Source organism: Bos indicus x Bos taurus, chromosome 27, assembly GCF_003369695.1.
Source record: "Bos indicus x Bos taurus breed Angus x Brahman F1 hybrid chromosome 27, Bos_hybrid_MaternalHap_v2.0, whole genome shotgun sequence".
Lineage (NCBI taxonomy): Eukaryota > Metazoa > Chordata > Mammalia > Artiodactyla > Bovidae > Bos > Bos indicus x Bos taurus.
The window spans coordinates 19,800,970-20,065,800 of NC_040102.1; the positions used below are offsets into that span (position 1 = coordinate 19,800,970).

A 264,831-nucleotide genomic window follows, 5' to 3' on the forward strand; every position below is an offset into this window, starting at 1 on the left:
AACTTATATGCAGAGTACATCATGAGAAACGCTGGACTGGAAGAAACACAAGCTGGAATTAAGATTGCCGGGAGAAATATCGATAACCTCAGATATGCAGATGACACCATCCTTATGGCAGAAAGTGAAGAGGAACTCAAAAGCCTCTTGATGAAAGTGAAAGAGGAGAGTGAAAAAGTTGGCTTAAAGCTCAACATTCAGAAAACGAAGATCATGGCATCCGGTCCCACCACTTCATGGGAAATAGATGGGGAAACAGTGGAAACAGTGTCAGACTTAATTTTTCTGGGCCCCAAAATCACTGCAGATGGTGACTGCAGCCATGAAATTAAAAGACGCTTACTCCTTGGAAGGAAAGTTATGACCAACCTAGATAGCATATTCAAAAGCAGAGACATTACTTTGCCAACAAAGGTTCGTCTAGTCAAGGCTATGGTTTTTCCTGTGGTCATGTATGGACTTCACAGTTGGACTGTGAAGAAGGCTGAGTGCCGAAGAATTGATGCTTTTGAACTGTGGTGTTGGAGAAGACTCTTGAGAGTCCCTTGGACTGCAAGGAGATCCAACCAGTCCATTCTGAAGGAGATCAGCCCTGGGATTTCTTTGGAAGGAATGATGCTGAAGCTGAAACTCCAGTACTTTGGCCACCGCGTGTGAAGAGTTGACTCATTGGAAAAGACTCTGATGCTGGGAGGGATTGGGGGCAGGAGGAGAAGGGGACGACAGAGGATGAGATGGCTGGATGGCATCACCGACTCGATGGACGTGAGTCTGAATGAACTGTGAGAGTTGGCGATGGACAGGGAGGCCTGGCATGCTGCAATTAATGGGGTCGCAAAGAGTCGTACATGACTGAGTGACGGATCCGATCTGATCTGATCTGAGGGTGGCATAGTGGTAAAGAATCTGCCTGCCCATGCAGGAGACACAAGTTTGATCCATGACCTGGGAAGATCCCATGTGTCAAGGAGCAACTAAACCTGTGGGTCACAACTGTTTGGCTTGTGCTCTAGAGCCAGGGAGCCGCAAATACTGAAGCCCGCATGCCCTGGAGCCGGTGCTCAGCAACAAGAGAAGCTACCACAGTGAGAAGCCTGCGCTGAAACTGGAGAGTGGGCCCCAGTCACCACAACTAGAGAAAGGCCTGCACAGCAGTGAAGACCCAACACAGCCAACAAATAAACTAATAAAATTAATTTTTTTAAAAGAGAGGGTTTTTTTTTTTCAGTCTAATACTATGGTGAATTACACTGATTTTTGATTATTAAAAAAGCTTGCCTACCTGGGGTAAATAGGGTTTTTTTTTTTTAATTTAATTTTTATTTTATGTTAGAATTGATAAGAGTTTTTAAAACAGAAATTAATCAAGTTGGGTTTGAGGTTAATCTACTTGACTGTTATCACAGCACAGTGTATTAACTCATGAAAGATTTTTTTCTAAGATTTTTTTCAAAAAGTCAAAACTTAATTTTTCAGAGTGAAATAACCTTGAAATAGATAAATTTGTAATGATCATTAGATTGCCAAGGTTAAATGCAATGTGTTCTATTTTTCAGTCTTCTTAGAAATGAGAAAATATTTGAAGTGTCTACTTTTCATGAGTTGTTAGGCATTTCTGAACATACAATTTTTCCAGCCTGCTGCTGCTGCTGCTACTGTGTCACTTCAGTCGTGTCCAACTCTGTGCAACCCTATAGATGGCAGCCCACCAGGCTCCCCCGTCCCTGAGATTCTCCAGGCAAGAACACTGGAGTGGGTTGCCATTTCCTTCTTCAATGCATGAAAGTGAAAAGTGAAAGTGAAGTCGCTCAGTCGTGTCCGACCCTCAGCGACCCCATGGACTACAGCCTACCAGCCTCCTCCATCCTTGGGATTTTCCAGGCAAGAGTACTGGAGTGGGATGCTATTGCTTTCTCCATTTTTCAGCCTAGGGCCAACTAATTTGCAAGATTCCGTACATTTACACAACTCTCCTCCCGCCTCTATTTGGTGAGAACATTGGCTGGGAATCAGCATAAACCCACTCCCTTTTGGAATCATTTTTCCTCCAAGGAGGCTGCAAGAACCCTGTTCTGGGTGATGCTGGTAGTCCACAGGGGGCGACATAAAAAGATTAAACAGTAATATCACCCATTAGCTACTGCTCCCAGAGAGATGCACAGGAAATATTCACTATCAAATTTCAGTTGAAACTCAGAGCAGGAGATGACTGTTCTCATCAGAAGGGAATTAAAAGACTCCCCCAGGCCTCAGAGGCAGTAAGGCTGACGGTACCACTGAGCAAGTTGCCAAAGTGAGAAGGCAAACAATGAGCTTCCTGGCTGGGGACACTGAGTCCACAGCCATCAGCTGTTTCGTTAACCAGTAAATCAGGCTAAGCAGGCTGGATGGAATCCAAGGCTTTGGAAGAAATGGTATGATCAAGACTTCATCCTCAGGGATGTTAACCAAGTACCTAAGCAAGGACTAGGAATATTTGCAGTACAATGGCTAACAGTGTAGGATTTCAGAATAGGGAGACAGTGTCCGAATATTACCCACTCAATTTCTGACCTCTGTCTCTTTCTATTTTCCTTCTGAGCCTCCTTCAGCTTTCTTGTTTGGGTTATTGAGAGGCAAGGTACAAAAGGCAACTAGCACATTACTGATGCATCAGTTTGCAACCCCATGGACTGCAGCATGCCAGGCCTCCCTGTCCATTACTCAAGCTCATGTCTTTTGAGTTGGTGATGCCATCCAACCATCTCACCCTCAGTCGTCCCCTTCTCCAGCCATCAATTTTTCCCAGTGTCAGGGTCTTTTCCAGTGAGTCAGTTCTTCACATCAGGTGGTCAAAGTACTGGAGTTTCAGCATCAGTCCTTCCAATGAATATTCAGCACTGATTTCCTTTAGGATAGACTGGTTGGATCGCCTTGCTGTCAACCCTCTCGAGAGTCTTCTCCAACACCACAGTTCAAAAGCATCAATTCTTTGGCACTCAGTTTTCTTTATAGTCCAACTCTCACATCCATACATGACTACTGGAAAAACCATAGCTTTGACTAGATGGACCTTTGTGGCAAAGTAATGTCTCTGGTTTTTAATGTGTTGTCTAGGTTGGTCATAACTTTTCTTCCAAGGAGTCTTTTAATTTCATGGCTGCAATCACCATCTGCAGTGAGTTTGGAGCCCCCAAAAATGAAGTCTGTCACTGTTTCCAATGGTTCCCCATCTATTTGCCATGAAGTGATAGGACCAGATGCCATGAACTTAGTTTTCTGAATGTTGAGCTTTAAGCCAACTTTTTCAGTCTCCTCTTTCACTTTCAGCAAGAGGCCTTTAGTTCTTCTTTGCTTTCTGCCATAAGGGTAGTGTTACCTGCGTATCTGAGGTTATTGATATTTCTCTTGGCAATCTTGAGTCTTCATCCAGCCCAGTGTTTCTCCCTGCATGTGTGCTGAGCTGCTTCAGTCATGTACAACATAGTTGTAAAGGAGGAAGATGCCATTCATCACCCAAGTGACTTCTAGGGACAGATTTTGTTCCATAGGAAGATTCTTTGTGTTGCCCTAGACTTTGTCAACAAAGGTCCATCTAGTCAAAGCTATGGCTTTGTATGTAGTCATGTATGGATGTGAGAGTTGGACTATAAAGAAAGCTGAGTGCCAAAGAATTGATGATTTTGAACTGTGGTGTTGGAGAAGACTCTTGTGAGGGTGGATAACAAGGCGATCCAACCAGTCCATCCTAAAGGAAATCAGTCCTGAATATTCATTGGAAGGACTGATGCTGAAACTCCAATAGTTTGACTTGCAGAGCAAGTTGACTTGCTCTGCACCCTGCAGAACTTGGAATTCCCAAGGCAAACTGGGTGTAAAGGAGTAGAGAAGTGAATGTAAGCGAGAAAACCAGAAGTAAGAAGTAAGGCTGGTTGAAGGGCCAGTGAGAACCCCTGGTGTGAATGCACTGGCACTTCAACAGCAGGAATGCCTGAAGTTTTAAGTAAAAATTTTATTAACCTTCCCTATATATTGCACAGGTATGCAAAATTGAAACTTCATTTCTCTATAAGAACTAAATTTTGTCTGTCCTTTTTTTTTTTTTTAATGAACAGTGACAAAAATAATCTGATTCAGGGTTAGCTCAGTTAGGGTAAAATTCCATAGATGGTGGTGATCAATGATTCAATCATTTCCTGCATACTAAGTTGCTTCAGTCATGTCCAACTCTTTGCAACCCTATGGACTGTAGTCCACCAGATTCCTCTGTCCATGGGATTTCCCAGGCAAGAATACTGGAGTGGGGGTTGTCATGCCCTCCTCCAGGGGATCTTCCCGGCCCAGGGATCGAACCCACGTCTCTTATGTCTCCTACATTGGCAGGCAGGTTCTTTACCACTAGTGCCGCCTGAGATTTTGCCCTCACTCATTGCCTATGCTTCCTCAACTCTTTTCCTCCTTTCTGCCCAGGCAGTGACCTGAGTTCCAGAATGAAGAGACTTTAACAATCATCCAGGCCAGAAGAGGATGCTGGGTCCTCAGTCAGCCTGTGTCCGTCTCTGAAATGATGCTGAGCTTCACCCTCTCCCATCTGCCTCTGGATGTACCTGCTTGTGCTCAAGGGACCACTGATCTCCCAATAACCCTCCTGATGATCTGTTCCATGCAGGCCACTCTGGGTCCTGCTCACTGGGGTGGAGATCCCAGATTCCTTCATGCCCCCTGGCCTGGGTGTCATCCTCACCCCGCTCTCAGGGGCTGTCGTACTTCTCTGTCTCTGTCTCCATGAAACCCTGGCAGCCCCTGAGGCTGCCCTTGGGCCAGCTGTCTGGGCATCTCTCAGATTTTGCTGCTGCTACTTTCTCTAAGAGACTTGCAGGCTTCCCAGGCTTTGCTTTGAGAGGGAAGAGCTAGTCCTTTCCCGCCTCGGGTTCTCTAAACCCATCTTGGATTTCCAGTTGTCTTCACCACTGGACTCAGCCTAGGCGGGAAGTGAAGCATCAAACACTCACAGACTCACCCTCTGCCTCTTTGCTCCCCTTTGAAGTTCTTTCCCACGGCAGGAAAAGTCTTTCATCCTCTTTCTGTGTGGCTGAATATGGACTCTTCATCCTTCTCTTCACCATATATTGTTTGAGGGTAAACTTTATGTTTTTCTCCCTCGGGCTTTGGATGTTGATAATTAAAGCTCTGTTTTTGGAATTGAGAAATCATTTTTCTCCAGGTATTGTGGCTCTCGGCTCAGCTCTCTGCTATTCAAGGGCTTTTGAGGTCTAATTTTTATCTGACCTCCTTTTAAGTGAAAGGTACTACAGCTGCTTGAGTAGTGGGAGGAAAGATGATGGTGAAAGGAAATGTAAGGAAATAATTCATATCTCAAGTATGAATATGAATAATTCATGTCTCAAATATTATTCACTACATTGATATGTTTTTTCAGATTGGTAGTACTGTGCTGGGTGATGTGAAATAAGCAATCCTAAAAATTAAAACAATATATCCTCAGTATCATTATATATCATCTCAAATATTTGGTCTGAGATGTTTTATGAAGAACTAGAGAAAGAATTGAGTTACAAGTCTAAGATGACAAGCCATGATAGAGAGGCAATGGGACCCTAAAGCCTATGTTGAATTTCTTCCTCATATAAAAATCTGCAGAAAAATTGAAAAAGATACATGTATCCCACTGTTCATTGCAGCACTATTTAAAATAGCTAGAACATGGAAGCAACCTAGATGTCCATCGACAGATGAATGGATAAAGAAGTTGTGGTATATATACACAATGGAATATTACTCAGCCATAAAAAGGAATGCATTTGAGTCTGTTCTAATTGGGTGGATGAACCTAGAACCTTTTATACAGAGTGAAGTGAGTCAGAATGAGAAAAATAAATATCGTATATGGAATCTAGAAAAATGGTACTGAAGAATTTATTTTCAGGGCAGCAATGGAGAAACATAGAGAATAGACTTATGGACATGGGGAGAGGGGAGGAGAGGGTGAGATATATGGAAAGAGTAACATGGAAACTTACATTGCCATATGTAAAATAGATAACCAATGGGAATTTGCTGTATGGCTCAGGAAACTCAAACAGGGGCTCTGTATCAACCTAGAGGGGTGATATGTGGAGGGGGATGGGAGGGAGATTCAAAAGGGAGGGGGATATATGTATACCTATGGCTGATTCATGTTGAGGTTTGACAGAAAACAACAAAATTCTGTAAAGCAATTATCCTTCAATAAAAAAATAAGTAAATTTAATTTTTAAAAAATCTGCAGAAATGTGGGCTTGCATGGGGCCTGGACTGTGGGTTCCAGCTAATTTGATCTCAGAGAGTGAGCATATCCCAGCTGACATCTGGGTGAAAGAGGAAACGGTCAATAAAGGTTAGCTAATTATAGTAGTGGTGGAAGTACAAATCACAGTGCTAGGAAGGTTCTTGAAGAAGCCATTACCCCGTGCCAGCTGGGTGGGGAAGAACAACAGGGTTCAAGGCCACTGCAGGGGGATCTCCTTAGCAGTGCTTGCCCTAGGTGAGAGAAACCGAGACTGAGCCCCTAACCCACCTTCGATCTCCTACAAATCATTACCTACAACATAAACAGAGCTTCAGAGGACCTCAGTGTGGTCACTGATCAACGTCTGGTTTGCTGACCTTGCAAGCAGGTGTAGTCTCTGAGCATCTTTTGAGTTGCTCTGGTTGAGTACTTTTGGATCCTCTGTAAGAGAATAAGTATATTAGTCATGGTTCTTCAAAGAAACAGAATCAACAGGAGATATATATAGTAAATGTATAGAAGATATCATACATATATAGTTAATATAGAGAAGATATCACAGGATATATTATATACATAGTTATATGTTAATTTTGTAATCTTAATATCCTGTATATATTTTATTATCCTCTTCCCTATTATCCTATAAAGATATCCTATTTTCCTATATGTACTCCCTACATCAATTTCATATATATATCTATGGTATCTCTGTATTTAGGTCTAGATTTATTTTGAAGAATTGGCTCATGTGATTGTGGGGCTAGGCATCCAGAATCTGCAGGGCAGGCCAGCAGGCTGTAAATTCCAGCAGGAGTCGTTGCAGTCTTGAGCTCAAAGGCAGTCTGGAGACAGAATTTTTTGCTCTTTAGGGACCTCAGTCTTTCCTCTTAAGGTTTTCAATTAACTGGATGGAGCCCACCCACATTATGGAAGATAATCTGCTTTTCTCAAAGTCTACTGAATTAAATGTTAATCACAGCTAAAAAAAAAAAAAAAGTTGCCTTCATGGCAACAAGTAGACTGCTGTTTGACCCCACAACTGGATAACTTAGCCTGGTCAAGCAGACATGTAAAGTTAGCCAATAAAATAAGGGGTTTTGCTTTTATTTTCTTTAGAGGCAAGGACAGCAGAATTCATGACTGACATATTATTTCATCAGCCAGGTTTGAATATCAATGGAAAGATGCATGCATGCATGCTCAGTTGTTCAGTCATGTCCAACTTTTTGTGACCCTATGGACTGTAGCCCACCAGACTCCTCTGTCCATGGGATTCCCCCCGCAAGAATACTGGAGCAGGTTGCTAGCTCCTCCTCCAGGGGATCTTCCTGACTCAGGGATAGAATGTGCATCTCCTGCATTGGCAGACAGATTCTTTACTACTGCACCACTTGGGAAGCCCAAGGAAAGATGGATGAGCCTCAAACTAAAGGAGTTCATGAGAAATTCTGTGGACTCTGGACTCAAGCAGAGCTGCTTTGCAATCCAGAAAAATGTGACCTGGAACTGGGGAGAGAGGCATCCTGACCACCCCTGTGGGAAACCCAGCAAAGCCCCTGCCCTTCCAAATGGTCAACCTGGAAGTGCAAGGAAAGGAATCCCTTGGCATGCGTATCAACCTTCTCACTGAAAGCTCCAGTAGCAATGACGATAAAGAGGTTATCTCCCAGGTGGGGCTTTCGTAAGACAGAGGCTGGAGTGGAGCTTGAGGAGAACAGGTGTTCCTGGGTGTATCCAGCAAGCGTTTAGGAATGTCTAGACACTCCTGGGGGGAACATTACTGGAGACAGGAATTTCTGTCTGGGCAAATGGAGACATGAGCCAGTGGAAGTCATATCCACAGGCTAGAAAGACCCAAAGACTTCTGACTTACACTCCTCTTACTTTATAGACTGAGAATTCAATTAGTCTCCAGGCAATTTTTGTGAATTTCATAGAAAGTCTTACAGGTATTGCTATCTATATTTTTCTACAAACTGTTTGAACTCCACCTGATCTTTAAAGTCAAGAGTCTAGAGCTCAGGATGAGCAAAAACATGCTTAAAGCCTACCGTATAGATGTATAGACAAGTGTGTTCATGTTGCACAAAATCTGGTCTTTGGTCAAACTGATTGTGTTGTTCTGAGGGTCAGTTGACTTAGCTTAATTGACTTAAAGCAGTAAGCTACCTAGTTGATAAGCAAGAGCACAAGATATGGTGTAAAAGAACTATGAATTCAAATTCCCATATCACCTTGACACCTCTGTGACCCGGGTTAGTTATTTAATGTTTAAAATCTTCATTTCTTCTTCTCCTTATGGGCCTGTTATGAGCTTTTCACATAGTAAGGACTCGACAAACAGTAGTCGTTAACGTCACTATTGTCTATTTCATCTACCACCCTTTCCATTTTTCCCCCTTTAACTTCAACTGACATCTATTAAAGTAAGTGATAAGTATCTACTGTGATTCTTAACTCAGGTGGGCATTTGGAATGAGCGGGTATTTGTAAATATTGTTGGGGAGGGGCACCCTCTTTGTTTATTTTTGGCTGTGCTGGGTCTTTAGTTGTGGTGCCTGGGCTTTTCACTGCAGCGGCTTCTCTTGTTGCTGAGCCTGGGTTCCAGGGCACGGTGGGCTTTTTCATTAGTTGTAGCACGTGGGCTCAGAAGTTGCAGCTTCTAGGCTCTAGAGCACAGACTGAGTAGTTGTGGCCCATGGGCTTAGTTGCTCTGCAGTGTGTGGGATCTTCCAGGATCAGGGATAGAACCCGTGACTTGTGCATTTCCAGGTGATTCTTCACCACTGAGCCACTAGGGAAGCCTCAGGGACACCATTTTTGAATGTCACAATGAGTGGGGTGTTCCATGGGTATTTAGTGCCCAGAGATCAGGGATAACAGATGGTCTGTGGGTCAGACTTGCACTATGAATTAATTGTCCCACCCCCAAACACCGTTAGTGCCGATTAGTGAGAACTGTTGTGTTTTGCTTTCTGCCTATTTTGAGTTAGAAATGAGAAGTGAGGTGGAAGAGGAGATAGGCCCAGGAAGAGAGGTTTTCAAGAGCTTACAGGTGACAGGCAGTACTCCAATTGCTTTGAATTCACTATGCCTGGATTCCTCATAAAAATCCAGTCATTAATTCCCATTTTATAGGTGAGGAAACTGAGGCACAGAGAAGTTAAGCACTTCCCAAGCTTATTCCCTGCATAAGTGGGAGAGCCTGAATTCAAGACCAGGCAGTCTGGCCCTAGAGGCCGATGCTCTTATGTGGATCAGCTTCTCGAATTTGAGAACCCTGCTTATTGGAGACCTCCATCAGCTATTGTGAATAGACTGTTTTCCCTAAATCCTATGTTTTTTTGAAATAGCCCCTCAATTAGTCTGTATTGTAACTGATAATGCAAACACAGCTTCTATGGATCAATTAGGAACACCTTTTTCAGGATACCTAACTCATGTTGAGGGTTTCCCTGGTGGCTCAGACGGTAAAGAATCTGTCTGCAATGCGGGAGGCCTGGGTTCGATCCCTGGGTTGGGAAGATCTCCTGGAGAAGGGCATGGCAACCCACTCCAGTAGTCTTGCCTGGAGAATCCCCATGGACAGAGGAGCCTGGCGAGCTACAGTCCATGGTGTCACAAAGAGTCGGACACGACTGAGTGACTAAGTACAGCACAGCACAACTCATGTTGATCATTTATATTGGAAGAGGATCATCTATTACTCCCCCCGCCCCCATGTAGAACTCAGGTATTATGGACTCAAATGTTATTCCATACTTAAATGTAATGTGCTTGGATCATCCCAAAGCCTTCTCCTGCCCACGCTGCTCCACGGAAAAACTGTTTTCCCTAAAACGGGTCCCTGGTGCCAAAAAGGTTGGGGACTACTGTAATACAGTGTAAGGAGTAGGGTGATTAGTACCATTGTTTGCAGAACATTCTGAGGAATGACCCAGAAATGTTGTCATCATTTGTGAAATCTGAGCACTAAACAACTTCTTACAGTACGACTTTTGGACTATCATTCATTCATAAGTTGGTGATTATTCACGCAGACTCTGAAAAGTGACCAAGTGGTCAGGAACGAAATTTTGAAAATAAACGTGATCGGTTTTATGGACAGAGGATCGGGTTCCTCTGTCTGCTCTGTTCAAGCTCTTGAAGCAAGTCTTTACAAGGGCAAGACAGCCAATCAATACATGCCGAATCTGAAGGCAAACGTGCGTGCTGCTCCGCACGCTAGATCCAGGTCAGAACCTTGTTAGTTCACCGTCTCGCATGAATCTTGTTCACCATTTTTCTTTACAAAAATATTCTCTCTGCCAAAGAAGAGATAGAAAAATTTCCTTGCAGGGCCAGCATTCAAAATTACTCATTATCTCCACAAGAAACCTTCATGTAACCCAAGAACAACTCTTTATCTGTTTATTAAAAATCTCAAATTGTCCTGGTCACAAGATCTGTGTTTATATGCATGTTGTTAGTATTTAGCATCTGCACCTAAATTTTAAAAAGAGGGGGGTTAAGATAAGGTTTTATTAATTATGTATGACCCAAACACCAAAGACGCATCTCAGATTTTTACTAAAAGATCAGTTAAATAATTTTTATAGAACATTGGCTTTGAAGCACCATAGAACCTTCCTCAAAGCTGGATTATATTTCATAGAAAAATCTTTCAGTGTTGTTGTTTTTTTTTAACTTGATTGTAAAAATATTCTTGCCAAAATCCTGACAGCTCAAGAGGGTGTGCCCTCCTCTTTTCTTTTTCCAGCTATTGATGCACATTCATGATATTGTTTTTATTGTTTCCTCATGGAAAATAAGCCCAATTTTATGCTTGAAAAATGATTACTTTTCAGGAAGATTACATTTGACTTGAAATTTTAGGAAGTACATATTTAAAAGTCCTTTTAACTCTTCAGTAGTTTAAAAAAAATAAACTAAAATTTTCTCCACAAAAAAATTTGCTTTGACTCTTGACACTATGACATGCTTATTGATTATTATTTGTTTTTATTTGAAATGACCTTTTAAAGGACACATTCTTTGCAATTGTTAAAATATGTAATATAAATAGTTGTAAACTATAAAAAACCAAAATTATAATCTCCCACAAATCCACCACCCAGATGTAATTGTTATGCCTATACTTTTTCTTCTTACTTTCACACATACTCACAGACTCATTTTTTTTTGAACTTTTTTTTCTTGCTATTAAAAACAAAAAAGATTTTAAAATCTGGTACATAAAATTCCTGATTCAAGTACTTCAGGATGTCAGGAAGGTCTCCTTCACATGGTCATTTAGGATCTCAGATTCTTTGTTCTAAACTTTTTATTTTATATTGGAGGATAGCCAATTAACAAGGTTGTAATGGTTTCAGGTGGACTGCAAAGGGACTCGGCCATACATATACATGTGTCCATTCTCCCCAAACCCCTCTCCCATCCAGGCTGCCACATAACACTGAGCGGAGTTCCCTGTGCTGCACAGTAGGTCCTTGTGGGTTATCCGTTCATACACACTCATTTTGAAAAACAACTCAGATCACACTGTATATACAGTTTAGTATCTGGCTTTTTGGCTTAAAATTTTGTTATAAGCATCTTTCTATGTCATTAAATATCCTTTGGGAAAAAGCTTTCAAGCTCATATAGTATTCCATATAGAGCCACACCACATTTTATTTAAAAATTCTATTTATTTTTGATCTCTAATGTTTCTAATGTTCTGTTTCACTAATCAAAACGTGTCAGGGAAGTCTTGAGTGAACTGGAACTGGGGCTCAGAAGCTTCCAGATTGTTGGCAGGCAGAAAGAATCCTGGCTCCATAGGGCTTTGTTGGAATTACTACAAATACTTTCATAGAAGCTGATGAACCTACTGAATTTACAAAAATTTGAACTGTGCACAGATACTTGCAAAAGTCTGATGATTAGGGAGCCTGTGATGATTATCAATCTGCCCCACACATGTATCTAATTCCATCTAAAGAGAGGGAAACTTATTATAGATGAAAATGGGATCAAAATGTAAAGTATATCTCAGCATCAGGGCTTGATGTCAGGGGAGCATGGTGGTTCTGGGCCCAACATTCTGTTTTAAAACCTTGCCTGTTCACAGAGTTAGCACTCCTTCTATGCTGGCCCGGAGGTTCCCCTTTGGCTCCTAGAAAAAGGGCAGAGCTGCCTGCAATCCACAGTGCGCTTGTTCTCTATATCTGGTGTAGAGCAAGGCCAAAGAAGACATTGGTATTTGGCATCAACGACTTTATAAGAATCCTGGAAGTGAGGATGCTGTTTCTTTGCAGAAACCCAAATGTAGCTCTCACTTGATCCTGGGTATCTAGTCTGCTTCGAGCTAAGACTTGGCTTCTATAGAGACGGGTGCCCTCCTCTATGCAGATCCTCATGGACAGCTGGGGCTTATTAGTGTTGAATAGGATTTTCCTGAGTTTATAATCATTAGCAATACTACCCTCCTGAGGAAAGAGCTCTTGGCTTCACTCCAAATCAGAAGTTTTAGCTGCCTCAGGAGAAATATAAGAATTCCGGAAAACGTCTTTCAAGTGTTTGATATGTCTCCAAATCTCCTCGGGTCGCTGAAGATCACAGCATTTTCGGAAAGTTCCCAGTGAATATCAAGTTTGGATTTAAAAATTCCAATAGCAGTATTATCTGCAGCTAGAATATCTGTGTGATTTTGCATATAAGAAAAGTTTGCAAAAACTTCTAAAGAAGAGGTTCTCCAGGAGAAGTTTGGTAATACACAACACCGTTGAAGTCTTAGAGAGATTCTATTCTGTGAAGACAGAGGGGCAACGTTTATCCAAATGGCCTGTGCTTCATCACAAACACACCAGTACCATATTTGAGGAATTAAGAATATGATCCTGAGTTCACTTATTATTTTCTGTATAATTAATATGACAAATATAGGAAGTGGATCAGTCTCCCTGAGGCTACTTTTGGCATTTCCACAGGCTCTGTTGCCATCTTATCGGTCTACTTTTCACCTCCTTGATGTTATCCTTATCATTGCTGTGGAACTTCCTATCTTCCTCCTCTGGGTCTCCCTTCAATTTCCCAGCCTCTGCCATGGTACCTTGTGCATGACCATCAGTCAGTTCATATCAGTGCTTCTTAACTAAATGAATGGCTGGTTTCACTTTCTGCCCTAGCTCAGGTCAACATAGTCAGCCATTTCAATGATGTAGTCTCTTCTCTCAGAGAAGGCAATGGCACCCCACTCCAGTACTCTTGCCTGGAAAATCCCATGGATGGAGGAGCCTGGTAGGCTGCAGTCGATGGGGTCGCTAAGAGTTGGACACGACTGAGCGACTTCACTTTCACTTTTCACTTTCATGCATTGGAGAAGGAAATGGCAATCCACTCCAGTGTTCTTGCCTGGAGAATTCCAGGGACCAGGGAGCCTTGTGGGCCGCCGTTTATGGGGTCGCACAGAGTCGGACACGACTGAAGTGACTTAGCAGCAGCAGCAGTCTCTTCTCTCACTCCCCACTGCCCTCTAACTCTTGCTGCTTTCTTCAATTTCTTCTGCCCCACCAGCTGGTGGTTCAGAGAATCGATGAAACATGGGGATAGGAGGCAGTTTAAGCATCAGAAAGTGCAGTGTGGCTGACTGGGGTCAACACAGCTTGTGATCCAATAAGCTCGATAGTGATTGGGGTTGGGGGTCAAGTCAAAGAGGATTCTTCAGGGAATTATTAGATCAAACCCAAATGTTTACTTATTTATTGAGATTTCTTTCCTTATTTTTATTTCTAGCCTATTCTATGTTAACTTATCCTAATAAATGGAATGCAATTCTTGACTCATTTTTCACCTAATGCTGATTTTATAGCTATGATGAATGGAAGCTATTTTTGTGAGCCAACCTGGAAATTTTTCTTAGCACTAGGCTATTTATATTTTTCAGATTTATATCTTTTTACTCACCAATTTGTGTTTTGGGTGCTTTAAAACACCTATGCTAATATGTAAGGTCCAAAAGACTTATATGCAAAAATTCGTCACTATAAGACATAGAAAAACCCTGAAATCACATAATTCCAAGGTTATTATCTCTTTCAGAATGTATCCCCTCAGAATGGATATAGAATTCCTAGCACTGATGGAATTCTGAGATGGAAGCTACCTTTGAGATTATGTAAGCTGGTGACTTTCTCATTTCATAAATGAGGAGCCCAAAGTCAGAGGCTGAATGGAAATCGGAGAGCTCCTGACACTATTCTTATTATTCTTGTAATAAGAAATTATACCCTGGGTCAGTTTTGCCATATGCAAACATTAGTTTACTAAACTTGTTCTAATTGCCTCCCAGAGTGGGAGGAGGATGAAATGATAAAAGGTATGTGAAGAGGACCTGGAAGTTTAAAAATAGGTACAACATTGTATTGATTCAGTAAACATTTATTTGGAAGGTTGCAGTGCAATGTGCCTAGGATGTACTGGACAAAAAGAGATAAACAATCAATGTCTCTAGCTAAAGAATTTACAAGCCAGGTAGAAAGGGAGATGAGTAGGAGCTAGAAAAAAAAATTGGATAGATATTATTCTAAGAACTACGAACAGTTTTGTGAAATATTAGTTATGGTGAAACTTTACACACAAGTTTGCAAGGAAAAAAAAAGCAGGAGGAGTGGGGCACATTTCTTCTCTTTGACTTTTCCAAATTCATAAATGGAAAAAAATAATACCTTGTAATGGATGTGGGGTGTGTGTGTGTGCATGTGCTCAGTCCTGTCAGATTCTTTGAGACCCTAGGGGACTATATATAGCCTGCCAGGCGCCTAAGTCCATGGCATTTTCCAGGCAAGAATACTAAAGTGGGTTGCCATTTCCTCCTCCAGGGGATCTTCCTGATGCAGGAATCCAGCACGCGTCTCCTGCATCGGCAGCGGGATTCTTCACCACTGAGCCACCTGGGAAGCCCTTATATAATGGATGCTTTGTGTCTGTATCTTTCAGTTCCTTTAGAGCTAAGTGAGGATGGCAAATGAGAACCCAATTTAGTGCCAGGGGAAAGCGTCACTTCCAACAGTGAAGTCACAGGTTGATGTGAGATGCCTGACTTAACAGCGCGTTCTAGGGCGCTAACACTGTTGCTACATTTCCAGCTTCGTCCCTAGTGCCTTGCCGGCTGTGCTGAAACAGTCAGAGCCCATCGGACCACACTGCGTCTGGAGTGCTCGTGGCAGCCTTTTTTCCTGACCCACCCTTAAGTCTCACCTATGCCGGGACGCTCTGGAAGGAAGCCGATGGGCAGTGTGGAGCAGGGCCTGGCCCCTTCTGTCCTCCAAGAGGCCACATCCGACACAAGGCCCCCATTGTGTCTCGGGGAACAGTGACCCCCACAGTCCTGCGCAGGCTGGCCTTCTTCGGGGGAAGCGAGCGGCATTGGCTCCCGCGACCCGAGCCCGGCCAGGGGCGCGGAGGCGGCGGCAGGCGGCTCAGGTTGCCGAGGCGCAGAGCCGCGCGCTCTAGGGCCGCGCGGGCGCCCGGGGCCCCGCACGCCGGCCTCGCGCGGGCGCCGCCGCACCTGGGGGCGGAGCCAGGCCCGCGGCCCGCCCCCTCCCGGGCGCGAAGCCCCCTCCCCGCACCCCTACCGCCGCTCTGCGGACACGCGCAGGTGCCGGAGGCCGCGCCCGCCCGGGACCTGCGGACTCGGGCCCGCCATGGAGCACATCCGCACGCCCAAGGTGGGTGCCACGGGTGCGGGCGGACGAGGGATGCTGAGCGGGCGGGAGGCCCGGCTTCCCCGCCCCGGCGCAGGCCGAATCCGCACCGCTAGCGAGCGAGGCGGGAGGCAGCGCCCGAGCATCTCCTGCTTCGCCGGAAGGCTGGGCTCACTGGAGCTGCCGCTCAGGCCTGGCCTTGGCTGCTGCTGGATCTAACCTCTCGTCCTTGGGGGTGCGCGGTGGACTGAGGGCTGGATGGAGGGAACCCTAATTGTCTGTTGAGTAATGGACTGCTGATAGGCTGATAAACGCTCCCTTTCTGGTCTAGCACTAGGTTGCTGCTTTAAAAAAAAAAAAAAAAAAACCTTTTCTTTTCTTTTTTCTTTTTTTTCCCCCTGTTGGTTGCTCTGAGCAGTGGAAAGAGAAACAAGCCTTCCTAATGACAGGTGCAGGGAAACGAGTTAGGTGCAGGTGCGTTGAAGGCACTCGGGAAGCTTGTTGAATCTAAGGCTTGAGACCCGCCCAGCCCGCCCTTCTGCTTCTGCGTCTTCAGGCTATCAACTGCAGTGGACCTTGGGCCGAGTAGATGATCAGTGTTCGCTCTAGTCTAAATGTATTATCTGTCCTTCCGTCTTCTTGCGTTTTCCAGTGGGTTGCAACTTACAGATCGTCCGCTTACCAGCTCAACAAAAGCGACTGGTTCCAGGTCATTCCAGTTAAATTGACCCCCGTACCAAACCTTCCTACTCATAGTTGTACTAGTGATATAATTTAGAGCGAAAAAGGTGATCGACGTTCCCGATAAAAACCCTTAACTAGTGACAAAACCTGTTTCAGCAGCCAATTGGTTGTCTCCTGTGACTGCATCTACAGCGCCTTGCCTTGCCTTGCCTTGCCAGGTTGATCGCTTCAAAACCTAGGCCCTTGACCGCGAAGTCAAAGCTAGCTCTGAGTGGGCGGAACGTAGGAGGCCCCAGGGCTCCTATTGATGACACGGGGCCATTGCTCTGCAGTAAGTCCAGGAGGAAAAATTCATTCCTAAATTCTGGAGTGCTTCCTAAGTGCCTCTTTATAAAAGCAGTGTTTACAATTGTCTCATGTCAGTGGAAGAATAAAATCTTTTAGTTCGCTACATAAAGTCAGTTCCAGCAGTAAAATTCAGTTGTATTGATTTTGCACAGTGCAATTAAATTGTTGCATCACAGTCGGGAAATTGTAAACTTAAAGGAGAGTGCCATAAACCACAAAATAGGTGGCTCAAAGCTTTCAGGGTTTAAGTGGTGCTAAATAATTTATTCTGGAGTGAGGAATTTAGCTCATGGACTCTCTGCCCTTTCCAAGGGCATCCTTTTTATTTTTTTCATGATGAAGGGAGCTCTTGATAAAAATGATGTCTAATGTGAATGTTAATAGTCATAGGGTGACATGATATCAGGTGCTTTTTTTTTCCTATGGAATGTGAATTTTGGGAGTCAAGGCCTTTTCTAATCTATTCAAACCCATTGTTTATAAAACCATGTGTGCAAACCTGAACAGCAAGCAATATTGTCACTTGTTCCTCAAACTAGTTTTCATAAACACACTGTAAGCAGTGTAGTACTTCAAACCAGAAATCACCTGTCAGGAAACAGAAAGAGATGGTGGTTGGGGAGGGGGTGGTTGGAATGGGCAGTTGTCTGAAATGTCATTGAGTTGAGAGTCATTAACATTTAGGAGAGTGCAGGTGGAAAAAATTAAAAGTTACAGAGGTTGGGTGGATCCAGTCTGTTTATTCAAGTCATTCCACAAGTGTTTGAGAACCTTTCCTGTGGAAGGTTCTGTGTTGTGTTCTGGGAGGCCCTGGTCTGAAGGGTTGTTGTTCATTCGCTCAGTCGTATCCAACTCTTGGTGACCCCATGGACTGCAGCATGCCAGGCTCCCCTGTCCTTCACCATCTCCCGGAGATTGCTCAAACTCGTGTCCATTGAGTTGGTGATTCCATCCAACCATCTTGTCCTCTGTCATCCCCTTCTCTTCCTGCTTTCGATCCTTCCCAGCATCAGGGTCGTTTCTAATGAGTTGGTTCTTCACATCAGGTGGCCAAAGTATTGGAGTTTCAGCTTCAGCATCAGTCCTTCCAATGAATATTCAGGGCTGATTTCCTTTAGGATGGACTGGTTGGATCTCCTTGCAGTCCAAGGGAGTCTCAAGAGTCTTCTCTAACACCACAGCTTGAAAGCATCAATTCTTCCATGCTCAGCTTTCTTTATGGCCCAGCTCTCACATCCATACATGACTACTGGAAAAATCATAGCTTTGACTAGATGGACCTTTGTCGGCAAAGTAATATCTCTGCTTTTGAAAATGCTATGTAAGTTGGTCATAGCTTTTCTTCCAAGGAGCAAGCATCTTTTAATTTCATGGCTGCAGTCACCATCTGCAGTGATTTTGGAGCCCAAGAAAATAAAGTCTGTTGAGGCAGCTGTAAATCTAGAGAGAAATGTGTACACAGGACAGTGGGCAGAGAGGTCAGTGGACAGAGGGTCCACTCTACCATAAAGGGTGAGGGAAGGCTCCTTCAAAGAGCTGAGTCTTAACACGCAAGATGCCAAAGAAGACCAGGAGCACTGGAGATGCTGGCAGGCAGCTGTGTACGTATGATGTGTTGTAATATATCATTACAACTTCAAAGATGCCAAAGGCCTTAACAGTGATAAAGATAGAATTGATGACACCATTCCTTGAGGTTAAACAATATCATTTTATTTTACATTTTAAAAACAATTAAAAAATTTTTGTCTTTAGTTTTTTTTCTTCTAGTTTTATTGAGATTGAATATACATACGGTGCTGTATAAGGTGTACAGTGTAATGATGCGGCTTACATACATCATAAAATGTTTACCTCAATAAGTTGATGACCACCCGTCATCATATAGAGAGAAAATTAAAGAAATAGAAAAAAACTTGTGATGAGAACTCATAGAATTTATCATCTTAACTTTCATGTATAACATATAGCAGTATAAATTATATTTATCATGTTATATTTTCCATCCCTAGTAGTTACTTATAACTGGAAGTTTGTATTTTTTGACCATCTTCCCCCAGCCACCCCACTTCCCATAGCCACAGATTGGATCTTTTTTTCTATGAGATTGAGATGCAGGTAAAAAGACTCTGATGCCAGGAGGGATTGGGGGCAGGAGGAAAGGGGACGACAGAGGATGAGATGGCTGGATGGCATCACCGACTCGATGGACGTGAGTTTGAGTGAACTCCGGGAGTTGGTGATGGACAGGGAGGCCTGGCGTGCTGCGATTCATGGGGTCTCAAAGAGTCGGACACGACTGAGCGACTGAACTGAACTGAACAACATCCTGTGTTAGTTCCTGTTACACAACATTGTGATTGCATAGTTTTGAAAATTTCATTTTACATTTAAAAAATATTTATTTATTTTGGCTGTGCTGGGTCTTCACTGCTGCGTGGGCTTTTCTTCAGTTGCAGTGAGCAGGGGCTGCTCTCTGGTTGCAGTGTGTGGGTTTCTCATTGTGGTGGCTTCTCTTGTTGCAAAGTATGGGCTCTACAGCACACGGGCATTAGTAGTTGGAACTCCCAGGCTCTAGAGCACAGGCTCAATAGTTATGGGGCATGGGCTTAGTTGCTCCGTGGCATGTGGGTTCTTCCAGGACCAGGAATCGAACCCATGACTCCTGCATTGGCAGGCAGACTCTTCACCAGTGAGCCATCAAGGAAGCCCTGATTTTACATTTTTAAGTACAAAACTAATTTTCACAACATAAATGAAAAAGGGGAGAATACTACTTAAGAGCTTGTGTTGTAGAATGCATAATTATTGATGGTCATATTCATCTTTGTTTTTGGCTTCCATTGAATTCTGGGGGTGTTGAATAGGTATATTGCCTTATATTGTATGATTTCATGTGTTAGATGATTTGTGAGGTGTATACACGAAGTTTCTCTGTAGGTTTGACGTGTGTTTACCATGTGGGTGCTGCTGCTGCTGCTAAGTCACTTCAGTCATGTCCGACTCTGTGCGACCCCATAGACAGCAGCCCACCAGGCTCCCCCGTCCCTGGGATTCTCCAGGCAAGAACACTGGAGTGGGTTGCCATTTCCTTCTCCAATGCATGAAAGTGAAAAGTGAAAGTGAAGACGCTCAGTCATATCCGACTTTGAGCGACCCCATGGACTGCAGCCTACCAGGCTCCTCCGTCCATGAGATTCTCCAGGCAAAAGTACTGGAGTGGGGTGCCATTGCCTTCTCCGACCATGTGGGTAGCAGGGGTTTATTTTAAGAGGAGAGAAAATGCGTGTATAATGTGCAGTTGTTTTCCTATTATAATGAAAGTCATTCATTTACTCTGTAAGCTGCATGATATCCATCACAGCCTGTGTGCTCCACTTCAGTCTCTGGAGTGCAGTGTAAGGAGACAGATGCCCATGAATAATCTGGAATGCTTTGCACATTTTTCTCTCTTGATGTGTGTGTGTATGTGTTTAACTGAAGCCTTTAATAGAGCATATGCTAAACAGGGTGTTCTTCTCCCGGAATGGTTCCTGTATCAGAAAGAAAAAATGTTCCAAGGTTGAGCTAGTTTGCAGTTGGGTTGAAGTGAGGACCTCAAGCATTACCTGTATTCATCACAGTGAACTTTTTGTTTCCACTTCACTGTCAGGCTTTCTTTGACACTCTAAAAACTTGCTGGTAAGAAAAGAAAACCTTGCAAGAAGCTTAGGGATAATTTGGGTTCAAGTGTTAGTTCTACAGAAAACCTTCTGGGCTTTCAGAAGTAGCTTAAAGTGTTTTGTAGGGTGTGGGTTAGTATTGGATAGGTGCTAATGAGTCTAGCTGGGATTCTGGCAAAGTAATCTCTACTTTTTGTGCTTTGTCCTTTCCAGAAGACATTTTCCCCTACATGTGTGCATTTGAGTTTTGAAATAGAATACGCGATGACCTCCAAAGCCTTGAAAATGCCTTCTTTTCCTTTCCACCCCCATCCCCCCATTCTGAGCCGTTACCCTCACAGCCTCCTAGCTGGTCTCCCAAGTTCCTTTTTGTTTTTCTCCAGTCCTGCCTCCACGGAGGGAGTCGGGCGATGCTTTTATGACACAAATCGGTTATGTTCCTTCCCTGCTGGAATTCTTGGATGGCTTCCCTTTGTACCCAGGTTAGAGAGCGAGAATCCCCAGAAAGGCCTGCCTGGATGGACCTCTGCTTCCTTCCCGTCCTGGTTCTGTGACAGTCGTCGTCTTGCTTACCTTCCTCTGATTGCAGCTAGCCTTCGTGGGTTCCTCGCCTGTGACAGGTTCTTTTTCTGCCTGAGGACTTTCGCACTGCTGTTCCTCCTGGGGGATACTCTTATCCCCACTGTTCACCTGCGTAAGTTTCCAATCTTCCTACTTTCAGATTCAATGTAACTTCCTCAAGGAGGCTGTTGCCCCATTCTCCATCTAAATTAGGGCTGCCTGTTATATTCTATCATGGAACCCAGGTTTTCACCTTATGCCCCATGTTACATGCAAGTTTTATATTTATGCAAGCGATTATTCATCTCAAGCTCTTCTGTTAGACCAAGAGCCCTGTGAAGGTGAGGATCACATCTCATTCACCCGTGTAGCCACAGCACCTAATATAGTTTCTGGGACCAAGGAAGCACACAGTAAATAAATTAGTAATTGGAAAATAGAAAGAATGAGTAATTCCTTTTTTTAAAATGTTTTTTATTGTGTTAAAAGTCACATAATGTAAAGCATACTATTTTAACCATATTTAACTGTATGTTTCAGTGACTCTAAGCACTGCTGCTAAGCTGCTAAGTTGCTTCAGTCGTGTCCAACTCTGTGCGACCCCATAGACAGCAGCCCACCAGGCTTCCCCGTCCCTGGGATTCTCCAGGCAAGAACACTGGAGTGGGTTGCCATTTCCTTCTCCAGTGCATGAAAGTGAAAAGTGAAAGTGAAGTCGCTCAGTCATGTCCGACTCTTCACGACCCCATGGACTGCAGCCTACCAGGCTCCTCCGCCCATGGGATTTTCCAGGCAAGAGTACTGGAGTGGGGTGCCATTGCCTTCTCTGACTCTAAGCACAGGAATGAGTAATTTTTAATTTCAGCACTTTGTGTTTTAGTTTTTTCTTTAGTAATCCAGGCCTCTTGTGCATTGTACCCATGACTAGGTACAATATTGTCAGTCTTCTAATAGTATAAAGTACTTGTGGATATCAATATAGTTTATAAAATTGATAGCATATATATATATATAATGATATGTATTTTGTCATTATATATAGTTTTAATGAGACAGAATTAAAATAACGTAAGATTCCCCATTCAGCCTTTTTAAAGTGTAAATTTCAGTGTTTTTAGTGTATTTACATTGTTGGGTTCCTCTCATCGCTGTCTTATAGGAAACATTTTCATCAGCCCCTAAAGAAATCTGTTAGGAATCAGTCCTCATTCCCTGGTAGCTGGGATGATACAGAATCTCCCCTCAGTGCAGGAGACCGAGTTCAATCCTTGGGTCAGTAAGATCCACTGGAGAAGGAAATGGAAACCCACTCCAGCATTCTTGCCTGGAAAATTCCATGGATAGAGAAGATTGGCAGGCTTTTAAAGTCCATGGGATGGCAAAGAGTCAGACATGACTGAGTGACCAGCACTGTCTAGGTTCATCCAACTCCTAGCAGATATTGGTGCTTCATTCTTTTTTATTACAGAATAATATTCCATTCTGTGGATTTACATTCTGTTTATGCTTTCATCAGTGTTTGGTTGTTTGGGTTGTTTCTACTTTTTTGATTATTATGAATAGCACTGCTGTGAACACTCTGGGAGAATATAACTTTTTATTGTTATTATTATTGATTTTTGTTACACATTTAAACAGTTTCTTAGAGAAACAACATAATGAGATGAAGTTATACTCACATTATTCCAAATTCACTTCTAATTTGTGATAATATGCCTTTTTATGCAATCATAAGTAATATGCTTTTTTGGAGAAGGCATTGGCACCCCACTCCAGTACTCTTGCCTGAAAAATCCTATGGACGGAGGAGCCTGGAAGGCTGCATGGGGTCGCTGAGGGTCGGACACGACTGAGCAGCTTCACTTTCACTTTCATGCACTGGAGAAGGAAATGGCAACCCACTCCAGTGTTCTTGCCTGGAGAATCCCAGGAACGGGGGAGCCTGGTGGGCTGCCGTCTATGGGGTGCACAGAGTCGGACATGACTGAAGTGACTTAGCAGCAGCAGCAATATGCTTTTTCTCTTAATGACCTTTTTACCCACCATTATTTTGCATGCATATTTTATATTCGAATGTCATCTGCCTATGTATTGTTTTAATAATTACGTAGTATTCATTTGAGTGTGGTTTGCTGAAACTATACCCACTCATAGGGATTTGGGTTTTGTGCCCCTAGGAAGTCCCCTGGTACAGGTTTCTCAGTGTATTATTTGCCCAGAGTGGAATGAAGAGAGTATGAACAGTCTTCATAAGGATTCTAATAATGTGGTATCTTTCAGTATTGGAGGGCTTCTCATATGGCCCAGGGTTTAAAGAGACACTTTATAGTCCCAGGGAGCAGCAATGGAGGGACTGCAGAGGAGAAGATCTTGGCTTTATGTAGAGAAGTTCTTTCCAACAATTATCCCTGTTGTGGGGCTTCCCAGATGGCGCCAGTGGTAAAGAACCCGCCTGCCAATGCAGGAGACATAAGAGACGTGGGTTCAATCCCTGGATTGGGAAGATCCCCTGAAGGAGGGCATGGCCACCCACTCCAGTATTCTTGCCTGGAGAATCCCATGGCTGGAGGAACCTGGCGGGCTGTAGTCCATGGGGTTGCAAAGAATCAGACACAACTGAAGTGACTTAGGGCACACACATCCCTGTTACAGAAATTAGTGGATGACAGGTGTTTCATGCAGAGTCAGGGTGACTCTTGTCAGTGGGGAAATGAAGGTGTTTCAGGCATCTGAGGGGAGAATAGACTAGAATTGTGCTTGGATTTCTTCTGGCCCAGTACCCGGCTACCCCAAGCTTCCTGCTTCTGATGCTGAGAGCTCACTGTGTCCCTTGGCAATCCATGACCACCATGGACAGCTCTAGACATTAGTAAGTTTGCTTTATATTGAGTCAAAATCTGGCTCACTGTTGTTTCTAGTAATTGCATCTAGCTCTGTCCTGTGGGATGTTCCCCACTGCATCAACCCTCCTTCCAGAAAATGGCCCTTCGGCCACCTCTGTAACCTTTTCCTGCCACCTAAGTGGTAGGCTTTTCACTGCCTGTTCTGGCAACCAATCAGTGGCTTGGTTTTAAGTTCTTTTATATCCTGGTTACTTTTCTCAATGAGTTAAAGCAAACTAACAAACGTGATTACTCTAGGTTTTCTTGAACTCAGGGGGAGTAAAGTTTGCTAACTAGTTTTTAAATTTAAATATCATCCAGCCACAGCTCAGTGGCCTTCTGGGGAGCTGACTGTGGAAGGGAACCCTGAAGTTGTCTGCACACATTGAGCTGCAAAGTCAGGTCTCCCCTGCCTTTTCCTTGAGTGATAGTATCGTACACTTTGCTTTGTTAAGTGTTATCTCGTTGGATTTAGGGCTTCCCAGGTGGCTCAGTGGTGAAGAATCTGCCTGCCAATGTAGGAGATTCAAGAGATGTAGGTCCCCTGGGTCAGGAAGATCCCTTGGAGAAGAGCATGGCAACCCATTCCAATTTTCTTTCCTGGAGAATCCTATGGACAGAGGAGCCTGGACGGCCACAGTCCATGGATTTAGCTTCTTGCCCACCGCCCCGCCTCCCCCCGGATTTAACTTCTTACACACACTCACCCACCCCCTAGTGGAATTAGCTTCTTGCTTAATCCCTAGCTCTGTTCTTTGGGGTTGCACATCTGCTATTCCTCTCAGCCAGGTACCATCCACAGCCTCGCCCTCTGCTATTACCTCATCCGTGATCTCATCCAAGAAAAAACTGAGTTAGGCGGATGTGACTTCTTAGTAGCTTAAGTCACTTTGCCTTCATCTCTCAAGCTCTCCTTCCTGATAACAGATATAGTAGTTCCCTCAGCTTGGTGCCAGCTACCGTCTGATAAACTTGCCCTCCATCAACTCTCCAGATAGCTCATCAAAGACAAAAATGAAGTAGTCTGTGAGTGATTGAGTGAATCCTCGCGCTGATTGATGATTTCCTTTTCTAGGTTCATAAAGAATTCCATTTTAGAATCTTGCCTGGAATGAATGTCAGACCCACCAAATTATAATTCAAAATTCCACACCCCCATTTGAAAATAGTGACTTCATTTGCGAGATCTGTCATAGAGATTCATAGAATCATGAGAAGACTGGCTTTGTGTCACTCACTGTCATCATACTGTCAGCACTAAGGGTTATATCTTCTTTCATCATTATTAAAAAAAACATTTTCAGGTGATAATGGTGTATTGCCTTTTGAGTCCATAATAGGAAAAATATAGAAATTAGCCACTGTTAATATTTGAGTTTATTTCCTTCAGACCTTTTTCCTTTGCATGAATGTTCAAACTTTTTATTTGATTGTTTAGAAATTAAGGATTTCTCAATTCAATTTTGTACTATGCCTGTTTTCATTTACCCTATTGTGGTCTTTGAAACATGCTTTTAGAAGACTATGTGATTTTTTTTTAATCATATAGATATGTCATTATCACATTAAGCATTTCCCCATAAGGCTGTTCCAATAATATAATGATGAATATCTTATTTATTATTTGCATATGTGATTACTCCCTCAGGATAGAGCCTTAGATGAAATTACTGTGTCTCAGAAGATGAACAATTTTATGGCTGATATGTGTTGCTAATGACTTTCCAAAAACGTTATATTAAGATTCAGAAATGGAGGACAGTATCTCTCTCACTGTACCATTGCTTTATTATGTAAAAAAATATTTGTAAAAGGGGGATAGTGCTTCTTTAATTCATTGTATATAGTTTTTTTTTTTTTATTTCTAGTAAGTTGAAATATTTTTCCAGATTTTTATTGACCGTTTTGTTACTTTTCTGAATTGTGTATTTATATCTTCTACCATTTCAATAATTCTTGCTTTTATGTGTATGTATGGTCTGTGTGTGTATAATGTTTCAGTTCAGTTAAGTTCAGTCGCTCAGTCGTGTCCGACTCTTTGTGACCCCATGAATCACAGCACACCAGGCCTCCCTGTCCATCACCAACTCCCGGAGTTCACTCAGACTCACATCCATTGAGTCAGTGATGCCATCCAGCCATCTCATCCTCTGACGTCTCCTCCTCTTGCCCCCAATCCCTCCCAGCATCAGAGTCTTTTCCAATGAGTCAACTCTTCGCATGAGGTGGCCAAAGTACTGGAGTTTCAGCTTTATCATCATTCCTTCCAAAGAAATGCCAGGGCTGATCTCCTTCAGAATGGACTGGTTGGATCTCCTTGCAGTCCAAGGGACTCTCAAGAGTCTTCTCCAGCACCACTGTTCAAAAGCATCAATTTTTCGGTGCTCGGCCTTCTTCACAGTCCAACTCTCACATCCATACATGACCACTGGAAAAACCATAACCTTGATCTGACGGACCTTTGTTGGCAAAGTAATGTCTCTGCTTTTGAATATGCTATCTAGGTTGGTCATAACTTTCCTTCCAAGGAGTAAGCGTCTTTTAATTTCATGGCTGCAGTCACCATCTGCAGTGATTTTGGAGCCCCCAAAAATAAAGTCTGACACTGTTTCCACTGTTTCCCCATCTATTTGCCATGAAGTGATGGGACCGGATGCCATGATCTTCGTTTTCTGAATGTTGAGCTTTAAGCCAACTTTTTCACTCTCCTCTTTCACTTTCATCAAGAGGCTTTTGAGTTCCTCTTCACTTTCTGCCATAAGGGTGGTGTCATCTGCATATCTGAGGTTATCAATATTTCTCCTGGCAATCTTGATTCCAGCTTGTGTTTCTTCCAGTCCAGCATTTCTCATGATGTACTCTGCATAGAAGTTAAATAAGCAGGGTGACAATATACAGCCTTGACGTACTCCTTTTCCTATTTGGAACCAGTCTGTTGTTCCATGTCCAGTTCTAACTGTTGCTTCCTGACCTGCATACAGATTTCTCAAGAGGCAGGTCAGGTGGTCTGGTATTCCCATCTCTTTCAGAATTTTCCACAGTTTCTTGTGATCCACACAGTCAAAGGCTTTGGCATAGTCAATAAAGCAGAAATAGATGCTTTTTCTGGAACTCTCTTGCTTTTTCCATGATCCAGTGGATGTTGGCAATTTGATCTGTGGTTCCTCTGCCTTTTCTAAAACCAGCTTGAACATCTGGAAGTTCATGGTTCACGTATTGCTGAAGCCTGGCTTGGAGGATTTTAAGCATCACTTTACTAGCATGTGAGATGAGTGCAATTGTGTGGTAGTTTGAACATTCTTTGACATTGCCTTTCTTTGGGATTGGAATGAAAACTGACCTTTTCCAGTCCTGTGGCCACTGCTGAGTTTTCCAAATTTGCTGGCATATTGAGTGCAGCATTTTCATAGCATCAACTTTTAGGATTTGAAATAGCTCAACTGGAATTCCATCACCTCCACTAGCTTTGTTCATAGTGATGCTTCCCAAAGCCCACTTGACTTCACATTCCAGGATGTCTGACTCTAGGTGAGTGATCACACCATCACTGAGATGGAATTTACATACTATAAAATTTACTCTTTTGAAGTATGCAGTTCTGTGCTTTTTTGGTGTGTATTCACAGTTATATAACCATTACAGTTATCTTAATTCCACAGCATGTCATCAGTCTAAGAAGAAACTCCTTACCCTAAAGTCGCTCCCCATTTCTCCCTTGCCCCTGCTATCCCCAGCAATCATTAATGTACTTTATGTCTTTATGTATTTCCCTTTTCTGAACATTTCATGTAAGTTGAATTATGCAATATGTAGTCCTTTGTGGCTTGCTCTTTTTAGCATAATGTATTAAGGTTTATTCAAGTTAGTAGTATGAGCTAGTGCCTCGTTTCTTTTTCTCCATTCTGTGGATATATCACAGTTTTGTTTTTCAGGTGTTGGACATTTGCGCTGTTCCTGTTTTTTGCTATTACAAGTAATGCTGCTATGAACTCCTATGTGGAAATTTTTCTGTGGGCATATGTTTTTATTTCTTTTAGGTGGAATTTCAACTCCTTTGAGTGAAATTGCTCTCATATGGCAAACCTTTGTTTAACGTTTTGAGGAACTGCCAAACTGTTTTCTGGAAGTGACTGCACCATTTTAAGGTCCCAGCAACAATGTGTGAAGGTTCCAATTTTTTCCCATCTCTGCCAGCACTTGTTATTGTCAGTCTCTTTTATTCATCCCAGGGGGTGTGAAGTGGTGTTCATCATGGCTTTGGTTTGCATTTCCGCTGACTAATTATATTGAGCATCTTTTCATGTGTTTAATGACCATTTGTGTGTCTTTGAAGAGCTGTCTGTTCAAATCCTTTGTTCATTCTTAATTGGGTTATTTGCTTAATTATTGAATTGCAAAACTTCTTTATGCATTATGGACATAAGTCTGTAATCCATATAATAAGTAATCTGATATAACTCCGAAAGAGGTATGACTTGCATATGTCTTCTCCCAGTCTGTCAGTTTTTTTTCACTGTCTTCATGGTATCCTTTGAACACAAGGGCTTTCCTGGTGGTTCAGATGGTAAAGAACCTGCCTGCTAATGCTGGAGATCCAGGTTCAATCCCTGGGTCAGGAAGATCCCCTAGAGAAGGGAATGGCTACCCACTGCAGTATTCTTTCCTGAAGAATTCCATGGACAGAGGGGCCTGATGGGCTGCAGTCCATGGGGTCACAAAGAGTCGGACAAGACTGAGCGACTGACACTTTTTTTTTTAATGAAAAAGTTTTGAATTTTGATGACGTCAACCTTACCCAGTTTTTCTTTTCTCACTTGTGTTTTTGGTGTCATGTCCATGGGTGTTTTTTTTTTAAAAACTCCCCTTTCTTTCTGTAAAAACGTAATACAGAAAATTTAGTTCAAAAAAGCAGAAAGAAAATGAAAGCTGTGCATAATCTCAACACCCAAGAACTGCTGTTAACTTTGTATCTATTGTGAGCCCTTTTGATAGCTCAGTTGGTAAAAAATCCTCCTGCAATGCAGAAGACCCCGATTCGATTCCTGGGTCAGGAATATCCCCTGGAGAAGGCTACCCACTCCAGTATTCTTGGAATTCCCTTGTAGCTCAGCTGGTAGAGAATCTGCCTGCAAAGTGGGAGACCTGGGTTTGATCCCTGGGTTGGGAACATCCCCAACCATGAGAAGGGAAAGGCTACCCACTCCAATGTAGCCTAGAGAATTCCATGGACGGTATAGTCCATGGGGTTGCAAAGAGTCAGACATGACTGATCAACTTATCTTTATATAAACTTCATAAACTATATATATATATAAAACTTTTCTTTGTATAAAAATAGGAAAACAACATAAAACAAAATGAGTTTTATTTGTGTGTGTGTAATTTTGGAAAGTGAGAACCTGTGTTTTGTATCTAATAGTATACCATAAATATATTTCTTACGTTATTAAACTTTCTTCTGAAAACTGGTCTGTCGTCACTACCCCGTCTCACATTGTGTGGAGGCATTCTAGGTTGTTTAGGGTTAGAAGGCAATCACTTCTCCATGGGTCTTAAACATTTCTGCACTTTTGCTCTGAAGTTATCTTTTTCCAGGGTGATTTTGTAGTGAACCACCTTGGAAGAAAGACACAGTTCCTCCCCTGGGCAAAGGGCAGATTTGTTTGCTGTCTGGGATAAGAAAGGCGATATTTTCCTCGGGGGCAGAGGTTGCTCAGGCTTGTTAGCAGCCCTCTTACAAGATTGGCATGTGGGCGGCTCTGGGCTCTGAGTTCCTTATCTGGGAGCCACTGTGTGCAGGGCCTGCGCTGGGCACTCTTTTCCCATTGACTGGGGAGGGGGCGAGGGGAGGGGGCAGGTGCCTGGTGCAGGCCTGGGGCCCTGCGTCCTGGGTTGCAGAGAGTCACGGAGTCCAAATTCCTGACCCTGGAGTCTTGTGTCTTCTGTCAGCATCCTTGATACCACAGATGATACTAACTTGTGAGGTTGCAAGCAGATTAACATTTCGGACATTTTACAGCTTTTCAGTTCAGTTCAGTTGCTCAGTCGTGTCCGACTATTTGTGACCCCATGAATCACAGCATGCCAGGCCTCCTTGTCCATCACCAACTCCCGGAGTTCACTCAAACTCACGTCCATCGAGTTGGTGATGCCATCCAGCCATCTCATCCTCTGTCGTCCCCTTCTCCTCCTGCCCCCAATCCTTTCCAGCATCAGAGTCTTTTCCAATGAGTCAACTCTTTGCATGAGGTGGCCAAAGTACTGGAGTTTCAGCTTTAGCATCATTCCTTCCAAAGAACACCCAGGACTGATCTCCTTCAGAATGGACTGGTTGGATCTCCTTGCAGTCCAAGGGACTCTCAAGAGTCTTCTCCAACACCACAGTTCAAAAGCATCAATTCTTCGGTGCTCAGCTTTCTTCACAGTCCAACTCTCACATCCATACATGACCACTGTAAAAACCATAGCCTTAACTAGACGGACCTTTGTTGGCAAAGTAATGTCTCTGCTTTTGAATATGCTATCTAGGTTGGTCATAACTTTCCTTCCAAGGAGTAAGCATCTTTTAATTTAACTAAGTTAATTCTAGGCTCCAAAATCACTGCAGATGGTGATTGCAGCCATGAAATTGCAGCCATGAAATTAAAAGACAGGGAGGGAGGAGGGAGGAGGGTTCAGGATGTATACCTGTATACACCTGTGGCGGATTCGTTTTGATATATTGTAAAGATTTTTTTACATCATCTGCTACATTTGCCGTTGGAGTTGTGTCTACTTTACCACTGTAAGCAGAGGAACTTTTTTTCTTTCTTCTTATGAGAATGATATATGAAGTGTTGTTGTTGTTCAGTCGCTGAGTCCTGTCTGAGTCTTTGCGACCCCGTGGACTGCAGAACGCCAGACTTACCTGTCCTTCACCATCTCCAAACTCTTGTCCGTTGAGTCAGTGATGCCATCCAACCATCTCATCCTCTGTGACCCCCTTCCTCCTGCCCTCAATCTTTCCCAGCATCAGGATCTTTTCCAATGAGTCGGCTCTTCACATCAGGTGGTCAAAGTATTAAAGCTTCAGCAATTGTGATTTCTCATTAATTTATATACCTTTGCTTATTGGTGAGATTGAATATACTTTTGGTGGCTGTCTGTAACAGTAGTAATATAGTAATAGTGCTGGTGAAAGAAAATCCTTCAGTAGTACTTTCTGTGTGCTAGGCACTCGATTCATTAGTCCCTAAAATAACTCTATGAGGTTAAGTATTATTATTATCCCCATTTCACAGATGAGGAAACTGAGGTTAGTCTGATCTGTTAGTCAGCTGCAAAGAGCAGAGTGAGGATTCAGAAGCAGACAGTATAGCAACGGTTGCGTCCTCAACAACTCCGCTGTCTCGCATTTGGACGTTGAGAGACGGAGAGAAGGTGGTCTGGGTTCCCAGTGCTTCTACTCTCAGCCCTCCTCACATTCTTGCCCTGAGGGAAGGTATCAGACATTCCTCTCATTTTTTCTCATTATTGCAGTTGGGTTTTGTCAAAAGAACCAAGGTCAGCCTTTTGTTTTGATTTGAATCTGTGTGCAAACTGTCAATCCTAAAGAAAATCAACCATGAATATTCACTGGAAGGAGTGATGCTAAAGCTCCAATACTTTGGCCACCTGATGTGAAGAGTCGACTCTTTGGAAAAGACCCTGATGCTGGGACAGATTGAGGGCAAGAGGAGAAGAGGGTGACAGAGGATGAGATGTTTGGATGGCATCACTGACTCAATGGACACAAGTTTGAGCAAACTCCGGGAGATAGTGAAGGACGGGGAGGCCTGGCGTGCTGCAGTTTATGGGGCAGACAGGACTTAGTGGCCAAACAACAACAAAGACAGATTATTGCCCAATTGTTAAGGGCTGTTCCATTGCCCAATATTTGACAATATTGGGGAGGTAGCCTGTGTAATCAAGTACATGATCTCATTTCAGAAGCAAGGCTGATAAGTTTGTTACAGAGAAACACACCACTTAAGGGATGTGTGTATAGTTATGGCTTATTTGTATTGTTGTTTGGCAGAAACCAACAAAACATTGTAAAAATTTTTTAAAAAATAGAAAAAAAAGTATAGCTGTAGCAGTTACATTTTCTTTAGTTTTCTGAGTTGTGGCTAAGTGGGAGTTATGGTCAAGCATTCCTCGAAACCACCTACATGTGTTGAAATCCTCACTTCTAGTAGGTTTAGCAAAAGTGTAGTTGAAGTCTGGGTTGTCCGGATGTGGGTACAGAACACATAATGTGTCATGGACCATAAGAATCCCTATTCATTTTATACTGTGTAAGAAAGCAGGTGAAAGTGAAAGTTGTTCAGTCACTTCTGACTCTTTGTGACCCCATGGACTACAGTCCATGGAATTCTCTAGGCCAGAATACTGGAGTGGGTAACCTTTCCCTTCTCCAGGAGATCTTCCCAACCCAGGGGTCAAACCCAGGTCTCCTGCATTGCAGGGGGATTCTTTACCAGCTGAGCCACAAGGGAAGCCTAAGAATACTGGAGTGGGTAGCCAATCCCTTCTCCAGCGAAATACAAGCAGATTCTTTACCAACTGAGCCATCAGGGAAGCCCTTTCTAATTAGGGGGATGTACACTATATGTGTGTGTGATGGTGAAAATTCTATGAAGAGAAATAGCACAATATAAGGAGGAGAGGGATGTTGGTGGGAGTGTTAGGATGGGTCTGTTTGATATAGGCTGGTAATACAGCCTTCTTGATAAAATAACATTTGAGCAGAGGCCTGCAAGTGAGGGAGCCAATTATCTGCTCACCTGAGGACAGCAGAGGGTCTGGAAGTAGGCACCTGCTTGGAGTCTTCGAGCAGGAGCAGTAAGCCAGGTGGGTGGGGGGCAGGGATGGGGTAGCTGTGGGGAGCGAGCTTTAAGGGTGGGGAGATCCACAGAAGGGATCCGAGCTCTGACTTACCTTTAACAGGATCTTGGGCAAAAATAAACTGGATGCAGGTGGGAGGGTACGCAAAGATAGAAAGAAGGGATGAGGGTAGCAATGGAGGTGGAAATAAACCAAATATATTTAAAAGTAGAGTGGTAAGGATTTACTAATAGAGTAGATAAGAGAGGAGAGAAAAAGAGGCGTCAAGGAGAGCACCTAGGTTATTTGCCCCAGCCTGGAAGGGTGGATTGCTGAGATGGGAAGAGCCACAGGAGGAGATTGGAAGTGAGGGGAGAGGGACCCTGGAGCTCGGTTTTGGACAAACCGAATTTGAGATGGCTGTTAGGCACACAGGTGATTTCCTTAGTAGGGTGGAGGCATCCCCTTGAGGAGCTGCAGAAGGACAATATGAGAGTGGCATACTTTTTAAAAATAGGGCTTTCTTTTTTTATCACCTTATAAAGATCTCAAATCCTTTAGAAAGTAGTCTGATATAAAGTCAGTCATTAAATACAAATTCTGAAAACTTTCTCATAAACCATATATGCTTGTATGTTAAGTCAGAGTTCCCTATGGATTTCATTGCGTCTAAGGACTAACATCAAATTATTTTTAGTTGAATATTGAATTATGTATCTTGTACTAAATAATATATTTATTTTTGTTGTTTAGTCGGTAAGTCATGTCCTACTTTTTTGTAACCTCATGTACTGTAGCCTGTCAGGCTTATTCCCAGTAGCTTAATTTTTTTTTTTTTCCCTCACCTTCACCTATCATTTATCAAGATGAACTGTAAATAGATACATTTTCCAGCATGAGAGGAGTGTAATATTTAAAGGTGTGCTAGATGATTCTTTTGTAATATGAAAGATTCTGCTATGCTTTTTCTGGTTCAGGTATTTGGATCTATTTTCAAAAAGCAAACACGTACCTTTATAATTCAACAATAATAACAAGATCCAAGCAACTCAATTAAAAACTGGGCAAAGACTTGAATAGACATTTCTCCAAAGAAGATATCCAGATGGCCGGTGAGCATCTGAAAAGATGGCCAGCATCATTAACTGTTAGGGAAATGCAGATCAAAACCACAGTCGAATACCACTTTATACCCATTAGATGGTTACTGATAACAAACAAACAAAAGTAAGTTTTGGCAAGGATGTAAAGAAGTTGCAACTCTTGAGCATGACTGGTGGAAATGTAAAATGGAACAGCTGCTGGGATAACAGTTTGGCGGTCCCTCAAAAACTTAAACATAGAATTACTGTAATGATCCAGCAATTCTGTTCCTACATATATGCCCCAAAGAATTAAAAACAGGGATGCAAATAGACACTTGTATGCCTATATTCATAGCCGCATTAGTCACAATTATTATAGTATCATACCGAGTAGCTTCACTACCCTGAAAATCCTGTGTCCCACATACTCATCCCTCCCATATCAGCCCTTGGCAATCTCTGATGTCTTTGTGTCTTCACAGTTTTATCTTTCTCAGAATGTCATACAGTTGGAATCATCCATTAGGTAGCCTTTTCAGTTTGGTTTCTTTCACCTAATAATATGCATCTAAGGTTCCTCCATCGGAGAAGGCAATGGCACCCCACTCCACTACTCTTGCCTGGAAAATCCCATGGACGGAGGAGCCTGGTGGGCTGCAGTCCATGGGGTTGCTAGGAGTCGGATATGACTGAGCGACTTCACTATCACTTTTCACTTTCATGCATTGGAGAAGGAAATGGCAACCCCCTCCAGTGTTCTTGCCTGGAGAATCCCAGGGATGGGGGAGCCTGGTGGGCTGCTGTCTCTGGGGTCGCACAGAGTTGGACACGACTGACATGACTTAGCAGCAGCAGCAGCAGCAAGGTTCCTCCATATCTTTTCATGACTTGATAATTCATTTCCCTTTAGTGCTGAATACTATTTCATTGTGTGGATATATCACAGTTTACTCACTCACTTACTGAAGAACATCTTAGTGGCTTCCAAGTTCTGGCAATTATGAATAAAGCTGTTATAGACTTCTGTGTATAGGTTTTTGTGTGAATGTAAGTTTTCAGCTCCTTTAAGTAAATCCAAAGAAGGTAATTGCTCGATAACCTAGTAGGAGCATGTTTGGTTTTATAAGTAAACCATCAAACTTTCTTCCAACGTGACTGTACCATTTTGCATTTCTGTCAGGAATGAATGAGAGTTCCAGTTGCTTCACATCCTTGTCAACATTTGGTGTTGTCAGGATTTGTATTCTAATCAGTATGAAGTGGTAGCTCATTGTTGTTTTAATCTGCATTTCCCTGATGATGTATGATGTAGGTTGTATGCTTATTTGCCATCTGTATGTTTTTGGTGAGGCGTCTGTTAAGGTCTTTGGCTCATTTTTTAATCAGGTGTGTTTTTTTAATCAGAAATGTCTTTTGCAAATATTTTCTCCCAATTTGTGGCTTGACTTTTCAGTTTTTTGGCAGTGTGTTTTACAAAGCAGAAGTTTTCCATTTTAATTAGCTCTCACTTACCAATTCTTTCTTTTGTAGATCATGCCTTTGCTGTTGTATTTAAAAAGCACTGCCAAACCATCAAGATTTTCTTCTGTGTTATATTCTAGCCAGTTGTTCATTTTTAATTGTGTCATCTATATTTGTATTGTTGAGTTGTAAGTCTTTGTATATTCTGGATACCAGATCTTTATCAGATATATGACTTGCAGATATTTTCTTCCATTTTGTGGGTCATTTTTTTTTCACTTTCTTATTGTTGTCCTTAGAAGCACAAAAGTTTTTGATTAAGTCCAATTTACCTATTTTTTCTTTGGTTGCTCGTGTTATATGCCATATCTAAGAAACCATTGCCTACTCCAGGGTCATAAAGATTTACACTGTAGTTCTTTGATCCATTTTGAGTTAATTTTTGTATATGATATGAGATAGAGGCCTACATTCACTCTTTTGCATATGGGATTCCAGTTGTTCCAGCATCCTTTACTGACTTTCCTTAGTCCCTTTGTCTCCACAACCGTGTGAAAAATTATTTCCCTATAGTTGCTCAGACCATAGATGCTTGGGTTTCTTACTGGACTCTTGGTTCTATTCCTTTGATCTCTATCCTTCACTAGTACCACACAGTCTTGATTACTATAGCAATGAATGAGTCACTTGAGGTCTCCCAAAGCCTTGATTTTTCCATCTGCAACTGATTAGGACATTAAACAAGAGGATACATTGAAACACTTAATGTGACATGTAGTAAATATTTGCTGTTTTTATTATATTTATTATCATCATCATTGCAAAAGGAGGTGGTCACAGGTTTGTATGCTGGAAGAACTTTGACAAAATTTGAGAATAAAAACTTTTTCCTTAATCCAAACATTTCATCTGACTTACACATTGACTTCATTTCCTCACTGTACGATGTGGTTAAGTACGTTTTCCTCAGAAGGCACTCTGCAAAGAGTCCCTTCCCATCACCCAACTCTAGTTCATATCCATATTGGAGAGCATATTTTTCTTTTATAGAAACATTAATTTCATCAAACACATAGATTTTGGGAAAAGTGTTGAGTTTGCTCAGGAAGCCCCTGCCGTGGCTTCTGTTCCCTGGAGAAGAAGCCTCCATGACATCATCGAGGACTTCTGAGAGAGAGTTCCCTTTGGAGTGGATGTGTGGGGAGGAAACTGAGAAATACACTGATTTTTCTCTTTTTTAGTGGGTGAAAATAACATGGTTTCATTGACGCCTGCATTAAAACTTTCAGAAGCTTAATGTCTTACAGTGAACACATTATACACCTTGAAATATTTGAATGCTTATGAGAAATGATCAAGACGTGAACACATAACCGCCTACGTTTGTCCATTGGACATTCACTTATTTATTCGTGAATTTCAACATCTGTCACTTCAGCTCACAGTATTGACCGATTTGCTTTAGTTATCACCTCTGTCACATCTCCACAGGCAAACAGTGTCTGAAGTGCTTGTTTTCACAGAACACATGTACGTATATTTTCTCATCCTTATTTAAAGGTTACTTTTATTGGTTTTTCCGTTGTGAATGGGACACACTGTGAAGTATGCATGCAAGTAAACTTCTTGACCGAACAGCCAGGATTTCGTGACTCTGTCCCGTGTGATGGCTCTGTTTTATATTCTATTGCACTCAGAGGGAGGCCAAGAAGCGCATTTTGTACCATACTTCTTAGGCCAGGAACAGTCAAGACTATTTTTTTCTAGCGGCCTTTCCCCTAGTGGACAGCGAGCTGAAGCCTTTGGGAGTTCAAGTTACTTCCCAGGACACAAGTCCAACCCTTCCTCCCACAGCCATTTAAAATAGGTTAAAAATAACCCCCACTTAACGTTTTGTGGCAGGCTATGACAGCTTTACAAAAATTGTATGTTTACTTTTCTCCTCTTTTTCATGTATTAAAACACTGCTTATCACAGATTCCCGGAGAAAGAAATTTATTGCCAAGCTCTGAAAGAAAGTCTTGTTCCTCAGGGCATGTAGCAAAGCACAGATGATTTTGAACATTGGAGGCATCGTTGACTTCCACGTGGGAGTGAGCTGTTCAGCCTGTGGGAGTAGTGGTGGTTTATCAAAGGGATTCTACCTTCTTGAGCTGAGCGAGTCAGTTCAAGGACCCTATTCATGACTTTATTCTTCACTTGGACCTTCAACAGCTATTCTTTGAGTGCTCTCTGTAGGTCAGGTGCTGTTTTAGGCCTTGGGGATCCATCTGGTGGTGAATAAGACAAGCTCCCTAGTTTTATGGTACTTACACTGTAGGAAAGACTTAGGCAAACAAACAAAAAAAATATTGCAATATATATATAAAATCACCGTAAGCCAAGACCTTGGAAAATCTTCCACTTTTAGATTTATTTGCCAAATCCTGTTGCCTTTCTTCTCTTGTAAACCTTCCAGTTGCTTCTCACCCACCTCAGCAGGCAAACCAATGTCCTAGGATCCTCCTGGAGCACCTAACAGACAACTGGGTATTTGTGTACATTGTAAATTGATCACAATAAGTCTAGCTAACATCTGTCTTATTTTTTAACACGAGCTAGTGCTCCCTGGTTGTCTAGTGGTTAGGGTTCAGTGCTCTCGTATTTATGCTAGTATTTTATTAAGATAAAGTATTTTGCAAGATAATAGAAATATGGCTTCCAATAAAAATATTATACCTGGGCTTAGTACCAAGTTCACAGATTTTAGTTTTGCAAGGAAAATCAGGCTTTAAAAAGTGAAACAACATTATAACCAAAACTTTAATCCCAAGGATTCTCACAAAAAAATACAAATAACTGCATGAAAACTAGTCTGCCAGAAACTGGCAGGACATGGTGTGTTGAATAGTCTCAACTTTTCAAATAAAGAATTTCACGAAGAGCTATGTAATTACATACGTGCTTATGCTCACTTGTGTCTGTCAGTTTGCGACCCCATGGATAACCTGCCATCTGTCCATGGAATTTTCCAGCAAGAATACCTGTGAGGAAACGAGTGAGTTGCCAGTTTCCACTCCAGGAGATCTTCCGGACCCAGGGATCGAACCTGTGTCTTCTGCATTGCAGGCTGATTCTTTACCACTGAGCCACCTGGGAAGCCTGTAACTACATATAGCAATTGCATAAAGAGCTTATGACGTAAAGCAAAGTGCCCTAAAGTTTCTTGAAACCTGTCAGATTCTATACCACCTGGGTAACGTCTTTCCAGTGTGAAGACTAGTTGGATTAAAAAAAAATTTAATCAAGTTGTAGAGCGCAGCTTTGATTTTTACCTGCTGACTTGTGTTCACAGCAGCTTTTAAAAACTGCTTGTTTAACCACAGCTGCATCCTGTACCCCAGCTATGGGGAGGAAAGTCAAAAGTCTTAGTTCCATGGCATTTAGTTTTAGTCTTCGCTTTTGCAGAGAGAGCTCTTTTTTTGTTTATTTTTTCGTTTGTCCTTATTCCTTATGTCTTGTACTTGCAACATCTTCCACCATTGAGAATTCCTTACCTCCTTGACTGAAGATTCAAATTCAGTAATAGAGCATTCTTGGTTAATCATACCTGATTCTACCTCTAAGCCCTCACATACTGTTCATACTGTTCATGGAGTTCTCAAGGCAAGAATACTGAAGTGGTTTGCCATTCCCTTCTCCAGCGGACCACATTCTGTCAGACCTCGCCACCATGACCCGCCTGTCTTGGGTGGCCCCACACGGCATGGCTTAGTTTCATTGAGTTAGACAAGGCTGTGGTCCTAGTGTGATTAGATTGACTAGTTTTCTGTGATTATGGTTTCAGTGTGTCTGCCCTCTGATGCCCTCTTGCAACACCTACCGTCTTACTTGGTTTTCTCTTACCTTGGATGTGGGGTATCTCTTCACGGCTGCTCCAGCAAAGCACAGCCACTGCTCCTTACCTTGGACGAGGCGTATGTCCTCATGGCTGCCCCTCCTAACCTTGAACATGGAATAGCTCCTCTCTGCCCTCCTGCGCCAGCGCAGCCGCCACTCCTTGGACGTGGGGTTGCTCCTCTCAGCCGCCACCCCTGACCTTGGGCATGGGGTAGCTCCTCTCAGCCACCCCCCCTGACCTCAGACGTGGGGTAGCTCCTCTCGGCCCTCCTGCGCCCGCACAGCTGCCACTCCTTGGACGTGGGATTGCTCCTCTCGGCCACTGCTGAGAAAAGGCAAAATGATAGGATACTAAAACAGGAACTCCCCAGGTCGGTAGGTGCCCAATATGCTACTGGAGATCAGTGGAGAAATATATCCAGAAAGAATGAAGGGATGGAGCCAAAGCAAAAACAATACCCAGTTGTGGATGTGACTGGTGATAGAAGCAAGGTCCGATTATGTGAAAGCAATATTGCATAGGAACCTGGAATGTTAGGTCCATGAATCAAGGCAAATTGGAAGTGGTCAAACAGGAGATGGCAAGAGTGAATGTCGACATTCTAGGAATCAGCGAACTAAAGTGGACTGGAATTGGTGAATTTAACTCAGATGACCATTATATCTACTACTGCGGGTAGGAATCCCTTAGAGGAAATGCAATAGCCATCATAGTCAACAAAAGAGTCCAAAATGCAGTACTTGGATGCAATCTCAAAAATGACAGAATGATCTCTGTTCGTTTCCAAGGCAAACCATTCAATAGCACAGTAATCCAAGCCTGTGCCCCAATCAGTAATGCTGAAGAAGCTGAAGTTGAATGGTTCTATGAAGACTTATAAGACCTTTTAGAACTAACACCCAAAAGATGTCCTTTTCATTATAGGGGACTGGAATGCAAAAGTAGGAAGTCAAGAAACACCTGGGGTAACAGGCAAATTTGTCCTTGGAATACGGAATGAAGCAGGGCAAAGGCTAATAGAGTTTTGCCAAGAGAACGCACTGGTCATAGCAAACACCCTCTTCCAACAACACAAGAGAAGACTCTACACATGGACATCACCAGATGGTCAACAACAAAATCAGATTGATTATATTCTTTCCAGCCAAAGATGGAGAAGCTCTATACAGTCAGCAAAAATAAGACCAGGAGCTGACTGTGGCTCAGATCCTGAACTCCTTATTGCCAAATTCAGACTTAAATTGAAGAAAGTATGGAAAACCACTAGACCATTCAGGTATGACCTAAATCAAATCTCTTATGATTATACAGTGAAAGTGAGAAATAGATTTAAGGGACTAGATCAGATAGATAGAGTGCCTGATGAACTATGGACGGAGGTTTGTGACATTGTACAGGAGGCAGGGATCAAGACCATCCCCATGGAAAAGAAATGCAAAAAAGCAAAATGGCTGTCTGGGGCAACCTTACAAATAGCTGTTAAAAGAAGAGAAGTGAAAAGCAAAGAAGAAAAGGAAAGATATAAGCATCTGAATGCAGAGTTCCAAAGAATAGCAAGAAGAGATAAGAAAGCCTTCCTCAGTGATCAATGCAAAGAAATAGAGGAAAACAACAGAATGGGAAAGACTAGAGATCTCTTCAAGAAATTAGAGATACCAAGGGAACATTTCATGCAAAGATGGGCTCGATAAAGGACAGAAATGGTATGAACCTAACAGAAGCAGAAGATATTAAGAAGAGATGGCAAGAATACACAGGAGAACTATACAAAAAAGATATTCACGGCCCAGATAATCACAATTGTGTGATCACTGACCTAGAGCCAGACATCCTGGAATGTGAAGTCAAGTGGGCCTTAGAAAGCATCACTATGAACAAAGCTAGTGGAGGTGATGGAATTCCAGTTGAGCTATTTCAAATCCCGAAAGATGATGCTGTGAAAGTGCTGCACTCCATATGCCAGCAAATTTGGAAAACTCAGCAGTGGCCACAGGACTGGAAAAGGTCAGTTTTCATTCCAATCCCAAAGAAAGGCAATGCCAAAGAATGCTCAAACTACCACACAATTGCACTCATCTCACATGCTAGTAAAGTAATGCTCAAAATTCTCCAAGCCAGGCTTCAGCAATATGTGAACCATGAACTTCCAGATGTTCAAGCTGGTTTTAGAAAAGGCAGAAGAACCAGAGATCAAATTGCCAACATCTGCTGGATCATGGAAAAAGCAAGAGAGTTCCAGAAAAGCATCTATTTCTGCTTTATTGACTATGCCAAAGCCTTTGACTGTGTGGATCACAAGAAACTGTGGAAAATTCTGAGAGATGGGAATACCAGACCACCTGACTGGCCTCTTGAGAAACCTGTATGCAGGTCAGGAAGCAACAGTTATAACTGGACATGGAACAACAGACTGGTTCCAAATAGGAAAAGGAGTACGTGAAGGCTGTATATTGTCACCCTGCTTGTCTTGTTTAACTTCTATGCAGAGTATGTCATGAGAAACACTGGACTGAAAGAAGCACAAGCTGGAATCAAGATTTCTGGGAGAAATATCGATAACCTCAGATATGCGGATGACACCACCCTTATGGCAGAAAGTGAAGAAGAACTAAAGAGCCTTTTGATGAAAGTGAAAGAGGAGAGTGAAAAAGTTGGCATAAAGCTCAGCATTAACAAAACTAAGATCATGGCATCTGGTCCCATCACTTCATGGCAAATAGATGGGGAAACTGTGTCAGACTTTATTTTTTTGGGCTCCAAAATCACTGCAGATGGTGATTGCAGCCATGAAATTAAAAGATGCTTACTCCTTGGAAGGAAAGTTATGACCAACCTAGATAGCAGATTCAAAAGCAGAGACATTACTTTGCCAACAAAGGTCCGTCTAGTTAAGGCTATGTTTTTTCTAGTGATCATGTATGGATGTGAGAGTTGGACTGTGAAGAAAGCTGAGCGCTGAAGAATTGATGCTTTTGAACTGTGGTGTTGGAGAAGACTCTTGAGAGTCCCTTGGACTGCAAGGAGATCCAACCAGTCCATTCTAAAGGAGATGAGTCCTGGGTGTTCATTGGAAGGACTGATGCTGAAGCTGAAACTCCAATACTTTGGCCACCTCATGCGAAGAGTTGACTCATTGTAAACGACTCTGATGCTGAGAGGGATTGGGGGCAGGAGGAGAAGGGGATGACAGAGGATGAGATGGCTGGATGGCATCACCGACTTGATGGACATGAGTTTGAGTAAACTCCGGGACCTGGTGAATGACAGGGAGGCCTGGCGTGCTGCGATTCATGGGGTCACAAAGAGTCGGACATGACTGAGCGACTGAACTGAACTGAAGCCCTCACATACTTTGTCTTTACCATAGGGCTGTTATTTTTCAGTCACTAGACAGAAACTTCAGCATGTGCGTGTGCTAAGCATTAGGGCACAAAGGGAAAAAAAAAAATACTACCTGTCCTTAAGTGACCTCGTGTTGAAGGCTGCTGTGTTGCTCTGATATTACCGAGATGGTGCATCGTTTCAGGAAGCCAGGGAACCAGGGACCGTATGTTTGTTTTTTCCACATTTCTAGTGCGGGTGTGGGTCTGCATGGTTCATGGTGTTGCAGGGAAGGTTGGAAATAAAAGAACCTCCTTGAGAACACACATTCCTGGAAACAGAGTTGGTCAGTGAGAATAGCATGTAATAAGGCAGTGTAGAATAAATGGGACATAAATATTTAATAGTAAAGACCAGCAGTGTCCCAGCAGTTTGAAGGAAAGTGGGTGATGGCCAAGGAGAGGCAGGATTCAGGAGGCGGGGCACGGGTAGCAGGCTGGAGGGGACAGACCGTGCTGGGTGCATGGTGTCCTCAAGCTCTTGGGGACCTCAGAGCTCCCTGTCACAGGGATGTCATGTAGCCTTGGAAGAGGTCTTCGCATCTTTGTGTCTGCACGACATCCTGCTGTATGCTCATTTCCCAGAACGCGAATGAGGGGCTCCCAAGGGCTGACCCGTAAGACGAGAAGGGGGAAAATATGGTGCCGATTATGGAGTCTGTCCCTGGGGGCCCGGAGCCAAGGGGTGAAGCATGGGAATGTGTAAATGAGCTGGAACCTGGCCTTGCCCGGCCAACCAAGGGCTCTCCGCCTTGGTCCTCTGGCGCCGAATCCTGCCAGGAGATGGTGGGAGGGGCCGGGGTGTATACGACTTGGTTCACTCTGTGCCCGGCTGTCTCTCTGCTCTTTGGACCAGCAGTAAGTTACATTTGGCACAACTTGCCCTTGGAAAAATGTTTTCCCATAGTTCCCAAAGAATTATATAAGTAGATGGTTTAGACCTTTGCTTTTGTCAAAAACACATCAGAAGCATTTTGGAAATCTTTTTTAGAGGAAAATCATGAAAAGAAGCCTTTGCTTTCTATTGCTTCCTGACTAGGTCTTATTCTCCCAAATACTATCTTAGTTTTCAAAATCACTACTGTGTTAAGGCCAACTATCTTCAATAGGTTACTCCATAGGCTTATTCTTTGAGTCACAGAGGGCCCAGCATCTGTTCTTCATTTATTTTGCTCTTAACTCTTCTTTCTTCCTCTTTTATTTCTTATTAGGCTTGTTGAAAATGGTATTTTTGGTTGAGGTTATTTTAAGGTGGTGTTGAAATAAATCCCAAGTCTGTCCTCTTGTTCAACAGTGCATGTTCTTTTAAGCCTACACATCCAGGGTCATCCTACCAAAATAAATTATATGGGCCCTGTGCAGATCTCTCAAGTGCCTGGCTTTATTTATGAGTTTGGCTGCTGGCATAGCATTTATAGTTTCTCTTGAGCGCAAAATGGGCTCGCTTTTCTTTTCTCTGTCTTTTCCAAGAATTGCTAGCAGTCTCATTTCTTAAGTAGCTACGGGTCTGTGTCACTAACTATTTTAGTTTTATTATCTCCCCTCAGGGAATTTTTAAAATTTAGTCGCATGTCCATCAAATCAACTGTTGCAACAATTGTATAGGTAGATGGAACTCAACATCCTGCCCATTTATAGGCATTCAGGGCTATCTGAAATCACCGAGATATTTCCTTTACCTTGACCTAAGCTGGATGAAAACATACTTTTCTTTTTTAATTAAAATTTTAAACATTTAAAAAAAAAATGTAGGCTGTGCCCCATGGTGTGCAGGATCCTGACTAGGGATTGAACCTAGGCCATGGCAGTGAAAACACCACGTTCTAACCTCTAGACCATCAGAGGAGTTCCCCAAACATCCTTTTCTATATAGGAAAGTTGACTGGCTTTTTTTCTTCTTTTAATAGTAAATTTTGCACAACTTATGTCTTTTTGGAGTATAGTCTTATTTATTAGAATTATTTGATGATTTGTAGGTGGCTTGAAAAATCTGTAGAAGTATGTGTGTCAAATATCCTATTTCTTGTGTGAATAAAGGTCTTACATTTTTCCAGCAATTTGAGGAAATCTGTGGATTCTCCATTTTGAAAGTTGACACACCAAACATCCTTCTAACATGCATATGATTCGGGATCTTTATTTTCAGTGTCTTTTTTTTTTTGCAGCTAGCATAACAGAATATTCTGGATAAACGTATTCATTCTTTTACCTCTTACTTTTGAAAATGAGATCAAGATTACTGGGATGAACTTCTCTACCCATATCTACCTGTGGGTGTGTCTAAAGTCCTTGGATTATGAGTCTGTTTGAAATTGGGTTTTAGTCTTTCCAAATCTGAACCCTCCTGCTTCAGTTAACCTGCCTGAAACTGGCTCTGTCCAGGGAGATGTTGGTGCTTGAGGAGGTAAGATTGAAGAGGTGGGCTCCACAGGTTAGGAGATGCTGGTGGAGGTAGCAGCACGGGGGGTTTTGTTCCCATGCGTGGATTCTGGTAGCTCAGGATCTCTTTGGAGAATAGTTGGTGACATCTGTTATACGATACTGAAAGTGGTTTGGGGCATTAAAACAGGGCATTAAAATGCTGAAAAGATAAGGTGGGGCCAGTCTGTGGAAGGCCCTGATCAGTAGCACTGGGAACTGGGGAAACTTTAAATAGGGAGTGATGCACAGAGGCGTGAGGAAAGATGACAGGCTGGGAGAGAGCGTGTGGCAGCCGCGCTCCAGGCTCTGGCTGTTTCCCGTGCATTCTCCCAGGCTCACCGAGGGCCCGGCCAGCTCTGTGGACCATCCCCATGTTCTTCTGTGGCTGAAGTCCAGCCACTCACCTGTCATTCCTGTGACCACTCTGGCTGGCTTAAGGAGAAGCCTGGAGACTTGGGCTGTGGGGGAAGTGTGCAGTGAGGTTGGGCTTCTGAGCCTAGAGCCAGCAGAGAGGGAGGGGGACCTGCTGAGAGATGTGGGGTGGGGGGCGCTGGGGGCTCTGAAGCCCTGGCCAGCCTGATGAGTATAGATAAGTGCTTCCTTAAAAATCCCTTTTGACTGAAGCCATATGAAGTTGAGATCTCTGTCTCTTGCTCTGTAGAAAGTCCTGGCGGACAGAGGTGGAGTCAGATAATCTGTGGGCAGTGTTGCTAATTAGGAGCCTCTGGATAACTCGGTCTGGGTCCCTGGCACAGACTAGATACTCAACAAATTAATAACATGAATTATTAAATTAATGAAATTAACAGGGCTTCAACTGATGGGTGGCAGCCCATTTCAGGGATTTTTAACAAAGGCCTTACTTTGTATTTTATCTTGACTGTATTGATGTTTTAGCAAATAATTTGGCTTCATAGCAGGATACATATTTGAGAGACTTAATTTTTCAGACAGCCTGAAAATAAGATTATTTTCATGCATTCTGAATATGTGTCTCCCACTAGCATCTCTCTCAGTGTTATGTCAAGGATATTTTATAAGTTTTATGAAGGGCAGAATGTCTAAGTATTTCTTCTGGTTACATGCCATGTATTTTCTTGGATTGGGCTTTGTGATTTTTGCCTTTCCCTCAGTTCTTCTCCAATATCTGACCTCTGAATAAAATGGTCCTGGGAAAAGACTTTCATTGGTTTTATAGTTTTAAACAGATTAAATCTGCCTTTGGGAGAAGGTTTGGTGTTTCTGATTTTTCTACCAAACGGCTGGATTAGAAAACTCCTGAAGCTTAGTGACTACCCCCTTTTATGTGTTCAAGCAACTTTATATAACTTAGGAGAAATGTGTATCTCTTAATTTTTTCAATTAAAAATTTTTTTGCAAGCAAGTTTATTATGCAACACTTAACCATGTAATTTTCCCAGTTTTATTGAGATATAATTGACACAGAACATTGTATTAGTTTAGGGTGTGTAGTATAATGATTTGATAGATAGATGGATAGGTTTCCCAGGTGGCTCAGTGGTAAAGAATCTGCCTGCCAATGCAGGAGATGCAAGAGATGTGAATTTGACCCCTGGGTTGCAAAGATCCTTTGCAGAAGGAAATAACAACCCACTCCAGTGTTCTTGCCTGGAAAATTCCATGGACAGAGGAGCCTGGCTGGCTACAGTCCATGGGGTTCCAAAGAGTCTGACATGACTGAGCACACACACACACACATATATATTACAAAACGATTACGATAGTGTTTGTTAACATTCATCATCTCAAAAGAGTTAACAATTTATTTCTTGTGATGAGAACTTTTAAAATCTGCTCTCTTAGCAACTTTCAAATATACAATACAGTATTGAAAGTACTTCTTTTTAAATGAGAGAAATCAAATGCTTTTTCCCCCCTATTATAAGAGATTATAACAATTCCAAATAGCAGACTTGTGTATTTCTTTTTCTTTGTCTATGTCAAAATTTTTTGCAGCTACCACTGAGTAGCCCATCTTTCATGCAACCTCTGTTATCACTGCTGTTAAAAGGGAGAATGGAGTCACAGACACGAGGTGAGCATTCGGTGGGAGCGAGAATGAAATGTCTGAAGTCTCTGTTATGGATTTGTTTGTCAGTAGTTACTGTTCATTCCTAACTATAGGGATGGATGCTTCGTCTCTTTCTCTCCCATGCATGCAGTTCCTCACCGGTGGAATCATTCATTGTCCAGGAGCTCTGGGATAAGGCTTTAAACCATCCTACTTAGCACTACAAGGACACCTACCATAAATGAAACCTTTCTAAAAGAATTAACACGTGGTTGGTGAGCAGAAGTGCAACTTGATTTCTGACGCGGTTCTCCTGCTTTTGCAGGAGGTCATGGCACCTTCTGACATGAAACACACCAATGCACCTGTCGCGACTCTGGCTGGCTGGTCCTGGGACCCCCTGGGAGCCAGGCTCCCCAATCTGCCTCGGGACCACGTGGGATGCGTCCCTCCAGGCCAGTGAAATGGACAGACAGGGGGTTAACATGGCCATTGTAATGTGAAGCTCTACACTGAATGATCAGTGCTTTAGATTTGGCCAGAACTTTTTACTTGTTCACTGTATCAACTCTCTCATTGCAATTTTAGGGCAAATGGAGGCTGGGCCATTGAGCCATTAATTTACAATGTTAGGCCTGGACTGAAGCAGTAAAGTGTGGGAGAGACCTAGGGAAACGGATGTGGGAGTCAGACACTTCTTGTCTGAAATCTGTCTCTCCCGCTTTCTAGCTGCGAGGCCTTGGGCAGTGGATTTACAGGCTACAGTAGTATCATTTGTTCAATGGGATCGCCACTTCTCCCTTTCAGCCAGGGCTAGAAACACTGTGCGAACAACGCTTAGTACATACCTGACACTCGGCCGCTGTTCACGAAATGGTTGTCAGTGCTGTTCTTGTTCTCCTTTCTTCTTCTGCCCCTGCTGCTCAGGGGAGAGGTCGAGAGGGAGCTTCCTCAATTGTGCTTCTTTCTTGACCTTCAGCATTTCTGGAAACTTAGTCCTGGATCGTCCGGTTGTGAGTCTCGGCAGTTTGTGAATGAGGGGTGGTACCTGCTTGAAGCCAGAATAGCCTCTGCACCCAAGACTATGAACACCCAGGGCGGGCTCTATCCTTGGGGGCTTCTGTCCCAGCCATGGGACCCTTGCCACCCTCTCCTAATTCTGCTGTAAAAGACCATAAGTGGGATGGGGCACTGCAGTGGCTACAGGGCACTTTATTTTAAATTTTTAAAAAATCTTATTTGGAGGATAATTGCTTTATGATGTTGTGTCGGTTTCTGCTGTACAACAGCATGGATTAGCTATATGGATACATGTATCCCCTCCCTCTGGAGCCTTCCTCCCACACTGCCCCCCCCACTCCTCTAGGTCATCAGAGCACCGAGCTGAGACCCCTGTGTGATATAGCAGCTTCTGACTAGCTGTCTGACACATGGCAGGGTATCTGCATTAGTGCTACCCTCTCAATTTGTCCCACCCTCTCCTTCCGCCGCGGGGCACTTTAAACAGCACATTTTTATGTCACATATCCCCACATTTTGTGGCTCATATGTCATGTTGTGCTCCAAAAGAAGAGCATTTTAGAAAAAAATGGATTCCGTGTGCCCATCTAGGTTCTCATCATTGCAAAGGTCTTGAGTTTGGTTTCTGCACAAGCACTGAGCCATGTCCTGGCCAGTAGAGTGGGAAGTTGATGGATGGGTTTTAAGAAGCCAGGTTGGTCTCTGTGCTGTGTAGCTCAAGTATCACCATGAAATATTGTTTAAAAAAAAAATTGGATGGCTAGATAGATTGCAAAATATCATGTTTCAAAAATCAGGTTGGCATTCTAATGTAAACATACTTTTTACGTAATTGTTTCATTTTTATCTGAAAGAATCTTATGAGCACTAAGATGATATATCATACTTAAAAAACAAAAAAAAGATTTATTTGTTCAAGAAAGGCAACCAGGAGACTTTCTTTTAAACACTATAGTAAGAGACTTCATGAATTCAAACAACACTTAATTATCAAAGGTAGAAGTCACCCGGGAAGCCTTACCAAGTACTCGGGGGTCTCAGGCAGCTGTGTCCAGACTCCAGAGACTTTAGGAGGAAAGAGGAAAAGATATCAGGTTGGATGGGAGCCTGGAGACTGCGAAGAGCCGGGTGTGGCCAGTGGCCCCACCCCTGGACTAGTGGGGAGGATGCTCATCTCTCTCCTCTGGGCCCCAGACTCTCGGCTTCAGTGCAGCCCCTGGTCCAGTTTCAGAGACTGTTGTAGCATCTCTCATGGCTGAGGCTGGTGCTTCCCTTCCTGGGGAAATCTCAAGAGTTTTGTTGGCCAACCACAGTCCTGAGAGGCTGAATTTCTTGAGATGTAATATTGAGTCATCATCGTGTGAATCCAACCATCTCATCCTCTGTCGTCCCCTTCTCCTCGGGCCCTCAATCTTTCCCAGCATCAGGGTCTCTTCCAATGAGTCGGTTCTTGGTTGGATGGCATCACCGACTCCATGGACATGAGTTTGAGCAAACTCCGGGAGACGGTGAAGGACAGGGAAGCCTGGCGTGCTGCATGTGGGGTCACAAAGAGTCAGACACGACTGAGCGACTGAACAACCACAACCTCATGTGTGTTTTCACAGCTGCTGTTTTGTGTTCTTTCTAGCATCTCTCTGCAGCACCTCAGACAGAGAGAGCAGTCTGAGTGGGGAAAGGCATTAAACAGCCGTAGGTCCTTTGCAGGAGTCAGAACCCAGAGGGAGTCGCTCAGCCGCCTGAGCCCAGCGGATCCCTTTCAGAACCAAAACCAGAGCCCAGGCCACCACGACTTCCAAATACTTCACTTTCCACGTTGCCAGAGTTAGAAAATGTCATGATACCAAATTTAGCACGACAAAGTATTTCTCTAGTTGCTTTTCTTAGATTAGAACATAAACTTGTCTTCGGTTTTGGCCGCTGCAGACACGTTGGTCTCTCCCTGGTCGGCAGCGTCTGGATCTCTTCCCTCCAGTGACTGGCAGAGGCCCTCAGCCTGCTTTATACGGTATTGAGCACTGGGGCTTTGGCCCAAGCCAGACCTGTGGCCGGTGCCTTTCGTTTTCCTTGGTCTCAACAAAAGGTAACCCTGCTCTGCCCTTCAGACTCCCTGGCCTCCAGGGCAGCTTTTCTTTCCCAGATAGAGATGATTCTAGAACTTCAGAACGTTCAGTAGTCGAGTATTCGACCTGCAGGTTAGAAAATAAGGACTTCTGTTTAGATTGAAATTAGAAGGTGGTGTGATGGAGCATGGTTGAGGAGAGGCTCTGCCTGCCCATGATCAATGGGGAAGGATCAGCGGTGCCATGGTGGGACTGGGTGTGCTCACTGAGGCTTTTCAGCCTTCGCCTAGAAAAGCTGATGAAACCATTCCCCACCCCCCACCCCCACCTAAATCCAGCAGAGCAGGGATGGGAATGAAAAGGCTGTTAAACTGGGGCATGGCCTTCTCCACTGAGGCTGTAAGATTCTTCAGCACAAAGACTCCATCCTGTTCAGTCTCTGTTCTTCTTTCCAGAGCCTAACATCCCACACAAAGGCATTCTGATGAGTGGAATCGGATGTTTGCTGTTCTTTCTTTTGGTCGAGAGAATCCTAAACATCTGCCTATGCCAACATTTGGGTTCCCATATCCCATATTCAGGCTTTCTTTGGGTTTATCTCAAAGAGAATGAGGTGGTTGGATGACATCACTGACTCAGTGGACATGCGTTTGTGCAAGCTCCAGGAGAAGTGAAGGACAGAGAAGCCCAGCGTACTGCAGTCCATGGAGTCACAAAGAGTCAGACATGACTTAGAGACTGAACAACCACCACCACAAAGGAGAATGTTCTGATGGTGGTTTGTGAATATAGCTTTGCGGTATAATTTTGTCTTAAGGTGTTCTATTTTCAAATGCCAATTTCAAGCAGAAAGTTACTTAAAATAATTGTTAGCCGATTATCCTAAACATATTAATATTGAGTGGTCAGGCTCCCCTCTCTGGCTACTGCCCACACTTCCACAAAGAGTTGAGTCTCCATTTTCTCAACTCTGCTCTGGTGCGTTCACTCCTGCAGCCATTGAGTGATGGCTTCTGATCCCAGGGCTCCCACCACTCCTCCTGCATCTTCTGCGTCGCTGAATCCAGTGGGCAGTTTCCAGTTCTGGCTTTACTTGATCTGGCGGCAGCATTCCACACACACACTCTCTCTCATACAAACCGCTCCCTCCGCACACCCTCCCCCAGTAGCGTGCCCTCTGATTTTCCTCCTCACTGGCCGTTCCTCCCCGGTTTGCTTCTCCAGTTCCTCCTCTTCCATCACACGTTTCACTCTTGCAGGCCCTCACATCTCTCCTCACTCTACATGCTCTCCTGAGGCAACCTTTCAGTCCTGTGGTTTCAAATATCATTTCAAATATCATTTGTACGCCGGTGACCGAAAACTAAACTGCATTTCAGCAAGTCTAAGGCACATGTGATGTGAGATGCACCGAGATTTTATGTAAAGAAAAAAAAAAAACGCTGCCAATGAAATGCCACAGTGTCTTCTTACCATATCAATCTTAAGATGCATTCTGCTTTCAGAAATGTCAGAATGTGAAAAATGTACAACCAAAAGTTAATGATATAATGGGATATATCACGTGGATATACTGATATAACGTGATATTACATAATGATATAATATCTTTGGTGTAGATGAACTGCCGTTTGCAGAGCACAGATCCCTAGTGTGTCTTGAGCATGGTGTTCCCAGGCACATGCAAATGAATTGCGATAACTTTGTCTTAAGGAAAACTGGTAGTTTCTTAAAGGTCATCATTTCTCCAAGTATGAAAGAGGCCTTTTCACTATACAGTTTATTTATATGCATAGATGAGGTAGACTTGAGTTAGCCGAGCAGTGAGGCAGAGTTATGGAGCCACTGGGTCTTCATGACGGCATCAGCACAATTGAGGTGTATTTCACTTGGTCTAGAATTGACCAACTCTAGCATCACAGTCAAGAGTGTCCTGGCTGTCTTAGTGTAAACCATGCAGTGATCCCTGAGCAGTGCTGTCCGTCTTCACAGAATTTCTCAGGCAACGGAATTTTAATTTTTATTACTCATTTCTTCTTATTACATCATTGGGAAATCATGCTGATGGTGTTTCCCTCATCTTTTTTTTTTTTTAATTTCCTCCCTCTACTTCAGAATTACTTTTGACAGCTGTGAGACCTGTGAGAACGATGGCTATATCTTGAAATGTAATTTTCCTGCAGCAGCATCCAAAATTAACAAAAAGACATGGAAAAATCTCATTAAGTGTTCTAATCTACCACCATCTGTGAACCTTGTTCTGGTCCACTGAGAGTTTTCTAAAAATAATTTAAGTGGTATATCTTTACTTCTATAGGGAAAATAATTCATACTAAATGCTTTGACTTTTAAAATATTATCTTATGGTCAGTATGGTTACCCCAATAAAGTTTTGTTTTGTGGGTTCTAAGTGCAGAGAAAATTATTTATGCTCCTTTTTTTAATATTGTTAATTGGTATAACACCCTCTGATTTGTTTGTTTTAGTCGCTCAGTCCGGTCTGACTCTTTTGAGACCCCATGGACTGTAGCCCACTAGGCTCCTCTGTCCATGAGATTTCCCAGGCAAGAATACTGGAGTGGGTTGCCATTTCCTTCTCCAGGGATCTTCCCAATCCAGGAATCAAACCCATGTCTCCTGCGTTGGCAGGCGGGTTCTTTACCTCAAAGCCACCGGGAAGCTCAGATCACCCCTGGGCCTCTGCTTCATTTAGCTAGGCACATCTCAGTGTGCAACCGAGTTTTTTCCCCATAGAAATGTCCTACTATATCTCCTTCTCTTCTCCTCCCACTGTCTCTTCCATGATGTCTTTCTCATAGGCAGTTCAAAGTAGAATATTTAAGGACAAAAGTTTAAATACCATAATCCAACCACATGGGAATTGAAAAATATTCTCTTTAAAAAACTCTTGGGTCAGAGAAGAAATACTGTAGTTATAAACTACCTAGAAAATAAGAAGAATGATAATATTACAAACAAAACTCATAAGATGCTTGCCAAAGATTTGCTTGAAGGAAAATGATTGGACTTGAAGCTTGTTATTAACCAAAAAGAATGAAAATTAATGAGCTATCAAACCTGAGGGTTTAAAAATGAACAAAGGAAAACCACATGATATACTCAAAAAAAAGCATGTTAAAACATTAACAAACACAAGCATAAATGAATGATTGGAAAAGAGAAAAATCAACTTCATAAATCCAAGACCTGTTACTTGGAAGAAAAACCTCTGCATATTGAATTATAAAAATGTAAGAACCTAGTTTACAATATTAGGAATGAGAGAAAGGTTGAGGAGAGAGGGATTTGCCCACAGACAAGAATGAAAAGATTATAAGAAATTGAAAGTTAGCAGTAAGAAGATAATTTGAAAAAAATGGATGTCAAAATGAAATTTAGTAAAAAAAAAATAAAAAAGTAGAAAACATTGAATGGATCTATAACTGAACAAAAAATTGGAAGAATTATTAAAGAATTGTTTCTGTATAAAGAAGTGCCTGTATTTGTTTTAAATACTAAATAATTTGTGTGTTGAAAGCTTCCTGATTAATGTAATCATAACTGATTTCACTTGATAAAAGTGCCACAAACAGGCTATTGTAGACCAATATTTCTTAAAAGCACAGATGCAGAAAAACCAAAAAGGAAACCAAAAATAAAACAATTATAGAAGATAAAATATAAGGGATATTAAAACATTAATACATGGACTCCAAGTTGGCCATATACCAAGAATCCAAGACATAAGGGTTAAGAAAATCCAGGACTATTATTGATAGCATCAGACTAAACAGAGCAAATATTCCAAGGCACTGATGTTCATTTCTAATTTTCAAAAATCAGCACTCATTAAACCAGGAATAGGTCACTTCCATGATGTGCTATTTTTTTAAAAAAATCAACATCAAATTCAATGGTGAAATATAGGAAGTGTTTTCATTAAAAACAGGTGTGCACATGAACAGACATTAGCATCATTAACCACTAGGGAAATGCAAGTGAAAAATCACAAAATACCATCTTGTACCTACTCGGATGGCTGTGATCAAAAAAAGATTATAGCAAGTGTTGGCAAAGACATGAAGAAGTCAGAACCCTCATGGAGTGGTGGTGGGAGTGTAAAATGGTACAGCCACTTTGGATTTGGAAAATAGTCTGGGAATTCTGCAAAAGGTTAAACAGAGTTACCATATGACCTGGCACAATTCCACTCCTAGGTATATATACACCCAAGAGAAATGAAAACTTGTCCTCATAAAAACTTGTATGAGAAAAAAAACTTGTATAAGAATGTTCATAGCAGCATTATTAATAATAACCAAAAAGTAGAAACAACCCTAATGTCCATCAGCTGACAGATAAATAAAATGTGGTATATACATGTAATGGAACGTGTTTGGGGCAGTAAAAATAAATGAAGTACTGACATATTCTACAAATGGATGAACTTTGATTCAGGCATGGATTGAAAACATGATGCTAAATGAAATGAACCAGTCACAGAGTACCACATACTGATTTGAGAGATGAGGATTGAGTCAGTGTCTGTTGTAGATGGTTAATTCTTGGCAGTAGTAAGTAGCATTGCTAAGCCCCGCCTATCACTGGAATGTTCTACGGGTGTTTGAGGTGGCTGCCTTATTGGGGTTGTCGTTGTGTGGGTTTTCATTTGCCCTGTAAACAATCTCTTGTCATTTCTTTTACATTTCATATTGGAATGATCCTGCTGCATGTATTCTTGAAATTGCTCTATATTTCAGAGGTGTATGCTTGGTAAAAATTGTTTGCAGAAGTCTTATCTGACAGTTTGAATTGTAGTTCAGGGGTGAGAATTCTATTTAGTAGAAAGATTTTATTATAAATATCAGAATCTTCATTTGGTAAATTTTCTTGGGGAGCACACAGAACATTCTTGTGATACTTTTTGCTCCTGTATGTATGTTTGTATTCCTGCTAGTTTATATGGGAGCAGACAACCTTGGGGCCACTTCCGCAACTGAGAAATGCATAGGAAAATACACTTTTCTTTTTGATGGAATGCAATTCATATATAGTTAACATGTCAACAAAGAACTTTGATGTGTTTACTTCCTGCCTTAAATTAGAATTATATAATTAAAGTAAAAACATTGACCTCTTTAAAACTCAGGATATTCTTAAAAAATAGGGTGTGTGAATCTTATGTGGTATGTTTAAGGTTGCATTTAAGGAATTGGTGAATTTGTATCTTTTGATATACAGACCTTTGTGAGATGTAATTAGCTTAAGGGGGTAAGTTTTTGTCTTTAGTTTTTGGAAGGATCTTGTTCAAAATCATATTTGGATTAAGCACGAGATTACCTGCTGACTCTTGTTTGTGACTAGCTCTTTTGCTTTACGATAACCCTGTCAAACTGATTTCCCTAGGTTGAAAACGTCCGCTTGGTGGATCGAATTTCTTCTAAAAAAGCAGCCCTCGGGACTTTGTATTTGACCGCCACTCACGTCATATTTGTGGAAACGGCGCCTGATACAAGGAAAGAAACATGGGTATGCAGTCCTTATTTTTGGCTTTTTGTGTTTTCCATTGTTTGAAGTAACAAGTTTTGACTCTGTTTTGTCTGTTCTCTAGATGAGGAGGGTGGGACTTGTGGGGGTTGGGTGTTCAGAGCACTCTTTTTGGAATGTGAGCACTGCTTTTTTTTGTAAAGGGTCATGTCCACTTGGTCTATTTACTCACTTTAAATACTGATGACTTGGACATCATCAAAGAGAGACAGAGAAATAGCCAGAGGTGTAAGTGCTTCGTGTCACAGCTGACAAGTAGAGATTCAATAATGTTACTGTACCAGGTACAGTGTTTACACAGTGATTTGCAATCCGCTTCGTTCGTAGCATCCTGTGGTGCAGGCCATTTAGTCATTATGTTGTCTACAATTTTCTCATAATTTAAAAAAGAAAAAGTCTAGGGAAGAGTCCTATTATCAGGTATTTCTGCTACATAATAATGAGACCATTAGAAGGTCCTTATTTTAAGAGAGCTGCCCAACCATGGCATTAGGACCAGAACCAGAATCTGTGGATTGTAGATTCTGCTTTTTCTGTAGACTTGATCTTTGCAGCAGAAGGTGGCCCTCCCTACTTAGTGGAGAGGAATTTAAAGAATGAAGCATTGCCACTGAGGACTGAGCAGAGACCCTCCTGAAAGTCAGAGCACTTCAGCATGGTTTCCTTTCAAATAAATCTCTTCTGCAGCCTGCCTGACCACCAACAGCTTAGAAAACAACCATCTCAAGTTGCTGTTGAACTCAAGCATTCCATGTGGAATTAAGGAGCATGGTGGCACCTCCCAGCGGAACTGTCTCTAACTTTTGTTGATTGCAAGGTTTATTTTACTAACTTCTCATGACCTTATTTAATTTTAGCTACCCAGTGCATTTCAAGCTTTGACGACCCAAATGTTCCCTTACCTGGAGCTGTGCAGAATTCTAGGCTGAAGGGTTTGCTTCATATAATGAGCTTGACTATCAGAAAGCTTGGCACTGAAAAATAAAATGATGAATTCAGACAGCTGGTTCTTACCCCCAAACATACCAGTTCTTGTCAACTGAGTGCAAGCCAGCTGAAGGTCAAGGGTGTTTCTTGTCTCTATGTGTGGCTCAGAGACTGTTACCAAATCGCAAGGCTTTGTGCCCAATGCACAGTGAGGCCCATCAATACTTAAAACACTAGCTTTTGGAACAGAGAAAGGTTTATTACAGGTTTATACAAGGAGACAGGTGGCTCATCCCCTAAGAACCCCAAAGTTACTGAAAGCTTTCAGCAAGCCCCTTTAAAAGCAAAAGGTGAGGGTTGGGTGTAGTTAGTTGTTGCAGACTTCTTGGGATCAAATCCTTTGCTCTTGAGGTCAGGTCATGGTCAGGTAACCATGTTCCTATAAATCTCTACCAAATGAATGTTATTCTCCGTCCTGACAAGAAAGGGCAAGGTCCCAGGGCACAACTCTCACCCTCCAAGGTCTCATTCCTGGCTAAGAGAAGGCCAGAGCTCAGCTGGCAGCTCCATCAGGGCCAGGTTCCCACACCCTGCCCAGTTGTCATCCCTAAGGGAGCCAGGCACCTAATCCAGCTGCCCCTTGGTCTCCTCCAGCTGCCCAAATGGGGGGAGACCAGGTCTCACAGACTGTGACCCAGACAGATGGCCACTGGTAGTGGGTCACAGAGACGGGGATGGGGGAGAGGTTCGCCACTCCTCAAGGCCTGGGCCATGGCTAGTGGAGTGCTTTAGTCAGAGCTCTGGAGCCCCGCAGGACATCATCCTCAATCTGTTCCCCGGGCCCCCTGCCTCACCCATTGGCTCAAGGCTGGGTGAGCTGGAGGGCCTCCAGGAAAAGGCCTGACTCTGCCTCTTAACCTCACTCTCCACCTGACGACCACCTCACTACCAACCCTTGAGCTGAATCACTTCCCCAGTGGTCCCTCATTGTCAGTTACCAGTGGGCAGTGCCCTCTGCAGCACTGACCAATAGCTGAGCAGGACGACTTATTGACAACCGACCAATGGCTGAGCCAGACCTGTTGCCTAGTAACATGGTGCAGGCATAATAAGGCCCAGCAATGGCTGCCTGCTAAGAGCTGTGCTCACCCTGCTCTGTGACAAGACCTGTTGCTTTATGTCCTATGTATCTGTTATCTGTGCTTAGTTTACCCACATTAACTTTTGGTGGTAGATTCTCCACAGTCAGATCGCCACCATCGAGAAACAGGCAACGACGGCTACCGGGTGCCCTCTACTGATTCGCTGCAAGAACTTTCAGCTCTTACAGCTCATCATCCCGCAGGAAAGGGACTGCCATGATGTGTACATCTCTCTCATCCGCCTCGCGAGGCCAGGTAGGGTAGAGCGGCCTGGCATTCAGCGTGGACTCATGCTTAAGAAAGTCACAGATCATGTTGAAGAAATGTGGATAATGCTTCTTAATTATAATGCTTTAGAGATTATATATTAGCCCAGCCTTCAGATGGGGGCTTCCCTGGTGACTCAGATCGTAAAGAATCTGCCTGCCAATGCAGGAGGTGTGAATTCGATCCCTGGTCAGGAAGATGTGGAGAAGGAAATGGCAACCCACTCTAGTATTCTTGCTTGGGAAATCCCATGGACAGAGGAGCCTGGCAGGCAACAGTCCATGGGGTCGCAAAAGAGTTGGACACGACTGAGCAACTAAGCAACAACAAGCCTTCAGATGAGGCCAAGAAATCTGACTGATTTAGTTTCTGTCTCTTGGGGCCTCTGTCTGAGTTAATTACTGTATGAGCCTCTTTCATTATTCATAGTATTTATCTTGGAGGGAGGTTATAGTTGTGCTTTACTTTGGGGATGAAATCATCCCAAAGTGTGGTAATCAAGCCACCTTGATTAAAGCCTCTGACAAAACCCACAAATTGTTTTGTGTTGAAAGCATATCAAATGGTCTAGTGCAGTTTTACCTATGTGGGGGCTTTTAAGTTTTGCTTTCTGTTGCTATTAGATCCTAATATGTATTTTCCAAGGTTGGCATCAGTGACTGTTAAAAGTATGTATATGTTGATTCTCCTGCAGAAAACCTTCTTAGGTTTTGTAGGAAGAATGGCTGATTTGAAAAATGTATGCTTTTAGTTACGGTCTGGTTGTGTGTCCCTCATCTTAGGGTCTTCAGACTTACAGCTTATTCTATAAACCTATGACATTCACAGCTTACTAAGCTATACATTTAAGAAACTCTACACAAGTGTTTCTTGTGGTGTGGCTTGTGTGGACTGTGGGGTTCCTTTGCTAAGTGTCTTGGAAGTGGACAGTGAAAAGAGATCATTTGTATAAACAGTGACATCCGCAGTAGTGTTCACCCAGAAGTCACTAATAAGGGAAATAGGACAGGTTCTTACAGTTTTGTTGTTGTTGTTCAGTCACAAAGAGTTTTGTCCGACTCTGCAACCCCATAAGCTTCAGCTTGCCGTGCTACCCTGTCCTTCACTATCTCCTGGAGTTTGCTCACATTCATGTCCATTGAGTCAGTAATGCCATGCAGCCATCTCACCCTCTGTCACCCTCTTCTCCTCTTGCCCTCAGTCTTTCCCAGCATCAGGGCCTTTTCCAATGAATCAGTTCTTTGCATCAAGTGGTCCAAGTATTGGAGCTTCAGCATCAGTCCTTCCAGTGAATATTCAGTTACTTTACTGAATAGATACTTTACTAAATGCTTTTTGGTTCAGGGCAAAATGTTTGATTGTAAACTCTTCAAAGCATTTGGTTGGGTCCTCAGATTCTTAGGATACGAATGGACCACATCGTCTGTTGAGAGCCAGGAGCTGAAGTTTTGAGATGGGAGGGTTGCCAGGGAGTTGTCAGAATCGGATCACTTTGACTTGACTTCGCTTCCCTTTCAAGTCAGCCCACTGAGGATTTTTTATCTCTGTGTGTTGAAAAGAACTGCAGAGTTAGCCAGAAAAGCAGTTGAACTTTTTGGAGGGCACACTATAATTGGAACAGAAGTTCTGGGAAGATGTACGTTAGGCTGCGTGTGGCAGGGAATGCGAGGGGGATTGTGCGCCAGCAGTTTCTGTGTCACTGATTAATGAATGTCCTGGATAATACATGTGCTCTGGCCGGATTAACGGGATTTAGGAATAGCCCAGAGAACTGGGAAAGGCCTGAGTGGAAGAGTCCATCACGGGGGCGATGAGAGCCCTGGCCCCAGATACCAGCGAGCTCCCAGATTTACATTGGGAGGGTCCCCAGGGAGGAAACCCGCTGTGTTTCCCCTGCTTTTAAAAATATACACTTTTTCTTAAAGATGTAGTTTTGGAAGGTCGGTGTTAGCCAGAGACCAAAGAAGGAGACTATAGTAATTAATTGAATTAAAGCCATTAGCTTGGAAGATTTTTTTAAAAAGCCACCAGCATTGTGAAACATTGGGATTAGAATTGCCAGTTTATGTAAAACATGGTACTTTAATGAGTGTGGAAAGAGGAACTAGAACCCAGGCAGCTTCACAGTTTAATGCTAAAGGCAAGGCTAAAATTAGGACATATTACAGCCCAATCTTGGAAGTAGGGTTTTGAATCTGGGTGGAGGTGGAGAAAGGTGGAAGGGTTTCCCCTGGAGGTGGGGTGGCTTCTCAGGACATCCCAGGACCTTTCACCTTCGCTCTCCATGAGGTATGTCAGAAGAGGGCTCTGGGTGTGTGTGTGTGGGGATGGATGTGAGTGAGTGTGTGGATGTGTGTGTTTGGTGGGGAAATGACTTTGAGTTCCAGCAGCACAGTATCGATCTCTGGGGTTATTGTGGTTAGTCATCAATACAAAGCTCGTATTTTTAGCTCTCCTTGTGGATACAGCTAACTCCAAGGTCCTATAGAGGAGACCTTTTCTTTTTTAAACAAAAGAAGAAACGTTTGGGAGTCTGTTTAAGTCAAGGCCTATGAAGAGGTAGTTTTAAAGCCCTTGAGAGTCTCTCTTCACTGAATTGCAATTTCTGAGATAAGAATAAATCAAATGACTAAAAAATTTGTCGAGATTTTATTGATTTGTCTTTTATGTGAATTCAGGTTGGTAAGGATTTGGTCATGGACTATAAAAGATCTCAGCAAAATATACTGCAGCCAGATCCAGAAAACTCTTTAATTCTTCTTAAAGGAATAAGTTAAAATTGGGCTGTACCCCAAGTAAGGAAATGAATTGACTCTGTAGATCTGATGTACTAATAAGGTTATACATTTTTCTGATTAGAGACCCCTGTTTCTCAGAGGGCTTCATTTCTCCCACGTCCTTTCTTTTCTCCTCCCTCATTAGCTTCCTGCTGTTTATTTTTGTATCTATCATCTTTCTCTCTTGCAGTATTTGTGGGCCCTTTTTAATATTTAAACCATTTTTGGGGACTGTTTTCCCATTTTATAATAGCATTTTTCTTCCTGCTTATCTGAGTCCGTAATTCTTCTGCGTATTATCTGTGGTTCTTAACATCTCAGGATTGACATAGTCTCATTAGCTTACTTTGACTTTTTGCAGTTCTTATCAGAGTCAGTGCCACTTTTAAGCAGTTTTTACAGTAACAATTTCCTTTTCATTGATGATATTAAACTCTGGGTCCAGTAGCCCTTTTCTACTAAGTGTCAGCTTCCTGATGTTTAATTTGAGTACTTGTCTGGTGAAAACAGACAAGAAAGTTATCGTTATTTTTATTTTAAAATGTGCAAAACCCAATAATAACTGTTATCTTATCACTCCTCTTTAAATGGTTTTTCAATTACATTTATTTGAAGTTGCCTGAATTAAGTAGAGCATGGAGAGCAATTTAAATTTCATTACTTTGGATTCTAAAACCCTACATATCAGAGAATGTGTGCATGCTAAGACGCTTCAGTTGTGTCCAACTCTTTGCGACCCCATGGACTGTAGCCCACCAGGATCCTCTGTTCATGGGGATTCTCCAGGCAGGAATGCTGGGGTGGTTTGCCATGCCCTCCTCCAAGGGACCTTCCCGACCCAGGGATCTAACCCATGTCTCCTGCATTGCAGATGGGTTCTTTACCTGAGCCACGGGGGAGGCCCGTATCAGAGAATCAGTTCAGTTCAGTTCAGTTCAGTCGCTCAGTCATGTCCAACTCTTTGCAACCCCACGGACTGCAGCACGCCAGGCCTCCCTGTCCATCACCAACTCTCAGAGTTTACCCAAACTCGTGTCCATTGAGTTGGTGATGCCATCCAACCATCTCATCCTCTGTCATCCCTTTCTCCTCCTGCCTTCAGTCTTTCCCAGCATCAGGGTCTTTTCCAATGAGTCAGCTCTTCGCTTCAGGTGGCCAAAGTATTGGAGTTTCAGCTTCAACATCAGTCCTTCCAATGAACACTCAGGACCGATCTCCTTCAGGATGGACTGGTTGGATCTCCTTGCAGTCCAAGGGACTCTCAAGAGTCTTCTCCAACACCACAGTTCAAAAGCATCAATTCTTCAGTGCTCAGCTTTCTTTAGAGTCCAACTCTCACATCCATACATGACCACAGGAAAAACCATAGCCTTGAATGGGTACATGTATATGTATGGCTGAGTCCCTTTGCTCTCCACTTGAAACTATTACAACATTGTTACTTGGCTATACTCCACACAAAATTAAAAAGTTTTAAAAAGTAAAACCCCGCATACCTGTCCTTCTGATGACTCCTGGTGAATTTCCCGTTTCCTTCCTCATCTTGCCTTACTTAACTGACCTCGTGCTTAGTTGCTCAGTCGTGTCCAACTCTCTGTAGCCACATGGACCTTAGCCCGCCAGGCTCGTTTGTCCATGGAATTCTCCAGGCAAGAATACTGGAGCCAGTTGCCATTTCCTACTCCAGGGGATCTTCCTGATCCAGGAATTGAACCCACGACTCTTGCATCTTGATTATTAAACATTCTGCTGTGTATTTTGCAGGAGATGGAAGTGCTTTGGAAATGTTCAGTAAACCTTGAATCGACGTTAATGGTACTTTTTAATGTTCTCAGAGTAGGCAGTTTGTAGCTGAGGGCTTCTCCTGTGGCTTCTGGGCAAGAAGCTTGCCTACATTAACAAAACTGAGCTTTGACTGACAAAAATGGGGGTTTCTCTGCCATTATGAAGAGTTTTACATAAATTGGGCCAAAGGTATAGTCGATCATCCTTTTCCTTAAAAATAATTGAAAGAGAATTTAATGGCAACCCATTCTGATGGCTCCCAATTTAAGAGGGATCTTAATATTGGTTACAAATTATTCTTGCATGAATTTATGTGTGGTTTCCTTGTCTCTTCCTAATGACAGCGAGAATGATCCCATACACAGAAAATCATCAGTAGTCATAGAGTGGTTTTCTTCCTCTACCTTTAAACCTATGTATAAGCATTTAACCAAGGGAACTTAACTTCTGTCATTTCCCCATCTTCCTTAGCCCTCCTTTCACTGAGGGAACAGAGGCTTTCTCAAGAGATTCTTTTGGCTTCTTGAACAAATTGCATTTGTGGTTAACATTATGATATCAGAAGCCTGAGTCATGAAAATGGTACTTAGAGATGGAAAACATATGTTGGTGTCAGGCTAACTATTTCCAGAACTGGATGTCAATTTTATATGCTGTCTGCCCAATTTGCTAAGATGGCAAAAACTTCCAGTTTTTACTGGAAGTGTCTACATTGTGCGTGTGTGTGTGTGTGCACGTGTGTGCATGTATGTGTACATGTGCATCTTCTTCTTTGTTGAAACTGTATGCTCAATTCTCGAATTGGAAATACGACATCAAGAGACACTAAAATAGAATATAGCTTATCTCACTGATAAACCCTAGTCTTCTTGCTTCTTTTTTTGCAAGAAAGAACACCTGCCTAATGCTAAAGTCAAGTATGACCCTTATCTTATCATACTTGTGTTGTTGTTGTTCAGGCGCTCTGTCATGTCTGATTCTTTGCAACCCCATGGACTGCAGCACACCAAGTTTCCCTGTCCTTCACTATCTCCCAGAGTCTGCTCAAACTCATGTCCATTGAGTCGGTGATGCCATCCAACCATCTCATCCTCTGTTGCCCCTTTCCCCTCCTGCCTTCAATCTTTCCCAGCATCAGGGTCTTTTCCAATGAGTCAGTCAGGTGGTCATACCTGTCGGTGAGTCATTTCAATAGTAATCAAAAGAAGCTAGAAACAGTCTTGACCTCAGGCCGCCTGTGTGTTACTGCGGCCTTTTGCTGGCGCTGGTTTGCATTGTTGGACTTAGAGATGCATGTTTAGGAGCATTCAGTTGTTCACGCTGAATTCCACTGACAGATGAAGGAATAAAAATGATCTAAGAAAACCGTAAGGAGAAACAGTTCTATTGGAGAAATGAAAAGGAAGTTTAGGGGGATGGTTAGAAACTATACAAAAGTGGCCCGCATGGGGGGAAGGGAGAAGGGGCTGCCTCTGGGGGGCAGCAGGTGTGGTGGGGAAGAGCTTGCGGTGTATAGCGGACTCCAGCCTGCTCGCTGTGTGACCCTGGGGACACTGCCAAACCTCCCCGTGCCTCAGATTTCTCATCTCTGCAAGGAGACCTGTGATGATGCCTACTAGATACCTGTCAGTATGTTTAATCAGAAGAGAGTCTGGAATGAAACAAGGGTTCACTATCAGCCGCGGTTTATTATCACCAAAAGTGCTTCGATTTGCACTGTCTAGAAGGTAACTGCTTGCCACATGGGGCTGTCGAGGGCTTGAAATGTGGTTGGTCTGAACTAGGATGTGCTGTTAGTGTGAAACACACACAGAATTTCAAAGACAGTACAGCACAATGTGAAAAATATTAATAGGTACTATATTCCATATATGTTGAATGATGCCTTGGATATGCTGGGCTAAATAAAATATATTGTAAAGATTAATTTCACTTTCTTTTTACAATTTTCGTGTGACTACAAGGACATCTTACATGACACATGTGGCTTACACTGTATTTCTGTTGGACAGCACTGGTTAAGTTGCCTCCCTCAATGCGGCAAGGCCAGAGCAAGAGAACCAAAATCCTCGATCTTGCTGGGAACGGCTGTCAGGCCTGGCCTTGCAAGCACAAAGGTGATGCCCAAAGTCAGAGATGGTCTGGCAGACGTGAATGAAGTCTGTCATCACGCGTCCTTCAACTCACCACTCATGGACAGCGTGCCATGCACTCTGAATGGATCTCGTTTAATGAATCCTAGAAATGCCGTGAGAACAGTACAATTCTGACATTTACGTAGTTGTTGAAAGCTCAAGTGTTTTCAGTGCAAATATTTAAATATAGTCCACAGTCTTTTCCAACTGTTTTATCATTTCTTTTTTAACGCTATTTGAGCCTTAGAACATGGCAGTGGCCAGGCCTCTCTGTAACTCTGAGAAGCCATCCCAAACTTGAGCTCGACATACATAAACAGATTGAGTTCTGGTTGTCAAAGGAATATGTATGTCCTTTAAAAAAAAACAACAACATTGCACTATATTTGATTTACTATACTGTGTTAGTTTCAGATGTATGGCAGAGTGATTCAGTTATACCTGTATGTTCTTTTTCAGATTCTTGGCCTTTGTAGGTTATTACGAGTTATTGAATATAGTTCCCTGTGCTATACAGTGACTCCTTGTTTATTCTCTATATAGTGGTGTGTATCTGTTTAATCCCATACTCCTAATTCCCCCACTCCTTTCCCTTTGGTAACCATAGGTTTGTTTTCTATGTCTGTGAGTGTGTTTCTGTTTTGTAAATATGTTAATTTGTACTGTTTTTTAGAATCCATATAAAAGTCATGTCATATAATGTTTGTCTCTCTCAGCTTGACTTAGTGTGATAATCTCTGGTACATCTATGTTGCTTCAAATGGCAATATTTCATTTTTTATGGCTGAATAATATTTCTTTTTAATATATGTGTGTGTGGGTGTATGTGTGTGTGTGTGTATATATATATATATATATAAAACATCTTCTTTATCCATTCATCTGTTGATGGACACTTAGCTTACTTCCATGTCTTAAACATTGTTAAGAAACATATGTTCTTAATTCATTTTTAAGCTCCATATTTTATGTGGTCTGAAAATATAGTAGTTTTCAAAAGAAACTAAAAAAAAAACAACTCACAAGATGGGGAAGGTCACACTCCTGAAAGGAAAGACGTTCTTTTAAAGTTTTGTTCAGTTGTCCTGAGGTCTTGTCATTGTTGGGAGGAGGTGGGTGGCCCCACTATAGAGATGGGGTGCCTCTAGGAGGGTCCCGAGGGTAAGCAGCTGGGCTGGCTTCTCCAGCCCGGACAGAATGTATTTGGGGGGATTTGGTTGTGGCTTTGACTTGGCTTGATTTGGTTTTATTCTCCCTTATTTTTTGCAGTGAAATATGAGGAGCTGTACTGCTTTTCATTCAACCCCAAGCTGGATAGAGAAGAAAGGGAACAAGGCTGGATGCTGATCGAGCTCAGCGAAGAATACAAGCGCATGGGCCTCCCTAATGAATATTGGCAGCTCAGCGACGTGAATAGAGAGTACAGGGTGAGTGGAGGCATTTGGTGAAATGAGTGCTTAGTCGCTCAGTCACGTCGGACTCTTTGTGACCCTTTGGACTGTAGCCTGCCAGGTTCCTCTGCCCATGGGGTTTTTCAGGCAAGAATACTGGAGTGGGTTGCCATTTCCTTCTCCAGGGGATCTTCCCAACCCAGGGATCAAACCCACGTCTCCTGCGTCTCCTGCATCGCAGGTGGATTCTTTTCCCACTGAGCCATGGGGGAAGCCCATTTGGTGAAATGCGGATACTTAATCCAGATGAAGCCCTGACATCACAGAGCTGAGCATGACTTCTCTTAGCTCTCCTTTCGTTCCAACAGCTCTTTGTGGGCACAGATGTGTGGATTTCCAAGTCTCCCTTGGGTATTGCCAGCTGTATTCTCCACCTGCATCTGGGATCAGAAAGTTTGAAGAAGCCACCTTAGAGACCATCCCCTCCAATGGCTGAAGGAGTGGAACCCCAGCGAGGCCCAGTGGCGCCCTCCGGGCAGGGCCTCCCTTCTCCCGCCCGGTCTTTTTATAGCTCAGTGAGTGATGAGTAGGGAGTCGCAGAGGCTCTGATGGCAGTTTGGCACCAACTCCTTCTGGGCTCCCTGAACTCTTGATTGGTACACAAGGTCACCAAGAGGCTTCACTGGAGAACCGTGGAGAAACATGTCTGCACTTCCAAAGGGAATGGTGGGTGGAGGGATGTGGAGGGGGGCAGGGCTGATTCATATTCTCCCCAAGGGTGGGCTTGCACAGCAGGGCTGGTTTCCCTATTAATTTTTAAAGTGCTTCAGTAATGAAAGTACAGTCAGAACATTGTAGAGAATTTGCAAAAGAGAGAGAAAAAGGAACAAAACAGCCCGTATCCCATTGCCCTAATGTTCTGTATGTGTGTGTGCTAAGTCATGTCCAACTCTTTGCCTGGAGAAAATCCCATGGACTGTAGCCCACCAGGCTCCTCTATCCATGGGATTTTTCAGGCAAAAAGACTGGAGTGGGTTGCCATTTCCTCCTCCAGGAGATCTTCCAAACCCAGGGATCATACCCAAGTCTCTTGCATAGGCAGGCAGATCCTTTACCACTGTGCCACCTGAGAAGCCCATATTCTTCTAGTAGGTTTTTAAACTTTTCCGTTTTTTCTCATCTGCGTAGTTTAATAACTTTCTCTTACATGAGTAACGTATTTCATTGTTTATAATTGGAGAATGTGGAGGCAAAGGAATGGTTCAAAAACATACAACAAAAATGGAATCATACTGCCTATGCCTGTGTTTTGATTTTCTTCATGTAACATATTGTGAGTATGTTGCTGTCAATAAATATGTGGAAGGTCAGGTCCTCCCACATCTTTCTTCTGAATAACTTTATTATTTTATTTATTTTCGGCTGTGCTGGATCTTTGCGGCTACACGGGCTTTTCTCTACTTGCGGTGTGAGGGCTTCTCATTCCGGTGGCTTCTCTTGTTGGGGGTCACAGGCTCAATAGATGTGGTGCACGGGATTAGTTGCTGTGCAGCATGTGGGATCGTCCCAGATCAAGGATCAAACCCGTGTTTCCTGCACTGGCAGGTGGATTCTTGACCCCTGAGCCACCAGGGAAGAAGCCCTCTTCTGAATATCTGGAATTTGTAGATTATTTGGAATAGAATGGCCACTTTCAGGATGCTGACTTTTCTTCCTAATTGCACTTAAATCTAGCAGTCATAATCTTACACCGTGAGTAGACATTTGCCCCCTTTCTGTCTTAACCGTTATAAGGTATCCGGCTAATGTAATGATTTGTTCTGCCACTAAAGCCGACCTTTGCAGTGGATTTTTAGCCTTGAAATGAAGGAAAGGACTTCCCTGGTGGTCCAGAGGTTAAGAATCCGCCTGCTAATGCAGGGCACACAGGTTCAATCCCTGGAAGGCGTGGGAGGATTCCACATGCCTCGGAGCATCTAAGGCCCATGCACCATGACTACTGAGCCCATGAGCCGCAACTGCTGGAGCTCGCCCTAGAGTCGGTGCTCCGCAGCTGAGAGGAGCTCCCGCTTGCCGCAACTGAAGAAAGCCCGTGAGCAGCAACGAAGACCCAGCTCAGCCAAAAATAAATAAATAAATAATTGGGGAAAAAACAGAGAGAGAGACAGACAGACAGAAAGAAATGAAGGAAAATCCAAGTTTAGTATAGAAAAGTGAATAATTAAAAAAATATTTTTAAAAACATGACACACTCTTGGGTGAGGGTGAAAATGAGGCTAAGCCACATCTGTGGAATAGTATTTCCTTGGAAACACAGGTTCTTCCTATGTCTGATGAGGTTTCCTTCTAGACTTAGCAGCACAAACATGACTCACATTTAGTCACTCAAGTCCTACTGTGTAGAGACGGCAAAACATGAGTTACTCAGCATCTTTTCCCCAAAAGTAATAGATAGCAAACATAAACTAACAATCAGCAAATTGTGCTGGAACAGAAAAGGTGAAACCCTAGGGGATTTTCTGACTTTTACAAAATGTTGTTAAAATGAGACAAAGATGATGAACCCTTATTTGTTACCAGCTTAGAAAATATAATAAAAGTTAATTCTGTCAAACCATTTCTGACTAATAGTCCATTGGGAAGGTTATGTCGTCATCCATTACGTTTGCTTTTAACCTCATGGGTGAGAAAACATCTGCTTTTTCCTTCCTTCTTTTATAAGAGTTACTTCTTTCTGTTCACAAATTCCTTGATGTAAGTGGGGCTAGTGGTGTCATCTGTTGGAGAAGAAGCTGCTGCCTGTGGTGGAAGCGACTCCATACGTGGAGTACGGAACTGAGGTTCCAGAACCAACGCTGCCCTATTCTCTCCAAGCTAATTGTCACCAGCATCATCTGTATCAGCATTGCTCTCATCTCTTTTTATAAGACATTTGCTTTGGGTAGTCTCTCTAAGCTAAGACTTCCTTTTATACCTAACGCTTGTTTTTTTTAAAGATTTTTTTTTAATGTGGACTATCGTTAACGTCTTTATTGAATTTGTTATAGTATAACTTCTGTTTTATGTTTTGTTTATTTGGCCACAAGGCACGTGGGCTCTTAGCTCTCTCACCAGGGGTCGAACCCCTACCCCCTCCCTGCATTGGAAGGCAAAGTCTTAACCATTGGCCTACCAGGAAAGTCTGTGTACCTAACTCTTAAAATGCTCTTTCTTTAAATAAAATAATGGGCATTCATTACCAGGTTAAAATTTTAATCTGTTTCTCTTCAAATAAAATTGAAAGTATAATCCAAACCAGTAATTTTTAAAAATCTTGTTTGTGTCAGTTCTCTGCAGCTATAGTTTATGTATTATGTATTATTTTATTTATATATAAATCATTTCATGCTGTTCCTACCTTACACCATAAATTTCTCCCTATTACATCATTAATTCCATGAAGTAAATTTTAGGTCCTAAATGCTTAAGAAGGCAGCTTCTTAAGCCGCTAACTCTCATCCCAAAGCACTCAGCTGTGTGACGGACCCTCAGGAAGTACAGAGGTCTGATTATAATGCCATGGCTGGCCCCTCATATGGATACGACCCTGCAGTGGTAAATGCGTTTACTGGGAGGTGGTAACCAGGGCAACAAGTATCAGTTTTTTGGGGAATGTGAAGTCTTTGGGGCCAGTAACTCTTTTATTATTCATTACCGCCCTAGCACCTAACCTAATGCCTGGCACATAGTACGTCATGTTCAGTAAAAATTTGTTGATAGACATCAATATTCTGTTATAGTCATCACACTTTTAAGAGACTAGAACTTAATAATTCCTGCCACTGAAAAGAAAGGACGATCATGTAACATGATAGAGGTGCTAATTGTCACTATGATGGCAATCGTATTACAGCATACAAATATATCAAATTAATATGTTCTACACAGGAGATGGCAAGAGTGAACACCAACATTTTAGCAATCAGTAAACTAAAGTGGAATGGAATGGGCAAGTTTAATTCAGATGACCATTATATGTGGGCAAGAATCCCTTAGAAGAAATGGAGTAACCCTTTTAGTCAACAAAAAAGTCCAAAGTGCAGTACTTGGGTGCAGTCGCAAAAACGACAGAATCTCTGTTCATTTCCAAGGCAAACCATTCAGTATCACAGTAATCCAAGTCTATGTCCCAACCACTAATGCTGAAGAAGCTGAAGTTGAACAGTTCTATGATGACCTACAAGACCTTCTAGAACTAACACCCCCAAAAGATGTCCTTTTCATCATAGGGGATTGAAATGCAAAAGTAGGAAATCAAAATACCTGGAGTAATAGGCATGTTTTGGCCTTGGAGGACAAAATGAAGCAGGACAAAGGCTTGAGTTTTGCCAAGAGAACACACTGATCATAGCAAACACCCTCTTCCAACAACACAAGAGAAGACTCTACACATGGTCAACACCGAAATCAGATTGCAGCAAATATTCTTTGCAGCTGAAGATGGAAAAGCTCTATACAGTCAGCAAAAACAAGACCAGGAGTTGACTGTGGCTCAGATCATGAACTCCTTATTGCCAAATTCAGACTTAAATTGAAGAAAGTAGGGAAAACCACTAGACCATTCAGGTATGACCTAAATCAAATCCCTTATGATTATACAGTGGAAGTGACAAATAGATTCAGGGGATTAGATCTGATAAACAGAGTGTCTGAAGAACTTTGAATGAAGGTTCACTGTACAAGAGGTGATCAAACCATCTCCAAGAAAAATAAGTGCAAAGAGGCAAAATGGTTGTCTGAGGAGGCCTTACAAATAGCTAAGAAAAGAAGAGAAGCGAAAGGTAAAGGAGAAAAGGAAAGGTATACCCATCTGAATGCAGAGTTCCAAAGACTAGAAAGGAGAGATAAGAAAGCCTTCCTAAGTAATCAATGCAAGATCAAGAATGGGAAAAGACTAGAGAGCTCTTCAAGAAAATTAGAGATATCAAGGGAATATTTCATGAAGAGATGGGCACAATAAAGGAAACAAACGGTATGGACCTAACAGAAGCAGAAGATATTAAGAAGAGGTGGCAAGAATACACAGAAGAACTATACAAAAAGATCTTCATGACCCAGATAATCACAGTGGTGTCATCACTTACCTAAAGCCAGACATCCTGCAATGTGAAGTCAAGTGGCCCTTAGGAAGCATCACTATGAACAAAGCTAGTGGAGGTGATGAAATTCCAGCTGAGCTATTTCAAATCGTAAAAGATGATGCTGTTAAAGAGCTGCATTCAGTATGTCAGCAAATCTGGAAAACTCAGGAGTGGCCACAGGACTGGATATGGTCAGTTTTCATTCCAATCCCAAAGAAAGGCAATACTAAAGAATGCTCAAACTACTGCACAATTGCACTCATCCCACACACTAGCAGAGTAATGCTCAAAATTCTTCAAGCCAGGCTTCATCAGAATGTGAACCGTGAACTTCCAGATGTTCAACCTGGATTTAGAAAAAGCAGAGGGACACAGATGAAATTGCCAACATCCACTGGATCATAGAAAAAGTAAGAGAATTCCAGAAAAACATCTACTTCTGCTTCATTGACTATGCTAAAGCTTTTGACTGTTTGGATCACAACAAACTGTGGAAAATTCTTAAAGAGATGGAAATACCAGACAACCTTACCTGCCTCCTGAGAAATCTGTTTGCAAGTCAAGAAATAACAGATAGAACCAGACATGGAACAATGAACTGGTTCCAAATTGGGAAAGGATTACGTCAAGGCTGTATATTTGTCAGCCTGCTTATTTAACTTATATGCAGAGTACATCTTGTGAAATGCCAGGCTGGAGGAAGTACAAGCTGGAATCCAGATTGCTGGGAGAAATATCAATAGCCTCAGATATGCAGATGACACCACCCTTATGGCAGAAAGTGAAGAAGAACTAAAGAGCCTCTTAATGAGAGTGAAAAAGCTGGCTGAAAGCTCAACATTCATAAAACGAAGATCGTGGCATCTAGACCCATCACTTCATGGCAAATAGATGGGGAAGCAATTGAAACAGTGATAGACTTTATTTTCTTGGGCTTCAAAACCACTGCAGATGGTGAGGTGACTGCAACCATGAAATTAAAAGACACTTGCCCCTTGGAAGAAAAGCTATGACCAACCTAGATAGCATATTAAAAGCAGAGATGTTACTTTGCTGACAAAGGTCCGTCTAGTCAAAGCTAAGATTTTTCCAGTAGTCATGTATGAATGTGAGAGTTGGACCATAAAGAAAGCTGAGCCCCAAAGAATTGATGCTGTTGAACTGTGGTGTTGGAGAAGACTCTTGAGAGTCCCTTGGACTTCAAGGAGATCAAGCCAGTTCATCCTAAAGGAAATCAGTCCTGAATGTTCATTGGAAGGACTGATGCTGAAGCTGAAACTCCAACACTTTGGCCGTCTAATGGGAAGAACTGACTCATTGGAAAAGACCTTGATGCTGGAAAGATTGAAGGTGGAGGAGAAAGGGATGACAGAGGATTAGATGGTTGGATGGCATCACTGACTGGATGGACATGAGTTTGAGTAGTTTGAGTACGCTCCGGGAGTTGGTGATGGACAGGGAGGCGTTGTGCTGCAGTCCATGGATCACAAAGAGTAGGGCACAACTGAGTGACTTAACTGAACTGAACACCTGAGGTTGTATTCCCTGGTGGCTCAGACAGTATAGGACTTCCCTGGTGGCTCAGAGGGTAAAGCGTCTGCCTGCAATGTGGGAGACCTGGGTTCGATCCCTGGGTCAGGAAGATTCCCTGGAAATGGAAATGGCAACCCACTCCAGTATTCTTGCCTGGAGAATCCCATGGACACAGGAGCCTGGCAGGCTGTAATCCATGGGGTCGCAAAGAGTTGGACACGACTGAGTGACTAAGCATGCACACGCACACCTTGAATTATACAGTGTTATATATCAAATATATTTCAATTTAAAAAAACTTGTTGAATGAGTGAATGAATTACCTCCAAAGATTCTTCTTGACCAGGCCAAGTAAGACATGTAGGCACTGCAGGAGGGTTTATTTAGTGGAAGAAATAAGCAAATCACACCCTTAATAAAATAAAAATATCATGCAGGAATGTTTTTAACTTAATCCACTTCAGTTGTCTAAGGCAGAATAAATATAAAGAAAGTTCAAAAGAGAAGCATTTCCCACTTTTCTGAACTTCTCATTTTCTCTCTGAATTTTCTTATGTGATTTTCCAGGCCAGACAAACTTTCGGGGGGCACATTGAGTAGTCTCAGAATCCGGCAGCATAAATTGCACTGTGCTTTGTATTATTAATTGTCATAATTTTAACTTCAGCTGTGTGAGCTTGTTGGAAGAGCATTACCCGTCAGCGCTTTCTAGGATTGATGTTTGATATCTACTGGAAAGTGCTGTCTGCTTTCATGAGAGCAGGGATGAATTTACTTTTGTCCACTTGGTGGTAGTGGTTGCTGTTCAGCTGTGAAGTCACGTCCGACTCTTTGTGACCCCCTGGACTGCAGCATTCCAGGCTTCCCTGTCCTTCACCATCTTGCGGAGTTTGCTCAAACTCATGTCCATTGAGTCGGTCATGCTATCTAAGCTCTCATCCTCTGTTGTCCCCTTCTCCTCCTGCCTTCAGTGTTTCCCAGTATCGAGTCTTTTCTGTTAAGTTGGTTCTTTGCATCATGTGGCCAAAGTATTGGAGCTTCAGCATCAGTCCTTCCAGTGAATATTCAGGGTTGATTTCCCTGGAGAGGAAATGGCAACCCACTCCAGTATTCTTGCCTGGAAAATCCAGTGGACAGAGGAGACTGTGGGCCACAGTCCATAGGATTGCAAGAGTTGAACAAGACTTAGCGACTGAACCACCACCAGCGCTGTTAAAGAAAGTGGGTAATTCCCAACTTCTGAAAGCCTACTAATTTCCTTTTTAAAACTGTTATTTTAATAAAATGTAGTAAGTCTGATGCAGTGACCACACGTCTCTTGAATTCAGTGTAGTCATGTCCTGACTGCTGACTCGAGAGAGGTCCAGACACCGGATTTGCAGGGGAAGCCAGGGCAGTGTCTGGGGGAGTCATTCCAGTACAAGCTTGGGTTCCAAGTAGGTTGGACCATCTGTTCTTGGGATTTTCCTCCAGAGTCTCAGTGCCAGAGCCCACGTTGATGTCTTTGGTAATCTTTCCTAAAATGCCTTTGGAGAAATGCTTTGGGCCTGAGAGTGTCACTTCAGTGACTTTTCCGTCTCCTGCTCAGCGTGGTGTCCAGTCTGGTAACAAAGACAAGCGGGGAGGCAGGCGAGGGAGGACCTGAGCACAGAACAGTTGACGTGAGCTTTGTGGTGCATTTTCGTGCCCTTCTGCCTCAAGGTTCAGAGTGGTCAGGGCAGGCGAAATGGACAGAGGACGTGCACACAGCATTTCGCCTGCTGCTGCACCTGCCTGCGGACGCTCCTTCAAATGCCCAAGAAGGTGCTTGACTTCTAGGAAAAAAAGTTTACAAACTGCCATTCAAACGATCCTCCTGTTGCAAAAAGAGGGATTGTTGTTGTTTTAGTCAGTAAATCACATCTAACTCTTTTACGATCCCACGGACTATAGCCCGTCAGACTCCTCTGTCCATGGGATTTCCCAGGCAAGAATACTGGAGTGGGTTGCCATTTCATCCCCCTCCAGGGGGTCTTCCCAGACCCGGGATCAAACCTGTGTCTCCTGTACTAGCAGGCCGATTCTTTACCACGGAGCTATCAGGGAAGCCTCAAAAGATGGGTTGACCAACATCAAAGCAAATGATGTGTCTAGCAACAAGTCGACCGCTATCACTCTTGCCGCCGCTTCCGCTTTCGTCAGACCCAATGGGTGAAGAGTCTTGTGGGTGTTACCTGACTTGATCCTTGTATCGGCCCCGGGCAATGTCGTTTCGTTCCCTGTCAGTCTTAAGAGAGTAGCAAGTGCTCAGTAGTTGGATTTCTCGAAAGTCATGAAGTTGGCAAACTGGAACCAGGTTCTAAACCCCTGATTTCTTTTTTGAAGATGGCTTTTTAAAAGTTTTAATCTGTTTATTAGTTTGGCTGTGCTTAGTTGCAGCATGTGAGCTCTTAGTTGTGGTATGTATGGACCCAGTTTCCTGAGCAGGGAGCAAACCCGGGTTCCCCCCACACCCTGTATTGGAAGCTCAGAGTGGAGTCCTAGCCCCCGGACCACCAGGGAAAGTCCCCTAAACCCCTAATTTCTGATAAAATTCCCAAGGTCATTCCAAGGCTCCAGAGATTCCACTGGGGGAATCACTGCCAGGGATGTGCAGAAAGGGTAACTCATTTCTTACCCCTTGTAAAAATCGACACATAAAAAGCAGAAAGCTGTTATAATGCGTGGTGAGGGGTGGAATGCTAGGAAGTCCGGGGGAGAGGCCCTGAGTTGGCCCTGAAGATGAGCTTGGGAGGTTGGAAGGGAAGAGGGGTCCAGAGAGCATGCTGGCTCGGCTGTTGCCTCAGATGGGAGCACGCAAAGGGCATACCGGGGACCGAGGGGCCCCGAGGAGGACATCGTCCCCCAGGGTGGGGCTGTCTTGAACAGATAGCTGACATTTTCTCAGTTGCCAGGATGCAAAATTGCTTTTCCCTTTTTGATGGGAGAAACGCCCATTGGTCCCTGTCTTGCCTCCCACTCCATGAAGAGCCCTGGGAGATAAGGGGCAGTGCCCAAGGGCAGGAGGCTAAAGCGTGTCTGACTGTTCCACTGTGGTTTCTTAGCATCAGAGCTTCACTTTCTCTGCAGGGGCTCTGTAACTGAAGAAAACTGGAGTATGCCACCCTCAGGCCCGGCGGGATGGAATTTCTGGTGGCAGTTTGCACAGCACAACGAGGCCTAAACACCCCTTGTCTTTTCCACGCCAGATCTGTGACTCCTATCCGACCGAACTGTACGTTCCCAAGTCGGCCACGGCACACATCATAGTGGGGAGTTCCAAGTTCCGGAGCAGACGGCGATTTCCTGCCCTTTCTTACTACTATAAAGATAACCACGTAAGTCTTAAGGCATGCTTTTGTTTCGGGCTTTGCTTTTCTTCTTTTATCATAAACAGGCCTTTTTCCAGGGGCCTTCTGCCCTGTGTGTGGGTTTGAATTCCTTTTCAAGTATGTGGATGTTGCTGTGTGTGTGGTGTGGCACAACACAACTTGTGTTAGAGCCTTGGCCTGTGTTAGAGCCTTGAACGTTGGCCTCCCGTGTTTATTTGACAGTAAAGGAACGGGAGGCAGAACACTCCTAGACTTAATCATCTGAGTGGGCATGTCCTCTTCTAACTGGTCACCTTGAAAGGCTCTCTGGGGCCAACCCATCGCAATGCCTGGTTTAGAAAAGCCCTCAAAGTCATGGCACATGCTTTATCTTTTTTTAAATGGCATATATATATATATTTTTTTTTATTTCCAGCATCTAGTGCCTTTTATATGTAATATGTGTGAGCTGTTCACATCCTGTTGGTTAGAACTGCACAGGGCAGGTGAGAAAACCCAGTCTTACAGGTAACCATGTAAACAAGCAAAATCTATGCTTCCATTTCTGTGAAGGACACAGAAGCTAATTTGGGAAGAAAAGAATGGTCTCAGCTCCCTGCTTTAGAAGTCATTTGACTTTAGCCAGGAGAAAAAGTTTGGGTGGCGCAGTGGTGAAGAACCTGCCTTCCAGGGCAGGAGATGTAAGAGACCAGGTTTGATCCCTGGGTCGGGAAGATCCCCTGGAGGAGGGCATGACAACCCACTCCAGCATTCTTGCTTGGGGAATCCCACGGACAGAGGAGCCTGGGGGGCTACAGTCCACGGGGTCGTAAAGTCAGACACGACTGGGCATGCATGCACACAGGCGGTTGACTTTAATTCGAAACTGTTTGATGGGGACTTCCCAAGTGGCGCCAGTGGTAAAGAATCCACTTGCCAATGCAAGAGGCTTGAGAGACATGGATTTGATCCCTGAGTCGGGAAGATCCTCTGGAGTAGGAAATGGCAGCCAGCTCCCGTATTCTTGCCTGGGAAGTACTGTGGACCGAGGGGCCTGACAGTCGCAGCAGATGTGTGTAAGTGTGTGTGTGCCGTGCATGGACCATAGGCAGGATGGAGGGCAGGGTCTATGTCTGTTCTTTTTTTTTTAAAAAAAAGTTATTTAATTTTTGGCTATGCTGGATCTTTGTTGCTGCATGCAGGCTTTCTGTAGTTGTGGTGAGTGGGGGCTACTCTCTAGTGTTGTGCGGGCTTCTCACTGTGATGCTGCTCTTATTGCAGAGCCCAGACTCCAGGTGCGTGGACTTTGTAGTTTGTGGGCTTAGTTGCCCCGAGGCATGCGGGATCTTCCCGAACCAACCTCTAGACCGCTAGGGAAGTCCTATGTCTGCTCTTAAAAGGAGGCTTTGAAAAATACTCTGAGCAATGTCACCTTGGCCAGAGTAAGCGTATGGCCTTCAGGGTTGCCCACTTTGAAGGGAAACATTCATTCAGCAGTGTACATTCTGTTAATTAAAATGGTACAAATGGTGTTATTTTCAGTTAACACTCACTGCTCTGACATGGTCTGAAGAAGGCAAGTAACTTCATTAATGTCCTATATTGTGCTTTGTGCTTTGCTAAGTCGCTCAGAAATGTCTGACTCTTTGCAGCCCTGTGGACTGTAGCCCGCCAGGTTCCTCTGTCCCTGGGATTCTCCAGGGAGGAACACTGAGTGAGTGCTGGGCCCTCTTCCAGGGGATCTTTCCAATCCAGGGATGGAACCCACATCTCTTACGTCTCCTGCATTGGCAGGCAGGCTCTTTACCACTAGCACCACCTGGAAGCCCAGTGTCTTATGCTGCTGCTGCTGCTGCTGCTGCTGCTAAGTCGCTTCAGTCGTGTCCAACTCTGTGCAACCCCATAGCCAGCAGCCCACCAGGCTCCCCCGTCCCTGGGATTCTCCAGGCAAGAATACTGGAGTGGGTTGCCATTTCCTTCTCCAATGCGTGAAAGTGAAAAGTGAAAGTGAAGTCGCTCAGTCATATCTGACTCTTAGCCACCCCATGGACTGCAGCCTACCAGGCTCCTCCATCCATGGGATTTTCCAGGCAAGAGTACTGGAGTGGGGTGCCATTGCCTTCTCCGGTGTCTTTTGTTATTTGACTCCTAATATATTTCAACCTACACACAGCTGGTGCTATGGTGAGAGGAAAAGGAAGATGTGAATCTTTTTTGTTTTTAATGATGGGATGCAAAGGGATGTGGAATTTCATGATACTGTATTGAATATTTGAATTCAGGCTGCCAGTAACATGTACTCTTTTTTGTAGCATCCACTGGTAAACAAGTAAGAGAGGAGAGGAAGGGAGGATCTTTTACTGTCGTTTCAGAGAGGGGGCATGTGCTGGGTATTGAAAACGTGAGCATGGCACTCATCCTGCTTCTTTTCCTTCTGTTCAGATTTTCTTGAGAAAAGGGGTTATTTTTTGGTCAGTGTGAGTATCATAAAGGGCAAATATGTCATGTCTGAGGATGGGAGAGAATTTTTAGCAGTTAGACCGCAGAGGCTGGCCTCTCTGCCTGCTGACGTCAGAGCCTCATCAGCCCGTTCCCGCTCTCGTGGGCTGTCCTCTGCTTGATCTCCAAGCCTGGAAATGAACTCACACAGCTATCAGTTATAGTTCAAAATAATTGATTTCCTGAACTTAAAAATGTAAAGCAGACAGTTTCCTTTAAGTTTTAGCTCCTCTTACAAGGCGCAGAATTAGAGATGTTTTCTAAGTGTGGCTAAAGGACCCAGTTGCCCCAGGGAGATACTTCATGTACGGGTACCCAGATGCCCACTCTCCCAGCCCGGGGATCTAACATCTATGCTGCAGGTGGAATACAGTCAAATTTGTGGGTTTATAACAATGTTCAGGGCTTCCCTGGTAGCTCAGATGGTAAAGAATCTGCCTGCAATGCAGGAGACCTGGGTTTGATCCCTGTATCAGGAAGATCCCCCGGAGAAGGGAATGGCAGCCCAGTCCAGTATTCTTGCCTGGAGAATCCCACGGACAGAGGAGCCTGGTGGACTATATAGTCAGTGAGGTCACAGAGAGTTAGACATGACTGAGCGACTAAGCACAAGGTCAGTTAAGTAAAGCAGGTAAATTAAAACCAACAGCAACCAAAGTCGGGCTAGAGAAACGTCCAGTCTTTATGCAATCTGAACTGAGAGGAAATACTTCTGTGCTTTGGGAAGGCCGAGTCCCTGATCTTCTACCCACTCTTAAGACAAACCTGATAAATACTCCACTGGCTTTTCATTGAGCAACTAACTCAGACTTTAATATCCAGGTTAATTATGTCATGCTTCCGAGGTAACCAGGGATTTTTATAGCGGGAAGCGTCTTCATTAGTGAAGGTGGATTTCTCTGGTTCTATGGGAGACATGGGAAGTAACAGTGCAGTTTTTGATGATGTTGCTCAGCAGAAGCAAAACCCACTCTCCAACCAGGTGGTCTGCAGTGAAAGTAAAGTTCCTAAGTTTGCTGACCTGTGTTTCTTCCTTTTTGTGATTTTATTTTTTAAGTAATTTATTTATTTCGGCTGTGCTGAGTCTTCATTGCTGCTTGCAGGCTCTCTCGTTGCAGGGAGCAGGGGCTACTGTCCAGTTGGGGTGCGCGGGGCTCCTCACTGCCATGGCTTCTCTTGTCACAGAGCATGGGCTTTAGGAGCACAGGCTTCAGTAGTTGCGGCCTGAGGGCTCTAGAGCTTAGGCTCAGTAGCTGTGGTGCATGGGCTTAGTTGCCCTCAAGGCATGTGGAATCTTCCAGGACCAGGGATCGAACCTGTACCCCTGCATTGGCAGATGAATTCTTAACCACTGGACCACCAGGGAGGTCCCTTTTTGTGATTTTAGACATTTTAGACTTGAGTATGTATTCCTGCTCCAGTAGAACTTCAGTCCAGTTCAGTCGCTCAGTTGTGTCCAGCTCTTTTTGACCCCATGGACTGCAGCACGCCAGGCTTCCCCGTCCATCACCAACTCCCAGAGCTTGCTCAAACTCATGTCCATCTCGTCGGTGATGCCAGTAGAACTTAGGTTTGTGAGTAAGAATCACATTTTCTAGTTAAATACCATTCCTCACATAGCACCTTGTTACCAAGGAGCACCGAAGATTTTGTTGGTGAGACGAGTTGGCTAGTGTTGGGTAGTGGGAATCGGTGACTAGATTAAGAGAAGCTTGCCACGTACCTCATGTCAGAAACAGGAAGTCCTGGTGAGGGTCCTTGGATGTAAACCCCCTTGCTGGTGGTATATAATTCCTTCTGGATCAGCTTTTATCAGACATGGTGTTACAGTCACTTCCTGTTGACCTATTGGTGAGGTCGGGGTTCCCGTCTAGGATTACTGGGATGCCTAACACAACGTGACACCTGACACTGGACAGAGGAGGTTGACAGCAGTTTATTAGCTGCATACACTCACTGCCCAGGGGAGGAGAGCACTGGCAGGAGTAGAGTGAACCAGCAGGGATGGTGGAGGCAGGCTCTGTAATATCAAAGGGGTGAGGGGTTCCCTGGTTCCCAGCAGAGGATGTGATTGGCTTGTTTGAGCAATTCCACAGGCTGGCAGGGAACAAAACCCACTCCTTGGAAATGAGAAGGAGCTGTACCTGGTCCCCTGGGAGAAGGGCTGCTTAGCTGGGGGACTTGTACCCACGGGAGCAGGGTATGGATGGGAACTTGCTGCTGGCCATTTAAGGCCATCCCGATTTACCAGGTGTTGTGGGCAGCACGTGATGTTACTTTCAGGCCTTGAACCACACTCCAGGAGTTACCTGGAGCCATCCAGAATCATTTTGGATATCAAATATAAAACAGCTTTGTAGATCACAGTTGGAGAACTTATCTGTGTCACTTGTGTTCAGAAGCTGCTTATCTTTTGTTCTTATTTACTAAGTTTCTTAATTATTTTTAAGAAAGCAGTTCTGCTTTTAAATTGTTAATATGGTAGCAATAACCCTGTATACGAGACAGCAAAAGAGACACTGATGTATAGAACAGTCTTTTGGACTCTGTGGGAGAGGAAGAGGGTGAGATGATTTGGGAGAATGGCATTGAAACATGTATAATATCATATATGAAACGAGTCTCCAGTCCAGGTTCGATGCATGATACTGGATGCTTGGGGCTGGTGCACTGGGATGACCCAGAGGGATGGTACGGGGAGGGAGGAGGGAAGAGGGTTCAGGATGGAGAACACGTGTATACCTGTGGCAAATGCATGTTGATATATGGCAAAACCAATACAATATTGTAAAGTTAAAAAATAAAATTAAATTAGAAAAAAGAAAAAAAAAAGAAATTGTTAATAGCATGGCTCCCCAAATTCACAGTACAGATCTCTCAGAACCCAATTCTGGAAGATTTCCAAAGAGGCAGTTTTTTTGTAAGAATAGTACAGACCATCTTGCCCTCCTTTTATAAATAATGTTTATTGAAACTAACTGCATTAGGCGTAGTTCTAGGTGCATTATCTACCTTACCCACTCTGCAGTTTCGTTATTATTATTATATCCATATTAAAGGTGGAAAAACCAAGGTTCAGAGATGACAGGTAAATCACCTAAGATTATAAAGGAAGTGAGAACACTGTGCTTAGTCACTCAGTCGTGTCCGGCTCTTTGCGACCCTGTGGACTGTAGCCCGCCAGGCTCCTCTGTCCATGGGGATTCTCCAGGCAAGAATACTGGAGTGGGTGGCCACACCCACCTCCAGTGGATCTTCCCATCCCAGGGTTCAAACCCAGGTCTCCCACATTGCCGACAGGTTCTTAACTATCTGAGCCACCAGGGAAGCCCAAGAATACTGGCGTGAGTAGGCTATCCCTTCTCAAGGGGATCTTCGCAGCCCAGCAATCAAATCAGGGTCTTCCTGATTTGCAGGCAGATACTTTACCAGCTGAGTTAAAAGCCAGATGTTTTTGAATCCTGCATCTTAATTCTGTATCATGCTTCCTGACTTACTTACATACATGGACGCTTGTGTTGGTTCAGAATCCAGGATCAGGAAATATTTTGCCTGGATTCAATTCCTGGCTTCCCCAGTTACTAGCTGTGTGTCCTCGGGAGAATTATTTCACCTCTCTGTGCCTTGGTTGTCTCATCTATCAAATGGAGAAAATAAGAGATCTTAATGTATATGGTAGTTGGGAAGATTAAGAATACGCAGAGTTCTTATAATAGTGGCCACCATATAGGAAGCATTCAAAAAACATTGGCTGTTTTAATCAGTAGCTCTATTAATGGTGCACACATGACAGTTTAAGATTGAGCTCTGTCTGTGCTCTCATGTGGCTGACATCAGTAAGACAGGCCGCCAGGTAATGGTGAGATTCAGTCAACAGTCTGACTCTCTGGGGTGTGTGTAGGGTGGACACGGGCACCTTGAGGTTACTGACCACCCTGTACCAAGTGTACAGCAGTGTGCCAGTAGTCACTGAGTCAGTGATGAAGTCTGTTTGGAGCCCATCTGTACATAACCAGGAAAATGTAATTAATATTAAAATGTAGTCTGTTTAATATATCTTGTTTAATTTATCAACTTATTCATCTCATAGTAGAACTCTGTTCTGATTTAACCCTTCACCGAGAGCAGTTTCTCGGCCTGGAGGTAATTGGTAATGGTTGTTGCCACTGACTGGCTTTATTTCAGAGCGGGAGACCCACTAGTTGAGTGAGTTTCGGTGTGCTACGCGCTTGCTTGGACAAACTCTCATTTTGAAATGTTCTCTTCCCCATCGAGCTCTTCCGATAGGAGCTGAGAAGCTGCCTGATGGTAGCGGTCCTTAATTAGCATTTCTTTTTTTTTTTAACAATATAGAAATAAATAAGTATTGTTAATTACATTTATTTTTTTAATTTTATTTTTAAACTTTACATAATTGTATTAGTTTTGCCAAATATAAAAATGAATCCGCCACAGGTATACATGCGTTCCCCATCCTAAACCCTCCTCCCTCCTCCCTCCCCATACCATCCCTCTGCGCATTTCTTTAGCCCAGATTAAGCAGCTCAGAACTGTTCTCTGCTCGGTCAGAGGGGGTGGCTGACCCGACCCCTCTAAACATCAGGAGACACGGGAGCCCGTGTGCAGCCCCATGAAAGCCATCCGTGGCGATTTGCCTTCTGCTCAGGACGCAGCTCGCCTGCGGTCCCCGACCCCCGCTCCCTGGTCCCTGCCATCACGCATCTAGCTCCTGGCTCTCCTCTTGCTGGCTGGCCGCCCATCTGTGGTCAGACGCCCCGGGCCCTTCCTCCTCCACTCTGTGGTTGGACATCTGTTGCCAGCAACTCAAAAATTCAGCAGCCCTTTGCCTTGCTTCCCACTCTGCAGGCACCATGCTCCTGAATTCTGGCTGCAGGCCCAGGGTTCCTGGAGCCCCTCAGTAATTCCCGCTGTGTCAGAGAATGTGCTGGAACCCTCAGACAGGTGCTGTTAGCAATTGTTAGAAATGTCTGCAATTCTCCATCCTGCCAGCAGGGTCTCAGCTGGAGGATCGTGTGTGTGTGTGTGTGTGTGTGTGTGTGTGTGTGTACGTGCCCACTCACATGCTGAGTTGCCTCAGTCGTATAGGACCCTTTGCAACCCATGTAGCACACCAGGCTCCTCTGTCCATGGGATTCTCCAGGCCAGAATACAGGAGTGGGTTGCCATGCCCTTCTCCAGGGGATCTTCCCAACCCAGGAATCGAACCCATGTCTCTTTTGTCTCCTGAATTGGCAGGTGGGTTCTTTACCACTAGCGCCACCTGAGGATTATGTAGTTAGTAAGAAATATCCTGCCTTCTCCAGCGAGGAGCCTCAGAGCTCACCTTTCTCTGGAGAAACCCAAGCCTGGCTGAGTAGCCCTGGGATGAGCCTGAAGGACAGTTAAGCTGCACTTGGACTCAGAGCCGGGGTGCCTTCCAGGATGGAGTCCGGCATGCGGGCGCCAGAACGGGCTGTGCCGTGGCTCTTTCCAGGGGAGGTTTCCCTCCTAAGCACTGCCCCCTTCCCTGAGCCAGGGAGCACCTCTGCCCTCGTACACGTGGGTACCTAGGCTCAGTGCAGATTCTTCGAAAGAGTCATTCCTAGATTGTATTTGGCAATTTGACTTCAATCTAAGTGTTAAAATAAAATCTAAATTCATAGGAAGCACTTTGCCACAAAAGTATAAGTTTCACAGCTGCGAGGTTGTGGCCATACTCACCCACTAATAACTCAGAGGGATGTTTATGTTATTGTGTACACTGTCCCACAGTTCAGGGTGAAAAGTGAAAGTCGCTCAGCGGTGTCCAACTCTTTGCAACCCCATGGACTATACAGTCCATGGAATTCTCCAGGCCAGAATACTAGAGTGGGTAGCCTTTCCCTTCTCCAGGGGATCTTCCCTACCCAGGGATTGAACCCACGTCTCTCACATTGGAGGCAGATTCTTTACTAGCTGAGCTACCAGGGAAGCCCTGAGCCACAGTTCAGGGTACTCTGTTGGAATCACAGAACAGGGAAATCACAGAACAGCACACAGGTCAGTTCCCAAGGAAGCCCTTGCTTCTAACCCACCTGCATCAGCCAAGGTCTGAGCCTCCTGTCCTTAGACACTGGCAGCAGCCTTGGATCTGTCACCATAAACATTCCCCCATTTAGGATGAGAACCAGTTTGAGGGTTTTGTGATGTTTCTAAGTGAGCTAGTAAATGATGGAAAACACTAAAGAAGTAGGAGAAGAGTTACTTTATATTTCTACTTTTGCAGGAAGATGAAGTGGTGTCAAGCAGAGTAGACTATTTATTTAGATGGTTTTACAATTTCATCATTTGGATCCTACCTAAACAACCTTGCATGCGTGCATGCTCAGTCGTGTCCAACTCTCTGTGACCTTATGGACGGTAGCCCGCCAGGCTCCTCTGTCTGTGGAATTTTCCAGGCAAGAATACTGGAGTGGGTTGCCATTTCCTTCTCCAGGGAATCTTCCTGACCCAGGGATCAAACCCAGGTCTCTTATGTCTCCTGCATTGACAGGCAGTTTTTTTTGTTTGTTTGTTTTTTTACCACTAGCACCACTTGGGAAGCCCATGCTTATGCATCCTAGTTGTTACTCAGAGAAGCTTTTTGCACTGCTTGCCCATGTAATGGTTTTTTGAGTTAGAAAGATGCCAACTTCGATTTCTTGAAAGCACTGATACTTTCACAAGCCAGGGGCGTAAGTAAAGTGGGGAGTGGGGGTGAGTGGCCTTTGTTGTGGTGGCGGTCCTGAGGGTCTTGCGGGGGGGTGCAGTTGATCCACTGCTTGATGCGGCTGTGCTGCTGTGGCCTCTCCCCACAGGCCTCCATCTGCCGGAGCAGCCAGCCCCTGTCTGGCTTCAGTGCCCGCTGCCTGGAGGATGAGCAGATGCTGCAGGCCATCAGGAAGGCCAACCCGGGAAGCGACTTCCTTTATGTTGTGGACACTCGGCCCAAGGTGAGTGTCACCACGCCAATGCATGTCTTTGCAGTCTTTGCAGAGAGATGAGGCCTCGCCCGCTCAGGGAGCGCCGTCTGCAGAGGGGCCGTTTCCCTCTGCACAGTGGCTGCCCTGCCCGCCTGCTTCCGGGGGCCCTGAGCCCTGGGGGGTTGACAACGGCAGGGACTTTGGATCTTTCCCGGCTCCGAGCCTCGTGCTCGGTACATAGTGCACACGACAAAAGTGTGGTGTGATGCTGGAGGTCGCTCTCCTGAACACGCCAGATTGTTCTTTGGTTTGTTCACAAAAGGACCTTTTCTTCTCTAACAGTATGAAATTCACTGTGGAATCCGCGCAGTTCAGAGTTTGTGGGATGTTCACCTCTTCCCTTGCAAATTCAGCTGGTAGTTAATTCCACTATGTCTATGACATGGAACGATTTCCAAAATGGAATGTTAAGTTTAAAAAAAAAAGAAGTTACAAATTAATATGTATATTACTGTGTCTATGGAAAACAGCGAACTATAGGTAGGTAAAAATGTCAGTTAAAACAGAAAGATCTGGAAGGATAAGCACTCACCTAGTAAGAATTCCAAGAAGAAGATGAGCATGGAATATATAGGATAAAATTAGGTGACAGAGAGATATGGCCATTAATTCAACACATTTGGCATTGGAATTTCTTGCCAGTTATGAATAAAATATACCTGGATCTGTAAGTGATGAGAGAGAAGGGTACATGTTCTTTCTCCATGTGGGTGCAGAACAGTGTCTGAGATGTACTGTGAAACAGCAAGAGTGAGCTACAGAAATCTATAATGTGATCCCATGTATGTAATAGTAATTATATTATTAAAATTATACATTATTCTATGCACTGAAAAAAGTTTAAGGGTATATATATTAAACTGTTAACAGTGGTTTTTGGTGTTTTTTTTTTTTCCCCCTGTGGGGTGAGAGGAGGATTTTGACAAACTTTTCTTTTATAAATTATAGTGTGAAAAAAAATTTTAATCATAAAAAGGTTGAAAGAACATAAGGCCTTCAAAATGTTAAACATCAGTTCCCATGGAGTGGGTAATTGCAGACATGGGTCTGTACTCGTGTCTGATAAGAGGAATCACGGAAACTGCATACTACCCATTGTGTGGCTGACCCAGACCCTGGCAATTTTGCTGCTTCTCTGAGCCCCATGTCGCCAAATATTGTGATGCACGGTCTCAATCATGTAGTTAGATGTCTTCCATCACTGACCTCAGAACAGTCCTGGTTGGTCTAACAGGCGGGGGCTGTGGGGCAGCCGTGGGGGGCAGGGTGGGGCGGTGAGGAAGAGGTCCTCTTAGACACCAGTAGAGTAGACCAACTACGCAGATCAAGGACACACCAGATTCCAGCCGGGTCACATTCTGGTAGATGACAGGTAAAGGATTCCCTTCCTTTTAGGAAAGTCCTCAAAGCACAACAGGGAAGAGGCTTTGGACTGGGGGAGAAATAGCTTCTCTGCTTGAGGATTTTTACTTGAAAGATGCTGGAAAATCTCTATCTTTTATAGCAGCTCTCTTTCAATGTGTGTTTTTCTCTCTGCTTCATCGTCCTTCTCACCTTGACTTTCCCTCGTCTTCATTCTGCCTCTCGTGTCAGGTTAGTGGAGCTGCTCTGAGTTTCTGAAGTCAGAGACGACTGCACAAATGCCTGTCTTAGAGACACAGGCTAAAGACAAAATAAGAAGAGGGCAGGGACTTCCCTTGCAGTCACTGGTTAGGACTCTGTGCTTCCATTGCAGGGACATGGGCTTGATCCCTGGTTGAGAAGATCCCCTGGAGAAGGCAATGGCTACCCTCTCTAGTATTCTTGCCTGGAGAATTCCATGGACTGAGGAGGAGCCTGGTGTGCTACAATCCATGGGGTTGGCAAAGAGTCAGACACGATTGAGCAACTTTCACTCTGACGAACTAAGATCCCGCATACCACTTGGCCAAATAATAGCAATAATAATAAAGGGATGGAGAGACAGGGGCTTTAAAGTGAATTAGGTTGCTCTTCTCCGATCCCGTTTTCGCAGGTTTAAATAGAGGCAAACAGATTCGCCTGCTGATTTAAGGGCCAACGGTCCAAGTGTGTACTATGTTATGTAAACCTTCTGGGCAATGTGGCAGCTGTTGAGCCAGACGCAGTCCAGATTTAAAAGAAATTAATCCAAAGGATTTGATTTGAAGGGTATATTTAGCACTCCGTGTGTTTGCTCTCGGCGATAAGAAGTTGGAGGCGGATCCATTAAAGAAAATTGGTCGTGCTGTCTTCCTATTTGCCCGGGCACACACACACCTTCACGGGAGTTTTAAACTGTTTGCTTAGAGTGTTCGTTCTTTTAAAGATCATGTCTGTTGATTTTTGTTTCTCGGTAGCCAGGAGACTGGCTCCATGTTTGCTGTGGGCGGTGGGCATGGCAAATGGGCCCTAGCTAGGTTCGCTTGCAGATTTAAATGAAATAGAGAAAGGTCAGAAGTTGTTCTTGTCCTTGGAGTGGGACTCACCTCAGATGCTGCCTGAATTGCTCGTTGGTATTAGAATCTAGGGAGGCAAAGGCCATGAGGACCTTAGCTCAACTTAATATCTATTAAGAAAAAACCAACCCCTCAAGGTCATGTGTTACTGTGAGAATTTAGTGCATTAAGAAGACAGGAGGTCATATTGATGCCATAGTTGTTGAATTTTATTTTATTTATTGTTATTTTTTGTCTTTTGGCCACACCACGCAGCATGTGGGATTTGAATTCCCCGACCAGGGATTGAACCCAAGTCCCCTGCATTGGAAGTGCAGAGTCTTAACCACTAGACCACCAGGGAAGTCCCAATAGTTGCTGAATTATAAAATGAGATCAAATTCCTTTCATCTCAACCTTGCTCATGACTTTACTTTGTTCTAGGATTTTGTCGAGCTTGTGAAAATGCCAGGCACTTTTCCATTTGACTCTTAAAATACTCCTTCAAATGAGGAGCATTTTTTTTCTTTTTATGGATACAATCTCAGGTCCAGAGAGGTTCAGGCATTTGCCCAAGGTCACACCACTCAGGGCAGAGCCCGGGTTCACATCTAGGCTTATCTTGATCTCCAGGGGAGCCTCTGGACAGGCTCCGAGGGGTGGGGGGAGTCATCCTCTCTGTACACAGTTGCAGTGAGGCGGGGAACTCAGAGCTGCAGACCCAGCGGCTGGCTCATATGCGCTCAGCCGGGGCCCAACGTGGGCACCTGGGAGGGCAGTGGAGCCAAGAGGCAGGGCAGGCCGGGCACCGGCTCGGCTAACACCCGGTGCCTGGTCCGGGCTGCTTCTCCAAGGGCAGTGCTGTGGCTCGCTGGCCTGTGATGTCACCTTGTGAGCGCTTCCTTAGGCTGAGTACAGGAGGTCACGTGAAAGTTGTGTCTCTCTGGAATCAATAATGAGGTGGCTTCTACCCTGTGAGGGGTGTATATGGGGCGATCTGTGGGAAAGATCGGGGTGCATGACAGAGGGGCTGCGAGGAAGCCACGTCTGTGGAGGGTGAGTCACTGAGCAGGGCAGCGGGGGCAGCTACGGCGTTTGGGGTGGTGGGGCGTCTCCTTGCCTCTCTTTGGCAGGACGAGGATGGAGGGTGGGCTGCGGGTCCTGTGGATGCTGAGAAGGGAAGTTGTACACAAGCCAGCCTGCTGGGGTCCAGTCCCCCCGCCCTTGGAGGTTCCTGGCTGCGGGCACTGTGGAGTACATATTGGGGAGCGAAGCTGGGGCCCTGGAATAGGCTCAAGCCAAGGTGGGTCTCCACGTGAGCAAGGTCTGTGCATTCCACCCCTGCCAAGAGCCCGGAGACCCGCCCTGGGATTTAGACACTTATGTCGGAGATGTTCAGGTCAGGTGTTAACCAGAAAAGCAGTGATTACTAGCAGAGATAAAACAGCAGTCTTCTCCAGCTTTAGATATTTACCTTTTTTTCCCCTAACCCTCTCTGTCATCCCACTCCCTGGTAGCTCAGATGGTAAAGGATCTACCCACAATGCAGGAGATGCAGGTTCGATTGCTGGGTTGGGAAGATCCCCTCGAGGAGGGCATGGCAACCCACTCCAGTATTCTTGCCTGGAGAATCCCGTGGACAGAGGAGCCTGGCCAGCTACAGTCTGTGAGGCTGCAGAGTCTGACATGACTGAGCAACTAACACTTTGACTTTCTACCTCCCCCATCCCCAGTATAAAGACAGAGCCAAAAGAAAGACAAAAAGGAGAAAGAACCCCTTACCAGTCCAAATCGCCTATAAGGAGGGAAAGAGATAATTTTGCATAGTATATGGGGTTGGGATTGTAAATTGAGCTGAACAGTGATTGTAAAGCTATCAATTTTTCCCTTGGGGATAGGGAAGAAGGATTTTGATTAGCAGAGTTGTAGACCATAGTTGCAAGAAATAAAATCATCTCTTCTTTTCTGGTTGTACCAACAAGTTCAGATTCTTCATGGCACTGGACATAGATGAAGATAGACGGACCATTAACTGATGCCGCAGGCTAGAGTGTGGTCCGGGCCTCCTGCCAGGGGCACCTTCAGTGCTCATTTTCCATCCATCAGATCAGGTCCTGTCATTCAGGTACAGCATGTGCTCGGCTGTAACATTAGACTTCAAGCCCGAGATGGTGACCACCAAGCTGACCTTTAACTTGATAGGAAGATCATCATCGTTGACTGAGTTTCCATGGTTTTGATGTGTTTGGTGATTTAAGATTGGAGGGAAGGAATCTGATTCTTTTTTTTTTTTAAACATTCTTGGGCTGTTCACCTCTCAGCCTCACTCAGTCATTTCTTTGGTCGGTCAGCCCGTCAGTAAATCTTCACAGAGTGCCTGCTGTGTGCCAGCCTGAGGCGCAGGGTTCTAGGCCATAAATAGGCATAGGCCATAAATGAGACGAGCCATCTCCCTTGTGGAGCTCACATCCTCTGCACACTCCAGTGGATCTTCTCTGACATGGATACTAAATCTCCATAATTTTTCAATTAAGCCTGCTCAGAGGCTTTCAGTAGCCCTCTGCTGACATGAATGAAGTCAGAATTTCTTCATCTATTAGCTGGTGTGTGTGTGTTAGTTGCTCAGTCATATCAGCTCTTTGCAAACCCATGGTCTGTAGCCCTGTGTCCAGGAATCCTGGCTCCTCTGTCCATGGAATTCTCCAGGCAAGAATACTGAATGAGTTGCCATTCCCTCCTCCAGGGGATCTTCCCAACCCAGGGATCGAACCTGGGTCTCCTGCATTGCAGGCATATTCTTTACCATCTGAGCCACCAGGGAAGCCCAGCTTGTGTGTCGAGAACCCTAAAACTTCCCAGCTTCCTCTCTCACTGCCACCGCCAGACTGGAAGCCCGCCAGGCTTCCCTGTCCATCACCAACTCCCAGAGCTTGCTCAAACTCATGTCCAAAGAGTTGGTGATGCCATCCAACCATTTCATCCTTTGTTGTCCCCTTCTGCCTTCAATCTTTCCCAGCATCAGGGTCTTTTCACATGAGTCAGTTATTCCCATCAGGTGGCCAAAGTAATGGAGCTTCAGCTTCAGCATCAGTCCTTCCAATGAATATTCAGGACTGATTTCGTTTGGGATTGACTGGCTTGATCTCCTTTCAGTCCAAGGGACTCTCAAGAGTCTTTTCCAACACCAGAGTTCAAAAGCATCAATTCTTTGGCACTCAGCTTTCTTTATATTCCAGTTCCCACACTCATGCATGACTACTGGAAAAACCATAGCTTTGACTAGATGGATCTTTGTCAGCAAAGTAATGTCTCTGCTTTTTAATATACTGTCTAGGTTGACCTTAGTTTTTCTTCCACAGAACAATTACATCACAAATAACCATGCATCGGTTCTCCACGTCTATAAATTTTTTTCAAGGACATTATATAATTAGAAACATAGAGGATGTGACATTTTGAGGGGTTTTCCCATGATTTGAAAAGTTTTAGGAGCTGAAATGAATAGCTTCTTCTTTGGTTGTGAAATGGAATTCTCACCCTAAAGGACAGGGCACCAAATTAAACTTTTTTTTTTTTTGGTAATATAAGAGATACTCTCTCTGAATGAATATGCATATAGGTCCAAGATAGCGTCTGACTTTTTATTAATTATAAAGCTGTGTTTCCTGCTTTGAGGGGTCAGCTTGTGCCCCATTATCGTGAGAGGTTCTGTAAAATGTGTGCAAATCTTGAGAAAGTACTCTTTGGATGATAGAGTAAATATCGCCACCTTCTGTTCATTGTGAGAAGTACCATTGACTTTCAGGAGGTCATGTGTCCTTCCTTTGCTTTTTGAAAGAAGACCCTCGATAAATTCTCCCAGGTCATAGGCAATCAGCTATTAAAAATGTGAACATAGGATCCTTATTATAGGTTAAAAATAATAGTATTTTGTTTTTTATCCACTGCACTGTTTAAAAAGTTATCTCCGTGGTATGCGGTGAGCAGACTTAAGTTGAATTATTCAAGGTGCAGAAATAAACATAAGGTTCACGTAGCACAGTAGGATATGCTACTATATATGCTATGTCATACTGCCTCGTGTCCTATTAACCGCTTTATTTATGAAGCTTGTGGTAAAGAATAAGCCAGCAACTTGGGAAAATAATTATACAAAGCAGTGATATTTTTATAATTGTTCAGTCACCCAGTCATGTCTGACTCTTTGCGACCCCATGGACTGTCAGGCTTTCTTCTCCTTCACCATTTCCCGGAGCTTGTTCAAACTCATGTCCACTGAGTTGGTGATGCCATCCAACCATCTCGACCTCTGTCATCCCCTTCTCCTCCTGTCTTAAACCTTTCCAGCATCAGGCTCTTTTCTAATGAGTCAGCTCTTCACATCAGGTAGCCAAAGTGCTGGAGCTTCAGCCTCAGCATCAGTCCTTCCAATGACTATTCAGACTGATTTCCTTCAGGACTGACTGGTTTGATCTCCTTGCAGTCCATGTATAATAGCACAATTTCAAAAGCAAAATGTCTTTAGGTAATTTTAGAAAAGTTTTCCCCTTAAGATATTTTAAAATATCCTAATATGTTGATGTATGACAGAAACCCACAAAATTCTATAAAGCAATTATCCTTCAATTAAAAAAATTAAAAAAACATTTAAGGCACGAATATAAGTTATCTTTAAAATAATATTACTTTAATATTTTTTTTTCTTAATTAAGACTAAACCCTTTATTCTCACAGCATGCCTGGGAGAAAAGGGATGCTCTTTTTGTAAACTGGAGACAACGTGGCCAGGGGAGTTGTGCCCCAGCCGATGTCACGTGAGCCGACTCACAGAGAGCAAAGCGAGGAGTCTGCCAGCCCGAGCCCCTGGTGGCAGGGACCTGCCTCTGCTGTTTTATTTTTCATTTCTCATACATTTTGCTTCTGTTATTTAATTTATAAACTTAGTATGTCTGGTTTGTAACAAAGACCAGAGGAGCGTACAGAGCGGTATTGATGGGCGCCCCAGCCACGTGACACGTCTTTCTCCTGTGACAGCTGCTAAATCAGCGTCGTTTTCTGTTCATCTGTATCCTGCTGATTCAGCACGCATAAACATAACCGCACGTCTGTAGCTCGGTTCCTTTTACGAAAAGTGGGATACTTGTATGGACTTTATTCTGGAGCTTGCTTTTCTCACTTCACGTGTCATGTGACACTCCCAGTCTTCCCTCCTTCAGCTCCCCTCTTTTCTCTCTCTCCTCTCCCTCCCCCCAGTACCTGTACATTTCCACGTGTGCCTGTTCAGTCAGTCTGACTCCTTGCGACCCCATGGACTGTAGTCCGCCAGGTTCCTCTGTCCATGGGATTCTGCAGCCAAGAATACTGGAGTGGATTATCATTTCCTCCTCCAGGGGATCTTCAAACCCAGGGATTGAACCTGACCGAGTCTCTTGTGTCTCCTGCATCGGGAGGCGGATTCTTTAATGCTGCCCATACGTCTCTATTTCTGTCTCTATCATTATCTCTGTATCCCTTGATCCTATTAGTAGTCCAGGGTCTGAGTATATCATAATTCGTCTAGTCATCGCCCTATGGAGATACTCATAGGCTTTCAGTTTTTTTAATATCAATTATTTTTTTTTTAAAGGTTGCAAACACTTTTGGATATCCATCTTTGTGTGCTGGTATTTTAAATAGTGTCAGAGTCTCACAAATAGGAGATCTGGGTCAAAGATTATCTATGTTTTTAACTTAACTTTGCTTTATAAACTTTGATTTTTGTAAAGTATTAATATCCTCCCAATACTGCATTGTGGCCCAAAAACTGATACTTTTCTGGTGGCAAGTTCTCTGCCTGGGCTTTAGCCCTCCTGCCGTTTGTGGGCAGAGGGAGAGAACGGTCAGCGAATATAGATGTCTAGGATGTGATGGCCCACTTAATTGACTGGCAAGAATGGAGTGTTAGCAATAATGCATTCATTCTAGAAATCTGTGTGTTTCTCAGCTAAGGCAGGACTTGTCCCCTTCTTGACCTTAGTTACACAGGAGTACGGCGTAAGTTTACATCATGAATTTCTTCAAAGTCCATTACCGTTGAACCCTGTTTGCACTAAGAGCTGCCACTTCTTATGTATGCAGTTGTGGTAATGAATGTGATTTTAGAAAGCCCTCTTTGGAGATTGAAATAGGGTGGCTGGAGGAAGTGTCTCTGGAGATGTAGCACCCACTGGTCCTCTCTCCCCCTTAAGGTTGAATTGGGTATCTGCGAGATTCCCCTAAGCAAATTAGAATGACGTCACCCTTCCTCTACACTGATGTGTTTCTTGGCATTCTAATAGTAGAAGATCTAATCATTTCACTTAAGAGCTCTATGTTGCCAACTGGATCTGCCAGTATTCTTCTGCCAGCCAAGGCTGTCACATTTGGTGTTAAATCAGGACAGCTTGGCTTTACGGAATCCCACCCTGGGAGCCGCAGAAGGCATCTCCAGATGGGCTTATCTCTAGGATGCTTCCCAGCTCAGAAAATGTTCCCACATCGACAAACAGATGTTGTTCAATGTAGGCTCAGCCCAGGTGTCCGTAGACACCCAGCCCAGCACAGTGGTCCTGGGATCGAACGCATGTTTCTGCATGCCGTGTTGAATGTTCTTATGGATAGCCGTGACATGTTGTGATTGTTCCATGAATATCCTTGGTGACTGTTCTGTTTTGCTGCCCACTGCAGCTTAATGCGATGGCAAATCGTGCTGCAGGGAAAGGCTATGAGAACGAAGACAATTATTCCAATATCAAGTTTCAGTTTATCGGGATAGAGAACATCCATGTCATGAGGAACAGTCTGCAGAAAATGCTGGAAGGTAAACCATTTCCTTATGCACAGCACTGAAAAAAATGCAGTTAAATGTTTTGATGCCAAAGTGGAATAAGAGAGTCTCTTGATATGAAAATTGTGCTTTACTATGACGTTGTTCGCCGGGGTGGGATCAGTTGGGAAGAATTTAAAAATTCAGGGACTCTTGACACATTTAACAGCCATTCTCTTCTTTTTGGTGTCATGGTGGAGTGGTTCTGTCACGTGGTCATTAGCTGTGAGCCTCTCTCCCGTGGTACACTGAAGAGAAGAGTGCACAGGGATATATTTTCTGTCTCCCTCGTACTAGTTTGGCCCACATTCAAGACCATGTGGAGATAAAGCAATCCTGCCTTGAGAGCAATTGTCAACTGTTCGTGCATGGACATGAGTTTCATAAACTGAATCCCAGCACTTGAGCAGCCATTGGAAGGACGTTGGGGGTAATGGTCCTTCTTTCCAGCAGCAGCAGCTGCTGCCGCAGAACCCCTCCACCTGCCCCTGCCCCCAGCAACGAGCACCAGAAGACACGTGCACACAGGCTTCCAGGCTCATGGGGAGAGGAAGTCACAGAGCTGGGCTGTGTGACACAGAACAGTTATTCGTGTGGCCACCCCAGCCATAAACTAATTGCCAGAAATCATGTATTTCAAGGAAAATCATCCTCGTTGACTGGTTATGCCCTTGTGAGTGTCAAGGCCCAAGGAGGAGTCTGTTGCCATGTCCGCCACTTCTAGCTCTTGTGGGAACTGAAGAGAAAGAGGAGGGTGCAGAACCCAGAGCTTTGTGCCTGGGGACCAGTGTGCATGCGTGCTTAGTCCTTTTGTCCATCTCTTGGCAATCCCCTGGACTGTAGCCTGCCAGGCTCCTCTGTCCATGGGATTCTCCAGGCAAGAATACTGGAGTGGGTTGCCATGCTCTCTTCCAGGGGATCTTCCCAACCCGGGGATCAAGCCCACATCTCCTGTGCCTCCTGCATTCCAGGTGGGTTCCTCACCACTGAGCCACCTGAGAAGCCCGCCTGGGGATCAGGAGAGGCTGTAAATTCTGTGCTGCTCCCATGTCTAGGGGGTGATGCCCTGGGGAGGTGGCCTGCCTGTGAGGGAAAGGGGTGGGCGGTCCTCTCTGAAGGGAAATATGGGGCCTGGAGTGAAAAGGGACAAAGGAAATGCTGAATTACCTTTTTCTCAGAATACCCATCTGCTCTCAGTTCTCTGCTTAATTTCTCTGCGTAATGAGAGCAGGATGTAGTGAGAACCTAGAGGTGGGGTTGGAGGAACTTGAGTGGCACAGACAAGCCTGATTTCCATTGTCCTTCCTGAGATCCTGGGATCATCTTGGTCATTATGAAACTTTAAATGCATGAGGCTCTGTTACCTGCTGTAAAATGAAACTATTGAACTAATAATTTCTGTGGACCCATCAGCCCTGATGGTTCTGTGAGTCCACAGTTTGATGCCCCTGGTTGCAAATAGTTTAAAATGGAACCTTTGAATGGTTAGGAAAAAAACCCTCTTTTTGCATCATTAAAAAGCGGGGCTTCCCTGGTGGCTCAGCTGGTAAAGAATCTGCCTGCAATTCAGGGGACCTGGGTTCAATCCCTGGGTTGGGAAGATCCCCTGGAGAAGGGAATAGCTACCCACTCCAGTATTCTAGCCTGGAGAATTCCATTGACTGTGTAGTCCATGGGGTCACAAATAGTCGGACACGACTGAGTCACTTTGACTTTGCATCTGTAGAATAATCACGGCTGTAGAGCCATCTCCATCTCTCCTCCACGTGGACTTTGTTGTGGTCTCAGGTGACAGGAGGGCTTCCCTGGTGCTTTAGATGGTGAAGAACCACCTGCAGTGCAGGAGATGTGGGTTTGATCCCTGGATCAGAGAGATCCCCTGGAGGAGGGCATGGCAACCCACTCCAGTCTTCTTGCCTGGAGAATCCCATGGACAGAGGAGCCTGGTGGGCTACAGTCCATGGGTCACAAAGAGTCAGACATGACTTAGCGTCTAAATAACAGCAGCAGGTGACCGGAGCATGCTCTGGGCTTTGAGATTCATCAACTTCTGGAGATTATTGTGAATGGTATGCCTGTCCCTGCTATATGCTGTGCTTTTTAGAAGTTGGCAAACTGGACCAGCTCGGTACTGTTATTGATAGAGTAGTCTGATTTTAGTATGAAGAGTGTTCATGATCAGAATCTTTAAAAATGTGTGCTTTTTAGTAATTTCATAAGCTGACTTTTGAGAATATATATTTTCTGCTATATATTCTCAAAAAGAAAAAATATATCTTCTTCAGGGCTCCCCAGGTGGTGCTAGTGGTAAAGAACCCGCCTGCCAATGCAGGAGACATGAAGAGTTGTGGGGTCGCAGAGTCAGACACAACTGAAATGACTTAGCACGCACTCATTTTCTTATATGCATAAGGCGACTCCTGAGAGTGCTTGTCACATGGCAGTCTGGCTTTTGTTTTAAAAGGAGCATTTACTTGGTTTCTGACGAGGAACCTTGTCTCCTGCCCTCAGACCTGTGGTCTGACTTGCTGTTTCTCGAGGCCCAGCAAACTGATGGAGCTCCAGAGGGAGGGCGGCCTGTGTTCCTCAGGGGACCATGGTTCTTCTGCACCACTTTCCCGGCTCTGTGTCGGCCCTGTAAGGGAGGACAGCTCTTTGGATACCTTTCAGGGGACTTGACCAATGTCCAGCTATCTGTTTTCACCAAGTAAATTATAAACCACTCGTGGAGGCTTCAGCTGATGAAGTGATGCAATCAGACCCACCGTTTGAGGCTTTTTCTCCTTCCAATAGTTGTCGTGACATCAAAGAGACTGTGAGATTTGTACTGCTGCTCACTTGGTAGGAAGGGGAAGAATGCGTTTCCTTGATGATTATTATCTTCTTCTCAGGGTTATTGATATTACCAGAATAGATTCTGAATAACAGAAATGAAACGTTGTTTTGCATTCTGCCCCTATATAGCCCTGTCTGTGAGCAAGAGCGGCAGGAGATTTCATCAGAAACTGAACTCCGGGACCAAGTTCACGTCTGATGTGGGTCCTTTTATAGAGCTCATTGATTGAATGTTAACTTCCTTTCAAAATAAGTTTATCTATGTATTTGGCTGCACTGGGTCTTTGCTGCTGTGAGGGCTTTTCTCTAGTTTCAGAGAGCGGAGGCTGCCCTCTAGTCTCACTGTGGTGGCTTCTCTTGCTGCGGAGCACAGGCCCTGGGACACGCAGGCTTCGGTGGTCGCAGTTCCCGGGCCCTGGCGCACAGGCTCCTCAGTTGCAGCGCACGGGCTCCATTGCTCCACAGCATGTGGGAGCCTCCCGGATCAGGGATTGAACCTCTGTCCCCTACACTGGCAGGCAGATGCTCTACCACTGAGTCACCAGGGAAGCCCTTGAATGTTAATGTTGGTTTCTAAGTTCTTACCTGAAACTATTTTGTGGCATTCCCACCTCCCAGTGAAAAAACCCTTTCAGTTCTGTAGCAATTGTAACTGAGTTAAATATGAAGTGCTTTTCACAGAGCCTTTCCTTACTTCACTCAGTATGACACTCTATGGATCCATCCGTGTTGCTGCAAATGGCATGATTTCATTCTTTTTAATGGCTGAGTAGTATTCCATTATATATGGAAAGTGCTTTTTCACAGAACACACCTGGCTCCAAGGTTCCAGTGAAATATTTCTCTCTGCCCAGAGTTAATGTTGCAGGTCTCAGCCCCACTGTCCTTTTCATCTGATACTTTTTCCCCCCTCACCTCCTTACTTTATGACATGATGGCTAATTCATCCTGGAAGTAAAGAAATGTAAGTTAAAACCTCAAAACACCATTTTGAATTATAGTTTTAAAATTAAAAATCAAAAAGTTAAATTTATTTACATATTTAAATTTAAATTGGAGAAGGAAATGGCAACCCACTTGCAGTATTCTTGCCTGGAGAATCCCCATGAACAGAGGAACCTGGGAGGCTATAGTCTATGAGGTTGCAAAGAGTGGGACACGACTGAAGCGACTTAGCATACATGCACTGCTTCCTTACGGGTGGCTTTTCTTAATTCCTTTATTCAAGAGATGTGAAGTAAGCAGAATTTCAGAGGCAGAGAAGCACATGCCCTTGTGGTATGGTTGGTGTCCACTGAGCACAAGTTCATCAAACATAATTTAATAAACCACATGCCGGGCTGGGCGGGTGTTTTCTCAGCAAAGTTGTTTGATAGAGATACAAGCCTCAGCCTGACAGCGATCAGATGGGCGTGGGGTCAGAGCACGGGGACAGAGGCCCGGTGCCCAGTCAGCAGTCGGGACAGGACTACAGTGAAGGGCTGTTTGTAAGAGTCACTGGAAACAAGTGGGATCTTTATAGCAGGCCCCAAGTGGTAACCGCTTTTGTCATTTGCTCTGGAATTGGGGGCAGTGACGATGGAGAAAGTTTTGTGGTGAAATCAGCTGGCCCCAGAGACATCTGATCTGTGCTTCTCTGTGAAGCCCGATTATTCGGAACCTTTGTTGGGAATGAAGGGACTATTGAAAGCAGGGAACTTGGAGTGCGTCCTAGGAGGCACCGCTGCAGTGGGTACTGTGGGCTCATGACCCCTGCTCCGGTGGCCCCACCAGGGGGTCTCGGGGGCACTGAAATCTAGAAGGGAGCAATCCCCCAACACACCTGGCTCCAAGGTTCCCATGAAATATTTCTCTGCTCAGGATTAACGGTGCAGCTCTCAGCCCACTGTCCTTTTCATCTGATACTTTTTCCCCTCACCTCCTTACTTTATGAGATGATGGCTAATTCATCCTGGAAGACATGGTAGAGTTCAAACTTTCATACTCAAATTTTTCATATTTAAGTATTTTCTGTAGTTTTGCCTACAAGTTTATGCTATGAAGTTCTACCATATACGAGCTAATAAAAAACTATAATGGTTGATCTTTTTTTCAGTTCTCTATCTTCTGACTTTCCCCCAGTATTAACCTCCTGAGATTACTAACCAATTAGATGAGAAGCAGCCAGTAAGATGTGGCTGAAAAACCTGGTCATTGTCCCTCGGACTTGCCCACTGAGGTTTGCAGAAAGTGTTCTGTTAGAGCAACCGGGCTCTGCGTCAGGCTCCACTGGTTATCAACTCATGGTTATTTGGCAGAAAGAAATCCGTCAAGAGTGTGACCCTTGCTCTCTGTGTTGTAAGAGGATGTATAATGTGGCCGTGAGAGCGCTGGATGGTGGTGCCTGGTTTAGACAGTAAGACCACAAGCACCGAGGCAGAGAGGAAAGAACACGACCCTTTGGGGGGGTGTGCATTGTGACCAGGATTCCTGCTCAGGGATTCCCTGGCTGAGTGACCGGGGATGACTTAGTAAACCTCTATAAGCCACACTTGCCAGTCTGAAAATTGGGAGCGAACACACCCTGTATGGTGGACAATGGATGTAGAAGAACCCAGCACAGTACCTGTTTATGGTAAATACTTCATCACTAGGAGCTACGTCATTATCTCAGACACTCATCTGTACAGCAGACAGTTACTGAGAGTCTTCTTTATGCTGGGTATTGCAGAGAAAAAATGTTTCCTTTAGTAATACAAAGTGACTTTTGATGTAGGGCAAAAGTTATGGTGGGAAGAGAAGATAATGCTTGCTTACAAGTGATCTCCCTGAGAGCTATCCTTGGGTGAGTCATATGGTGGGATGTTTTAATTGGATGTCAAAGCCAAAGACTTTGCCTCTGGGTGACTTTAGCAAAGGAAAGGACAAGAGAAAACAGATTTAATGAGAGAATGACTATTTTTAATCCTAATTATGCGTTACCTTGATGTTCCCTGGGACAATTCAGATTAAACATTTTCACCTTAGGAATTATCATTTCTGTTTTGTTCATCTTGACAGCTAGTTTGATAACTAAAACATTTACAAAAGGAACACTTGGAGAAGAAAGTGTCTCCCATAAAACTAAAGATAGACATGATTCATATTAGGGAGTAGGCGAGCAGTTTTTCCATAAGGCTGTGATTGAGATTAGGCAATTCAGTCTCTGCTTGCCAGTGACAATGTGGTTTCAGACTCAGTGAGCATGTTGGTCCTGGCAGCTTTATGGAAAGATTCTCCACTCGTTATGTCCCCAGCTACACATGCTGCTTTTTTCACCACTTCTGTTATTTGCTGCCAACATCTTAAGTGATTCGTGGCCATCTCTCCAGCATCTGTCACTAATATCTTATATCTACCCATCTTCCCTGCTCTCAGGGCCCTTCCTTTTTCCAAACTAGACTTCTCTATTTCCATCTGCCTTACATTTCCTATTTAGTCTTTGTCATTCCTTAAGCCCCACCTGCAGCTGAGTCCCGAATTGAGGCGGCCCATTTACTTTTCAATTTTAGATCTTAGAGACAAGAAAGACCGTTCTACAGGGCTGGTCCCCACCCAGCTGCTCTGGAGAAATAAATGAGCTTCATGTAGGAAATGGCAAAGGAAGATCACCAGAGGTTAATTTTATCCCAAATAAATTTCCTGTTTCCTCAGGTGCCCTAATAATCTGTCTTTTCTTTTTACATGTTGTTTTTATGCTTGTGGGGTATGTATAGTTACGCTGTTCTGTATAAGACCAATGTCACTAGACCTGGACAGTAAACTCCCTGTTAGTAAGCCACAGTTCTCTGTGATCTGGGCCGATGCCTGCCTCTGAGGTCAACTGAAATGAACTTTGTTCAGCAAAACGGTTTGTCATTATTGGTTTGGGTTTGGCAACAAGGGTGAATGGATCAGTATTTCTGCCTTATCCTGAGTTTATCCAAACAAACCCACCAGTTTCACATGTGAAAATTCAGGCGCTAACTGTTGGAGTCTTGAGTGTACCCCCATCTGACCATGTGTATTAATCACCTGCGGGCTGAATGCTTTCAAGAAGCACCCCTCAGCATCTGACGGCGAGCACGCTCTCAGTGAAAAAAAAATGCATGAAAGCCGGCGTGGCTGTTTCACTGAACATCCCGTTTAGATGTAACTAAAAGCAGACATGTTAAACAGGGAGCTGTCCTCAGTGTGGAGGGAAGCAGCAGCTGGCCCCCTGGCCGCGAGCTCGGTGAGGAGGCGACCTGGGCATCCTCTCCCGGGGCGCCTTTCAGGGCCTTGTTCTCTGAGCCGGCCGGTCCCCTCTTGCCTGTTGGCATAGGCCGCTCCCTTAGCTGGAAAGCCCGGTATGTTTATTTTTAAACGTACTGTCATTTCCACACCTGGTGGGAAGAGAACGCGCAAGGGATCATTTGTTCTTGGACTGAGCTTCAGAGTTTGGACACCAGGACATCCCTCCCGTTCCCTGGACTTTTTGAAATGAAGGCGGATGCCAGCTAGTCTTAAGCGCTTTCAAACACTCAGAAAGTCGAGCTGGTTCAGTGAAACAAACGAACGTTTGCCAGTCAGCGTTATCTGTGGAAGATTTAAAGGTCTCAGTGGGTCCTGAGAATACGTGGTGGAATGTGTGTATTTTAGGATGGAGTTGAACGCTCTGGGTCACGGCCAGGGCTGGACAGAAGGACCAAACGGCAGGCGCCCGCGGGAGGGGCTGCAGCGCAGAGGGTGTGGGGATGTCCGTGCGCCACGCGGAGGGCGCACGAGGTACTGCCGCCGGCCCCATCCTCAGGTCTGACAGATGGGCTTCCTGCCCGCCTGACTCAATTTCTCACCAGGGCCGCACAGATTTTTCAGTTGCAGCAGTTTCAGTGCCTGTCTTCAAGTTGCGTACATAATCCCCCAAGGTCATGGGGAAGGTTTTCTCAGGGGCGCCGTGGCAGGATTGTTTTATGGTACCAACTTCTGCACGTGCTCCTGTCTTAGAGATGCTCCTCGGCCCAGGTGTGAGCCAGCCCTCCTTTCCCATCTCCCCTAACCGACTGCCCCTTTGCCACCTTGCAAAAGGCAAACAGCTTCAAGCTTATTGTGGTGCATTATTCCACGGTGCATGAGAGGGTGCATGCTAAGTCGCTTCAGTCTTATCCGACTCTGCGACCCTATGGACTGTAGCCCGCCAGGCTCCTCTGTCCATGGGATTCTCCATGCGAGAATACTGGGGTGGGTTGCCATGCCTTCCTGCAGGGGATCTTCCTGACCCAGGGATCGAACCCGTGTCTTTTACATCTACTGCATTGGAAGGTGGATTCTTTATCACTAGTGCCACCTGGGAGGCTCCATGGTGCATGAATGGGCACACAGTTTTAAAAATCATTGGAGAGCCTTGTGTGCAAAAACTTTTGAAAACTGCAAATCAGGTTAATCTTACTTGAACAACCTGAATTGCTGCTGGTGGAGATGGGGCAGCACCATGGTGTCAGACAAAGGGACAGTGCCTTGAATCAGAGTGAAGCCCATTTCTCCTGCTTGGTGTCTAGCTCAGGGCAGGCTTTTGGCAGGAAGAATTCAGAATCTTGGCTGAAGATATTAATAATACTGTTTTCTTATGAAGGGTTTTTTTTTTTTTTTTTTGCTGGGAATCTTCGTGTTATTTCATCATCGCTGCCATCTGTGACTCAATTTAACTGTTACACTTGTGTTTTTTGTGTGTGGTTCTTATGTTGCGGGAAATATGAGTAAACGTTCTGTTATCTGGCATATTTGAGGGAAGGGCATCTGATAAACAGTTGTTAACAGTTAATATGTATTACAAATGCACAATGCTTTTAAAGACCACAAATTTAAATCTGGTTTAGAGTTTAAAGCTGGAAGGGCACTTGGATATAATTTAGTACACTTTGCCTATTTTAAATAAGAAACCAAAGCCCAAGAAAATAAACTTGATGCCCATTATTTAATTTTCCTTGATTAATTTATAGGATTCCTCAAAAGAGCTTTATAGGTATGAACCCTGTGAACTTTGGAATGTCATATTTATGTTGTAGTCAGAACACCGAGCCCTAAAGCTTTTTCATGCTTCATGTTAACTAAAAGAGCAGCTCTTGAGAGGAAACTGCCTGTGATGATATTATAGAGGTGTTTACACACCTGCCTTAGTTTTGTAAAACACAGGTATCTTTGGAATCCTGGATTATCTTCATTTTCAATCAAAGGTAAAACCCCTAACTTGAAGCTCTAGGTGTTCAGAAGTCTCATACTTAAATTCATATCCTTTACTCCCTTTGAGGGGGGGGTGTTGCTAGCAGGAGGAGTTTGATAATTTCCATTTAAGACTTTTAGGACAGTTCTTGGTGATAGACTTCTAGTTGGGAAGGTGCTGGAGTTCATTATATAAGTCTTTTCCTCCAGAGCACAGGTACTCAAGTGCTCCTTGGTGGTTCACTTTAAATATGTTGGCTGGAAGAATAAATCTCTTATGTTTACTATGGCAACGTTCAATGATTTTTATGAATATTAGAGTTTAAACTTTACAAATATAATACTTCTAAACAGATGCAATGTCCCCTGTGAACAAAGAACACAGAGAAGGCTTACTTGGAACTGGTTCAGTAGAATGACATTTAGCAAGCTTGGGCATTTTATCTTGACTCTTCCAGAAAATGGCTACAATGGAATCATTAACAAACTACCTGTAAATATGATCACATGTACAATGAAAGACTGCCTGTATTTTGCTTCTGTAACACAGTTTATCTTGCAGTGTGTGAACTTAAATCTCCCTCCATGAGTGACTTTCTGTGGGGACTGGAGAACTCTGGCTGGTTGAGGCACATTAAGGCCATCATGGATGCAGGAATCTTCATTGCAAAGGTATGCGATCGCAGAGAACAGACTGGGGCAGAGCAGCCAGTGCACTGTGATACCGGACATGAACTCCCCCGTCCTAAGCTGGATGATACCTGGCTTGGGGAGCTGGCTTTGCAGACCTCCATGAAATCTGCCCTTTGAAGATGGGATTTTATGAAAGATGGGATGATGTTCAGTTGATAGTGTATCATCAAGGCAATCAACTGGCAAAATACTTTCAGAGCAATCTGAAAGTAGTCTTCAATTATGCTTGGTTCTGGGTGGAGGAAAGAATTTTTTAAAAATTATTAATGATGTTTAATTTTCTTATCTTCATTTGAGCAGGAACAATAGTCAGTTTGCTTTCATAAATTAGGAAGTAGAGAAAAGAAAAAGGGAAATAACCATTCACGTTAGAATTACTTACTTCTTGTCCTTTTACATTTTGTAAAAAGAAAAATCAGTATTGGACAATGAATGAATGAAACATTATGACTAATTCAGGCACTAAAAAAACCTACAAAGATGAAAGTTATTCCCCCCCCCCAAAAAGTTATCCCAAAGCCTACCACCTAGGAAAAAAACCTTCATTAATATGGATGAACATTATTGTACACATCTTTCTGTATATAGGTAAGATAAACATAAATATTTTTATAAAATTGGGACTGTATTAGTTTAAAAGCATAAATTTACTTTGCATTTAATGGATAAAAAAGAAACTGAAGTAAACTGGGAGGAATTATTGAGCTTTCACTATAAATGTTTTCCACCATAGAAATAGTATTTTCTAAAAGATACTTCTAAGGATAAGAATAGAGATTATTAACAATAAATTAACAAATGTTTTTTTTTTAATTGGAATATAATTGCTTTACAATGTTGGGTTAGTTTCTGCTGTACAACAGAGGAAAGCATTTTCTATGTGAGTCACCAGAGTGACCCAGGCTCCAGGCTCCCATCTTAGCAAACAGCTCCCCATTTTTCAGTAATGGCATAAACAAACATCATGTTCCTGAACCTGGTAGGTAGATTCCGTTCTGCCAGAGGAAGATTTTGCTGTAACTTTCGTACAAGCTATTTTTGAATGCATTGTTTCGTGGTGTTTTTTTAAATAAATCCCCCTCAGATTTATTACCTGAAGACAAGCATATCTTTTCTGATGCCACGGTATGCTCCCCTTTATTAGGTAATACATTATTTATCAAATATTTATTCAGTGCCAGGCACTTTTACTTGGCTTTTATTATCTCTAACTTCACTGTTTCAGTTTATAATTTTTGTCTTTTCCTTTTTGAGAATGATTGTGGCCAGCAGCAGCTCCAGAATTTCAATTGGAAAGGCTTAAGGTGGAAGCCGGGCGGGGCCCAGAGGGGTAGAAGGTAGGCTAGGAGACATTTGTACAGGAAGCCTGCTTGTACGAAGTTCAGAAGCTGGGCTCCTGGCTCCCGGATAGGAGGGAAGGGAAGTAATGCTTTGGTGACAAGCCCAAACTGCTCCTTGGCTCCGCCCTAACTAGATGGGTATGTGCATACTCAATAAATGCAGGAACAGGTTTGGGTACTGATTTTTTCTTTTTTGCCTGGAAATCTTTTTTTGATTCTTTGAGTACAAAACTGAACCTAATCCTGATCATTTTTGCTGTTGATTGCCATCCTTTGTGACTCTTTGCTGATGCTGCTTTTCAGGCAGTTTCTGAGGAAGGGGCCAGTGTGCTTGTGCACTGCTCTGATGGCTGGGACAGGACCGCTCAGGTGTGCTCGGTGGCCAGCCTCCTTCTGGAACCTCACTACCGGACTCTGAAGGGCTTCATGGTGAGTGCGGCTGCCTGGCCACGGTCCCGTGCACACTGTGCCTCGGCAGAATGGACTTCTGGCAACTGTTAGCAACTCTTCTTCCCTCCTCATCGATGTTATTTTTCTGTTAGAAGATCAGCAAGATTAATTAAAGGGGGAAAGGTGAAATAAGCTTGGAATAAGATGAATTTCTGGAATTTGGGAGCCAATTCAAATCAATGCTATTAAAGGTGAATTTGGGGGCAAATATATACATTCAGCAGTTTGTAAAATAGTTTCTTAAATCATTTGTATTATATATGTTTCAAGTTTGCTATATATTTTCAAGTCTGAGGTAACACAGGACTATAAAACAGAAAACACTTTTCAGAAAAAATATTTGGAGGAAAAAAGCTATAGGAAAAAGTGTTTTCACTTACTGCTTTTGTATTTCAAATAATCCTTTACAATTGTGGATGAGAATATTGAAAATGTCAGTGTTTTGGGGTTCTTTCCTGAAATTGTGAGTACATTCTCTCCTAGATCTAGCACTTTTTAGGTATGCATCAGAACTTGATCAGATCAGTCGCTCAATCGTGTCCGACTCTTTGCGACCCCATGAATCGCAGCACGCCAGGCCTCCCTGTCCATCACTAACTCCCAGAGTTCACTGAGACTCACGTCCATCAAGTCAGCGATGCCATCCAGCCATCTCATCCTCTGTCGTCCCCTTCTCCTCCTGCCCCCAATCCCTCCCAGCATCCCAGAACTTGATGCATTGCTTCGATTGCAAGGCATCTGTATTATTTGTGTAGGTGTCTGGAAGGGTGAAGCTTTGGCTAAGCTGGGGCCATTTTCTTAGAATGACTACAGGGACTTCCTAGTGGCTGGGAGCTTATCTGGTTCCTGCCTTTAAAAAATTTTTTTTCGACTGACATTTAAAACTTTATTTACTTTTGGCTGCAATGGGTCTTTATTGCTGAGGGGTCGGTCTCCTTTACCCCATCCTTCACCACTGGCTCTTTTTGATTCCCTCCCATTAAATTTATAGGTTGTCAAGGCAAAATTTAAACCATTTTTTTTTTTTTTGAAGAAAAGAGCTCTGGCTGTTTTACAGAATTGGTAATATTGATGGTATTATCCTATATTATTATTTTTTAAATTCCAGGCAATTTGAGAGTATAAACTTGTGCTACATCTCTGACTCCACAGCAGGGCTGAAACTTTCAATATGCTCCAAACCCTCCTCATTTTAGAATTCTTCTAAAGTATATTAAAGATCACTGGAAAACATTCCTTAGTCTCTTGTAAAGAGGTTGGTATTTGATATACTGTTAGGCAGCATGGAGTATTGACTGAAAGTTGGACTTGATAGGCTGTGATGGTTTCTGGAGCTAAGTTACCAGGTGGCATTGACCACTTTCTAAGTGTGATCTTGGATGAGTTACCTCCTTGTTTCTCCTTCTGTAAAATGATAGTGATAGTAACACCTCCTCCCCGTCACCCCCGTGAATGAGATGGTACATGAAGCGATATGAACAGTGCTGTCAAGAGCATTCTGGGTGATGGCAGTACATTTTCCCATGTCTACTCCCGTTTATTTCTCCTACTGAAGACCTTCAGCTTTGCCCTCTGATGTGCACCTGTGTATGGGTAGATAGTGTTCATTCATTTGCAGGTTACCAAGAGTAGTGAATTATGCTCCAAGAACTTTTGAATCCTTCAGAATTACTGGTCTGGTCTCTTACTTTCCCTCATTTGCTTCTCTCCATGATATTTATATTTTCTTATATAGGTATTAATTGAAAAGGACTGGATTTCCTTTGGTCATAAGTTTACTCACAGGTAAGAAGTGTTTTAAAATCTTGTGACTTTAAATTGTGAATTTAAGGTTGAGAATAAAAAAAATTGTTTCTGAATTTCTCAATTGAGTGGGGAATAATAGCCTGTTTTCAAAACTGCCTTGTGTATCTTATTCAGAAAGTTAAATTTTTGTTATGTTATATATATAAATTTTTGTTATATACCACAGATAAAGAAGTTCTAACTTGAGAACTCTTGGTATTTACTGAGCAGCTGCTGCTGCTAAGTCGCTTCAGTCGTGTCCGACTCTGTGCGACCCCATAGACGGCAGCCCACCAGGCTCCCCTGTCCCTGGGATTCTCCAGGCAAGAACACGAGTGGGTTGCCATTTCCTTCTGAGCAGAACTGATGTTAAATTTTTCCATATGAGACAGAGAAGTTGGTTCATTCATTGACCTAGAAAGGATAGGCTCTCTCTTCCTTTCACATGTATTTACTAGATTATTCCATTTTTCGAAGTGCAAATGTTCCCTGTAAGCTACACATTGTGAAATGCCTGTAGAATAGTTTCTCTTTGATCTTCTGCACTGGGAATTAAATTAGGCTCATCCTACGGCATTTGTGTCACAGGTGAGGTCTGTGCCAGTTTGTCTCTGAGGAGCTAAGGTGGGACAGCAGCCTGGGCTTTTGAGTCCAACAGGTCAAGCCTCAAATCCAGGCTGTGGCATTTACTGTGTGGCTGAGGGCGTCAGTCTTCTCTGAGGTCTCCTACCTGTGAAAAGGGGAGCCTTTCCCTATTCCCTGGGGTTATGGCAAGGCTTTTAAAACCGTGTATGGGATTAGCCTACTAGCCCATCTGAGGGCTTTCAATAAACAGAAGCCACTGGCCTCCTTTGGTTAGTGTGGATAGTAATGCCTGACGGGTGCTGTGCCGTCTTTAATCCCTGAATGTTATTAATACAGGTTGTAGCTGGTATGGTCTCATCTTTGGGGCTAAAATTTATATTTTAGGCAGCATGCTGATAATTTAGAGGCTTTGATACACATTTTTGATTGGTTGAATGTTTTCTTAAAATAAATTCTAAATTTATGGAGCTGCTCATATTTGTTTTGGTAGTTTTTGCATTTAGCATTAGTTTAGCATTTATTGTGGTTTCCTGGATTTCTATTTCTATATTTTTCCAGGAAAGCACAATGATTTGACTTTACAAATGAGAAAATTAACAGGTAGCCTTAAGATCACATTGTTATTTTCAGTTTGGGGGGTTCTACTGTCTGCTAGGCACCTAGGACCTCTGAGAGAGAGGATCTGGGGCAGGAAGAACATGAAAGTGGCTGATAAGTGTGTTTTATGAGGAAAGAACCTATTGGACAACCCCTTTATAAAGTTAACAAAGGTGAATAGGACTAAACCCTTTGAAGGTTTCCACTTTCTAATGTTTCCACCCTTGGAAAAACTACTAAACCAATCCTTGCTCATCTTTATTCCTCAAGTTGATTATCCATCGCTTGAAAGATGAGGTTCTATATTGTTATTCTGATTTGATGGCACCCAAATCACCCTTCTGGATTCTTTCTAAAATTCACAAAACAGTGTAGAAGGACTGGGCAGCTGTTTAAAAATCTACACAAACAACAGGAAGCAGATTCTGATGTACTCTTGAAAACAACAAAAGGGGAGATATAAAGGTATGAGGGAATCTGAAATCACATGGAAATAAATTATTGACAAGTTTTAACACAGCTTTAAAAATGGAAACTTGGGGAATCACAGTTTTTTAAAGTTGTTTTTCTTCCTAATAAAACCATGCAGAAGTGAGAAACTCTCAAGTGGCTTAGGCATTTTTTCCCTCTCCTCCATGGGTCACTAATTAAAGTGGAAGACTTAATTCAAGTTTTGGATGTTCTTTTAAAATCAGAATGAAAGATTGTTGCTTTTCCCTGTAAAGACTCCTGGAATTTTATCTCCAGCACTAACATTTTTCTTTTATAATTATAACATAAATATGTCCCTTCTCTGTCCAGACTTTTTAAATTGTAATGCCAAGAAAAACTTTATATTAAAAGTTATGTTTTCCCACTTCTTTTGCGTTCCAGTTTATAAGATAAGATCTGCTTAGGAACTAGGGTTGCTTTTATGATTGTTTTTGCTTTTATAGCTTTCTAATTAAGGAAGAAAAAAAAAAAAACCTTGCTGTAAAATCTCTAATACTTTGTTTTACAGATACGGCAACCTAGATGGTGATCCCAGAGAAATCTCTCCAGTTATAGACCAGTTCCTTGAGTGCGTCTGGCAGTTAATGGAACAGTTTCCCTGTGCCTTTGAGTTCAATGAGAGGTTTTTGATTCACATTCAACATCACATCTATTCCTGCCAGTTTGGGAACTTCCTATGTAATAGCCAGAAGGAGAGACAAGAACTCCAGTAAGTGTTTTGATGTTTAATTTTTATGTAAAGATTTTGTGACTGAGAGTTTCAGGTGGTCTTTCACAATTTTGAAGACTGTTTTAGTTATACATCTTCACTCACAGAGTAACGATTTTCCTGACATCACTTTAGAGGTTTAAGGCCATCAGCTGACAAAGACAGGCACAAGTCCATTTTGCCTAGTTCCTGCCTAATGTCCACAGGTAGATAGGTAAACTTCACACACTGATATGGAAAGGAAGCTTCTTGAGAGTCAGGGAAAGTGATTTTTGCATTGAAAAGGAAAAAGTTACATAGCTTTGGTGGATATATTCTCATAATAGTTGCAAAATATAGTAGTCTCTCCTTATCCATGGTTCCACTTTCCGCAATTTCAGTTATCTGAGGCCAACTGTGGTCCAAGATTAGATGGAAGATTCCAGAAAAAAATAATTCGTAAGTTTTAGATTGTGGGCCTTTCTGAGTAGCATGATGAAATCTCGCACTCTCCCACTCTATCCTGCATGGGATGGCCTGTTACTTAGTAGCTGTCTCAGTTATCACAATGCTTGTGTTCCAGCAACCCTAAAGTTCAAGAGTAGCGATGGTAGCAATTCACATATTTTTTATTATGCTTAATTTATTTTATGATAGGCAGGTATGTATAGGAAAACACTGTATATACAGGGTTCACTACTATCCATAATTTCAGGCAACTACTTGGAGTCTTGGAACAAATACCTCATGGATAAGGGTGGACTGCTATACTGCTTTAACTGAGAGGGGAAAAAATAGATGAAATGTGGACTTTTGAAAAAGTCAAAAGCTTAACAGCTAAGTGACTTAAGAATTGCAAATGAAAGAACATTTTTGAAATTTTTATAAAAAAATTAATGTGGTATATAGAGTATCAGATTTAATTTTGCAAATGGTCAGTTCAAATAAAACTGACTCCAGTTTTATCCTGAGTGGAAAGAACATGACTTTTTCTAGTAGATACAATTCCTGATAAATGGTACATCCTGTAAACTCACCTGTTTTCTTAGGTATTTTGTGATTTGTTGTGATAGATTAGCAAAAGGGACAAATGTCATAGGAATACAGTCACGATTAAATGAGAGAAAATATGTGAAGCATTTAAGTAGTACCCAGCAAACAATAATAATCCAGTGACTATTTGGGGGAAAATTTCAACAAAACGCATGTGTGGTTTTATTTTATACTCAGAGGGACTGGATATCTGAAGGCCAAGATGTCCCCAGAGAGCAGGGGAGTTGAGACTCCTCCAAGTGCTCTTTTGCTGCTCCATGAAGACACAAAAGACTGTTAGTTTCCCTGCTGAGAACAGGGACCCGTGATGTAACAAGTTTTGATTCCTTTCCAGCTTTAATATGTCTACTATTTCTAAGAACCAAGGGAAGTCATTTTAAGGCTTATTTTCTTTATAACAGAATTCAAGAAAGAACATACTCTTTATGGGCTCACCTGTGGAAAAATCGGGCCGACTACTTGAATCCTCTGTTTAGAGCTGATCACAGTCAGACCCGGGGAGTCCTTCATCTCCCCACAGCGCCGTGCAACTTCATGTACAAGTACGTAAACCTCTAGGACCTCACTGGGTATGGTTGTGCCTTAGATTCTGGCACTGTTTACCACCTGGAGGCTGAAGGGTATGTAACACTGAGCTCCAAGGCATTTTTGCCTGTCTCCTGTCCCCCTCTTTCCCCTCTAAATACGGAATTCTCTTTAGAAGTTGATGTTTTGTAGTAATGATATCCTAAGAATGTAAGTTTCACTTTTATTTAAAAGTGAGAGGAGGAGAGGGAAGAAGGACTGAATAAACCAAGTGCCTGAAGTTAAATGTGGAGCTGCAGGTTTAGTTAGTGGTCATGACACAGTTCACCTTCTTTTGCTGCTGAATCAAATGAAACTATTGCCCTGTGGAAATAAATTCAAGATTGTCTATACTGGGATGGGAGAGCCTGGTGGTATCCAACAGATGCTACTAGGTCTGTAGGCTCTCTTTTATCCTTGGGTTTTTCCCTCTGGACTTGTATAATACAGAAGGGCGACTCAGAGATCAGGAAAAAGACAAAATTACACAGAAATCACCAAGAAACCCATTCCTTCTCCCTCCCTACCTCAGTACACCCTTTAGTGGCTTTTCGTCTCTAGAGCTTTCATTCTCATTGGGTTGGCCAAGAGGTTCGTTCTGTATCAATAAACCCAAACAAACTTTTTTGGCCAACCCAATAATGACTTCAATCCAGTTATTTCCCCGGAATTCTATAGAATAATATTAATTCGGTCACACTGAAAAAAATGCCTCATGGTTTGTGTGAATTGGCAGTTTTGAGACCTGTTGAGATACATACCCTGCAGTCAACTCTACTGCAACTAATTTGTTAGCTCTAGCCACTCAACACGTACATTACTGAGGCTCAAGCACTGTTCTAGGCACTGTGGATAAATCAATGAATGACACCAAGTCCCTGCTCTCAAAGTACTTTTCTGAGTAAATCTATAGGTATCCTTATGATAATGCTATTTACAGGCATACTTCTGAAATAATATGGGTTTGGTTCCTGGCCACTGTGATAGTGAACACTGCAATAAACTGAGTCACAATTTTTTAGTTTCCTAGTGCATATAAATGGATATGAATATGAATAACATGAATAACAAGAATACTGAACCCACTCCAGTATTCTTGCCTGGAGAATCCCAGGGACAGCGGAGCCTGGTGGGCTGCCGTCTATGGGGTCGCACAGTGTTGGACACGACTGAAGCGACTGAGCAGCAGCAGCAGTGCATATAAAAGTTCTATTCACACTACATTGTAGTCAGTTAAGTGTGCAATAGTATTATGTCTAAAAAACAATCTAACAATGTTAGATACCTTAATTTAAAAATACATTGTTAAAAAAAATGCTAAGCTTCAGTGAGTAGTACTAGTAGTAACATCAAAGATCACTGGTAACCATAAAATGAAAAATCTTGAAATATTCTGAGAATTATCAAAATGTGATAGAGACACAAAGTGAGCAAATGCTGTTAGAAAAACTGTGCTGATAGACTTGCCACACAACTTCACTCTGTAAAAATGCAAACTATGCAAAGTGCAGTAAAACAAGGTATACCTGTATTTTTATTTGCATTCCAGTATGCTTTACTGTATAGGATAAAAAAGACAGGATTTGTTGCAAATTAAGTAATCCTAGTGGCTGTCATTTAAAAAACTCAAATTTAAAAGATTCCTTTGTGGCTGAAAGATTCTAAATGGTGATATAAACACTAATTTTCCAAGTTGACTTCCTAACTAAGTCATCTTAAGCCAAAAAAATAAAGAAAATGGTAACATGTACTACTACAATCTATTTCAGAAAAATATATTATGTGCTTTTTAATTCAGTACCATCTACTCAAGTAGATTCTTCATGAATTTACTCTCCCCAAAAGAAGTTGACTGATTCAAGAAAATGAAAACATTAACATGAAATTATTACCTTCAGTTCAGTTCAGTCGCTCAGTTGTGTCTGACTCTTTGCGACCCCATTAGCTTAGTGAGTGGCTTTTTTGACCCTGTACTTCGCATTTGGTTATTATTAGGACTATGGTTTCAAAGATACCTTGGAAGACTCAAGAAAGTGAATGTACAGACTGTGACACGGTTTCACGAAGCTCTGCTGTCCTCTGCAGGTTTTGGAATGGAATGTATAATCGCTTTGAGAAGGGACTGCAGCCTCGACAATCAGTCACAGATTACCTCATGGCCGTGAAGGAGGAGACTCAGCAGCTGGAGGAAGAACTTGAGGCCCTGGAAGAAGTAAGACAGTCGCTCTTGCTCACCTTATTTGCTGACGATTGCAGCTCTGGGAAAAGCCTCTCGTGACTCAGGATGTGTGAAATGCAGCAACACAGCCATTTCATATTTTTGTGCTCAGTTGTATCCAACTCTTTGCGACCCCATGGACTAGTCTGCTAGGCTCCTCTGTCCATGGGATTTCCCAGGCAAGAATACTGGAGTGGGTTGCCATTTCCTCCAAGGGATCTTCCTGACCTAGGGATCGAACCTGCATCTGTTTGTGTCTCCTACGTTGGCAGGTGGATTCTTTACCACTGTGCTACCTGCAAAGTCCTTTCATATTTCTAGCCAGAAGGTAACCTGAAACACAATCCTACCAGGTGAACAGTCAGATCATCGAAGCCCAGACCTACACACTTGATGCATTTCAGACATCTGGTTTGGCTCATTTCCATAGTTTGCTTTGGGGATGATGAAGATATTAGGAAACGAGATAGTGGTGAATGATTGCATAACCTTGTGAATATACTTATATAAAAAACAAAAAACCTGAACTGTACACTTTAAGAGAGTTGAGCGACTTCTATCTTAATTTTAAAATTTAGATAATAAAAACCTCATTCCTGATATTTAAAAAAAATGTACTTTCGGTTCACAGGATGAAAATCATTATGTAAAACCACACAGGTACAGAAAGAACGATGACTACTCTTTGCCAGGTGCTTTACCTAGGCTGTGTTTTCTGCTTTTTTATAACGTGCCATCCTTACATTAGGAAGAGAGCGAGCCTCACAGAATCTAATTATTTTGTCCAGAGTCATAAAGTCTAGCTTTGAAACCAAGTCCATCTAAATCCCATTTTCTTAACGTTTCACCCAGCCGGGAGATAATGGACACTAAAAGGCAGGCACGTACCAAAAAAGATACATTCTTTATGACTGTTCCCTGAAACTGTGGTTTCTTTTCTAGAGGCTGGAAAAAATTCAGAAAGTGCAGTTAAATCGCACTAAGGTGAGGAGTAAGCAGAGTGAGCCCAGCAAACACTCAGGATTTTCTACCTCGGACAACAGCGCAGCCAACACCCCTCAGGATTACAGTGGCAATGTGAAGTCCTTCCCATCCAGGAGCCCTTCCCAGGGCGATGAGGATTCTGCTTTGATCCTCACTCAAGACAATCTGAAAAGTTCAGACCCAGACCTGTCCGCCAACAGTGACCAAGAGTCGGGGGTGGAGGATCTGAGCTGCCGCTCCCCCAGCGGTGGGGAGTGTGTGCCGAGTGAGGACAGTGGCAAGGACCGGGATTCCGACGAAGCCGTGTTTCTCACTGCCTGAGGATCCCCCGCCATGGAGTTCCCAAGTAAAGGACACACAAGGAACACTTTCCAAAAATAAGGGAACAGTGCAATCTCAAATAAAAACAGCCCAAGAAATGGTACGGGTCATCGAGAATTATAGAACGTAGCTACGAAAAGGAAAAAAGTCCAACTTCAAGTTCCTTTAGGTGTTGATGAACAGGAAACAGCCATTTCTTTTCAAGCAAATTTAAGGAAAATTGTTCCCCCTTCTAGACTATGGAGGTTTTATTCACTACAGAGCAATGACCTCACCCGAGGTTATCAATTCACATCTTCCTTGCCTGCAGCTGCTTAAAGTGCCCTGACCACGTTCCTTCACACTCATATTCAATCTTTCCTTTTAGTTCATTTCCAGATGAATATTTTGTTTCCTCAAATATTTCACACTTCCTTCCTTCTTGACTCTGTTATCAGGATTTTTGTTAATAGATATATTTCTGTAACAGATGAGCTTTGTAATTCTGCTTAAGCTTAGTGTTCAGATTTAATGATCACTTTTAACTTTTCCTTATAGATAATGTATTTTGAATTGTTATAATAGTTTTGTTGCCTTTCCCTGAAATTTCATATTTCTATTTAAAAAATGCTAAAACTTACCATGCACTTTTCTCTAATACCAGTCTAATACCCAATAAAGTAGAAACAACATTTATGCTCTAGTTCTTAAATATGATTTTGGATCACATTAGCTTCTTAAAAACAACCTTTTATTACTGGTTCCAGAAACTACATTACCAAGACAAGGGGGTCAGCCCCAAGCCTGATTCCAGCAGTGTAACTGTATAAAGGTTCAGGGTACCACTTCAGTGAAGGAAGAAGCTCACTGAAGAACTAGAGAACACTGCTGTCATGTCTACTTAACCAGTGGAATATGTTTGTCACTTGTCACTTCAGAAGTTGTGTTCACATGGCTAAGCCACACTGTGCCTGTGGAGCCCATGCAGTAGCCTCAACCATCGGCTCTGTTCATCTGCAGGGTTGCGCTGGTGGTACAGTCTGAGCAGGGAGTCTGACAGGGAGCAGGTCTGCCTCGCTGGGGCTGTCACGGGGAAACTTTGCTGGCTGTGGAATCTGGTCTGTCCCCACCCAGGCACAAGAGCTAAGTCTCCGCCTTTCCTGCTGCAGATTGTGGCTTCTGACCCCTCCTGACCAGAAAGCCTGTTGAGGAGAACTTGGGAGGTGCCTGAAATGGGCCTTCGCAGTCCTTCCCAGGTGGGAGCCAGAGCCCCACTCACTGGGAAGCATGGCCCCCAGCCCCATCAGACAGGAAGGCTTGGCGAGAACACCCGGAAGCTGCGCACCCCAGCAGATCTTGAGCAGAGAAGCGGGTGGGCAGAGCTGACTGTCCTGAGAGCAAAACCAACGACTCTGACTGGCCAGGGAACTGGGGGCACATGTTAGTGTGAGACCACAGACATAGCATCAGTGATTTTCAAGCTGCTGCTCCTGCTGTGCTTGGGCAGGGAAACTGATCTGCAGCTGCACTTACTGCTGCAAACAGCCATCAGCCTCTGCCCCGACCAGGGAGTTTTCCCAGAACACGTGGGAAGCCGCACAACCCATCCGACAGCCCCACTGACTGTGGCAGCTGAACAGAGCACAGCCCGTGGCCTAACCTGTTTGCAGAGTGAAACTGGTCGCCAGCACCTTCCATGGATATTCCTGTCTGACTCAGGTCCCCAAACAATGAGCTGTGCAGGCCGTGCATCCCATCCTGCTGCCCCACTTAATCCTGAGTACAGCGTCCAGTCCCAATTGGGACTGGACCCACCAGTCCACAGAATCCACCACAGAATCCATCCTACAGCCTCACCTGAGTGGGTGGGGAACCAAGCCAGCTGTCCTACCCAGCTGTCTCAGCCAGTGACCCTCCAATTCCGCTTCAGGGCTCAAACAGATGCCTCACCCAAAAAGAGACCACCTAAATACATAAAGCAAAATCCAGCAGAGCTAAAAGGAGAAATAATGGGGACTTTAACACTCTACTCTATAAACAATGGATAGATCATCCAAAGAGAATCATAAGGAAACAGGAAATCTGAACCAAATGTATACCAATATCTCACTCTGGATGATACATTTTTAAACTGGATTAAAGATAAATACAATTAAAAGTGGGCAAAAGACTTAAGACATTTTTTCAAAGAAAATATATGAAAGGGTCAACAGGTACATGAAAAGATGCTAAACATCACTATCTTTAGGGAAATGCAAATCAAAACCAAATCTCACGTCTGGCAGGATGGCCAACATTGAAAAGACAAATGATACGAAATGTTGGTGATAATGTGAATTAAAGAGACCGCTTGTGTATTGTTGATGGGATCATAAACAGGTAAAGTCACTATAGAAAACAGTACAGTGGACCCTCAAAAGATTAAAAATGGAACTACTGTATGATCCAGCATACAGACCCACTCTGAATACATACAAAGAAAATGAAAACATTAACTTGAAAAGATATCCGTACCCTTTCATGTTCACAGCAGCACTGTTTTAAAAGAGCCAAGACATGGAAACAACCTAACTGTCCACCAACAGATGAATGAAGAAAGCAGCACACACACCACGGAATAGTGTTCAGACATAAAAAAATGAGAAAATGCTGCCTTTTGCAACAATATGAATGGACCTTGAGGGAATTATGCTAAGTGAAATAAATCAGAGAAAAACAAATACTACATGATTTCACTTATATGTGTACTCTTAAAAAAAAACCCCAAACCACCTAAGTTACAGAAAAAGGTCAGATTTGTGGTTAACCCAGCATGAGGGTTGGGGCAGTGGGTGGTTGGGGAATTGGAGAAAGGTGGTCAAGAGTAACAACTTTCTGTATTAGTGAATACCTTATTAAAGACTCTTAGGATATAGTCGTAACAGCTTTTATATTTTTATAACTCCATACCACTCTTGTAGTTGATTATCAACTCTTAGAAACTTCTTTGCCTAGTATTGAGAATTTAATTTCTTCCATCTGGCAGTATATATCTACAAAAATAAATAACAAAATTTTAAAAAATGACATAGTAATTATACCAAACAGAACTATGCATTTGAAAAGCAAATAATATAAATATTTGAGACGTTAAAATTTAGTTCTTTAATGTGATATCTTTTATATCAGACACCAACTTTTTTCCAGCCCCCACCATTTTACAAACCATTATAGTTTCAGCATATGTTCATTTAGACTACTTACTAGAAGTTAACCTAACACTGAAATTTATTTTTTTTTTTAAAGGTTCTATTTATTGCTTATTAAGATGTTATTGTGTGGCATGGAGCCTTAAAAGAGCATGGCCAATCTGATTAGACTAAAATCTCTAACAGTAAATTCTCATTTTAAATCAAACATCAATCAGAAAGTGTTTTCTTTAGAGCAGCTGGTTTAAACCAATGTAAAACTGACTCAAGACAGATTATTTCCCCGCTGGTAATATTTAGAGCTCAAGTGATTTATTATTTAGTGATTTTTAGGAAAATTTAATGATATGAAGTAGGTAAGCATTTTGATCATGACTCTACAATCAACAAAGGAACTTTTTTAGAGTAAAGGAACATAAAAAGAAGGAAGACTCTGGCATGAGGTTTCTATTCTTTAAGAGCACAAGATTAGTTTACTTGCTTTCCCTAAAAATAAATCTGAGCTGTCCTTCAATTTAAACATATATGAATTATGATCAGACTTACCTGTCAGATGATCTCTATTCCAATAGAAATTTCCTAGTATAGATTATTCCTAGAAAATCTTTCAACTTTGAAACATTGTCTGGCATGTATCACATTTGTTTAGAAAACTATTTGAGATATCCGTCTTTAAAGTCCTACCTATGACAAACCCCTAACTCTGCATAATCTAATAACTCCTAAGCTTTTCTCTGCTATTCTGATTTCCATCTAGTCATCTATTATGTGTTAGAGGAAAATCACAGTCCCTGCTTTGACAGGCACTTTTTCTGCTTCTTGCACTGCTTCTCCAATATGGCCAAGTTTAAGGAAAAAATACTAGTACTATAAAAAAGTCACTTAAGTTTTTATTGTAAAACCAAAATTCATACATATTCAAATGTAGACTACTTTCCATCCTGGATGATGTCTATGACCTAATATCTGATCTGTTAAAGACAGATAATGATGATCAGAGTCCTCTTTTTAATGACTAGGTTGTAAGGAGGTTACCTAATTTTAGAAGAAGAAACCAAGGTATGTTAACTGGTATAGAATGAAACTGGGATAGTTCAAGTTAAAAAAAATAAGATATTAAGATGAATTACTTATGTGATTTACTATGTATGAAAATAACTTTTTTTGGTGGAGAGGAAGGTGGATAAGTACATAAACACCTAGGCCATGTTAGAGTCATCACTGGATAGTATTTCTACAGTGCCTCACTCTTAGAGAGCTTAATAAAATTAATAAATCAAATGAATTAATGGTTGTAGTCTGCTGGGCTCTTGTTCTGCGCTCTGTCTGGTTTCTAAGAAAGCTTCCTGATTGCTTCCAAAAGACTGGGATAATCATGTCCTCCACTGTGGTGATTGCTGGGAAAACTGAAGCTTATGTGGCCAGTGCAGTAAGGAAAGATTTCTCAACACCCAGAAGACTGCAACAAATCTGAAACACTTACCTCAGTTACGTACTATATGTCCGGAGTAATAATCATAACTTCCTTGTCAGGTCGTTTTGAAGATTAAATGGCATGCTCTTAGCATAGTACCAGGAAGACAGGTTAAAAAAGTTAATTTCTTTACTCAAATTATATCTTTATAGTCCATGTGAATACTTGTCCTCCCTTAAACACAGACTAAGTATTAAGCATTTTTCAAGTCTCAGAAAATAATTTTATTTTTCCTAAACTGTTTCCAGAAATAGGTATAGAAAGAAGAATGATGAAAAAAACCTGTACTGTATGCTAGGATTTGGAATGGCAATCATACTGAAGTTTAAATGAAAATAGGCATTAGGATGCTACTTTACCAAGCCTTGGAAATCTAGTTCAAGATTTTCTACTTAATTGGCTTTCACTGCTATCCATAAATTATGTTCATTCTGTAACGAACTGTAAAAGCAAACTGTTTAACATATACAAGTTAAAGTGAAAATCAAATTAAGAACTAGACTGCCTAAAAATTAAATATTAGTTTATTATTAAAGCTTTCATAAGAGAAAAGCTAACACAGTAAAGGTCAGAATATTTCACTGACTTTTGTGTTCTTTACTATTTATTAACAAATTATTGTTTTAAACTTCAGAATTCAGATAGCATATCCTCATCTAACCACAAACCCATCAGATACTTATATTTAAAAAGCTAGCATCAAAGTTTATGTTGGACTACTTTAAATGAAAGGCAATTTTTCTATTAGGTAAAATATTTATTTACCTGTATTGCCTTTTAAATGCATCTTTAATTTGAAAAATAAGAGTATATAAAACAGCTGGTTTATCCTCTTCATTTATTCTGTGTATTAAAAATTACTTGAGATGGCACATTGGCAGGTTTGGTGTTTCCTGACACTATGAATATTTAAAAACAAATTATTTTTCAAAGTTTTATCATCCAGAAAGAAAGAGAAAAAAATAAGAATCTTTCTACAATTGAAATAGTAATTTTTCAAAAAGGGTTGAGAGGAAAAAAAATCTAAGCAAACTATCCTTGATAAAGAAATGAGGCAGTTTCAAATTAAAAATACAAATTTAAATGAAGTAATTTTATAAAATATTGAGAGTAGCTAAAATTACATGCACAGGTATTTAATCAATAATAAGAGAGGAACAGCAGTAGAACTTAAATATGATAGAATTTATCAACAATAAATAAACATTTTTAGTGCAAATAGTGCAGAAAAAATTTTCAAAGCAAAGATCATAGCAATCATTCTAATCTGTACAAAATCAGTCTCAGTTCTGTATACAACCTATATAATACATCTAGGAATTCAGCCTTGTGATGAAATGCCAATTTGCAAATCATAAATATAAATGTGCTTAGTTTTGTGTCCCATTCCTCTCTTTGCAGTTCATGTTTTCAGGAAAATCTGAAAAGAAAAGAAAATCAAAAACCTAAGATTTACTTTCAGATGATAAATTAAGATTTCTTAAGATAACCTGACAATGAGGGAAAAGAGGTGGGAAAGGATTCTAGCATGCATGTGTCAACACAGAATAACTCACTGCCCACTTCTCAACCTTGAGATATGTATGCTACTGCTGCTATACTTGGTATTAAAAATCAACACCCTCAGGGATTAATAATCTGAGTTGTAAAATAACGCAATGTTGCTACTAATGTTAAGGACAGCTAAATTGAGAAAAGGGGCAAGTAAATTTGAACTGGAGATGAGAAATGCCTGACACCTCCCTCCCTGTAGCCGGCTCCCCTTTAAAGGAAACTCCCACGCTCTCTTCTCCACATCTGCTCCATCAGCCCAGCAAAGCAGACAGAAGACCACATGACACCAGTCTCCAGGTAATACCGTGAGGTCAGGACGGATACCATCTATGCGGGGCCAGTCTCTTTCCTTGATTTGTTGTGAGACCCTACTCAGTCTCCCCGGGTGCTCGGGCCGTCAGATCAGGCCTGTGGGCAGCAGGGGCTGAACCACGTGCAAGTGCAGCAAAGAAAGGCTCTTTGAAGAGCCAGTGAGAAGGCACATGAGAGTGAGACGCAGAAAAGGGGAGGAAAGCAGGAACGAGAAACAAGCAGCCTGTAGCAGCACCTAAGGAAGAAGAGCTGCTTTGGTTACGGATGGCCTCATGCTTTCACTCCCAGGAGACAGGTGTGCTTTCCTATATTTGGGCTGTTTTCCTGCATTATCCAGGAACACAAGCTTTTACTTAAACTTGAGGTTGGAGCTAGTCTTTGCAGCCAAATCCAGTCCTAAAACAAGACAGAGGAAAATGGAAGAATGTCTTGAGATCAGATGAGAGCATGAACAAAGACATGATGGCAGAAAATAGAACATGACAGAAGAGAACACAGGAGAGGCAAATGGAAAATTAGAACGGATGATCTAAAATGTCAGCCAGCTTACAGAAGGCTTAAAACCAGAGAGAGAAACGTGGCATTTATCATCCCCAGGGTTCTTTAAAGGTCCTAGAGCAGATATGTTATCACAGAGTGGTATTTTAGGAGCATCATTTTGTCAGTGCTCTGCACAAAGGAGAAACCCTGAAGTCAGAGGACTGATCAGAAACTCACTGGAATAGATGGAAAAGAGACAGATTGGAAGTTCATTTTTAAAGGAAAAAATGACAAAAGAGACTACTGAGAAATAAGTCAACTTAAGTGTTATGGTATATGCCCCATACCAGCTGAGAGAAAGGAACTTAAACTATATATGTAGCTTTCAAATACTGAAAACAAAACTCATTTAAGCAAATACCATACTGAGAAAACATGCAAACAATTTATACTGGCCATATGCTTAGGTGTATAACATCATGCTTAATAGATAACACAAAGTATTCTACATGTTACATAGCATGGTAGCTGTAACGACAGTATTATGCTTAAAGCTGGCTGAACAAGCACTGGTAAGAACACTTCATTAAAGAGAGCCATGCAATAGCCTCAAGACACAAACCTTCCAGAATACAATTTACCTATAGTGGAGCATGAAACTGGCTGTGCATTGCTATCACTTGTTGAAGTTTCTCTTCCTTGGCTCTTCTACAGTGGCAAATCTAGAAGATAATTATTTAAAAACCAGTCACTTCTCCAATAATCTTCCTACAACTAGCTACATTTTGACAGAATTCTAAGTAAGAATCTTTCAACTCGTTGACATTAAATTGTGGATGTCTAAGGTGGCACAGAATTTAAGAATCAAAAAAAAAAAAAATTTTGTTTGGAAGATAATCTTTGTCTGTAAACCTCTAGAATGTAAAACACATTCTGATCCTTTATACCAGTTCTCTGATTATATAATTTCAAATATCTGTGTTTTAAAAATATGAAAATAAATCCTACTGTTGTTACCCTGGAAGCTTAACAAACAAAAACCTCACAATACAGTTATATAGTACCAAAAAAAAAAAGGACTAGAAATGAATGCCTCATTAAAGCTATAGTCAATAATGTCCCTGAACTTCAATTTTCTCTCGTGGAAAACGGGAATAATAAAATCTGGCCCACTTTCCTTTACAGTAGAACTTAATTGTATAAAGGTTATAAATAACTGTGATGTTCCAGAGAAATTAGGTAAATACATAGGACTTACCAAAGGATAAGATACTGCTAAGCAGACTTCAATATCTTTTCTTTAAATATAATGGAAATACTAGAACAGAAACTATCTCCAGAATGTTCTCAATTAATATTAAAACAAAAAAATTAAAAAAAAAAAAAATCTCCATAGGGAATTCCCTGGTGGTCTAGTGGGAAGGACTTGGCATTTTCATGGCAGTGGCCTGGGTTCAATCCCTGACTGTGGAATGAAGATCCCACAAGCCATCCAGTGTGGACAATAAACAAACGAAAAAAACCTTTTTAAGTTATTCTCCTAAATTTTAAACAGCTTATGAAACAGGTTATTCAGGAGTATATCACAACTTTTAAGACTTAGACTAGAGATCCACACAAAAGCATTATATAATTAAAAAATAAAATTAAACAAGGAAAAAAATTCTCTACAGTTCAAAGCAAATGGAAATAAATGAACCTGTTTTCTTCTCCTAAGTTATACTGTCATCCAAAAAAGCTTCATTAAAGACTTTAAAAAATAGTATTTGACTATTAAGACTAGAGTAGACTGCAGCTATCATTTCTGAAACAGAACTGTTATGTGATTCACATGCTTGTGTACTCACAACAAGCAGGTATAAAGTGATAGTAGCAAGCTGCTATCATTCTCAGAGGCGCTTCAGTTTCCTCTCATGGCTCTCAAAACTCCAGCTCAGTAATGTGCTAAGTTTTTTTTTTTTTTTACTCATGAATATAACCTAGTTAGCATATTCAAAAGCAGAGACATTACTTTGCCAACAAAGGTTCGTCTAGTCAAGGCTATGGTTTTTCCTGTGGTCATGTATGGATGTGAGAGTTGGACTGTGAAGAAGGCTGAGCGCCGAAGAATTGATGCTTTTGAACTGTGGTGTTGGAGAAGACTCTTGAGAGTCCCTTGGACTGTAGGGAGATCAACCAGTCCATTCTGAAGGAGATCAGCCCTGGGATTTCTTTGGAAGGAATGATGCTAAAGCTGAAACTCCAGTACTTTGGCCACCTCATGCAAAGAGTTGACTCATTGCAAAAGACTCTGATGCTGGGAGGGATTGCGGGCAGGAGGAGAAGGGGACGACAGAGGATGAGATGGCTGGATGTCATCACTGACTCGATGGATGTGAGTCTGAGTGAACTCCGAGAGCTGGTGATGGACAGGGAGGCCTGGCGTGCTGCGATTCATGGGGTCGCGAAGAGTCGGACACGACTGAGCGACTGATCTGATCTGATCTAATACATAAGTAATTTGATATTACGCTGTCACTTGTCCTCAACCAAAGAATATTACATACTGTTCTCTTTTCCATGAAGCTACTGAGAAAATCATCTATATCTGTTTTTCCCTCCAAGAAATCTTCTGCAATATTATCAGATTCTTCCTCAGCTTCATGTGCAGCTACTTTTAATCTTGCCTGTAGAGCACTTGCACTACAGCTCTGAAAAAGAAAATCAAGAAAGAAAATCATTAATATCTAGTGCTCTGAAAAACTCCTTAGTGGGAAGGAAAATGGGATAGAAGCTAAATAGTGATATTGGGGCATCACTGTCTCACTCCTAACATTAAAATGATCCTGGAAATGTTGAGTCATTAACTGTGATGTTTGCTTTTGGTTTCTAGTATTCTTTATTAAATTAAGGAATGAGTTTATTAAGTTTGTCTAAGGAATGGTGCTGATTACTGAGAAAAGCCTCTTCATCTAGTAAGCTCTAAAGTGCCTCCAAAAGTATTTCAATTGATTCTCTCAGATCTTCTGGCTAAGAGAGGGGAGGACTTCTTATGTGTGATTCCTGACTCTGACACTTTCCATTTGTATGACCTCAGGGATGTTATTTAATATCCACGTGCCTCAGTTTCCTCATCTGTAAAATGGAAAAATAGTAACAATACCTACCCTCATAGGTTTTTGTGTGGAATAATGGGCAACATATGCAACAAGCTTAGTGCAATGCAAAAGATATAACAATTGCACAGTGTCAGCAATTGGTTGGATCAAGTAATCTTAAAAATCTCTCACATTACCCTCTGATTCCAGTGCTCCTAAAGGCAATGAAATTATACTCCAGGACAAAGGTCTAGAGTACCATATACCTTTTAATAGCCGACCAGGAACATAATAGCCAAAAACACATCAATAAACAAAGGTAAATCTTCCCTTGCAAAAACTGAGATAGGCCAGAACATGCCAAAAACTTTAGTATAAATGGAGGAAGACCACATGGGAAAGAAAGCAAGGAGATAATACAAAGACACAGAGAATGAACTTACAGTTCCTAGGCAGGAAGAATGGGGGAAAGGGATAGGTAGGATGTTTGAGATCAACATGTATACACTGCTGTATTTAAAATGGCTAACCAACAAGGATCTGCTGTATAGCACATGGAAAACTCTGCTCAGTGTTACATGGCAGCATGGATGGGAGGGGAGTTTCGGGGAGAATGGATATATGTGTATGTACAGCTGAGTCCCTTGGCTATTCACCTGAAACTATCACAACATTGTTAATCGGCTATACCCCAATACAAAATAAAAAGTTAAAAAGAACGATCGTATTATATGAAATCTTTTATAAATTTATATTCTCTTTACCATTTTCTTTTCCTGTTTTATTTCTAGTTTATGTTTTACTACATTGGCTTCACTTCCTAGAATTCCTGATTTTAAAGGAAACAGAATATTGTTAGTTATGATGTGGGTTGTTGATATATGAAGATTATGTCCGATTTAATTTTTTAAATGATTTCCCCCTTTTAATTTAAAGTTTTTTTTTTCTTCAGAAACAAGGGTTAATTTTATAAAAAGCTTTCGATTTTTCACATAACTAGATTTCTAGTATAAAGTTATTATTTGTGGTGAATTATATTTTATACTTTCTATATGTTATATTTTCCAATTTGCTAACTTCTTGTTTAAGATAGCTGTATACAGGCTTGCAAGTAAGTCTAAAACTAAAATTTTTCTTTTTAACTTTTATTAGAAGAGTTAAATTGGCTTTATAATAACTCTCCCAGAGCAGTTATTTATGGGGCTTTTTATATTTCTCTGTTTTGGAACCAAATGCTCTTGCATGACCACAAAATGACTGATAATGGCTCATAAAACTGAGAGCTGTTCATCTGCATAACTCAAGGCTGTTTATCATCTCCTTATAAACTCGAATGCCTAATAAATGCTTTCTGATAATAATACATTTAAGAATGTGGCTCGTGTATATTAAGAGTAAAACTTCTAGTCCACTTCCAGCTTAGCCATGGCAGCTAATTTGACCACTAACCCGTTGCAGCTGCTTCCTCTAGAGCTTGTGGACGAGTGGATAGGATCAAGAATTCACATTGAGATGAAGAGTGATGAGGAGACTGTTGGTATACTTCTGGGATTTGGTGACTTTGTCAATATGGTATTGGAAGATGTCACTGAATTTGAAATCATACCAGAAGGAAGAAGAATTACTAAATTAGATCCAATTTTTCTAAAGGGAAATAATATACCAATGCTGGTTCCTGGAGGACAAGGACCTGAAATATGAATGACTTCCTTGACTTATGCTAGATGCTGTTCTGTCTTGTAATGACAACAAAAGTTTTTTTTTAGTCTTTTAATGTTTGTATTCTGTGAAGTCAAGTTTCCCATTAAAGGGAAATGCTTTGACGATGCATTGTAAATGCCCATTTTTGTAAGTTAATCAAGATTATATTGGGAAAAGAACAGTTTGTTCTTTGAAGACAAAAATAAACATGTTTTTGTTAACTGTCAAAAAAAAAAAAAAAAAGAGTAAAAATTCTTATGGTAAAAGAAAACAGCTCAACAATCTTACCTCACTAAGTTCATGCTGCCTTTGCATCTTCTTTTCAAAAGTTGATTTCATTTGTGTAAGTAATTCATACTAAAAGAGAAAATCAAAATGCTGTTTCATTCTACTTTAAAATTATATGGACTTCTTAAAAATGATAACTAACTCATACCTTATCTAAAACAGTTTGCCTTTTGGCTTCCAAGCTGGGCTCCAAAAGGAGATTTTTTCCTGTAAGATAAATTCTAGTTTATTTCTAGATAAAGATCACATTTTTCTTGGGAAATTTAAAAAGTAAAGAAAGACATACTTGCTAGTTCCTCAATACTTTTTACTAAGTCATCCTTGTCAGTAATAATTTGTTTTAGTTGAGGCAAAGTCACAAACTGCTCTAGTAATGCATCCTCTTGCTCATTCATATCTGTAAGTTGTGACACACTAGAAACACAATAGAAGAAAATGTTAATGAATGTCAGTTATCTAGATTTTCTCCATGACAATAAATATCCAGTTTTTCAGCTTTGTTCAGCTGACAGAGTTCTACATAATCTTTGACATGTATTTTTATATATACTCGGAAGAAGGCAAACTGTAACCTTAAAAGCAAATAAAACACCAAACACAATGGAACAAAAAGTAGTCTAAACACAGTATCAAGACGATTTAGCTAATAGGCATGTGGCTATCACAATAAATGATAAAGGTATGTGTCTATGTACATGTATTCATAAAAATGTTTTTACAAAACAATGGTGGAAGGGTAATCCCAAAGCAAAAATCGATATCCAGAGTGTAAGAGGGAACTGGAAGGATGGGGTATGGAGCAAGCTCAAGCTTTTGAGTGTCTTTCAGTTTTGACTAGAGATCCACACAAAAGCACTATATAATTAAAAAATAAAATTAAACAAGGAAAAAAAAAGTCTCTAAAGTTCAAAGCAAGAGGAAATAAATGAACCTGTTTTTTTTCCCTAAGTTATATTGTCATCCAAAAAAGTTTCATTAAAAAGCCTTTAAAAAATAATATTTGGCTGTACATCTCTGATGAAATATATCCTAAAGACAAATGAATTGTAAAAAACAAAAGGAGAACTTACTCTGCTTTCAATAACTGTTATTGATACTGTTATCTTACTGGAATTGTTATTTTGAAAAAGAATAAGTTCCCTTCAGAAAAATGGTTGACTTTAGGTCAGGGAAAAAAACTGTTCATGATGAACCCATGGCATCTTTGTTTTGCCAAAGTTCCCTACTAAAGATGGAACTGTTTTAAAAAAACAAAAAAAAAACAAAAAAAAAAAAACAGAAAGAAAAAAAAGATAGTAATGGATTAAAACACTTCAAATATTTTAAAAAGTTTTATGAGTTTAATTCTGACCTATACCCATATTTCCTGTAAAAAAGCTGGAGGAAGGTTAGCAAAGAGGTTCATCTTTTCGTATTGACATTTTCATAATAATTTTTTTAAAAACGAAGAAAGGAAAGAATCCTTTATAACACGGCCACAATAATAATACCTATTTTCTGGGGTGGCTGCAAGCATCACACTGCATTCAACTGCTTTATAACATGTATGTGGTATTTGTAAACTTCATTAATTAACGTTATCAGCACAAAATAAGTCACTATTTTGTTAAAAATGACTGCAAAACATTGGGTCAAACAAAGTTCAACTTTTTTTAACTATAGGATTTCTCATGAGTATTTGGCTGTACATCCCTGGTGGGATATATACTAAAGACAAGAACAACTGCAAACATTTTAAATAGCATTAAGTAGTCTCATTGATAATAGCCTCATGACTACCATAAACCTTCAACAGTGGTATAAAGAGTGCAACTTTACAAGCCTGAGTGACCACAGAACATTTTTTTCATGGAGCCTCTTAGGGAAACAGTGTCTCATGAAAAATGATACCTTAAACTTGAATATTCAACTTTTCTGCCATAAATCTGAATAAAATATGGCTTTGTAAAAACACTTTTCTATTACTTTATGAGAACTTTAATGTATTCAGAAATAGTTTTCACAAGAAGGTAAGCCACACAAGAGAAAGGACATCGTTATCCTGGTAACTATTATAGCATTCCCAGGATCTAGAGAAATTCCTGGATACAGACTACAAAGTCAATAAATATGAACTGCAAGACATAGCACAGATTCATAAAACTTTCCACTTCCCACTAAGATACAGCAATAGTGACAACATGAAAATGATGTGTGCATTTACAAACTAAATAGACAACAAACACCAATGTTACTGTCCAAGCTTTTTACCTTAGTTCTGAGAGTTCTGGAAATGTATCAGGAATATCAGGCATCTTGTAAGCAAAACCATTTTGGCTTATCTAAAGAGAGATTGAAATAGTGCTAAGTTTTAGCCATCTTTTCGACTATTGCTATCTGGTTATAAAAGTAACTTTTAATGTACTGCATCCAATAACTATTTTCACTATCACACATCCTCTTGGCACTCCACACTGTCCTTACCCTCCCATTCTTTTTCACTCCATCTTTCTCAGTGCATCTTTATACATATAGGGTTACTGGCTCTTCTTTTTTTTTTTGATGAGGAAGGATCATGTGACTACCTGTGGTTATAAAACAAATCTCCAATTGTGAGATATCTGTGACAAATGTGGAGAATTATATGCGTGTTTCATTGATGTATATGAGTATGTCTCAAGCAAAAGGCACTACATTTAGAAAAGTTACTAACTTGGCAAAAAGTCTCAAGAGTTACCTAAGTAACTTCTATAAGACAGTAGGGAAGATAAGGAATAGAATATACATTGTCTGAATATATGGGTCACATTTTAAAATCAAGGACCCATGAAAAGTTCTCTTTTACTAAGGGTTAAAAATAAAGGCCTTTAAATCTCAATACGTTTAATGTACGGTCTCTCCCTCAGTAATGTCCCTTGTGGCAGCAGTTACCAGCTTAATTTAAGAACACAGTTTTTTAAACCAATGAGACACTGGTTTACATGTCCTTAGTACCCTAGGGCAGACCTTCCATAAGCTGACACGTGCTTCTCCTACATAATCCTTCTTGTGTCTTTGCCTGCGTTCTGTATGAAACCTGAGGGTTCTGTAACAGGCGGCTTCACAAATGTGCCATCTGGTTTATGCTTCCACATCTTTGTCAGAGCTGCTGCCTCTTAGAATTACCTTACATGACAACACCTTATCATCCTGGCAAATTCATTACCATCTATCAAAATGTGGCCTCAAGCATGAGCTCATTCATTCATCCGCCTCATTTTAAATGAGCACCTACTGTACGGATCAGGCATACTTTGAGGCACCAAGGATAAAGTGGTATAAAAAAAAGAATCTCATCTTATATAAAGGTTATCTTTCTAGCTCTACATTGGTCCCTGGGAGCACTGACTATTCCCTCAACTGTGTCTTCATAGTAACTCTAGACTAACATTTCTACTTACAGTTATTTGATGGTTACCTCTTTGACATTGTTCCTTAAGTTGAAAATGTGATTTTTTAAAAATCTTTTGTGCCATAGTGGTTGGCACGAGGAGGAATATGATGTTTGCTGACTGAGTATTTCAAGGGTACAAAATACAGATATCTGGAGATACCAACCGGTGTTGAAGTGTCTGTTGTGGGAACGGGCAATGGCAGATTTGAAAGGACACCAAATGAAGGAGCAGCGGGTTTGGCGGTTGTATAACTTGTTGTTGAAGAAGAAACAGTGTCAGCAACAGATAAAGAGCTGATAGTCCTGTTAGCTTCTTGTGGGGGATACGGAGGAAGAAATGGGAAACCCTGAGAAGCATAAGGAGGCATCCCACCTGGGTTACTGTACAGGCTAAAGAGAAAGAGAGGAAAAACATGCGATTAGATTTTAGGAGTAAATTTGTAAAATTATTCCTTAATTGTTCTAAATAACAACTGTTATGCACTATAGATGGAATTTGTTTATGGCAGGGGCCACTAGTTTTTATAAGTAAATTAGATATCATATAAATTGGAAAAATAAGAACACCCCTTAAAAAGAATATTTTTATTTCTTTCCATGAAAAAGAAGTATGTTTTAGAAAATGTAAGTTCAACTGGTCACAGTTGAAGTGAATAGAAAGGCCATATTTGAGTTTTGAGCATTCTACTGGCATCAATGAATATTTTCAGAGAAGAAATGGAGAACACTTAGTCCACGAAACTTGTTCAAATAGCAATTGTTTAGTAGCTTTCACTATATTTGGCAAAATCTGACTGAAAGTCAAGACTGCTTTTCTAGAAAATTTCAAAGAAAAATTAATTGTATAGATGAATTGCTAAAAATGCTTAACTATAAAAAAGATGCATAAACACCTCAGATAGGCTGGGACCTTGAATCTGAGACCTTTTATTGGATGGAGTGCCTGCACCTGGACAAATGTCTCCTTGAGCAACAGAATACAAAGAAACTTTAAGGGCCTAAAAACAACCGAATGCACCGCAGTCAGGGTAATTATGAATAATATTACAAAATTATGAAATGTCACAAAAAGGCCACAAACCAACAGCCACTTCTGAGGTACCTGGGGCAAAAGCAGGGTACTATGCATGATCCTTGTACACAGCAACACCATGGGGTAGGCAGGCCAGCTGGGCCACCCCTTCTTCTGCCCAACCACAAGCCGCCCCCATCCTCACTCCATGTGAGGAACCAGCCTGCTCTCCTCGGAGAGCAAGCAAGGGTACCCAGTTTCTTGAGTTCACTCCCTCGTGCTGCAGCACAAGTCCCAGGAAAGCCTTTCCTGAATTTTTTTTTAAAAGATGCATGTAAAAATCATGCATATATATTAGAAAAAGTGGCACAGCAGTATGTACTCAAGATAAAGTCAGAAAATATATTTTTGCAAGATGATAAATACAGGGTTCTGATTCAAGATGGTGACATAGGAAGATCCTGGATTCACCTCCCACAGAAATTTAATCGACAGCTATATATGGAACAATTTCATCCGGAAAAAAACCCCCAAAGTATCTGAGCAAATCAGGCAAACAAGAAGAAAATGACATCTAGGCTAGTAGGAGAGGTTGAGACACAATCTCACCATAAACCCCACCCTCAGGAAGAGGACCTACAACCTGAAGAAAACTCAAAACCCAGAGCTTTTCTCTGGAGGGTTAAGGTTTGAGTTTGAGGCTGAGAGACAAAACACCCCAAACATCTAGCTCTGAAGACAAAAGAGCTCACATCCCAGAAAGCCACAAGGCACGGCAAACTAAGAACAGCTCTCAAAGGGCTCGGAGGCACAGGATTTCCTGGCTCAGGGCCCAGCGCATTAGAGGACCCCACTTACTGTGATAGAGGCTCATCTGCCCATCTTAAAGCATCATCCTGAGGGGGCAGGCATCTAACTTAACAACATATAGGCTAATCCCTATACAGTCTGAGGACGGGGTTGGTCACCAAAAAGACCAAGTGACAGAAAGTTGCAACTTTCAGCTCCACTCATCGATCTCAGGGAAGAGGGGGGCTGCTAATTAAGCTCTATAAAATCTCTAGAACAGGAAGATTCGACAAGCGCCCTGCTCGTGAATGCATCCATAGTCTATGGGGACAAAAGCTGCTGTGCTCAGGGCTCTCCTAGACCGTGCCCTGCTGTAGGCACCTCTTCCTCTGGCTATTCATCTGTATCCTTTACAACCAACCACTAAACATATGTAAATTTATTTTTGAAGTTTCATGAGCCATTTAAATTAATCAAAACAGGGGTGGGTGGGGGGAATCCATGGGAACCTCTGATTTATAGCCAGTTAGTCAGAAGCACAGGAACCATCTATGGATTTTCCATTGATATGTGAAATGGAGCAGTCTGTGACTCCCTCATCTGTGGATCTGACCCCATCTCCAGGTGGACAGAATTGTGAACATCAGAACTGAGTTCAATTTGCAGGGAACACGGTGTTTGCTGAGAACTGGAGAATTACTTGGTGGTGTTGGGGAAAAATACATATCAGAGTATTGAAATGTTCCAAAATATATCTAGCTTAAACAATTTTTTAAATGGGAGTGCTACTGTTTTTGACATAATTTAATGTCATATTTAATGACATAAGTTAGCAAAAAATTGTAATTGTTTGGAAGAAAATTTGTCACAAATGTTAAAATTGTAATACTGAAGTTTATACAGAAAAATAAATAATATAAAGAAAAGAACCTGAAAAAAGAGGGTAAAGAGAGTTTAATCCTGGCATAAAGCAAAACACAATAGAAAACCTTAATTTTAAAAAACTTTTTTTTAAAGGAAAACACTGGCAATGGATAGGAAGATCAATGGAACTGAATACAAAATCCAGAAAATTCCCAAGCATATATAGCAATTAGGATATAGTAAAACAAGATTTCAAATCAGGTGAAAAAAAAAAGAGAGAGAGGTCAATAAATAGCACTGCGACATCTGGAAAAAAATTAAATTGAAGCCAGATCCTCATAATAATAATAAAAGAGAAACCAAATGGAACAAATTAAAACAGAAAGCTTTTTTCTTTAATTTAAAAAAAAATCTTAAAGAACTGGAAGATATCATGGAAATTAAAACTTTGGGGTGGGAAAGGACTTTCTGTGATCCCAAATTCAAAAGTCATAAGAGAAAATGATAAAAATCCCTTGACATAAACAAACAACAACAAAACTCTCTATATGACAAAGCCTATTATAAATAAAGACAAATAAACTGGGGGAAAACATTTGAAACTCATGTCATAGGAAAATGGTTAATTTTTCTAATATATACATAAAGAACTTCTACACACTGACAAGACTAACAACCCAATAGCAAAATGGAGAATCAGATAGAATACACAAGTTCAAGAAAAGAGAAAAAAAAATTAGGAAAAGATTCAACTTCACTGTTTAGGAAAAGATTCAACTTCACTGTACGATAAAACAAATTAAGTTATACTAACATCATTTTCCACTTAAAAATTAGCAAAGATCCCTTTTGATAAATCACCATGTCAGCAAAGGGAATAAGCACTGCATATAGGAGTAGGAGGAGAAGGCCATGGCACCCCACTCCAGTACTCTTGCCTGGAAAATCCCACGGATGGAGGAGCCTGGTAGGCTGCAGTCCATAGGGTCGCTAAGAGTTGGACACTATTGAGCGACTTCACTTTCACTTTTCCCTTTCATGCATTGGAGAAGGAAATGGCAACCCACTCCAGTGTTCTTGCCTGGAGAATCCCAGGGACGGGGGAGCCTGGTGGGCTGCCGTCTCTGGGGTCGCACAGAGTCGGACATGACTGAAGCGACTTAGCAGCAGCAGCAGCACAGGAGTAAAAACTGGTACAACTTACTCCTTAGGGCAATTCTGAAATATTAGTCAAACTTACAAATATGTATACCACTTTGACAATGTATCCAACAAAATACTTACAGTTGGGTAAAATGTTTTTAATGTTATTCATTGCATCACTAAGGGCAAAAGGGTGGGCCTTTTATGCAAGATTGGAAACAACAAAAATTCCATTACTAGGAGTCTTAAGTTATGTTGTGTCCATAAAACAAGTACTTTGTGGCCATTAAGAAGAATGAGGAAGTGCTTTATGTACCAATATGGAAGGCTCTCTGAACCATACCACTAGTGAGATGAAAAAAAAAAAGGCAAGGGAATAGTATGCTATCATTTGTGTAAAAAAAGGAGGGAATAAAATACTGCATGTACATATTTCTTTGTATATACATAAAATATCTCAGGAGTTCTATACATATGCACTCAAACAACCAACTTTGGATACCAATGAGAAGAAAAAGTGAATTGCAAGAGAAAAAGAAATGGAAGGGAACTTTTTACCCCACACCCCTTTATATTTTTAAAATTTTAAGCCAAGTGAATCTATGATTGAAAAAAATAAGATAGTTTTCTAATAAGCTTGTTTATTTCAAAGTATGGCTCACCTTAATCTTAGAGCTTTACTTTTATCTAAAGTATATTAATAACATGTATGTAAATATAAAGTGTTATTTAGGAAGAATATGATCAACATGAGAATATTTCTACTTGAAATATATCCTTGAAATAAAGTCTTAATAATTCTGAACAAAACTATTATAGGTACAACCTATAATATAATCTAAGAAATGTAGCAAACTTGCTTTTTAAACAATGTGTACTAAATCACAGAACTTATTTGATATGGGAACAAACAGACTTTTTGGCTTATGTTTTCAAATAAGGTGAATGAGATATACTTAGCCCTATCCTGGAAGAAAATAGTAAATTCAGTTTTTAGATAAAGAATATCACAGAGGCTTCTGACTCTAGGACAAAGACACAGGAGCGCAAAGTGATGGCTGAGTTTGATATACCTAATGAATGGGATAATCTAGCCCAAGCTGATTTCCAGGCAGTGTTAAAATACGACCTGATTTTTGAACAAGAAAAAGTAAATTAAGTAAAAGAACTGGGCAATTAAGGCAAGAGATATTAGAGGAAGAGGAAATAGTGACTGTCAGAAGTTGCAGCATTATGCAATTTTAGAATATTGAACACAAAAAGTAACAAAGGATTAGAAATCGAAATGGCACGGGACACCTTAGGAATAGAGGTATGCTTTCAAAATTCTCAGTGGAGAAAAACCAAATAAAACAAACAAACAAAAAGAAATTAAAACAAAAAACAAAAAGAAAAACAAAACAAAAAAGTCAGTGGAAACCACTTCAACACACTCTATCAACTATGAAGTATGAGGGCATATTAAAGATATTTGCAGGTTAAAAAGAAGAAATCTCAAAATTATTCTTCCCAGCATCTTAAGGCATACTGTACTTTCAAAAATGGTCACAGCACTACTTCTGGTCCCATGTGCTCTCCCAGGGGGGTTCCCAGATGACTCAGTGGTAAAGAATCTGCCTGAAAGGGCAGGAGACATGGCTTCAATCCCTGGGTTGGGAAGATTTCCCTGGAAGAGGGCATGGCAACCCACTCCGGTATTCTTGCCTAGAGAATCCCATGGACAGAGAAGCCTGGCAGACTACAGTCCATGGGGGTCACAAAGAATTGGGCACGAATGAGTGACTGAGCACGCACACATGCTCTTCTAGAACCCTACCACTCCACCATTAAGAAGAAAAGCCTATTTTCTTCCCCTCGAATCGGATCAGGACTCCGTGACTGCCTCAACAAACTGAATGAAGCAGAAGTGACACTGCGCGACTTCAGCAGCTAGGCCAGAGAAGGTGAATATGACTTTCTCATAACTCTTTCAGGATGTTCACCCCAGAAGCCCAGCCATGGTGGTGTGAGGAAGCCCAGGCTGCATCTCGGTATTTCAACTGACCTCCCCAGGTAAGAGCTTCTGATGAGAGCTTGCTGATGGTCAGTAGAACAGAGAAGAGCTCTCTGATGAACCCTTCCTGAATTGAAGAATAATGAGCAAATAAATGTGTTTGCTGTTTTAAGCCATGCCAGTTGATGCCAAAGGTGGAACACAAACAAGCTCTATTAGTACCTAACCAAACTGCAGATTCACAAGGAAAATAAATGCTCATTATTTCAACCACAAGTTTTAGGATAAACTGTTACTCATCCTTAGGAACTTGAACACACCTTTACTTAGGAAGCCACAGGGAGTAAGTAAAGCAAGAAACTAGGAAATAGCCTGAGAAAGAAAAAAACACAGGATGCAGGAAAAGGAGAGTCCCATACAGGAAGGTGGGAAAGGGAAATCCCAGGATGGCAGGACAGCGCTTGTACAGTAATTCAGAATGGAGGGGGAAAATGGAGCAATATTTGCAAGGAAAAAATACTGGAACCTCAAGATTACCTGACAGGCTTGATGATGTGAAAAAATTATTTGAATGATATTTTTCAGAGCTGCTGAAAAGAGGTGGGAAATTAAAAATATCAAAGAATACAAAACTGATGGAAAACTGAAGTAATTATTAACTCCAGAGAAATGCAAAAAATTATACCACAACAGAAATGTAATCATTATAAAGTACTTGGCTCAGCAGAAGGGAATATTCTGAGAGCCAATGTAATGAAAGTACCAAACACAAACTTAAGTAAAAATCATAATTTCACAGAGGATGAGGGAAAAGAAAGGTATGTGAAAAATAACTAAAACCTTCATTAATCATGATAGGAAGTCAGTAGATGGTATCTAAAATCAAAGAATCAACAGAGAGCAGTATCTATATATTATTCAGAAAGATGAAGATAAATATTAGACAAGCAGCTAAAAAATAAAATCCAGTTACCTCTGAAAAGTATGAATGTATCTGCCTGTGAAGGTGAGGATGTGGAAAGCAGACTGCCTTTTAACCTTATTTGAATTTTTAAGCTATGCTTTGATTACTCAGATCAAAAGTAAATAAATGTATATACAAACTCTTTTGTTACAAACATACTTACTATGGGAATGCTGTTGAAGCAGGAGCTAAAACTGGAGGATTCTTCCAAAACTCATCCAATAGACTCTGAATAATTTTCCCAAGATCTGAATGCATTGTAAACTAAAAGTAACAGTAATACACAGTGATCGAAATCATTTTCGAAAAAAGATTATATAGTCTCATTAAGATAATTAAACTGTAAAACTTAACCTTACATCCACTTTTATAAGTCAAAAATTAAATGAAAGGCAAAGGATATTATGTCAACTGAACATCCACAACTTACTATAGAAGCAATACCATAAATAAGGTTAAAAGTTTATTTAGTTAATACTGGAGCTGAACTATTTCCACACTTCACTACTGACAGTAATCTGAAGGTTCAAAGGTAAATACTGAGTACACTTAAGTTATAGTCCTTCACGTTAGTGAATCATATACATATTCTAAAAAATGTAAGGCAAATTTGAATTTTAATCCCTTCCTAACTACTATAAAAGATCTACAATGAACCCAAGTTTTAACATCAACAGGTCCTCACCACTGAAAAACAAAAAGCCTCCAAATCAGGATTATCTATTAAGTATAGTGAACATTTTGAAATAAATCATAGCATATACATACATTGCTTACTAATGGGGAGGTAACATACACTCCTTGTTTATCCACTAAGTGATGCCGTATTGGTGGATAAACACTGATCACTGGTTTTTCCTGAGGAAATTGTGGAGGAAGCAATCTGGCAAAAGTAGAACAGAGTTATATAATCATAATTCTAAAACAAAGTTACTTAAAAGCAAATTAAATTTTCACACTTTCATTCAGATTATTCAGTAATTAGTGCTCTATTATGGTTGTTGACTTAACTGAACCTATACAGAAAGACACACTTTGGCAACGAGACTATAATTAATTCAATATAGTAAAACCTTCTTAATGTGGAGTAAGGATAATGTGAATTATAGACTATTCTTCAAACTGGGCCAATAATTGCTTTCAAATACATCACATTATACCAAACTATCCAAAATTTCAGCCAGAAATTATACATTTTTATCAGGTGAACCATGTTATGCCAGTCTGGCTTTTTACTGAACCACAGGTCTTGGCATCTAACTTTCTTGTGGCTTTCCTTCTTTTGAAATGCTGCCAAGAAGTGTTTCACTATACACTGAATTCTTAATGAGCAAGTAGATAAAATAAGAAGTACTAGGGTTGGAATACTGGAGCTGACACCATGCCTTGGTGCTATGCGGCTCTCTTTGAAATGTCTCAATTAACACATCTCTCCCAACTTTGAGGTCAGTCCTATGGTTTCAGCTAATTAACAGTAAATTCTCAGTACCAAAAGGAAAAAGAGTAAAAATCTTAACCCTTTAAGAACTACTGCAAATTTGAAATTAGGGAGTGAAGTCTCCAACAATGCACTTTTACGGGACATGGAACCTTGCAAATCTCTAAAATCTAGATGAATACATCCTTTTAAATTGCCACTCCGTTCCCCTCCTGGCTCAGGGAACTATTGTTGTCAAGAGGGAAACTAGGTCTTTGTTGGCTTCTCCTACTTAGCTGTACCAGGGTGTGTGATGAGAGAGAAAACTACCTTAGGTATATAGTTTAGGCTGTTAAACTACTTTGGAAAAGAGGCAATGAATGGCCTTTGGAGCCCAAACAGTCTGGGTTTCTCTCCTGACTACTGTATTCACTACCTACTTGAATATAATTTGTTTTAGTTTTCAGGGCGGCTGTGACGATTAATAAAGCTCCCATATATTGACATAACACAGCATAATGGTTGGCACTGCTATATATTCACCGTTTAATTTCCACTCATTCAACTAGGATTTAATATGGGATCCCACGTGAAGGTACCTCACTAGGCAATGAAGATCTGACGATGAACAAACATAGTTTCTATCTTCAAGTTAAGTGCATTTTTACTGTACCTCACTCAAACACTTGCTTGAGCAGCCAGCCACCTAATGCAATCTGAGGTAATAATAATTCTTTCACGTTGAAGTCTAATAAATGCACTTAGGGCTAAATGAGTACTAGCAATCACTTTGCCCAAACTTTCCTCTTTATTACTTAATAACCTTAATAATGATTATTATTTTTTACTTTTAATTTTTTTTCTTTAAAAATAATCGGCAGATCAAATTCAACTGTGAACTTGCTGGCTGATGTATTATATTGGTTGCTGAAAACTAGAATATTTTAACTTGTTTCTGATGTAAAGGTGGTTGTTCCTCTAACAGTGTCTGCACACGATCCCTTCCACTGTTTGTTGTTGTCATGCTCACTCTTTCAGCCTGCCTCCAGCGAAGAGTTTAGTGCAAATCAATGAAAGATCTATTACATCTTTGTATTCCATTTCCTCTTTCATGGTTTCTTACCGCAATCTCTATTACAATGACATATTTAAACTTTTTTATTTCACAGAATTGTGTAAGTTTAAGAAACTTTAGATACTAGAAAAGGAAATAAATTCAGCTTACTTTAAACAGCTTACTTCTGACAGTAGCTAAGAAACAAAATGATAAAAAGATTTTTCCAAGTCCTATTCCATGAAAAAACAGGATACAATTCTACTCACATATTAATGTTAATTGTCAGGTTATTTACAGTGAAAGGCAACCTGTATTCCACATCTTTCTGTATTTCAGCTATGCTGTAGGAGAAAATGTGAGAAAAAAAATTTATCCAAAGTTATAAAAACCATTAATGTTAAAAGCAAACATTAAAATTTGTAGAGTCTACTAAAACAACTTCATTTTAATCACAGAATCTAGAGAGCCAATATAACTTGTATCTTGAGGGGGAAATGACCATAGAAAAAATTATCAAATAAGCAGGCAATACTATTTTGAGATATTCTCAGGGGGTTGTGAAGAGATGGAGTTAAGCTGGTGAGGTAAAAAGGCAAAGAACTCTTGTATTAGTGCTACACCGATTACTATTGCTTTATATAATTTATCATTGTGCTGTGCTTAGTCACTCTGTCATGTCTGACTCTTTGTGACCCCCTGGACTTCAGCATGCCAGGCTCCTCTGTCCATGGGGATTCTCCAGGCAAGAGTACTAGAGTGGGTTGCCATGCCCTATTCCAGGGGATCTTCCCAACCCAAGGATCAAATCCAATCTCCCTTATGCAGGTGGATTCTTTACTGTCTGAGCCACCACGGAAGCAATTTATCATTAGTAGAATCAACTGTAGGCATGAGTTTGAGCAAACTCCGGGAGACAGTGAAGCTGGGCATGTTGCAGTCCATGGGGTTGGAAAGAGTCAGACATGACTTAGCAACTGAACAAGAAGCAATTGCCAAGTCCTCTAGTTAAAACAGGTCAGCAAGAGAAGACCTATGTTCTGACTACAAACCTGCCAATGCCAGCTGTATTGACAGGGCTTTCAGAGTTTAAACTGAGAAGTCTGGATGAGATGTCTCCTACAGCCTTATGATAGATAGAGACAGCTGGCTGCTTTTCAAAACCAAATATTCCCCTTCTTCCTAAATAAGAGAGTCCTGATTTTATTCTGAGCAGCAATATTGTAGCTTTTCTTGTAGCAAGTTGTTGCTACAGGCTTAAGTTCCAGCCAATAAAACACAGTTAAGTTGGGTGAGGTGGAATTTCCAGAAACTCATTTTAAACGGCAACAAAAACTGGTATAGAGTCTATCTGCCCTTCCTGCCTGGCCCTGAAAGACAAACTTCGAACAACCATATTGGACCAGGAGTGACTCTGAGAATCAGAGCCAAACACTAGGGAGAGCTCAGCAGACAGAAGTAGTTTGGGTCCTTAATGGTTATGGAATCAACAAACTGAATTTCTCGTATGCAAGAGAAAAACAAACTTTTATCATGTCACTTTATCAAGTTACTATTTGGGGAGTCTTCATTATTAATACTTGAATATAACTGCCATCTAATAAAAGTTCCCTATACTTTAACATTTTACATTCAGAATTTTTATTAAAAAATTTTTTTTTTGGCCATGACCCCTTACCATGTGGAATCTTAAAGCTTCCTGACCCAGGACTGAACACAAATCCCTTGTATTGGAAGGTTGGGATCTTAACCACTGGACTACCAGGCAAGTCCCCAGAATTTTATTTTGATTGCTGGCATGCAATTATTACAAGTATAATCTACCAACCAGATCTTTTGGTGACTCACTTGGAATTCTAACATTTATAATCTTTATAATCTTTCCAAAGGGAAAAATGTTAAGTAGTATTAATGAGTTATGGTTGAAAGGAAGCCTGATATCCAAAAGGACAAGAATCCTTTTCAAGCATGAATACTTTTAAAAGATCTAGCAGTTACATAACTTATTTTTTTTTTTCTTTTGGTTGCTTTAATTGGTAGTTCTGGAAGACCTGTCTTATTTTCCTCATTTTTGGGGGGACGAATCAAGATTGCCCGGGAGAAATATCAGTAATCTCAGATATGCAGATGACACCACCCTTATGGAAGAAAGTGAAGAGGAACTAAAAAGCCTCTTGATGAAAGTGAGAGAGGAGAGTGAAAAAGTTGACTTAAAGCTCAACATTCAGAAAACGAAGATCACGGCATCTGGTCCCATCACTTCATGGCAAATAGATGGGGAAACAGTGGAAACAGTGTCAGACTTTATTTTGGGGGGCTCCAAAATCACTGCAGATGGTGACTGGAGCCATGAAATTAAAAGACGCTTACTCCTTGGAAGGAAAGTTATGACCAACCTAGATAGCATATTCAAAAGCAGACATTACTTTGCCAACATAGGTCAGTCTAGTAAAGGCTATGGTTTTTCCAGTGGTCATGTATGGATGTGAGAGTTGGGCTGTGAAGAAAGCTGAGCACCAAAGAATTGATGCTTTTGAACTGTGGTGTTGGAGAAGACTCTTGAGAGTCCCTTGAACTGCAAGAAGATCCAACCAGTCCATTCTAAAGGAGATCAGTCCTGGGTGTTCATTGGAAGGACTGATGCTGAAGCTGAAACTCCAATACTTTGGCCACTTCATGCAAAGCGTTGACTCATTGGAAAAGACTCTGAAGCTGGGAGGGACTGGGGGCAGGAGGAGAAGGGGACGACAGAGGATGAGATGGCTGGATGGCATCACCTACTCGATGGACATGAGTTTGGGTGAACTCCGGGAGTTGGTGATGGACAGGGAGGCCTGGCATGCTGCGATTCACGGGGTCACAAAGAGTTGGACACGACTGAACAACTGAACTGAACTGATGACTTTTTTTGCCTTCTGATAAAAACCTAGCCTCTCAAATATGTAAATTTCAGGTTGCCTGAAAGGTTCAAGAGTGTTGGGATGGAATTACGGAGAAATCATAGATGTCCCCTCTGACATCTCGTGGACTGAAGTTATGATTGAAGAGAAGAAATAGTTGGGGAAAGACTCAAAATATATTCAGTATTAAGACTAACTTAAAGTTTCTCTTTGGGGATCAGGTTCAGACTAGGATACTAAACAGTTTTCCCAGTTGTATTGATATAAACACTGTGTAATCAATAAAATGGCTTAAGTTTTTTGTTTCTGTTATCTTAGATGTCAATGGTGTCAATGCTTCAGAGGAATACTTATCACAACAGTATCAAAGCCAAGTAGAGCATTTTAGTGACCAAGAGCATATTAGGCTTCAATTAGGCTTCCTGGGGTCAAATCCTTCCTCCACCATTTACTTGTGTGATCACAATCTACCTAAGCCTTATCTCTCACATGGTAAATGGGGATGTTAAAAATACCCATCTTGCTAAAAGTGTTGTTAGATTAAGTGAGATAATGCAGGTAAAGCCCTCCCCATATAATACCATAATTGTTCAATATATTTTAGCATCATTAAGCAAACATTTAACATACATATCTAAGTTGGAGCCTGTCTAAATTTGTAGTACTGAAGTGTTAAGTCATTTTTTCAGACACTGTCTTTTTATAGAAAACAAAGTGAATTTGATTAAAATAATTTTTGGCTAGAAGTGTTCATTGTCCCCATAATTATGTTGCCCTTCTCCAGGGGTTTTCCTGAACCCCGAGATCAAACCCAAGTCTCCTACATTGCAGGTGGATTCTTTACCATCTGAACCACCAAGGAAGTCAAAGGTAGTATTCGTAATATTAACGAGAACTGAATCATCATTAACAAATTCCAAAACAGGTTAGCCATGGCAACTGATGGGTTGAGGACATGCTGCCCCTAAATGTGGCACCTTGGCATCTTCAATATTTTAAACTGAAGGAATATAAGAAAAAAGCAGAAACAGGAAAGTTACTCTGACCTTCTCCCTCCTTATCTTTCTTTCTTAAAACAGAAAATAGGTCTTAAGACCTCATTAAGAGGTGCCCACCCTACACCAAGAGGAAGGAGCATCTGAATCTCAGAAGACACAGGGACAGTGAAAGAACCTAAGAAGCCGGACTTGCTAAGGCATCATTGTTCCCTGCAACATGGCCCCCGCCCCTCCCACTTACTACAATTACAAGCATGCTTCATCTTATTGTGCTTCACTGATACTGATGGTTAGTGTTTTTTAGCAATAAAGTATTTTTAATTAGAATACATACATTGGTGTTAAGACATAATGCTACTGCACACTTAATAAACTACAGTATAATGTATAAATTACAGTATAATGTAAAAATAACTTTTATATCTACTGGGAAACCCAATAACTCATGTGACATGCTTCACTGCAACACAGATCTTCCCTGGTGGCTCAAACAGTACAGAATCTGCCTGCAATGTGGGAAACCTGGGTTCAATCCCTGGGTCGGGAAGATCCGCTGGAGAAGGGCATGACAACCCACTCCAGTATTCTGGCCTGGAGAATCCCATGGACAGAGGAGCCTGGCGGGCCACATCTGTGGGGTCGCAAAGGTGGCAAAGGACAGGCCTGAAGCGAATGAGCACGCATGCACACTGGCACTCAGCTGGCAGTATCACTAAGGCGTGCTGTGCACTCCTTAACCCACCACATCCCTCCACAACTGTCACCACGACTTTCATCAAGCCCAGTATAAAATGCTCAGTTCTGTTTCTCTGGCTCTTCATTTCCTTTTGAAGATCTCCCTGATATGTAAACTCACATGAAATTTGTGTACTTTTCTCCTATTAATCTTTAGTTGGTTTAATTTTCAGGCCCAACCCTAAGAGCAAGAGCATCAAGGAAAGCTGCTTTCTTCTCTACATTAGTTGTGTTAGATAAAATGGCAGATGCTTGTTCTACTTAATTAAAACAAGAATCATTCCCTGAATCTTTATCACAAATGTGATTTTGCATTTTTTGCTATTTCAAGTAGCTTTTTAAAAACTTATTCCAAAAATAATTCTTTCTCAACAGGGAAAAAAATTATTTTTCCAAATCAGTAAATGTTATTTTACAAGAGTTTTAAACGTCTACATAATGTTCTAATATATTGTTTAACCTATTCTGTACCATTAAATACTGAAACTAAGCAGGCCCCTGGGGGTTCCTGGGCATGGAAGCCTTTCTAAGTCCCCACACTTCTGGTTTGTAGGAATAGACTCCAGTCTCCATGACCTTGAAAGGGCAAATTCAAACAGTTGCTAATCAGGGATGGGAGGAGACAAGGGAGGAGACAAGGGAGGAGACTGCCCCCCACCTCACCCACCCCCAGGCCAGACTAAAGGCATGGGTGTACACAGCTCCTTACAAGCAACTCTGCCCTTGAACACGCTTTAAAACCTTTCAACAAATCGTCCCAGGTTGGGACACACAGCTTTCCAGGGCACAGGCGGGCTGTGTCTCCCTTTGCCTGGCAAAGTAATAAAGCTATTCTTTTCTATTTCAGCCAAAACTCTGTCTCAGATTTTATTCCGATTGATGCACAGAGGCTGAGTTTTCAGCATCAATATTTAGATTGTTTCCAAGTTTACTGCTATAAACCATGCTTTGATAAACATTCTTACAGTCATATCTTTACACTGACAGGTAGTACTCTTTGGATGTAAACACACATATGTGTTCTAAAGTAATACTGCAATCTCACCAGAGAAAATTTAAATGATCTTCTGTTAATAATTTTATTCTCTAGGTTCTCTGAGAAAAGTGAATTATTATGGTTTTATTTCAGCAACTCTGAGTCTGTTCTGGACTCAAGAAAGCTGAGACAGCTAACTTTTGTCAGAATGTGTGGTTAACTGGCATCCACTCTACTTTTGACAGCCCCTAAAACCATACGTAAACAGACCTTGAAATGCAAGACACACTAGCTATGGTTGGGATCCCTTTCACAGAAGAATCATTTATCTCCTCACTTTATATTTTGTGTAAACCTGGATTCTGTAACTAAGACTAGGTTCAGCTGAACAGCTACCATGCATTCAGCACCTGCATCTCCCAAGGAAATGGAAACAGCGTGGTCCCGTCTGTTTTCTCAGTCACCAACTGACTGAAAAAGATCAAGACTCTGATTCCATCATTTCCCCTTGTTTAACTCAAGGAAGGGTTTTAGGTGATCCTTGTCGATAAAAGGTTTAGATGCTTAGATAAAGACATTAGACAATTTCCCTCTCCCATTTAAATCTCCAGGAAATACTGAAACTGACTTTTAAGAAGCAAATCTATATAACAGTGCTGGAAAGTAAAGGGTTCCATACATACACTGACAACGAACTCTGAGGAATCTTAGAAAGATAAAAGATTAAAAAAGGATGAGATTAAAGGAAAAGATAAGTGTTTAAAAAAATTAAATATAGGAACTAATGACAACCCCCAAACATAAGACCAATGCAAAGCTGAAGCCCTTGAACCAGGTCACGGCAAATCTGAGTGTGGAAGGTGGGGCAGGAGCCCCTCTCTGAGTAGACAGTGAGAAGAAGCCTGGAGCAGCAGGAAGTTAGAGCTCTCTCCTGGTGTCCGGCCTGTTTCAACCTGCAGACAACCGTTCTGTCTGCCCCAGAAATCCATGGGGAGGGAGCCTCTAAGGGGGCAGCACCTCAGGAAGCTCCTGACTCCCAGGAGCCTCCATCTCCAAAAGACAACTATCAGCTTGCCCCAGGACAAAGCAAGTCATTCTTCCTCACCTATCAACTGAGGCAGGCCAGGATACACAGAACTAAAGACCCACAAACAAGACTACAAGGAATCTTACATACAGAGAAGGTTTGAACAAAACAAAAGCATTAGAGGCATGCACCAAACTCAACAAGCTCCACACACAAAAACTCAAAGATACAGAATTAGAGGAGCAAACAGAAGACTATAAATTTGTTACAATATCCTCAGGGGAACAAAAGAAAACAGCACTTGAGTTACCAGTCCAAGCCTGTACTATTCTGCGCAGGACAGGACAATAAATCCAGAGACAGTTGCTAGGGCAAGGAATAGACTTTATTTGGAAAGCCAGTGAACCAAGAGGATGGTAGACTCATGTACCAAAAGTACCATCTTGCCTGAGGAAGAGTTCAGGTTTCTTTTATATTAAACAGGAAGGGAGTACAGTCAAGTATTTCCTGTTTCCGGTCAGCCTCCAGTGGGGAGGTGCTAATTTCCTCCTTCCTGAAGGCACTCACAGGTGGGCCTCATCAGGCCTTAATGCTGATTACTTGGGAGGCAGGGTTTCTAGGAATGGACCATTATGTGTAGTTGAAGTTTACAGGCAACAACCCTTTATTAATTAACTTGTAATAGAATACAAAAGCTCTTCCCTATTACATTGCCTTCACACACACACACCAGCTGATATGAAGTGAATAATTAAGAAACTTGAAATTTAAAATAAATAGTTGAATAGATGGCTCATTGCTCTGTTTGGAAGATGCTTCATACTGTACCCTACTCCTGGAGAATGCTGAGGCATGTTAGCATAAAGCCTTTTAGAAATTCTAGAGTACTCAATTTTGTTTTCTGTATCTATTTGACACAGACCACTTATTTCATAGCTATTTTTGAAACACTGCTCTTTAGAAGACATTGGATAATGACAGAGATGCTATAGGAACACAGGAGAAAGAACTTAACCTAAACAGGGGTGGGGGAAATGAGGTCTTTGGGGGAAAAATAGTATCTGAGCTACATTTAAAAGTCAGATAAGAGTTAACCCCAGGAAACAGAACCAAGGAAATGAAGTGTACATTCCAGACAGAGGAGGACAATTAGAAAAGCTTCAGTAGGAAATAACACTGGGTCTCTAAAAGTCTCTGTATCTTTTGCCATTAAAGAAACTTCACATTGTGTCTGCTGACACCTTTTCATGAGTCACATCACTTATATTCTGTGACAACCAGGCATTAAGCTAAAGAAGCTGGCAAGAGTTAGGAAGCCACTGAAAAGAACAACATCATCAAACTCAAATTTTAAAGATTACTCTGGCACCCATGTGGAAGAGAAAAGGGAATAAGATGGAGGCAGAGAGAACAGCATGATGCAGTGGTAACACAGATGACTAAGTGAAAACAGGATGACCAGGTTTCTGGCTTAGGTGAGCAGGCAGGAGAGACAGCTTGGAAGAAATTCAGAAGTAGGAGGCAAAAAGTAGATGTAGTCAGACTCAACTAGCAATGGAGAAATGATTACCTGTGTGGTAACTTTTTTTTTTTAAGCAGGTATCGATCGATACTACTATGTGGAAAATTAACTAGAAAGAACACTTGACTGTTACTATCTATTTAGGAAAAGTATTCTTAAATTGTAACATGCTTTATTGTGTCATATACTCTACAACTGTAACTTTTAATCACTGGTTATAGATTATATGACAACGTACCAAATTAAAATTCCCTTAATTATGGGATCGTTCGCTATACATTATTTTTAAGTTCACTGTTAGGAGTTCAAATTTATAGAGTCAAAATATTGACATTCTGTAGGTTTCTGCAGCTTCAATAAGCTGTCATAGCAGATTCTTGTAGGATTTTTTATTGCAACAAGTTAAGGTGATTTTTCTTTCACAAGGAAGTTTTATTCTTACATAACTTATGTTGCCAGATCTTTCTATTTTGAATGAAAAGTTGGAGGGGACCAAGTCTGTATGAGAAATCTTTGTATTTGCTGCTAAACTGCTGTGAACCTACAACTACTCTAAATAATAAAATCTATTTTTTAAAAGTTGGAAATTTGGATATTTTAATGAAAAAAATCTCACACTATGTTGACAACAGATCCATTAAAAAAAAAATACAGCACTGAACTGGTTAAAACATATACACATATCCTCTCATTACAAACTTTTTGTGTTGTAAAGTCTGTATGTGAGTCCTTTTGAGCTGACAGTAAAAACTACAAGAAAGAAAGATTTGGAATCTGGGCTTACTCAGAAACACATGAGTTTACAGGAGACAGCCTTATACCTAAGAGCAGGGGTTAAACTAAATAGCTATAGGGTACAAAACTATACAGCAGCAGACTCTCCAAAGAAGTCACAGACTTTTTAAAGATTTGGGTAATCAGAAAGAATATCCAAGGACTGGTGCAAAAGAAAATTTCAAAATGATGTGTATAGACTATGTAGATAGTCTATTGTATTTAAGATACAATTATATCTTAATTGTATCTTAAAAATCTTCAAGATACAAATATAAAATAGCTGGCATTTATAGATACATTTTAGTGTGTGTCAGATAATATTCTAGTCTCTCTACATGTATTGTCTGAAACCTTTCAAAATTAAATTTTACACTTCATTTATGAAGAAAAACTCTCTGGAATGGACTTGCTTTCTGAATGGAAAGTCAGAAGTAGCCCTGCCAGAGACAAATGGAGATCTGTGAGCGATTCATTAACAAGCTGGCTAGATCCAAGTAGGCTATGAGGCAAAGGTTGCAGGCACATTGATACCATGCAGTGGAAAGAAGGAATACAATCTGTTACCTGCTTACTGTGTGTCAGAAACTCTAATAAATGTTTATACATATTACTTAAATATCAACAATTCTACAGGATAAAAATCCCAATTCCTGATTTTACAGATGGGAACTAAAGCTTAGAGTTCACCTAAGTCATTAATGTATTATGATGTGATGTCATTAATTTTTGCTTGTTTGCATTTATTTTCTTCAAATTCATTTTGTCTAGCATCCCATATCAAAGTGAAAAAGAAGAAAGCAATTCCGATAAATATAATAACTCCCAAATTAGATTTTCTTTTTGAATATAAAATAGCACCAGAATTACCACATAACAGATTATTAAAATGAGAAGTCCTTTATTTGAGAGAGCTGATATCCCGAAGTAAAAGGTAACAAAGACACTATTTGTATAACTTTGAATCTTTGCAGTTAATTACAGACAATACCATTCACAGCACAGCTTCAGGCTATTGTTTCAGAGCTAAGGAAGTAAAGTAATAAAGAAGCTAATGAGAGAGGAAAAACCAGGATAGTTAGGATGGTAACTGTTGATTTACCATCAGATTCTGGTATTTTCTGGCTGTCAGGTACAGTGCAGGGAGATACCTAACAGCTTCAATTCTAAAGAATCTTTAAATACTGGGATTGGTGTGTATCAATGGGGATAGTTTCAGCTACAAGTAATAGAAAAATCAGTTCGAACGTGTGATTTGTATGTATAATACAAATGTATATGTATAATCTCATACAGACAGGAGTCTAGAGGCAGAAAGGTTCCAGGCCTGGTTAACTCAGTATCACAATATCATCACAGACTTTCCATCTTTCTACTCTACCACATCCAGTAGTCAGCCTTCCTTCCTTCATGATCCAAGCAGTTCCAGGCATCCCATGTAACACAATACCCCAAAACAGAAAGAGGCATTTCCTTTTAGACATCTCTATTACTAAGAAAAATGTTTCATGTAGCTCCCCAAAAGACTTCTTCTCCAACTCCGCTGACCAAGATTAGGTTAAGTTTCTGACAATAACTAGCAGTGGGAATAAGCCCATCATCACTGGAGTAAACAATCACTATTTACCCATAGAGACTGAAGGGGCTTGGCCTCCATTAAAGAAGTGGGCCTGCAGACCAGGAACCCAAAAAGGTAATATTCTTCCAAGAAATCAGAAGTATGGAGTTAAATGGGAAATCAAGTGTGACTTAAAGCTTCTTTAGGAAGTACAAGAAACAACAGAATTAGTTCTACTCTTGCCCCAAAAAGTCAGGAAATATAGTGGTAAGTTGAATATTATGATGACTGTTACTTAGAAAGTGGCATATATTACTTCAGCCTAGTAATCTACATAACTTTCAGTTTCCATTTTCAGAGCAGACAGAAACATGCTACCATATAACAATTTTTTGGTCATCATTATGACAGTGTTTCATTTGCCCTGCCTCACCATTAAGACTTAAAGAGAATTTCTTGAAGTAACTAAAAAAGAAGTTTAAATTAGGGGAAGGGAATTAAAGAGACTCTTTCCTGATACGGGATTTTTTTGAATTATAAGTAGTTAAAAGAAAATAGAAGTTGGAAGGTAGATGAGAGAATAGGGTGGGGAAAGGTTACTGAGAAGAAAAAAAGTGAGACACTGAGGGCAGAAAAAGAGCTGCTGATCCTGTAAATGGAGAAGGGACAGAGTATGAAACATGAGGCAGAGGGGTGGAGTGCAACAATACATTAATATTCATAATTGAAGAAGTTCTGCAGTATTCATTAAAATACCATTTTAAACAGTCTTTCAACTTTTACAGAGTGCATTTTCAGAATAACCAATTGCAGTGTCTTTTTGTACAAAAATCTTTAAGTTGTAGTATTGAATTTGGTTACTCAAGCAACATACTGTCAGATACTGCACAGATGTTTCATTTTTACCTGCTAGTTTTAAAATGTATGTCATAACTTAAAAGGGCAAACTTAACAAGAATAGGTGAAATTTTTTTCTGGGACCATACCATTCTTTAAAAACTGCCATGTACATGACCTACTTCATTGTCACCAGAATTATCCAAGTATAGTTTATAAATGTGAACTATTTCAATAAAAACTTCAAGTATTTTTTATAAAAGAAATTATAAGAATCAAAGCAATTAAAGGTAGCTGTTCATAAAATATCACAAAATACTGTAGATAATGTCACATGTCTAATTATATATCCATAATTTCTGGCTCAAAAAAAAATTACAAACAAAATAGATCCTTTCTGCTTTTGACTCAGGGTATTTACTGATCCTCTTAAGCTAATTACAGAATTCCTTAGATTAGCAATTCCTGCCTTCAACTCTAACTTTGTTTGGGAGACACACATAGAAAAATACACAATACATTTCACATCACTTTCCTTATTTACCAGCCTCAGCAGCAAGGGACTTTGGAGTATTTGAAAATTCAACTCCAACCTCAAAGAATAAAATTTGCCATCTGTGAGAATATCTAACAGAATATCCTAAAGGCTTAAAAGCAATTAATTCCAAAGGTATGGTTCTAGAAAGTATTTTGGCAATTGTAAACAAACGGCCTTCCAAAGTGAGAACTTTTGTTATGTTTATTAAAAAGGAGTATCCTTAATTTATAAACATATTTTGTAAAAGTGACTCTTACAGGTCAGTAGAGAAAACCAGAGTCAGATTGACTTTTAAGAACTCTACGAACTTAATTTTCCAAAAAGAAAGCTACCATTACATCAAACACCATGCTATTCTTTCCTGTTTAATACCACAAATTCTCACCTTTCTAAAGTTCTGAACAGCAGAACAATTGAGAAAAAGAACCAAAGGAAAAAAAAAAGAAAAGAAAAAGAACCAAGGAACACCTGAAGTTCAATCAGCAACAGGCCTCACTAAAGCCAACCGATTTTGCAATGATTTTTTTCTTTTAACAATACACCTAAATTTAAAACTATTCCATACTATAACTTGTTTAGAAAAAAATTAGTATAACACATAAAATGGCTCCTAGAATTAACCAATTTTAATATCTCGAGATGTATTTCAAATATATGAATAGTCTATTAAGATGCAGATATCTTTCCATTAAAATACATGCTGACACACGTAAATATAGTTGCATAATTCATATGAAGAGGCTGTTCTAATTTTTTAAAACCACTAGAGGTCACAGATACCTGCAATAAAAACAGCTGAAATAATCTGAATTGCAAAATATTTCTAACCTGACCACGCTGAAAATGAACAAAACGAAACAAAAACAACGCCAGCAGAACAATCAAAATGACTTGAAGGTAATTCCTGAGTGTAGGAACAAGAATCTCAAAGTGAGAAATGAACCCACTGATAGTTACCAGCTGCGGGGAGGTGGGTTAGAATGAACAGGGTAAATCTATTAGAGACTTAAGAGGATTGAGTACGTTACTCCCAGAAGAGAACTCACTTATGAAAACTTTGTTTTCCCCTTCCTTTGGGGTTCAAAGTTTTTTCTCCAAAAATAGTCCACTATTCGTGAAACTTGAATTGCGAAGAGTAATCTCCTTTTTAGCCAAGTATAGTATTTTAACAATTCGGCCAACGCGGCAAACAGGTGGGTAAAAGGAAATGGTGAGGAAGCCGGGCAAAGCAAGGCACACTGCAGACAAGACAGGAGACAGACTGCAGCCGGCAGCGGTGTGTCCGGGGAGATGAGGGAAGTCGGAATTAGGGGAGCTGAGCAGTGGTGGGGGCGGGAGCGGGGGAAAGGGCGTCCCGGAAGAAATCCTGAATGTGGGTCAGGGACGGGAGAGCAAGCGTGAGACCCAGGACCAAGAGAGATATGTCCAAAAAAAAGGGCGGCAGCTGGCGGGAGTCGGCCTGAGGAGCTGCGAGTGTGGTTAGCACCAGCCCGCCCTCCCGCCCTACTTTCTTCCTTCGGTCGGAGAGGCAGCGGCCAGTCACCTGGAGTGTGAGTTCCGGAGGGACTCGATCAGGCGCTGCTTCTGCTGCTGGAGGCTGGTGAGACCACCGGGGGACCCAGCTGCGGAGGAGGAGGCGCTCTTGGTCAGGGGGAAGAGCCAGCTCATCCTCCACGGGTCCCCGGGCCGAGGCCCCAGAAGGCTCTGGCCTGCTTCTCCCAGCGGCTCAGCCCGGCGGTTCTCCAGCGACAGAGGAGGAGCGGGCAGGGACGGCCCGGCCCAAGTGCTGGGCAGCCGCGTCTTCTCTAAGCCGGCCCGGCGGGGGGTCCTCGGGGCCGGGGGGGCATGCTACTGTCAGCGCAGCAGCTGAAGAGAAGGGAACTCGCAGCTCGAGGCTGGCGGTCCGCGGCCCTGACGCCCCAACCAGCCAGACAGCCCGACCGCTTTAACTCTCCACCGCTTCAGCCTCCGTCACCTGCGTGCCCCGCCCCCTCTGCGGATGGCGTCATCATCCGGCGCCCCCGCCCGGACGCGCGAGAAGCGACAGCGCAGCGCGGTGCGGCGAAGCTTCGGCTCCCCTTTCCCCCTTGCCGGGCGAGCGGTGTCTATGGGGCACCCGCCGCTGCCCCCGCCGCTACCGCCACCGCCGCTGCCGCCGCTGGGTGCTGTCTCTATGGCGAGGAGGAAGAGGAGGAGCGCGAGCTCAGCGACACAAGTAGATCTCGCGTCTACCTCAGACTTGGGGGGGGGGGGGGAGGGGCGGGTTGGGGAAGTAGGAAGGGGGCGGGAACGACGAACCTGAGAGGGCGCGCGATGGCGCCAGCTGGAGCGCGGCGGGCGCAGGGACGGGCCGGGCGGCGAGTGGCGGGGGGGAAGGTACTTGGGGCTGGGGGGTCTGTCGAGGGGGTGGCGCGGGGTGATGACGCGAAGGCTTTGTACCTGGGGCTTCAGTGGTGCGGGACGGAAATTGGGAGTGGAGGGCGGTGGCCTAGACCGTCAGCTCCTCGCAGTTCTTCTCGCGGCGGGGCTTGGGATTCAATCGGATTCCAGTCAGTGGTTATCAGCAGCCTTCGCGCTGGCTCTTTGCCAGGGAAGAGAGTTATCTGTGACTTGAATTTGTCTGTACTGTCCTCGCGTTTCGTTGGGAACCCGCTGTTCGGAGTTGGCTACCTCCAGTAACGAGAAGGCCTCTGGTGCCTCTTCAGGTCTTCTGGAAGTGTAGTAGAGAGCGAGGTGGAGGAAAGCAATGTTCAACGACAGGGCCTTTCCAAATTTTGTGTGTGTGTGTGTGTCTGTGTGTGTGTAACCGAGTGAAGTGGGTTATAAAGGGAGTAGCCCTTCGATCTTTGGTTTCTGTTCTTAGAGCACTCGAGGTTACATTTGTGACTATAGAGTTATAAGAAGAGGTCACAGCTCCCTTTTACACTTGTCTGTTGTGGTTTTTTCAAACTTGTGTGAAAAGCGAAAGAGGATCTGGAATTTCCCCGCTTCAGAACCAAAATGTTGGTCTGTACTGTTACCATGAAACCTGTGTTTGTAAGAACCAGAAACGTGATATGTGTGTTTGGTAACCAGGGAAAATGCTCGGATTTTTAGGAAATTAGAAAGAGTTTGAAATGCAGAGACTGTCGCTTCCCTTCTTTTTCCCATCAGCAGTTACAGACATTGAAACAGTTTCTGTGGCTATTTATTGCTCAGAAAGAACTTTTTAAAAGAAAAAAATTATTTACTTTTGGCCCCTCTCATCTGACCTAAATAAATTCTGGTAAATTTTGTAGTTAAACCAGACTTTGAATGTTCAGTTAGGAATAAAAGCAAGTACCTTTGCCCTAGTAACATCTGATCTTGTCACGTGTATCAGTATGTGACTTTTCATGTTTACCTGAAAAGGGATGTCTTTATAAAAGTTTTATTCAGAGAGTGAGTTGAATTCAGAGAAATTTTTAATTAATGGAAAGTTTTTAAAAATGATTAGTGTGTATGCAGAAAACAGTTTTTACCTAACATTAGAACCAGGAAACCTGTGTTGTCCTTTTCCTCCTACTGACTTTAGACAAGTCACGTCCTAAACTTTGATTTTCTCATAAATCAAAGACCTCAAATAAATATCTCTTAGGTTTCTATCACCTCATTCTGTGATTCAGATTCCTGGTATAACTGATTCTTATTTTGCAGGTACATAAATAAAGGATAAAGTATTTACAGAACAAATCTTCAATCAAGTATAACATTTTGATGCTTGGCAGCTAAACTCCTTGTGCCCTCACTATGCCAGCAGCAACTGTAGATCATAGCCAAAGAATTTGTGAAGTTTGGGCTTGCAACCTGGATGAAGAGATGAAGAAAATTCGTCAAGTTATCCGAAAATATAATTACGTTGCTATGGTATGCCTATGAGCAAAATCTTTAAAATGCCTTTTATGAAAGAGGATTTTAAAACATCTTGAATTCAACCCTTCTGGTTGATTTTTTTTCTAGGTATTTAATGAAAATAATTTTGTCAATGACCTCCCAACTGAAGACCACCAAGAACACACCAGTAATGTGACAAGTTGGGTTTCTTACTCATTGCATTGAGGGAAAATGCATTCTTAGTACCATGGGGTTATTTGCATAAGCTAGTGTTGGAAAGACCTAGGAATTGGGGTGTGTGGCAGTGGTTTTAGGGAGTGAAGAAGTGGGGCTCAAGCTGGGGTAATTCCACGATAGGATATCTTAATGAGTCTCAACTAGAATGAGAGAAGACTAGAGTGAGGCTAAAGCTGTAAAGAAGCAACAGTCACTCATTATTTAAGATAGAAGGAGGTTTGATCATGTTTATGGTTTGGACAGTGTGTGTGTTTTTGCATATGTTCAGTTATGATTACAGACTGGCCTTGTCTGATATTACGGTGTTTAATTGTTTATATTCAGCAGAAGACCCATTGGGACCTAGCTGTGAATGCCAGGTCTGCTCCTAGCAACACTAAGGCCTGATACTAATACCAGATGGAGCTCCTAGATGTCTTTCTCAAACAAAAAAATTCAGATCTCCCAATGAAGCATTGTTGATCTGTAGTTTTTTGTTTGTTTTTTAATTACCAGTGGAGTTCCGTGAACACACTGTGTTGTTGTTAATCATTTCTAGTTTTGCATATACTGTTCACTCTGCCTAGCCTGTCTATTCAATTAACTAGTTTTTTTGGTTCTTGGGCACTGTCTGTTTTGACTTCTCTACTGTATTCTAGATATTAGCTTCGAGAAGAAAGAGCTTAGTATCTTAATCATCCTTTCTCCCCCCAACACTTAGCATGATACGTAGCATCCAATAAAGTGGTTGTTGAGTTTGACTGAATTTAGAAAAGTTTCCCTTTCTCTCCTTCATAAGAATTGAAATTTAGGTTTTGTTCTTAGTTTCTTAATTTGAATTTTACTACTAAAATGACATGTTTATTTTCTTAGCACATTTAATACAAATAAATAAATATGCTTCTTTTGGGAGGGGCAGGTTGGTTGGTTAAAATATGAATATTTGAATGTACACAGATAATGTCCTATTTAATAGATGTATTTTCTTATCCATAATTAGAATGAAGTTATTTTTTCCAGTAGAAATTCATAGTGATCATTTATTTCTCAAATGAAAGCAGTGACGACTTTAGACATGTGATAGCATTCTACAGGAATGAGTGGTGGCATGCAGTCTTTAAGCGTGTGCTTTCTCTGGAGTGTAGAGAGTATTGTTTTAGGCCAAGAAAGTAGGAGGGTTTTGGTATTTATCTAAATGCTTACTTCAGAAAAGCAATTAAAAAGTATGGTACAAAAAAAAATAAATAAATAAAAAAAAAATAAAAAATAAAAAGTATGGTACATTTTCTAGTCTTTTTAACCGTCTTCATTGGTTTTAATATTACAGTACTGCTAGCATAGTTTCACATACTTGTTGAAAAACATGAATTTGTAATTTTCTTTTTCTTCCTTCCTCGGGAATAGAGTACTTAGTTGCATTTATTATGTGTACATTATACATGGTAATTTTTACTGATATGATATTTAAAGTAAGATGAAGTCATTAAGTTTGTGGTTTTATCGTTTTAAAAAGTAATACTCTTCTAGTTAAAAGGTACATTGTAATTGAACATGAATTGTGTAGAATATCACCCCAACAATGTGTACTCAAAATTAATTATTCTAGGAATTTTTGGATTGTGGTTTCGACCGTTTAGTAAGTAATGACCCTTAAAACTATTTTACAGGACACCGAGTTTCCAGGCGTGGTTGCAAGACCCATTGGAGAATTCAGGAGCAATGCTGACTATCAGTACCAACTGTTGCGGTGTAATGTAGACTTGTTGAAGATAATTCAGCTAGGACTGACATTTATGAATGAGCAAGGAGAATACCCACCAGGAACTTCAACTTGGCAGTTTAACTTTAAATTTAATTTGACGTAAGTAGGAAATAAATTTAACCCAAACTTGTTTTTTTTTAGTTTAATTTTAGACATTGATTTCCATCAGGTACAACAAATGAAATTTGGTATTGCTACCCTGGAAATATTTAAAACCTAAAATTTCAAAACTTTATGTTTCTTCTTTTTATTATGGGACAAAAAAAAAATCAGGATAAAGAAGACTTAAATTCAGATACTTTGAGTTTTAGAGCTGTTATTTTAAAAGCATAACTGCCACTATTTTGAAATTTGGAAAACTGGGTTTTGAAAATATTTTTTGATAGAAAAAAGATAACTTTACAACATTAATTTTGCTTTCAAACTTTGTGTGCAATTTGAAATATATATGTCTTTGTTGTAAAAGTTATCCTTCTCATGAAGAGATTCTTATTATGGTCATAGTCCATTGTGTGAATAGAAGGCTCATCAGAGGTGATAATAAGATCATTCCTAGAAACTTGGGTGCATTTTCCTTTCAAATCAGTTATTGGGTCAGCCCAGCCCACAGAACCACTTACAGGTTACATATGGGAGAAGTATTAGTATCCTTGAGCCTGGTGTTTCTTTTAGGAAACAATTTGGAATCTGAATTCTAACTCAAGTCCTGGGTCACAACCCAGTTTCTTTACTTACAGTACTTCTGTATAATTGCTAAGAGTAGTCTTGATAGCTTAGGGAAGTTTCCAGTGTTTTGGGGTGAGGACAGATTGTTTACAAACTGTTAGATGGGGAAATGCTGAATACATTTTGAGTATGTTACTATACTGCAGTATCCTTCTGTTTGACAGTCTCTGCTTGTTTCATATGATCTTATATCCAATTTGCAAAATAGTAAATGAAGCTGTAGGACAATTAATGGTGGTAGTGGTGGTGGTGGTCAGTCCCTTCAGTCTTGTTCAACTCATTGTGACCCCACGGACTGTAGCCCACCAGGCTCCTCTATCTGTGAGAGTCTCTAGGCAAGAATACTGGAGTGGGTAGCCATTTGCTTCTCCAGGGGTGTCTTCCTGATCCAGGGATCAAACCCAGGTTTCCTACATTTCAAGTGAATTCTTTATCATCTGAGCCACTAGAGAAGCCCCAGTTGATGGTAGTGCCGTTTAAGGACCTCTGTTCTCTGTAGTGTGATCCTTAGCATATATAAGATCTAAAGACAAGCAGGGCTGATGAGCTTAGAGGATAGTGTTGTCAATGGTGTAATAGTATGGCTTCTAATTGCATTATGTTTAGCCTGACTCTGTTTTCACTCTTTTGGATTTAATAATATACTCTCCACAACTTTGTCAAGGGTGAAAGGTACTTATCTCTATTTAAACTGATAATAACCTTGTATAAGTCCTTTAATTCTGAAAATTCCCTTTTATCTTTTTCCCGAAAGGTAACCCTTTTTAAAATCGGTTCTCTACCATTTCATTTGCTCTGTGTTACTTTTTTCCCAAGCTGATCATCAGAACATTGTTCTGTACTAAGGTAGTGCTATGATCTCAGTATGTGAGTAGGAGGTGACCTATCAGGGTCTCAGTTTTGGTAAAATAGACATTTTTCCTTTCTAGAAACATCTTTGTTCTTATAACAACTGCTTTGTTACTGCGTTTTTTGAAAGACATTTTTCTTCTCGTACATTTTTTCTCATACAGAAAAACTCATGCTGTAGTTGATTGCTGCCATTCATCCTAATGTTAATATCTTGAGAGACCTTTAAGGATGTAGTGAAAAATATTATTTAAATAGAAAGGGTCAGTTGTAAAACCAGTTCTACCTAATGTGAAGAAAGAACACCATGAATCTTGGATATTTTGAAGAAAGATGAAAATTGACTTTTATTGAGTTCCTAGAATGAATGTGTCAGCAGTGGTGCTAGGTCCCAGGGACATAATGTTGAGGAAAGTTGGTCATGGTCATTATAACTCTTCTGCCTGCTTTCTATTGCTGAAATCCAAGAATTAGAACTGTTAGGTACTGATCAGTGTTTGGGAATTTGCTCTAAAGTGAATTTAGACTTGATACATACATGAAAATTAAAGTAGAATATGATATTTGATCATAAAACACCAGAGTACTCATCCAGGTCTCTCTCCTGGAGATGGTGATCCAGTATGTCCAGGTGTGGCACTTGTGAATCCATATTGTTGACAAGTTAATGTGAGTGATTATTATCATTGGGCATTTGGGAAATACTGATTTAAATAGTGCAGTACTCCCTGGTAATATACCATTGAACAAAACAGACAAAAATCATTGCCCTCTTCAAGCTTAAATTATGATTAAGAGAGAGATCATAAAAGTAAAGTGAGCATATGGCCCAGAAAATGTGAGCCTGGAGAAGGAGTCTCTTATGCCTTTGGTTGGTTATAGTTGCTAGAGAATGTCTCTTAGTGAGCATCTGGGCATGATGAGTGAGATTCTACTTGTTTAAAGTACATGTTTTTGTATAACAAGGACAGTAATATCTGTTGTGTAATTGAAAAAACTTGAATTGGGTTTATTCAGATATCCTTTCGAAAGAGTTTTTTGGCATAATTTTCCAGGGAATTTTGACTTAAGATTAATTGTTGCAATTCCTATTTTTAAATACTTCATTTGCTAGTTTTATTACTTTTCAAAGGCAATATTCCTTTTGCCTTAGTTTTATTAAAACTTTTATAGAACTTTCTTTTGCTAAGTGGTAGAAATCAGTATTCTCACAATTTTCAAAGTAAATAGAAACATCCAGGGGCACTGCATGAAATACTTTCCATTCTTGGAAACATACCTTCATTTTGATCACTTTTTTGATTTAATATAGTATTTTGGATACCTGCGTGCTTGTGCTTATAGATATTAAAGATGGTTTTCTTTTTGGCTTAAGTAAAATCTTGAAAGATTGGCTTATGTTTAGATTTCCTGTCTTGATTTTGAAAAGTAATCTTCTAGGAGTAAAGCTGTTAGAAGGAGAAAGTAATGCTGCTCTAGCAGAGTCGTTCATTTTAAACAGCTTCCTGCTGATTGGAACTGTTTGAGAGGCTCATTGGTAGTGAGAGGAAGCAACTCCTCCTTCTTTAAGAGAGTGTGGTTTAACGCAGGCACAGCAGGAGTTTTCCCTTCAATCTCTTTCCCTTCTCTCTGCTGAGAGCCTGGGAGACAGACACAGGCTTCACCCCTGTGGCTGCGGCTCTGTTTGGCAGCATTAAAATGGCTGCTGAGACTGAAAGTCCGGATAAGAACATGTCTGTTACTCTGTGGTGGTAGCTACGGTGAGTAGAGGACCCTGTGTTTTTTGTTTTGAACCCAGTTAAATTTACTTAATTTGTGAAAGGCTAATGAGATGGATAGTAAAGATTAAAGTCTCACCATTGGACTGTTTCACATGATAATTTGCTGTATGAACATTCTTCTAAAATTAGGTTGACCTTTGTATTTCAGTCACATTTACCTTCCATATATATGAAATGTTGGAACAAATGGACTCAGGCCCATTCTCTCTCGATATTTCTGGCACTGTAGTTGTAGATGTCAGTGGGAGAAACAGTTTGAAATACGGCACTTTTGAATGTTGTCTTTCTTTTTCTCCTGCCAGGGAGGACATGTATGCCCAAGACTCTATAGAGCTGCTCACAACATCTGGTATCCAGTTTAAAAAACATGAGGAGGAAGGAATTGAGACCCAGTACTTTGCAGAACTTCTTATGACATCAGGAGTAGTCCTCTGTGAAGGGGTCAAATGGTTATCATTTCATAGGTAAAAGATTACATTGCAAATGGTATTTGTGTTACACCATTTTCTAGCTGCATCACACTTGACTTGGGTCATGGTGTCAGCATTTCGGGCTTAGTTCAGCAGAGAATTGGCTGCCATATAGCTCAGCAGGCTAATATTGGTCTCCTTAAAGGTTCATTTAATGATGTGGGGTCCATTTCAGTCTAAGGGAGATAGCACTGCATAGTGGAAAGAGTGTAGGCTGAAAAAACAGACCTTGGTTTAAGTCCAGCAGTGCCATTTGGCATCTGTGTTATTACATAGGTTTATTTATTTAATAAATAGAGTTAACATTGCTAAGCCTTAGAATGAAAAATTTATTCATCAAAAAAAGTTATTATCTACCGTAAGTCAAGCAGTTTGATAAGATTCTAGGAATTAAGTTACAAAATAGGCTACAATCTCTGATTTTATTGTTTATATCTTGATATTCCTTACGGTTTCCAATGTTAAAGCTTTTTTTACCCTCTTTTTAAAGTAAGAAGTAAAACTCTAAACACTGAATAGAAATTTTATATGTACTCTCACTTTAAAAGGTATGTTAAATAGCCTTTCTCATCAAATATTTAAGTCCCAACTATGTGTCATAAGGGAAAAAAAATTCAAGATGTGACACCTGCCCTTTAAAGAAGTGGAGAAAACAGTGCATGTGCTTTAAATGGTGGTGCAGAAAACAACTTGTCTGTGAAATCTGTGGGAGCGGGGCTCTTGGGGGAAGGCATCATGTGCGAGGTCTTAAGGAAAGATTGATAGGGAAGAGAAGGGGTGTGACTGTGGGATGGAGTGCAGGGAGGGATAAAGCTGTGAAAAAGCCAGACAGTAGGGACAGGATCTTGATTTGAGAATGTGGGAACTGGCTGTTTGTTCTCTAGATAGTAGTTCTCAGCTTCACTAGCTTCACTTCTCTCATGTACAACATTCCCACTAGTATCTCTGAGGGATTGAGACAGGAACAAAATTTTGAGGGAAGAGAGTATTTCTTTATAAAATTACTTAAGTGAAAATACTTTGGTAGGGAATTTACTGTTTGGGTTTTTGAAATGTATGATTGTATTATATAAATGATGGGAAGATAGGCATTATTTTTGTCTTCTGATTGCCAGTTTTTTGCTATCTTTGACATTTTTGCCAAGTCTCCTTTCATCTTTATTTTTTGAGACATCTGCTGTGGACAGTTTGATTTTAGAGAGTTCTCTATTGAAGGATCTGCTAAATAGTAGTTCAGTGACTACAGCCCTAGGATAGTTGTAGAGATTTGTATATTAATATTCCTGATTGATGATACTTATCACTGTCTGTGAATGATGGCATTTCCTCATTATAACTGTAAATGTATTTATTTTCTCTCTTCTTTTGTGCATTTTTTTCTGGTTCATTTCTTTTTTCCTCTCCCGTTTACGGTGTGACTCACTTAAAAGTTGTATTGAAAAAAAATGTTTTTTTCACAGTGGTTTTTATGGTCCCTCTTCTGTATTCTTTAACCCTTTCATAGTGGTTATGACTTTGGCTACTTAATCAAAATCCTGACCAACTCTAACTTGCCTGAAGAAGAACTTGACTTCTTTGAGATCCTTCGATTGTTTTTTCCTGTCATTTATGATGTGAAGTACCTCATGAAGAGCTGCAAAAATCTCAAAGTAAGTCTTTAAATGGTTTTATTTGTAATCAACACGCTATTCAGAGTGGGTAACTGACTTAAAAGATGCTAGGTTAGATGTTGATTTAAACCTTATTTTTAAGTTTTATATTAAATGCACATTATCTGATTATACATTGTCATCTGATTCCTTTTTTGCATAAAAATAGTTTATAAGAAATCCTTATTCAAAGCTTCATTATATATTTGCAGAATAAGCTTTAGCAAGATTCAAACCAAAGATCATATTCTTATCATTCTTTTGCCACGTTGAATATGAACTAGCACAGAATCTGAGTCTGACACAGAAATGCAAGTTCTCCCTGTCTCCCAACACATGATCAACACATGTAGGAGGAAGTCTCGGGACCATCAGTGTACAGCTAGAGTCAGTCATGTAGCAAAAAGAGTTTCCCCTTCAGCTTATCTTGGAGGTTATATTCTCAGGTCTAGTCATGGGGTCATGTTCCTATAAAGGGATTTTTTTTCTTTTTTTTTCCCTCCTCACTACCAACCCATGGACATCATCTTGTTAGTAGTAAGTGCTGGTAATTGGGTAGATCCTATCTAAACAGCAGCTTACATTCTGATGCTTATTACCATGTGTGTAATGATTTGTTACTTCTAAGCATTAATTCTTTCAAAAAGAAAGTGTCTTTATCAGGAAAAGTGCTCTTAATTTTAGAGTGAATTCACTGCTAGGGGTACAGACTCCTAAAGAACATAGTGGTTTTTGTTTTTACAATGTGTTAGTGCTTAAGGTGTAACTCAAGAAAAACATTTACATAAAGTTGTTGCTTCATAGAACCTACATCAAGGCTGATCAAGTTTTCTCCTCCTTGGCTTTTTAGAAGTGCAAGGAGTCATACTTTTAGGAGATGGTGAAACCTTAAAGAGTTTTATGTAGGAAGAAATAATTTAGGAATTGACTTAAGGAAGCTTTGCTTTTGACAGATGAACTGAAAATCCTGAGAAGAAGTCTTTGGGCTGAAGTTCCCTTACCTCATTACAGGATATAGCATACAATCTGGGAAGTTTTTAAGAAATACTACTTCATGTTTGTAGCACCAAAGAAAAGCAGAGTTCTGTGCAATTTGAATAGACTTCTACTGTGACTCAGGTGAACTTACAGTAGGCTGTCCTCATGTCTCTAGACAGGATATCCCCTGAAAGTATTGCATGCTGAGAATCAAGGCCTAAATATTTTTATCTGGCTGTGGAAATATTCTTTTTAAATTTGACATGTCTGAATAGTGACAGTTTCAGCGAACAGAGCACCAAATTATTATTCATTATGTGTATGCTGTTGAAAATTTTCTGAGCATATTAGACATTCTGAATATGCCCTGAGTAACTGGAAGTGTTAAAATTTAGGTTGATGACAAAGGTACTTTCTGACGTATAGTCAACCATACTGAATGACTACTCTGTTGCTCTCCTGAGCAGCTGCTAATGATACCTAATCCTTGTGCTGTTTTTAGCCCTGAAGCAACTGCTGTGCAAAGCACTGTTTCAAGCTGTGATGTAGAAAAGGACTAGTTTGCTGGTAGAGGCCTTAGCAGTTTAGAGAGAAATTTCTTTGTGTGAGTTTTGTCGTTGGTCCTGATGTTTGTTTCTTTGCTTTCTCTTCTCCCATTTTCCCCTCTTTATTCTCCTTCCCTCTTTCCTTCTCTATTCTTTCCCTTCCTTTCTTTCAATCTCATTATCTTTCCTTTCTAATCCTAGCAGTATTTACACAGGTGGGTGTTTAGCAGACCCTTCTAAAGGGTTATATTCTTATAAACATACTCTTTTTCTTTTTATCTAACAAAAACTGTAGTCAAAGATTGATTAGTCATAACAGCTTTGTTTTGTGCACATTATTTAAATGAGCTGTTTAGAGATATTTAGATGAAACTTTTTATATGAAGCTTAAGAAAATTTATAAAGTACCTGCCTACAGTCCATTTTATAAGAATTGATGGATGGAGAGATGGCCTGTGAGTGTACTCAGTAAACATTAGCCTGTGTTACCTTGTATATGATCTGGTGCCCCCATATCTTGAGGGAAATTACTTGCCATCACATCCCTTAAAGGGTATGATGAAGATAAATTTCCCCAATTAAGATCTCATTTTCTATTGAATTATAAACATCTCCCACATTCAACAAATGCATCAGTGATTCACATTCTCTTATTTTCTGCTGATCTTCATAAGGTCCATCTTTATTGAAACTCATTGCTGTTTTGATCATTGTCTATGTTATGTAATTTTTGAATCCAGATGTTGCAATGTTTTTCTTTTGACAAGCAATTTTTCTTTCTTGTAGGGTGGTTTACAGGAAGTTGCTGAACAGTTAGAGCTGGAACGGATAGGACCGCAGCATCAGGCAGGATCTGACTCACTGCTCACAGGAATGGCCTTCTTCAAAATGAGAGAAGTATGAAGACATCAGTGCCTTTTTCTCAGTTGGTTGTTAGGTTGAGAACATTAAAATATAATGGCAAAAGTTTCAGGGGCAATAAGTACATACTAAGTGAAGATATAATTACAGTTGCCATATAAGTCATATCCACCACACTTGAATGAAAGTAATCAAAAATGAGTCATCTTGAAATGCAGTTCAGAAGGAAAAGAAGAAAATAAGTTCTTAGTAGAATACGAAACTTAAACTACCTTAGAAATTATGTAGGTCCAACCATGTTATTTCTTAGATGAGGAAGCCGAGGCTAGAGGCCAGTAGCGTTTATCCAAGGTTATATACATTAATAGGGGAACTCCAGAGTACTTCCTGTTAATCACATTAGCATTGCTTCTGTCAAGTCAAGGGAAGTCGCTCAGTCGTGTCCGACTCTTTGCGACCCCATGGACTGTAGCCCACCAGGCTCCTCCACCCATGGGATTCTCCAGGCAAGAATACTGGAGTGGGTTGCCATTTCCTTCTCAAGGAATCCATATAATTAAGTTTTCCCTGGCACTGTCTTTTCTTAGGTATTAAACTGTTGCCGTACTTCAGTACTTTGAGGATTTACAGAGTAGGACTCAGGCTGTTTAGTAGATTCTTATAAAAAGGTTTTGAATTCTAAAGAGGTTAAATAAATCTGAAATAGTAGGTAAGTCAAAAATCATGTTGGGCAGACATTCCTTAAGAGGCAAAAGGCAGAGAGAAGTTCTTCAAGTATAAAGAAGTCAGTTACAGAAAAGTGAAATTTAATGAATCCAAGTCTACTCTTAGGTTAAGTGATGGGCATAGGTGTACTTAATAGATAAATGGAAAGAAAAGAAAGCCAGTTATGTGAAAAGAAAACAGTGGACATTTTTGCTTACAAAAACGTTTTCCTTTTTGCAAAATACTGTAGAATTCATTAGAGGATATCCTCTTAGACATTAAAGAAATGACTGAGGATAATTCTGGGAATTTAGAACTTTTAGTAGAAATATATTAATAATACGTGTAATAGGAAGCATATAGCTATTTTGCCAAGTGGTATTGATTCAGAAGTGATGTGGACTGTGTTCCTGACGAGTAAATATTTTGTACGTCTTCATAGTGCTCCATTAGAGAATTACAAGACAACCTTTTGCGTTCTCAGCTTTGCGTTTAAAAATACGCCTTGATGGTTTGGTTAACAGTGGATTCTCTGCTATTAATTTGTTATCTTTATTTTTCTTGGCTTTATTAAGGATAATAACCTAATGTGAATGTTCAGATTTTGCTGTCCAGACATGTTTGGGGTTTGTTTTTAGCCAAAAGTCTTGGCCTTTCACATAGACTTAAGGCTACTTATAAACCTTAGCCCCTTCCCCAACCCATTATTGGCTATTTTTATTCATTCTCATGATTAAGTATTATTAAATTAATGGACTAAAAATGCCTGCCATTTTTCCATTTTACAAATTCTCATAAAATGGTCTGAGTGTTAATAGGAAAGGCATTGTGTTTATATAGTTTTTGGTAGTCTTTTTCTTTGATTTCTTTTGAACTCTGTACTTCTTAAGAACATCAGTCTTATATGTTTAATTTAAATGTGTGGCTTCAGAGGAGCACCATAGATAAGAGCTGTCATAGTTAAGGAATAGTCAGTACTTACATTGATGAAATAATAAATTACCAGTCATACCTTTTGGTTAAAATTATCTTTTTTTTTTTTTCCTTCCAAAATTCCTTTTTAGATGTTCTTTGAAGATCATATTGATGATGCCAAATATTGTGGTCATTTGTATGGCCTTGGTTCTGGTTCATCCTATGTACAGAATGGCACAGGGAATGCATATGAAGAGGAAGCCAGCAAGCAGTCATGACATGAAATAGTTCTCTTATTTTTATTTTATTTGAGATACACACATGCTTGTATATAGGTTTTATCTCTGGTTGAATCCCTTGAACAGTAGACATTACTTTTTTTTTTTCTTCATAGCTTATTTTTCTGCCTTTCAGCACTAAGTATCTACCATTCCTATCTCAGATCTTAATAAATAGAAAAGTATTCAGGTTCAATCCGGCCTTAAATACACTTGTTAGTAGGCGTGTGTGAGTGGGGAAAGCTACATGGTATTGAATACTTTGATAAACTTCAGCTACTTGAGCTTGGTTTGTTTTTTCCCGTTCCTAAATTAACTAGCACTGACTGTAATTTATTTCCCTGTTTCATGTCTCCCTTCCATTCTGCAGGAGTTTTAGCTATTTGAGATTGTGGACCATCAATTTTGCACTTTAGAGAGTGATTCTGTCTCAAATCCTCTGTTTTATCAGCAGTTTTGGTTTTCCTTGCTCTGTGCTGGAAAAATGACCATCTGCCAACTTTTACCATATTTACTTGTTTTTGACCCATGGAATATAGCACATGCACTGTGCAAATGGTTGAATCAGCAGGACTACAAAAAAGAAAAGACAAAAAACTACTGAGGAGCTTAGTAACTGCTGTTTCTGTGCATAGTAGTTAATCTTCCAAGCACATCTAGTGTCTGTCCGTTTCTAATTGGCATGTGTGTAGGCTGCTCTGTGACTGAAGTGTTTTTCAAACCAGCTTTACACCCTTCAGGAAAAATCCTTTGTGATTGGACATTTAATGTCTGCCGGGAAACTGGTACCCAAGATGTTGAAGCTGCAGTTATTTTATGATAGCACACTTCCCTTATCTGCTTCTTTTTATTCCATCTCTGTTTACCCTTATTTTAAAAAATTTTAGAGCCATATTTACAATGCTCTTGATTTGTTGATTCCACAAATCAGTTTCATTCAAATTCAAAGATTGCCAAGTCTTTAGGTATATTTTGTACCAAATTAAATTACAAAAAATTTGAGCTTTCATAGTTGCTACAAAGATAAATAATGGAGAAATTTGGTGCAAAACAACATAATATAAAATTATATATTTATTAGCTATATACAGTATAGCTAATAAAACTACCTGAGGAGTGTAATGCTTGTTTATTTTTTTGTGTATATCTTTGCAATCTATTTTATATATATTGACAAAAGAGACTGTGAAATATTTAGCCATGTGGAATATGTGACCAGACCAGAGCATGCGTAGGAAGGCATTTTGGTAATAATTAACTGCCCTGAAATGACGGACTACAAGTTATGATGTGTGTCATCTGCACTTCACTCGGTAATATTAGCAAATCTCCAAATGTTAGCCACATTCGTTTGTTTCCCTTGTATGTTGTTTATTCATGATACTTCAATGCTGTAACTGGGTGGTCCTTTTTAAACATTTGCGAAACAGAGGGATTATTTGTTTTTAAAGCTTTTGTAAATAAAGGCTTCAGAAATGTTTTCTTATATATGTTGGTGACTGGTAATTTTGTTTTAGAAATATTTGGGATATTGTGGGTTTTTGTTTTTAAATATCGGCAACTGAACAGAACTCAGTAATTTCATTTACTACATGATTTTTAATGTCTTAATTGAAAAAAATCAACCTGAGCCTTCTTCACGACAACAGTGTTCACTTGTTTTTTTTATGCATACCTCTACCAAATGTTAAGACCTGACTTCCGACTCCCCTTTGCAGGGATGCATTTATTCTGAAAGACAAAAGTAAATGCATTTGATCTAACTTACTGTGGCTTCCTTTTAAAGTCAATACAGCAGGTATCTAATTGGTTTCTTTTTCTTTTGATCTTCACTTCCTTAAAAAAAATAATTACAAAGATTGCCTTTTGAATAGCCGTGTAGTTTGTATCCATTTTGGTTTCAAGAATTAATATATTTTATAACTTCTAAAAGAAGAGCTATATAATCCTCACTAAATATAGCTTTTGGATCAAAGATATTTGCTTGATCATTTTTTAGTGTTCCTAAGGCATTAATTCTGGACTCACCATATTCTGTTAAATCTACTAGAGCAAGAGTCAGCAAATTACGGCCCATCAACCAAAACCAGCCTGCTGCCTGTTTTTGTCTGGCCAGTGACATGAGAATGGATTTTATAGTTTTTAACGGTTGGGGAAAAAAAGAATATTTCTTGATGTGTGAAAATTATATGAAATTCAAAGTTTAGCGTCCATAAATAAAGGTTATTGGATTGTATCCACATTCATCATTTATGTGCTGTCTGTGGCCATCTTTCCACTTAAGAGGGAAAGTTGAGTGGCTGTTACAGAAACTGCCGAGGGCATTCTTAACATTTCACATTTTCGCCTGGTGAGCTACAAGTCAGTGACAGAGATGATGACCCGACAGCAATTGTTATGCCATGTGAATCTCCGTACCACACATTTTATTATTTTTTTAGGTTACCAATTTATACCCACTGTGTCAAAACAAGAAAAGTGCACTTTGAATGGTGTGCTTTTAAGGCACATTGGAGTGTGGATTATATTATCAGATTACAGTCACCTGTGACACTGTAACTGCCTTAAAAAAAAAAAGTACAACATATGTTGACATAACCAGACTAAACATTCATCACAATATTCCCAACTCATGGGAGAGAAACAGGAGAATTGGAATTAAAACTTTTAAAATGGCGTATCTTATAACAGCAGAATTTTCTTCACAAAAATAAAGCTGCAACCAAAGTATGTTTACAAGTGACCCACTTGTTGGCTAAGCAAAGCCGTTTACTGATGGTGAGTTATATATCATGTCTGAATGCGGTAGCCCAAAGAAATACATCCAGAGAAAAGACCGACAGCTTTCTGATGAGAACAGTTCCTTGAAGAGTGGGACACGCTGTCAGCAGTTATCTATGGCAAACAAGACATGATGTTGAGTGTTTTTCATAATGAGTCAGATGTTATCAGTACTGCCCAGCTGTTCTTCACTTTTGAGAAATCTGTGCTAAGTTTCAAGTAACCAAAGAATTCGTTTTAATTCTATTAAGAGTCTGGAATAACTACAGGTAATATTTCACACAAGTAGATGACTAAGTCGGTACAAACTGAAGTGGAATGGTATAACTGATGGTGGTAAAAGAAGCATGGAGCAAGAAAAAGTTTAGTTGATCAAATCTAAACACTTGTGACAATGTAAGGTGTTTGGTGGGGACCCGTTTCACTTATGTCATACACCTCTTTTTCCTTCTAACAAGAACAGTATTTATTAATAGCTGGTGTCTTAAACCCCTGCAAAGACCATGTAGCAAAAGCATAAACCAACCAAAAGACCATACCTGAAATGTACATATGTATACAGACTGTCCTTTTGATTCTAGCTGTTCCAGGGCTCGCTCATATCCTCTCCTTCTTGCCTAAGTAATATTTTTTAAAGAACTTTAAAACATGTTTGCATGTTACACTAAGATTAGTGTGTAATCAATTTTAAAATGATTTTAAAACATGTTTGCATTTTAAAAATATTCAGCTTTCACACAATGTTTGGTTAGGTCATTTAAGATACTTTTGATACTAGGCTTCAGGGGCTATACATACTGACAGAAAAAGACATGAAATCTAAATTCTGAAAATAATCTTAGTTTCAGCTGAATAAGCTGAAGCTTTCTGTGGTATCAGTTCTTTTAATTCAACATCAGCAGAACTCTACGGCACGTTTTCTTTTTTCTTAAATTGATTAAGCAGCTTTGCCTGCCAAACAATAACTATTAAGTTCAGGTCAGGCTTGAACTCCTTACATTGTTAAACCTTCCCTGGAAGATGCAACACAAATCAGTTTTCATGAACCATAAAATAATACTGTCCTTTGTGAGCAATGAGGAGCTGTTTTAGCATAAAAGAGAGTTTAAAGTCACTTATCAAAGGCCCCTTTTGGTTTAACTGGTACTTAGAAATAAGAAAAAAATATTATATATATATAGCACATTGCTCTTCTCCCCCAAATGTAAACTACAGAAATACTGAGTATTGGCTATGACAAGAATATCAAAGGTCTATGTTTTGGCATTGTCACCGGTTTTGTTTTTGCTGTCAACTCTCCTGTGGTGAGAGGGTTGCAAGTGATTTAAATTGTTTTTATTGGCATTGGCCAGACTTTGATTTGAACTTTTTGTTGGTAAAGAACAATTAAAGGGTGTCACAGAATGAGCTCTTAGTAACCTAGACTGCATTATGGACAAGAATCCTCTTTACTTATATCCCTTATGGACAAGAATCCTCTTTACTTACATCCCTTTTTTTTTTTTTGGAAGATCCTATTTCAGAGCCTCCTGCTACACTGAAGATCAGGGTAGATACACAGGGAGATAGCTGTGTATCATCCACAGGAGTTCCTTTCAAACTTGAGTTCAAACTACTCCAACTCGTCCCTTCAGTGCTGTCCACTTGATACAAATCAGGACACTACTGTAAAAGAATAACATCCATTCTGGCAAAGACAAGAGCAAAGTGCAGGGTTTGGACCATTAACAAAGTGTAACAGTTGCCTGTGTTCTGTAGCAAAGATTTTTTGGTAGTAAGTTCTAAATCTAATAAAGGAAAAGACTGTTGGATTTTAAGATCAAGATTTTTGCTAATGTTAGAACATAATGCTTTTAATAAGTGACATGATCAAATTGCTAAAGTTTTAATAAAAATTAGAATCTGTTAATTGTTACCAAGACAAAGTAAAAAAATTCCAGTGGTATCTCTGTAAAAGAGGAACACGTAAGGTATGTAACACAATCCGCTTCCACAAGTAAGAGAAAGTGCTTCTAAACTGGCCATGCTATGCTCAGTCGCTTCAGTTGTGTCTGACTCTTTGCAACCCCACCAGGGGGGCAGCCCAACAGGCTCCTCTGTCCACAGGACTCTCCGGGCAAGAATACTGGAGTGGGTTGCCATTTCCTTCTCCAGGGGATCTTTCCCACCCAGGGATCTGTCTCCTGCATTGGTGGGTGGGTTCTTTACCACTCGCGCCACCTTGGCCAAGTAGGTGGAAAAGGAGTGCATGCTGTTAAAATATTTGGGGTTACTTAGAGCAGTTTTCCACAGAAAGATAGATGCGGAATATCTCTATCTCCACTACAGATACATGTTACTAGTGAAAATCCATTGTTGAAATGTTACTTCAACCAAAATGTAAGCAGATCAGGATTTGTGGTCTGTGGAGACAGGTGGGATGGTCATACTCAAGGATGCCTTCATTTCGGTTTACTGTGTAAGTGGATTTGCGTTTAACTTTTACAAGTTTGGTATATGTGGGTTTTTTTTTTTTCTTAAATTCAGAGTTTTATAAGTAAATATGTGACAGTAATTGTGTACCATAATATATACAGTGTAACTTCAGAGTTGGCCCAGCATGATTATGTGTACTATTTCAAAATAGGGAAAACTTGCTAGGTGATAACATAAATGGAGTAACAGCTTTCTCACAGGTTTTCTTGAAGCATACATCACATGATTCCTAGCTTAATTTTTTATGAACGTGTTATAAGACCTTATGATTGTCCTAGTGAAGACCGCTTTTGTCAAACATGCTGTATTTCCAGCAGCTATCTTTTGAGTACAGTGTACTCGAATATCATAGTTTCTTTCTAATTGTCCTCAGACTCCTTTAACAACTAATGAGTAATCACCTCATCTTGTTATCCGCCTCTTCTCAAAAGACCTATGTTGTAACCAGGCTGTTGACATGAATTTCGCCTACAAGTATCTCTGGTAGACAATTAGGAAAAGTGTATCTTTAAAACAATTTAGATTGTCAGTGCAAAGGCAATTTCATATAGACAGCTATCAAAGGTGATCAACCAGACTTTATTATGATATAACAGGAGGGAATTCATAGATAAGCACTTACTTGAATGTCTCATCATTGTATTTAGATGCAGTTTCTCTTTACCTTTGAAAGAACAAACCTTTCACCGCACAATGGCAACTAGTTAATGTCTATGAAGCATTTGTACAATATTTTTAAATGAAAAAATTCTTAAATATTGATGCCTATATGATATAATCTCTAAAAACAGGAAAAATCAAAATAATTTAATGGACTCTCAGGACTTATACTTCAAGTGTCTTCAAATTTGAGCTAAGCAATTAAGTTTTTTAAAGTAAAGTGTTGAAAGTGTTTTTAAGGTACAATTTTATAAATATATACAAAACGTAGGTCTATTTGATGCTCTGTTCACTCAGGTAAAATTTATACTACATATCTAATGAGATATGTCGTCATCTCCAAAAATTATAATCCCACAGAATTAAAAACAAAACAAAAAACCCTTTAAAAATTAGTCAATGTATGAAACCAAAAAGGGAAACTTTACAACTTAATGAGAAAGACTTTATTTTAAAAAATGTTTCCATATCTGATTCTAATGTGTATTGACTTATGTATTTCAATAATTACATGAAAAAGCTAAAGCGGGGATTAAAAGTACTCTAGCAAGGTAAAGAATTAAAATACCACTTCCCCCTCTAGTTTCTAGTTTGACAGGAGGGGATGCCTAACAGAATCCTGTCTATAAAAACAGCTCTAGTACTGTGCTTTGAAAAAAATCTGGCTGCATATAATTCTTGATACATTATATGATGCTCTTGCCCTTAAGACTTCTGGCACTTCAGGTAATGGAAAATGATGACCAAATGCTTTAAGATAAAAGTAAGAATGCATCATATCTTCTGAGTTTTCTTTAAGTAGATTGTCATCAAAATCTTTCACTTTAAAGAAAATCTGAAAAAGACCACCATCCTATTGCTCAAAGAACTGCACTCAAATGATTTATAAAATGGACTGGTTCTTTCATAAAGTCACTGAATATAAAACATCATACTTCTAGCAAGGATGAGTGAATTCCAAGGATATGTTACTCCATTATCTTCTTGTCTTCCAGTCTACTTTGTGCTGAATTTGTCTAATTCAGATTTTGAAAAGTTAATACCACTGTCTCTTTGATTAAATACCAGTTCCTTAGCTGTGTAGTCTTAAAAGGTAATCTGCTTTAAATCCTCAAAATCAGTACCAAAAAATGTATACAGCATAATCTAATTGCTAACATTTACAAAACTTGCACTTCACCAAATTAAAAAAGAATAAAATAAGACTTAAACAGTGCATACAAGGCACAAGAGCTTCTTAGTATATTTACTGAAGCTGAACATTTTGGCATCAACAAACACACCACTTTAGTTTCTCTTAAACTCAGTTTCCAAACAGCATACCATTTAGTTCATATTGAACTAAATTACCAAAAGTATATGATTTTTGCTTGATGATTTGCATAATTTAATCTTAATAGGTATTTACGTAGTTTAACTGTCATACTTCTGATGAGAGGACAAAGAAATAATAAAGATATCAATGGAGGATTAATCTATTGCCCCATCAGAATTCTTAACAAAAAATCATTATGTCTGCTATGTTCAATAGAAGAAATAACCTAAAAAGAGACTTAAAAGCCAAACCCCAAAAAGAGTATCATAAACCAATCTTCATAATTGTTATTACAGAGTTTCACCCATTTTCAGATAATTAAAAGAGATGAAAAATATATTGCTGATGTAATAGAAATGTATTAAATCTGACAAAGATTTTCTAGCCAGTTGAGCTCAAGCTTCAATTATCATACTTCTTTTCCAGCAGGCAAAAAAGGCTAGAAATAAAGTCTAGCAAGAAAAAAAAAAGGATGGTCATCTTCAACTTCAGGCCACTTGAAATTTGTAATGAATTCATAGTTTTTATAGTTCACACAGTCTGAGGCTGGATTCTTATCGGAGAGAGTAAACAAGTCTCATCTGCTACCTCCACACTCTCGTAGGTAACTAACAGGTTTTATGAATAAAGCTTATCATTATAATGCGATGTGACATCTTTTAATCTCAGTATCTTAATAGTCTCAAATTTTCTGAATCAGAAAATCAGAGGATCAATGGGCTTCTTATGTGATACATTGTGCTACCCAAATAGCTGGGTGAAAACTGGCCCATGAATTTATTCCAAGTTTTTATGATAGGTATCTTTGTCCTTGATTCATAAACCATAACTACTTTTAATATTTAAGAAGAATTTGTGTTAGTTGAAACAATCTGTATACTGGAGTAAAAATGTGTTATGTTTTAAAAGCAAATGCTGAGAGAACTACTCAATTCACGTTCTGCACACCCAGCCAAAGGGGATGGGAACAGCTGGCTAGAGGTGCCTTCCTGGGGGAAGCCTCTTCTATCCATCGACAGCATTCATTACCTTAGGAGGAAAGAGGAAACGTCAAACTCTTGTGTTAGCTCTAAAAACACAAACAAAAAATTAACCAACTCATTCATTGTTTGTTGCAATAACATCTCTCATTCAAAACTAAAAGTTTTCTATACTAGAAGGCTCATTAGATGTGTTCTTGAATATAGATAGACCTTTACATGAATTCTTCTTAACCTATAATATATTCACAAGACCAGAGGACCCTGTTATAATGCAGGGAATGCAGATGCTGACTCAGGAAGTCTAGGGTAAGATCCACAACTCTGCATTTCTGTTAAGCTGCAGGTGCTGTCAATACTTCTGGTTTGGGGCCCCAGTCTGAGCTACAGGGCTCTATGTTCTTAGTTTTGAGGCCAGTAGGAGTTCAAGTGAGTTGTTAGAGGATTTAGGAAAATAATTTTGAAATTTCATATGCACAGGAGCACAGCATTTTAAACTTCTTATTGTATAAGAGGGAAGAAAGTTGGGCAGGCTGTTTAATCTATACTTTAGCATTATTATGGATTTAGGCACATTTTGACTATTTGGAAACTATGCTGAAACAAAGAAACATTTTACAAAAAGGCCACAGGTTATTTACTAATATAGTTCAAAAAGAGACTACAAAAATAACATTTAGTAATACAGTTAAATATCACATTATCATTCAGTATAAATGTGTATTAAAAGAACTGCAAGTCTGAGGTGTAAAGCAGGAAAAACTTTAAAAAACTATTTGGATAATCAGCTACCTTAGGAAAGTTCTTCTTTTTTTTTAAAGACACATTTTACTGGCACTGGTTATGCCAACATGATGAAAAACATTACATCAAAAAATCATTTGTTTTCTTTTACATCAATACAGCTGATTCATATTGCAGTTGGGTTTTGTGACCATTACTGTTATATATCCAAATGTAATAAAATCAAGTTTCTGTGAGATTTTAAATTTCAATGATGCTATTTTATCACCCAATTACCAATTATTTAGAAACCACTATGTCTCTAGTCCTGCAAAGAGTTGAGCATAATGATGAACAAACCCAACTCTGATCTTGTCAAAATACTTGGAAATCTACCTGATTTACACACAAAGTGACATTACTATGGTAAAGCTCATAAAATATTTAACCAGATGACCTCACAATCAATGGCAATTATAGCTACTTCAACATACTGTAAAAAAGAATCCCATGAAACTTTGTCTGCTTTACGGAACTATGTTTTGTAAAATGCTTTGTTTGTGGTATTAATGATTCATTGTATAATCATAGTTATATTTTAAGAATTATTTCCAGAAATCACACTGTCTCTTTGCTAATTACCCCAACTAAGAATGTTACAATTTCACTTTCCTACATACTTACAGGTTCCCCACTGGCCAGTGGGTAAAGAACCCACCTGCAGTGCAGCAGACACAGGAGACAAGGGTTTGATCCCTGGGTTGGGAAGATCCCCTGGAGAAGGAAATGGCAACCCTCTCCAGTATTCTTGCCTGGGAAATTTCATGGACAGAGGAGCTTGGCGGGCTACAGTCCACGGGATTGCAAACAGTCAGGCACAACCGAGCACATGACACTAACCATAGTTACAATCAAACAGATCTACAATACCATCATGCAGAGTCATCCAAAACCAAAAATGCTGGCCCACTGGCACCCAGAACTGCCTGGCTATTCATCAAAACCGAAACCGAGCAAAGTGAAAACCAGAGATCCATGAAGTACTTTGACACAAATGACTGTTTAAGCTGCTACTCTTGCTAGGTCACAATTCTGTAAGTAGAGAGTTATCTTGATAATTTCAATGTTCAATGCTTCATATTTTTTAAAATTTGACTTATAAATGTATTAATTTTTGCTATACAGCAAAGTGATTCAGTTATATGTGTGTGTGTGTATATACATACATTCTTTTTCATATCTTCAATTATGGTTTATCAAGGATATTGAATATAGTTCTCTGTTCTATACAGTAGGATGTTGTTGTTTATCCATCCTATATATAATAGTTTGCATCTGTTAATCCCAAACGCCCAGTCCTTCCCTACCTCATCTTGGCAACCACAAGTTCAGTTCTTCATATTGTTTATTGCTTGCTTGCTTGGTCACTCAGTCATGTGTGACTCTTTGCAACCCTTTGGACTGTAGCCTGCCAGGATCCTCTGTCCATGGGATTCTCCAGACAAGAATACTGGAGTAGATTGCCATTTCCTTCTCTAGGAGATCTCCTTGACCCAGGGATTGAACTCACGTCTCCTATGTCTCCTGCATTGCAGGCAGATTCTTTATCCACTGAGCCACTAGGAAAGCCCATTGTTTATTGTAGCAGTACATATAATTGTTTATTTTGTTAATCTATTTATGGCTTGGTTCCAAAGAGGACATTTTTGGAGCTTTTTCTTAACTGCAGGCTCATAAATAGATTTTGCTTTAAGGAAACTGATTTGGAATTACAGGTTTAAAAAAATTATAGGTTAAAGAAAATGACTTGGAACACCGATTATTTTAAGGGTGACACATGCTCTGGGGTCCTACTATGACTAAAAATAAGGACGGGAGAGATCTGCGCTAACAAGCTATAATTGTCTTATATTTTAGACCCAGTGAGATCCAGCTAATGGGTGGTCATGAATAAGACCGCTGGATATCCTGAAGGAAAGGAAAAAACAAAAAACTGCAAGATCCTATAAAATGACAAGACAATTGTCATTTTATGGTTCAATAAAAATTGTCATTTTAAAGTTCAACATTTTAGGATCAATTCTTGCTATAAAAATGAATTCTGTTCATCAACTTTTATTAAGTTAACCAAATAACTAGCTAATATTGAAGCTAGATCTATATTCAAAGGTCTCTTGTATGACTGATACAATCCCAAGGGTCTGCTAAGACATCTTCTATTTGAGTTACTCAAAAATAAATGTTTATGGAAACTATTTGCCCAAAGAGAGCTAGTAAGTGATTAAAACTATAAAACATAATAATAAAGGAAGAATTTTCCTTACTTTCATGAAGTATGAGTACATTTTGTTAGAAGAGTTAAGTCTCATTCTCCATGGTCAGTGCAGGATTGCTCATACCTTTAAGAGAAAACATAAGTTAGCAATTTTTGTGGGTGCTGCTTTTGAATAAAAAGGCACAGACTTGTTTATTCATCCATGAATCCCACCAGTGTATTGCCAAAGTTATCCTGTACATATTATGAGTGTTTACAAGATGGTTATATAGAAACAAACACACACATACACACAATACAGTCAGCCACAACCAGCACTCCCAAAATAGCACTTTTAAAAAGTGTATACACCTGAGGAAGTAGGAGGTGTGAATAAAATAATGTAAAATATGCTGAACCTCACACTTCTCACATTACCTTGAATCACTGTTTTCTAATTATTTATTCTTGTCAAACTAATCTTTGAGCCTTTTCTCATCTCACCATTCTCATATTTCTCTTCTTTCTTTTACACCATCTTTTAAACAATTTCTAAATTCATCTATCAAAGTAACGGAAAATTAATCTACCATGTCCCCAGATTAACAGCACATAGAAACCAGAAAATCACCTGTATGCTAATGTAGAACTATAAGGTGAAATATGAATCTGTTCTGAAAGGGAGTTTTCTGTCTTTCTACCCTCCAAGTATACATCACTTCTTTGCCTCTAAGGAAACTGAGAGATTCAAAGGGCAAATAGAAGACATCAATTTTGTTTGGATAAATACCTAATCCCTCCCATATACTGAAAAATGGAATGGCATGTTTGATGGGGCTCTTCAGAGGGAATGTACATTCCTTAAGAACAAGGCTAATTTTAATTTATGTGTATTTTTTCATACCATTCAATATGTCAGTATGTGGCATGTCTACTTAAATTTTAAAACTTCACTTCTTTCTTTTAAACTCTTTAGTTCCCAAATTAAACATTTTTTTCTTTTTTTATTTGTATTTGATTAAATATCATATTTTTAAGGCCTGGTGATATCAGATGTTTTCAACATTCCTGCAGGATAATGTTCAAATGCGTTGTTTCAGTTTTATAGAGAAAGATAGAGAATTCTTTGTTCAAGGCTAACACAATATTGTAGAGCACTTGTCCTCCAAAAATTGTATTTTGTTTTATACATCTCAATATTGTACAACTATAATTAAAAAAAAATAGACCTTAGTGCCTTAATTGTGGATGCATGGCTTTAAACTTGGAAAACCCCAAATACATACACACCCCTGCATGTGTCACCACATGTCTTGTTTGATACTTAACAACCCTGAGAATTAAGTAGTATTTTAAAGATGAAGATGCTAACTCTAAAGGAGGCTAAGTAACTTAACAAATGCCCCACACTGATTAGATGCCCAAACTGGGATTTGCTATCAGCTCTGTCTGCCTTCAAAAACTTGCTTGTTCTTTGCCAATAAACCATATTGACCCAAGTAATCAAAAGATTAAAATCAACAATAACCAGAGAACTGTGAGTGGGATATGAAGAAATAACAGGTAGCTAAAAGTTATTGCAATTCTATAATGGCTTACTTCAATATATATCCAATATATATCGGATATATATATGCTGCTGCTGCTAAGTTGCTTCAATCGTGTCTGACTCTGTGCGACCCCATAGATGGCAGCCCACCAGGCTCCCTCGTCCCTGGGATTCTCCAGGCAAGAGTACTGGAGTAGGTTGCCATTTCCTTCTCCAATGCATTAAAGTGAAAAGTGAAAGTGAAGTCGCTCAGTCGTGTCCGACTCCTAGTGACCCCAAGGACTGCAGCCCACCAGGCTCCTCCGCCCATGGGACACTCCAGGCAAGAGTACTGGAGTGAGGTGCCACTGCCTTCTCCATATTGGATATATATATCCAATATATATTCAATGTATCCAATATTTTGAAACTAGATAGAAACTTTCAAGTAAAAACCACATTAATTTGAGATCCCTTTTAACAGATACTTTTCAACCTTCTGCCTGCACTTACTGTACTCTCCCTCATTTTAAAATAAATTATATTTTGAGTTTATCATTTTATTTAATACATGGTAATAAAGATTTGGTTCTCTAAACCAGAAAAAAAGTAAGGTAAATCTATCTTTCACAAAATGGTTTTTTACAGCTTCCAGACATTAATCAAAGCATTTCACAAATGGTTCTTTGAAAATAATTCTGTATTTACAATGGTCTTCTGACTCCAAAATAAGACATATTCTACAGGTAATAAGAATTAAAAATGTTCACTACCTTCACCTTTTAAAACTAAAATATTTCAAAACAGCCACACAGCATACCCTTACCAGCTTTGCCTTTCCCTAGGCTTGTGCTGTTCTCCGTCCAAGATTGAGAATCAGTAAGAAGGTGGCTCTGGGACTCTCTCAGTGGCTTTGCAGGAAACTGATGGTTTTCAGGACTGAAGAATAATTATTATTATGATCATCAGGTTAACTCTTGATCATATTTCTTAAAGGAAGTGAGTATTTCTTAAAGGAAGGAACTCAAACCACTCGTGGTGCAAGGCGATTGTAGGAGTTACCAAGAGGACTTCGGGGAAGCAGGACCAAGGCATTAAGTCATACTGACTCGCAATGAAGAAAGTGTTCTTGCCTCAGCTCTCTCCTTTCCTCTGAGTACAATATGATGACAATCCTTGACTTTGGCAAATCTCCATTATTAATACACAGAAAAAGCCTCGGCCTCCAACTTTAGCAGGTAAAGGAATGTAATTAGAACTTACCAGGATTTTATTATTGATTTTAAGTTATATTTGATGCCAAATTATACTAGTTTCTCACTGATGACAGTGATATAAAGTTTGGTTTAAAATAAATAACATTTCATTTAGATTTTAAAACATTATTGGCACAGAAACTATTAGTATATTTTTTATAACACATCAAAATAGTAATTATAATAATATTAAAAAGAAAAAAACTACTTAAAATTTTTCCAAGAGTAATTTCACATATTTTAGTTGACTATAACTATTATATTTTTTTAAAGGATATGCCTTTTCTCCTTAATAATTACCTCATCTCTAAAATTTGAGATCATTTCAATTTTGTGCTGCTCTAATAAATCCCTTATTAAAATTCTGGAAGAAAACTTTAAAAAAGAAAATCGTGTCTCCTATCTATATGAAAAATGTCTTTTACACTAATTCTTATTCGTTCTCAGGAAAGGGACCATAGACCAGGTATAGAAAAGTAGCTAAGTCCTAGTTTAGGGACTCCTTGGAGAGTCATTACTGCAACAGGACTCTTTTTTTTTTTTTGCAACAGGACTCTTAACAAACAGCAAGGATGTATTCATCGAGCAATACTCATTGAAGTACCTAGTATATCAATGAGCAAAGTCTTTGATCTAATTGAGGAAGGAGAAGAATAAATATATAATAAATCCAGTGAGATTAACAGCTCTGCCAACAGTAAAAGGCAATATAAAGGGAACAGAGGGGCAGGCTGCTATGATACAAAGGGTTTTCAAAGATGACCTCTCCTGTAAAGAGCAGAAAGTGAACTGAAGGCACAGACCATTCAGATATCTGGAGGAGGAACTTTTAGGAAGACGAACTGACAAGTGCAAAGCCACTAAATAAGCAACATGCTTGGTACATTTGAGAAACAGCAAGATCTGTGTGTCTGAGGACTGTGAGCGACGGGAAAGAGGTAAGGCATTACACTGAGAGGTGTCAAGGGCCAGATTAGTCAGGACAAGGGAAGGACATTCACTAGCTGGAGTGGGGTGCCATTGCCTTCTCCGATTCTGAGCAGAAGAGTGACACAATCTGATTGACACTTTAAAAGGCTCACTCTCTCTTTTTAATGGAGAATAGGGTGGCGGAGGGCAAACGTGGAGCCAGAGTCCACGTGAGAAGTGACAGATGGACCAGGACAGCAGGCCTGGAGGTGGCGAGAAAGTATCCAGGTTATGCGTGTATTTGGAGGGGACGTCTGACAGGATCTGCAACGTACAGGGTGTACAGGGTGCCCAGAGAGAGGAATCTAGGCGACCCCCAAGTTTCTGCGCTGAGCATCTGGGAGAATGGAAGTCATTACTCATGAATATGAGAGAACAAAGGAGAATCAGGTTTCAGTGGGGTGAGGGGTAGGTGGCTTGGAATCAAGAGTTCTGCTTTGCACCTGTTCAGCTGGCGATGACTTTTATGTGGGCACATTATGTAGACAATGACGTATACAACTCCAGAGTACACAAGGGGAGACACGGACTAGGCACAGAAAATGTATATGGGCCAATCAGGGGAAATTACAGGATTCTGTAGAAGAAACTTCAGCTGTCAAAAGCCAATCTCAACATTTAAAGGAAAGAGAGGGCCAGAGAGGTTACCTGACCTTGTCAAGACCAACCCGATGGGTAATAGTGCCAGAATTAGGATTTCTCTCCAGGCTCACTTAGTAGGAGGCGGACTATATCTAAACCCCAACTAGTCTTAACCAAAACCACTTAACATAGTATAAAAAAAAATAGGCTTCAGCTCTGTGAAATTTTCAAGCCCAAACTCAGGGCCAAGTAGGACTATGGTGCCTTTGAAAGGCCCATGTGACACACACGTTAACTGGCAGGCACATAACTCACTCTAGGGATGGGGTTGGTAAATAGGTTTCATCTCGTGACAATTTCAGGTGATTTTGTAGTGGCTGCCAGGATCACTGCCTTAGAAAGGATTCTGGGGTCACATCAGGTTCCACGGGAGAAAGTGTTGTAAGCAGTAAGAAACTGCTTGGGAGGAGGGTGCCGTGAACATGGCATCCAATACTGAGGAAACATGATAGCTCATGTTTCTGTTAGTGGCTTTCATTTAAAAATTAGAGGTATTGTCATATTAAAAAAAATCTGTCTTAAACATTTAAAAAAGTAAGTGGTTCTACTTAAAACTTCATATAGAACATTTTTTTAAGAGCATTTTGAAATGTTTAGATCGTTTTGTCTTTTGCCAGTCAGAATCCAATTTCAGGCCTTCCTCAAATGCTTGAGAGGTTGGAACCAAAAGAGATGCAAAACAGTGGTCAAAAGTCCAGAAAATAAATTTCCTAGATTCCTTCCTTTCTATTCCCACAGAAATGGCTCAGATCAAGCTTAGAGGTCTTTAAAGAGGACCAAGAATATGGCGCCCACTGCTAATGGGGCTGTCAATCCGATGTCTGGGATTCCATTCATCTCCAAGGGCCTGGTCCAGGCAGGGAAGGTCTTTTGATTGCCAAGAGGAAAGGCCCAGTGGGTCAGAGGCAAAGCAACCCTGGCAGCTCACATGATCACAAGTGGGACTAATTTGGACTTACACTGTACTTTTTTTTTTTTTAAGCACCACATTAAAAAAAAAATCATAATATATTTCAGTCAACTTACAGAGAATTAACACCTGTTTACTGACTTCCCAGATGAATCACAGAATTTTATAATTATGACTGACGTTCCCTACAGACTCCAACCTCAGTCACACTTTCCTCCCGCCCTTGTTCCAACCTGGAAACCAGTGTAGTAAATGATCCTAAGTTTATTTTTTTCCTTAAGCAAAGGACACCACAGGATAAACTATATTATTTGAAAGTAAAATAGAAAAAAAAATGGGCTTACTTTTTAGATGATGAATTCAATCCTGCAGGAGTAGATGGTTGCTCAGGATCCTGGTTAACAAGGCAAGTTGGAAAGGAGCAGCCATCACCTAGACTATAATTAAAATAAAAAGTTACAATTGTGCAGTAAAAGAAAGATGATCTCTGTGAGCAGAACACAGTTACATTATGGACAAAACATATCTCAGACACTGGCTTCAGTACAGTATGTTTATGGAGATGTGAGTCAACTGATTTCCACTTTGATATAATAGTGGATCATAAAATAATCCTTTAAAAAATAAGAGTTCTTATGCAGAAGGACAGAGTTCTTCTGTTGAATTACTTTCAGTAGTCTAAACCCTGAAAATTTTCACAACAAAATACCTTGAAAAAATGGGTAGCAACCAGTACCTCTTCTCATCACCAAAAACCTGGAGCATATTTTTACCGAAACCCAAGCTGAATCCATTCTTATCTGTTCCATGTCGAAATACTGGGCTTCTAAATGCCTCTAGAAAAGATGGCAGAGCAACCACATAAGGAAAGAGCACATCAACTAGCAAGCACTATAATTAGAAAGGAGTGGATTAAATGAAGAAACTCTAAAAACCCAAGGCTAGCCTCCTGCGACTCTTTATATGTCTGTCAACAGCCCCACAGATGAAGACTGTCTTTTCTTTTAAAACAAACTTAAAATATGATTAGATCTATTGTAGTTTTTAAGTAACCCTTTTATTTCTGCAGCAGCACATGTGTATTGTAAAAAATGAAAAAACACAAACAAGCAAATAATTTAAAACTCTACATCTTCTAGACAGCTGAATGGACAGAGAGATAAGATAGATATAAATATATATTTTTTAAATCAAAATGAGACTAAAGATACATTCTATAACCTTCTTTCAACTAATAATTTCCATTTTCCAATTTCACTAGAATTTTATGTCATCCAATCATAAATTTTCTTCTAGCTAATCAAAAAGGTACTTTAAAACTCTCTGTCTAAATCAGGATGCAATGCAGGGTCACACATCATGGGTGGTTATGCTCACGAGGTTGAGAGAAGCTGTGTGACTTTGCTCAATATCACACAAAAAGTAAATGACACGATTGGAATTTGAACAAGGTCATCAAAGTTCTGTCCTTTATGCTACATTTTCATCTTAAATAATGCTGAGATGCAAAACCTAAAATGTTAGTTTTGGGATTTTCTATGTGAATAAACATAGAAGTATAATGATTTCTGTCCATTATTTGAGAAAGGAAAAATCTAACTAGCAGAGTCAAGGTACTATGAAAAATGTGGTGATTTGCAAGATTCTTAATATTTATTACCCTAGTTTATAGCTTTTTATAAAACTTTTTAATAATTATAGGACCATATTGTTCAGACGAAATCCTTTCAGTGTTCCAAGTAAAATCTACAAGTTTCTAAAATTGAAAGCTTAGTAGAAACACTTACATTTGAAAAATAATTTAATTGCTCTACAATTTGAATTGCTCTATAATTTGAAATATGATACTTCATTTAGAAAGTACTTTATTATACCAATATTTTCACTCTGCTAGTACTTCAGGTGATTAGATTTCACCTCAATATTGAAAAATAAACATTCACAATTATATACAATTAATTTTCATTATTTTAATAACAATCTCATAACTTGAGTATCCTTTGCGATCAAAAGAAATTATAAGTCCTGGCTGCATTCTGAAACCCCTATTCTTAGTCTAGAAGACTCCATTTAGCTTAGTCCCTGCTTACTTCTCAAACTTCATAGTACATTTTTTTTGTTCTTTAGCTTTCTATGAATAGTTTCTCAAACATATGTAGCTCTTTTAAAAAAAAAAATGAGATGAAATACAGAGAACATAAAATTGGTCACTTTAAGGTGAATATTTCAGTGGCATTTAGTAATTCATATTTTTTTGCAATCAATACCTATACCAAATTCCAAAATATTTTAATCACCTCAAAAGAAACCCTATACTAATTAAAGTAGTCATTCTTTACTCCATCTTCTTCCCACCCTTTGGAAATTATCAAAATGCTTCTTTCTCCATGGATATTTCCTATAAATGGAATTATACGACATGTAACTTTTCTAGTTGACTTCTTTTATTTAGGACGTTTCTGACGTTCATACAGGTTGTAGCACTGCTTTGCTATATCCGATCTCTGCAGGGCTTTTGAACATACTGTTTTCTCTGCCTGAGATGTTCTAGCTCTTTCCATGACTTCTTAACTACTTTCTGTTTTCATGAACTCTTCCCTGACCACTCCTTCTAGATAGCTTCCCTATTACCATCCCAGCCCTTGATTCATAACTCAACATCCTGTTTGTTTCTTTCAAAACACTTTGTAATTAGGTTTATGTTTGGTTATCGATTTTCTTCGTTGCTCACCACTGTATATATACACAATGCTTTGCACACGATGGACAGTTTAAAAATACACGGAATGAGTGAATCTGTATTTGTCCCACCAGACAATGTGGGAATTAAGAGTGGTTTTTAGAACTTCAGGACAGGTTAGCATTTAACCATATGGCAACCTCTGATGAATATTTAGTTTTGCATTGAAAGTTCTGTTAACTACAATAATCATATACTCACCTAATGTAGATTTATTTTTGCTGACTAGCCAACAATGATAGCCAAACAGAGAAGACAAGCTGACAGAAAACATAGCTGCAGCAAAGAATAAAAACATAATATGGAACTTGGCTTGAGTATCAGGTAGGCCATTCTATAAAGAGAGGGAGAAAATAAAATGTTTTGTCAAAGGAATGAGTATTCTCCTAATTTGATAAGTCTTTTTTTGTTGTTGTTTAAAATTTTTCTTAAATTTAGATATGGAGAAAGATATACAGCTTTATATTAAAACTGCAAGGGAAAAATACATCTTTAAACTCAAATCAATGCTTACTATAACATGAATATACATATATCTATGGAAAAGATATTAAAATTTTGGATATTTATTTTGTATAACCAAATTCATAGAACAATTATAATAGTATGTGTGTAAACTACACAAGTAGGAAGCAAGATAAAAGGAGCTATAAAATTTTTATAATTTATAAAATTTGTTTTTAATTTACTTTCTGAAAATGTTTTGTTAACATACTCTAGATTTACAAATGTTTAAACATTATTTTATTATAATGCCAGAAAATGGAGGATAAGTGGCATGATTTAGCTAGTCTTCTCACTGACGTTTTACATCACTGCAAATGACAAAATCAACTACAAACACATACAACACGCTCACAATAATGCTTCAAGCTACCTTGGATAATGTCAGCACAGAAAAGTTCACCACCAGTGCATAACACCTGTCTAAAATAAACCTTAACAATACCCATGGGATAAAAAAGACCATCAAAGCACAACCAGACTGACTCTCCTAGTCTACGCATCTAAGGAGACCTGGAGTCCCTCTAGAATGTGGGCTTAGGAACACTCAGTGAAGCACCAGAGATGCTAGGATGTGTCTCCTTCTGACATTCGGTTTCAATATCCTGTCAGATTGAGCCAGGTCACAAGACCTCACTGATACCTTTTGACAGCAGTGTTCTCACTGTGAAAGCCAGTCAATCCTTTATACATGTATTTGTGGTTTGGAAGTAAAACCATCCACGAGAATGAGGAACTGTAAGGCCATGTGCTCTCAGACATCCACGAGAGATCATTCTTCCAGATGGACACCGCAAGTACCCTCGAATGCTAGGACATGCTCGTTTACCTGTGTATTTCTAGCGCTTAGCAATGTTACTGACACATAGTAGGTATCAATAAATCTTTAGCATTGAATGTGATTCAAATCTCACATCAATGATCTAATAATTCATAGAGTCTTTCCATAATAAAGGATAATTTAATGAATGTAATAAGGCAACTCTGGCAGGGATAACTGCTTTTTATATTGTATGGTATTCATGGGGACTATCTTGCGGTACTTAAAATACATAGTGTGTGTGTGTTAGTCGCTCAGTCATGTCTGACTCTGCAACCCCACAGACTGTAGCCCCCCCAGGCTTCTCTGTCCATGGAATTCGCCAGGCAAGAATACTGGAGTGGGTTGCCATTCCCTTCCCAGATGTAAACTAGCTGCTGATAAGTTGCTTCAGTCGTGTCCGACTCTCTGCGACCCCATAGACGGCAGCCCACCAGCCTCCTCTGTCCCTGGGATTGTCCAGGCAAGAATACTGGAGTGGGTTGCCATTCCCTTTCCAAATGTAAACCAGCTGCTGCTAAGTCGCTTCAGTCATGTCCGACTCTCTGCGACCCCATAGATGGCAGCCCACCAGGCTCCTCTGTTCCTGGGATTCTCCAGGCAAGAATACTGGAGTGGGCTGCCATTTTCTACTCCAAAATACACAGTACTAATTCTGTTTTGCTTACATTTAAAATATACAGCACAGAAAACAAATGAGTTGCCTAAAGCATGCACTTAATATCAATTCAGCACTTGATTGATATTCTAGTTTAATAATCTTTTTACACATAAAGAAGAACTTCTCTTTTAAATACTAAGAAAAAAAATCTTATATAGTCACTTCTTGTTATTCGCAGTGGTGATGGTCTTTAAAGTTGCCATGAACACTGAAATTATAATTCCCGAACCATTGCCCCTGGGAAGATACGGGTTTCTGGTCACAACATTTTTGTCAAATGATCAATGACCTTGTTCTGTGTGTTTCTGCTTATAAAACCTAATTGATACCTTATTTAATATGCATTAAATAAGAGAACTCACAGCCAACAGCACCATAAGTCATGTCTGAAGGAAGCTTATCTATATACATGTATTTCCTCCATGAGGCACATCACGGTCTCTTCTTTTGCTCAGAAAATTAGACAGCACTTCAGTGCTAGGCTTGAAGGCCTTTTAAACAATGAAATCACCAACAAAAAAAGCACAAAAATGCAAAAGACACAGCACTAAATAGACTTAAAAGCACACTCATTTACAGTATAAGAGTTCAAACAGGAAGGCAATAAGACCTTTGGTTTGATCTCAACTGGAAGCGTGTACGTGGGTGACTCAGATTTTTCCTACTCTGTGTATGCTTGCAAATGACCACAAAAGTTACGCTGAGTATTGACTTTGAGGTTTAAAATAAATGTTAGCAAGTAGGTGAATTCACAAACACAGAATCTGCGAATAATGAGGAATGACTATATATAAATTAGCTCTATTCTATAAAATTAGTGTCTGGATTAAGTCACTATTGAAAGTCTATATATGTATTTTTGTATTCCAAAAAAAGTCACCAAGGTAATAACTTACGGTCCAAAATTTGATAAAATACTGTAAGTCTGTAGCAGCAATAAAAACGCAGTACAGCAGAGAATAAGCCAAGAAAAGGAGGAAAAATTTATAATTTGAAAATCCAACACAATTGTTCACCCTGTTAACAAAACAAAAACATTTTCAGTGACTTTTATGCTGTTACCCTGGGTACACATATGCTCAACCTTAACACAAGTATTTGATTTCCTAACATTAAAATTTATTGGCATTTCTTTAAGCATAACTCAAAAGATTTCTTTTTAAAAATTATCTAAAGATTTTTTTACACATACAAACATTAAAAACTCCATTTCACTAAAAAGGAATTTCTATGTTCAAACTAGAAATTTGATATGTAATATTGCTTTAATTACTCATGACCCCTGTATTTCCTGTCCAATTATACAAATAAGCACATGCCCTAAGTATTGATCTTGTGAGAAATCTATTAACACCAAACAGATAAGAGGGATTTTCTAAATTCTTTTCTGTGTTACCTTTGGATTTGATTTCTATGATTAAGTAATTTTAAACCTTTTTAAGTTTTCCAAAATTAGACGAGAGGTCTTTACAGACTGCTTGCATGCTGACGGTACAGCACTGAAGCAACCAGATTATCAAAACATCTTAAAGGGCAGGTTTAAGGAAAGAAACAGGACTGGGAGCCAGACAGCCAGGTCGTCACGTACATTCGATGCTAAATAGCTATGTGTCCCTGACAAAGTGCCATAATTTCTAAGGGTTTCCTTTTCCTCATCTGTCAAATCAGCACTCTGAGATCCTTTCTGAGAACCAGGTCTCTATGCTATGATCTGAATCTCCAAAAATGGAGATTCAGAATTCTCAGCTCTTACTCTGAAATCACTGTATTTGGAAAGGGCGGTTTAAGAACTCAAACTACTGTATCAATAAACATAAATACAAATACAACTCATACTTTATAGTCACACTTCTTCTATCAAACCTTATTTTGCCTCTTTCTATTAAGACAAGGGAATTCCTAGATGATAAATGTGACACAACAGTTAAGTGGAATTGGTTGTTATCTTCATGGGCAGTGAACCCAGGAATTAACAATAAAAATAATAAACTCACTGCACAGAACACACAGATGTTTCTTCTTTCACCTGTGTGTGTGTGTGTGTGTGTGTGTGACTCAGTCATGTCCGAATCTTTGCGACCCCATGGACTGTAGCCCACCAGGCTCCTCTGTCCATGGGATTCTCCAGGCAAGAACACTGGAGTGGGTTGCCATGTCCTTCTCCAGCAAACACCTTTGTTCCTACTCAGTACCGGCATAAGATAATCTTCCTCCTTACTGACTTTGCCAATAAATGAATTGTTTCTCTTTCTCTATTGTTGAGGAGAAACAATAGTCATATGAAAAATGTTTACTCAATTACATAAGATGAACACGAACTAGGTCCGCTATACGTCATGGGCCTAGAGTTAGCAATACTGTTACTACATGCTTAAAACTTTGTTAAGAGGACAGAGTTCATGGTAAGGGTTCTTAAAATTAAAACTTTTTTAATTTAAAAAAATTCAAAAGTTAAACATTGGACTTACGGATAAACCAAAATTTGGAACAAAAATGGAAAATGTTTATATCTTCTACCTCCAAAAATATAAGGTAAAGGAAACAGCATTAGATGTAGTAATTTTGGAGCCTAAGGGTATTGTGTATGACAGATTCATAAAGAAGGCAAAACTGTGGGTGCACACCGAATGAAATCAGTTACACTGGCAGCCCAAGAGATTCCAGTGTGAGTGCGAACCAGTCACTGAGACTGTCTCTTAACAACATCTGAATCAAATAATGGTAAGAAGTAATATTGCAAACAGGTCCATACAAGCTGAGTCTAAATGTGTTCTGTCACAAAAGGAGAGAGGATATCCCCATGCTTATCTGTGTTGGTTACTAGAGGAGTGAATGGGAGACAGAGGCTGGGGTGTTAAGATTGGCCACGTGGATGTCCAGACAATGACGCTTCTGTGAACGAGGGGAACATGAGATGGGACAGGAAAGACCACTGCTCTTCCTGCAGGAATGTAAGAACCAGCTTTTGTACTAGATGACAAATAGTGTTTTTATAGAAAGGAAAATGATCTTGAACGGAGATTTTTACATCTAATTTAGCTTACTTTAACTTCTACAGGGGCATGCTATGATTTGCCATGTCAAAGTCAAGAAACAGAGAAGGTTAGTCAATAAAGACTGAGCTTGGTAAGAATGTTATACTTGAGATCATATTTATTTTTAATAATAACTTACTCTCTACCTGACAGACAGCTTTTGGTTAGACATTTTTAACTGCCTACTACTTTGAAGACTCAATTTGAAAAGTGCATGTACTCTGAATCTGAATGCCTTTATATGGAGAAATAAACACATTCTAGGTAAACATCCCTTACACATTCATTTAAACTCAGTTAAACAGCTCTTGGCTCTGTTTTAGGGAAACTGCTTTCTGAGTCTAAATTGGAAAAAGAACATAATATAAAAAAAGGTGGAAAGAAAGTGGCCGCTGAGGTCCAAACAACTTGATATATGACTTTTAAGTCCACTCTGGAACTTTTCTGAGCCTCACTTTCCTCTTGTTTAAAAATGGGACAAATAATTTCTAATAATATCTGTCATGGTTATAAGGATTACAGATTTTACAGATATATGGATATATCATCTCTAGACATTACAAGCACTCAATAAACTGAATCTGAAATTATTTAATTAGTGCCACCTAACCATTCGCAGCCTTGTCAAAGAATATTATTAGTATAATTAATAAATTTAAAAATTATATTAAAAAGAAAAAACACTAATTTGATAGGATAGCCAATAATGCAAAGACTACAGGATATCTACTTTAGTTTAAAAAGAAGTGTGAGGTTGGTCCCCTGCACCCCAGAGGGTATTCTGGCCACAGCAGATACGTTAAAGTCATCACGAACAGGAGGCATGGTTCTCTGATTTTTCAAACACTAAAAGTTGACAGATCCTGAGATTCAAAATCATATACAAGACCTGTATAAAAAGGTTGCCTCACTATAAGTCTTAATAAGTGACTGTTACATTTACATAATGACTGTAGAAAAGATCTCATAGATTAATATGAAAACATTTCCAGGATATATTAAGTGAAGGGGGGGAAAGGCAGAGAGACTCAGGCCATAAAATTGGAAATACCAGTGGGAAGAGAACTTGCTAAGAAAGAGAACAGAATGAATTAAATGAAGGAAAGAATGAGGAAAGAAAAGAGTCATCACAAATGAAAATTGTTACTTCAAACAGAGGTTATTTACCAATATCTTTCTCTAAGAGGAGCATTATTTTCATAGGAGTTAGTTAGCCTTAACCTGATAATTATAGTAGAAAATCTAGGAGAAGAAAAGTAAGAGGTACCCTGGGGAGAGATAAAGAACACTGCAAACCTGACATCCCGCTACTGTTTCTGGAAGCTAAGGTAACTGTTCACTATGTATGCTTCCCCCACCTCTGGCGTAGGTTTGCGGGTACATCTACTTTGCCTGAAAGTCAAAGTCACTCAGTCATGTCCGACTCTTTGTGACCCCAAGAACTATACAGTCCATGGAATTCTCCAAGCCAGAATACTGGAGTGGGTAGCCTTTCCCTTCTCCAAGAGATATTCCCAACCTAGGGATCGAACCCAGGTCTCCTGCATTGCAGGTGGATTCTTTATCAGCTGAGCCACCAGGGAAGCCCTACCTTGCCTAGCGCCAACCATGAAAGAAGGCAAGGCTTGGAGAATGATTATGCTTAATGTCCAAATCCAACCTGACTGGCAACCTTGGTGTGGTCTCACAGGGATGTGTACACTGAGATGAAAAGTTATAAGGGAGAAAAGCCAACCTTCATTAGTTACTTAGATCTTTCAAATAATCCTCTAGTCAGTTACCTAATTTCATGACTTAGAAATTTTTAAAAAAATTTTAATGAATTCTAAGTGGAAACCCTTGTTGAAACACATGTGTGTATTTACAGATCTGCTATTCTACTCCTTAACATTAAGTTCTATTTAAAACATTGTTAAATCTTTAGATGAATTCATTCCTTATTAGATACTTCAAGTGAAGTGTTATGTATAATTTATGTGCACATTTTGGTGTAATTTCTGTATTCTAGAAGTATTCTAGAATCTCTCTGTTTATGCATGTGCATACAAAGAAAACCATTTGTTCTGAGCAAATGTAAGGAAATAAGTTTTACATTGTTAACCTACTGGTGTTAAAATTATTTCATGGAAACTCATGGAATAAAGACTATTTTGAGCTAACTAAACAAACTCTACAAACTAAACCTAAAGGGACTCCCTAGGTTAGCTAAGGCAAGATTTCATTTATAAACAGATTTAAATAGATCAATGATTCAACTTATTGTTATAAAGGACAGAAACTTCTTTAAGTATAGAGCCACACTCACCATGGGCAATGATGATCCATCTTCAAAATACATCTAAGAAGAAACCACACACACAAAATTCAGCATCCCACAAAAGTTTAATCCCAATGTTATAAAATGAAATACTATTTCAAAAGAGTTGTAGCAGGTAAAATATTGCAAAATTATTTACTTATCTAAAACCTGAATAATAGCAAAAGGCCTCATTAAAATAAACATTATAGCCAATTCTAGATGATACAAAAATAGAACTTTAAATTCAAAATATACATGCTTTAAGATGTAAATAAAATAACTCATTTTCTAAAAATACAATATGTTAATATACAACTATTTTATGCTGAAGAAAGTACAAAATGTCAACAGATTTACAGACAGTCTGGATAAAACTTGTCCATTAATGTCCAACCGTAAGACAAGTATATGGTACTGTTCTTGTGGTATATCAAGTATGTAACATCGGACTGTCATGAAGCCAACTGGATTATCTTTATAAAAAGGAAATGAGTCATAGAAATTTTTCTTAACTAGAACTAGCCAAGAATGAGCTGCTAAAATCATGCACTTCATTCAAGTCACAAAGAATCTGGGGGAACAGAGACAACGGATCATGGCCCTTAGCCATACTCGTATTTACGCAAGTGCTGGTCATATCTCCTAAATAAAGGCCTGATAAAAGGAGAAAAGGAAATAATCTGGAAAGCAACGAGAAAAGAAACACATTTAAAAAAACCCACGGGTGTGTAGACATTTTAGAAGTAAAGGGTTTTTTCTTACTTATCACAGACGGAACAGTGGTGGCAGCGATCTGGTTTTATAAGTTGGCATCTGTCACAATAGCGGATTGCTAGGAACAAAAAGCTCCACTTAGCCTTAGATGTAACAGTGAATTGAATACACAGTTAAACAGCTTTTAATCATTTATCCAAATTTAAATTCTATAAAGCATAATGAATTTAAATTTGATAGAAATGACATATTTGACTGCATAAATACAAAAATGAAATGATTTGACTATAGCCTCAGTTCTCTGCAGAGAGTTCCCAAGAATAGATCTTTCGGGGAAATTTTTCTCAGGCATGCTCAACTATAAATATACTATCTAGTTACAAAGGAATCACAGACTTACAAAGGCTGCAACCATGTCCATTTTCACCAAAGTAAACAGAATGTCTCCCTTGATTAATCATTTCGTTTCCTGGACTCTGCCAGGATGACTAGGTAAAGGATACAACCACATTTTAGAAGTTTTTTGAGAAAGACATTTTAGAAATTTGTGAATAAATTCAACTAGCTGTTTGAATTGGGAAAGAGTTCACATCTTCCCTGCTGGGTGAGATGCAAGATGAGGAGTGAGTATTCCAAGAGGTACTTCCACCAGAGAATTTTAATTCTTGTGACTGAAGTCCTGAGCCTTTCTTCTCTAAAACAGACATCAGAGACAGTTGTGGATGATTGGAGATGCTCTTTCAGTACACAGGCATCGGACAGGATGCCCTCAGTCTGCCAAAATTACAGGAGATTTGTTAAGTGGGCAGTACAGTAGGGCCAGCAGAACCAAACGAGCAAACTTAAAATCTGGAAAACATACTTGCAGCAAGCAGTTATCAAGATTATATTAGCTAATATCACAATCTCTAAAAAAAGGAAAAAATTGTTATAAACTAAGAATAAAAAGAGCTTTAAGACAACAGGCCTAGAAGGAGTTGTTTTCAATACTGAAATAAGTCCTTAATCATCCCCTTATAACTTTCTTTTTCAGGAATTCCAGAGATGAATGGCATGGCCTGCTCATCTCCTGAATGAAGATGTCTCACAGGGACATTCCAGGTGAAGCTCTAAAGTATCCCTGGCTCATGCCAGGTATCAAAATGGGAGCAGTGTTGTCCAGAAGGAATATAATGTAAGCCACACGAGTACTGTTAAACTCTCTAGGAGCTATGTTAAAAGAAGTAAAAAAAAAAGGTGGGGGGAGATTAATTTTAATGATATATTTTATCTCACCTAATACATATTTCAACATATAATTATTATATTAGTTATAAATACATGTAACATTATATTTTATATTAGTATATACAAATGAAGTGTGTGAACATCAACTGAACCTTTCTGTTGCTTTTAAATAGCCTTTAAAACCTGTTCTGTGTTTTTCACTTATAGTCAAATTTGAAGCTGTCATAATCACAAAAGACTAGTGGTTTCCATAATGGGCAGCATGGGTTTAAAGTCACACAATTTCCATGTGAGTTTTGTTGGGCAATTGTACATTCTAAGTGGTGATTATTTCTTAATTACACAGGGGGTGGGGTGCACCTTGCAAATTAAAGTGGGCGGTAACTCAAAAATATTTTGAAATTTTTCATTTATAATCTTTTTTGTGAAAGTCTTTTTGTTCATGGTTTTTCAGAAACGGAAATTTAGTCTTATAATTAAAACACACTCCATGTGCCAGATCAGATTCAACTAAAATCATCCCACTGGAATTTAAAGTAAGCCATCTGATTATCATTTAAAAAGTCCTAACAGTGGAGGGGGAATTTTAACTGTCTTGCTTGAATCTTCTGAGAATTTATTCATGTATTATTTATATAATTTAAAACTTTTTTGGTAAATACTGAAAAGGAAACACTACCAACATCTGTGTGCAGAGTGATAACCTAATTACATCACTTCTAATGGTAATTTTCCTAGTCAAAAAGTCTACAAATATTTTTTTGTAGGAAAGGATCGATAGCAAGGGAGAGCTGGAAAAGCAAATAGTCCTCATTAATAAAAATAATAATATAATAGAGTTTGGAGAGCCCCATAAGAAATCAGGAGATGGTTGGATCAAAAAGAAAGCACAGGACAAAAAGAAGTGAGATGAACAGTCTTCACACTTGCCTCACACACCCAAGACTGTACATGGTTGAATTTGTTCTCTATGCATAGCAGTCAATATAACCTAGGTAGTCACTATTTTTCTCTTTCAGGTTTGGAGGAAAGACCGTGGATCTAGAATGAACGGGAAAACCCTCAATTATACTACTATCCATTTTCTTCAATTCTCTAAGACATATCAAGTGTGTGGACACCAACTGAGCCTTTCAGTTGCTTCGGTCCATGGCCTTTCTCAGGGTGAGGAAGGAAGTTATCTGAACAACCCACGGGTTTTGGCCGAGGGTGGGGTAAGAAAAAGGACCCTCATATTCCTGCCTTGGGGGCACTGTGGCCCTCCACTGCATGTCCACTCTGCATTCATGATTACCTTTACACCCCACATATTCCAGAGAGAGATTAACCACACCAACATTATCATCTGTTTATTAAACTTCCTGTAATTTAATCTAGTCTATGACTCTAGTCAGCTAAAATTGATTTCAGCATGCATCCAGAAGTTTTGCACTAAAAATATAAAGACTATATTAGCAAATTCAGATTCTGTTCCAGACTGTCAAAAATATTGAGAATGATAAGTTCATCCCAGGAGATAGGCATACAATATAAGAGAAGATAATCTTCAATTCAGTTCAGTTCAGTCGCTCAGTCATGTCCTACTCTTTGCAACCCCATGAATCGCAGCATCCCGGCCTCCCTGTCCATCACCAATTCCCAGACTCCACCCAAACTCATGTCCGTTGAGTCGGTGATGCCATCCAGCCATCTCATCCTGTTATCCTCTTTTCCTCCCACCTTCAATCTTTCCCAGTATTAAGGTCTTTTCCAATGAGTCAGTTCTTCGCATCAGGTGGCCAAAGTATTGGAGCTTCAACTTCAGCATCAGTCCTTCCAATGAATATTCAGGACTGATTTCCTTTAGGATGGACTGGTTGGATCTCCTTGCGGTCCAAGGGACTCTCAAGAGTTTTCTCTAACACCACAGTTCAAAAGCATGAATTTTTTGGTACTCAGCTTTCTTTATAGACCAACTCTCACATCCATACGTAACTACTGGAAAAACCATAGCTTTGACTAGATGGACCTTGTTAGCAAAGTAATGTCTCTGCTTTTATAATATGCTGTCTAGGTTGCTCATAACTTTCCTTCCAAGGAACAAGCATCACGTAATTCGCACAAGGAGATGACATAAATCCAAACTGCAGTTGTTATTAATGAACACTAATTCTTTGTTCTGATATGACTTAGTCTTAATTTGGTGCATCAAGGGGTCTAGTAGAAAAAGCACTCCATATCTGCTGGCTCATCGAAAAAGCAAGAGAGTTCCAGAAAAACATCTATTTCTGCTTTATTGACTATGCCAAAGCCTTTGACTGTGTGGATCACAATAAACTGTGGGAAATTCTGAAAGAGATAGGAATACCAGACCACCTGACCTGCCTCTTGAGAAACCTGTATGCAGGTCAGGAAGCAACAGTTAGAACTGGACATGGAACAACAGACTGGTTCCGAATAGGAAAAGGAGTACATCAAGGCTGTATATTGTCACCCTGCTTATTTAACTTATATGCAGAGTACATCATGAGAAATGCTGGGCTGGAAGAAACACAAGCTGGAATCAATATTTCCAGGAGAAATATCAATAACCTCAGATATGCAGATGACACCACCCTAATGGCAGAAAGTGAAGAGGAACTAAAAAGCCTCTTGATGAAAGTAAAAGAGGAGAGTGAAAAAGTTGGCTTAAAGCTCAACATTCAGAAAACGAAGATCATGGCATCTGCTCCCATCACTTCATGGGAAATAGATGGGGAAACAGTGGAAACAGTGTCAGACTTTAATTTTGGGGGCTCCAAAATCACTGCAGATGGTGATTGCAGCCATGAAATTAAAAGACACTTACTCCTTGGAAGGAAAGTTATGACCAACCTAAATAGCATATTCAAAAGCAGAGACATTACTTTGCCAACAAAGGTCCGTCTAGTCAAGGCTATGGTTTTTCCAGTGGTCATATATGGATGTGAAAGTTGGATTGTGAAGAAAGCTGAGCACCAAAGAATTGATGCTTTTGAACTGTGGTGTTGGAGAAGACTCTTGAGAGTCCCTTGGACTGCAAGGAGATCCAACCAGTCCATCCTAAAGGAGATCAGTCCTGGGTGTTCATTGGAAGGACTGATGCTAAAGCTGAAACTCCAATACTTTGGCCACCTCATGCGAAGAGTTGACTCATTGGAAAAGGCTCTGATGCTGGGAGGGATTGAGGGCAGGAGGAGAAGGGGACGACAGAGGAGGAGATGGTTGGATGGCATCACTGACTCGATGGACATGAGTTTGGGTGAACTCCGGGAGTTGGTGACAGACAGGGAGGCCTGGCATGCTGCGATTCATGGGGTCGCAAAGAGTCGGACACGACTGAGCGACTGAACTGAACTGAGGAATGTGGAAACTAGATTTTTGCACCTGATACTGTCACTGCCATTAAATAGTTTTGGAAACTTGTGCAGTAATTTACTTTTAGGGGGTTTAAATTTCCTCCATATTAGTTTAGGCCCATCTAGGGTAAATATATATACACATATACAGAAACACATTTCTATCTTTGTGGGATAGAATCAGTGGCATAATATCAAATGAGGGAATCACTACTTGCTCACTGACAAGCAGTAAAAACAAACAGGAAAACATCATGCGTGAGACTTAGAGTTATACTGAATTATGATTCTAAAGTGAGTCAGAATTGAATATATACAATATAAAAATATTAATGAGATATTTTACAGTCCTTTTTTCCTCCTAGGTCTTTGAATTAGTTGTGTGTCTTCTACTTAGAGTACATCTCAATTTGGACGAGCCATGTTTTAAGGCTCAAAAGCCACATGGAGGTTGTGGCCACTGCAGTGGGCAGCACACAGCCAATCACAAAGTTTCTGGGTGAGCCTTTGGTGGGCAAGCACCAGGCATCCGAGTGTGTCAGCTTTTTTTTAATAACATATTTTTTAAAAGTCTTTACTGAATTTGTTACAATATTGCTTCTGTTTTATGTTTTGGGTTTTTGACTGTTGAGGAATGTGGGGTTTTAGCTCCCGGACAAGGGATCGAACCCACACCCCTAAGAAGGTGTGGTTGTAATCACTGGCCCACCAGGGAAGTCCCCATGTGTGTCAGTTTTTAAGACAATTACTTGATTAGATAGCTGTTAAATGACCTAAAAAATTTGACCCAAGTAAATGAGATTTATTGGGTTGTATTTGTAAAAAGAAAAAAGAATTACTACAAATTTTAAAGATAAACTGTATCAATAGCTGAATTGTTTTGTATAATTTATATAATAACTTAAATTTATGTAAATTTATCAACAATATGTTCATTACTATACTGCTCTTTTGACTTAAGAATAGGCAGGTGTGTAATTAAAACTTTAAAAATGAACACAATTACAAATCAAGATTTCAGCAGTTCTAACATCTTCACTGAGTCACAGCTAGGAAGGCAGAATAGAAGGCAAGCCAGTTCTGACTTGGTTGAGATCTCTATGTCATAGCCTTATCAGATTTCCATCCTGTTTTATGGGATTCTATAAAAGACAGTTAATAACAGTCTGGGCCATAGCACAGTGTGTTTCAATGAGCGTTTGAGTGTCAAGTACAGACATGCTTTCTAACCGTCACCCCAACCCGTCCTGCTAAGCGCTCATGGTCCTCTACCTCCGGACATGGTCCTCGTGTAGATGGGGAGGTCTTTGGCTGCTCGCCGAAGGACTTCCTGATGGGCTTCTCCTCTAGGCTCTCTCTCCAGCAATTCTTTCTCTGCATAAGAGAGATGGAACTGTGGAAGAAACTTAAATATTAATCAGTGCTCACAAAGGAATAACATATTGATCTACTATACCCACAAAAAAGGTATTTATAAAATATTAACAGGACATAGCATATATATTCAAAGAGGCAGTGGGGTATGAAATCTGGGCAAGTCTATTCATCCCGTAGTTTATAAATCTAGAAAAGGGGAAAAATGATAACGCTTGCTTCCTCAGATCTTTATGAACCTCAAGAGGAAAAGAGAATGTAAAAGTGTTTTTACAAACTGTAGAGTTCTACCCAAGTATTAGTTATATTAGTAGATGAAATGGCAAAACAAACCAATTAGCTCAATGGATGTAGTTTACAATCAGTTATAATTAGAAACAAAAATAGAAACAAATACATCAAGCAAGTATTCTCATGTAGAGGGAGTTTTAACTTAGGGATAATCATTACATGAATTCTTTAGCACTCAAAAGAAGTAGTCTTTAATTTTACTTCTTATACTGCAAATTTTGTCCCACCAATTTAAAAAAATACTTCTTTGAGAAAATGAAAATCTGTTTGAGTTCCAACTTGATAATCACACAAAAAATTTTAAGTCTGTTCAAACTCCTATAAATATGCTCTAGGAGACATGTACAAGGATATTCACATAATCACTGTTTGAAACATAAAAAACTAAACCCAAATGTCCATCAAGGATAATGGATAAATAACTTGGAGTATAATCCATCCAAATAACTTGAATCCCATATGGCACCTAACATTCAGTGAACTACAGCTGTGTACAACCAGGACTATCAATATACTGATGAACAAATATATAAAATAAACTATTATACACGTTATTTTTAGGGATATGACAAAAATTATTCATGGGACTGTGTACCTTGTTTGGAAATAGTTTTGAGTGATAGAAAATGGATAACATCAAACAAAACTATAATACTGTAAATAGTCAAGAAAGGATAGGGTCAATCTAAGAGAAAGTATCTATTAACTTTCTATTGCTCTGCCTAGAACACTATTCCTCACACTCTCTGGATGGCTCTTTCTCATGCTGCAGGTTTCAGCTTAAATGCCATCTTCTCAAGGGACTTCCGTGACTCCCTTACTCGAGTAGGGACCCTAGTAACTCGTCCCCTCCCCTCGCTGTATTCTCCATCAGGTCCATGTGCGCTTTCTTTGTGTGGCACACCATAAATTGAATTTATTTTGTTGGTTCATTTGCCCTTTGTCTCTCTCTTTCACAGCCTGTAACCCCACTAAGTCTCAGCACAGAGTAAGTCCTCTGTGAGAACTGTGGAATGGACAAAGGAACAAGTCCCAGCAGCCCTAAGTCAGAGCGTCGAAAATCGAGGCAAAAGTTTTTTTATACTCTAGTCTCTAGCTTTCCATCGTCAGAACCCTGATTCCCACAATTCAGGTAGATTTGTCTCCCTTGTTCGTGTGTAAAATTAATTTAAAACCTAGCACTGAAAATTAGTAAAAGACTTAATAATAGTCAAAAGGAATAAAACTATCAACATTTTATTACATTTTCTACAGAGTTCTGGATCTTTTTAACCTTAGAGGTAAGTTCTAGTGAGTGATGGAACTGGATGGCTCCTCGGTATGTTTAATACTTTTATAAATAAATGTAACACACCGCATCCATCAGGTCCAAAAGACCAAATACTGTTTGGTAGAACTATTACTTATCTAAGACGGATGTCAAAATCCCGAATGCTATCTTGGAATGCACCAAATACGCACTCCCCTTCCTTAGAACACTTCTATGTACAAATGCCTGTCACAGATTTGAGGAAAGGTGACATTTGTAGAGATCTGATGGAATGAAAGATCTCCTGGGGTGTTACCTTTTGATAACACACCCAACCTCCAACCCTCCAGATTGTGGCAGTCCTTTGGCCAGTTAATGCAAGTTGTTTTGCTTTTAAGTAGTTTTATCGATTTTAGAATACTTGGAATTTACCAAAAAGTTGAGAAAATGGTATAAGGTTCCCATATATCCTCTCATCAAACTGCTGATATTCCTAATATCTGGTATTAGTATGGTACATTTAGGACAATTAATGAATCGATATGGATACACTGTTATTAACAACAGTTCATAGTTTACTCAGATTTCCTTAGTTCTTATTGACTCTTATTTCTCTGTTCCAGGGTCCTGTGGAGGATACTACAGTACATTTGTTGTCCACGTTTCCTTAAGTTCCTCTTGGCTATAACAGGTTCTCAGATTTTCCTTGTTTTTGTTGAGCTTGACGATTTTGAATAGTACTGCTGAGGTATTTTATAAAGGTGCTTCTCTACTGGAATCTTTCTGATGTTTTTCAGATGATTAGGCTGGGGTTATGGCTTCTGTGGAGGAAGACCACAGAAGCAAAGTGCCATTCTTCTCAAGAGAACAAACAATCAACGTGACTTAGAACTGTTGATGGTGACTTTAATCACCTGGTTGAGGAGGTGTTTTTCAGGGTTCTCCACTATAAAGTGAATCATTATCTCCCTATCTCATCCTGTAGTCTTTGTAGTCTTTGGAAGGAACTTACTACAGGCAGCCTGCATTTTACAAAGCGGGGATTTATTCCTCCCCTCCTTGAGGGCTATGGTCCATAGGGTCGCATGCATGCATGCATCGGTGAAGGCAGGTACTTCCTTATTTTTTGGCATGATAAGACGCTTCTGGCTCATCTTCAAAATCTCCTGCCCTAGTTCTAGAATCAGCCATTTCTCTAAGGAGTTCTTCTTCCTTTTATTGGAGGATGATATCAGAAATCAACATTTGGAATCAAATACAGTTTTCAGATAAAAGGAGAGTATGATTTCAAAAGGATGTGCAAACTAAGAAAAAAGCAAAATCTAATAACACACAGGAAACTTAGAGAATTGTATTTCCTTTTTTGTTAGTTGTTTCTGACTTAAGAAAAAAAGAAACATATCACCTCATCAGTACCTAAAATATCCAAATTAAAACATAAAACATTGGAAACTTATCTTAAGAAGAGCACACAGTGTGCCAAGACTCTGATGAAACTGGTAGCTTTGGAAACTGCTACAATCCTTTTGGGAAACAATTTGGCAAGTGACTTAAATTTCCTTTGTCTAGTAATTCTACCTCTGATAACTTACATTAAGGAAAATAACCCAAAATATGAGTAAAGCTCTATGAACAAACATGTTAATAACACTATAATATGGAAACTTGGGATCAGCCTAAAACTCCAATGTTTCAGTGAGAATATCATGTTGTTATTAAAAATGGTAATTGTACTTAAAAATAAACCAATGAAGAACTATTACATGAAAAAAAATAAGATTATGTGCCCTCTAAATACAACTAGGAAAAATACCTAGAAAGAAATTCAGAATATAAACTGGCTAAATTAGTGTGGTGGGATTTGTTTTTTTCTTTTTCTGCCTACTCTTCATTTTCAAAATATTATTTAGTATGGTTATATTATTTTTATATTGGAAGAAAATCTTATGAATTGAAAACTTACATTCTCTCAATAGTGACTAGAAGATATTTACGTTATTTTCTTCTATTTTCTCTTTTCCTACATTTAGAATCTCATTTCCAAATGGCAGCTGAAGTCCAGGACCGTCATTTTATAAGTGAGGGTTCTCTGGCTGCTGATCAGTTAAAAAGACTGGCCCAAGATCTTGCATTTTACTAATGGACTAAGATTATTAACCAGCAAACAAGGACTCTTTATTTCATGACAATGGTCTCCAAACTCTTTTGATCATGTAACCCTATCAGTAAAAGAATAATTGGAGACTGTACTGCTAGTATATGCATATTTAGTCATACATATATATTATTAGCTAATATATTATGTACCTTATATATGAAATTTTTAAAAAAGGAGTTGATGTATGGCAAAACCAATACAATATTGTAAAGTAATTAGCCTCCAATTAAAATAAATTTATATTAAAAAATACATACATAAATAAAATTTACTTTTTAACTTAAAAAAATAAATAAATAAAAAGTAAAATATGAATAGAGATTTTGCTATGTTTTTCCTCTATGCTCCAACTGATGTCCTGAGCACCCTTCTCCCCGAATATAGTCTCTACTCCTTTTGCTAGAGCATGGCGTAGGGACAAGAGTGCAGCTGTGAAGGTCAAAAAGACTGTTTTGAATGTTAGCTCTGCCACATGCTAGCAGGAGATAATGAGGAACCAGCAAAGGAGACCAAGAAGGAGCTGCCACTGTGCATAAAAATAAAATTATTTCCATGAGAAAGGAGGTAAGAAAATTCTGGAAAGAAAATAATGGCATGGTTAACAGCAAACAACAATGGCACCCCACTCCAGTGCTCTTGCCTGGAGAATCCCATGGATGGAGGGGCCTGACAGGCTGCGGTCCATGGGGTCGCTAGGAGTCGGACACGACTGAGCGACTTCACTTTCACTTTTCACTTTCATGCATCGGAGAAGGAAATGGCAACCCACTCCAGTGATCTTGCCTGGAGAATCCCAGGGACAGGGGAGCCTGGTGGGCTGCCATCTATGGGGTCGCACAGAGTCAGACACGACTGCAGCGACTTAGCAGCAGCAGCAGAGTATAAAGAGAAGGCAATGGCAACCCACTCCAGTACTCTTGCCTGGAAAATCCCATGGATGGAGGGACCTGGTGGGCTGCAGTCCATGGGGTCGCTAGGAGTCGGACACGACTGAGCGACTTCACTTTCACTTTTCACTTTCATGCACTGGAGAAGGAAATGGCAACCCACTCCAGTGTTCTTGCCTGGAGAATCCCAGGGACAGGGGAGCCTTGTGGGCTGCCATCTATGGGGTCGCACAGAGTTCGACACAACTGAAGCGACTTAGCAGCAGCAGCAGAGTATAAAGAAAGAAGTCCAAAATCTGGACAAGAGTCATTGTTGCCAAGCCAGGGAGTCCAGCCTTTTCCCTGTGGAGTGGGCAGAATCCCTGAGTAGCCAGAAGCAGCAGAGTGAAAGAGTCAAGCCTCAGCTTCAGAATGAAGGATGGATTTCTGCAGGATCCTCGGAATCCCGGAGTGTGGGCAAGATTGGCAGGGGTGACGCCACAGAGGAAACTGCAATGTGTCAAGATGAGAGGGATGACTGAGCCTCCAAATTAGGGCAATGAGGGAAAGTAACGGGAAAAGGGCTGGAACTGAAAAAGAAAAATGAGGAAGTGACACATTTCCAGAATGTGGGTGCTAGGGGAAGGGCGTGGATGGCAAGCTTCTGGCTCGAACGATGACGTGGTTGGCAGTGGCATGAACACGCGTTAGAAACAGATGAGTCACGGTTTGGGGAAGGAGAGGGTGGTGACTTCAGTCTGTGATGGGCTGCGTCTGTAGTGTCAGTGCAATGATCAAGGATGCATGTTTGGCAGGCAGATACAGAAGTTTGAAATTCATGGGGGAGGTCAGGCTAGAAACAGATGTGGAAATTGTGTCAACACAGAGGTGATATGCAAACCACCAGAGTGGATGAGGTGATCTATGATAAAAGTCAGTTTTCTCCTTCAAACCTACGATTCAGGCTATGATGAAGGCAAGAAAGATGATAGGAAGGGAAAAAACATGGTAGAGGGAGGAAAAAGAGGCAGGGGAAGAAAGTGAGAAAAGAAGGGAAAAGGCTACCTCTTGGCACTCTAGAGCAAGCCTGCTATGAATGCTATGCCGATATCTGTGGTTTTGTTTTCAATATCCTTTCTCAGTTCACACAGCGTATTTACTGGCCTTTCTGACCACAGCTGCATTTCAAACAGATTCAGGAAATAATTCACAATGATGCTTAGATCTCTTTCTTTCTTTTTTTTTTCAGGTTAGCCTACTAAAACCACACTATTATTACTGGAGCAAAGTTTATTTCTATTCAACATCTATGTACTAGACTAAGTGCCAAGGATACAACAATGAGTAAAATATAGCCCTTTGCCTCAAGGACATTTAACCAGGATTAAGAACCCAGAAACAAAAAGTTAGCCAGAATAATCTTTTCAAAATGCGTATTTGAACAAATAACTTTATTTAAAACCTTCTGAGCTGAGACTGTTAGATGTTCCTCAGTATCTACTCTGTCCTTGTAACATGGTTAATGTGAAGTGAAAGTTGCTCAGTTGTGTCTGATTTCTTTGCAACATGGACTATATAGTCCATGGATTCTCTGGGCCAGAATACTGGAGTGGGTAGCCTTTCCCTTCTCCAGGGGATCTTCCCAACCCAGGGATCAAACCCAGCTCTCCTGCATTGCAGGCAGATTCTTTACCAGCTGAGCCACAAGTGAAGCCCAAGAATACTAGAGTGGGTAGTCTCTTCCTTCTCCAGTGGATCTTTCTGACCCCAGCAATCGAACTGGGGTCTCCTGCATTGCAGATGGATTCTTTACCAACTGAGCTACCAGGGAAGCCGCATGGTTAACATGGCCACTGAGAATAAAGACCAAACTCCAGTCTTCTGTGCAACCAAATGTGGCCATATAACCAGCTGAATTCTAAATAGAAGTGGAAATGGCATCAGCAAATTTTAGAAAGTCTCCTTAATAAAAAGACATTTACTTCCACTCCTCTTTTCTACTTTCTCTGGTCTGCTGCCTGGAATGTAGATATGATGGCTGGAACTGAAGCAGCCATTTTTAGGTCAAGAAGTAACGCCGTGAATAGATGCTATGTATGTTAGAGTAACAGGAGAGGAGCCTGGGTGCCCAGCAGCTGTAGAGTAGCTACAGACTCTGAAAGTGAGAAAGATTAGGTAAGTTGTTATTTTTTTATTGTTGTTTTTGGTAGCTGACAGCCAACTAATGAACCACTAATATGATAATTATAAGAGAAACATGTCTACCTTCAGCTCTGTCTTTCTATCAACCTATCTACCATCCATCCATCCTTGTGTCTGACTCCGAAGCAGAAGTGGAACATATAACATACTTAATATTGTAAATATAATACTTATACAGTGGAAAAATAATATGTACCAAGTAAAAATTCAACTATTTAACATATTAATATAAAAAAAACACTAGGCTCAATAGGTTTGCAATATTAATAAAAAGACATAAAACTCATTCTTTAGACAGCAATATTTCAGATTTCCATCTTTAGGAGATAACTATACTAATATTTTAACTTACTTCTTTCGAAGGATTCATTGGTAATGTAAAGATAGTTTTCCAATACGACCAGACAAACATTGCAAAAAGTAGATGATAAGCAATCAGGCACACAACTAAAATGAGAGAAACAAAATTATCACTGTAGTACGCGAATACACACTGCAATCATGGTATCACGAAAGGTATACCTGTTCTAAAATAATCAAAGAATTTAATTATTTAGCTACCATCTTATGATCAGAACCCTCCCATCTGTAAACAGGCCCATCTATTGGCAAAACAGCTACAGGAACCTCTCTTAAATTATAAAGATAAGGAAGTTACGCCTGCAACTTTAACTATAAACACAGTGTTAAACAAACATTAAAACATTCAGGCTTTAATAACTTTGCTTCACTAACAAAGAATAGCAAAAGCAAAATAAGCTATTTGCTTATTTTGTTCAGCCTGAGTCAAATCTGGTGTCCCTGTTTCAGCAACCACAGTTTTAACCAGAGGTCATCTGAACAAAGAGAGAATTCCTCCAAGAGGAGTTTAAGTTTCTTACTGACCACATGCGATGATTAAGAAAAGCATTCTGAATATTCTTCCTAGATAATGCATACAAACACACTCCATGTTGTGTATTGGCCTTGAAACCCTATGTAAATCTAAAATATTAATTTGGTACCCAGTGTATTGGATAATACATTAATATATAACTTAATTGTGTAGAAAAAATATGTGAATTTAAAATATAGCATGTTTGGTATTTTTAAACCTTTAACAGCAATTTCAGCTTTTTAAAGGAAGATGATATTTCTGTTACAGAATCATTAAAACATCCAATTATCTAATAAGGCACCTAAAATCAGTGTGAGATGATCAAGGAATAGAGCCAACGATCTTTTTCATGAATTATGTAGGTGACTCAGGTACGGGGTCACACTCTGTGTGGAAACAGGAGATTGTTGATATTCCTGTATCTGCAAGCCACCAAAGTCTTTGGCACAATGACTGCTGTTTCAGGCCAGAGGTCTCTGCTAAGCGTCTCAGAGAATTCAGCCTGAGATGTCTTTTTACCCCATCTTGACTTCAACATTCTCAAAGTATCATTTATTAATCAAATCTAAACGAATGCTATTTATTTTCTCAAACTATCTTTAAAATTTCAGATCTAAAGCAATGATGTATCTTACCTTGTTCTCCAATGTTTTCCATGGACACTATAGAAATAGAGAAAAGAGACAGGCAATATGTTATATGAAGCTTATAGCAAACACAGGGCCTGAAAGAGACATAAGGTCTTGAGTAGGTTAATAATTTAGCTCTTTCCAAGCCAACGTTCTTTAAATATTTGTTAGACTGTTTAGAGGAGAGGTGAGTATTGTGGAAGAGGTGGGGAGGGGAGGCTGGGCCTTCAGCCAGGCCCTGCTAGGCATCCCAGCCTTGGCTCCCACGCAGGAAAGAAACCCCATCAAGTGTGGCCCTGGTGAGTCTTCCCCCTTTATTGATTGGTTTCTCAGGTTTCCTTTCAACTACAGAGTTCAGATAAAGGTTCGCGAGCTCATCACACTCCCAGAGACACCGATTGCTCTTTGTAAGCTGGCAACCACTGAGTTAGCTCTCCAGTAGGAAAATTAAAAAAAAAAAAAAAAAAAATCATGTCCACTGCACAGACTTCTCTTGCCGGATTTCTGAAAGTACACATTCTTATGCCCAATGGCTAACTGCTTCCTACCGTACAACGAGGGGCCCGAGAAACTGCCGTCTCTGAGGGGCTGCTGTGAATACTGCAAGGTGGCAGGTAGATGAGGACTGGGACCACGAGCTCAAACCAGCTGGGACAAGAAACCCGACTCAGTAACCCTAGCCATTTCCTTTCTTTCTGTTTTTGTTTTTGCCATTTAAACTTTTTATTTTACATTGCAGTACAGCCGACTAACAACGTTGTGATAGTTTCCGGTGGACAACGAAGGGACCCAGTCACAGGTATACAAGGATCCATCCTCTCCCAGCTAGAGAAGGAAATGGCAACCTACTCCAGTATTCCTGCCGGAGAAATCCCATAGACAGAGCACAGAGGAGTCCGGCAGGCTACAGTCCCTGGGTTTGCAGGAGTTGGACATGATTTAGTGGCTAAACCACCAATCACTACCATTCTGCCCCAAACCCTCCCCCATCCAGGCTACCATATAACACTGAGCAGAGTTCCCTGTGCTATGCTCCCTGTAGGGAACAGTAGGTCCTTGTTGTTTATCCATTAAAAAATAGCAGTGTGTAAATGTCCATTCCAAACTCCCTAACTACCCCGCCCCTCATCCTTCCCTCTTGGCAACTATATGTTCTCTAAGTCTTCTGCATGGTCCGTTTGCTTTGTTTCCCATGCGGTCTTCCTCCATTTGTACTCAAGTCTTCGGGACGGTCTGCCTTATCTCAGTAGTAGCAAGTCTAGATTTGACTTTGTTTCCTGATGCATTTTTGTTTTTATTCAGCTACTAAAAGGCAGACAGGATTTTCAGCCTTTGTCCTGGAGTATAATTTCATTTGCATTAGTAACATCGGAATTAGAGGGTAATGCTGTGAGAGATTTTTAAGATTACCTGATCAGACCAACCTCCTTCCCAGGAGGGCTACAGTTCAGTCATTTCTCGAGCCAGTGGGAACCACAGTTTTGGAGAGCAGCCCATTCTCTTACTGGACTGATTTAAGAACGACTGTAAGATCAGGGTGTGCCGAAATGAGCCTCCTGTGGATCCTACCTATGATATACAGGCTTCCAATCTGTAGCTATAAACAGAAAATCTAAAAGGCAGATCTTCAGATTTCTCACCAATCTTGATGTGGCTCCTTTAAATATTTCCTGGTCTTTCAATTTCTGCTAACATTCCTGATCCCCAGGATGGGACAGGCAGAATGAGATGATCTTTGACTTACAAATGGCCTGTAACACAAGTGTGCTTGCTCATCAGAGGCAAGAGGGAGTCAGAGGGCACTTTCTCACAGAATCCCTAAAGTGGCTGATGTAGGGCAGAGGAAGGACAGAGCTGTCTTTTCTGTCCAACCCCACTACTCCTGTCACGCATTTCTCTCTGGGCCCTGACTTCCCCTTCTTTAAAATGCTCTAAAATTAACTACAGTTCTTCCTTGGATCAAAATTTCTACCCCTGCAGCTAATCGAAGGAAATGCAAAAGCAATTTGAATCCATTTGTGCATTTATGTATGAATGACCCTTAATGACCATTCCAGAGGTTCTGGCGTTTTAATGAAAATGTATTTGCTAACCTATGACTCTAGTTGTCAGAACTAAACAGTAAAACAAAATGACATTAAAAAGAAAAAGTATGATCAGTATGAGGTAATATGTTTTTTGCCCTGGACTGTTACTATATTGGCTGGATATGCATTCAAAGGTATCTTCTGAAGAGCTATTTCTGTCCTTCACAGCTTGCTTTTCTTTAATGTACTTCAAAATTCACAGATTTTTTTTTTCAGTTAAATGATTTACTCGTGGATGCATGTTTATGGAAAATAATTCTGATAACATTTATAGAGTAAAATGTGAAAGTCCAAAAAGGTTGTATCAATTATACTCCACAAAAATTCTGAGCCTATCAAATTTCCTATGAGTGTAAAATGTCTTTAATTTTTGTCAACATTTTGCCCAAAATAAAAATCACTGTTTTAGTATTCATTTCTCTGATTACTAGTGAACTTTAAAAAATAATTTTTATTTAAAAAATTTAATGATTGGTTTTTCCTATCCCCTCTGATTTTTTCTATCTCTTCTCTTTTAGTTTTTGAGAGCCTTTTATATACTCTGTGAAGTAATCCCATATTTGTTACATATGTTCTAAATAAAGTTGTGTATAACTACTTTCAAATGACTTAATAAATACCAGTAAAAATAAACAATCTGCCTGCATTGCAGGAGACCTGGGTTCGATCCCTGGTTCAGGAAGATCCCCTGGAGAAGGAAATGGCTACCCACTCCAGTATTCTTGCCTGGGGAATCCCATGGACAGAGGAGCCTGATGGGCTACAGTCCATGGGGTCACAAAAAGTCGGACACGACTGAATGACTAACACTTTCTTTAAATGGCAGTGCCAAAACTTTGAAACTGACCTATGTCATTAACATATGTATGGACCACACTTGGTTGTGCTTTATTTTACTGAGGAAATTGATCTTCTTGCAACCATGTTTACCTCATTATGAGGTCAATGGTTTATCTTGTAATTTTTTTCTTTTTGCTGCACCAAGCATCATGTGGGAACTTAGAATCCTGACCAAGGATCAAACCTAAGCCCCCCTGCACTGGAAGCTTGGAGTCTTAACCACTAGACCACCTGGAAAGTCCCTGTCATAATTTTCAACTTAGGGGAGGAGCTGTCAGTTTCAGTATCCCTCTCTATGACAAAACCACATAGAATACAATGTTATTTTCTCTTTCATTCATAAATAACCATTTAAGGTTATTTACTCATGTTTCCAATACATATAGATTAATATATAAAGACAATATATGGAAAATACAGGCTCAATTTTGGAAAAAATAGATGTTAAGTTAAATGTATTTTAATTATTTATATCAATGTGAGAATTAAATAGCAATACTGATCATATTTATGACAGATCTTCCAAAAATAATACTGGATTTTAATGTGAATTTTGAGTTTTATCCAGTATTACTTATTTCACAGAATTTCATTTTGGTCTGTTTAAAAATTAGGCTGATACTTATTCTCCAACTGCACACATATAGAAATTTCGAATCTCTTATAAACACCTTTACTATATTTTCTAATAACCAGTTTTTGAGGTAAATGAACATAGCTATTTATATTTTTATTAAAAGAAAATGGAGGCAGATGAGCTTTACTACAAGTCACAATGAGCAGCATATTAGTTATTTCTATCTGAGATTTTTGTTTTCAATTTTAAAGTTTTATGCATGTGACGAAAATATTATGACTTTGGGCTCTGCTGAATCTTATTAAAATTAGTTCCTTTTTGAAGCAAAACAACTAGCACAGAGCATCTGTTTCATAAACGTTTGCCGAATGAAAACACTGACAAACAGAAGTAAACATCATGAATTTGAATCACGTACAAGTGGAATCCTAATGCAGACCTGTGAGAAACAATTCTTTCTTCTGTGGACTCGGAAATTTCAAGAACAGAGTTATTTTTTTCACCTGTCATCTTAGCACACTGTAGAAACTCAACTAGCAATCTGCAGAACCAAAAGCAACCTATCTGCAATGCCTGCTGGCCTACACCCCCCAGAAGTGAAGACAACACCGCATTACACAAAGCAGGGACAGAAGACCAAGTGGTACCTGATCCCCTAAAAAAGGAAAATCTTGAAGAAGGCACTGGTTTCAACTGGGCTTCAAGCAACTTTAAAAGAAGACAGAAAGGTTTTATACGTTTATAAGGTTTTGCCTCTTAATTTTGAGTCTTCTTTAGTATCTTATTTTTTAATAGGTCAGTGTGTCAAAACCATAAAGAACCTTACCAAGCATAACAGAACTAAAGAGCAAAGACTCCAGATGAAGACAGGCGAAGCCCCGCTCCATCTCTGCCTCCCACTAGTTTCACAGTGACCCTATTTAACGGATATTCCATCATGAAGTCAGTGTAGGAGTAACAAATGCAGTATTACTAGAGCTTCTGTGGAGTTAAAAGAGGTAATAAGTGTAAAATACTTAACACAGCCTGGCACACAGTAAGCCGTCCAAATATACCAGCAATTATAATACATGACAGTTAATTTTGTGAACACTAATTGTAAAAGATATCATAGAGGAACAGGGACCACGAATGAAGAAAAAGTACAAAGAGACAAGTTATATTTGTACAAACCTCTGAAAGACATCCATGCAAAATTCTGACTGCAAACAGGCTTTACAAAGTGAAAAAAAAAAGGTGAAAAATGACTTAGATTTCATATCTTGCCTTTAATATAGATGTGTCCTTCCAGAAACTTGGGAGTAGAAACAAAGATGGTGGGACTCATCCTTACAGAGGGTGATGAGGAGACACAAAAATCCTATTGCTGATACGGCAGTCAGTCCACACGAGACCTTCACTTTAAAGAGACAAGACCTATATTGGATGTGACACCATCTGTTCAACATAATGAATAAAAACAATGACTTAAAAAAAAAAGCCTACTTTTTATAATCATTCCAGAGAATTAGACGTAGTTTACAGCTGGCAATACGAGCACCACTGTTCTTACCCTAAAATACTTCCCCTGCCCATCTGGTGGCCACCTAAATACACAGGATAGTCACACTGTGGGACATGATTTTAATTTTCATTTCAGAAGTGTATCTGCCTAATTTTATCTTGGATTAGCCTAATTTCTTTCGGGTTTCTTAGCCTACCATGATAATACTTTGCTTTGGAGATTTCTAATATTCCAATCTACCTGCAGGATGTAAAACTCCTCCCTGATTAACTGCAGTACAATGAGGAAACAAGACCTCTGCCTTGTTGAAAGAGCCTAAAGAATTAAAGTACTTTCTTGGCACTGGTGGTATATTGGAAGAGAGAGAGGAGGAATGATAAATTATTACCAGTATTAGCAAGAATGTTCCTTTTGGCAAGAGTCAAATAAAAGCTTTTAAGAATTACATCTTGGAACCTGGAACCATCAAGAAACTTCAAGGCTGGTCGACTGGGCAGCCAGTTGTGTCTTCCAGCTACGCTTTCTACAGCTTAACCCACTTCCTCCCTCATTAGTCATTCCTCTAAGAAACAAACTGGGATGTTAGAGAAAAGGCTGACTGCTCAGCTATCAGGTTAGAACTGATGTGTGATACTTTTGTCGTAGTATTGATCCTTAAGAAATTCTTGTATAAAAATCAAACAGATAAAACCAAGGATGCAGAGTCAGAATGTCAGCCACTAATAACCCCGAACATACCAAAGGGTGACACACTGCTTCTTGTTCCAAACCTGGCTTAAGTAAACATCCTTAAAAATACACACTAAAAAAAAAAAAAAAAAAAAGATATACCTCACTTATCTCTTCTGTGTGAATTATCAAGTTACATTTAATCCAAGGGTCAGTAAACTACAGTTCTCAATTCAAATACAGCCAGCCACCTGTTTCTCTAAACAGAGTTTTTTGGAACACAGACACACTCCTTCATGACACAGCTATCTCTCTGCAGCAGTGGAGAGCTGGGTAGTTGTGACAGGCAGAGTACAGCCTGCAGAGCCCAGAATATTCACCATCAGGCCCTCTATAGAGAAAGCTCTTCAACCCCTGTATGTTCGTTCTCCAGAGAAACAGAACCACAACACTATGAGACTAGATATCAATTACAAGAAAAAAAAACTGTAAAAAACACAAGCACATGGAGATTAAACAATACGTTTCTAAATAACAGGTTACTGAAGAAATCAAAAGGGAAATCAAAAAATTCCTAAAAACAAATAACAATGAAAACACGACAACTCAAAACCTATGGGATGCAGCAAAAGCACTTCTAAGAGGGAAGTGAAAGTGAAAGTCGCTCAGTTGTGTCCTACTCTTTGCGACCCCGTGGATTATACAGTCCATGGAATTCTCCAGGCCAGAATACTGGAGTGGGTGGTCTTTCCCTTCTCCAGGGGATCTTCCCAACCCAGGGATGAACCCAGCTCTCCCACATTGTGGGCGGATTCTTTACCAGCTGAGCCACAAGGGAAGCCCTCTAAGTGGGAAGTTTATAGCAACTCAAGAAACAAGAAAAACATCAAATGGGCAACCTAACTTTACACCTAAAATGACTGGAAAAAGAAGAAGAACAACAACAAAAAGCCCAAAAGTAGCAGAAGGAAATAAATCATAAAAAACAGAGCAGAACTAAATGAAAAAGAAATGAAAGAAACAATAGTAAAGATTAATAAAAATAAAAGCTGGTTCTTTGAGAAGATAAACAAAATTGACAAACTTTTAGCCAGACTCATCAAGAAAAAAAAGAGAAGAATCAAATCAACAAATTTAGAAATGGAAAAGGAGAGGTTACAACAGACAATGCAGAAATATAAAGGATTATAAGAGACTATTACGAGCAACTATATGACAATAAAATGGATAACCTGGAAGAAATGGACAGAATTTTAGAAAAGTTCAATCTTCCAAGACTAAACCAGGAAGAAACAGAAATTATGAACAACCCAATTGCAAGCACTGAAATCGAAATTATGATTAAAAATTCTCCCCAAAAACAAAAGCCCAGGACCAAATAGCTTCACAGGTGAATTCTATCCAACACTTAGAAAAGAGCTAATATCTAGCCTTCTGAAACTCTTTCAAAAAATTGAAGAGGAAGGAACACTTCCAAACTCATTCTATGAGGCCACCATCACCCTGATACCAAAACCAGACAAAGACAACACAAAAAAGAAGACTACAGGCCAATATCACTGATGAACATAGATGCAAAAATCCTCAACAAAATTCTAGCAAACAGAATTCAACAACACATTAAAAAGCTCATACACCATAATTAAGTCAGGTTTATTCCAGGGATGCAAGGATTCTTCAACATATGCAAATTAATCAATGTGACACACCATATTAACAAATTGGAAGATAAAAATCATATGATAATCTCAATAGATGCAGAAGAAGCCTTTGACAACATTCAGCACCCATTTATGATTGAAACTCTTCAAAAAAATGGGCACAGAGGGAACCTACCTCAACATAGTAAAGGCCATATATGATAAGCCCACAGCAAACTTTATTCTCAATATTCCCCCTAAGATCAGGAACAACACAAGGGTGTCAACTCTTACCACTATCATTCAACATCGTTTTGGAAGTCCTAGCTATGGCATTCAGAGAAGAAAAAGAAATAAAAGGAATCCAGATCAGAAAAGAAGTAAAGCTCTCACTGTTTGCAGATGACATGATACTATACATAGAAAACCCTAAAGATACTATCAGAAAATTACTAGAGCTAATCAGTGAATCTAGCAAAGTCACAGGATACAAAATCAATATACAGAAATGACTTGCATTCCTATATACTAACAATGAAAAATCAGAAAGAGAAATTAAGAAATCAATCCCATTCACTATTGCAACAAAAAGAACTCAATATCTAGGAATAAACTTACCGAAGGAGATGAAAGAATGGTACATAGAAAATTATAAGACACTGATGAAAGAAATCAAAGATGACATAAACAGATGGAGAGATATTCCATGTTCCTGGATAGGAAGAATCAATATTGTGAAAATGACTATACTACCAAATGCAATCTACAGATTCAGTGAGACCCCTATCAAATTACCAATGGCATTTTTCACAGAAGTAAAACAAAAAATTTCACACTTCATGTGAAAACACAAAAGACCCCAAATAGCCAAAGCAGTCTTGAGAAGGAAGAATAGAGCTGGAGGAATCAACCTTCCTGACTTCAGATTATACTACAAAGCTATAGTCATCAAGACAGTATGGTACTGGCGCAAAAACAGAAAAACAGACCAATGGAACAAGAGAACCCAAAAATAAACCCACGCACCTATGGTACCTTATTTTTGATAAAGTAGGCCATATACAATGGGGCAAAGTTAGCCTCTTCAATAAGTGGTGTTGGGAAAACTGGACAGCTACATTTAAAAGAATGAAATTAGAACACTTCCTAACACTGTACACAAAGATAAACTCAAAATGGATTAAAGACCCAAATGTATGTGCAGAAACTATAAAACTCTTAGAGAAAGACATAGGCAGAATACTTGATGACATAAATCAAAGCAAGATCCTCTATGAGCCACCTCTTAGAGTAATGGAAATAAAAATAAAAGCAAACAAGCCAACAAAGGTCCATCTAGTCAAAGCTACGGTTTTTTCAGTAGCCATGTATGGATGTGAGAGTTGGACTATAAAGAAAGCTGAGCACCGAAGAATTGATGCTTTTGAACTGTGGTGTTGGAGAAGACTCTCTTGAGAGTCCCTTGGACTGCAAGGAGATCCAACCAGTCCTTCCTAAAGGAAATCAGTCCTGAATATTCATTGGAAGGACTGATGCTGAAGCTGAAACTCCAATACTTTAGTCATCTGATGCGAAGAACTGACTCATTTGAAAAGACCCTGATGCTGGGAAAGATTGAAGGTGGGAGGAAAAGGGGATGACAGAGGATGAGATGGTTGGATGGCATCACCGACTCAATGGACATGAGTTTGAGAAAGGTCCGGGAGTTGGTGATTGATAGGGAAGCCTGGCATGCTGCAGTTCATGGGATTGCAAAGAGTTGGACACGACTGAGTGACTGAACTGAACTAAACTGAACAGGAGGGACCTAATTAAATTTAAAAGCTTTTGCACAGCAAAGGAAACTAGAAACAAGGTGAAAAGACAACCCTCAGAAGAGGAGAAAATAATAGCAAGTGAAACAACTGACAAAATATTACTTTCCAAAGTATACAAGCATACAACTCAATACCAGAAAAACAAACAAACAACCCACTCAAAAAGTGGGAAAAAGACCTAAATAGACATTTCTCCAAAGAAGACATACAGATGGCTGACAAACACATGAAAAGATGCTCAATATAGTCATTATTAGAGAAATGCAAATCAAAACTGCAATGAGATATCACCTCACACTGGTCAGAATGGCCATCATCAAAAGTCTACAAACAATAAATGCTGGAGAGGGTGTGGAGAAAAGGGAACCCTCTTGCACTGTTGGTGGGAATGTAAACTGATTCAGCCACTACGGAAGATGGTATGGAGATTCCGTAAAAAAACTAGGAATAAAACTACCATATGACCCAGAAATACCACTCCTAGGCATATACACTGAGGAAACCAAAATTGAAAAAGATACATGTTCATTTCAGCACTATACAATAGCTAGAACATGGAAGTAACCTAGATGTCTATCAACAGATGAATGGATAAAGAAGTTGTGGTACATATACACAATATTACTCAGCCATAAAAAGGAATGCATTTGAGTCAGTTCTAATGAGATGGATGAACCTAGAGCCTATTATACAGAGTGAAGTAAGTCAGAAAGAGAAATATAAATATTGTATACTAATGCATATATATGGAATCCAGAAAGGTGGTACCAATGAATTTATTTGCAAGGCAGCAATGGAGAAAACGACATGGAGAACAGATGAATGGACACGGGGGGAGGGTGAGATGTATGAAGAGAGTAACATGGAAACTTATATTACCATATATAAAATAAATAGCCAATGGAAATTTCCAGAGTATGTCTCAGGGAACTCAAAGGAGCTCTGTATCAACCGAGAGGGGTGGGATGGGGAGGGAGATGGGAGGGAGGTGACATTACATACATCTATGGCTGATTTATGTTGATGTTTGACAGAAAACAATAAAATTATGTAAAGCAATTATGTTTCAATTAAAAAATAATTTTTTTTTAAAAAGAGAGAAACAGAACCAATGGGTGTGTGTGTGTGTTTGCATGCGCATGCGCATGTGTGCAGAGAGACAGGGAGGGAAGGAGGGAGGAGGGAAAGGGAGAAAGAGAAAGGGAAAAGGGTTAGAGAATGAATGAATATTAATTTAAATATTGCCTTACATGGTTATGGGGCTGGCGAGCCCAAAATCTACAGAGCAGGCTGGCAAGTGGGAGAGCCAGGGATACCACTGCAATCTTGGATCTGATAGTAGTCCAGAGGCAGAGGTGCCTCTTCTTCAAGGGATCTCAGTCTTTGCTCTTAATGCCCTCAACTGATTAGATGAGGCCCACCTACATTCTAAAAGGTAACCAGCTTTACCCAAAGTCTATTGACTTAAATGTTAATCACATCTAAAAATGGCTTCACATAGCCAGGACAGGTGGGGAGTTTGGGGGAGAATTTACACATGTATATGCTTGGCTGAGGCTCTTTGCTGTCTACCTGAAACTACTACACCATTGTTAATCAGCTATACTTCAATATAAAATAAAATGAAATAAAATAAAATAAAGCAGCAACAGTTAGACTGATCTTTAACCAAACAGCTGGCTACCATAGCCTAGCCAAGTTGACACATAAAATTAATCATCACACATTGAATCTGTAATCTAATTTAATTTTGGAAATAGTCTATTAAGACAAGTGTTGATCTTCTGTATCAATTCTGAAGCTAAGTTTATTATTGATTATAAATAAATTGGAATTATGGCTAGCAAATGAAATGTATATATCTGCTAGACAGAAAACAACAAAATACTTTGTCATATTCTAAAAACTTGACTACAAATAATCCTATCCAAATTAACTTTGTATATACACCCACATGATTGCCTAGAGATGCTCTCCAATCCTATTCTCTAAGCAGCTCTAAAAATATTAGAGTCAATTCAGTCTAGATTGATTTAAATTTCATCTTGATTAAAAGTGAAGGTTCATCTCAAAGATCCATCCAGTCCTATATTTTACCAACTGGTTTTTTAAAAGTTTTGCTTTGGCGATTACACAATCGATAGTTTGCTGTCAAAAAGGTTACCTATTGATAAGTAGCACTCACCCTCCCCCACTGTTAAACTGTCAGTAACTTGAACCTAGTTCAACTGTTAGTCCTGAGTACATCCCAAAACCAAAACTTCAGATACTAAAACCTGCCTTCATAATAGGTAAAAAAAAAAAAAAAAAAGTACTTTCTCTCTTAAATTAGCAAAGAACAGTTACATAATTTTTTTCCAGAACAATTTGGTTTTAAGTATTTTCAACACAAATGTATACTGCTGTGATCTTTTTATTTCTTCTCTTGATTTCAATTTTCTTTTCCTTGTCTTCCAATTCAAACTCTCTGTTTTGGAGGACTCATTTGCTTGTATTGCATAAACACAGTACCTTTTCTCTATAAATCCACCAGGGCAGTCTCACACAGGCATATCTTAGCCTCATAGATTCTGTCTGATAATGAAGAGCATCAAAAGTGAAGAACTGGTTCTAGTGAGGATGACTTTACAGCCAAGCTCTATTTTTTTCTGCTGATCTTTAACTCATTTATTGGAAAACGTTCACTGATTATACCACAGTTATAGCACTGAGGATAAGATGGTAAGTGAGACTACCCCTTTGCTCAAAAAGCTTAAGAGTTTATGGGACCATTTTAGTTAGAAGTTGAAACTGATGAAAAAAACAAAACAAAACAAGGACATTAAAACAGTAAAACAATTTCAATTAACCTAACAGAAGAGGCTCAGATTCAGAAAATTAAGATGGAAACAGGAATAGCACTGCAAAGGTATTTAATATCTCCTGTCCTAACAATCTCCCTCCTTTGAGATCTCATGTCTCTAGCTGTCATTCCATTTTGCTTGTCCTTTCCCAGGAAAACTTCTTTTAACAATCATCCAAATGCACAGCCTCTGCCCCCTAATTTCTGGTTACTTTCTTGATCAACACCAGCTGGTTCTGCACCCCCAACATTCCACTGCTATCAGTCCCATCAAGGTCACCAATATTCTCTCTACTAAATCTCAGTACTCAAGTTACTCTAAAAGAATTCATTGCTCTCTTTTGGAAAGGCTCTGTTGAGCTGACAGTGAATTCTTTGGTGAAACTGGCCAGTGAAAACCCCTTGAAGCAAGATCCTCTGTCCTTTGGGGTACTTTCCAAGAAGCATCAGTTCACTTTGAATGTAATAGAGCTCAGAATTGGGGCAGTGGGGGAAATACATCAAATCAGTCCCATGAATACTGGTGACACTGCTGCTAGACCATTTTAATGACAGCCCAAAGACAAATACAGTATTCACATTGATGTTTCAGTTGAATTTCAACTGCATTCTTTTCTTCCTATGTTTTAAAATTTATTTTCTTTACAACAAATTTACTTACATGTTTAACTTTATCAAACTGCATTTTCCTTTGTGATCCTCACACGTCATTGTGATTTTACTGACAACTGAAGTCCCTGCCTTCCTGGCTGATAACCTCATCTCATGCCACTCCCCATCTCATGCTCTGCACTTCAGCCACTCTGGCCACACAGTTTCTTAGCACAATCTGTAATTGTTTTTTCGTTGTTCCTTTTCCATGTCCGTCACCAAGGTCTGACTCCTGGCTGTGCCTGGGGTTGATGTTTTATCTCAGCCGAAGTATTTACCCTCAACTCAACCTTACCTTAATATTTACTCATGGGGCTGCTTTGAGAAATCAATTAGGTAATATAAGCAAAAGCACCTAGAACAGAACCTGGTACTTACGAGGAGCTCACTAGATGTTAGTTGATTATGGAGCATAAATACAATAAATCGCTAAACAGTGAAACGTTGAGAGGAGGAGTTCCCCAAAGTTGAGTGTTAACAGTTTTATAAACAATCTGAAGAAAGAAGCACACGATGCACTTCTAGCTTGCAGGAGTGAAATATCAAGTAGATGGGAATAAACTGCTGGAAAAATGAATGAATAAGCAAAAAAAAAAGAAAGCGGGTGAATTACAATGTGGGCAAATTAACATAATGAGAGAACACTAAATCAGTGAATTTAAAAAAAAACTACATATTCTTTCTCTATTCCTATCAGAGCTCTTCTCTCAGCTTTGCCCCTACCCCCACCCAACCAAGGCCAGTTCATGTTCTGACAGGGCTTGGCAGGCATCAGCATCTCACTGTGAGGACTGGAGGAATTGTGTGATTTGGGAAGAAGTCAATGGTAAAGCAGAGAAGGCGATGGCACCCCACTCCAGTACTCTTGCCTGGAAAATCCCATGGATGGAGGAGCCTGGTAGGCTGCAGTCCATGGGGTCGATAAGAGTCGGACACAACTGAGTGACTTCACTTTCACTTTTCTCTTTCATGCATTGGAGAAGGAAATGGCAACCCACTCCAGTGTTCTTGCCTGGAGAATCCCAGGGACGGGGGAGCCTGGTGGCCTGCCATTTATGGGGTCGCACAGAGTCGGACACGACTGAAGTGACTTAGCAGCAGCAGCAGCAGCAATGGTAAAGAATCTGCCTGCAGTGCAGGACGCATGGAAGATGCGGGTTTGATTCCTCAGAAAGATCCATTACAGAAGGATTTCCTTCTCCAGTATTCTGGCAAGCCACTCCAGTATTCTTGCCTGGGAAATCCCATGGACAGAGGAGTCTGCTGCTGCTGCTGCTAAGTCACGTCAATCGTGTCCAACTCTGTGCGACCCCATAGACAGCAGCCCACCAGGCTCTTGTCCCTGGGAGTCTGGCAGGCTACAGTCCATGGGGCCATGAAGAGTCAGACACAACTGAGAGACTAACACATACACTCTACATAAAATAGATAACTAATAAGAAACCTACTGTATAGCACAGGGAATACTACTCAATACTCTGTAATGGCCTGTATGGGAGAAAAATCTAAAAAAAGATTGATAAATGTATATGTATAGCTGATCCACTTTGCTGTACACCTGTAACTAACACAACACTGGAAATCAACTATACTCTAATAAAAGTTGTAAAAAAACCAAACATATTATGATCCAAAGGTTATTCAAGTCATGTGTTATCTGGGTGGTCAGGCTTCCATATCAGCCACCAGGAGCCTCTGTAATGCTTAATGTACCTGAAACAACATCACAAAATTATCAATGAACAATACTACAAAAATTCGCTACTCGGTGTCAAGCAAGCCTTTTTTGAGTTTGCAGCGTCCACACTCCCCTCCCTTCTATCAGACAGACAGGAGGCTGCCCTCGTTCTCTTTTCCTACCTGCTAGGCTATGAGAGCAGATGTCCCTCCCACCCCAAGTCTTTAGTGACGGCTCCTGTATTAGTCAATTTGGTAAAGTACCACAGACTGGGTGACTTCTACATCAAACAGCTATTTCCTCACAGCCCTAGAGGCATCCAGTTGGAGATCCAGGTGTCACTAGGACTGATTCCTTCTGAGGCCTCTCTCCTTAGGCTGTAGATCACCATCATCTTCCTGTATCTTCATAGAGTTTTCTTCCTGTCCATCTTTAGATCCAAATTTCCTTTTCTTACAAGGACCCCAGTCATATTGAATTAGGGTCCACCCTAATGACCTCATTGTAACTTAATTACCTCTTTAAAGGCCTTATCTTTGAATTCTGATGTCCTGCAAGTTAAGACTTCAACCGAAGAAATTTGGGGGAAGACATAATTCAGCCCGTAACACTCTCTGAAATAAGACTGCAGCCTTAGGACTTCCCTGGTTGTTCGGTGATTGAGAATCCACCTGCAATACAAGGAACATTGGTTCGATCCCTGGTCTGGGAAGATTCCAGATTGCCGTGGAGCAACTAAGCCCATGTGCCACACTATGGAGCCTGTGCTCAAGAGCCCAGGAGCCACAGCTACTGAGTCCATGTCCCCTAGAGCTTGGGCTCTGCAGCAAGAGAAGTCACCGCAGTAAGAAGCCGATGCACCACAACGAAGAGAAGCCACCACTTGCCACAACCAGAGAAAAGCCAGTGCAGCAACGAAGACCCAGCACAGCCTAAATAAATAAAGACTTCGGCCTGAGAGGGGTAAAGACTGAGGGGGAGGGTGACAGGGCCTCAAGTGAGGGGTGATGGTCAAATGACAAGGATGAGAATAAACTAGAGGAATGCAGTGTTTTGTTAAATGCTTTCTATAGGCCAGGACTTGCACTAAATTTTTTCAAATGTTTATCTCATTGAAACCTTACAACAATCTGTAAGGAAGGTATTACTATCATAATCTTGAAACCTGGGAAGACAGGCTCACAGAAGTACAGTAACTTTCCTAATGTCATTCAGTCATAATCTATGATGCTAGGATCTAGATGGGGCGTCCCTGGTGGCTCAGATGGTAAAGAATCTGCCTGCAATGCAGGAAACCTGAGTTCAATCCCTGGGTTGGGAAGACGCCCTGCAGAAGGAAATGGCAACCCAATCCAGTATCCTCGCCTGGAGAATCCTATGGACAGAAGAGCCTGGGGGGCTACAGTCCACAGGGTTGCAAAGAGTCAGACACGACTGGGCGACTGACATACACAGGATCTAAACAGCAAGTCTGCCTGGCTCCAAAACCCTCTCAAGGACTCCCCCTGGCCCCCAGGATCTGTGACATCTGGTGAATGCCCCCCAGGCTTCTTCGTCCAGGGGAGTGGTTCTTTCTCTGGTTGCTCCCACACACTGGCATCTGGGCCGCCACCTGGTACTCCTGATGAGGGATGCTCTAGAGATCAGGGTTTAAGATGTCCTCTTTTTGTCACACTTCTTCCATCGGCCAACTTAAATATAACCTGGAAACGGGTCATTTTACAAACTTTGGGCACAAAAAATGCAAACATTTGGTTATATTTCAGTGCTTAAGAGTTTAGCTTTCCTAAGCTCTCAATTCAAGAGCTGGGGAAGGAAGCGAGCTCCGGGTTTCCAGGATGACAGTGAGCAGGTGATGCAGGGAAGACTGGTGAATGGCATGGGGGCTTCCTGTCCCCGCTTCTCAGCCATAGACGGAAAGCTCAGTCTTAAGGTTGGCTGCCCAGATACACTCCTTGACAGGAACATCCTTCACTTGTAGAAACTGACGATGAAGAAGGGTGGAACCATATAGCCATCCTGGAATGGGAATTTGTAATTCTTACTGCTAAACTTTTCTAAGTCAGAAGTTCTATTTCTCTCCACATTTCTTTAGCAATTTGACCAAATCATTCCTCTCAATACCTAAGAAGCTCTATGGAAACATCTGGCATAAACTCTTAACTTTCCCTTGTGGGCTCCCCTTGTGTCTCAGCTGGTAAGGAATCCACTTGCAATGTGGAAAACCTGGGTTCGATCCCTGGGTTGGAAAGATCCCCTGGAGAAGGGAATGGCTATCCACTCCAGTATTCTGGCCTGGAGAATTCTGTGGACCGTATAGTCCAAGCGGTCACAAAGAGTCGGACATGACTGAGCAACTTTCACTTCACTTCGAACTCTTCTAGAGGAAGGCTGGGAACACAATGAATGTCTGTACTCAACCACTGGGGATGTGCTGATCTTCCGATGTACCAGTTCTGGCCCTGAAAGAACTCGCTACCACTTTTGCCTTAGCAAAGAGAAAGACAACCCCTGGCTCACTGAGTGTACTAAGCAGGGCTGTTAAACAATGAAATCTGATCTTGGGGCTGGTCCCTGGCTTAGTGTCCTTACTCCAAAGCTTACTCACTGGAATCCTCTAATCCCTCTGTCTCAATTAAAATAGAGGAGACTCCTGGTGCCAGCAAGCTCTGCAGCTTTCAGTGCAAATGAGTTTATTTATTCTGTTAGAATGGTATGGGTCCCTCCTCTTCAGCTCAAGTTCCTACAACGCCTGGGTCTTTTCAACTCCAGTCCCCTTCCTTTCCAATTCCAGATGCCTTTCTTTGGGTTGGCCACGGAGGCATGACCGACCCCTCTGAACCAGCCAGGCTGGTGTGGACACTACATCTTCAGACAAGGTCTATAATGTGCTGTGCTCAGTCTGGTCCGACTCTTTGCTGACCTGTGCACTGCAGCCCACCAGGCTTCTCTGTCCACAGTTCTCCAGGCAAGAGGTCTGGAGTGGGTTGCCATTTCCTCCTCCAGGGGATCTTCCTGACCCAGGGATCGAGCCTGAGTCTCCTGTTTTGCAGGCAGATTCTTTACTGTCAGAGCCGTGAGGGACCCAGCCAAGGTCTGCCTGGTCCTCAAATAATGGTTGCCCACTATTGGGGAGAAGCTCAAGCAGGGATTTTCGATCCTGTAAACATCCCCCTCATTAGTCAGAACCCACATTTTAGAATTGGAACGGCCTTAGTTATTATTTTGCTCAATGTAACCACTCATGTTTCTTATATATGTGAGTATTTATTGGTAATAAGCAAAAATCCCACTTGTATTTTGGATATTTCAGCATTTAAAAATACACATATAAAAGCATATGGAAACAATTTTTGTAGTTTATTTTTTAATGTCATTAGATCAATCTCTTATTACCTGGTATACTCAGAGGACCAAACAATCACTTTATGATTTATTAAGTAGAAAAATCAACATTTCTTGTTTGCTTCTCTATGGAAACAGATGACCTTCTAAAACTGTCTCCCAGGGTTCGCAGCTATATGTTGAGTACCAAATCATCAAGGTACTTAGAATAGAGCACATATAACATATTGAAAAATTAAACCAATATTTCCAGGTTCTTTGTAAGTTATCTGACACTTCTGTAGTCCTCCAGAGAAAGGAAGTGTGCAAAGCTATAATTCCAACCTCAGTCTTATGATGCTCATCAGAATAGAATTAATAGTGGCACACGTAAAGGGGTGAATTAAAAGATTTAAAACAACATTAGCAGCAGCAATAATTACTACAGTAGAGCACTGCAGAATGGTTCCCTTCAGTCTAGATCACCAAGAAGCAGTATTTTTACTTATAACTTTACTGTCATCTATTCATGAAGTAAACTTCTCACACACACAATCTTTCTTTGATCTCAGCTTGAGTTACAGTCTATATTCTTCCTCTTACTTGAAGCAAATCACAGCCCTGTCCTACACTGCATTTATCAACAGCACCAGCTCAGTCTGCCTGACAGTAATTGCAGAGATAGAACATATATCCAGTTGCAGCAAAAGCAAATTTAATATAATCATAAACTGGCAGGTCACAGATGAAAGGGATGCACAACTACTGCTCTAAGGCACGGAGTTAGAGCACAGTAGTACACAAACACCACCCAATTATAGACTAGATGTATTCATTAATGTAAACGGGAAGTGCTACACAATCATGTACAGAGCTGAGTAAGACAGTCATCAATATTTGGACTGAGTCTCTTCCTCTGCTCAACGTGGGAGCCGCAGCTCATGTTTCCTACTTGTATCTCTCCACCAATTATATATATTGATCTTTGTTTTCTGTTCCTAAAACCATTGTCAGTTACCCCAGATCTGGAGACAAAACAAACAGTGTGCTATTCATTCATGAATCGTGTTTCCTCTCTGTGGTGTGTACAAGGATCTAGCTCATAATTAACAAGGTAGGTTATTGACACACCCACAGACACATGTATGTTTCCCCCATGGCGCCCCACCAGCTCATGTTTACCCCTGTATGGACCCTTTAAACTCGCTAACGTGTTGCTCTTTGAAAGGCTAAAATTTCTACCAGTTAGCGTTAGTGTTCTGGTTATCCAAACACTGTTGTTGAATTTTAGACTATGTACAGTCGGCCAGCAGGTCTCAACACGCACCTGATGGCCAGCCTTTTCATGAGGGACACAGCCCCCAGCAAAAGTCTGCTGCATGGACAAGATGGGATTAGTCACAGTCCCACAACCACCAACTTTGCTGCAGCACTGTGAAAGGGCAAGGCAGTTAAAAACTGTGCTGGTGACATTGATACGGACCTCACAGACACTTCCAGGGACCCTTAAATTTAAATATGTTCATAGGCAGCTCTGGAATCACATTTCCAACAAAAATCACCCACTCCAGGAAAACAGTTGGTGGGCCTCAAAAAATTAGGCACACGATTACCATATAATCCAACAATTTAGGGAAGCCTGTTGTGCTGCAGTCCATGGGGTCACAGAGAGTCAGATACAACTTAGCGACTGAACAACAACAAGGCATTTACCCAAAGAACTGAAATCAGAGACTTGAATGTGTATTTGCAGATGGATGTTCACAGCAGCATCATACACAATAGCCCAAGGTGGAATCAACCAAAATGTTCACCAGCAAATGAAGAGATTTTAAAAATGTGGTATATAATAAAATGGAATAGATCATTAAGAAATTCTGACACATGCTGCAACGTGGATAAACCTTAAAGACATATGCTTCAGTGAAATAAACAGACAAAAAAAGACAAATACATGATTTCATATATACGAGGTCCCTAGAACAGTCCGTCATAGAAACAGAAAGCAGAATGGGAAGGCTGGCCGACAGGGAGAACAGGGAGTTACTGCTTAATGGGTACAGAGTGTCATTTGGGATGAAGCAGTGCTGGAGATGGTTGACGATGATGCTTGCATAGCAATGTGAATGTACTTAATGCCGCTGAACTGTACACTTAGCACAGTAAAATTTTATGCTATGTATATTTTACCACAATACAAATTTTAAAAATCATCTGCTCCAGAGACTATTCTCAAACCACAAATTGAGGTAATATTCACCTGCAGATAAAGTCTTCTTTCTCATCTCTGGTTATTTCCACAATGAAGAGTTTTCATTGTTTAATTTTTTCAGAAATGTGAGCTCAGAAATGGTAAGTAGAGAAAAACAAAGCTTTATTGATATACAGATGTCTAGCTAAGCATTTCCACTGAAGTGGTTCATTCATGTGTCCTTCCAGATTCTCAGTGTTTGAGATTCAGAAGAACGTCTAGGCAAAATGACAAATTCCACGCCTCCTTGGCCTTTTAAAGTCAATAGGAAATAGATGAAACTATGAATGTAAAATCCAAGGACCTAAAGGGTCTTGGATATTTTTGGATATTCAGTTCATACACACATCTGTCTCAGACTGATGGCCTCAAATTGAAGTTAAATTATGTACAGCATACTCTATTTAAGAAGGCTGAGGTGAGGAAGGGGAAGTTGCAATCTTTTAGGAAGTCTTTTTTGTTTAATCTAAAATGGGTTAAACTTTTAGCATTAGCAGGGAAGATTTTAGTTATCTGAAAACTTTTAAAATCGAATATAGCATCTCTGGACAAAGTTGGCTGACTTTGAGTGCTTCCTGAAAATGCATGTCACTTATTTTTTTTAGCAATTATTTTATAAGTATATCGGGGCAAATATTTTTGCATAGTCTAAATTATAACTTTTCAAATGGGTTATACAATTAATTTTGTCATCTAAATCCTTATTATAAATGAGTGCTGCTGCTGCTGCTAAGTCACTTCAGTCGTGTCCGACTCTGTGCGACCCCATAGACGGCAGCCCACTAGGCTCTGTCCCTGGGATTCTCCAGGCAAGGATACTGGAGTGGGTTGCCATTTCCTTCTCCAATGCAGGAGGTGAAAAGTGAAAGTAAAGTCGCTCAATTGTGCCTGACTCTTAGCAACCCCATGGACTGCAGCCCACCAGGCTCCTCCGTCCATGGGATTCTCCAGGCAAGAGTACTGGAGTGGGTTGCCATTGCCTTCTCCTATAAATGATTACATTTCAATATTCAGAAAGGAAAAAAAGAGGCATTTGATTGTTACATTTATGTATTAGTTCACTAGGGCTGCCATAACAAAGTACCACAGCCTGGGTGCCTTAAACAACAGAAATTTATCTTCTCACAATTCCAGAGGCCAGAAATCCAAGATCAAGATTTAGCAAGTTTGGTTTCTACTGTGGCCTCTTTCCTTGGCCTGTGGACAGCCATTTTTTCCCTGTGTCTTCACATGGTCACTCTACATGTGTGTCCAAATTTCCTCCAATCATATAGTATTAGGATTCATTCTAACAACCTAATTTTAACTTAATTACCTCCTTAAAGGCTCAGTCTCCAAATAGAGTCATGTTCTGAGGTACTGGGGGTTGGGATTTCAACATGAGTAGGGTGCGGGGTGATGGTACAACTTGGCCCATAATAAACTGAAACTGTAAAAACATTACAAACTTCTTTATGAACATCTGAGTGATCAAATAATAAAAAGCTGAAGCAGATAATTCTCTCATAAAGGATTCATGTTCTCCGAAGCTTGAAATGTCTACTGTGATCACAAAAGGGTCAATTAACAAGTTCAGTGAGCACCCATTCATTAAAGAGAAGTTATGTCTTGAATGTTACTCTGTGTCAGGCACCAGGCTACAATGGTAACCAGACACGGTTACTGCTCTCATGAAATTTTCTACAGGTTATCTTCAGAATATAAGAAAGTTAGGCTTGCCTAACAGAACAAAATCTCTGTAATTTGGATAGAACAAACTCAGATATCCCATCAACTCACACACTGGTATATGTTTTTCATTTTGGTAGAACTTTTGAGATTAAATTCAAGGGGTCTTCAGAGCATAGTAATCAAACAAGAGTTTAATCTCTCACTGTTAAGTTCTCAGTCCCTATTTTACTTCCCATTTGAACATATTTATCAACTGGGATTGCTCCCTCCTCCTTGATACCCTCTCTTCCCCAGGCTCCAGGACCCCACAGCCTCTTAGTTTTCCTCTACTTCACTAGTAATCCCTTCTCAGTCTTCCTTGCTCGTTCCTATGCAGCTCCCAAACTCTCAATGCTGGTCATCTTTGGTTCTCGTCTCTGCTTAATTTACATTCTCTCCCTTGGTGGAACAAATGTATCCAAGGTTAAGACTTTAAATTGATTTATATGCTGAGGACTCCCCAATTTTTCTGGTCCAGACTCTCTGCCAAATGCCAAACTCATCTGTGCAACTGCTTACTCAGCGTATCTGTTCCCACATCTCCATACCATCGCTGATCCACGGTCACCCCATCCCCAACCATCTCTGTTCCACTGTCTCTGATTTGTTCTTTCTATCCTCCAACTAGAATGTAAATTCTAAGAGCCATGAACAAATATTTTTGAATGAAGGAATAAAGAGCTAGTCAAGAAATATGGACGGTTTGAAATGCATTCAACTCTTGGATTAAAATTGCTTGCTAAAATGCAAGATTACGGGGGCCTATAAGGATCCCTTCCAACCAACATAAAGCTCTCAGTTCTGCATATTTTAGTTTATAGTGTGTTCTAGTCCTGGAATAAGCTGCATTTCATTAAAAATAGGCTCTAATTGAAACCTTGATTAAGTCCAGCTGGTCTCTGCCCTTCATCCTTTCACATTAATGAACCCCCTGGAGGTGCCCTGGATAATCACTACTCATAGTTAAGCACCATAAATCCCTTACTGCCTTTCTTCTTAGAACATGTCACATGGAGTTGTCCACGGTGGAAAAAACCTGATCACAAATTAGCCCCTGCAATTCAGAGCTGGCTTAGAACTTTCACCTTTGAGGCTCATAAAACTGAAATCTTTTTCTTGGTTGGTAAATGGTACCAGGTGTCTCTCATTTAGGGCTCAGCATCAGCTGTTTCGGCGCAGGCTATCTTTCGTATTTCCAGTGTGAATTATACAGACATTACAGAGACTGTACTTCAAGTTGCACCATCTCTCACATCCTTACAGACTTGGTGGAAAGCCCCACTTCAGATTTGGCCACTTACTACCTTTTCTGAGCTGACCTTTGGGCCCCCCAAAACCATCAGCAACACAGTCTAGTCTGGGTTTTAAGTCACCTCATCCCAAACATACTCAAATACTGTGAAAATCCATTTTTTACATAATGCGATCAACAGAGATAGAAATTTAATTTTATCTATATGTAAGAAAATAGGTATGCATTACAAAGGATTCTGGTCTGCCAAATTTCATGAAGTTAATAATCAAATAAATCTATAAAGTTCTTGGAAATACATGAAATGCTTTTTACAAGGATTATACCTATTATAATCATGAAGATAAACTACCCCTTGAAACTACTGGGACATTTGGTTTTAAAGGATGTAGAGAAAAAGATTTTTTTCTTTTATTTTTGCTTGGTGTTTAATGTATTGATACACTGATCTGGACTATTCTGTTTCTCCAGGGTAGCAATGTTACTGAATAAACCTAGAGGTCGAAATATTTTAAGTATAGCAGGAAAGCTTAATTGACATTCCACATGAGGAGAAATTTCAGGACACGGTGGAGAAAAACTGGCAAAGAAATAAAGCTCAGTCATCTATAAAAGCACTTCTCTTTCATTTGCATTTAAAAATGTAATCAACAACATATCTAAAATGAACTGCTGTCAAGTATGCATTTCAGAGTGCAGAGGAGCGCTGAGATGATAAATGCAGCAGATATTTTTGCTCCAGTGTCTCCCAAATAAATATGATTTTTAACATTTTTGGCACTAATATTCATAATTCAATTTAAAAGTCATAGTCAGATGAAAAGTCAAATTAGGAAAAATGCTACACAAAGGTTTCAAAAGCAATTTCATTTTGAAAGGAAAAATATCAAGCCATCATAGCTGGTGAGTTTATTGCTAACATATGCTTCTTAAGAAATCAGGTCATCTACCTCCTCCCCGCTGCCCTCATCCCAACCCGGCCCTGAAAATTCCACCCTTTTCCATTCTCAGCATTTGACTGAGATAACCATTAAGATACAACAAAATCATCCTTAAAAGAATAAGAGAAAAAATATTACAACAATTTTTAATGGACCATTAGAGAAATTAATTCAATTATATTATATTTTTATTATTAATTCTCTCTAGTATATCTACATGGTAATATAAAATCATAGGTTTCCACATAGTATTAAGACTATCTTTCTAAATGATCTTTGGAAAACGGTTTTCCCAACAGAGAACATTAAGAATCTATGGCTAATCTATCACTTTGCAAGTAAGATGAGACAGTATTTCTCCAGTCATCACAAACAGTGTTGGAGTCTCAGAGGACCCATAAACTCATCACTTCCTAAGAGGCCTGAGAGCTGTGATACAACAGTCAAAATGCATGAAGTCAGCAGTATAAATCCCAACATGAAAGCCATGATTCCATAATTTTCCATCAAGATGAAAAAGAAAAGCACATGAGACAAACAAAAAACCACTGAGAATTTTCTCCCTGAGAGCTCCTCATCCAGACTAATCTCTGGAATATTTGTCTTGTTTGTTATTTGTCTCCCTGGCACTTCTCCCCACCATGAAGGCCAAAGAGATCCAGCACCTTGCTCTTGCTAAATAAACCCTGTCGCCTGCTGCTCAACAGCAGCCCAGGCGGCTGATGCTCCCAGAAGCATCTTTACTGAGTCACAGGAGCAGGGCGGCTCCAGGGCGGGGGCATGGCCGGCTACGAGGGCAGCAGCTCCTCCAAAGGCGTGATGTCCACTCCAGCTCAGCCACCTTCTCTTGGTTTCTGTTTTATTTTCTAAGCTGGGTTCTCCAGCCTTCCCGTGGACTCAATCAGTTGTATTCAGGAAGTTCTCTGCCTGCTCACATTCACTCAGCAAGTCACAGGTCCTGAGCTGGGAGCAGAGTGAAAGATGCCCAGGCATCAGGGAAGAAATGAAGCAGCGGAAACAGCCCCACAGGGCACAGCTGAGGCAAAAATCACTGCTCATAACCTTGGTCTGAGATACCTCTATGTGCAAGGTTGTTAATATGAGTAGACAGCCCCCTCACTAGTGATACGCTCTCACTTCCCCGGTGGTCCAGTGGGTAAGAATCCACCTGCGAGTGCAGGGGTCACTGGTTCAATCCCTGGTCCCGGAAGATCCCACATGCGGCTAGCAACTAAGCCCTTGAGCTGCAACTACTGAAGCCCATGAGCCCTAGAGCCTGGGAGACACAACAAGAGCAGCCACTGCAGTGAGAAGCCCGTGTAACACAACGAGAGGAGCCCCCGATCCCCACAACGAGAGAAAGCCCGTGCACAGCAACGAAGACCCAGCACAGCCAAAAATAAATAAATAAAATCTTAAAAAAAAAAAGAGTGACATGCTCTCCGTCAGCTCTTTTGACCTACTGATCACTCTCATTTAACCTTGGTCCAGCAACCGGCTCCCAGGAGAGGGGTGTTTTGTTTTCCGTTTTTGCTTTCCTGCCCCTGAGCTGTGGGAGCAGCATTTTGAAAGTTAACCACTCTTCTCCTTATGCCCAAGCTGGACAGAAGGCTTCAGTTTTGCCTTGTGTTTCCGGAAGCAATTTCCCCCCTTAGCTCTTAGGAGAAGATCTCTATTCAGATCTCCTCTAAACCATCTCTGTGGGGAAGAAGCGCCTGGCACGTAACAAGGGTTCAATAGATGCTTTTGAATGAGTCCTGCTCCACTGCCTCTCTGAGGCTGGCCTCTTTCTAACCTTGTGGAAACGCACCTTCTCTAGAGACAATTATCTTCACTTAAGAAACCATCCCTCCAGCTTCTGGCTTAATTACTGGAAACACTTGAGCAAGTATAATTTGATGGCATGCACGACATTCTCAGTAAGCATTTGAAAGTAAACTTTTTTCCCAACAAACTTTACATTGTTTTGACTTCTAAACCCTTTTCTCTCATCTATTTACAGGATACAATTTCATGTTTTCATAAAATTTACTGACACTAATTCATTCAACTTTTATTGAGTATCTCTGCATTATAAGTGCTATACTGCTTTACTTTTGTTGTCTCTAATAGGATTTAATAGCAAATAGTAATGCTGCATTGTCTAATATACAAATTAAAAGTAGTTTTCTGACACACTAAATGGAATCAAGAAAGCATTAAGCAGAGTCTTTTAAAGTCAAATGGTACATAGGTTAAGAATCTGCAGTATATTTCATACATTTGAATTTTAGATTTGAAGTAATGTTGAGTTCTTATCCCTCTATTTAGAAAATTTTAAATCTTTAAAATATTTGATAATATCAAGAAAAGTTACAGAACTAATATATTTCACATCATTACTGTCAACAAGAAATAATTTCTAATTATGCATTAAATATTTTGTACGTGTAAGTCTTCTATGGATGTCACTTTCCATGTCACTTAAAATGATTTTAATAATTATAGATGGTAACATTTGTATTCTCAAGATCATTTGTCTGTACTTTTGTTCTTAAAAAGCTCTAATGTCCTGCATAAGTTTTTAAAATGATAGTTTACCAATAACAAAAATGCAGTTCTTCCTCTGTAGGGCTCAAATTCATTTCCTGATGGAAAACAACTTAGACTCCCATTCAGTTTCCATCCTTGAATGTGTCATGGCCTTAAGTTAATGGTAGCTCACCACAGAATCCATGTATGAGGTTTTATATGTTTAATCCTTAAAGATATCCTTAAAAGAGGGAAAACATAATTTTCTATCTCCCAAAATGACCCCTAAATATGTAGACTAATTCTTTTAATTCTTGAACATCTTCAATAATCACGGTGTAATATAAGGTTGCAATCATTTCTGAGAGGTGTTTATTAATAAAGACTGCACAATCACAAAGTTCTAATAGTCTAACTTCTAACATACTCCAGGGTCAGTAATATATTGCTCAAGGGCCCAGTCTGACCTGCTATTTTTATAAATAAAGTTTTATTGGAACACAGTCGGACCCATTTGCTAAATTAGCTAAAGCTGCTTTTGTACTACAACAGCAGTGTTGTAACTAGCCCAAATTATAAACCCTCTTAAAGTTCTGAAACCACTGTGTAAAGCTTACTTTTAATGAGTTGTTAACTCATTAAACAACAGCCATAAAGTTTAACAAATTTGCTAAAGGACTTCATTGGGCTAGAGAGATTTGGCAAGAAGTTTGCAAGGAAAGGGAGACATTTTAACATTTGCAGCACAGCAGCTGAAGTCACATTGGTTAACTTGGAGAAAGGACACAGAATTGGTAGCAACTCTGAGACATTTAACATCATCTACAAATGCCAAAGGAAGTTGGCCTAAATGATCTTTAAGTTTTTCAATCTTCCGGATTCCTTGAAATGACTTCAGTAAGCCCACATGCAAACTCGGAACCCTATGAGCACACAACTCAATAACAAATATTTCCTGGCACCCACCGAAGGTCAAGGCAGGGAAGGAAAACATTTTAGAAAAGTGGAAACCAAAATGATTACAGAAAGGTATGTGGAGCTTTACTATGTGATTCTTGAAACTCTCCTGTAACTCTGAAAAATTCAAAGTCACTCAATCGTGTCTGACTCTTTGCGACTCCACAGACTATACAGTCCATGGAATTCTGCAGGCCAAAATACTGGAGTGGGTAGCCTTTCCTTTTTCAGGGGATCTTCTCAATCCAGGGATCAAACTCTGGTCTCTTGCATTGCAGGTGGATTCTTTACCAGCTAAGCCACAAGGATAGCTCAAGAAAAGTGGAGTGGGTAGCCTATTCTTGTTCCTGCGGATCTTCCCAACCCAGGAATCGAACCAGCCTCTTCTCCATTGCAGGCAGATTCTTTACCAATTGAGCTATCAGGGAAGCCCATAACTTTGAAATTATTATCAAATAAAAAAGTATAAAAATGGTTAAAGCAATTTTACATTTTCTCACTTAAAAGGGGGAAACTTCATATTCAACTGTGTTGAATATGGTAACACAAAGACTGCCATAATGGATCTGGAAAACACATCACTCATGTTCAGTATGTTCCCTGAAGCAAGCATGCCTGCAGACTACCCTCATCCCCTCTATCCTGCATCCTAAACACCCACCTTATAAATGTAACTCTTAAATTTATTAATATCTTACTATATGGAAAATGAGCTACCTAGAAACTAAAAGGACCAAATGACAGATAAGACATTAAAGAAGCTGGAGAGGGGAGAGTAGTGGGAGGCAGAAGGAAGGCACAGGAGAAACCAATTCATCAATAAACTAGATAAACACATTCTGAATGATCACAAATATTAGCAGCTCTGTTTTAGCTCTTCTTTGGTGGAACAGGAAGGAAACTTACCCCAAGTACTTGACTCTCATACAATGTATGTACGCCCCTTATATTTTTTATGTACACATATTCCAAAAAGAGATGTGAGTTTATTTTTCTAAAATCCAAACACTAAGCAAACATTATGCTAATTGAAAAGTGCCTAGAGAGCCACACACATCCAGGTTGTTAAATATAGAAACCCACTGTAATGAGAACCATTATCTCTGGTTTCCAAGGATACCAGGGTAAGCACTACTCCTAAATTGCAGTTAATTCAGCAAAGGGCACAAAGTCATTTATATTCAGGGTCATCCCAGCTGCCAGCAGATGCAGAAGGAAGGCTAAACCGCCCTCTTTTTCTATTCTGTTCATCACCAGCTCCAGTTGCCAACCCCCACCCTCTGGTCCCAACCCTAGCCAATGATTTCTGGGTGAAATCTGGACAGTCAGCTTGTAAACAGCTACTTTCGAGAGAAAAAGGATCTACAAAGGGCAGGGCAGTCAGAGATGTGAACAGTGCCGGGGGTGGGGGTGGGTAGGGAAGGTTGGCATTCCTCTTGGTTTGTAAAAAGGACTGAAGCCTGGTTTTGTGTGCCCGCAACACTAGGGGCCCTCTTTCCTGGTGCTTATGAGGGATATGACTTAGCAAGGAAACCACCACCATCATCTTCAGGGAATTGCACAGCTAATTTCAACTCCCCGCCCCAACTAAGACTATTCAAGCTTTTAGAGTTTATCACTCTTAAACTGCCACAGTTTCTAAAATTAAGTTCATTTTCAATTTGCTCTTCTAGACTCTGGGCTTCCCAAATGGCACCAGTCATGAACAACCTGCCTGCCAATGCAGGAGATGCAAGAGACACGGGTTTGATCCCTGGGTCAGGAGACAGATCCTTGGGTGGGGAAGATCCCTTGGAGAAGGAAATGGCAACCCACTTCAGTATTCTTGCCTGGAGAACCCCATGGACAGAGGAGGTTGGCGGGTTATAGTCCATGGGGCAAAAAGAGTTGGATATGACTGAGCATGCACGCACTCTAGACTCTAGGATCTACAGTTTTCATAGGGTTACTTACAACCTGTTTCTATGGCTATAGTATAAAAACTACTTTCTGACAACTTCAGAGATATTGCCTCTGAATCATTTTGTTGTTGCTTATTCAAGGCTATTTATATCGCTTTCAACATGACAGGCATTGTACCAGGCTAAGGAGGCAGTGAGACAAATGATATCAGACTTCACTTTTGATGATCATGGAAAGGATCAGTAACAGACCATGTCACTTAGTTTAAAGAGAGGCATTTGGGACTTCCCCAGTGGTCCAGTAGTTAAGACTCTGCCCTTCCAATGGAGGGGGCATGGGTTCAATCCCTGGTCAGGCAACTAAGATCCCATGTGACCCCAGTACAATCAAGAAATAAAAATAAATAAGAATAACAAAATAATTAAAAAAAATAAAAATAGAGGCATTCCTCCTTTAGTCAAATTTACACTTACTAAAATACTGGTGTGGGATTTCACAGATACTTTAGATTTATCTTAAACTTATAGAAAGTATATACAAATTTTAAAAAGTATATGTAAAAAAACTTACAGAAAAAAAAGTATATATATATATATATGGGCTTCCCAGGTGGTGCAGTGGTAAAGAATCCACCTGCCAATGCGAGAGACGCAAGAGACTCAGGTTCAATCCCTGGGTGGGGAAGCTCTCCTGAAGTAGGAAATGGCAATCCACTCCAGTATTCTTGCCTGGGAAATCCCATGGAGACAGGAGCCTCGTGGGCTGCAGTCCATGAGGTTGCAGAGTCGGACATGACTGAGCATATACACACACACACATATATATAAAAATAATATCCAGATAAAACAGCAATCTTCCATTTACTTCCTCATCACCTGTCCATTCAACACAGGAAGACCTCCATGCAGAACTCAGCTGGGGCAGAAGAAACCAGAAGGGTCAAAAAGCTCTCTCTGCCTTCATGTGTTTCCTCCTGATGGACATGAGACTGCATCAGGCTAAGCTTCTTAGCTTAATGTGATAAGAGAGGTGAATCAGTTTGCCTGTTTTGATAATTGAGGCCTTTTGAGACTCCCCTCTTTTGTGTCAATTCCATTAACTGGAGCTGCTCCCTGCATCCAAGAGAGAGAGAACAAATGAAATACAACAAAGGTTTCTAGTAGTTATGTAACATTTACAGTATCCCTCAACAAGGCAGGTCATTTAAAAACTAACGGTTAGTACAAAAAGTACAACATGGTTCTGAAAACTTTCTTGCTATACATTTTAGACAACTTGAATACTATGTACTTAGTTGAGCTGTCCTGATTTCAGTACACAATCCTTAAAAAAAAAAAGAAAAGCTCACTTATTTTTTTGGTACCGAAATATTGTTTCTTAATCCAATAAACAAAGTAATAATGTCAAACCTTAAAACTATACAAAATGGAAAATCAGTCTCAATTCTCTTTAAAGTTAGTCATTATTTTGGTGTATTATTCTGACACCTGCTATTTCTCACAAGGGGCAACATTTTGGGGTAAGACGGCTTCGGAGAAGATTCTGTCTGAATCTGGCAGCTTGCAAAAACGCCTAAGTTGAGCAGGCCACTCTTTAACCTTTCTCCTGGTCTCACCAGAAGCTAGTGTTCTGGAGGATGAAAACACAAAACACAAGTCACTGGCAGAAACGTCATCGTCTGGTTTATCCTTTTCTGACAACACATGAGCTTTCACAAAACCTCTAACGGAAGCCTGCTTACATTAAGGAACAAACTGTATTCCCTAGCTGTGCATAATCAACTTTTTGTTTTCTTCTCATCTTCAGCACTGACAGCACCCTAATCCACCAATTCGGGAGCCCAAAACTTGGACTTGAGCCACTTGGCTCCCTGGATGAAAAAACAAAACAAAACAGCGGAAGGGTCGCCTCGTCTTTTCCTTCTATTATCCTGACACCTAAATTCTGGTCTTGCGTATCGCACAGATCTCTGAAAACACTTTCTACTAGCTCACCTCGTCCCCTGCTCCATCCTCCTCCCTCCACCTTTTCGTAGCTAGAAAGTGTCCAACTGGCAATGTTCAAATCGTAAAGGCAGCAAAAACGGCCCTGCGTGCTGTCACAAATGTCTAAAAAGTGGATTAGGGATCACCAGGGAGGGACAGCTCGGACACCCGAGGCCCCCGTCCTCCGCGCGGGGCTGGCGCAGCTCGGCTCCCTGCCCAGCCCGGAGCCCTCCGGGGCCCAGCGCAGCCTCCCCGGACCTCCCCGCTCGGCGGGGCGCCGGGGGTCCCCCGCTCTCCCGGGTACCGGACAGACGAGGGAGGGGGTGTGGCTGGGCTGCGAGCGCGCCGGGGTGGAGGTGACACCGTCACCGGAGAGTTGTCTGGGGAAGGCGACCGTACTGGGAGTGGAAGGAGACTGCCCCGAGGCTGTTTTCGGCCGCGGCGCCGGAGGAGCCGCAGCCAGTTGGTGGCGCCCGGGGCGCTCGGGGGTCCGGGGTGGGTGGGGAGAGCCGGGGCGCGGCGCCGGGCGCTCGGGGTCCCCGCGTCCCGGGACTGGCAGGTGGGAGGCGGCGGGGGCCAGGGGCGCGCGGGGCGGCGGGGCGGGCCGGGCGCTCACTCACCGATGCACAGCTGGATGGCGTAGGCGTAGTAGGACCAGCCGAGCAGGAGGCTGATGAACACCACCGGGATCCAGTAGAGCACCCGCCGGCACCGCCGCCTCACGCTGCCCGGACCCGAGGGCGCCATCTTCCAGCCGCATCCACCTGCCCAGCTCCGCTGCCGCCGCCGCCGCCCGCGGGCCTGGCTCCGGGGCGGGCTGGCCGCGCCCGGCGGCCCTGGCGGGACGGGCCCCGGGGCGGCGGCCGGGTGCGCCGCGGCCACTGCCGCCGCCGTGGCGCTAAGTCCCCATCCCGCAGCCCCGAGCCGGCGCCGCGGACTCCCCGCTCCTCAGCGCGGCGGAGGCGGTGGCTGCGAGAGGAGGGCGCGGAGGAGGCGGCCGGGAGGAGCGGACGACGAGCGGGAGGAGGAGGAGGAGGCGGCGGCGGTGGGAGCCTCCGCCCCGCCTCCGCGCGGCCCGCCCGCCCCCCGGCGTCCCCCTCTAGGCCGCCGGCCCGGCGAGGCCCGCGGCGCCCTCCGGCGTGCGCTCGGGGCACTGCCTCCGGTGCCTGCCGCGCCCCAGGCCCTAGCGCCCTCGCCGCCGGGCACCTTACGGGCATCCGAGCGGGGAGAGAAGATTTCTGCCTTGGCCATTCCATCCCCGCCCCCCGCCCCGGGTCCCTGGACCCCGACGAACCGGCCCCGCGCGGGGCGAGGACACTGGGCGGCGGCGCGGGGCGCGGAGACGCGCCGGGGAGGGGCCGCCCCGGGAGCCGCCGGCGCGGACCTGATCCCCTCGCTGGCCCAGCACGGAGCGGGCGAGATGCCACCCCTGGGGGCGCGCCACCGCGAAGTCCTCAGGCGCCCATCCAAGGTCCCCGCCTCCCGCTTCTCAGAAAGGGTCGCTTCAACTTGCGGGTCCTGGTAAACGGGGGGCAGCGAGGGCCGGGCTGGCGCATTACGGCCCGGGCGCCTCCGTTCCCACGAGGGTTTTGGGGGGACTTGGGGGTGCACCGTGCGTGAGGAGGGAGCACCTTGGGTTGGGCATCCAGAGACCCTGGAGTCAGAAACACCAATTATCTGGTCTGAGAATTTGAACTCTTTCAAGTCACTTTGTGATTGTTAGAGTAAACATTCCCACCGCCCCCTCCCGAAAGTCCCGGGGTTCCCTCTGTGTACTCTTTCAGCAGCCGCTTCTTCACTACAGTGTTTTCTTTTGTGATGGCAGTTCTAAACATAGCATATAGCTGCTTGTAAAGCCATCGCTAAAAATCCTGAAAGAATCCTAAATGTAGTGAGACCGACGTCCTGGCTTTAAGGTTGATGAAACGGAAAAGATACGAATGCTTCTGCAATTGTTTTCTTTTTCCCTTCATCTGATTATGAACGAACCTGGCTACAAGTGGAAACCAGCCCCCGCCCTCCAGTCAATATAGTGTCTCTGAATTATGTGCATAATCACTATATGTAATGTGTGCGATTTTAACAATTAATGAACACATGTGTATACACCACACAGCAACCATACTGGATGAACTTACTTCGTATTCATCTGTAGAATGAATGATCAATAAAAAGAAGTACCTATTTACATAAAGAAATTTAAGGTCTTATATCTGCGATTATCTTTCTGTGACTGGATTAAACAGCAAGCTAATCTCCCCTCCTGAAATAGCTGTTACGTTAAACACACCCACCAACTCTCTTTGCACTTCTATTTTAAAATGCATGGAAAACGCCGTCAAGTTTCTGTCAGACTTTGAATTATTGAAGTGAGATGACTTCTATCCCAGTGAATCACTTTATGTTGGTAGAAGGCCTTATACCGTTACATGGTAATGAGTATAAAAACATAACTTTTTTGGAATCCTCAACTTGATAACCTATGGATATCAAACTTATGTTCCCAGTCAGAAGACTCTAAACGTAAGAAAGTCCCTACTAGGGCTGAGGTACCTCCATAAAGATGAGAAAGTCAGCCTTGAAGGTCACTGATGAATTCTAAGGAATGAGAAATAAGGGATCAATTTTCCCAGGCTGGAAACAGTGGAAGAAAGGGCCAAGTGTGCTTCTTTAGGTATCAGATGCTATCATGTCCTCTGCTGCTTCTCTTCAAGCAGTCTTGCAGGGTTTTGTGGTCAGAAATGGAGAGTATTCTACAGTGTTCATGTCTTTTACCCTTTTGGAAGAATATGCAGGAGAATTTGAAGGAGGCTGTGCTGTTGTGCTTAGTCACTTAGTCGTGTCTGACTCTTTGTGACCCTATGGACTGTAGTCCACCAGGCTTCTCTGTCCACGGGATTCTCCGGGCCAGAATGTTGGAGTGGGTTGCCATGCCTTCCTCCAGGGGATCTTCCCAACCCAGGGATCGAACCCAGGTCTCCTATATTTCAGGCAGATTCTTTACCATCTGAGCCATTTGGAGGAGGCTTCATTTTCTTAAAGGAAATCAGCCCTGAATATTCATTGGAAGGGCTGATGCTGAAGCTGAAACTGTACTATTTTAGTCACCTGATGTGAATAGCCAACTCATAGGAAAAGTACCTGATCTGGGAAAGATTGAGGGCAGAAGGAGAAGAGGGTGTCAAACGATGAGATGGCTGGATGGCATCACTGATGCAATGGACATGAACTTGGGCAAACTCCAGGAGATGGTGAGGGACAGGGAGGCCTGGCACAGGGAGGCTTGAAGTCCATGGGGTCCCAAAGAGTGAGATGTGAATGAGCACACAAAATGTAATTTATAATATTTGAGGAATAATTGCAACCTGTTCTGAATCATCAATGAGTTCTCCAAGGGTATCAGTTCAGTTCAGTTCAGTCGCTCAGGCATATCTGACTCTTTGCGACCCCCATGAATCGCAGCACGCCAGGCCTCCCTGTCCATCACCAACTCCTGGAGTCCACCCAAACCCATGTCAATCAAGTCGATGATGCCATCCAACCATCTCATCCTCTGTCATTCCCTTCTCCTCCTGCCCTCAATTTTTCCCAGCATCAGGGTCTTTTCCAATGAGTCAGCTCTTCGCATCCAGTGGCCCAAGTATTGCAGTTTCAGCTTCAACATCAGTCCTTCCAATGAACAACCAGGACTGGTCTCCTTTAGGATGGACTGGTTGGGTCTCCTTGCAGTCCAAGGGACTCTCAAGAGTCTTCTCCAACACCACAGTTCAAAAGCATCAATTCTTCAGTGCTCAGATTTCTTCACAGTCCAACTCTCACATCCATACATGACCACTGGAAAAACCATAGCCTTGACTAGACGGACCTTTGTTGGCAAAGTAATGTCTCTGCTTTTTAATATGCTGTCTAGGTTGGTCATAACTTTCCTTCCAAGGAGTAAGCGTCTTTTAATTTCATGGCTGCAGTCACCATCTGCAGTGATTTTGGAGCCCAGAAAAATAAAGTCTGTCACTGTTTCCACTGTTTCCCCATCTATCTGCCATGAAGTGATGGGACCAGATGCCATGATCTTAGTTTTCTGAATGTATCACTCTTACCTAAAAAAGAAAATCTAGTTCATGAATACTTGTTTCTAAAGACACACAAAGACAGGATTTAGCTCTGCCTGGGCATCTCCAGGTGGCTCAGTGGTTAAGAATCCCCCTGCCAATGCAGGAGATGAGACATAGGTTCAATCCCTGAGGCAGAAGGTCCGTCTGAGAAGGAAATGGCAAACCACTCCAGTATTCTTGCCTGGAAAATCCCATGGACAGAGGAGCCTGGCGGGCTACATACAGTCCATGGGGTCACAAAAAATGGGACATGATTTAGCGACTAAACAACAACCAGGCACTAATTAGACAGGCACAAGCATGCATGCACAACTGTAAGCTCTTTGGTGAGTGGTCAACCTCTAGATAATAGTCTCTGATGAGAATGAGGAGGATAACTTAGGTTTTAGGACTAGAGAGCTCCCCCCACTGCTTTTCTTTTTATTTAGAGCTGTGCATCAATGGGAACATAATCTGAAGGTCACCGACAGTTATGAAGAAACTTCACTGGAGACTTACTCCTGAGAGAGAAGTACAGAAGGTTCAACTCACCAATTTTAGATATTCACTAATTATATCAAATTATGAATTCCATGTAATAACTTTGATAAAACTGCTATTGCCATTTATGAAAAGGCAAGTCAACCATGGCAAAGGAGAGAGTAACACAAAAGGAAAGAAGAAGGGGATGGCCTGGCAAGCAGGAGGCAGGAGAGAGTCCCTAAGAACTGTAGCTCTATCCTTACCAGGCCTCTCTGTCTCCGTGCTCCACCCACTTAGTAGTTTATGGAAATCATTTGCTTTTCAAAACTCCTATTATGACACCCTGCCCCCACCGAGAAAATGATTTATTTTGTCTCCTCCAGTCAAGATCTAATTGGAAACAATCCCCAGATTCTTCAGTCCCCAGACTTCAAATCCATCTTGTCATCCTGGTTAATACTCCAAATCTTCCTCCTGCTTCCTGATCCAGATTAAAATATTTGCTTATTGCCTTTCATAGTATGAATCAAGCACAGCCTGAACCAAGCCCAGGGAGCCCTGGACCCAGGCTGTCTCTAGGGAGCATGAACCTCCGCTCCTGCTGCCTATCGCAACCTCATCTTATCTTTTCAGTCAAACCACCTTAGAGCGGTCTGAAAACAATACTGATAGATCATCTTTCATTGTTTTCTTAAACTAAGCTTATCACTCTTTGGGGGGAAAAATCCCTTTAGAAGTCAGAGAACTATGACATCAATGACTCCAGTGATAATTTGCACTTCTGTAATAGTAGCCAAGATATTCTCTGTGGGACGTTAATAGCATGCCCAAACCACGTGTTGTCTCCGGACATAAGTTACATAAAAGCAGTCTTAGAAAGGGAACTTGGTTTAGGGGATGCGGTTCAAAGTGCTGCTCAGATATTCTTTGGTTCTCAGAGATTTATAGTGTACAATTAACCTGGAGTGGAATAGATTGGAATATAATGGGAGAGAATTGCAAAGGCCTAACGAGTGTCTGGTGGATTGGGTCAAAACATTGAGAAAATTGTAGAGTGGGAAAAACTCTGGCTTGACTTGGAAGCCCTGTGGGATGTCTGTTCAGTCACTGAGCCATGTCCAACTCTTTGCGACCCCATGGACTGCAGCAACCAGGTTTCCCTGTCCTTCACCATCTCCCGGAGTTTACTCACTCATGTTCATTGAGTCGGTGATGCCATCCAACCATCTCATCCTCTGTTGTCCCGTTCTTCTGCCTTCAATCTTTCCCAGCATCAGGGTCTTTTCCAGTGTGGGATCTCTAAGGTAGTGTTAATAGCATCTTGCCACGAGATGGCAGGCGCGCGCCATGCAGTGCAGCTCTACTGACGGTTTCATAGAGATTTCAATGGCATCAGCCATTAGTTTAACCATGCCAATTACAAATTATGAATTATAACTTCACGACCAATTATATATACTTGTAACTAATTATAATTATAATTATACAATTTTATGCTATAATTTAGTGGCTAATGATTAATAAAAGCCATATTCAGAAAATTGAAAACAATTAAGAGAACAATTTTTCAGTTTAGCAAATCGTTCTGTTTCTGCTTCCACTTCTTTTCAGGTGGCTAAGGTTAATCTCTTTAGAAATAAAGTTGGAACTTTTCATTTAAATGAATGCTTTTGTCTACACCGACCCTCATCCCTTGCACCCTAAACAGGGTTAGAAAGCTGTATCTATGAACCCAAAAGGTGAGCAGATATTTCCTCTTCATGGACTGGCAGGATCTTAGAGTGGGGACACAATGGCAAAAAGTTCAATTAGAAGTGATGAAGCATGGCCACTGTGGAGTTGAGAGTTCAGTGGCCAGCAGAGAGTGACCAGGGGAGGCAGTGAGGTGGCAAGTGTCCAGCGGTGGCAAGGCCACAGTGGTATCCTCGGAGATTGCCAGTTCAAGTTCGATTCTCCAGGCGTCCAGCTGATTCTGTGCGGTGTATACACACCTACAGAAACATTTTTTTTGTGTGTAAGTCCACGAGCATTGACTTGTATTTGCAACAAGAACCGTGCCTGGAGCATGGTTTTAACCTCATTCAGCATCCCGTTTCTTAAAGGGTCATGGAGGCTGAGGCGCTACGAGAAATAGAGACACAGGAACGGGGGCACAGAGGTTCCTACTTGGTGCTTTCAAATCAGTCTCCAGACCTGCACTGTCCAGTAAGTAGCCACCAGTCATGTGTGGCTAGTCAACGTTAAATTACAATCAGTTAAAGTAAAATACCATAATCCCATTTCCTTAGTTGGAATAACCATGCATCAAGGGCTCATAGCCAGATGACAATAGTGGCCACTGAAATGGACAGTGAGAATCTAGAACATTTCCATCATCACAGAGGGTTCCATTCAACGGGCTGCTTAGATATCTACTCTGTCTGAATATTCATGAGGCAAGCCATATGTTTATAACTGCAAGGGAAAAATTATCTCTAATTATAGCTTTACTGTTTTATAGAAACAAAAAACTCAGAGCTAATAGGAAGTTAACAGAGAAGTCTGGCGTGCTGCAATACATAGGACCGCAAAAAGTCGGAAACAACTTAGCAACTGAACAGCAACGGGGAAGTTGAAGACACTTTAGGTTAATAGTATTAGGAGCTTCCTTCTCTTGAAGATGTGAATCTAAAGAGCCAAGAGCTAGCTGTACCACACCAGAGGGACAAGAGGTCACACTCTAGATTCTTCCACTTGAGGTTTATGTACAAATAATCACTATCAACAGCTAGTGGAGGTGATGGAATTCCAGCTGAGCTATTTCAAATCCTAAAAGATGATGCTGTGAAAGTGCTGCAGTCAATCAGCAGCAGCCACAGGACTGGAAAAGATCAGTTTTCATTCCAATCCCAAACAAGGGCAATGCCAAAGAATGTTCAAACTACTGCACAATTGCACTCATTTCACATGCTAGCAAAGCAGTGCTTAAAATTCCCCAAGCCAGGCTTGAACAGTACCTGAACTGAGAAATTCCAGATGTTAAAGCTGGATTAAGAAAAGGCAGAGGAACCAGATATCAAAGTGCCAACATCCGTTGGATCATAGAAAAAGCAAGAGAATTCCAGAAAAACATATGCCTCATTGACTACACCAAAGCCTTTGACTGTGTGGATCACAACAAACTGTGGAAAATTCTTAAAGAGATGGGAATACCAGACCATCTGACCTGCCTCTTGAGAAACCTATATGCAGGTCAAGAAGAGACTATTTGAACTGGACATGGAAAAACAAACTGGTTCCAAATTGGGAAAGGAGTACATCAAGGCTGTATGTTATCACCCTGCTTATTTAACTTTTATGCAGAGGACATCATGCGAAATGCTGGGCTGGAGGAAGCACAAGCTGGAATCAAGATTGCCGGGAGAAATATCAATGACCTCAGACATGCAGATGACACCACCCTAATAGCAGAAAGTGAAGAGGAACTTAAGAGCCTCTTGATGAAAGTGAAAGAGGAGAGTGAAAAAGCTGGCTTAAAACTTAACACTCATAAAATGAAAATTGTGGTATCCGGTCCCATTACTTCATGACAAATAGATGGGGAAACAATGGAAACAGTGACAGACTTTATTTTCTTGGGCTCCAAAGCCACTGCAGGTGGTGACTGCAGCCATGAAATTAAAATATGCTTGCTGCTTGGAAGAAAAGCTATGACCAATCTTGACAGCATATTAAAAAGCAGAGACATTACTTTGCTGACACAGGTCTGTCTAGTCATAGCTATGGTTTTTCCAGTATTCATGTATGGAAGTGAGAGTTGGACCATAAAGAAGGCTGAGCGCTGAAGAATTGATGCTTTTAAACTGTGGTGTTGGAGAAGACTCTTGAGAGTCCCTTAGACTGCAAGGAGATCAAAACAGTCAATCCTAAAGCAAATTAATCCTGAATATTCATTAGAAGGACTGATGCTAAAACAAGCTCCAATACTCTGGCCACCTGATGTGAAGAACTGACTCATTGGAAAAGACTCTGTTCTGGGAAATACTGAAGATAGGAGAAGGGGACAACAGAGGACGAGATGGTTGGACGGTATCACTGATTCAACGGACATGAGTTTGAGCAAGCTCTGGGAGTAGGCGAAGGACAGGGAAGCCTGGTGTGCTGCAGTGCATGGGGTCACAAAGAGTCAGACACCACTGAGTGACTGAACAACAACTACTACTTTCAAAGGATATGCAGGGGAAAATGTATTACAATGCTACACTCAAATTCCTACCCATAAAGCTACATCTTGGGTTTAGTCTTTCATCCCAAAGTGCTTGACACAGCCTTATTTGGGGATAACTCCAGCCTTCAAGCACAGAATCATGTGTCTTCATCCAGCGGCCATCAAGATCCTTTCTGTTCTTTTGGTTGAGCAGATAATAAGCAAGGGGACCCGAAGAACAGTTGGTTATATTCAGCACTATTTCTGGCAAGCTGTAGGCTAGATTGGTCATGCTGGATTTTCTGTATGGCAGATGTGGGAGGAGGTGGAATTAATATGTCTTGCCCAGCGGTCTGTACAAACTCACACTGGCTCTGGCTCAAGACATGCTTTTGTCCTGCTATATATATTATATATATTCAATGGTTAGTATTAATAAGTATTTCAAGTGTTGTCAAAGATTTTAAATGAAACTTAAGAGATCAAGCTCACATTGCAATTTTTTACTGTGGAAGAAAAAAAATCTAACCAGAGTTTTCTCAGGTCTTTAAAAAAATGGAGAATAAATATTTAATGATATTTAACAAAAAAAGGCATGTTGGCTTCGAATTTGTAGTAGAAAAAATTTTGATTATTGGAAATTCTTCCATCAGCTAGAATTTACTCAGTGTCCAAGTTATGGTTTATACCTTAGACTTTTTGCATGAATGCTAAGTTGCTTCAGTAGTGTCTCTTTTGTGACTCTGTGGACTGTAGCCTGGCAGGCTCCTCTGTTCGTGGGATACTCCAGGCAAGAATACTGGAGTGGGTTGCTATGCTTCCAGACTCAAGGATCAAACCCTTGTCTGAGTCTTCTGCATTGGCCGGTGGGTTCTTTACCACTGGCATCACCTGGGAAGCCCTAGACTCTTTGAGTCTACGATGTGATGCTTGGACACTCCCAATTCTGAATTTCTCTGGACTGTATCACTGGTTGATAAAACCTTTCTCCATTTGCTTATATTTCAGTCTTTTTGATAATCAGTCATGCTATGAAATGCTATAATAGATTGGCAGTGGAATATCAATAACTTTTATATGAGACAACATGGATGTTTGGTTTTTCAAGCACTCTATATAGTGGTTGAAAGTTCAAAATCCCAGTGATTAAGGTTCTGGATTTTGTGCTTTAAACCAAGTAATGGGTTTGGGTAATACATTTTCATTCTTATAAGCTTTCTCTTAAACTCTATAAAATAGTGAAGATAACATTTTTAATTCCCAAGTGGAAAAGATTCAACAATTTGCATGGTCATCTTGTGCATTGTTCAAAATATTAATTTAATCATAATGTAGAAATTATACAATTGAAAAATATTTTCGATGGATATAAGGTAAATTGGACTTTATATACAATGTGATAATGAAACTTTCACAGTGGTAAAGATGGTCACCTATAGAAATTTATAATTAATCTTTAATTAGCAGGAATATGAACACACATACGTGAATGCAAATTTCAGTGACTTAAGCTAATGTTAAAAGCATCAGTATTCTATTATTTTGTTACATATAGAACACTGCAGTGACTTATACTGCCTGCAACACTGGAATAAAATATCTAGTTTAACTAAGAGTAGTATTTAACTTTGTTTATAAAAAGATCAGTTGTAACTATAATCATTACAAAAAAGCTGAAGTTTCCAACATGTTTATAAACTATAAAAATCATGGTTCTATTGAGGCTGCTTTACTGTCAGTAGGGGCTTTAAAAGATAAAGTCTTAATAAATCCATTCAACAAATTTTGATGGCTTCCTGTTGAGGTATTATGATGGGTGGAGATTACATGGTGAGCAGCAAAGCAAAGCAAACCAAATCAAATGAAACTCAACCCAACAAGGAGCTTACCTTGGTGAGATTCATGGTTCAGCTAAAGGATATGTCCACTTCTACATGTCTTATTTCAAAAGAAATAACTTTACCAGGGGGAGTCACTGGTGTGCATTTTATTGAAAATGTTCTGGCTTGTGTACATATTGTCTAAACTAATATAAAACCTGGTATAAGACATGCATGAACAGATGCAAGAATCAGTATGAATTGCAGTGATCTAAAATGCAGGCAGTGTGTGTGTGTCTAAGGGTGAAAATGTCCATAACCAGTGTGATATCTGCACATGTTTATGTGAACAGTTTGATTGCCAAAATATATAGTCCTCAAACATTGTTGATATACATTTTTAGTACAGAGGTATAATTGTAAAATCTTTAGAATCTTCTCATCAGAGCATCTCCCAGCTAATTTAAATAATCCCCATATGCTAGGCGTTTCCACTTACTCTTTCAGATCCAATTTCTTCCCTTCTTTGTGTTATGTATAGGATCACCTTTTATCAGATAAGTCCGTCCACTCTGGAGTCTGGTTGGTTCCATCAGTGGGAGGTGGGCAGGTGATCTAGAGAGTCAGAGAATAGTATGGGGTTGTTTGTTTCACTTCCTGGAGCCCGATCACTAAAGATCACAGCTTCCATGAGCTACAGCTAGTCTCTCCTCTGCCTCTTCAAGACAAAGCAGGGTGAGTATCTAACTCCCTAGAGTGTTCAACCATACTCTGTCTCCGTTAATTAAATTCTCAACTAATTACCACTTTTTTTTAGTGTGTCACCACTTTCCTACTCTTTCATCACTAACATAATTGCTCTGAATCTTTTGCAACCCCGTGGACTGCCAGGCTCCTCTGTACATGGAATTCTCCAGGCAAGAATACTGGAGTGGGTTGTGATTCCTCTCTCCAGGGGATATTCCTGACCCAGGGATTGAACCCAGGTCTCCTGCATTGCAGGCAGATTTTTTTTTTTACCGTATAAGCCACCAGAGACTTAACCCCTTAGAAGTCTACCTAAAATCTGACCACAGTCTGTTTTTTGCTACATAGGAAAAAAAAATACAAAAATGCCTATTGAATCCTTATTTAGAAAGTCAGTATTATATTGAATTATCTTTTAAAATAAAAAATAATCATAACAAAATTACACATTACAGAACAATACAAAACAGAAGTCTTGGAAACAGCTACACTACAGAAAATGTGGAAACAGAAAGACAAACCTCCCATGATTTCACCATTGTTGTTATTTTGGTATGTTCCCATCTGATCTATTTTTTATGCATATTTTTTCAATGTACAATTTACTGTTCTTTCCTATAAATATTTCATCATAAATGTTTTTCGTGTTAATATACAGGCTTCTGAGTGATTTTAAATAGTTGCACAGTATTCTCTTCCATAGAAGTACTGTAATTCATCAAACCATTCTTCCATTGCTGTATAGTTAGGTGTGTTTTCTAATTTTTCTGGTAAAACATAATGTAAATAGCTTAGCTTGTATAGCATTCTCTTGTACCTTATTGTTTTCTTTGAATAAAATCAAATATTTTGAATAAATCAAGGAGTCAGAGTTTGAAAAAAAATATGCAGTTGTACTGAATTTTAAGTATGTCTACAAATTCTTTGATACTCCTCCTTTCAAGAAGTGGAGGTTAATTCTCTTCCTTTTGAGTGTGGACCAGACTGAGTGACCTACTTTTAATGAACAGAATAAAGCAGAATTGATGGTGGATGGCTTAAAAATCTAGGTTAAAAAAGACACTGTGACTTCCTCTTCTCTCTTCCAGATCACTTTCTCTGGGAGAAGTTAGCTGCTATGTCAGAAGCAGACCTCTGGAAGGGCCATAGCAAGGGACACAAGCTTCCCATCAACAGTCATGTGAGTGAATCTTCCTGGAAGTGGATATTCAAGCTCTGGTCAAGTCCTCAGTGTCTCTACCATAGCATGCAGTAGAAGTGAGAGAGGGAAACTTCAGAAACTAGGTCCTAAGACACACTGTGCCTCTCCCCTCTCTCTTGGATCATTCATTCTGGAAGAAGTGATCTGTCATGTCGTGAGCAGCTCTGTGGGTTGGCCTAAGTGGCAAGGAACAGAGTGCTCCAACCAAGAGCCATGTGGGTGAGCTTGCTCGGAAGTCGATCCTCCAGTTCCAGCCATACTTTCAGATGACTGTAGTCTTAGCTGTCAGCTTGATTGCTCATCATGGGGACCCTGAGCCAGAATCACCCAGCTAAGCTACCCTTGAATTCCTCTCAGTAATTGTGTGAGATAATACACATTTTCCTAGACCACTGCATTTTGGGGTAATTTGTTACACAGCAGTAACTAACAGAGCAGCAAAGGAAATGCTGTTTTGCAGCATTTGTCTAAATAAGTTCAAATATGGGACACTTAGTGAGCATTGCAATTCGTGATAATCATGGCAAATTATTGCCACTAAAGGTATACAGAAAAAGCTGGTGAGAGCCATGGGGAGAACAAATGAGGAGAGAAAAGAAGAGGGAAGAGGGGAAAAAAGAAAGAAGGAATAAAAGAGAAAAAGCAAGAGAGGGACATGGGAAAGGTGACTATATGTCTTAGTTTTCCCAGGACAGTCCCCGCTTGTGGTGTGATCCTGGTGTCATTATGAATGAGTTCCCTTTCATTTTCAAACATATCCTGGTTTGCATGATCAATTATCTGACTCTAGATACAGGCCAGTTTTCTGTCTTGCGGTTCCTTTCCCCCATGCCTCATTGATCCCTTCTCAGCAGTCTGCTCAGAAGCCTGTTTCTCACCCAACCATAGCTGCCACTGACACCTCTTCTAGGTGTACTCTTCCTAGAGGAAGTCTCTCTCTGCTTCCCAGTAATCAAGTGTCACAGCAAGTAATTTATCACAGCAGTTAAGAGACTGACTCAGGAATTAGGCAAACTGGGGTCTGACTCTTGATTTGATACTTAATGGCTATTTGACTTTAAGGGAATTACTTAAATTCTTTAAGCCTCAGATATAAGCTGGGAAATATATTAGTATCTAGTACCTCACAGGGTTGTTGAGGATATTAATGAGATTATGTAAGAAATTCTCAGCCTCGTGCCCAGCCTATAGGGAGATGTTATATACACAGAGCATGTGTATATGTGTATACTGTTCTTAAGTATTTTATATGCATAAGATATATGATGAATATATGTTAGCTACTGTCAGCATTTACTGTCACAGAAGGCAAATTCATTTCATTGTGGCAGAAGCAATTTAGTTATGTGTTTTACTAGGAAACTCTCAAGTATGTGAGTAATTGTATTTATTAGTTTTAATATTGGAAAGAAGAGGCACAGCTTAGGAAATGTGTTAAGGAGTAAAAGTAAAAGTCAGGCAAAGACTGTGTTCTTCAGGCTGGATATGCCTTACTTTATTTATTCACATATTCCATAGGTTTACCCACTTATTCTTTCAACAAGTGTGTACTGATAATTCACCAGATCCCAGGTACTATGCTAAGGGCAGGATTGAGCAATGCTTTTCAACAAGAATAAAGCTTCATTCCCATTTCTTGAATATTACATTAAAAAGATATAAAAGATGTTTGTGTGGGACTATGAGTGACAAGGGATCTGCAGGCAAATTTTAAATATATACATATTTTATGTTTTTCAGGTTGAGTGGATTTTATTCTAAATTAGCTTTGAGCAATTGAAGCTATTTTCTACTATAAAAAGCAATGCATTTTAGTTTTTGACTTCATGTTGTTGTTTTTTAAAAAGAGTCAGAAAAACCAAATTATGTGAATATATAATTTGGAGTCCTGAAATATCAGCAGAAGGAACTGAAGAGATGGAATTTTCTTTTTAGCCGTAGGCATTCTGCTTTTCTGTTTTTAGAAGCAAGAAAAACTAGTAGACAGAAACAGTCCTAGGTACATGGACTATATATTTCACACGCGCAATATAAAATATTCAATAAAGTTAAGAAGGTGCCTGGAAACCAACAGGATTCAGTAGACGGAGATAGTGTCAACAGCTACAACAGGAAGTACGTACAGGATCGGTTTAAAGTGCTTGGCTATATTTATCAAAAGAAAATTTTTAAAAGATACTTTCTTCTTGCTATTTTTAGTCCACTTTAACAATGAATACCACTTTATATTTTTCAGTAGCTCATGAATTTTTACCTTTGTGTTAATCCTCATGGCTAAGTTGATGAACCTGATTACAAATAAGCACATTTTAAATGAATAGAGATATCATTTAGGAATAATAATAACTAACATTGTCTGTTTGCTAAAGTCAGCTCTCTACAGGCAATTTCTCATTTAATTTTCACAACTATCCTAAGACTCAGCTGCCATTGTCACCTCATCTTACATACAAAAAAGTTTAGATATGTAAAAGGCAGTAAGAGCGTTGCTTAACTACAAAGGTAGAACGTGACAGTCAGGATCTGAACCACTGAAGCTGACTCAAGACCACACCATTCTGAATGGATGGGCTAACTGTATCTCACCTGTTCATGGATATTTTCCAGTATGTCCTTTTTGACAATGGCACCCCACTCCAGTACTCTTGATTGGAAAATCCCATGGATGGAGGAGCCTGTTAGGCTGCAATCCATGGGGTCGCTAAGAGTTGGACACGGCTGAGCGACTTCACTTTCACTTTTCACTTTCATGCATTGGAGAAGGAAATGGCAACCCACTCCAGTGTTCTTGCCTGGAGAATCCCAGGGACAGGGGAGCCTGGTGGGCTGCCGTCTATGGGGTCGCACAGAGTCGGACGTGACTGAAGTGACTTAGCATAGCATATATGTCATCTTGAATTCTGCCTTAAGTCTTTTCTCATTTTCTCAATTTTATTCAAGCATCATTTAACTTTATAATTATGCAGGTCCACACCTGTCTGAATGATACACTGACTCATACATTTAGTTGAAAGGTTGAAACCAAATTGACTTTTAAAAATACCACAGGAACCTAATTGAAAAATTTCATGAATCATCTTAATGAGAAAATGGCACCAGGATATCAAGTACAGACAACCTCAGACAATTGCTTTTTGAAAAGGGCTAATCAACCACCTATTCACCTTGAATGAAAAATGCCTCTCTAGCAAGACACTGACAACAGTGATTACTGAAGCACTGGATGTAAGAACCATTGCAATGGCTTTTAAAGAATTGTTCCTTATTCTTTTCTTCTGTTTGGAGATGATTTGTCTATTTATTACTGGGGTGACCAGTATTCTTTCCAGTATTGGGTACATTACAAAGTTGACTTTGTTATTTGCTAGTTCTTGCTTTTTTTCTTTCTTTTCTTTTCAGCTGTCATACATTTCCTTCCTTAGTTTGTTCCAAGGTTAGGTTATCTACTGGGGCTTTCCTGGTGGCTCAGATGGTAAAGAATCTGCCTGCAAGGCAGGAAACTCAGGTTCAATCCCTGGGTCGGGAAGATACCCTGGAGGAAGAAATGGCAACCCATTCCAGAATTCTTGCTTGGAGAATTCCATGGACAGAGGAGTGTGGTGGGCTACACTCCATGGGGTTGTAAAGCGTCAGACACAACTGAGCAACTAACACTCACTCACTAGGGTATCTGTTACAGTTGTTTGCCCAGAGCCCACAGCTCAAACCCACAATTGAAGGTATGTTCTGTGGGTCTTTTAAACCCCTTTTTACCGAAATCCCTTCTGCCTTGTGAAATTTAAACGTTATAACATATTGCTATGATTTATTCTTTATAAATTTACATTCTGCTTTAGTTATAAACTTAACTTCATACATTTTCTAAAAAGTGAACCCAGTTGGCATTTTTTTGTTAAGTAGGGTCCCTAAGTCACATAGTCAATACTCAAGTGGTCAGTTCAGACCGTCCATCAAAACTGCTCTCTGGACATCAAGTTCTCCTAAGGCCTTAATGCTGTGCTGTTGCCATACACCTTGGGTGTCATGAGCAGCACACTTACCACCTGAGCCTTCTTTTCTCTTGTTTTTTTTTTCTAACACAGAAACCATTTTCTCCATTAGTGTTTTGAGAAACTCAAAGTCCACTCCCAAGTAGCATAAAATATTATTCTTTTGTTTTTTTACCATCCTGGATCTCACCAAACCTACAGACACCCCTGTACAGTGGCCCCAGTGTCCACATTTCAGGGAAGGACTGGCTACATAATTTTTGGAGCCTCGTGCAAAATGAAAATGCAGGGCTCTTTGTTCAACAAAGCAGAAAAAAGGGCTAAGGTATTAAAATATAAAGCTTTTTCTTCCTTCCATAGTCTCTCAGAATGTTATGATGTTTTTAATTGGCTATTTAATGTCATCTTAAGTAAATAAAAATTTTAAATTTTAAGTTATTTGCATGACTCTTACCATTCACCTTTATATTATGCAGTGCCTGTTTAAGGTGCAAATATCAGAGCATTTACCTTCTATGTGAAATCACTGAAATAATACAACTCATATTTAATGGTACAGCTTCTGAGAATGCTTCTGAGGCATCGCGAGTCAGACTCAGGAAGGCTGGGAGGAGGAAGAGAAGCTTCATCCAGCATCAAGCAAGCCAAGGGCATACTCCTTCCAGTACGGGGATGCTTCCAAGGTGAGTGCGCACCTCACAGGTGTCCTGGGCCCCCATCCTGTGACTCAGGGTACACGCGCACCTGCTCATGCTGGCTTCTGGAAAGATGCACCAGGCTTTAGCTCGGGGAGCACCTTGGAGAAGTTCAGACAGTTATTTCTTCTTCCTATAGGCGTGGTACCCCAACCCATAGTGGATAAGCCACCCTCAGGGTATTGAGATGTCAAAATTAAAAAGCTCCCAGTTCATCTAATCAAGCCATGCCCTTTGGCTGGCTGCCCGCTGAGGCACCATGGCACCACTAGTCCAGGGCATGATGGTCTCCACCATACTCTGCCCCAAGGCTCTGACTGGTGTGGGTGCCTTTCCCCATTCCTACCCATACCTACACACAGACCCCTGCCAAGGCACTGGATTCTGGAGGCAGTTGCTGCTCAGGGTGGGGAGGGTGAAGCTGGGCAAAGGAGAGGGTGGCCAAGAACCCATCCTGGGGAGTGGGAAGGAGGACTGGGTGTGAGCAGAGGCTCTAAGCCCCTGCACAAGCTCCAACGTCTCACTGACTTCATTCACAAAACAAAAATCCAAAGGTAACATTATTAATTTCAAGATGGTGAGTGCAGGGCTAAGCATTTTATATAAATTTACTTTCTATGAATTATCTCATCTCATCCTTATAACATGGGGCAGATACAATTTTTAGCTCTAATTTAAGAGATAAGGAACCTGATATAGGAAAGGCAACCTGTCTAAGACCAGGAAATGAAAGAATGGTCTACTGTGATCAGAGTTTATGATGATAGTGTATGATCATTTAATACTAGGAAGCCTATAAAGCAGATATATTGCATGTGGAGATCAAACTGGAAAAATGTTTAATTATCTCAGTTGAAGCTGAAAGGCATTTGAGATGATTCAACACTCATTCCTTTTTTCAAACTCATCCAAAATAAGGAAATAAAGGATAGTTTAACATGATAAACTATTTGTCTCAGATTGACAGGAAAATATTACGCTTAATTTGAAACATTAGATATAATCCTATTGAAACAGGAAATCAAAAGATTCCTGCTATTGCTATTAGTATTTTACATTCTTCTGAAAGCTATACTCAATGCAATAATAAAGGAAATAGAAATATGAGCAGTAAGATAGGAATGGCAAAGACAGTTACTATCATTTGCATATAATATGACTGACCAACAGAAAACTCAAGAGAATCAATAGAAAAAAAAAATGTCAGAACTAGTAGGAGTTAAGTGGCTGAATAAATCAAATTGCTTTCCCATATACCAACAGTAATCAGATAGAAAATCTAATGGGAAAAATTCCAACTCTTAAAAGCAACTGTAAGTATGCAGTAATCTAGAAACTAGTAATCTAGATCCCTAAGTATGCAGGATCTAGAAAAGACCTTCTAAGTATGACTTAGATAGCAAAAGCCATAAATCTTGAGAATAAATAACTGAAATAATTGTTCCTGGGTGGGACAAATGTATTGTAAAGGCATTGTAATGTTCCCAGGTCTCAGGAAGTCCTGAGAACCAAGAGAGCTGAGGGTTTAGTTCTAGTCCAAAGGCTGGCAGGCTCAAGAGCCAGTGTTTCAGGTCCAAGGGAGGCAGGCAGGAGGAATTCTGTCTTACTTGGAGGAGAATCAGCCTTTTTGTTTTATTCAGACCCTTGACTGCTTGGATGATGCCCACTCACACTAGAGAAGCAATCTGCTTTACTCAGTCTACTGATTTAAATGTTCAGTTCAGTTCAGTTCAGTTCAGTCGTTCAATTGTGTCCGACTCTTTGCGACCCCATGAACCGCAGCATGCCAGGCCTCCTGTTTATCACCAACTCCCGGAGTTCACCCAAACCCATGTCCATCGAGTTGATGATGCCATCCAACCATCTCATCCTCTGTCCTCACCTTCTCTTCCTGGCCTCAATCTTTCCCAGCATCAGGGTCTTTTCCAATGAGTCAGCTCTTCGTATCAGGTGGCCAAAGTATCGGACTTTCAGCTTCAACATCAATCTCATGCAAAAAAAACACTCTCCCAGAAACACCCAAAATACTGTTCGACCAAGTATCTGGGTACTCCATGACGCAGTCAAGATGAAACCAAAAAAATTAACATTACACCTCTATAAGCTGAGTTTTCTGTTGGTCAGTCATGTTATATGCAAATGATAGTAACTGTCTTTGCCATTCCTGTATTATTGTTCATATTTCTATTTCCTTTATTATTGCATTGACTATAACTTTCAGAAGAATGTGAAATACTAATAGTGATAGCAGGAACCTTTTGATTGCCTCAGTAACTTCTCCTTTTTGTGTATCAGTTTGGATAGTCTGTATTTCTCTGCCTTCATGTTTACTCATCCTTTCTTTCTCTGTCTCAAATCTTCTATTATGTCCATGTGATGAATTTTTATTGTAAATGTTATCTATTTCAATCTTGGAGTTTCCATTTGGTTATTTTTCATAGTTTTAACTTTACTGTATGTAATTCCCACTTCTCTCATTATGTTCATCCTTTCCTTTAAACCTTTTAAATACATTGGGTTCGCCAAAAATTTCATTTGGGTTTTTCCATAACATCTTACAGAAAACCCAATACTTATAAGAAATTTTTTAAAGTTCGTATCTACTAACTCAAACATTTGTTTCCATTGACTGCTTTTTCCCCTGGTTAAGGGTCACATTTTCTTGCTTAGGATATATGCTTGTTCACTTTACAGCAGATATTATGGATATTTTTTCTTTTACTTTTTTGTTTTTGTGAGTATTTGTACTGTCTTTTTTTTTTTAATATTTGCTAATTTATTTCTGGCTGTGCTGGGTCTTTGTTGCTGCACACAGGCTTTCTCTAGTTGTGGCGACCAGAGGCTACTCTTCAATGGGGTGCACGGGGCTTCTCACTGCAGTGGTTTCTCTTGTTGCAGCATTGGCTCCGGGTACGTGGTCTTCAGGAGATGCACTTGGGTTCAGTGGTTGTGGCTCACAGGCTCTAGAGTGCTGGCTGAGTAGTTATGGCGCATGTGCTTAGTTGCTCCGTGGCATGTGGGATCTTCGAGACCAGGAATCAAATCTATGTTCCCTGCATTGGCAAGCGGATTCTTAATCAGTAGACCATCGGGGAAGTCCTGTTGTGGATATTTTTGAAAATACAGATTTTTGCTATTTTCCTTTAAAGAGTACTGAATTTTGTTTTGGTGGGTAGTTACTATACTGGCAGATCAGCTTGCTCCTATTGAGTATTAATTTTAGGTTTTATTATGGTCTAGAGTAGTCTTACTCCTAAGGCATGTCCTTACTTTAATTCTTGGGTTGTTTGGTGAGGACTTTACATGCTTGATGATTTAAATTCCAGTGTCTCCCAGCCCTGTGTGACCTCCAGGAGCTGTTTTCTCATCTCATTTCTTTCATCTTCTGTTTTCTGTTTGGGCTTCATTTCTCTCTGTTGCAATTTGGAAAGTGCTTCTAGGCAGCAAGCCAGAGTGAATGTAGAGATCGCTGCATGAATGTCCTTCCTATCAAGGATCAAAGCCTTGAAGTATTTGCTGCACAATGCTATAGTTTCTGCTGCTGCTGCTGCTAAGTCACTTCAGTCATGTCCGACTCTGTGCGACCCCATAGACAGCAGCCCACTAGGCTCCCCCGTCCCTGGGATTCTCCAGGAAAGAACACTGTAGTGGGTTGCCATTTCCTTCTCCAATGCATGAAAGTGCAAACTGAAAGTGAAGTCACTTAGTCGTGTCTGACTCTTCTCGACTCCATGGACTGCAGCCCACCAGGCTTCTCCGTCCATGGGATTTTCCAGGCAAGAGTACTGGAGTGGGGTGCCATTGCCTTCTCCGATAGTTTCTGACAGAACACTAACTCTAATACCAGTTAGTCACAACTGGACCCACAACTCTTGATTGAGTTTTTGATTTAATGCCTGTAGGTTCCCTATCATTCTAGTTTCAAGCACCTGTGAACTTTGTTGCTCTGGCCTGAGATCCTCACCTATGTTCCTGGTTATTTCCAGGGAGTCCAATTTAGGCTACGAGCTACCTTAATCTACCTAGTTAATTGGGGCTTGGCTCATGGATTATTTAAAATTTTCCTTTTACTTTTTGGGGGGAGGGGAGTCTAGCTATCATGGAGGAAAAGTTAACTTCTGAGTCTCTTAAAATATTAGGGAGCAAAAACACAAGCATTAACATTATAATCAGAAAAATAACAGAAAAGGACAACAGGTATCTGTATGAATTAGTAATGTACATATTTATGTGGTAATTAATCACTATGAGAAATTGAGTTATTAGTATAATCTACTCAGCATTTTGTGCTGCTTAATTTATTTCTCAAGTTCAGATACTAGCTAAAGGACACTTTCCATAGACTTGAATCTTTGTAAATTTTAGGAAAACATATTTAAGTTGACAAATGAAGACTGACATTTGGCCATGCTTTAATAGGCTGAACACCAAGCAAATCCTATTCCTTTATTTGTTCATTTTGCAATAAGTCTTGACATCACCTTCTCCACTTTCTTAAATTTGCTTACTTAGCAGGGCACAATGCAGTTCTGATGTGCAATCTGATTTCAAAAGAATCTTTGAGACAGCTAATCTTCTGTACACTCACTGTAATTAAATATTACAGCACAAATGGTACATAAGATACTCACCTTCTTGAGAACCTCTTAGCACCAAAGAGCAACGACATAAAAAAAAGTATAGATTTTCAGCGTGTTTTTTGGGTAGATTTTTCAGCTTGAACTTTTAACTCTTATAGCACCTAGAGCTTACAAGGAATAAAGCATTATATACCATGGATTAGAAATATTTTTATTAGTTGTCTTTCCTTCTGTCCTAAACTCTCATTTTACCACATTTTAAAATCTGCTAGAAGATGAATCTCCTCAACTGTCAAGCTGCCTGCTCCATCCTTGAAAATATGCAATAGGAAATGCTGCACTGAATTAGACTAGTGGTCCAGTTCAGTTCTTTGTCTCTTCGGTAAACATCACCAAAATACATTTTGTAAGAGAGTATGGCTGCTATCTTTAACTTTCAAATCCAATAACTGATATCCACTGGCTTTCCTTTATCAATTAATGTCTTTCTCATCCCTGCCATCCAAGCTTAAATATGTGGTGGTTCCATAAGTCCACAATCACCATTATACTTTAATTTTTCTTAAAACTGTTATTATCTGGTTCAAGAAGAGGTAACTTAACTCTGGATTTGGTAAATAAATCCATCTAGCACATGACTTTCATGATTTAGTTTCATTTTTTTCCAGACTGAGGTCCTAAGTTTTTAAAATATGCTTTTCTCGAAAAAGTAAACAAAGACATGGTGAAAACATTCAAATCGCTCAATAACAGCTCATTAAATATATGAGCTTATGGCTCCCTTCATTAAATATACCTATGGCTCCATCTTCAAAGGGCCTTCTGAAAAAAACAGTAGCTAGGCTGTGGACTACCCGGTAGGAGAAATCTGACCAGGCAAAGAGAAAAAGACCTAGCAATACTGATAGTCAAGGTGCCTCGCCTGAAATGGCCCTGCCAAAACAGCAGTGAGCAGAACCCATCAACCAAAACTCATTCCGTGCACACAGCTTCCAATTTGTTTTAAAATACAAACGTACAGCAAAAGAAGACCAGAGATTTGAGAAAAACCTTTAATATGAGACACCCAAAACACAAACAGGATAACGGAATGAGGCAATGAAGAGAGAAGAAAACTTCAAAGAAACAAATTAAATAACCAAAGAGAATAAAAGCTAGGAATATACAAAACATGAACAGCAGACAATAAAAAGTAAATTCAGAGAAAAAAAGTTTTCCTATACATACATACTTATGATACGGATGAATTTACAAATTAGGTACAGAAACTAATAATAAAATAGAACAACTGTAACAATATACTATGATTAACAGTTATATGAACATAGCCTCTCTCTCTCTCTCAAAATATCTTCTTATACAAATTAAATGACTTTCCCATCTTAATTGGGTACTTACCATGCTCTGTAACTTTTGCAGCTTGAGGTGTGACAGTAAAACTGACATGAATTTCTTTTTCCTTCTTCACAATTTCAGGAAAGGAAGATTTGTTCTTAGAATGGTAGATCTTAGCAACCTCAGCAAATGATTTGTATTCTTTTCCTTATTAAGTTGAAAACTTTCACCTCACTTAAAAGAAGCACTGTACAGCTTCTTGGGCTTCCCTAGTGGCTCAGATGGTAAAGAGTCTGCCTGCAGTGCAGGAGACCTGAGTTTAATCCCTGGGTTGGGAAGATCCTCTGGAGAAGGAAATGGCAACCCACTCCAGTACTCTTGCCTGGAGAATCCTATGGACAGAGGAGGCTATACAGTTCATAGGGTTGCAAAGAGTTGGACGCGACTGAGCGAATAATACATTCATGTTCATGGCTTCTCCTTAACATATCCAAATTGCCAGCATCACTCATCTTGTGCTTTGGGGCCATTATTAAGTAAAACAATGGTCACTTGAACTTAAGCACCATGATACTATGACAATCGATCTGATAACTAACAGGCAAGAGATGCTGACCAAAGGGCTGATTCACAACTCAAGAAGGACACAGTGGGATTTCATCCTGCTACTATGAATGGCATACAGTTTAAAACTTATGGATTATTTATTTCTGGAATTTTCATTTAATATTTTTGGACCCAAGTTGACCACAGGTAACTGAAATCATAGAACATGAAGCCCTGGATAAAGGAGGACTACTGCAGTTTATTTTGGGAACTGGTAGATTTCTAGGAGTTGTCTTGGTAAGATGATGCCTACAAGATACCAACACTAATCAAAAGGGCTGCTGTAGTGCTGGTATTGGAGAAGGCAATGGCAGCCCACTCTAGTACTCTCGCCTGGAAAATCCCATGGATGGAGGAGCCTGGTAGGCTGCAGTCCATGGGATCACTAAGAGTTGGACACGACTGGGTGACTTTACTTTCACTTTTCATTTCCATGCATTGGAGAAGGAAATGGCAACCCACTCCAGTGTTCTTGCCTGGAGAATCCCAGGGACGGTGGA

The 264,831-nt window shown here is 40.7% G+C and overlaps 4 protein-coding genes, 2 long non-coding RNA genes and 1 pseudogene across 7 annotated transcripts in view; 3 read left to right on the forward strand and 4 right to left on the reverse strand.

The window, feature by feature from the left end:
- The window catches only part of LOC113884966, a 13,005-nt gene extending 7,307 nt beyond the window's left edge, over window positions 1-5,698 (reverse strand). Inside the window, exon 1 of the long non-coding RNA XR_003509070.1 lies at window positions 5,000-5,698. This is a non-coding gene — a long non-coding RNA (uncharacterized LOC113884966). The remainder of the gene's footprint in view (window positions 1-4,999) is intronic.
- A 10,167-nt stretch (window positions 5,699-15,865) lies between these two features.
- On the forward strand, window positions 15,866-116,487 carry MTMR7 (myotubularin related protein 7). The gene is made up of 14 exons (XM_027530129.1): window positions 15,866-15,981; window positions 55,687-55,809; window positions 57,989-58,151; window positions 66,130-66,287; window positions 76,132-76,260; window positions 85,569-85,703; window positions 94,874-95,006; window positions 104,605-104,714; window positions 106,379-106,504; window positions 108,261-108,310; window positions 110,493-110,693; window positions 112,127-112,267; window positions 114,375-114,501; window positions 115,450-116,487. The coding sequence occupies exons 1-14, from the start codon at window positions 15,958-15,960 to the stop codon at window positions 115,810-115,812; spliced, it is 1,983 nt and encodes a 660-aa protein (XP_027385930.1). The 5' UTR covers window positions 15,866-15,957; the 3' UTR covers window positions 115,813-116,487.
- LOC113885024 lies at window positions 105,527-112,248 on the reverse strand. The gene is made up of 2 exons (XR_003509100.1): window positions 112,161-112,248; window positions 105,527-106,610 (listed from the first exon to the last, which is right to left on the reverse strand). It is a non-coding gene; the product is annotated as an uncharacterized LOC113885024 (long non-coding RNA).
- A 3,362-nt stretch (window positions 116,488-119,849) lies between the features above and the next one.
- Window positions 119,850-154,359, reverse strand: VPS37A (VPS37A, ESCRT-I subunit). The gene is made up of 12 exons (XM_027530131.1): window positions 153,922-154,359; window positions 140,783-140,857; window positions 138,811-138,925; window positions 138,206-138,306; window positions 131,442-131,667; window positions 130,116-130,186; window positions 128,152-128,279; window positions 128,014-128,072; window positions 127,866-127,934; window positions 125,346-125,489; window positions 123,441-123,521; window positions 119,850-121,873 (listed from the first exon to the last, which is right to left on the reverse strand). Exons 1-11 carry the CDS (start codon window positions 154,044-154,046, stop codon window positions 123,441-123,443), a joined length of 1,194 nt encoding a protein of 397 aa, XP_027385932.1. The 5' UTR covers window positions 154,047-154,359; the 3' UTR covers window positions 119,850-121,873.
- LOC113885023 lies at window positions 126,613-127,811 on the forward strand (annotated as a pseudogene).
- A 36-nt stretch (window positions 154,360-154,395) lies between the features above and the next one.
- On the forward strand, window positions 154,396-169,453 carry CNOT7 (CCR4-NOT transcription complex subunit 7). 2 transcript variants are annotated; one of them, XM_027530133.1, is made up of 7 exons: window positions 154,396-154,593; window positions 156,054-156,263; window positions 158,114-158,307; window positions 161,867-162,028; window positions 163,539-163,683; window positions 165,993-166,103; window positions 167,837-169,453. In XM_027530133.1, the coding sequence occupies exons 2-7, from the start codon at window positions 156,147-156,149 to the stop codon at window positions 167,963-167,965; spliced, it is 858 nt and encodes a 285-aa protein (XP_027385934.1). In that variant the 5' UTR covers window positions 154,396-154,593; window positions 156,054-156,146; the 3' UTR covers window positions 167,966-169,453. The 2 variants fall into 2 exon arrangements, with proteins under 2 accessions (XP_027385934.1, XP_027385935.1); XM_027530134.1 differs by lacking the exon at window positions 154,396-154,593 and adding an exon at window positions 154,665-154,754.
- A 4,326-nt stretch (window positions 169,454-173,779) lies between these two features.
- ZDHHC2 (zinc finger DHHC-type containing 2) lies at window positions 173,780-241,404 on the reverse strand. The gene is made up of 13 exons (XM_027530132.1): window positions 241,219-241,404; window positions 209,467-209,493; window positions 208,307-208,401; window positions 201,087-201,207; window positions 195,280-195,349; window positions 194,524-194,556; window positions 190,080-190,200; window positions 187,400-187,532; window positions 185,168-185,294; window positions 184,803-184,895; window positions 181,508-181,620; window positions 179,224-179,298; window positions 173,780-176,225 (listed from the first exon to the last, which is right to left on the reverse strand). The coding sequence occupies exons 1-12, from the start codon at window positions 241,343-241,345 to the stop codon at window positions 179,258-179,260; spliced, it is 1,101 nt and encodes a 366-aa protein (XP_027385933.1). The 5' UTR covers window positions 241,346-241,404; the 3' UTR covers window positions 173,780-176,225; window positions 179,224-179,257.
- Between the last annotated feature and the right edge of the window lie 23,427 nt (window positions 241,405-264,831).

Coding starts and splice junctions, on each gene's coding strand:
- MTMR7 (XM_027530129.1), top strand. CDS start 15,958: ATGGAGCACATCCGCACGCCCAAG. Junction 55,810..57,988: donor ATACAAGGAAAGAAACATGG/GTATGCAGTCCT, acceptor TTTTGGTGGTAG/ATTCTCCACAGTCAGATCGC. Junction 114,502..115,449: donor AACTTGAGGCCCTGGAAGAA/GTAAGACAGTCG, acceptor TTTCTTTTCTAG/AGGCTGGAAAAAATTCAGAA.
- VPS37A (XM_027530131.1), bottom strand. CDS start 154,046: ATGAGCTGGCTCTTCCCCCTGACCAAGAGCGCCTCCTCCTCCGCAGCT. Junction 130,187..131,441: donor CAACAGACACTTCAACACCG/GTTGGTATCTCC, acceptor ATCTCTCTTTAG/ATAAGCCAAAATGGTTTTGC. Junction 127,935..128,013: donor GGCAAACTGTTTTAGATAAG/GTATGAGTTAGT, acceptor TTTCTCTTTTAG/TATGAATTACTTACACAAAT.
- CNOT7 (XM_027530133.1), top strand. CDS start 156,147: ATGCCAGCAGCAACTGTAGATCATAGCCAAAGAATTTGTGAAGTTTGG. Junction 158,308..161,866: donor AACTTTAAATTTAATTTGAC/GTAAGTAGGAAA, acceptor TTCTCCTGCCAG/GGAGGACATGTATGCCCAAG. Junction 162,029..163,538: donor AAATGGTTATCATTTCATAG/GTAAAAGATTAC, acceptor ACCCTTTCATAG/TGGTTATGACTTTGGCTACT.
- ZDHHC2 (XM_027530132.1), bottom strand. CDS start 241,345: ATGGCGCCCTCGGGTCCGGGCAGCGTGAGGCGGCGGTGCCGGCGGGTG. Junction 209,494..241,218: donor CGCCATCCAGCTGTGCATCG/GTGAGTGAGCGC, acceptor CTATTTCTATAG/TGTCCATGGAAAACATTGGA. Junction 181,621..184,802: donor TTGAATTCATCATCTAAAAA/GTAAGCCCATTT, acceptor ATTATTCTTCAG/TCCTGAAAACCATCAGTTTC.